The 288358-nt window shown below is 35.6% G+C and overlaps 3 protein-coding genes across 4 annotated transcripts in view; 1 reads left to right on the top strand and 2 right to left on the bottom strand.

Annotated features, from left to right (window-relative positions):
- The window catches only part of BTBD9 (BTB domain containing 9), a 136235-nt gene extending 40320 nt beyond the window's left edge, over positions 1-95915 (bottom strand). Inside the window, exons 1-8 of one of the 2 annotated variants that reach the window (XM_067293191.1) lie at positions 95883-95915; positions 93782-93864; positions 87341-87551; positions 85793-86156; positions 83956-84220; positions 81472-81691; positions 77354-77473; positions 14142-14251 (exon numbers count right to left, since the gene is read on the bottom strand). In XM_067293191.1, the coding sequence (XP_067149292.1) occupies positions 14142-14251; positions 77354-77473; positions 81472-81691; positions 83956-84220; positions 85793-86156; positions 87341-87551; positions 93782-93863 (1372 nt within the window). In that variant the 5' untranslated portion in view covers position 93864; positions 95883-95915. The remainder of the gene's footprint in view (positions 1-14141; positions 14252-77353; positions 77474-81471; positions 81692-83955; positions 84221-85792; positions 86157-87340; positions 87552-93781; positions 93865-95882) is intronic. The other variant, XM_067293193.1, reaches the window with a different exon arrangement.
- A 1061-nt stretch (positions 95916-96976) lies between these two features.
- On the bottom strand, positions 96977-108196 carry GLO1 (glyoxalase I). Its single transcript, XM_067293190.1, has 6 exons — positions 108090-108196; positions 106914-106996; positions 104543-104683; positions 103577-103644; positions 102352-102441; positions 96977-99853 (listed from the first exon to the last, which is right to left on the bottom strand). Exons 1-6 carry the CDS (start codon positions 108168-108170, stop codon positions 99765-99767), a joined length of 552 nt encoding a protein of 183 aa, XP_067149291.1. The 5' UTR covers positions 108171-108196; the 3' UTR covers positions 96977-99764.
- Positions 108197-113962: 5766 nt separating this feature from the next.
- Positions 113963-277575, top strand: DNAH8 (dynein axonemal heavy chain 8). The gene is made up of 92 exons (XM_067294711.1): positions 113963-114253; positions 114931-115065; positions 117638-117722; positions 119543-119691; positions 121097-121286; positions 121638-121801; positions 123688-123864; positions 124199-124312; positions 128364-128471; positions 131405-131506; positions 135105-135251; positions 136095-136292; positions 137202-137278; positions 137720-137819; positions 140010-140129; positions 141424-141559; positions 142521-142708; positions 143815-143895; positions 146087-146203; positions 148752-148871; positions 149693-149834; positions 150893-151005; positions 151867-151973; positions 153467-153563; positions 155358-155538; positions 157688-157881; positions 159504-159630; positions 163313-163548; positions 166374-166478; positions 168264-168377; positions 169999-170061; positions 171199-171299; positions 172192-172329; positions 175355-175595; positions 176675-176874; positions 177251-177404; positions 177502-177665; positions 178564-178666; positions 179242-179346; positions 179619-179780; positions 181353-181577; positions 182717-182889; positions 185755-185933; positions 187931-188118; positions 190750-190836; positions 190979-191086; positions 191851-191985; positions 193701-193862; positions 199237-199483; positions 203557-203798; positions 203879-204019; positions 208215-208452; positions 209474-209616; positions 211479-211613; positions 214406-214528; positions 216320-216533; positions 217076-217185; positions 217746-217909; positions 220595-220787; positions 221228-221350; positions 222557-222687; positions 223003-223156; positions 223656-223820; positions 224267-224493; positions 224886-225004; positions 231075-231178; positions 232835-233011; positions 234319-234486; positions 235696-235908; positions 237242-237379; positions 237725-237852; positions 238957-239128; positions 239878-240033; positions 242204-242359; positions 243720-243902; positions 246471-246576; positions 247431-247683; positions 247781-247971; positions 252425-252546; positions 255233-255351; positions 256253-256455; positions 257400-257473; positions 260556-260708; positions 262054-262209; positions 264374-264490; positions 265212-265313; positions 265691-265851; positions 271924-272080; positions 272630-272782; positions 272874-273063; positions 276440-276561; positions 277146-277575. Exons 1-92 carry the CDS (start codon positions 113963-113965, stop codon positions 277431-277433), a joined length of 14034 nt encoding a protein of 4677 aa, XP_067150812.1. The 3' UTR covers positions 277434-277575.
- The last annotated feature ends 10783 nt before the right edge of the window (positions 277576-288358 follow it).

Raw genomic sequence — 288358 nt, 5'->3', positions numbered from 1 at the left:
TTGGAAGAAATACATAAGACAGAAAACAAACACTATTTGAATTTTCACCTGGGAAAACAAACGATGTATAGTACAGATGAAAATGGATTTGTGCACCATTTTAAGCCCACTTCAAACTGAAAACTTACTTAAAGAGTTGTAATGAGCAGCTCTAAAATACGTATTTAAACTACTAGGTTGTCTGAAAATGGCTGAAATACAGCCATATGAAATTTGAGAGCTAGCCATAAAAGTCTCCAGCCACAAAACAAGATAAAATTTTCCATGAAGAGCTAAGATTCTGTGTTTTAAGTGTGCTATTGTCAGGAGCAGAATCTTCATAAAAAGGAAGATGAGGATGTTTAAGCTTACTGCCAAGTAGTCCCATAATTCACTGTACTGGAAAAGCAACTGTTTCACAGAAATCTACTGCACTATCAAACATACTATCATCTCTGTGTGCCTCATCAAGAACTACTAAAACCACCATATTATTACTCTAGAAACCTCTTGATGCACTACAACTGAAAACAGACGTTCAGGAATTCTCAGATTCTTATGGGGGAAAAAGTGGTAGACATTAGAAGTACCTTTTAGGAAGGATCTGAATAAAGCAGAGAGATCAACAATTCAAACTAAAAGCACATTGGCATCAAAAAATATTTAGCTTGGCTTCCTTTTCTTCACTGGCAGTAAAGAAAACTTCCTTGGGTATCCATTTTATATGGGTGTTAAAGCATCTTCCATATATTGCCACTTTTTGCAGGAAGAGGAAACTACTGATAATTGGGTTAAAAAGGAGTAAAAGGCAAAATGCCATAGTCAGCTTTCGTACTGAGGCTCTACAGCACACTCTGGATACCTTGTGAGCTATAATAAGGCATTAATTTAACACAGTGCAACTTTAGTTTATCCAGCATATTTCTTGCATCATCCTGTTTCCTCTCACACTCAGATATCTGCACCAAAACACAAACTCCCAAGATAATGTCACCCTGAATAGCTGCACTCCTTAATAAATGCCCAGAAACTGTTTTATTGTATATTTAATGCAATTCTGTGGTCTTCTTTACAGTGGTAAATTCGAAAGTGATTCTAACTAATTGAAGCATGCAGAAGGTGCCACACTGTTCCTTCTCTCCAGGGGGAGGTCTGCCATTGCTTATTTTGAATGTTCATAATCATCTTTCATACCTGCCTGATAAATTTATTAAAAACACCATCTGTTAGGAACTCTGCTCTGTGCTGTATTTTCAGGTCTTCTGGTTCTCTTCCTTTTTCCTGTTAGAATTTCTGCTGCAATTTGTGTCATTTTATTTACAAAAACCTACTGCCAAAAATAACAGCATTGCTTTTTTTATTTTTTGGTTTTCTTTCCCCCCCCCCATAATCGTCAGCTACCCAGCTATTATACTAATCAAGGTTGTAAGAGAAGACAACAGAGGAGAGATTACAAGTATGGAAATTCTTTTTTCACTGTTCATATAGCAGTTTTGCTCTGACAAATCTAAATTGCTTTTAAGGAATACAATGGATGCGAGTTAGCAAAGCATACACATTCTGTAAGTAAACAAAAGTAGATGACTGAGCTTAAAGACATCAGCATGAAAACAGTTATTAAAACTTATTTCATTGTTTCCTGGTCTTATGCTGCAGTATGGAGTAATGAATAGCATAGCAGTATATTTAATTCCAGTAAAATTATTTTTATAAAGGACCGTAATTTCCAAGGTATGGCCTAAGGACCATGGTAAGGTATAGGTGGCTATACCAGCTATATTTAAAGATAAGACAGACATGTAATTCAACTGTCCTTAGAGATCTCCCAGGAGAAAATGTGTTGGGAGCGTGCAGTAGACCTTGGTCATATCCATTTATTACTGTGTATCAAGATGCATTCTTTTTCATAAAAAGATTTTTAGTGCACTTGGTTTTCCATAAATTTTTTTTCCTGAAGTACTCAGAAAAAAATAAATGCAGCCTTTATAATTCATTGGCTTCCGTTTCTTTCATCTCCCAGTCTGAACAGGTCAGATTCTGCTTTCTTTGCATCCAGTACAACTTCACTGCCTTCATCTGGGTAACATGGAAAAAATGACTAAAAACTCTCAAAAAAAATCTCTGCGACACAGGAAGGTACAGAATGGAGCTGGTTCAGAAAATACATTAATAAAACTTTAATTCAGTTACTAAAACAGATACAGAGAGACAGTAGATCTGCTCAGTACGATTAGTTTATAGGAAGGCTGTAGTTTAAAACATCATGGGCTGTTGAATATATTTATAATGTAATCTAGACAACAAACAGTCAAAAGTTCTCAGCTAAAGTGTCATCACTGCAACAAAAATGCTCATTTTACTGACTTTTCTTAAAACACATACAAAAGTGTCAAGGTGTACATGCAAGAACAGATGGGGGTGAATGGCATGTACCCAAATGCATTTCAATCCATTGCAGAGCTATGCAGTAAGGGCTGTAAGACTTTGGACAACTCTTTATGAAGAAACAAATAACAAGAAATTATACTGGAGGAAGTACATTTTTGTTTTATTTAATCTGAAGAAGTGATTCTTCTCTCACGCTGTCACCTGTTAGATGCTCAACTTTCAGTCTCTCCATTTCATGGTAAAATTGTGTTTCTTCCTCTACAGAGGTGACAAGTTTCCTCACTAGAAAGTGACAGGTGGAAAAAAGAAAGCTCAGAGCAAAAGAAAAAAGAAGAAAATTAGGTTTGTCACTGTTTCAATTGAATAAAATCAAAACCCAATATAATAATTAAAAAGAAGTTGGACATTTTGCTTTCATTATTTTCCACCTGGCAAATTATTATTATTTTTTTTTAAGTCTAATCGTTATTCAAGACACAAACTAGCACTTGTTTATTTGCTATATGGTAAAAAGTGTTAAGTCTCCAGACTTCTCATTAATTAGAAGTACAGACGCAAACTCCTCTTTCCCCTTTCACATACTCTTTCTTATTTTCTTCGGCTGGATCTACCAATCATCAGGCTGCAGGTGAGCTGAATTGACTAGCTGATCTGTCAAAAAATGACTTATTTTCCAGTGGTTTAGTTTTCTGTCAGATCAGCTAGCTAATCAAGGTTGCTCCACAATACATAACTAGGATATTTGACTCAAGAGAAGCAACAAAAGATCACGAATGGTATTGGGACCACTAGGCTATTTAAAAGAGAAAACAAATCTTAACACACAGTCTTGTATTCTTATGTCACAGGCCTGCACATCTTATGCCTCATCTTATCACTGCATTTTCATCCCCCACACATATACTTCTTATGTTATACTTTTTCTCTATTTATTTCATAAACCCCTTGGAAGACAGGGAACTTAGTTAATGTTTGTATATCACACATCACATTTGGGCCTTGCTGGAAGCCTGTAAGTACACTACCTTCCACAATACAAGGAATTGGTTAGGTTTTTTTTTTGGGGGGGGGGGGGGGAGGGGTGTTTTTTTTGTTTTTTTTTGTTTTTTTTAAGATTTATTCCTGTAGTTTTCTGTGAAAAAGTGGGCTTTTTCTTTAATACAGCAAAAAATTTAGGACTAGAATTTGGTTTTCACAACCGCAGCTAAAACAGGAATGGGAAAAACACCAGAAAAATTATTCTGGTAATAGTTTTTGGACAAGTAGAACACAGTCAGGGTATGGGGAGAAACCACTCAGGAGGAAGAAATGTTACAGCCTTTAAAATAATGCAGCTTCAGCTACAGCTCCTAAAAACACCTATTACCAAGAAAGACAGAAACGGGATGCTGATAACACTGAATTTCAAAAAAAAAAAAAAAAAAAAAAAAAAAAGAAAAGAAAAAGAAACTTTGCAATCAAGAATTCAAGAACCATCAATTCCAAATTGCATATGTTTTGCAATCTGATTCCCTTCTATTTCATTGAAAAGCTTTCTGTGAGTCATATTAAGCTGGAAACGTACAAGTATGTAAAACTTCATAAATAATCAATGAATCTCAGCATTTTTGGCGTTGGACATGTATATCTTCTTTTCTCATGCTAGGCATGCAAGGCATAAGAGATATGCTTAAGACCACCAAGTAAATCACAGAATCACTGAGGTTAGAAGGGACTTCTGGAGATCATCTAGTACAACCCCCCTACTCAAAGCAGGGTCAGACAGAACAGGTTGCCCAGGATCCCTCCAGTCGGGTTTTGAGCATCTCCAAGGATGGAGACTCCACAGCCTTTCTGGGCAACCTGTTCCGGTGCTTGATCACCCTCACCTATAAAAAGTTTTTTCTCATATTTAAATGGAACTTCCTGTACTTCAGCTTGTGCCCATCGCCTCTTGTCCTGTCACTGGGCACTGCTGAGAAGAGTCTGGGCTCTGTCTTCTTTACTCTTCCCCATCAGGTATTTATACATATTGATAAAATCCCCCCTGAGCCTTTTCCAGGCTGAACAGTCCCAGCTCTTTTAGCATCTCCTCATATGTCACATGCTCCAGTCCCTTAATCATCTTCATGGCCCTTTGCTGCACTTGCTCCAGTATGTCCATGTCTCTCTTGTACTGGGGAGGCCAGAATAGGACACAGCACTCCAGATATGGACTCACCAGTGCTGAGTAGAGGGGAAGGATCACCTCCCTTGATCTGCTGGCGATGCTCTTGCTAACACAGCCCAGAATGCTGCTGGCTTTCTTTGTTGCAAGGCCACATTGCTGACTCGCATTCAATTTGGCATCCATCAGGACTTTGTCTGCAAAGCTGGTCTCCAGCCAGTCCTGGTACATGGGGCTATTCCTCCCCAGGGCAGGATTTGGCACTTGCCCATGTTGGACCGCATGAGGTTCCCTCTCTGCCCATTTCTCCATCCCGTTGCAGTCCCTCTGAATGGCAGCACAACCCTCTGTCAACCACTTCTCCCAGGCTCATTATCATCTGCAAACTTCCTGAGGATGCACTCTATCCCATATTCCAGGTCATTAATGAAGTGGTTAAACAGTACTGGACCCAGTATCGACCCTGGGGCACACTGCTGGTGACTGGCCTCCAGCAGGACTTCTCACTGCTGATGACAACCCTTTGAGTTCTGCAGTTCATCCAGTTTTCAAACCACCTCACTGTTCACTTATCTAATCCATACCTCATTAGTTTGTCAATGTGGATGTTACAGAAGACAGTGTCAAAAGCCTTACTAAAGTCAGGAAAAACAACATCCATTACTCTCCCTTCATTCACTAAGCCAGTCAACTCACTGTAGAAGGCTATCAGGGTGATCAGGAATGATTTCACCTTCAAAAATACATACTAACTACTCCCAGTCACCTTTTTGTCCTTCATACGTTTGGAAATGGTTTCCAGAATTATCTTCTCCATCACATTCCCAGGTATCAATGTTAGGCTGACCAGCTTGTAGCTCCCTGGATCCTCCTCCTTGCCCTTCTTGAAGATAGGAGTAACATTTGCTTTCATCCAGTCCTCAGAAACCTCCCCAACTGCCGTGACCTTTCACAAGATAATTGATAGTGGCCTCATGATGACATTGGCCAGATCCCTCAGCACTCATGGGTGGATCCCATCAGGTCTCACAAACTTGTTTATGTCCTCATCCTCCCCCCTCAAGAGTAAGTCTCTCTTGATGTTACTCTCAGATGATCTTACTCTCAAGAGTAACCCCACCCTAGATTTTCTGACTGGTTTCAGGGGCCTAGGATCGCTGAAGGCCAGCCTTACAAGAAAAGACCAAATGGAAGAAGTCACTGTGTACCTCAGCCTTCTCCAAGTCCTTTGTTACCAGGTCCCCTGCCCCATTCAGCAGCAGGCCCATGTTTTCACTCATCTTCCTTTTGCTGCTGATATACCTGTAGAAACCCTACTTGCTGCCCTTCACATCCATCATCAGATTCAGCTCCAGGTGGGCTTTGGCTTTCCTAACCCCAGCATGCTTAGAAAGTGTCTCTATATTCCTAACAGGTTACTTGTTCCTGCTTCCACCTCCTGTATGCTTCCTTTATATGGCTGAGTTTTGTTAGGAGCTCCTTGTTCATCCATGCAGGCTTCCTGTCACCTTTGCTTGTTTTTCTGCTTGTTGGGATAGACCATTGAGCTTGGAGAAGGTGATCCTTGAATATCAACCAGCTCTCCTGGACCCCTCTTCTCTCCAGGATGGTCTCCCATGGGATTCCTCCAAGCAGATCCCTGAAAAAGTCAAATTCTGCTCTCCTGAAGACCAGGGCTGTGATCCTGCTTTTTGCTTTTTTCCTCCTGCTCTCAGGATCCTGAACTCTACCATCTCATGGTTACTGCAGCCAAAGCTGCCCCCAATCTTTACACTATCACTATCATGAATCAGATTTACTGTTGAAGTCACCAAATACCTACTAAATTCTTGCAATAGTTATGCATCCTACCCACTGAAAATTGATGATATTTGAATGCTGTACCTTTACAATTCAAACTCATATTTGTGCCTTTGAAAAGTTCCTGTAATGACATCGAAGAGAAAACTGGATTTTAGAAGCAATGGAAGTCTGTTTTTCCTAATTTACTCAGCAACTCACTGGCAGAATTTGGGTACATATTCCACAACTCCTGGCAAAGCAAAGACCTTCTGTTTTCAAAGTATTGGATATTGTCACCCTTTTTCCTTAACAATAATTTGAAATTTTCATTTTATTAGTTCTGTATCAGATGAAATACACTGCACTCAAGTTAATAAACTCTCCTTCTTAAAAAAGCTCAAATACAGTGTTGCACTAAAATCACTGCACTGTTTTAGTGTTTAAGTTAATTTCTGTGGAGTTAGAACCATGTAAGTATACATATATACACTGTACTTTTTGTTCTAAGATGGATATGTGCAGAATCACCTTCTGCTTTTATCTGTTCTCATGGTATAAGCCTATCAAAAAAATGAGTCTGACAAATCTTCTGATTTAGACAGTACTGTTATCTACTAGTAAAAGATAAAACTATAGCATAGACATTACACTGAAACTGGAAACTTTATTTATACTCTTACATACTGGTAACTGCTACTTGGAAGAGAGGGGAAATGAGAATTTGACTGACCTGAAAAAGAAAATCCCACTAATATTCATCAATGCTCTCTGCAACTGTCAGTCTGGATTAAAATAACTACAAAGGCGGATGACTTTTCAGTTGATATCTGCTAGCGTTTGTGATTTCTGATCCAACAAATCATATCAAAAATTAGTCAAGTCATTAGAACTGGGCATACTTTTCACTGCCACCCAAGTGGCTAGCTACAGGGCTGTTTCTTTAAACATTAGTATGCCTGAAGCAGACTTTCAGAAAAAACAATTGTTTCAAAAAAGCTTAGGAATTAAGCAGCCTTTACTGTAGCACTGGAATTGGCAGGGAGTGGTGGGGCAGAGGAACTAGAACTGCATAAACAGATCTTTGTTGAAAAACTAAACTGACTATGTAGCTGTTCTTTACTGTAGAAATAGGAAAAAAAATCCCTGTGGTACTTGGATAGTCTTAAAATTTTCATAATTTCCTAAGGCTATGCTTGCAGCGAAGCTGATGTATGTTGCTAGGAAAACTTGTACAGTTTGAAAGAAGGCTAACCTTTAAAAGGTGAAGAGAAACAGAATACAACAGCTTTGTGTAGTTTCAGTGCTAAACTGAACGAGAAAATTGCACCTCTCGCTGCTTCCCTTGGAGAGAGATACAGCAGTATTTCACAAAGTGTACCACAGACTAGGAAACTGATACAACTGGTTTCTCTCTTTTCCACATTTAATGACTTTTTTAAAAAATAACTGCCATTGAGTAAAAGACAAGTGAATGATTATTTATTCATTTCATTTTTTTCCCTTTAAAAAGAAGTTCTCCTAAGGCATTGAAAGGTGCACAACGGAGAGTTCAAAATGATTCATAAGTACTGAACAGCATTCCCCAGAAGCTGAGCAAGGACATTGCAATGGCTTATCTCCATCTCCTGCTCTTCAACCATTATTCACTGGTCCCCCTTTGGTGTGTAACATACAAGTATAAAGATAGTCCCATAGACTGAGATAGACCTTCACAGATAAACACAACTCCATATAAGCCTTCCAAACTGCATTCCCAATAACCTTAACCAGACTCCAGTTAAGATGGCAGGCTACTCAAAACCTTTGTCTTGCAGTAAATAGTCTTTGATGATCCCTCAGCCGTGAGGACTGATAACAATATATATATATTTTTTAAACACATGACTAAGTGAGGCTATCATTTTTTCTTCCCCATTGAAGTAAAAGAGAGACACAGGCCCCTACATATTAAGGGGAAAAACAAACAAACAACAAACTCAAATGAGGCTTTGTACAGAAAAAGCCTCTTGCCCACTGTTGTAGCCTCTTCCCACTGGGCAGATTAGAAGCTTTTACAAAGCATCGTATCACACTGGGTCTTGGATCTGTATCTGAAGAAATAAGTCTGTCACTTGTGAAAACTTTTATTTAATTTGTTTTGGACTTCAAAGTAAATATTAAAGACTAAAGACCATTCAAAATTTCAGAAGGTGAAGTTCATTAAAAGTGACTGTTGTTTTCTTTTCAGATTTTAAAAATATTTATGTCCATGTTAAATGAGATATTTATGTACTCCAGTGATTCCGGTATGTAGAACTATTAACTTACATCCACATTTAGAGACAAACAATAATATGCCAAAAGGAAAATTACATCTCAACCCTAACACCTGCATTAGGGAATAACTTCACATGATTGAATTCATTTACGCCACCTCATTTAACAGAATAAACTGTAAACCAACACTAAAACTTCAGACAGTGCTAGAAAGAATATTTTCTGCTCCTTTTAGCTCAGAACTGCTAGTCAATTGCCAATAGGTTATATCAGTACTGCATGCAGTATTGTATCCTGTAACTGTACACATGATCTTCCATATAAACTTTTAAATGCAGTAAGTCGAGTTAATGGTTTGTCATGAAAACTTTGTACAGTATGTAAAAACACAGCAACATAAAATTGCGGCTATCAATCTAGTGTATGCAATGACACTTCATTTTTATTACTTGTTTACCCATCTTCTAATCTTCAGCCTACAGTGATAGTCATTACATAGATACTATATATCAGTAATAATATATCTGATAAATTATCCTCTACATATACAGCTTTCTGATCAAGTGGAATAGATATAATGAAAATTAAATAACTACTCTTAAATATCCCTAAACAAATACCTCAGTGGCCTGATTTTTTTAGAATGAGATTTCAAATGACAAACTCCTTGGATATTATCTTTAATGTTGTTTTGGTAGAAGCTAAGAGTCACAGAGTCTTTCTGAAAGGGTCTTGTGGCCTTCAACGGCTGACCAACATTTCATTTCCTTAATAAAACAGGTTCTAGAAACAACAGTTCTGTGTTTGCTCTTGCCTAGACCAAACTACATAAACAACGAACCCAGTAATTCTACCTCACATTGCTTTTCAAGGGTTGAGAATGAAAGCTTTTATACTCAAAAAGCAATTACAGCACTTTCATATACTGTGTGGAAGTTTTCTAGCTGCTTTCCAGTACCCTCTACACTATCCCGTCACTGGAGAAAGAGACATTCAAAGTCTTCATTAGAGCAGTAAGATAAATCTGTGCCAACTACCCTATTGACAGTCACAGAGCTTTCACAGAAGTGGAACTGGAACAGTTTGCTTGATCAAGGGAGCCAGACAATGTACTACTTTACATTAACTATTGCAGCTATGTAACACCAGCTCTAAATGAATACAAGGTCATTTTGCTGTATCAAAGTTTCTAAGAATACTTTTGAAGGGGTGATGCTGATAGCCTTAAATTCTAGTGGAGCAGCCATAGAGCCCCTGTACCATTTCATACCTGGACTGCCCTAAAGTAGCCCCAAAATCTTTTCATTCATCCCTTTCTCGCCATAAATTCTGCAATATCATGCATCCAACTGTTGCTGCCTCACTTACAATCAGAAGTTGGTCCACATACACTCTCTTCCAATTAGCCACTCACTGAATTCTTACTCTTTTAATCTACTAATTGTATTGACTCCCATCCCTTCAATATCAAGAAGCTCAACAGACCTCTCTTTGCTTGTTGTAGATCACTTCAAGAGACTTACATATACAACAGCTTGATTCATCCATACTGAATAACAGTATGGTTCCACTGATCACTGCAGATCAGTGACTACCATGATTGACATTGAATGCTTACTATTATGTAGTACAAACCCTATTTACCATGACTCCCAATGGGTTTTGGTGGAAGCAGTGGATTTCCTTGGATTCTAGAGGAAAGCACGCATGCAAGGACCATTACAGGGAACTCAAAGAACAGCACTATGTGCTGTGCTCTCTCCACACAAAATCTACTAATGTGTACAATTCAGTACCCCTAGAGACTACCTGGGCTCTAATGTCCATTTCTACACATATCTTCATATCCCTTATCAAAGAGCTTGCCAGGTTTCTCAGAGTCCCATGATATATTCTATAATATGGAAATGCAAGAAGCATGTTATGAGTTGGTACAGAGCTCCTCTCAAGACCAGAGTACTCAGAATGATTTTTTGAGCGAAATAAACAGCTATAGGCTTGTTCTCTCAAGAAAAAGGGACACAAAGTGACTATGGCCATTGGTAATCAGCGGCTCTAGAAAGAAAGCAATGCATGCAGTAATGGTTTACTGCTTTAAAAACATCAAATGTACAATGTCACAGCATATCAAGTGGTGGTCAGTGATTTAATCCAACAGTCTGCCAGAGCATCCCTCATGAATAGGAAGAAATACTGCAGCAAACTGCAGGTGTCATTTAAGCTTTTTACACCTAGCCTTTTGCTATGTCCTTCTGCCTGTTCTTGCCAGCAACCTACAGGGAATGACTGACACATGGATCCCATTAAGGAACACTAGCAAACCTGAATTCTGACAGACATAGCCCTAAATCTTGTTTTCAGGTGGCTAACCATACATTGCATTGCTATTTGACAGCTGCTCAGACAGCAAATGAAGGCATCCTAGTGCTGACTGAGGCTCCTAGTGGATGACTTCAGGTTATATAGGATAGAAAAGGTTGCCAACAATCAAGGGTATCACAGTTATTTTGAAATGCTCAACTTCATGGCTGTACTGACCAAGTGATGGGAATATGCCTGAGCAGAAGTGGAAAACACCAGCATCACTGTCTACATCAGACCAGTAGAGATATTACTGCTTCTGCCCTACAAAACATCCATGATGCTTTGTACCACTGTCTAGGATTGCTGCTCCAAAATATGCAGACACAGGAGCTTGACAAGGCCCAGGCATGAGAAACATGTTCTGTGAACAGGCTCCCATACTGTCGGAGGAGCCCCAGGAGTGAAGAGAGCTACAACCTCAGCATGTGTGTTATGTGAAGCTAATGAGAGCCAAAACGATTCTAAACAGCATATACAGTGTCCTACAACAGTTTGCCGAATGCTGATTTTGCAATCCAGAACCAACTGACCACAGAATGGTGCAAGCCAACAAATGCCCTTTCAAACACTGTATTGATCTCTCCTCAGAGCTCAGTGAGCTTTACCTAGTAAAGCGGTGAACCTAACACATATTTTCACAAACACTGTCATTTTCATCCTTTACTGGGTTGGAATGCTCTTTCCACTGCTAATATTCCCAGATTTGCAACACAATACTCTGCCACTAGTCATTAGTTTTCTCACTAGTCATTAGTTTCTCTGCACCTTTGAATGTCACAAGTAGCTAATAATGCAGTCCATTACAAACACTGCACATCCAGTTCTGCTTGTAACTTAGGAGGGTAATCTGTTCTCAACAGCGAACAGTTTTCTTTGTAATGGGACTTTGCATGCATCTACATTACCATTTGCAAGGCTGGTAGCACATTCTCATCTCTGCTGCTAATATATGAAAGAAAAAATAAAGTTAAGTGAAAATGATATCTGTAATGCTGGGAGGCAAAGATCATTCTTCTGTTAGGGATGGGAGCCTTTCCTGGAAGGGTGCCAGCTGAAAGTGGAAACATATGGGAGGTATGCCTACAAATACCTTTAATAGATAGATGCACAAGCGGCAGGGAGCACTGAAATATGAAACAGCAGGTGATATACCTGTGGCGCATGTTGGCAAAGATACCAAAAAGTACCATACAGTTAAATCAACAGAAATTTGATCATGGAATCCACAGGTATGTGGACAAGAGATCAAGCAATACACTGACCTGGTTCTAATAATCATAGCCTAAATGGTCTAAGTATTTATAATATACCACTGATACTGAAAAATGGTAGTTTATTCCTGTTGTTCCAACAACGTACAGATATAACTCCACAACTAGACCAAAAATAATTTCCACAAACTGATAAATTTTAGTAAAGTCACATGAAGTCTCCACCTCCAAGATTAATTGGAAAGAAATTATTTTAATTTGGAACCCACTGACATGAAATGTTAAAACAGATTGAACAGTTCATCTCGCCAGAAAGCTCACTAAAAAAACAAAATTTCATTGAGTTTCTAAAAGACAAGTCAATTATGATGTACATACACTTTTACTAGTGTACATGGACTCACTACCCTGCCTATTGTTATGACAAAACAAACTTTGAACTATTTAATCCAAACAAATGGAAAACAAATGTCTTATTTGGGCCCTAAATTGAATATTTACTAAACAAAACTGATCATCGTGAATCAAATGCATATATATGCATCACTTATCTGCCTAGAGTAACTGCGATTTTGTATGAAGTTTTTATAAATTTGTAGCTGGACGTGCTAAATATGAAATTTACCTCAAAGGTTTCTTCAAACTTTGAATATTTTGTTTCTCTACTAATTATCTTACTGAAGTTTTCTTTAAACACAGTTCTTCCTTACGGTTTATTGTACTTTCTTGTCAATAACAACTGCAATACTACTTGCAAACTTCTTGGAACAGAGAGAAAACTTTCTATTTGCATTATGAGACATCTTGTACACTTTGGGGCCATATGATACAAAAATCAGTAATGTAAAGTGTGATTTGTTAGTCAATTTATTTATTCCATGATGCTAAAAAGACATCATGAAATTCCACAGCAAAGCCCAGAGATTAAGTATATCAGTGTGATTTCTTTGTATAATGCATGGGGAAAGGGCTGAAGGAATTTGGGCTAGTTTTTCACAGCCAGGTATTGTTGTTTTCATAGAAGAAGCTTAAAAGGAATGTGTCTTGCTAAAAATCTTCCCTCTGACTGTAGCTTGTTTTTAAAATTGTTTTACCTTTCATCTATCTTAGGTGCAGACTTAAAAATTAAAATTTAAGTCTGGACCTAGACAACTACTAAAGATGCACAAAATTATTTTCCCAATGAATTTCAGGACGTCTCTCTTGTGAGCTTAACTGAAGAAAGGACAGAGATCATCCTAACTGGATTATTAAGAAATCCATATTAAATCTTACTTTGACATAGTTTATGATTCAGTACTGTTGGTCTGTTTGGGATTTCTACCTTGAATAATGCAGTATCACGTAGAGGTACATAAACCAGTTCTATACAAGCTAGCTGGGGCACCAGAAATAACAGAGCTCTATGAATGTGGTGTTGTGAGAATAAGGGTAGCCAATGTAATGTTCCTCCACAGCTAAATTTGTCAGTAACTCTTTGGGGGAAAATCAACACACTACAGTTTACTTTCAGCAACTGAAACTAGGCTGTGTAAGAGGCCATAAATGCCCAGATCCATCTTCACCGCAATAAATAGCGCCAGTTACTCTATCCCAGCTGCAAAATTCAGACTAATCCAGCTGGAGGTAAAAGCAACTGTACTATAAAACGCAAAAAATAAAATAAAATAAAATAAAATAAAATAAAATAAAATAAAATAAAAATTTGATTAGCAACACAGAGTGACTAAATTACCAGTGTCTTTGTCATCAGAAGTTAATTTAATTTGAACTTTAGCACTCCTGTATCATCATTTAATTTATCTACAGAACTAGAATTTCAAAGAAGCCACAAGGACAAGCCAGCTAACTAAGCTTACAGTATCATTTAACTCAAGTCAGAGATCCTGTGTAGAAGCAGAAGTACAGCAAGATTTGCTATAATTTGAGATTCTAATGCAGTGGTGGCCAGTCTTAAAAGCAGAACTGTTTGCAGCAATTCAGAGATGTAAAAGGAAAAGGGTTATATCTCTTACCTATCAGACCTTTCTCAAGAGTAAAGGTTTTGTTGGTAAACATGCATTCAAATGCCACAATATGGAAAACTTTGTTCACTGTGTTGTGGGTCCCAACAATTCGGATATATCTATGGAAAAAAGATAAGTAGCACAAGTTAAGTATGACAAAATTCCACACACCAAAGTATAAATGATTCAGTGGGACTGTATTGTACAGAGCTGTAAGAACTGAGTAACTGTATTAAAAAAAAAATACAAATATCACAGCAAAACTTGCATCTGTTCAGGATGCTGGCTCCAGTAGAGTTTGAGAGAAAAACAGTAAGCTTAAGAGCTGTGAAATTTATCATAATCTTTCAAGACTTTAACTTGATGAGAAAACCCAAATGAGGGACCCTCCAGCTCAGAAATGGACTGTTAGTGCACATGCGTGCTCATAATACAAAAACATCTGGAAGTTGCAAATAGCTTCCTGAATCTACTTGTAGCTATGGAGGCCTTAAAGAAAAAAACCCCCACCTCATTACCAGCTACTTCCCACCACTATTAAAGATTTCATACACCCAATACAAAACCCAATAAATCAATGTCTTCCCTGCAGAAGCTGTAAACTGTTTTTCTTTTAATATGACCCTGTTTCTAATTCCACATTAAAATACTAACACTGGATGTACAAGATGTCTGACTTTGTTGCTGTATCTTTTATTAATTACCAAAAAAAAAAAAAAGTATCTTAAAAGTCAAATGTTGCTAAACAAAGCTACCTCTAGGTTTCCTTCCTGGTTGTACAGCTTGAACTTTTAAACTCTAATGCAAAATCAAATAAAGCCACTCTTGAACACTGAGAACTATTCACCCTTTATATTACCTTGGAGGCTTCACCCTCTAATAAACAGTCATTAACCTTGACTCAGTCTGCTCCCCTCATTTTCTGAAGGCATCTGACAGTTCTTACTATATATTTTGGAAAATCCTAAATGGGATATTGTACACTGTCTCAATAAAGCTAAACAATATACAGCTGAACAAAATTACACTACATAAGAGTTGAAAAGAACTTTTATGTTAATATGACAAGACAAGTTTTGCATTCTTTCACACTAAACAAGTCAAATATATGTTTTTAGGGTATCTTATGTCCATTCCAGGTATCACATTCCCCTAACAGAAACAAGAACAGATTCTGCAGAACTTGAGCACTATCTAACTCAGTGGCAAAACTGTCTAATCCCTCTTTTCAACAGGTGCAATCACAACAGAGAAAACTCACTTAAAGCGGTAGTTAAAGCATCCCTCACGGGAACTTGGGTGTTTGTATATTCCTGTGAAAATACCATTTAAAGAAACACTCAGGGTGTTCGCACAGGATATACAACCTCACTGTAAGTTAATCTGCAATGTGACAAAATGCAGAAATTCTGCATTTTGATCAGGTTATTCACATTGGTTGACAGTATCAACCAAAACTAAAGCTGTACTTGATACCATAAATTTTAATGGAAAAACACGACAGTGTGTTTGTTTGTTGTTTAAATCAATAGGAACAATAGCTCATTAGAAAAGATGTAGCTATACTAACATGATACTGCTTTTCAGTTCTGCCTAGCAGTGAATCAATGCGCAAGATCTTTTGAGGTTGTTAACAGGCCTAAGGCATAAACACCTAAGAAGCACGCAGCGTAATACCTAAGAGCCTGCTGGTTCCCCCACTGGGATCTGGGTCGAGTACATAGTGAGGTAACATCGACAGAGATGAGCATGGTGAGCGGGCTCTCCGTGCAAAGGTCTACAGCAAAGCAAACCTGGAAGAAAGCGCGTAGGCCAGACGTATGTTTGAAAAAATCTATCCTTTCCTCCATGCAGGGTAGGGCGACGCTTCCATCAACTTTAGACTTCAAAGCTGGGACCTTTTTCCAAGGGATACTGGTGCTGATAATTCCTCTTTATACAATAATCCTTTTTTTAAAGGAGTTGTCCAGAAATAGATTCAAATTCAACTCCTCTTTTTAATGGGTCTTCAAACCTGCAAGAAAGGTCCCTACCCACAAAGACATAGGCCACAACAGAGCATTCTCTACTGCCGTATTACATGCAGGTTGGAGGCCACTCAGTGAATCACAGAGAAGTATCTAACCATTCCTCCTTCGGGAAGCATATTTCACACCCTATACACTAAAGAAAGTAAAGGCTGAATGCGCTCCCCGTTCTCCCCCCTGCCCTGGCTGTTGCTGTGAAGTGACTGTATCACAAGGCATCATCATGAGTTCAAAGGATACTCGATCAAGACTGCAGGAGTGAACAATGTCAGCAGTCCCTTATCTTTCGGAGTCTGACTTAGCAAGCTTAACTGTCTTTTAACATTTGCTTGTATTTATATATTTATACAAAAAAATAGAGCCTGCAAGAAAATAAATGAAGTTTGGTTAACTTAATATTTTCTTCCTGTCAATGCTGATATTTTGCATGCAACTATGGGAATACAAAAATGACAAGTTGTGGGATTGGATGTGCTGGGATGAGAAACTTCTCCATTTTCTGTATCCACTGTATGCTATGAACAACAAATCAACCCATATAGTAATAAACTAAACCTTTTAACTGCATAATAAAACATTTGATTTAATCTTGATTCTTTGTGATACTTAAGAGTAAAGGTCAAACTTTGCATTGCTTTATAATTACCTTTCACCTGTTCAAGCACCGAGAAAAAAAAATCTTTATTGTTTAAAAAATAATCTTTATCTCTGTTCATCTTTAATATGAGTGGTTATCTCCCACTTCCCATATTACATGCTTGTAGTTCTTGCAGTCCTCTGAATTAGAAAAAACATGAGGAAACAAACTAAGGACAATATTTTTAATAGGTGACATCTAAGACAAGTATCTTTTATGGCAATTAAATAAACACAAATGAGTTCATTAATTATCTTAGACAGCCACACAGAGTCACTATTCTACAAGTTCTCGTATTTGGCAAGCATGTTGTTATCGAAGAGCCCCGAGCAGCCTACCTTGTGCATGCTGAATTCTAAGATTTGATTACCACAACGTGGAGGGGAAAGAGCAACAGAAAGCCCAAACCCTCAACAAGCCAGAAGCTTTAGAGTACTTTGTTCGGGGGGGGATGTAAGCTTGGGCAAACCTGACTTGGTCTGAGACACAGGAAAGATGAAGAGTTAACTGCATAACCAAAACTCTAATGCCAAACCGTGAATTTGAACTGTATTGTTCACTGAGAAAGAGGCGTAACGGACAAAAACGAGGAGGACACGCACTAAAACCACTACAGGCAGTTTTACCAGTGATGTAAGGAACTGTTCACCTTCCTGTCAGGAAGGCAGCAGCTTTATACAGCACAAAATTTTCTATAAATCTTTCTGTCATGTGAGAGTAGAAGAACTACAATTCAAGGGCTAGACTAACTCCTCTGCCAACTGACTTTATAGGCAACTGGTAGATTGGGGGGGGGGGACGACAAAAAGAGCACCATGTCATGCTTTAAAAAAGAAAAAAGAAAGCCTTGATCACTTTGGGGAGAAGGGGGTCCTAAAAGTACTTACTGGCATGCAAACAGGCCTGTAGCATGAGAACTTTGCCCCTTCAGAAGACATTTTATTTTGGTTTCTGGTCCTTTTGGGGAATAATGGGTACAGACAGTATTTAAGCACTGTAGGAGTTTCATCCACATGTCACAGACTTCTTCAGTCACAGCTGGTTATGCTACACTTGGCCCAGAGATTCCCATGACAGGAAGAGCAGATAAATCTGTACTATTCCTTCTCAGTATTTATTTTATTTGCACCAACGAGAAAATTATTTTCTTCAATTAGAGGGGAACAGCGAGTTCTACTGGAACTTGGCAGAATCTTAAACTATTAAAATTTGAATGAACTGTCTGGATTGATTAATTAGGCAGCCACATTGCAATGTCCTCGTTTACTCCCCCATGTTTCCCACAGAGCAATTCTTCACCTATATGTGAAACTATTACTTGGACACTCTGTTGTGGCTACAAATATTCATATTATATTCCTAAACGACTACATTATGTTTTACTTCTGCTGTTTCCGTTTGTACAGCTGACACATTTAATTCAGGTAACAGCTGCTGGTGGGGATACCACTGATTCAACTGTGGATACCCTGGAGAACTCCTAATATCGCAGCTCAGTTGGCTGCATCAGAAAAGTACCTGGGACATACGTGCCAAAGCATAAAAATGTACATACTCTTTGATTATTTTTAATTCTTCTTACAACAGCACCAGTAAAATATAGACAAACTCTGGAATACATTAAGTATAGACTCTAATCCTTTAAGGATATTGAGACAGAAGACTAGAGTAAAGAGAGGTAAAGGAAATTAACGGATATTTGCATCGATATCCCAACTAACTTACTACCAGTGCCACCCAGAACAGCAAAAGGGAACTAAAATAAAGAGCTACATACAATAGGTACAAAACTTGCTCTTAAGAACTTTGCACTTTCTTTTCCATTCATGGAGCATTTTATGAGAGACGTCAGTGCTAGCACTACTTACTTCATGTATTCTATAACCACTTGGAAACCATGACCATTCATATTCTGGTTATCACCACAGTGATGTATGAGTTACAGCTCAGCACACAAGGGCATTAGAAGATATTCTGTTCGTCTTTTAGTGAAAAAGGGAACAGTGCCATTCACAGCCATCTAAACCACATTTACTGACAGCTCAGTCAAATGCACAATCCCTCAGACTTGACCAGCTGAATCAATAGAGTCATGGCAGAAGAATAAAAAAGGCAAGGAGGAAGAAAAAAACTTGCCAGAATTAAATCATGTGCAAAAGCAGTGCATGTATCATACCTTAAAAAACAATAATAAAGAATTAAACTAAAAAAAAGTGAAAAGGCTTTCTGTCTTTTGACAGGAGACAGTTTTTCCTGCATGAAGTCAAGAAAAATCTCTTAAAGTCTATTTTATACAAATGGAAAACCCAATTGCTGTTATTTGAATATGGCTAGAAAATAGATGCAAAATATTGCTGGCTTAATGTATAATTTGCTGGGCAAATAGTTTTGAAATGCTGAAATGTGGGGTAATTCATTATCTTATGCCAAGTTTGCCTTATTTAAACATTTATGATAAAGCATTTAGTATTAATATTCAAGTTGTTTAGATGTGAAGCAAGGATGGCTTTGTTGGTTTCCTTGTTTTAAGATACAACCTTTTGTTATTAAGCAAATCTTGCTTTATTAAAACCATTGTACTACCCAGTGATTTACAGATAAAGGCGTCAACAGCAAATATCTGAGTTTTAGGAAATATCAACTTAAATTCTTTAACAGTGGAGATTTTATGCTTGTAGGAGCAAAACCACTAAAACATCACAACTAATGCCCTATTTTAAACTAGCAGAATATCAGCCAAGCCCTTTTCCCACGTAACGCAGCAATGCTCCCCAGGCCTTTTTTTGCATGGAAGAACTGCGACAAGTTACGAGTAATACTTTTTTATTATTATTATTATTATTATGATAGACTTTTTCAAGAGTCAAAACCCCTCTGTAACCACAAAGGTGTAAGAATTTTATTACTTGGCTTAACTTTTCATTTCCACGCTTTGCCAATCTGTTACAACTACATACATAGTAACTTCAATGACTACTTACCAAAAAAAAAAAAAAAATCTATTTATTAAATTCATAAAGCTCAATTTTTCAAGGTTTAAGTCATGGATGGCAAACCTATGCACAATTCAAGGGCAGCTACCAACAAGGGATTTTATCTGTCAGTCATTGCACAAAAACCTCTGTTAGGAACAGTTGCATGTAAGAGCTGCAGAATTTATATACAGCTGCATATAAAAGCATTACAAAATAAAACCTGACACAGGAGTACAGCCGCTGCCAGATTATATCTGAGAGGGATTTTTTGTGTGTATACCTGCACAAATTTCATGCACACAAAGTGCATACATAGCACTCACAGTTCACAAATAAAGATTTTATGCGCATAGCATTCAGCACATCCCTACCAACACTTGTTATATAAATTTTCACTTACAACAAACAACAGCACGAAATGACCCAGAAGTCAGGCATATAAACCTGTTACGCACTGCAATAATCAAACAACAGAGGAAACTCTTCTTTAGTAAATTCTTCAGAGCTAGACAATTTTTAAATGCCCAACTCGGCAGCGAAAAGTTGAAGTGTCATGAACAAATTTTTGGCCAGAAGCTACTTATGGAAATTGCTACCAAAAAATAATAAAGTGAAACCCACCAAAACCTACCCCCCCCCCCAAATCAAGACAGTGCAATTTTAAGACATGTGACATTTTATGTCAATTATTTCAAAAGCTTTGTGCCTATGTTAAGACAATTATTTTTGTCATTACTACTCTTTTCATAATAGCGTTCTGTTGTGCAAGTGCCTAATTATTTCGCATAGCCTCTGTAACTGCCAAAGAATCTATTTATTTCAAGCAGCAGCATCACATGAAAGTATATTAAACTACCTAAAACTGTAAGGGATCAGCTGTAATAATTAATTACACATACATTTTTACTATGTGTTTGTGACTAAGGAGGAAGAGTCAAAAACTGAATCAAATCTCATTCTACAAAGTGGAAATGGAATTCCTCAACCAGAGCACTAGCATGCAAACTTAGCTGGAGAGAGATGGTATTCATCTTTGTGTTGATCAGCACCAACAACAGCCAAGTCCTGATCCTGAATGACTTTTTAGGAAACACCAAATTTAGGAAAACCAAACAAAGAGCAAAATAATAATAATAATAGGAATAGCACATAAGCCAAAGAATTAGTTAAACTAAAATTATAGTTTGGTAATTCTGTCTAAATGAGAGAGGTCAGAGACACAGATGACAGATACATTTTCAGGATGATCTCTTAAAAACTGTTAAAAGACAGTTAATAGGGAAATTACATTCCAAATGAGCAACTTCATTATACTTGTCAACTTCAGAAATGAAAGCTTAACTTGGGTACTAACTTCATTCAACAGGATGCTCTAGATCAAAACAGAAAGCAACACCTTTCTGAGAATTATGCCTTGAGAGACTATTCAGAAGACAATTTTGTGGATTGTTCATTCAGGGACAAATGTATTATGTAAGCATTCAAGATATTCTTTCAAATCAGTAATTACACTGCTTACTTTATATGAAGAAATATTAAGTCTCACTGCAGTTTCTACTCACTTCTAAATTGCCTGTACGATAAAGTCACTGAATGAATGGAAAACTACCAACAAAAGAAGTGTTCTGATTCTCTCAACTGCCTTTTTTGTCATAGGTTTATATCATAAATATTAAGAATATCTGTCCAATTTATTTTTACTTAAGACATAAAACTTTTTTTTGCCAATGTTACAGGAGATCGTGTCTTATACCGGCTTCTGGATTAAGAGATAAACTGAGGTCTGGATAAGCTAAGCAGTCATTCACAGTAGAAACTCAAAGTTTCTGAAAGCCTACAGAGGCTGGTGGTGGTCAAAAAACTCCTTGGTAGATTATTTTCTGGGTTTGTTGACTTTACTGAAATATCGTTACACACATGCAAATACAGCAAAGCTTTTAAAAAACAGTTAAAAAACAGAATTAATATCCTACAATGCTTGGACATATTGATATAACTTCTCCTCTTAAAGGATCTCCCCTTCTAAGCTCAAATTGTAGTTGTTTTAGTGTTTCTTTTTAACATCATGAAAGTGTGTAGCACCTGTTCTACTCCTGATGCCACACAGCTTAACCAAACTCTTAACTCTGATCATTCTTTACGAGCATTTTAGAAATGATTTAGGAAAGATTCAAATACATACAGAAATACAAATCAGACACCACAAAAAGGAAGAGAAGTCTCATTAGAAATTATAAGATACATGTTTTTCAGATTGTCATAGGAAACTTCTGATATGAACCAGATCAGAGAAAATATCAACTAATTATTTCTAGAATCATGAAGTTATGTGTTTTATGAGAAAAATCTGACATAATATCAATTAGCAAAATCATTTGCTACACATTTATGGTTGCTACCTTAATGAATCAGTGTCTCTAATCAGCATTGCTTACACTCTCCGGTATATTCAAGAACTAACTGTTAATTAATGCAGGTCTGAACTGAGCAGTAAAATAAATGACAAAATGAATATACTATTCATGGGACTGTTCATTAGACATGGGCAGTGCAGCATATTCAACCTTGTAAGCTTCACAGGTCAAGTTATTTTTAATCAAATTGTATTTTACTGGAAATAATAAAGATTACAAGTAGGCCTATATTAACCTGTACCAAACAATCCCACATAGTTCAGCAGCAGTAAGACAGCAGAAGAGAAGTACTACAACTTCCAATATCTGAATATAGATACTAAAATCACCAGAAATCCAGGTTCCTGCAACGAGTAGGATTATGCTTATTTTAAAACATTTTTCAGAATATTTAAGACAGACAACTAGTTCAACATAAGCATTTTTTGCTCTTACCACTTCTCTCTCCTTATGCATTTTTTTCTACCATCTGTTCTAACTGTAGAATGGAACCATATTTACCACATACAACTCATCACATTTCTCTTGCTGTTTTAATAAAGAGTCAGCAGAACTGTTTGAATAATTCAGAATAGTACTTTGCAACATTGCACCAACTCCGCTGATTACAGTGGGTATTAATTCACTGAAAGACTATCATCAGGCTGGGGCACTACACTGGGTGCCATAGACCCAAGAAAATTTTACCATTTTGTTAAAATGCCATTCTTAGCCTCCACAACATGAAAAAAACCCTTGTATTTGAAATGTCTATGAACTATGCTACTAAAACCTGTGAGCAGGCGAGCAGACCTGTAGAGGAGAGAAATATTTACTGAGCTAGGAAGTGAATTCAGGTTTCCTACCTCTTTATCTGGTGTTTTAACCAGAGTCTTATAGTTCATTTTACATTCAGAACATCTAAAATAATAATAATCTGTTTTATATCTACTGCAACAAATCCTAAAATCAATTTGAAGGTAATGGAAGAACAGAATAAATAGCAACCATCAAAATAAGAAACACTTTTAAACTAGGTTTCTTCTATTTTGTATGTAACAAAAAGAGTTCTCTCATCTTTCCAAAATTTACTAAACGTGAAGTGAGTTGCAGATAGGTTTTTCTGGGTAATATTTATCCATCAAAATAAAAAGGCCCCTGTAAATTAGCCATGAAGTTGCATTCTGTTGAAACATACTTTAACAAAATGATAAAAATCTATACATTTCTGGAAATCAGTTTGGTTTTGTGCATCTCTGTAGCTGGAACTTTATCTTTAAACTAATCATATTCTGCCCTGGAATATGAGTTTGTTGTTGATGACAGTTCAGATGAAGCAAGAGTGAACATCTTTACTGACAGATGCAATAAAAGCACGGTGGAATAAATTAAAATTCTGCATGTAATCCTACATTAATGTTACTCCATCAAGCATTTACTGAAAAGCTTCCACTATTTCTGTAAATGTATGCTGCTTAATCCATACAAGACCATCTGGTGCCAGAAGTACCTAGGAAAGAGAGCTGAAGGAAGGAGTTACCTTTCATTTTTTCTCAAGACATTAACAACACACTTCCACCGCAAAACTGAGAAACTAGGACGTATTTATGTTCAAACAATCTTTCACCAAAATTACTGGACTTTTCCAGGAAAACTACAGAGTTATAGATTGTCCCACATTATCACCTCTGTCACTGGGGGAAGAAAGAGATCTCTCTGAGGGAAACATAGCCATCTGTTATTTATACAATGCCTTCAGGGCATCACAATTTAACAGGACACGAACAACAAAACATACTCACACTGTATTGCAGTGAAGGGCACTACCACTGCCAACGCTTCTATGGAGAGAACTTTACAAGAGTCCTGAGCACTGATAAAGACAATCATACCGCATATTTGTACTAGTAACAATCTACCTTGAACTTCCTGAGTAAGACATTTCAAATGCTGAATAATAGATCCCACAGAACATCGAAAGAACATGAAAACATCGGTACTTGCCTGCACACAAATATTTCTAACAGTTGCAGGATGACTGTAGATTCTGTACTGAAATGAACTTTGTGGTCATGGAAAATACCTAGAGCAATTACTTCCTTCGACATAAACAATGAATTTCAGACAAAAAGAAATGATCTGATGTAGGTAAAGACATTCTGGCAAGAGCTCTGTTAAAATATTTTGTTAAAATACATAACAGATTACACAGTATCATCAAATTAAAAATACAATGCAGTATGAAATCTGTCAAGGGAGAAGTTATTAAAATTAATAATGTTTAAATACTGCTCAATAGCAGAAACTGTTTTAAAATCCATTTTCAAAGGAAGATTGTATCATTGTTTGTTGAAGGAAGCTAGAACAGAAGTAGAATAGAAATAGGGTATATCCTTTCAGGGAGATAAATACTTATTGCTAAGAAGATGCTCTTGCTAAATCCCTGAAGTAGATAAGCTTAAATGGGGGGAGGGTTGAAGGGGGAAGGAAGTTTGAAGAAAAGTAGACATTTGCCTCACGTTATTTATTTGGGAATCAAACAGAGCTTAGTCTGGATATCTACCTTGAAGACAGAATTGCAGTCAGACATCACCCTCTTAGTTGTACATTAAGAAGTGTCAGAAGTTTCCTCAACAGTTTCAGAAAAGTAAAATAAAATCACTGTGCATAAAAATTGTTATGAAAATGATGAGAAGTTGCAAATTGAAGGACTTGGAGCCAAATTATGACAAAATGAAATCTGCTTAAATAATTTTAATGAGCTACCTAGGATCCTACTACATAATTAACTTTCCTCTTCTCTATAATGCTCTGCCTTGTTCAGTCAAAAGATCGGTAGTACTCAGAAAGGACAAGCCTTGGTCCCAGCTTAATGCCATCACTGAAAGACTTTCCACTGTTCATGAAGGCCTTGAATTAGGCCCTGATTATGGTAAATCTTCAATATTTTTCTCTTTCATTAAACACTGTATTATGGCCATGACGAAAATTGCCCAAACCTAGCTCTAAATAAAATTTTTTCCTCTACATATAAAGTGTGAAGAGATTTTTTAGTTCTCTGACCCATCTAAACTCTTATCACAATATCTCTGATATCACCTTTTAAACTGGGGTCCCACATCTGTGTTTTCACCTTGATAGCAGCTGGAACAAGAATCTTGCCCATACAACAGATCTCAGATCTCTCATGAGATACCACAGCTGCTAAAAGAAAAGCATGGATTTTCTTTTAATAGGAAGTCTTTCACTTCTGTCGGCTTTTTAATATTGCTGAATTTACTTAGCTGAAAACCATTTAAAATGTGACACTTCCATGAAGGGGGGAAAAAAAAAAATCATTCTTCATGAACCAAAGAGAAACTTAAAAAAAAATATAAAAAATATTAGCAAAAAAAAATGTTCTCTTAGAATAGAAATTGTTGTAAAACCTTTACAATTAGTTTTTTCAATACTCCCTATCTTGCATAGCAAATGGGATAGCAAAAACAAAACTAGCAATTTAAGATATTAGTTCTAACAATTTTACAATTAGGGATGTCCAAGTGAACAGCTGACCAGCCTATCAGAAACCTGCAGTGATACATTTGTGTTTGAAGAGAAGTGACGAGCTGATGTATTCAGATAGCCATTTATACAAAATCCACTCGGGATACCTGACAGCTCTCCCTTGTTATTACCTTGTATTTGGCCTTCCCAAAGTGGTTATGATCATACAGAACTCTCATATTCCAAAAACAATTCAATCATTACAATTAGAATGACTGCCAACCAAAGGCATCAGCTTGTACTGTATCTTTTCAAAAACATTTTTCCTCTAAATAACATGATTTTGTCTCAGAAGTGATACCAGTGCTCAGCAGTAAAGTGCATCTCTAAGAGAAAACCTATAATATAGGTGTATGAATCTGGACTCCCTAGACCTAACCTTCATTAACATATCAATCCAATTTACCTGAATGTGCTGTATTATTTTTAAACCATCCATTTTATTAAGCTGATAATTTCAACTCAGTACTAGATTGTTTTGATATGCAGCTAAAACAGAAGTCTATGTATTGTATTCCTATATATTAATGTAATGAAAACATGTTTCAGGAAGCAGCTCTTCCTCGCTGTTTAATGTTTTATTCCTGGCAGTCATTGATGTCAGTTATAACTAGAAGGCTATTATCAGGGTAACACTGTCTTTTCTTCCATAATAATATTATTCTCAGAGTAATGAAATGAATCTCTGTTTGGAAACAGAAGCAGTCAAAATTATTTATTGCTGCATTTTCATTAACTAAAAATTTACAGGGAATACAGGACTATGGCTTATTTTTGACCTTCCCAAAGTGAACCTTTGAAATTCAGAACTTACTTTCCTCCATGACATGGCTGCCTTCCCTCTTAACCAATGTTGCAATTCGCACTTCATTTGCAGAACTCTTAATATAGCTGCTCCTCTCGGTTCATACCCACTTTCCTTAACCATGTAAGCTTGCTTAAGTTGAGGCATCTCTAACCTCCCTCCTAGGTCTTGCAATTATCCTGGAATAGTCAATACATTCAGAGTGAAACAATATATTTACAATACAATCTCCAAATTTAAGTTGAAATCAGTAACTCACCTGCGTACTTCTCACCATAAAGTGTGCAAGAACCCTTCTGCCTCCATATTTAGCAGTTCCATTTTTATTAAGAAACAAATTAATACCAGGATTACCTTATGTAGTGTATGTTCTTCCATCTATATCCTATCCATCGCTTTCATGTACGACCACAGAGCTTTCTTGACTTCCAGCAATTCCCAATGGCTCAACTATATTAACCTCAAACTTGGACTTATCTTTTTTTCAGATTATTTCACACTGGTGACACTCCCAGCTGTAACGGTGCATGTGTTTTAAAATGTAACACACAGCTTCCAGAGCCATGTAAATCACTTCTCTTATTTACTAGTTAACATCTTGCTCTTCATGTTACTACTAAATCTCCTTGCAAAAGCCTTGTAGTTTTGCATACAAATAAACAGCAATCCACAGTTTCACAACTTCTCTGCTGTATTTAACTTCTGTTATGATGTATAGTAAGATTCCAAATTTTGTATTTTACATATGAGTAGTTTCTTTTTATGAAGATTCAAAAAAAGCTACATTTACAAAAGGCTGCACTTCAATTTAAATTTATTTTAAATTTCCTGAGAAGCTACTGCATTTCACAAATTATTCTACTACATGTCCACCAGAATTAATTCAAAAGTCAAAATCCCAAGCCCTCCAACATCTCAAATCAAGTGTCTTCTTTTATTAAGCAACCTTTTTCCTAGTAATACTGAGAGTTCTTCATAAAAAACAAATGAAGATCTTTCCTTGCTGATAATTTAAAATATGGTTACAGAATTTTCAAAATATGAAATGGCTATGATATAGTCCAATTCAAAGCAGGTCTTTGCTTCTCGGTCTTTCTCAGTTCTTCTGGTAGAAGAGGTCCCAGAACAAAACTGAATTCCTCTTAGTGTCCCCAGAGAAATTAAACTCTTCTATCCTTATTTTCTGTGCCAGTTTTTCCTCAAACTGTAGATCATGGCTACTTGGGGGTTAGGAGAATGTGCAAAGGAGATTGGATGGGGAAATGAGAAGCAACTGCTATTACTGGTCAAAGGTGTTTGTATTAACCAGGAAAACACTAATATCAGTTTAGTTACTCCAGAAAAGAATAGCCAGTGCTTCTGCCTGCCCCCAATATATACAGAGCCAGTTCTCAGTGTCTCACCCTGAGATTATTAACGTCAACTCAGGAAATCTAATGAGGACGGAGAAGCCAAAGAAGTCAACAGTTCCAAAATATTTGTGAAACACCGGTTTACAGAAACATTTTAAACTGGTTTCAGAAAGAGTCCAAGAGTATGCTTACTTAGCAAATGTAACTGAAGCTCAGGGAGGCAAAATCATGTTAATTTTAATGCCACCACACCATTAGTTTTACAACCTGCATCATGGATTAAAGCATATACAAGTCTTATAAGAACCCTCAGAATCTAAGCAGCTGAAATGCACATCCCTGCATCTTATCTGCTGTTATTATCCATGCTAGCCAGATCAAAGCTAAAATGTGTATGCCTAGCTCATGTGACAGTCATGTTTCCATCTTGATCTACAGACGTACCAAAGAAGTAGGATTTCTATATGATCAAATTGCATTTATAATGATCTCTTGTACTCAGGAATTCTGCATTATTTGCTGATTTTCCACAAATAAATAAAACAAGAATTTAGTGGTTATATCTCAACAAATTTCAGCTCCAATAAGTTCATATAGCTGGAATACTGATAATCATTTGTCAAATGTCTGATTCTATTTTCTATATGTAATGGCCAAGTTCATATGCGAAAATATTCCAATTAGATACTAAAGGAGTACGTCCGTACACGACAAGCAATCTGGGAAATGGAAACAGGTAACAAAAAGGATAATGCAAAAAGATCAACTAGCATAAGAAACTTGACATCTACTCAAAGAATGTAGCTTCCTTTAAAACAAGTATGTGCAAGTAACATCAAGATTATTCTTATCAGATTCTCAGACAACCTTTTGAAGAAGCTTGCTTTTAAAGTAATATTTAAAAATATTTTCAAAGTGAAAAATAATAAAAAAAAATACTCTTCCTTAATACAAATAAGATATGATTTTATTGTACAAGTGGCATCTGTTAACATATTTAGCTTCAAACTTTAAAATGTTCAACAAAGGTTTGTGAAAAAAGGCCTTTCAACAAAAGCAGTTACCCCCTTTGGCACAATGACCTAACATTTATCTGGTTGGAACCCATCCGTTCTGCATCAATCTGTTACATAAACAGTAAAGGGGTATTATTATATTTCTTCAGTTCCTTAAATACAAAACTTCTTGTCCTACTTTCAAAATGATGCTGCATTTGTGTATCTGGTGAGACCTGTATTGCCAGTGTTCATTTGCAGGAATTTCAAAGATTATTTTTATTATAAATTGCTGGTGTAGAGTAGCAATTTTTAAATGGTAAACCCTGTGCATATGCTTTTAGTTCCACACCTACAGTTTCAGTTTTCCACCTCTGTTTCAAGGTAACAATATTGTACATACACAAACAGAAAGGACATTTACAATGAATAAGTAAAATAGGAAAGTATATTATTCATAACTGCAAATGGAGAACATTGTAGCTGCATCTGTACTATGACTCCAGCCATTTTTTTTTGTTTTAGTAAAAAAATCTTTTATCTGAAAATGCCTATTCTACACGTAAAACTTCAACCTTGAAATGACTCACATTCTCATAAATACTAATCCCAGAGGCCTGAGACATATTTAAAATAAAACTTGATGTTAAACCTTCATGACCTTTGAAATATTAAAGCATCATCATAAAAAGTAAATTTTTTAGAGGAATTACATACATTTTATTTCATGATACACTGTGATGTCCTTTCTAGAAAGTAAAATTCCAGACCTGCACTTCAATGAAGTATTTGGTCTTTAGTTAACTAAAGTTTTGTCTATAGTCCAAGACAGACAACCTGGTGACCTATTTGGCCTGGAAATACCAGCCTTGCTTCTGTAGAAATGCATAGTTTAAACAACACTATTGAGAGCAAGTTCATACATGGCTAGCTTATCCCTTTCCTTTTAAGTCAGAACAATTCCTTGAAATACTCATTTACCAATTTTCTTTTATATTTATACACAACATTATTGCTAGTGCCATAAGACCACCATTAAACTTTGAGCCAGCAGATCAGGATAAGCAAGCTTTACTCTCTTCATTTTTAATGGATTAGTACTCTTTGGCTTGTCTTCCAAGAGGGAAAAAATCAGTTCAAGAGCTGCGTAATATCACTATTCTCCACGGTATAGAAAATACACTGTATCACTGATACACAATATAGGCTTACACTCAATATTCTTACTCTATAATAAATATAGTCTGAAAAATCAATATTATAACTATCCCTCTCCCCACAATGTATGATTATGTAGCTAGCCAAAAAAACACTTTTTTACAGCAGCGGAGATTAAAATGATGTTATATCCTAAAAGAGGAGACATTCAGGACAGGACATCATCATTAGTGCACTCCCTATGCAGACAACAGAAACACAACAGTTCTAATAGCAGCCTTTGAAATCCCCACATTTGGTAAGCTGAATATTCACACAGCGGTCAACACATCCAAACACAAGGAGAGAAAGGTTCTGGTCAACTATACCTGACAACTAACTCGTGAGGACTCCTGAAGGGGGAACATTTCCATCTGAATATGAGGAAAAACTTCTTTCCTGTGAGGGTGACAGACCACAGGCAGAGGTTGCCCAGAGAGGTTGTGGAGTCTCCTTCTCTGGAGATATTCAAAACCTGCCTGGACGCAATCCTGTGCAACGTGCTCTAGGTGACCCTGCTTAAGCAGGGGGGTTGGACTAAATGATCTCCAGAGGTCCCTTCCAACCTCAACCATTCTGTGATCCTGTGAACAGTTATGCCAAACATACAACATGCCAAAAAATGTCATCATCATAACTCCCATTCTTCTCCCTCACATTATGGAATACATTATTATACTTAATGAGGATTGCCCAGGCAAACTTTAAATATGTTATATATATTTGTTTACTTATTTATTAAACATATATATATATCATATTATAAAAAAACAGTATTTCTGATATATGTGTGTGTGTGTGTGTGTGTGTGTGTGTGTGTACACGTTTAAAATCACTAAATAAAACAGCACAAAGCCACAGGTAACAGCTGCAACGGGCTTCACATTTGAGCTTATGAGTTTCAGATGTCAAAATGTTAATTTTAACCTAGCACTCAGTTACAAAGATCCAATCAAAAATGTTTTAAAAAGGTTGCAAGAATAGCATTGTGCACCTGACCTGCTCAAGAGCAAATGTAAACTAAAGGATGCTCATGTGATGAAGGTTAAAATGACAGTGTGCAATTGCTGATAAGAGGAACTTTGTGTATATTCAGAAAACTGCTCTTAGAGAAAAGTGCTCTTACATAGGGCTTTGATGCTTTTGCGTTGGAAAGAGGGGAAGGCTGACACAGAAAAGTGGATAACTAGCAAAGTAAAACTATTACAGTGACAAGCATAAATGTTACCTTATTGCACAGACATCACACTTGGATATCATTGTTTTTGATATTATGCTTTAGAAGTATTTTTAAAAGATTTCTGGTTTGCCTACATTTTTTTTTTCATTTTCTTTTCTAAATAAAAATGTCTGGACTCAGAATGGATGAATCTTACAAAAGGTATCTTTCAAAAGCCTCTTTCAAGCAGGAAGGAGGCATAGAATGAATATCCTCATATCTAATTTAATATCAATAATACTGCCAGTTAACATCCACATTCAACAAATCCATAAGTTAGTATATAAAGCAATATTTATCTAATACTTGATGTAAGCTAATTTCAACTTGCCAAATACATTTGTTCTGGCAAGGCTGAAATTCCTTGAGGAAAAACATCCTTCCCTTTAAAAAAGGTCCACAGAAGGTGACAGAAGATTTGCCAAAATCTCAGAAACATCATCTATTTAACTCTTAAAACACATGACAAACTTTCTAAACTTATCCCCACTAGACAGGAACTAAACATTATGACTGTTTACTAAGAGTGTGCCCCCTCCTCACTCCAATGAATCATTTTATGAACCTCCACAGCTTATGAGTTTAATAGCACAGAATATTACAGATAACAAGGGGGAAGGGGCTGGAAATGCCAATATGAAATTTCAAGACAGACTGCCTCCCTCCAAATACACACATTATTTTGTACAGAAATCCCCAGGCATAGAAGCAGGACCAGAGACTATCAAATTTAAGGACAAATGACAATGATCATGTCATTCCCAATCTCACAAGAAGGGAACATGATAATGATTTAATTCTTTTAAACTATCCTGTTTTTTTGTCAACCTTAAAACATCAATGTAACTCTTATTCAATTCAAAGTCTCTGGCTTTTTCTTTCTTTCTTTTTAAACCTCAGTCTGCTGAATTTAATTGCCTTGGCAATGCCAGACCAGTGTCTGATCCTAATAGGTCAGCATTGATCGCCCCAAACCAATTGGTTCCTTCATTAAAGAGAAAATGAAGTAAAGAGAAAAGGCAGGTGTGCTCTCACACAGGCTGTTGGACTTCAGCTTCTCTTGCCCTTCTTCTCCCTCATTAACTAGCAGCCAATCGATCAGGAACCTGCTCAGACCCACAAAAACTATTCATCACTTCTGACATGGAATGGTTTTAACAGGTCACTAACTTAAAGAATATTTGGGGTATCTATCTTTACAGCCTGTTCCCTTCCATTTGCTTTTTAAGCTGATATCCCAGAGAAAGGAAAATCGAAGTGTTACACTCCTTAAAAAGTTCTGATCTAAACCTTGCACAGAATTCAAAATATATCTCTATTAGTTATTTGCCCAAAACATAATCTTTACTAATTTTACATGTTCTTTATTCTGATGAACATTTAATATGGCAAGAGAGACCATAATGGGGAGAAAGAACACAGAACAGCCCGCTCCTGGCCTCTATCCCTTCTCTCTCCCCTTTACTTCTGTAGACTTTAGAATGAATGTTCATCCTAAGGCTTTATGCATCATTTCCACCTACACCTCTACCTTTTTTAATATTAGATCGCTGCTTGTATCGCCAATAATTTCCTATCACGTTCCATGCTGTTCCTAATTTGCCTATACCTTTGCAACAAATTACTCTTAAAAATTATTCTTCTTGAAATTTTATCTCTACTGGCATTTTTACTGGCATTAGAGCTCCTGCTCTAATTATTCATGGTTTTTTTCTTCTCTTTCTCCAATTGTAAACTCTGCAGAATATGGCTTATCCTTATCCTCTGGTCACTAAAACAGGTTTGTTATTTTATATTACTATCAGTTCAAAATACTGTTAGTTCAAAATATTGCCACCAAGGCAGTTCAGGAGGAAAAGAAACCAAAGAGATAATATAATAAACACATATGAGCAGGGAAAAAGATATTAGGAAGAAAAAGGAAAAAAAACTCAAGAAGAAAACTCAACAGAGAACAAGGGGGAAAAGAAAAGAATAAAGGGAAGAGACAGCAGACAGCAAGCAGAAATTGGGTGAAGAAACACAGGAAAGTGGAGCTGCTTTGATTAGGAAGAAAGATAATTCCAATGAAAGAAAATGACAGTGACTAGTCTCAGAAATACTGAGCAAGAAGGAGGAAGGAGGAGAGAGTAGATGGAGCAGATGATGGGGTAAATAAAAAGAGAAATGGATTAAAGCAGCTGTAATCAATCTTTTCCATACTAAGACTGTCTCTTTTCACAACATATTCCATCTAATCAAGACCAAAACATCACTGATGCCTACTAAGCAAAGCAGATGAGAGAACTCAGCTCCTCAGAACCTATCTGCAAAGCCCGGGCTTAGTGAGTCTGTGGGACAGAAACAAACATGCACGAGCACAAAAACCAATATAAAGAGGGTGTGTGGGGGAGGGGGGGCAGATGGGACACAAAGCACATCACTTAACAATATAGTCATCTTTGTGATGATATTCTATTGCATTTCTGGAAGTCAGCCTATACCACTGAACTTCAGTGGTCCTATTGCTGGACTAGACGCACTGTTAGAGGGTAACTCTGCCGTCCAAATTCCAAACCCTGGCTAAAATATCCATGACTTATCTACTGTACTTGCAAGCCTCACTTTTCTGCAAGAAAGCAAAACAATAGGAAAAAAAAATCAGGAAAAAAAAAATACTGAAAGCTGAGCACAAACCCAGGCTATTGACAGTTTCAAAGCCTCCTGGGCTTTTGGCGAATTCTGCACCTTGACCACTGACCCTTCAAGGAACAAGCAACTGCAGCTGATGGATGGAAAGAAGCACAGAAATAGTGCTCATAAACAACAGGGTTTGCATATTACTACTTTATATACCTTAGGCTCCCCCCCTCTCCCCGCCCCACTATGACCTTAGAATGCACAAAAACCATTATAAAATGTACTTCAGAGACCACTCCAAGGAATTATCTGCTTTAGCAGGAATGAGAGATATGGAAAATGGTGAGGGGAATGATTATAAGACAGGAAAGCTGGAAAAAGTGAACTTTAAAAATATTAAACAATATGAAATGCATTCCTTTCATTTGTTTAAAAGTGCCTGAATGGTATTCAAGCAATGATAATCTCTCCTCTTCCCACCCCTGCCACAGGTAAACCAAATGGCTTATCCCCGAGTCCAACCTGAGTCCAATGTTTTGGTGAACAAACACCACATTAAATCCTGTGCAAAACCAAAACCCTTTAACAATGCGTGTTTTAATACAATGCTTTCTTAATCTAGATGGTCTTTCATACACTTTTTGAAAACAGATACTTATAAATTGAGTATTTGGGAAAAGTTACAGTGCAAAGCCATTTGCAATGAAATAAAAATTCCAACAATTAAAAAAGAGAGAATGTTTTACAGGAATGTGGTTTTAAAAAAGATAATTTTATTTATTATGTCTAAAAATGCAATTTTTTGTACAAGACAGTTTCTCAAGATTTTTTTTTTTAAATTTAAAAGACACTGTGCAAGGAGTTTCATTTATTTCTAAAAAAGAGAGATAGAAAGGCAGGATAGAGAACCAGTATGTCACTTTATGGTACACTGAATGGGAAGGAAAAATTTAAAAAGGCAGCAAAAGACAGTGGTATAATCCTTTTACGTGCAAATCTGCGCATAAGGAGCGTCATTTCTCTCCAAGTTACATCTATTGTCTCATGAATTAAAAGAAAAGGTTTAGATTATTGATTTAGCATTGACTGAAGTCATGAAACAACATAAAGAAAATCAGGTGTTCCATCTGTGATCTGCGTAACAGAAATATGATGAGAGCGGTGAAGCCTATTTCAGTTGGGAGAAATTTTATCCATTTTATCCTATTCATCCTGGAGTACTATCACAAGTGTTAATTATACAGTAAAATGAAGTTACTGGGACAAAGAAATTAACTTGCTAAATTCTTCCTCCCCTCTATTTTCCATTGTAAATAATATATAATTAATTTCCTCTTGCAAAATAAAGATATGAAATGTTTCTGCCCCCCCACCCCATGCCTTTGTTACTGGGGAGAAGGGAGCTGAGGCACAGGGAGAGAGGGAAGGAAGAGAGGAAAAGGATACAGGCAGAGAACAATAGCACAGACTTCATTTTTCTTATGAAACCAGAATACATACACTATAAAGGAAATGTGCTACACCATACTATTTACCATGTCCTCATGGACATTGCTCAATAAATCATAGTTTAGACACCACAGGGCTAGATTATCCCATGTATCACCTCCGACTCATGATGCACAAGCTGACAACCTGAATGCAGAAAAGAGAGGTACCAGATTTTAAGAAACAATACAGTATTGACCCTATGGTCATTTTCACGATGCTTTTAATCGAACTACCAATTTGAAAGTCACATATATAATCTAGAAATCAGTGTCTAGAAGTCACAGAAAATAGGCTTAGAAGAATTTAAGAGGTCATTTAGCCCATCCCTTTGTCACAAAGAAAGATCCACGTACATTTATAACATTCCAGACAGATAAGTGCCCAACTCGTCGTTAAAATTATTCAATTAGGAAGCTTTCACAACCTTCACAGACAATCTATATTTAGCTATTGTGACAGTTTTTCTAAGTGCCAAATCCAATTTTTCATCACTACAACTTATGCCTATTACTTCTTGTCTTATTCTTCATGAACATGAAGAATTTTTTCATCTTGTTTGGTAAGAGCTTTTTCCCGTCGAGAGGTTTACCATGTCTCCCCTCAGCCTTCTCCTCTCTACACCAGGCAATCCCAAATTTTTCCATCTTTTTGTGCAGATCAAACTCTGATGGTTTTGGTGTTCCCTTCTAGACTCCTCCCACATTTCTTGGGGTACGAAACTTCAATTTCCTCAAGTGTCCAAAAGTACCAATTCAGATACAATTAAATTGAACAAATGATGCTGATTCGTCTTACACACTATACTCCTGTTTATACATTCAAATATGTTTGTTTGTTTGTTTTCCATCAGATGCTATGTTAGTCCCATGTCCAGCATGGCATCCACTAAGAATTCCAGATCCTTCTTCTGCAACTTTCTACTTAGCCATTTGTTCCTCATCCTGATTTTGTACATCGTTTTTTCCTGTACAAATAGAGAATCTTGCACTTGTTCTTAGGAAATTAGATTCTATTTATTTCAGACCAAGTCTCCAATTTGTCAAGATCATTTTGAATTCTGTTTTTTTCCTTCCACATACCTGAACCTCCTTTCAGTTTCATCCTATCCTCAACTTTTTTTTTTTTTTTAAATATGGTCTCTGTTCTACCATCCAAAGCATTAAAGCATATGCTGAGTAGTATGGAACACAAAATACCCCATATAAAATCCCACTTCTTATATCTTTCCATTTTGCATTTCCATATAACCATGTTCACAGGTGGCTCTCCAGTTTTATATCCATTTTATTATATTTTCATCTAGACCACATTTCCCTTGCTTTCACATATAAATACCATGTTAGCGTCAAAAGCATTAAAAAAAGACAAAATATAACATCTACTGATTTATTTCATATCCATGCCCGTTTTTTCTACCTCAGAAGGAAACTAGATTGACTATTTGTTCTTGACAAATCCAGTTTAGGTGACAGTAATTTCCTTATCTTCTAGTGCTTACAAACAATTTGGTTCAATTATGTGCTCCAATATTTTTCCAGAAACTGAAATTGTGCTGTATGGACTATAACTCCTCAGCTCCCTTTTTTTGCCCCCTTTAAGATGGGAAAAGAACAAACTTGGGTCCATACTCACACAGTGAATAATTTTTTTTAAGATACTAGGTAAAACTTTTAAGTACTAGTTCAAAAGTTATCTTCTGGGGATTAGAATACAAGTTATATATTTATATAAATAAAAAAATGGGAATTAGAATATAAACTAAACTAGCACAAAAGACTTATTCCTGGTTTTACAACTATCAAATGTTAACTGCTGTTACTGGCTCCAAGAAGTTGGGAGCTTACACATCGCAAATTTTCAAGAACAATATCTTATAGTTAAAACTTATTAGTCATAGTTCCCAGTCAGCATAAGATGTAATGAATTACAGAACAAGCACTCCCCCTGCACTGCGAACACAATTACTGCTCCTTATAGTTCCATTGGGACATAAATATGGAATTTTAGAATCAACTTTTACATACCATGAAATTACGCTACTGTACACATACACACAGTATAAAAGAAAGCAAATTTCAAAACAGAAGAGAAAAACTATGCCTTACATACTATTCTCTAAAGGGTATAAATCAAGAACAGATACAAAAAAGTAGACTAAGAGACTGCAACATTTTATAGCTTTTTTTAAAAATAGCATTTGGAAGCACATAGTTTTAAAGAAAGCATTTCAGTGAAAATATTCATCTGCAGTGGCAAAAAGTGAGCATATGCCATAGATGCCAATAGCTCTGTTCTTTAATCTAATACAATGCGATCGTGTTCTTTATGACACAATACTAAGCATCTTTCAGAGATGTTCACCAGAAGGCAGAGAAGGGGGAAAGACCTTAAGTGAGGTACTGTCATATTCTAATCTAACCTTCCTAGAGAAATAATTTAGATAATAACTTAGATACCTCTCTATCCTTCAACTTTTCCCCTAACTGAAAGATATAGGGCTCTCTCTGCTATATACACTAAGGAAAAAAAAAACCAAACCACAACCCTGCCACAAAAATAATTCCCCCAACTTTCTGACTTCTGAGAAGATTCCCCTCAAAAGAAAAACCTCTCCAGGTGATAGCTTATCTTATCAAAACAGTTCAGAGACTACTGCTCAACACACACCATGATGGGAAGTTTTACACCTTTCAAATATAAACCTGCATTTTTTTTTTAATACAATGACTGAAATCACTGGAAAACGTGGTATCCGATCTTCTGGTACCTGTAAAGTATCTGCAAAGATTATCCTTCGTTCATATGAAAGTTTTTGCTTTCTACCAGAAACTTTGTTTAAGTGCTATAGAAAAAGGTCTTTCAAAGTCTGTCTCACAGCACCATATATGGAGGTTAAAAAAAGTCAAAAAAAAAGAAGAAAACAGAAAACATTTCTAAACATAAAAAGCCAGTTAGCTAAGTGTTGTTTTTCCACTGTAAGTAAAAAATAATAATGTTGAAGCAAAACAATGTGGAATTTGTTTTTATTACTATTTGAAAGAACCATGTTTTATAAAATGGCTAAACAGGAAGCAAGACAAAGAGGGATAATTTATTGCATTTGTTTGTTTCATGCAAATGCCTGCAAATAATTTGCACTGTTTCAAAATTCAGGGGCCCAGGATCAGTGAATAAACAGAAATTCAGCTGTGTATATAATCACTCCTTCTATGCTTTGCAACAGAAAGCTGAGAGCGGCCTTCCCACTTTAAATAAGTGTAAAAAACATTTTAAAATGGCCAACTTCTTCAGTAACACCACATTATTACATTGGCAACATAGATGGGCATATTTCATGTTAACATTCTGACATTATTTAGAGACAGTAATCTCTAGATTAAAGAACAAAGCCCAGAAACCTATGAGACAAATTCTTATCCTGTCAGTGGATATGTATACTTGTGATTAGACAAATACTTAAAACCGTGCTGGGGCAGCTGAAGTTACTGCCCCCGTTGCCCTGCTAGAAGTTACAGGCTTTTTATATGAAGCCCTTTTCCTGCGCATTACAGGAGACTCAGTACCTATCAGTGCATCTCAGTGGAGACACCAACCTTCTACCTGAGGAGGCAGGAAATAAGAAAGCAATCAGAGGTTTACAACAGGACATCAGAAGCCGGTTAGATAAGAGGATAATGTGTATATGCTTCATCAGTTTTGTACTTAACAAATGTATGTTCCAGTATAAAGTAAGAAGAGCTGTATTTGTACCTTTACACATACCATACATTTAGACATACCATATACTGGAAAGACAAGAACAGTCTCTGCAATAGCAATAGGCAAGCTAAAATAAACAGATCAAAAGACATCCCAGAACAAAGCTGAGTACTTCAGTAAGTTTAATTTTCAAAGTCATGTTAGCCTGCTTTTATGGCTATGATCAGATAACAGAAGAATAAGCAGCATTCCACAAGGCAGATTTATTATCAGCTTTTTTTTTTTAAAGCTCAGTTATTTTACATTCCCTTTTCCTTCATTTGGTATGCGGATCTTAAAGGAATCAACAGAACATACCATAATTTTAAAACAGTATTTTAAAATAGAAATGTGAAAAAATCAAATACAAAAATAAAAAAAAATAGAATTGCATGAAAAAGATTTGTATCTTCTGATCTCATGGCTCTAAAAATACCTTCAGTTTTCCTCTTGTATTGAGTGATGAGCCTACCACAGAGACATCATTTGGATTTTTTTTTTTTTTAAGAGACAGTTTAGTCCTCATAATTAGGAAGGATGCTAGGTGAGACAGTAACTGAATGATAGTGTAGGTTTTCAAAGATGACAGGAGGAAGATGTTTCCTGTTCTACTCAGATGAAGTACATCATCTCAAACAACAACAAAAATTGAATATACGTGATTTACCAAAACCTGTGCATTATACTGAACTAGTACTAAACTAAGACTTTTCAAAAAGTTTAAGAATATTTAAGTTCTTATTTTTTAAATACCAGATCCTTCAACAGCAGTCATATCTAGGATTTCCCATAAATAGTCATATAAGTGTCAAAAAATACCCATATTCTATAAATTAAATATTTTCTCTTTTATCATTAAATTTCATTACAGCAAACCATGATTTATATAAATCAAGACTCTCTGTTCTAAAACTTAATTCTGTGGAATATCAACTCATCTATACCGCATGTTGCTGTTCAACTCATCTCCCAGTAGCTAGGCCAAAGTAGTCAAGGAGAATCAAGAAAATTCCCAGTCAAAACTTCAACAAGCACAGAAACAAGTAGTTCTGCATGGAATAAAACTTGAAAACAGTGTTTGGCAACTATGCTTCTGACCAGGAATATCCTTATTACAGAGAAAAGGCATGCAAGGGAGAAAAATCAGTGATGTGAAGTCAGTTGCAAGTTAACGTAGAGTAACGATGGAAAAGATGCAAAGATAGTTCTGATATGAACTACTTAACTCCAACTCTGGCACCATCCATATCTGAAAGATGGATTTCTTTTCTGAATGGCCAGACTAGAAGGAAAATACCATGCAAAATAACTCTGGGGAAAGCAAAAACAACACTGTCTCTTTCCTCTCCCAAGAGGTCATCCTTCTGTAAGGACATCACATGGAGGTGAACTGCTTAGTATTCCCACTCCACTAAGAGTAAATTGAAAACTTCTGTAGGTTACAAAGCCAAGAAAGAAATACAGAACATAAAGCACGATAGAAAGCACAAACTCAAGTGAGATAAATGTCCCTGAATTTTCAATAACCCAGAATTCTTAAGTTACTATATGCTTATTTCCTATAACATTCCATAGGACTCAAATTATTGAAATTTACAGTATTATTACTTGTGATTATTCTGTAAACTGTCAGACCATTCACTAAAAATGTGAACTGTAAGCAAAGGTCACGTGTGCAGTAATATCCACCACTTTACACTCTTAACAAAATTTAACAAGCAAACAAAAAAGTTTCTGTTCTCTCATATTCATTTTTTAGTAGTATAATTTATACCTTTTTCAGTGTAAAAGAGGTAAGCAAGCAAAGACATCAGCATCTTTTACTACATTAATTCCCAACTCTGGGGTGCAATCATCTATTACTTGAAAACCTTCCTTGTAGCAGCTATTTGCTGTTTCTAATTTAATAGCACCTGCTCTAACTCAAAACAAGATTCCAAATGTGCATACAATAATCAGAAAAAGCAATACATACTGCACACAGAAGAAAACCATACTGGAAAATGATCAGCAAACCTTCTGGGGCCTAGCTCAAAGGCTAGCCATGGCAAACAGTAACAGTTTGCAAAGTCAGTCACAAAGTCCTACTACTGCATCAAGAACCACAAATAATCTTACTGCTAAAGGAATAACACAAATTTGATTTTAAGACAAGAAGCTAAGTAAAAAGACTAAAAATCAGAACAACTATTACTCAGTTCTTAGTAAGTTGTTTCCCCTCTTCTGCCACACAGATTAGCCATGCTACAGAATCAAACACTATTAACCCAGTTCTATGTACAGTATATTGAGTTTAATAGGGTTTGTTCAGCTCAAGTACCCCATCATATACATGCTGCTGTACTGCTTGTAGTGCAATAGTCCCAAGCCAGTTGTGCTCCAGTGTTTCAACACCGCAATTCCAAAATTGAGCCCATGACAGTCTACAGTGTGGGAACAGAAGCAGTGCCACACTGATTCAACATGATCCCACCAGGACTGTTCAGCCCACACCCCCAGGCTGGCCTCTGCAGGGCCACCCAACTGTTTCCCACCCAAGCTTTTCATATCAGAACACTGATACATGTGTTGAGACCACTCCCCACCCCCACTCCCCCAAAAAACCCTACTCTGCAAACAGCTGCATAGTTGGCATTGGCATTGCTCTCAACCTCCTCCATCCAGAGAGGGAAGGAACAGAGGGCAGAGGCTTCCACAGAGGGCTGCAGAAAGCAAGCCAAGCCCCACGGCAGCTGAGATGGGGCTAATGAGCCACTCTAACCCTTAACAGCTCTGAAGTAAACAACTTGGAGGTGTCTGCACTGAACATGGCAGAACAAGGATGAGAAAACAGGCACTGAAAAATGTTATCTGTATTATTGCAGCCCCCTCCATTTTCCCAGTTGATCAACTTCACATAATTTTAAGCAAAGATAGGGTATATTCAAATCCCAAAAGCAAAAAGTGATGTCTCTCCCTTTCTCCGTACTAATAGACTTCACTTCAGTTTAAGAAATAAGGTTTGCACATTATGATTCATAGTGTTAAAGTAAAACCGTTCATCAACAAGCTCTTCAAACTGTTACAGTAACAGTTTTCTAACTTCAAGGTTTCATCTTCTTGAACAGTTTTTCTGAAATGAAGGAAGTTTAGTATTGCAGTTTCAAAAGGAGTGCAAATGGAAATACCCCATTGTGAAGTTTATGGAATCTATTTTCAAGTCATTACCGAGAAGAACATTGAAATGAAACTCAAGACATTAGCTAATTTTCACCATGGGATCATACTTCGCTTTCTAGCCAATCTCTTTACTATGAATATAACAAAAATAGCAACCTGCATCTACTTATTAATAGTTCATTCTCTATTTTAATATATGTTGATATGATCAATACATGATTTTTACCCCAGTATATTATTAAAAATAAAAACCCACAACACCATGCTAAATAGCAATGTTTAGCATAATAAGCATTCAAAATGCTACATTGCTCCAGAAAAGGGAAAAAAATACTCTGCTCACTAATAAGAACCAAGTACTTGTCTCAGGCTAAGATCAAATGGAGGACACCAGGTCACACATGAAACTTAACAAAATTTCTTATTTATTTTTCACGTTACTTGTATTTTTCAAAATATGAGCATGAAAATATATTTTCATGTTCTCCATTTTCAGTTTTTGGCAGCATATCTTTATATGCTAAGACAGTAAAGTAAGAAACACCCTTGAAACACCATCATAAATTAGAAAAATAAAATTATTGAATAAGACAGATCTGATGTTGTCACATCTGTGGTACACGATCAGTCTTCCAGACGTACAAAGCCTTCAAAACACCAGAAAAATATTTAAGTTATGGATTCTAAATTGTAGTATGAATGAAGTACATTATGAGGTACTTCTTATCTTAACGTACACATTTACAGGTTAGAAACGAGTTCCATCTCCCAGACAGCCAAGAGAAAGACTCATTTTCTAATATATTTTTCTGCTAACAGATGACTGTTTATCTGTGAAATAAAGGTAAGATCTTTCCTCTGATCAGTTTACTAGTTGACAATCCAGCTGACAGTTAAAATGAGAGAGACTGTCAAGATTGAAGTCAAACTTCGAGACATTCAATCTTCTTATTGCACTCTAGACAGTATAAAAGGGTCCTGACCATCAAAGCCTCAGTGACCCTAGCTTCTTTTGTAAATTTAGAGAGAGAGCATGCACACACACAGAGCAAAACTAGAGTAAAAACTGCAGTGAAGAGTCACCTGCAATTTGTTCCTTCCTCCACTTCATAAGCATGCTTTGCTTTATGGATGAACATGAGACATTTATTCAACAGAAACCATTCTCTGAACACACAGGCACACACAGACACCTGAAAATTCTCAAAAGAAATCTTACACATTTCAAAGTCAGAGTCAGCTCCTTTTAACATAGTATCTCAATTAGAACATGGAGAATACACCAAATAGAACACATTTGGAAATAAAAAATATTAACACATTCATACCTTAGAGACATATTTTCAAATTATCTGCTTGACAAAAGTTTCAAGAACACCAGATGTGTAGCTTTGACATTTTGTAATTTCAAGAGACACCAACAAATTTCAGTCTTGAAAAAAGCATTTTAAAAGTCCACAAAATAAGACTGAGAATTATTCAATTACATTTAACCACTCCATTTAATAAACTTCTAAGCCAGAACTAAATAGGACTTTCTCTATTGATCCTTCTCCTTTTCCATCACCTTTAAAGGGTGGTGAAAAGACAACAGCAGTAGATTCAGTATTGTTTTGTTAGTTACAATATTGCCTTTTCATCTGAAACACAGACTCTGGTTTTGATATGATAAGAGACTACATAACAATTAATCTGTTCAACCTTTGCCTCTCTCAAAGATTTCCTTATTCTACTCATTACAAGAGCATCTTACTGAAAATATAGATGCAACAACAAATCAGAGCTAACAAAATTTATTCTGCAGCTTCCAATAACAGTATTTGATCCGCACAAATACGATTACCAATTAGGACATTTTTTTCTGAGACAGAGAAGAAAAGGAGTAAGTGGGCAGAGAAATTCTTCCAATAAATTTGTCCTTCAGCATTAAGATACCTGACAGATTTAATGTACTTTCAGACCCAACAAAACGGTTTCCAAACTCATTAAATGTTACACTATCATTCCCTCTCAATATATTTGGTTTATCTTCAGGAGATAAGCCTTTGCCCCAGAACAATCACCTTGAACATGTTACTTCCCTTATTATACAATCCTCAGTCAGGGATCAATTTTGGTGATGACATGAAAGATGCTAGACCAGTCTCAAACACTATTGACTCAGCAGGAATGGCAATGACTCAGCTACACGGCCTCGCACAGAAACAAGGTAAAGGTTAACACCCCCCCCCAAAAAAAAAACATGATGCAAAGTACACATCAGTATCACTACCACACTCAGAGAATCAAGATTTCTGCAAAGTTTGTGTACTAAGTGTAAATGCTTATTTTTTTAAACTTGAAATCAGTTTTGCTTTTAAGCTAACCTGCTTATTTTCTTGCAAGAGACAGATGCCAAAGTCTATTTTCAATTAAATTTCTAGTCACCCCATTCTTTCCAAAACCAGGAATATCACACAGAAAGAATATTTTCAGAATCCAAAGTAGATTCTATGAAAAATATCAACTCTAATTAAAACAAAACCAATTCTTCACCTGTCTTTTAGAAAAATGGCAAGACTTTGTTAAATAGATTTCTCTCTTCTTCCTAAGGATACTCCAGCAAATACAGCAATAGTCCACAATGCACAAAAATGAATTCCCAAATTCACTGGTTCACATATTTTACACATCAGATCTACATTACTCTTAATGTCAACCATAAGATAAAGCAAACTGTTACTACTCACGAAATTGCAGGGTATTAAAAATACACTGTTACTTCACGCTGCTAACAAAAAAATTCAAATGAAAAATATAATTTCTGTGATCCTGTGCAACAAAAGTTTTCCATTTATGAGGACTTGAGGAAAATTAATCTTAATCTTCCAGAAGGGAATAGAGCAGCCTTTGTTTGCTGTCCTATTAGCTTGACCAGCACAATAATACTTAGAAACAAATCTTTTGTATAACAATGTCAGTACATAGAAAAATAAAATTAAAACCAAACTATATCTCTGTTCAACATGACTATATTGGGGGAAAATGCTAGAAGGGATGCAGCTACACCAACAAAATACTCTATTAGGAAATTAATTTAAAATATAGCAGGAAAACAATACTTCCTTTATGAAGGTTTGACAATGTATTTCCACTGGTACAGTTATATTGCAAACTCCTTCGGACACAAACAAGCCATTAATGTTTACCTGAGAAGAATTAAGCAAGAGCAAACTAAGGTTGCTTTATTTCTGAATGACAGAATCATCATGATGATTTAAGATCATTAATTTACATATACTGATCTCTCACAATTTAAGTTGATACACTCTGCAGTTCTCCTGGGCCATTTCCATGTATGTGCAACCTGAGCAAATGTTAGACCCCTCATAAAATCTCCTTTGCAATATCACATCCCACAAAATATATTGTGTAACATATAAAATCTGCACCAGAAGAAGAGGATGCTGCTTACTAGCTACACACTACAACGTACTGGTACTGCTGAATTGCTATCAGAAGAACATTAAGTAGAAATTTTGGCTAGACTGCTGAAAGCAAATTGTTTTTGTCCACCACATTTAATGGAAACAGTTAACTATCACTTAAATTCAGAAAAATTTCCAGTGGACCCACACTCTCTTTTGCTCTTCCCTTGTACAGAAGGGGTGACAATAGCAGAACCTTCTATTTCTAATATTCTGCCTACATTCTCCCATCATTCACATTGAGATTTAAACAATGAACAGGTGATAGTAGTTTAAGTCATTTTATTTGCAGTTTCTTCTGGCTCAACACACACATAAAAAAGTGGGCTCTTCAAATATGCCATGTTTTATGAAAGTTAGTTTAAGCCATGACACATTACAGGTTAATTACTTTTTATGCAAATTGTGCACAGCCCTGCCCTACTACTATCAAAAAGTCGCTTCTGCTATCCTTAGTACCACCTTAGTCTGCAAAAAAAAGCTGAACAGAAGCGTTCATAAACTTTGTTAATTCTGTGTTGAGTACACAAATCCTGGAAGTCCTGTACTTTTACCTGAAACATTCCTGTGCATCACATGCCTAAACACCTCAACTTAAGCATTTGACTAAAATTCTTCTGTATATTCTTTCTTATGCCAAGGTCTACATACATCCTAATTCCCCACTCCTGCCCCCACCAAGTTACTCATTTGCCTTCCTCCATGGAGTCTCAGATGGTTCTTTTCAGTGCCACCATTCTTCTTAAGACAGACGATCGATGTGCTTCATCCATTTGCTTCTATGCTAAGATACAGAATGCAATACAGACATACCTCATTTTACTGCATTTCACTTTATTGCACTTTGCAGATATTGCATTTTTTACAAATTGAAGGTTTGTGGCTACCCTGTGTCGAGCAAGTCTATCGGCGCCATTTTGCCAACAGTTTGTGCTCACTTCGTGTGTCTGTCACATTTTGGTAATTCTCTCAATATTTCAAACCTTTTCATTATTATAACTGTTATGGTGATCTGTGATCAGTGATCTTCGATGTTACTATTGTAATTGTTTTGGGGCGCCAAGAACTGCACCCATATAAGATGGCGAACTTAATCAATAAACGTTGTGTGTGTTCTGCCTGTTCCACCAACTGGCCGTTCCCCCATCTCTCTCCCTCTCCTCAGGCCTCCCTATTCCCTGAGGCACAACAATATTGACATTAGGCCAATTAATAATCCTACTATGACCTCTAAGTGTTCAAGTGAAAGGAAGAGTTGCACGTCTCTTGCTTTAAATCAGAAGCTAGAAATGACGAAGCTTAGTGAGGAAGGCATGCCAAAAGCCAAGATAGGCTGAAAGCTCAGCCTCTTGCGCCAAGCAGGTAAGTTGTGAATGCAAAGGAAAAGGTCTTGAAGGAAATTCAAAGTGCTACTCCAGTGAACACACACATGATAAGAAAGCAAAACAGCCTTACTGCTGATATGGAGAAAGTTTTAGCGGTCTGGATAGAAGATCAAACCAGCCACAACATTCTCTTAAGCCAAAGCCTCATCCAGAACAAGGCCCTAACTCTCTTCAATTCTGTGAAAGCTGAGAGAGGGGAGGAAGCTGTGGAAGAAAAGTGTGAAGCTAGCAGAGGCTGGTTCATGAGGTTTCAGGAAAGAAGCCGTCTCCACAATATAAAAGCACAAGGTGAAGCATCAAGTGCTGATGTAGAAGCTGCAGCAAGTTATCCAGAAGATCTAGCTAAGAGAATTGATGAAGGCGTCTACACTAAACAACAGAATTTCAAGGTAGACAAAACAGCCTCATAGCGGAAGATGATGCCATCTAGGACTTTCATAGCTAGAGAGGAGAAGTCAATGCCTGGCTTCAAAGCTTCAAAGGACAGGCTGACAGCAAGAGAACTAGAATTAGAAGTGGAACCTGAAGATGTAACAGAATTGCTGCACTCTCATGATAAAACTTTAACAGATGAGGAGCTGCTTCTTATGAGTGAACAAAGAAAGTGGTTCCTTGAGATGGAATCTACTCCTGGTGAAAATGCTGTGAACATTGTTGAAATGACAACAAAGGATTTAGAATATTACATACACTTAGTTGATAAAGCAGCAGCAGGGTTGGAGACGACTGACTCCAATTTTGAAAGAAGTTCTATCGTGGGTAAAATGCTATTGAACAGCATTGCATGCTACCGAGAAATCCTTCGTGAAAGGAAGAGTCAATCGATGCGGCAAACTTCATTGCTGTCTTATTTTAAGAAACTGCCACAGCTGCCCCAACCTTCAGCAACCACCACCTTGATCAGTCAGCAGCCATCAACATCGAGGCAAGACCATCCGTCAGCAAAAAGATTACGATTTGCTGAAGGCTCAGATGATGGTTAGCATTTTTTAGCAATAAAGTATTTTTTAATTCAGGTATGTACTTTTTTTTTTTAGACATAATGCTATTGCACGCTTAATAGACTACAATATAGCGTAAACATAACTTTTATATGCACTGGGAAACCAAAAAATTCGTGTGACTTGCTTTATTGTGATGTTCGCTTTATTGCTGTGGTCTGGAACCGAACCTGCAATATCTCCGAGGTATGCCTGTAGTCCAAAGGCCAAAGCTCTAAGTTCATTCCCCTCTTCCCCTCCACATTTATTGTCCTTTTCCCATCTGAATGTCAATTTTTTCCCACCCAAGATGGTTAAAATTAAAATAAGGGGGTATTGCTACAACGCTGTGTGCTAATACAACAGCCAACAATTTCTTTAATCCATAAACTATTTCTGAGATAGCTAAACATGGCAGTTCTGCTAAGCAGATCTGTCACACAGATATGATCTCTCATTTCCCCTCCAATTTTTAACAAAGTAAATAGGTTTTTGCTGTTAACAACTAAATAGTTGCCTGGGATTCTGGAAGAGACCAGATGCAGCGTGTAAAAGTTACTGAATTCGAGTACATCTAACTAAAGAAATGCCATCAAAACAAGTATAAGTGAAGGTAAAGGCAAAAAAAACCTCCCAGTTACTATACTTATTTTCTAAGTTTTAATTCTTTCACAATTTAAACACTTGCCAAATAAGATAAATACACAAATATATATTTTCTAACATTAATTCAAAGCAATCTTTAATTACTTTAGTTATTCCCTAATGGACAAAACTTCAAAAATTCAGAACTGAGATTTGTTATCTTAATGGGACTATTCATATTACTTGTCATAGACAGAGAGGGTGCATAAACTAGGAGCCCAAATTCCATATGAATACTTATACACATGCATGAAGCTGCAAAATGCGCACCTTTAGAGAGCTTTTCAAAGCACTGACATTAGGCAGTAGTTAGGCCCTTCATTTTAGTGAACTGACTCCCAACACAATTTTCTATCCTTCTCAACTGTGTGATTATGTACATATATACATATACATCTAACATACACTTCTCCAGAAACAGTAAAAGATAGTGTGCATCTGCACGTATATACGTGTGTGCAATTGCATGTGTGTATATACACACACAAATATATACATATATATATGAATGAAGCTTAGGCTCCTAAATTAGATGCATAAATTAGATGGTAGGAATGTTCCAGACTATCACGTAGAGAATAGTAGCTTTGGTTTTAGCTTGTGTACTAATTTTCACAGAAAAATCCAAGAACCAGATACAGAAATATGAATGATCCAATATAAGTAGTTCTAGTAACAGAGCCAAAGCTAAGCTAGTATTAACAAACTGTGCCAGTACAATTCTCTCTCATTTATTTCACTTTAAAACATGCATAGCTCTTCTGAAAAGCTTCAGCTCAAAGAGATAAGCTAAAATGTCAGTGGGTAACAATCCAAAATCCACAGCGGAAAGACATTAAAGTCACATTTAGTTATATGATTCATTGCTTCTTCAACATGCGATGAACAAGGCAGTAAATTGGAAAACATTATTACAATTTGTTCTGTTAATTTTTTAGAAAAAGCTTATGATGTGAAAAAAAAAGGTTATATCTTTTTAGTCCTACTGAAACTTACAAAATATTTAAAGCAGGGTTTTTTTTCCTTTTACTAAGTGCCTGATGGGGAGAAGGTCAATGCACATCAGTTGTAGGATTTAGAATCCTGTATGGCATCTATGTAAAATAAAATAACCTGTATTAACAAAATATTACAGTTGAAATTTTAAGTCTAGAGTATATAATTTAGAATCTTGTTAGTAACAATAACTCATTTCCTTTACATATGCTATAAATGTCATTTATGAAGATATTCTATATAGTTTCATACATAAAAGGGGTTGAGTTTACATTGTTTTGAGAGTCATAACATTAAATATACACATGCATACAAAATGAGGAAATATCACATTCCCAACTATGTTTTAACTTTAACATATTCTTCGCACTGAACGGGCTTTAGAATAGCTAAGAATCTAATGTATTTAATGTTACATTAAGCAAAACACATTCAAATTAAAACTGAAATTCAGAATTTTCCCCTGGCTAGAAGGGATAATTTGATGCTCACATTGTGATTTTGGGCCCACTAGGTTAGCCAAAATTATTTCTCTAGAAGGAAGCCATATTCATTTGTCAAAGTGTGACACACGTTCTCTGCTTTGTCACAGTAAAATACAGTAAGAGCCAGTAAAAAGATGTATGCATACAGCTGGAGCTAAGCAGCTCAGACTAAAAGGGGAAATCTCCACAATGGGCTATAGCTTCCAATTCTTAACTTTTACCCATTCCAGTGAACCAAGGTTGTACAGGGTTGAATAAAACATATGTGGCAAGACTGACTGCAAGACACCTGCTTTGTTATTACAGAGGACAGAAGTACAGAGTAAAAGAGGAATAAGAGTAAAGGAAAAAACAGAGCAAAGCGGCATGATTCAGACAACTGAATGCTGCCCTGTTGCCCTGTGCATGGTGCTTGCAAGGGCTGCAGAGTTCTGTGGGACACCCCAAAAGCCATGCAAACATGACTTTTCTTAATTGCCTATTAAAAGTATGGCTGCTTACTATTTGAAGCCCATGGCTTCACTTTATGTTTGGAATTGTAAACTGAACTCACAAGAAGAAACTGGGCAAAGAACATAAAATGGAAACTAAAGTAAACAAAAAAAAACACATTGTAAGACAAACTTACGGAGTCAAAGTAAGGTTATACAGATTACCTTAATGTTGGCATTTCCTAACATCCAATTACTGTATTTGCAAATTTACTGAATTTTCAGTGTGATTTTTTGTGTAGTAATTTTTGAAGTTTAAAGCAGTAAGTCTATCATATGGTATAATACTTTCATCCATTTAAGCTGACAACAACATCCAGATTTATCATGAACACTTGTTAACAAGGAGTGACTAATGACAACAGCAGATTGCCATTCTCCATCCAGAACAGCAGGGGAAGTGAATGGGGCACCTCAGCAAGCTTCAGAGACCTTTGCTGACAACAGAGGAATGCCAACATTCAAGAATTCCGGGTGCTACTCTAAGAATGAACTGGTTGAGAGACAGAGGTTTGGTCAGTCTACCGCCTCCTTGAATTACTCCAACCCAACCTTTTTTAAACCAGTGATTTTCTTCATTATTAAAGTTCAAGATACCTGCAGGTGCTATTTGTTACAAATACAAAGGTTACACAATTAGTGGTGTTGTTTTTGATTTTGTTTTGCTTCATTTTACTTATGCTCAAAGAGGTTTCAGCTTCGCAAAAGTGAGGCTTTTTGGTTTGATTTTTAAATATGCTTTTTGTTGAAAATCCTCTTATATTTTGAATATATATACACCTAGGGTATCAATAAGATATGTACCATGAAAACAATGAAGAATAAGATACACATTATCCACATTACTGATTTTAAACTACAAAATAGATGTAGAGGAATACCAACAATGAAATACAAAAATCTGATTTTAATTTTTTAAATCTAAACTTCAAAATTTACATACAGGTATTTTAACAGAATGAACAAAAATAATGAGTTATTAGGCCCGTAGATTAATACAAATCTAAAGGAAACAATGAATGATAATAAAGGGTAGTACCAATTGCATTAAAGTCCACATTCATTCAAGGCTTTGTCCAAAAGCAAAAGGTGAACCCAGTGCAGTTGGAAAGTAAAACATTTTAAGACTATTAAAAATGAAATACATTAAGTTTGTTCAGAACACCAGTGCAAAATATAATGATTTTTTAGAAACCTTCATGAAACATCCACTTAAATAGTATTAATTAAAACAGGCAAAAACCTAAATGCTAATTTGATGCATAATCTGATCTCTAAGTGATGACAGGAAAAAAAAAAATCTGTGTCAGTTGATTATTGCACAGTTAAATTTTTGTGTTACATATAACTTTTTTGTTACCTCTGATCCACAATTTGCAATCCACTACTCAGAGAGAGAATATTGCCTGGCTAGGCAGATTGTACTGCAAAGGCAAGTATGAAATGCTGTGAAAGTCAAATGACTTATTACTCTTCCAAAAAAAACCTGTGAGTAAAGAGAAGGCAGGTGAAAGCGAATCACTATAATAAAGTGCCTCAAGGTGGTACAAAGACTACAGTTGAACTGGATTTTGATTGGATAGGTTTGTTCCTAAAAAACAAAATCTTTAGGAAAATGCATAGGAAAAGAGCAAAGTTTTTTCTAACAGATTTCTCCACATCAATGTCAATATGGCAATTAGCAATGTGAAAATCACATTGCTGAGTTTTATTGTCTTTTCTGTGTTAATTTTTTTTTTTTTTTTTTTTACTAATTGATTTTGAGAGGGTACTTTGAGGACTGGCAGAAGTCTTTCAAGGATCCTTGGTAATATGAAAACATAGAGGTCAAAACAAATCATTACAACTTCTGAGACCCTCAAACACAGATGTATTGTCAAGGACACCTCCTGGAAATAAAATTATAATCAGCGTGGCAAAATTCTACTGCTGTTTCTATTTCTAAAGTTTTTCCCTGTCCCTTTCTGTCATCCATGAGAAAATGCCAACACATCCTGAGAAAAACAGAAAGAGAGTAGATCCTGTAGTACCCTATTGTTTTGAGATGAACAGCAAGTCACACAACTTTTATCTGCTCACAACAAAAAAAAGCATGAGGAACAGGAGGTGAAGAACAAGAAGTACGTTTAAGGCTGAACAAAATAACATGGAATAAGCAGAATTTCTTTTTCTCACTCCAGTCACACAAAGAAGCCAAAACATTTTTTGCCCTTATTTCAGGGGGGCTCAAAAATACCGTACAGAACCTAAATGCTAGTGCTTCTAGTATACATACAATAAATTCCGTTTTGATTGACTATTGACTATTTCCATTATATAATGCAGTGACTCAATTTTTAATTTGAGCAATGCATATGCAATGTTAACGTTTTTACATGAGTATATGAATGAACCTATAATTATGCCCACTTTGTATTTTTGACAAGAATGAAGTTCTACGGCTGTTAAATTGTTGTCATAAAGCAGATTCATGATACAAACCCAGACTTTACAAGGCAAAAGTCATTTCAGTTCACTTACAAACAGCACAGCAAATGTAAAAGCAGATGAGAAGGGTGGAAGTATCTGTAATTTGCCTGAATGCTTTAGAATCTTGTCCTGGAAAACCATTTTATTGTTAGGAAGTGATATTGTACTGCAAGATGAGAAAGCAGACAAGTAAGGAGGAAAGTATGGTTAATGAAAACCGCTGGAAGTCCTCCATCAGCTTGTCAACCTACAAAATTGCATAGAAGCTAATCAGCAGAATTTCTACTTTCTTTGAAAAGGCTCTAAGATTTTTATTTATCACAAACATTTTTAATGGTAAACTCTCAGAAGGAGTCAAGCCCATAAACTGGTCCAGAGAAGATGTCTTTTAGAAGTGCCATAGAAGTTAATTCCTCCTAAAAACTTGTTTGTATCATGTTAGTGGTTAAACGTTAAAAAAATTTGCTCACCACATAATGACAAAGAGGAGAGAGAAAATTAAGTGAAATAGAGTTGCCAGGTAGTGGGGGCAGGAAGTCCTTAAATTCAGGGGGCTTGGGGTTTTCCAAGACCACAAGAAACAGCTTGACAGAGCTCCCCTAAATATTTAGCATGACCCAGATATTCTTTTTTACTTCAGTTCTAATAGGTGAAGATTTTTTTCTGACTCTCTGTCTAAAAGGATCTTGGGAAGCCCAAGCCTAACTTCCTCCTTTCTCTTCCTTTATTTTCTCCTACATAAAGCTGGCTATTTAAGTTATTGCAATTTTGTTGCTCCTTTTACTACTGAATACTTTCCTTCAAGGTTTGTGAAAAATAGATGCCCTCAAAAACCAGAGGAACAGAGGAGAAATACAGTGCTGAAAACGTAAATACGCTCATCTCTTCTAGCTTATTTCCAGCAATAATTGCAAAGCTGTCAGATGGAAAAGTGAATTTCAAAATACCATCTTTTAGTTAAAAGCAGAGAAAACAAGATACTAGACTTAATGGTCCACACTGGCATACACCTCATGTTTCAATAAAAGAATAATTGACCAAGTGCTTCCACAACTAATGGTAAATTCATTTTTACCTGACCAAAAAAGAAAGTAAAATTAATTCAGCTGCAGTTCCTTGGGAAGATAGGATATTTCTATCATGAATAAATATCCTCATTAAAAACAAAAAGGGCTTGTAATTGGGCAGAGAATGAAGCAGAAAAATCACTCTGAGATGTAAAAAGACCTACGGATTAGTCAAAAGATGACTAGTTTATAAGGTAATCATATCATGAAGGCTCATGTGGTCTTGTTGGGCCAGGGAACAGATAGCAAGGGGAGGGAAAGCAAAATCCTAACACTGAAAATGATCATGGATTAAAGAGCCATGAAAGTGTAAAAAGCTTTTACCCGTTCTTCCACTTAATGTTGTTCATTTTATTATTATTTAAATATTAATTAATTTCAGCTAAGAGAACTGTTCTTTTTAATACATCTTAGAGCATGTCACACTAACCTCTAGTTATAAAATATTAATTTCTTTATACACATGGGAATGATGCTTTAACAGTCTCTGTTAAGGGCTGCTTTAAACTGCTATCACATTTCTAGGGAATATCCATACTAGAATGATAGGAAAAAAATTTCTGCCTCACTCTCCACTTTACAGCAGACTCCCCACATACAGTCATTCGCCTGAGGAAGCTGTTGACTACTCGTTATATCCAAGGATCTTTCTTCTGCAGGAAGTTTAGTCCCTTGATAATGAAACCTTCCCCTCAGGAAAGCCTTGAAAGCACTGCTGGTTTCTTTCTATATAGGTTGGCTGCAGCTACTCATTATCACTTTCATGGGATACCGGATTTTCAGCAGCCTAGGAAAGGACAGTGCTAAAGCCCACTCTGAATCTAGATGTTTAGCATAGTCCTACCTATAAACAATGCAAACCTTGTTAAAGATTCCTGAGCTAACAGCAAGTGAGACAGTATTTCTATATGGATAGACTGATATTGTTTGTAATATCAACTAAGATTCTGGAAGCAGCATATATACAGCTACATTCATTGGGACCGAGCTAGCTAGACCCCTCAGGAAAACCAGTGAGTCCAGGGTAGACAGTATGGTGATACAGACTCTTCTGAAGTTTGTTCAGGATTTTTGCACAGTATTTCATGGTACAGGATCAAGTACCTCTAACATTACTCTATATGCCATTACTCTAGATCAATCAAGATCATTGCCATTTTTTTCCAGTTATCACTTCGGTTAATATTAGTACTATTTATTTTTCTAATTCTAGTTTTGATCTATTTTGAAATTCAAGAAATCGTGCCAGTCACAAACAATGAACTTTTCAGTATACAAAAATTCAGTGATACTTTGTAGGCATAATGCCCATTAGAAGAAACTGACTGTCCAGTAATCCAGTAAACTGTCCAGTAATTTTAATCTATTTCTGTAACACAAATTATGCAGAAACAAAGCAAAAGCAGTCTTTTTCTCTAAGTCTCTTAGTATTCAACAGGGTTACTGTTAAATAAGAACAGACAGCTCTAACTTTCAACTTGGGGAAAGAAATCCAATTCAAAGATGGTATTAAGACAGCAGTTCAATCATCTGACAATTAAGAGTTAGAATACAGTAGTTTAATACAAAGTACAGTAATAAAGACCAATAGTTGCAGTATGGATTCAGTTCTACTAATCACCAGTATTTTGTTTTGATCTAGTCAAATAAAGTATTATACGCACTTAAATAACTTGCAACGAAGCCACTACTGCCATTCAGACAAGTTTCTACAGCTGAAGTCTGCATGTTAAGTATAAATTGAATTGGCATTTCAGGAATATAAAATGTTTATCTGTTCAATAAGTGAAGAGGAATTTGGAGAATTTTTGTTCTGAAGAGAGAAAATTTTAGTGATTGCACAGCACTCTCTAGTGGCCAAATGTCTTCAAAGCACCTAGGTCTTCAGAACAATTCTAACTGATTAAAGAATTTACCACTTCAATTATAATGTAACTTTATATATTTAGGTTCTTTCTAGCAAAAATAAATACATAAATAAAATAATTAATTCCCTACTTTGGAGGAAGAAATATGGTTATCCGGGAAAAGGGTTGGTTTGGGGGTTTGGGGGGGTTTTTTGTGTTTTTTTTTTTCCAAACTATTTTACAGTCTCACTGCAGTGTTTCAAATATCATCTTCATGAAAACTACTGATGCTAAGTTCAGTAACTTTAAGCTTTCTTTAAATAAATGTCATTTAATTTATATCTTTGTAGAGCATTCCACAAATAACGAAACAGAAAGCATTTGTGTAACTCTCTTTTTACACTCTTTGTCTTTAAGCTCAGACTGTAGAGTACCAAACCCTCTGAATTGCTTGAAAACAGTTTCTACAATCAGCGTGTATACTTCTTTTTGACATATATTTCCATGAGGTTAAAGACAGTTATAGGTTACAAATGAAAATTTGGATGCCCACATAGGTAACCAACATGATCCTTGAGGCAAAAAATGTAATTGTGTGTTTTATATAAAATAAATTGTATCTAATGTAAATAAAAACAAGGGTGGTCTATTTCCATCAACTTGCACAAAAAAGACTTGAGCTATAAAGTAAGATCTTACACTGAATTTTTAGAAGTAATTTTTACTTCAGGATTAATATTAGTTTTGCACATACCAACACAAATTGATTTATCTGTCACCTAGGAACAAAGACATGAAGTTAGAAGAAAAGTGTATTGTTTGTTTCCGCAACAAATGCACAGGAATTTACTGGTCTTCAAATCAGCTCACTCCCTACCTTTTCTTCTAATAGCAGACTTGAAAAAAGGTCCTTATTCTCAACAGTGTAGATTTTCTACTATATTTGTGATATAAACAGAAAAGCTCTGTATGTTGCTTTTGAATACAAGATCAACTCATTCTCATATTCATGAAATAAATTACTTGTATTTACCTCAGTTTATAACTCAACTGCTTTTAAAAGGGAACAAACCACCATTTATTATTTAATGAGTCAGCCAAGCACATGCTGGTTCCTAAACTCTCATTTTAAGCTATAACTTCAGCTCAAACCTATTTGAGTTTTATTTTCTGGGAACAAGTACCTTTTCTGGCAGATAAGTAAAATACTAGCTTTATTCTAGCAATAAAACAAGTATAGATGAGAAGATGGGCTAATCCCTTTCCAAGACAATATTGCAGATTTTCTGCTAATAACTCTCTATACTAATTCTGAGCCATTAAAAGTGAATTTATATGATGAAAAAAATCATTAAAAATGTAAGTTACATTATGAGCATCTGACTTCCAACACAGTTTGTTATAAAAGAAACCACAAAGCAAGATTAAAAACCTGAAGACAGCTACAGAAAACCTTTTAACAAGACATAAGGATTAGATTAGAAAAGATTAGAATTACGGTCAGATTTCTAGCCATAACAACTTACTGCATTTTTTAGTTTCAAGTTGTTTAAAGGGCCCAGTCACGTCCATTAGTTATCAAATGCAAAATAATGCTACCTAAATAACTTTTTTCACACAATAAAACAAGGTTAAAAACATGTCAATCATTAAGTGTATTTGGGCCCACTTTCAATCTCACACCCAATCATCCAAACTTACAAAACTAGCTTTACTTACCAGAACTCTGTTGGTTTGGCCTGGCATGACACTAGATAGGCTCACTGGGCTTTTAATCAACTAGGAGCAAAGAATGAACTCGCAACTGCTGAGAGCAAGGGCAGAGTAGGCTCTGAGCAAAGCAGATGTAAGTGAAAGCCATAGATAAAAAAGGCTCTGGCACTTCAAGCAGGACTTACATACCTAAAATCTACCTTGGTTCAAGAAAGCAGTCCTAAACACTTACATTCAGGGGATCATCTAGTGCTGGAGGAACCTGAAACTCATTAGAAGCCTCTTAGTTGCTTACTTTCTCTACATGCCTAAAACTTCCAAGGACAAGCTCTGAAGCACTGTTAATTTCTGATACCTCTCTCTAACCTACGTTATGATCCAGAAATTAGCTAGAAGAGACTTAATAAGCCAGAACTGCTTTTCAGCTTTTTACATTAACTAGGAGTAAGCAACTCCTGTTGGGAATACAAGCTTTCTCATGGCTTTTATTAGAAGTTTAAATTAAAGGAACCAAGTTGGGTATTCGGGATCTTACCTGTTACCCTTTCCAGAACCTGTTTACTGAAAGCAAGTGTGCATATTTAGTGCTTTGAAAAGCTACCCTGGCAGTAAACAGATATATATGGCATATTAATATGGTAGTTTCACAATTCTGGAAAAGAACACACATGCAAGACAGACCCTGAAGGACATCAGTTTCTAATGGGTATCTAGGAAGCAGGCAACTATCTTGAGCACAGAATCACGATTTCTTTATGAACTCATTGCTCACAACAGCTTTGGAAGTATGTTTTATTTAACAAGAGTTGTATTATAAACATTTTGTAGCTTGAAAATTTACAGAATTTCTCAAATTTAGTAAGAAAAAAAAAATCTTAATCCCCCCAAAAGATAAAACACTGTAATCACTGCAAACTTGCACGTTTAAAACATGAACTGCTTCCCCACAAAGAACATTTTAGCATCAAGAAAATTACTATCCAGACTGTCTCTGCTAGAACTGATTTCAGCATTTCGGAGTTCTCATTTTCAACAAAGTAACATCTATACACTGGAGGATCCTATCTGAAAAGCAGTGGGCTTTTTATGGGGCAGGGAGGGAATCTTTGTTAGCACTTTTAAGTACTTTGCTGAAGAAATTCTTATTTTAGGCTGTAGCGCATTTATTCTAAACTAAGATTTTCTGAATCATTTTTGATCTTTATATCGATTTAATTAATGGAGTACTTAACAAGAAATGTGCAGCTTGTTTTAAGAAAAGAGAATTTAGGAAAGGAACTTCATCAGTAGTTTATTCTGAAATTTTTATTACATTTTTTTTAGTGCACAAATTATAGTTCTAAAATATAGAGAGTTTTAGATAGAACAATTTAAAAAAAATCTTATAATATAAAAAGTTATCTTAAAATATTACTACATGTGGTACCTAGCTAACTAGATAGTCCATATTCCTTGTCTGATCTTCTTAATTATGACTTCTTAATTATAAGAAGGGTTACATTTATGAAAAAGCTAAGTATTACATACAAGGGGAAGATAATACAAATTATTGATTTGTAGAAGACTTTTGTTTAATATTCCTGACAGTAGTCTTAAAAACCTTCTATATATGGTTGTGTGTGTGCACATATGTGTGTTTTCAGGTATACATATATGTTTGTTGGGAGGGGCTTTATGCTGCTACCGAAAATTTGGTTTAAAGGCACAATCAGGTCTGCATTTGTTACACATTGGGGTTTTTTTGTTTTTTGTTTTTTACATGATACAAGCAGTTGATTTCCTTACTTTTTTTCCTCAGATGTTGTCTTGTAATAAAATAATTAGTTTTATTTTACTCCTAGTTACTTTGGTGAAAGGGCTTTAAATTTGAATTTAATCCCCTATGTGGGTGTTAAATAGGTAAGATATGCAGTTTGGTTTGCTGCTAAGGCGTGACTGTCTACAGTTCATGTTAAATCCTATGTTACAGTAATTTTACAAATGGAATACATAGCCTGTCGCAGGCATATTAGCTTTTGCCGTGAAAATACACTGTAGACGTATGATAAAACTATCATATGTATATGCTTTCTGCTCCAATAAAATAAACATTGAACTACTGTGCAGACTAAAAAGCCCAATTTCTTGCTTGCAAGAGGTGCTCTTGCACTATTTTAATTGAAATAGGAATTTGAAAATGGTAGCATGCAATGTCTCAGAAGTGTGAGTAAACATGTTTTGCTGATATCTTTCTTTACTATGAAAGGTATATACTGGATATAAGCCATCAGAACAAAAATTACATGAGATTTCCTGTTTGCATTCTCATCTTAAAGCTGATCTGCCTCTGCATTGCAAATTTGAGTATAATACTACAGCCTAAAGAGCAACAGTTTTTTAATTTGGTATCATTTTGATCAATAGGCAAGCAATATACACATAACAGTTTTCATCCTCCAGCCCTTATATTCCTTTCCATGTGAGAATGCAAATGGCCCCAGTTCAGCAAAAAACAGAAAGATGTCAAACAGTAGAGACAGAAACCTTTTTCTGGACCCTTAATGAGGTCTCAAGAGCCCAAGGCAAACCAATAACAAATTGTACTTTCCACATATTGGGAAGGCAGGGGAAGGGGGGGGAAGAGCAAGAAAACCCTGCAGTTTGTCATCTGAAATTAACTGAACTTAGCTATACCAAGAAAACACTAGTAATAAACCCTCCCCATCTAAATTAAGGTTTTACACCATGAAAAAAATAAAAAATTTATGGCAGTAATTTCATCTTAGGTTTTTCAAGAAGAGCTTGCTGATTTTCTAGCACTCAGTAGAAAAATCCCAGAGGAGCAATGCAGGCAGAAATAAGGCAGACTTCTAAAAAGATACTACTTAATTTCTCACTCCTCCTCTAACACTATTGCTACTCTTCCACTTCTATTTAACTGAATAATAACTCTATCACTGCAATATACTACCACCGGGTTTCTGATTCTATAAAGGCAGTAAATTCCAATGCTTCACCATCTCTCCCACTAAGAGGGGTTCATCAGTAACTTCATCATCCTAAAAGCAATCAGGAGATGCTAGACAACTTGGAATTAACAAAAAGGCATCAAAGATCAAAACAGAAAAAATTTAAAGTATTAAATCTCAGCTTTGGCCAGAAGATGATCTTTCTGTACAAAAGAAACAGACACTGCATTTATTTCCTACATACTACAATGACAAAATGATCCTGCCTTTGCAAACTGTGGAATACCACACCTCCAGTTGGTGTTTCATGTTTTACTTCATGCCCACTTACGTATCTTATATCCTATTAAAAAAATCCAGCAACTTGTATTCATTGCATCTATTCAATACACAGCATCTTAACCCTTCATTAGGATACTAAAACTAAGACTTCCCGATTTTGGTTTGCTCTGTAACCTAAGGCAAATTAGCCAGTAACTTTTAGCTCCATTTTCTTCATCTGCAAAATGAGGATAACTACAAATTAAAAGAATTTTAAAGAAAATTTTCTTAATTAAGTTTCATAGAGTACATGAATAATATATATATATATTTTTAAATCAGTGACATCTTTGATTGCTTCACTCTGCGTCTTCATATCAGAAAACAAAAATACCTATACAGCTCACACAATAGTCTGTTGTGTCATTGAACAGTTTATTTTGAGATGCTTTTGGCATGTCGGAAAGACTATCAAAAATCTCAAAGTCAGTCAGTTAACAAGTTGAATTTCACACACAGAATCTTCATGCTCTTAAGCATACTTTGTTCAAGCAAACTGCAGCCATTCATTTCACGGAAAAAGGAATTACTGGCCCCCATCTTAAGTCCACTATCTCAAAGCTGTTCCTCCACTTTACACAATAGTGACTATGCACAAAAGCCTGAGAAAAACTCTCTTCTAGAATTCAATCTTCAGATTATTCTAGCTTCACTATTCATTTTTAAGGTCATGGGTCACCTTGATTCCTGGAAGGCAATGGAGCAACTAATCCTGGAGACCATTTCCAAGCATATAAAGGACAAGAAGGTGATCAGGAGTGGTCAGCATGGAATCACAAAGGGGAAAATCATACTTAACCAACCTGAGAGTCTTCCATGATGGAATGACTGGCTGGGTAAATGAGGGGAGAGCAGTGGATGTTGAAAGATATAAAAATGGTCTATAAATAATCTCGACTATGTAAGAGACGTGTCATTTCATTTGCCAAAACATAGTTCCAAAGCTAGAAGAAATACCACATAGTTTTCATGTCAACAAATGATCCTTCCTAATTCTGTTGGCCATGTTTGACCCATTTTTACCTTAAGTTAACACAATACCTACAAGTTATTGTATCAGGGTTGACCACAGAATTCACCTAGCTGTCCAAAATTTTTATAAATATCTTTTAACTTGGGACATCAATATGCTGCCAGACTAACAATGATCAGTTCCAGAAAGGGACCAAGGCCTGTCCTGGGCCAAGTATAAAACTCCTCCTCTTTCATTTTCCCTCCCTCTTCCCTGCAGTGTGACCCAGGGCCCAGGTTTACTGACAGAAAATAATGATGTGCTGTGGTTATCTCCACCACCTTTGTCTGCATGTGAGAGCACACAGAAGCTAGTAAGCCACTCAAGATAAACTACGAACAAAGGAAAAGCAAAAACATGAGATTGCTTTAAACTGTTATGGTCTAGCGCTAGCTCAGCAAAGAATTAAGAACATCAAAGACTCAGAAGAAAAGAGATTGATGTGACAGGATACAGAAACCTTAAGAGAGGCAGCAGAGAGGAAGAGGACAGCTGTTAGCAAAATCAAGGCTCAGCCCATTCCAGGCTATGGCAGGATCAACGTTTTCCCACTTGACTGATGACTGGTCAGCAGAGTCACCAGCTGGCTGCACTGAGGCTGGTGGGCATGTTCATGTTTAGTCAGATAGCATGCTTATCTCAATTAATAACTGTGTGTATGAACAAGAACTATCGTTTACCCATAAACTATGTATGATCCTGCTTTCAAGAATCCATGGCTGGTAAAAGATACCTAACTGCAATACAAAGATTTGATGACTGCACCATGTATCTCTACCACTGTGGGGAAAGCACGGGGAAAAGAGAGAGGTAAGTCTCAAGCTTGGTCCTTGGAATTTCTGCCTACATTGAAATCAGCAAATCGTTCTTCCTTTCAGTAAGAGACTGGCAGAATTTCCTGCAAGCTCAACATGGGAGCAGGAACTTCCAGGTCAAGCATAAGAGGGTAAGAGAGGAAGGTGGGAGTCACAAGCTCAGCCTCAAAAGTCCCCATGGCAGTGCTAACCTTGGGCACAGGGCAAAGGAGAACCAACAGGAACCACCCATCAAGTCCAATGAGGCCTTCTGAAAGAAGATGAAGTAGTGGCACATAGCATGGCACACTGGAGTCTTGTTTTATAACTAGTCCAAGAAACCAGTTGTGTTTTAACACCTGGTTTTCTGAACCAGAGTGAATCACCTCCAATGCAGCCCTGGCCTGGAAAGGGGATGAAAACATTAATAAAGGAATTAATACTTTTTGTAGCTATGAAGAGGTTTCCAAAAAGGCAGAAGAGGAATGTGAACGCCAAGATATTGTTAATGCACAATTGAACTGTTCCTACATTTAACTTGCTAAGCAGAAATTTCAAAGAGGAAAGTGGGCACTTGTTTCATTTTGTATTTTTATAAGTTGTCAGAAATTGTACTCTAGAAAACAGGCCACAAATACAAGGGTGACTCTAGTGGCTCTGGATTAAATTATTACTCATTAAAGTTTTAATCTTACAATAACAATCAATGACTGACAAATTCTTCTAATGCTGGAGTGCAACCACAACTCTGAAGACAGTAAAAATTTTTAACTTTATTTTTAAGACCACCCTCCCCTACAATACCAAGTATGGCACAGTATATTCTGATCAGATGATGGCAAGTAAGTTCACAGAATTTCTTGTATTTTTCCCTCCTATGTCTTAAAGAAGAAAACAACTGCTACTCAAAGTGAAAAGCACAAGTGTATTTCAGAATATTAGGACAGGAATTCCCTGATTCAGTTCTTGATATTGGTACTTATTGCTTTATTTTTGCTACTCACTATAACTCTCATATTTATCAATGGTAACATAGAACTATGAAAATCATTTGATCTGTAACTGTACAATGCTTGAAAATTCAAAACATCTGAATGTTGAGCAAGCTTAATGAAAAAAATCAACTGCTTTAACAGCTCACATGTACATACCTAAATTGAAATATCATGCATGAGACACTATAAGCCATAAGAAACTTTCATTCTTCCCCTACTTTGATGCCAATTTGTACATTTCAATTCCTCTTTTATGCCAAAGCTTGCATTGTTAAGGAGATGAGACATATTAAATCTATTCCATCTTCATATAACTTTTGCTTGGTGCATGTAAGAGTATTTTAGACAGCTTCTGTGAACCACTCAGGGCACCAGAGCTTACTGATAACTGAAGAGCTAATGTTTGTACATTACCTGCTTGACCATAAATCACAATAACCATACAGCCAACATAAAAGTTCTTCTCCTCAAAAAAGTAGGACAGGATAGCTTCATATTACTGCTAAGTCATTTCTTTCACAGTGTATGGAGTAGCACTGTCTGATTCTGAAAACCAGGAGCTGCAAGGAAAAGGAGTAAAGTGTGGAAGAAAGTAAAACACAGGGTGTACAGAGGACCCCAGAAAAATCCTCAGCCCTTTAAAAAGGCCACTAGAAATAATAATAAAAAAAATACTGTGGATACAACTAGAAAACCAAGTCCCTATCTATCAGCCTGACATAATGCTTCTTATATAAAAGCACTCTCCATCGTTTGCAATTCCTGTGGTGACCTCTGCTTTTTCTTTAGTTCTGCAACTACTTCAATTAATTTGCGCGGTAAGTGCATACACAGTTCCTAATTTTAATGCCCCAAACAGAATCTTATTGGAAGGACTGAAATAAAATACATAATTTAGCTGTTTACGCAGATATAATCTAATTCATGAAGCTAAAATGAACAAAAATATTCTGAAAATACATTCAAGCGCAGTTACGCCTGAAAAAAAAAAAAGATTGTAACTTCAGTTTTACAGATGCTTCTAGAATTCTGTCTGATGGATTAATCTGCAGTTACTCAGCTGCAAAATATTACTTCTGTTCCAAAGATTTTGAATATGAACTATTAAATCTATTAGATGGATAGCAATTCCTCCCACCTGCACTTAAGAAATTGATTTAATGAGTGTATCATTTTCATAGTGAAACATTTCCTTTTTAGGCAATACAGAATAAATATATTTAACTCTCCCAATTGCATCATGGCAGTTGTATACAGTGTAAGCCAGAGCTACTTCATAAAGAAAAAAGGTTATGAGTTTCATCAAAATGGCAATTTTAAACATTGTATCACTGGGCTTGCTTTAGAATAAAATGTGATAACAGATGTTCTTCATTCCCTAGATGCCTCCCCGTCTCAGCATTTTTTTTTTTTTTTTTTTTAAGGTAACCACCAATAAATTTGATTTTAGATTCTGAACAGCTCAAACACTAGTTAACTAAAGTATAAAATGAGGAAAAGTATCAAATGAAATAAATATTCAGAGAAGATTTATTTTAAAATCAATTATTTCAAAAATATTTATAAATGATACAGAACTGAAGTCCTCTAAATGCTCAATAGGCTCATCAAAACCAGTGTTTCCTCTCCCTCCACCCACCTGCAATATACCAAACAATGCATCACTCAATGACATTTTAACTCAGAGGTCCCACAGTTGCCAAAGCTAATAAAGGAAACAGGCAAACTTGGGAAGACAGTCTGCATTTTATGCACTGCTTTAAGCCATTTTCCATAATAGATGACTTAAGGAGTCTTCAATAATTTTTGGAAGAAGTGTGCACTAAATATGCTTGTAATACAGTGTTCAGTCAACTCCTTAGTCACTAAATGCCTTTTTAGATGATTTTAAACACAAACTAACTTTGTTTACCCAGACTAAAAATGCATCTTTTGAGAACTTCCAACTTAGATATTTTTCTTTAAATTTAACAATCCTAAACATTTTATATGAAAACTGTGTGATAATTTAGCAGAGCTGTCATAAACATCAGAGTTTCTCTAAAATTCAAATAACTTATTTCAGATGATGACAAATACAAAAACCACAATACAGAAATATACTCAGATTTGGTGATGCCAACACACATCCAATGTGCCAACACACTGGCACAATCATAAGTTGGAGGACCATAAAGAGCCTTCAGTATCTTCCCAAAACTCAGATGATACATAGCAACTAAAAGGTGACCTGAAACTTCCCACAATGCAAAGGATAAAGAGGGTAAAGATGTCTGAAAAAGTAAGTTCTCTAACAGTGAACAGCAGCTACTGTTAAAATGATGGATTTATGCTCTTCTGTGTAAAGTATGTGAAAGTACTGTGAACCTCTTTTTCTTGACTGTAATTCAGTACTCATGAATATGTCTTTGACTACTGTTGATGATACAAGGAACGTTGTCTTATTACTAATCTTCAGTATGTCAATTCGCAGCAAGAGGATAAAATACATTTACAGTTTCCAGTTTCACCCAAGAGTGAATTATTTTGATTTCACTCATTTTCACTCTAAAGAAATAATACAGATTTGCCATGATGAAACAATTTGTTTCCCTTTCATTTACACACTCAGCTACAAAGGCAACATGAAGTATGACATAAAAAGCCATCTCTCTTTACAGCCTGTTATGTATGCTTTATAATTTACTACAAAGTGGAATCATCAGCAATAATTTCCTCCAGCCCTTCACTCTGTTTTGATCTACTGAAGTTTTTTAAATCAGTTTTGATCTAAACATACATTAAATCCTTCCTTTAGAAAAGATGATAGAAAACAACCTGAATGGGCAAGGTGTCTCTATGTACATATATACATAGTGCTCCACCTATTTTTACTTTCCTACTTGTATCAAACCAGAATTAAGAATATTGAGGTGCCTTTCTTAAGGGGAAAAGAAACCTGAAGAACTCCAGAAAGAAAACTGAGTGGACACAAAGATAGCAGATGAGCATCAACGTGGATAAATCCAAGGAAAAAAAGAATCTGAACAATGTTAAACTCAGAAATGGAAGTTGTACCTCAGAGAAGAGAGCCTGAAGTCATCATTGACAGTTCTCCAAAATCAGTAGCTCTTTGTGCAGTAACAGCTCCCCCCCCCGTGCAAAACCCACCCATCAAATAGCACACCTCATTAGGAAGGGCACGGAGAACAAAACAGTGTCATTCTACTGCTATGTAACAGCTTTGTGTGCCCACATCTTGAGCACTGTGTGCATTTATGGTCTCCACATCACAAGAAAAATATAACAGTCACAAAAGGCACAGAAAAGATGAACTAAAATCATAAAAGTGACAGCAGCTGCAGACCAAGAGGGTTGTGACTCTTCAAAGAGAAGAGGGTAGAGGGCACTATGCTTGAGGTTTACAAAAACCACGATGACAATGGAAGAGTTAAATGCAGCATTGCTATGCACCAAATCCTAAGATGCTGGAACTAGGAGACACTTACTGAAACTAGTACAAGAATTGGTTAAACCAGATAGAAGTACATACTTTGTGCAGTGGCTAATGAGCTTCTGGAATTTATTGCCACTGGAAGCTGTGAAAGCAGATGCTAACAGCAGAATCAAAAAGCGACTCTAAATGAATGGACAGCAAATCTATACAGATATATTAAAGGGAGCAGGAGGAATATAAGGAGAATGGACTACCAAAAACAGCCAGGCTCACATGTTCTCCCTAACCAGCATCTCCTGTTGTCATGGTCAGAAACAGGCCACTAGACTAGACATACATTGATCTGCCTCAACAGGACCTTTAAGTTCTTAATCAGAATGAAGCTTGACAAGCAAACTGAAATTTTCTATTAACAGAGACAGGGTAATTGAACTGAATGGAATATAGATTTAGAAATCAATATTTAAAACTCCTTCCATCTGTACTGTTATTCCCCAGGACAAACAATGGAGAACACTGTATGAAGCAAAGTAAAGAAGTCACTACTTTACTGATCACAAATGACATTACGGTATCTAAATATTCAAAGATACTTCTTAGACCTCCAGTGAAGGATGGGAATATTTGTCCTAGTCTTAATATTTTTATGCTTGTTTTTCAGTTGTAAGTTGCAAAAAGTGCTCCATGGTGAAATCAAAAGTCAAATGCAGAAATTGGTGCATTACAACAATCCTTCTCTCTCTTTTTTTAGATGACATAAGAAAAAAGAGACTAGCAGCTTCCAGTAGCAGCCTAAAAATGATAAATCACACATGCTCTTTTTTCTATAACTATTATCCGTATTGTAAATACACCATCTTTTTAAATATTCTTCCCCTTAGCATTGAGATTTGTATTTTTTTAAACATGTTACATTTCCTTTTTGTAATCTTCCTTCTCTTTCATTGCCTTCTTTCCTTCACTCACTCATTCCTGTCAGCTGAAGATGCTTATGCATCTTTTCATAGTTTGTCTTTTTTCCTGTAAGCTTGGTTCTCTGTAGCATGTGATTTGTTCATTTTTATTTACTGGTCTTTTCAGCTTGATCTTTTGCTTTCAACTGTTTCTGTTCCCTCCATCTTTCCCCTCCAAATTTCTCCTGTCATCTTGTTCAGCAATATTGTAAGTCACCTTTTTCCATATGTTGATGCATTCATGATTGCTGTTGCTACAGAATACATCAGCATGCACACACACAGAACCCATCATCCCCTTTCCCCCTCTTCCCAAACCCCCCCCTTTTTTTTTTTTTTTTTACATTAGGTGGTGAATTTGCCTTTCGCGGACCACAAAGATATTTAGCTGTGTCAAATGGAACCATCAGCTTAATCTTCCCAACTAAAACTGAGATGAGAAAGAACAAGTACAGTCCAAGCTCGAATTCATGTTCAACATGGGTTCTACAAGAATTTTTAAAGAGAAAAATTACACTGAATAAAGCAATTTACAGCTTTCCCATTCAGACACAGTTTTCTATCTTATAGCAAAAAAACAACCAGCCAACCAAAAAGATCTACTACACAGAAGGTAACCTGAGGTTTGTCAACAAAGAATCAAGTTTAACAACAAACAGTCAAATTTACTATAACATTCTTAACATCATCCAAATTATTCCATAAGTGAGCTTGGCCTAGTGATGGTTGACAGATGGCTTTATAAACTTGGAAACTGAAAAGCAAATCCCTTTTTTTTTTTTTTAACATATACTATTTGAATATTCATAATAATCCAGAAATGGCATCATTATCAGCTTTGTACTTCATATGTGACTAAGTGTGGTACAGTCTGTTTCAAATATACATCAACATCAAATATATATCCCATTATCTGTTGAGAAATAGGGAAAAACAGGGATGCTTTATACAGTGGCATTAAAAAAATCTGACAGATGGCCTTCACTGATCAACAAACTAAAATAAACCAAAACTCTTATGAATTTGGCAAAATGAAATTTACTTTTCTAAAAGCTTTTCTTGTTAAATATACGATGGCAAGTTTTCACAGCTAATTCTAGCTTCTGGAGTGTAACAAATCACAGAAGAGGATTTAAAGAAAAAAATGTTGAAGATGCCTTTTAAACAAAGATTTGTCTTATGCAACATTAGCTTTAAAACACATAAGATACTGTATAATTATCAACAATTTGTTAATTTAGTGTTTATACATAGCTCTACATATAACTGTCAATCTGAAGAACAACTGATAATTTTGACCTATGTTGGATTTCTTTTCTAATAAGGTGAAATAACTTGAAAACAGACCTAAAAACAGTTTATAGTTTAAGAAACTCACAACAAGCACATAGAAATTATCTATATTACAGATAAAACTCTCTGCTTCTTATGTCAAAGATGAGAAATATGTGATCTAGATCACTTTAAAAGCTTGTTTCTTCTAAATTATAGAGACAAAAAACATAAGAAAAGAATATACGTTACTTTTTTTGTAATTCATATCCAATAAACTGGATTGGCAGGCTCTTTCTCATATTTCTATTTATCAGCATTATACATGAACTAACAGAACTCAAGAATTTCTGTACAAGCCATACCGACTGCCCCTATATACACTTTTTCAGGCAAAGATTAATTTTCAGAAGATGAGCTGTCTAGCAGGTTGTTGCTGTCAGCTTAAACACACACTAGATTTTTTGCTTCTCTCAAATCTGAGGCAGGCTCTTTAGGTTAGGATAACTGTAATTGTTATGACAGAGAAAGAATTTGAGAAGAAGCTGCCATGTCTTGATAAAGTTCTTGATGAAAAACATTACTGATTATGCCAATGGAGAAACCAGTTTCTGTATCACTGCAAATAAAAGGGACACACCAGGAGCTGAAATTGAAAGTGCAAGCTTAAAATCAAGAGTATGCATAAACTGAAATAAAAAAATGGATCTTTTAATCAATAAAAATTCTTTCACAGACAGAGCAATAGCTTTCTTGAGCTTGTGTAGAATATGCAGAGTTTGAAAAAATCTGAGACTTTGAAAAATCCGAGACTATGTTGTTCTTTTGGGAAGAGAAAAAAAAAAGTGCCCTACTAAAGACATACTGGAAAGATATATTTAAACACTGAAAGATAGAAAGACAAGCAAGCAGCAGCTAGCCACAAAAATGGAGACTTCAGGAAATCACTTCCTTGTATTTGACAAATTTAAAAAGCAAAGTATTGGAAATGTGCCAAGAAAGACTCCTCAGGATGAACACTTCCTACTAGAAACAGTGATTATTTCTTCTTCCCATCTCCAAAAACAAGAAAAAAAACTGTGTGTTTATAATGAAAAACTGATTTCTCAGAATAACTTCAGTCAGACCCCTCAAAGGTCTGGGATGACATTTCAAAGTTACTTGCTTTTAATATGTTTCTGTATTACAAACTAAGATACTCTATCTTTGGATATTACATCTTTCCTGTATTTATTACATTATCACTATATTACATATGGTATTAGACTTATGAAAAATTTTGAATTTTAAATTGAGAAGGTCTTGCTTGACTCATAGCACTTTGATTACTTGAGGTAAACAGCAACAAAGGTGATCACTTACCAGATTTCAGTTATGCAGCAATGAATAAGAGGAGCTAATTTGTCCTGTCTAGTAAGTATTTTGTGGCTCATACATACTTTGCAGTTTTCAAAGGTCAGGGGAGAAAAAAGTCTGCATAACTGCACAGTTAGAAACAAATTATGTGCACATCATTCAATGCTTCCCAAAGCATGGTTTAAAATATAAATATATATATATATATATATATATATAAAAAACATGTTGCCTATGCAGCTATTACAATTTCTCAATGTGACAAATGAAGTAAAAATTGCCCAAGGTCAATCGGTGAAGCATTTGCAAGAAGTTATTTCATGAGGATTAATGACTAACTTGGTTATAAGACTCTCTTCAAATGCTTTCTGAAGGCCTTACCAGAGCTTCTGCTAACAAGTTAGGCTATGTTTTTCAGTTATGTCAGAGGTATATTAGAGTTGCATTTTAAGCAAGAACAATGTTCAAAAGCCTCTTTTGGATGTCTATGTACTCTTTCTAAACAATGCTGTTCCCTACAGGGGATTGGGGAGGAAGTAGAATTACTTGCTTAAAAAAGCTAGTACAAGATTAGATTTGCAGACAGTGCCGCCTTCTCAGATAATTTTAAATACCTGAGAAAGTGTTTCAATTTTTTGGGGTCATGAGTTAACAACTCGCTTGCTTCAACACGAATACCTTTTTGCAAATTATTATCACCAAGTGTCCACTAAGCATAGGAACACTAAGCAAAATGGGTATCTACTACAGATAAGGATGTCAGAGCTCTATTGGTAAGGCTGAAAGTAAAAAATTACTGCTTAATCAGTAATTAATTTCAATGGCTCCCGCAAGTGGAAAGAAAAATCGAATGACTGCACCATCACTAGCATCACAGACCAAGAACAGAATTAAAAAAAATCCTGTCTAGCCAATACTTAAAAATAACACCTTTTGTGTGTCACTACCCGCAAAATAAATTAGGCGCAATTTCTTAGTTTAGACCTGTGTTACTACTGAAACATTTACTCCTTTTATATTTTGTTTTTCTTAAAACAGCTCAGGAGATACAGGGTCTACAATTTAAGATGTCTGCACTAAGACAGAGGATGACAAATGGTGTAATTATTAGTAGCATAAACAGCTGAAGCACTACACAATCCCCCCAGTAATGTTAATGCCTAATAAAAGGAAAGGCAAAGAATTCTCTCCGCGCTGATAGATAGATTTTAATACACAAGTGCATCTTCTAAAGTAAAAATAATTCTACACTACACTTTCTATAGCAGTTGAATACTTTAGAGGGGATACATTTGAGCATTTAGTCATATCATACCACTACTAATTCAAACTGTTAGTATTAGACTCAACGTTTTTCATTTTTCAAGGAAAAAGAATAAATTTGTATCATTTCCCACATTTACAGTTTTTTCCACATGTCTCTTTTAGTAAAAGCTGTTATAGAAGCAAAAATGTAGAGTAATAATGCATTAATGTTTACTTTTGATTAGTCACTTCAGAATATCTTTAAGAAGAATAAAAAAATAAAATGTACTTTCTACAATAAGAATTTGGCAAAGACAATAAAACAGTAACAAATTAAAATTAAAATTTGACCTTCCTCCCATTCATAACCTTTTTCAAATTCTAGTATTATTGGCAAGAACAGCATTACTTTTCAGATTATAAATTGGTCTAGCTGGACAATTACACCTCCAATGAAAATTCAGTGTCACCTGATATGAGATGAAAACATGAAAACTGATTTGAAAAGTCCCTACTAGTTTAGCATGACATCTCTGAACTTGCTCCCTCTATAGCAAAAACAACAAATCAGAATGATTCCATAAACCTGGGAAGTTTAGGATACAAGCACAATATACACCAGCACTAATAGCTTCACTAAAAGGAGTTCAAACACAGAAAAAAATAAAGTCTTTTAAAGTTGCATCATAGTGACACCTTGTGGCTACATTTGATTTGTTTTATTTTGAGACCTCTCAAAAATTTTATTTTCTTATAATAGTTTTATTAACTTCTTCAAAACTGTAAATAAATTCTTCAAAATTTGTGGATTAGGACAAATTAAAAAGATGCATTTGAAAAAGAAATAAAAGGAAAGGATAAAACAGAAAACAAAAAGGGTGAAACAGAAAACAGCACTGCTTGTTCAAAGATCTTCAGAGGTACTAACATTCACTTGGTAAGGTCCCCAAGTATTTGCTGCTTTTACATTTCAAGAAAGAACTGTGGATCAGAATCACAACCCTAACCACTGTCACTATTTGAAGAGCTGCCCCCCCCCTTTCTTCTTTTTTTAAAAAAAAGGAAGCATTACTGCTCATTCATATTTGAACTTAGGTCCTCATGGTTCATGAAAAATACCCTAGATGAAGTCCTTCTATGAAGTTTATCACTGATTTGAGACACAACATAATTCAGCATTGTCTTCTGTGTACTAAGTAAAGTGCTATATATGAAATAGGGTTTTTTTTTGTTTCGTTTTAATATTATCAAGAAGTTGGAGTTCATTTTTTCAGATGAACAAAAGAACTAGTTATACTGTTGGATTAATAAGTAGGTACATATCAAAAAATACTTCAAGATACAGAAGAAAAATATTCATTTCAAAATCAGTAATAAACCACACACAAGCATTCTTATCTATATTGGCTAAAACTATTAAAACAGGCAGTCGGATTAACTAAAAAACTGAAACCTCTTCTTAACTCTACCAGGGACCTGCATACAAGACTACCTTCTGTATTCCATCTTTTTATAAAGATGCATACAGCTTTACAAGAAAATTGCTATAAGTGCAAACAGTGAAATGGGGACAAAAGAAATTGCTCATTTTAAAAATACAGAGCCAAATTAAAAGCTACCTTGCACTTCCTCTCTCTTATTTGCTACATAGCATGGCTGCTCAATTCTTAAAGGTGGTAGAGTGACATGTCTTCTAAAATATTTAAAGCAAAAATTAAAAGTCTTTCTCAAATACTATTATGTCTTTAAAAAAGCCCAGGTCTTGTACCTAGCAGTGCCTCTTACTAAAAAACCCACAAAATACAGCAACATCCTCTCATCTTTTATGATAAACTTCAATGCCTATGAAATAATCTTCCTTGTACAAAATAGCTTAAATATCTAAATCGGGGATCACATCCTATAAATAACAAACAGATCATCTTCTGTGTTTGAGAAAGCATCAACAATCTTCTCATTGTGAATAAAGACATTCAGAGTCTTTGGTCTCTATTCTTCCATTTTTTCCATGTGCTAATCTAGGTGAAGGTTACAGCTGCCAAAAGTTATTCTGAACATATTAAAACACAGATCTGAGTAACAAGAAGAAATAATGAGTGTAAATAGTTGCATCATTTTACTGAGATCCATGAGCCTATCTAACCAGTTTGGATGCCTTGGTACATGCCTTGCCAACTACAAAATATATTTTATAAAAAGCACAACAATGCCCATAATTGCAAGACTAATGTGAATATTATGCAATGTTCCAAATAACCAAAATCAAAGTTACAACAGAGGGTATGATATGTGTAATACAACAAAGGACTGATTAAGCAGACTGAATTGGTCTTAGTTCATTGTGATATAGATTGTTATTTATTTTATTTAACAACTAACTGCCACAAAGTTGCATCTTTCTCATCCAGCTTGTGTGAAAAAGTGCACTGATTACAGAGAAATACAGATCTGTAAATGGATGAAGATTCACCCAAGAGAAAAGTAAACGGTTTTCAAAAAAAGAGGGAGGGAGAGAAAACTGCATACATGCAAATAGGAAATAAACTCAATCAGTATTTATTTACATGGAAATGCTAGGGCAATTTCTTAAAACTTAGATGAGCATGATAGTTCAGCCCTTGACAGCTCTCAATTTCTCCAGTGCATTAGACACAACGGGCTGTCCTTCAAAATCAAATACAGAATCTGTCTTGTTCCACTCTTCTATTTTGAAAAAGGCATGTAAATAAGAACTGCAGCCAATGCAGATATAACCCCAGTCTACACTCATGGTTCAATTCTCCCTTATTCCTCAAAAAGTCTTTTTATGCAGTGATACTATAAAGCATCTTCAGCTAAAATCATCCTCTTTTAAAAATCGTTCTCAAACCTATACTGCAAAAAAGAAGGCACTGTGAAAGATAGTTTAGCATGTTCTGTTGACAACATATACAAACTTAAAAAAAAATTCTGCAAGGTTCCCTAAGTGGTTGCTTGCAAGGAGCATATAACCATATTACTAAAACCACAGGGGAATGAACGTTAAAAATAATGCCCAGAAGGCAGAGGAAAGTATGATGTTTGCAATGCATTCCACAACCGTTGTCATGAAAAGGAAAATTTTGGCACTGGGGCCTACTGAGTCAAGAATATACAGCAGAAGCAGTGTCAAGCAATGCAAACACATAACTAATTTTGGTTATAAGGCTTGAAAAGAATGCAGTGCTTAACCAAGTGCTAATAAATGCAAAGGATTTGCTGAGTTACATACAGTCTTCCTTTAAAAATGGAGAGAGGAGGTGTTTTATGCCTTCAAATTGAGTGATTTTTGTTCATTATCTATTGATAATTTGATGACAGTTTCTTTCTGGACAGAGCACATAATCTACTTAAAGTCTATCTGCCCTTTGATGTGCATGCATAATTCTTATTTGTCAAAACAGAATGACAAATGTTAAAGGAACACATTTTGAGATAAACTCCTTTGGCTCATATTTTAAACCCGTATTCACAATGTTGGAGACAAAAACACTACAGTATCCAGTCTAGGAATTTACATCAGAGAATAGCAAGTGATAAGAGAATGAATTCAACTCTCTTTCGGTGATCTGCTCCTTGGAGAGGAGCATGTCATCCAAGGAGGATTCAGAGGTCCTTTTCAACCAAAAATAATTAAGTTCTGGCACCACCCGAACCTCTGGAATAACATTCCTCCCTCCATTCTTCCCTCTCTCTGCTTTCAGACAAGGCCGCAAAGAGCCTACATCAAAACAAAACAAGGACGTTCTCAAAATCTAACATACGTAACAATCTTATTTCCCACAGAGATGAAGAAAGGTGGGGGGGAAGGGGGTGGCAAATAGGTGAAAAGATGTTTATCGCCTTCAGACAAGACTTTGGATGGCTGTCTTTTTGAAAGAAGATTTAGACAAGTTCCATCATAAAATCTTAGATCACTTCAAATCTTCTTGCTAATGTGATGGTTGGCAAAAAGGCTGTCCTTTTTAACAGCCTTCCCACTTTACACCAAGTTAAGGTCACAAGAAAAATATTCCCATATGCATGTAAAATACCTATAAATCATCCAGCAGTGGTGAAATTCCTCAGGGAGTTCATCAGAGACTCATTCAGGTGAAGACTTATCAGACACACACAAACTAGGGGACAGCTCCAACCATTTTAAACAAAGTAGAAACTATAATCAGAATCACAAAACATATAGGGAAAAGGTGAGAATGCATTTTCCATACCAGAAAAGCCAAGTTTTAAGTTAGTTACATTCAGTATAAACTTACTAAAACAGGGTAGGCAGGCTGAGAAAGAGTTATCTGAGGAGGGACACACAGGTGACCCACTTTCTGCACAGATGCAACTGTCACACAGCAGCCAAGGTCAGGGTAAAAGGTCACTCTGTGGAAAAGAAAGCACTTCCCTTCCTTCAGGATCCCAAGAACTGGTGTGGTTAATAAGTAGTTTCTGTCTACAGAATAATTATTGCAATAAATAGAGCATTTTCTCTTTGGGTCTATGACACAGATTCTAACGATCCCAGCGTGCCTTTGGAACCCAGACTGGCGCACTCTGCCAGGGAGCTCCACTCAGTTTTTGAGTAAGATGGTTTCAGTGGTGGCCACAAAGCTTCTCCCAGAATTCCCAGTTCCTACAGTAAAAAACATCATCACCCCAATGATGATTAAACTCATCTAGCTGCTTTGTCTTACACAAAGCATTGCTCAGGCTTCCTTTATCCTAATTCTCTCCATTCTGTCTTTCATAACTGGGCATTAAAAATACTATTTCAATGCAACAGCAGAAAATATATAAAAAAAGAGATATCCAAGTTGTATCTTCAGTAGTTAAAACCATTTTAAACTTTTCAGAGTTACAGAAAGGTGCTTACCACAGAGTGAAAAATATCATTATTATGTTTTCAGAATGCAGCTGCAAGGGGAAAGGTGAGTACGACTGAGAGTGAAAGATGCACATTAGAGATGGAAGCACCAGAGTTTTGATACTTGATGCCTGCAATTTATCAGCTATATTTGTATTAGAAAGCACTCACTGAGATAGACTATTTTTTTAAGATGACTGATGAAAGTTGTGTATATTATATATTATCAGAAATGCATAATATAGTTGAAAAATCCAGCAACTTATTCTAGTGTCTACAGTATTTAATGATAGCCATGCAACATTACATTGATGAACTAACCTGCAGACACGGGCAGGGAAATACAGCTTCTGCCAGGACCGACAGAGGTACTTTGAGTGATCGATAACTCGAATCCAGTCCAACTCATCCATGGACACCTCAATGTAGTAGGAATAAGACCTTTGGATTGTCAAAAAAAAAAAACACAACAAAACACACAGAGCAAAAGTGATTAGAATACAAACAGCCACATTTTCAATATTGACTTTTACACTTTCTTTTGGATTTTCAGTTGTGCTGAAAAAAAGGCTATTTGTTCCTACCTACAGACCTGTGTCTAAGACCTCCAAAAGAGGTCCCTATTTCAAACTAGCTTTGAAAATAAATTCACTTGTTATGTTAGCAGGTGTTTTCAGAATAACTTAAAATATCTAAACACTCACAATTGGCAGTAATAAGATGAGACAGTCTTCTCTCAAAAAAATGGAGTGAAAACTTTAAACTTAGTCATCTTATATACTTGAGTCACAGAGTAGTAATTTGTATTCCTTCTGCATGGATAAAACCAGTGATGCAGTTGTTATTTCTTTTGCCATATTAACAAGGAAAAATCAAAGAACATTTAGCAGATCATAAATGCAAACTGGAACCCTTCACTGGAAAAAAGCAAATTTACTTTATCCTTCATCACTTCTGACCCTCTCAGTTATTCATGATATATATTGTTAAGCCTGTCACTAGTTACTTAAACATCCCAAAACTTCCTCATCAAAAACAACAAAGTCAGCAACATAATCTGTGTCTTCTCCTTGCTTTATCAATGATGTTTAGTTCACAGTTTTGGCGTTTGGAGAAAGCAAACCCAAACTAACACTTAAAAGCCACAGGTATTTCCATATTATATCTAAAACAGTGATACCTGTCTTACAATGCAATAGAAACTGCAGTTGTACTTCCTGTGAATTGTGTGTACTTCATTGTGAATTATGCTTCAGAATATTTACTTTCTTTTAATATACTAGTCTGCAATCTTCACAAACGTTTCAACTAGACCATGTTAGCACTTATTCTCCTTTCACACTGATTTCTAAAAGAATGGTTGCTCTTCCAGGTATCTACGGATTTTTTTTTTTTTTTTAAATAAACAATAATGCCTTTGTTAACATTTTCCATTTTTTGCTGAGGATGTGAATGGACGGATATCTAAAGTGCTATTTTTCAAAAACACTTAAAGTGTTAGATAACTCCATAAATACCAATTTATGCACCTAGAAAGGTAATAAAAAGGGTCTTTAAGATGTCAGTTCATAATCAGCTTTCGCATACACAACAACTAAACGTGTAATATTCACAACCCATATAAATGCACTACGTTTCAGCATTTTCTTATTACTAGCATATGCGTATTTGACCAAATGAGGCTCCAGCATTCTGGAGCCTATACACACATGCACGTTGGATCCAAAAGTTACTGACTATCTGTCCTCTATGTGGTGAGGATTCAGGGATCCTCATAACACTATACCAAGAACAATGCAAATTTGTAATCAATTTACAACATCTGATTGGTTTGTAAAGATATCAAGCAAAAAAAAAACCCCTCAAAAATACAGTTCAGTTATTATACACATGACAATGGCTTGTATTTTCTTAAGGATGGTGCCTTTTTGGCAGATGCAGTTTGGACAGCTAGCCTCCTTAGCACTTTTATACATAAGATTCATCTGGTAATAGCACCTATATTACTACAGATGCAAAACATACCTATATTAATAGGTAATGCATTTGGTTACATTATATAGGTAATACACATTTTACGTTTTTAAAGATATCCAATAGGCCTGAGCTTCACAGACACTGTTAAGGAGAATGAGTAGTTTAAAGGGCCATTTAACAAGAAGCCACAATGTGCTTGTACAGTTGCCAAAATCCCTCCTTTGAAAACTACATTACTCATGTACCACATGAGGAAGATGCAAATGCGTGGCTGGCAATTCTTAAAATAGACGAATAAAATAGGTTGGAATAGGTCTCTGGAAATTGTCTGGTCCAATCCCACACTCAAAGTAAGGACAACTTAGAGCAGGTTTTTTTTTATGGCCTTGGCTAGTACTTCCAAGGATTGAGATACATTGCCTCTCTGGGCAAACTCTTCATGTTTGACTACCACCATTATGAATATTTTTCCTAATATTTGATTGGAATTTCCCTTGTTGCTACTTATGTCCCCTGCCCCTTGTCATTTCAGCACACAGCTCTAAGGAGTCTGGTCCTACCTTCTCTATATTCTTCCATTAAATAGCTGAAGACAGCAATGTGATCCTTCCTTTTAGTCTTCTCTTAAAATTTAGCAAACCCAGTTCTCTCAGCCTCTCCTTGTACACTGTTTGATCCAGTCCTCATCATCTTGGTGCCCTTCTGCTGAACTCACTTCAGCATGTCAATGTCTTGTACTGAGGAGTCCATAACTGGACAAAGTACCCCAAATGCACCCTTTTGCATTTGTCTCAGACAGTTTAGCTACCATGAAAAAAATGACAGTTCAGGTAATATGCCTGACAGGAAGCAAAGACTGAGAATCCAATATCAAACTTTCCACAGAAAAGAAAAAGATCAGGATGACACTGAAACTAGATCCTAAAATCACTGTAGCCTAAGTATTTTCTGATGAGAAAAAGCCATTCTAGAGGTCCGCCTTGGCTGATATTCTGCCACCAGCAGTGGTTTATTTACGAACCTCAGAGGAAAGACACAGGACAACTTATTCAAAAATTATCTCCCACTTGATGTCCTAAGGAACGGGTGGTTTTTTTGCCCTAGTTTCAGCAGTTGTTGGCTGATTTATGCCTTGCAGATGAGGAACATTTTACCATTTACGACCTCTCTAAAACTGCTAGAGAGTCCCTCATTATTAATATGCCTCTAATATGTTTTCAAATTTGATTAAATACTTGGTTTAGTTGGTTGACCTGTGACAATTAGTTTAATATTATACAAAGCAATTTCTTTTACCTTTAAATGCTTAGCTTTTCAATTTTTCCAAAAAAAAAAAAAAAAAAAGCATAAATTTCGGTTGTTCTGAATTAGTTGAACTTACATCAGACAATTAAATGGCTTAAAAATTCATGCAGGTTACTATGAATGACTAATAATTGCAGTTCATATTTTAAATAAGTTTTCATGTTATTTACAAATAAAATTTAGTAAAAAAGATAGTACTTCCTGTTCTAAAATAATAGAACTTAGTTAAAAAGAGAGAAAGGACAACTGTTTTGCAATTCTAAACTGTTAGTCTGGAAGCAATATAAAATAAATCTATTATATTTTTAACACGTTATTACATTTGTGATAAGTATCTTGTTTTACTATTTTTAATTAAAAAAGTACTTGCAACTACCTGCATGAGTTGTCTACTAAATTGCAAAAATCTTTGTGATGGCAAGTTATAAAATGAATATATTCAATCTGTCAGATAAAAAGAACCTTGCAATTTTCCTGCTTACACAGTGGCTCAGTTATTCAAAGACACATAATTTGATCTTTCATGCATTCCATAAAAATGTTAAGTAGCTGAGCATAAATGTAAGTGCAGGTATTGGCTAAGGTATCCATGATAGCTCATACTTCACCAGTCTCACCATAGAGAGACTCGTATTAACTCCTGCAGTTAGCTGGTAATGTACATTCTAAACAATTTCACTATCTGAATTATTGTCAAAAATATGTTATTGCTAAATGATTTTGATAAGATGAAAAGCTTTGAACAAACATTCCTTCAATGTTTGGAAAAGAAATATGTAAATAACATGGTTTCTAAAAAACAAAAAACAACCCCCCCCAAACCTAAATGTTATTATTCAAACAAATAAAAACAGTTGAAAACTAAGTGGCAAATAAAAAAATTGAATTGTTAAAACTGTTATTAGTAATATAAGCTATTTTACAAAGACACAGAGAATACGAGATATTATGATATAGTCTGATATCACAAAATACGGTCTGCTGTGTAAGTAACCAAAACTGTTTTTAAAAAGACTTTTTCAAATAAAAATTGTCAGTGCCATCTCCAACACTGTATCATGACATTTCTATAAAATATTTATGAACATTTAGCATTTATATGTTAGCACAGGTACAAAAAGCATTACTTTCCCTTTTTATGCCAACTTGGCACTTACCGACTGTCTCTGTCCCATAGGAGTATCCTTATGTGGTTGATTATTGATGGCTGACCTAGTTTAATTTCAATACCAGAACGGCAATCATCATCGATTGGATGTCGAGAAAATCCATGATCCAAGTCATAGTTCTGAGTGTCCCCATCTAATAAAGCGGACTTCAGCTCCCCTTTTACAACCTGGGCTCCATACTTCATTGTTGCAATATTTTCCCCTGGTACTATGAAGAAAAGAAAATAATTGCTTAATATTTATGTTCCCACAATGCAAATTACACGTTCTGAACATCAACGGCTTAGGTCAGAACAAAGATTTATTGCAAGTATCCTTCCTCCAGTGGTGGTCACAAACACACGCTTAAGGAAAAGGTACAAAAAGAGAGCCAGTGCAAAGTAATACTCTTCCTGTAAATTCATTTAGTTTCCAGCGATCCACGGCTCAGTTTCCTGGGCCACAAGTTGTATCTCTGTATTTAACAGCCAAGAATGGATTATTTTATGATTTTTTTTCCCCCCACAACTTCACAAAGTCTGTTTATACTTTGATTCCGAAGCACAATGTAGAACTATGATCACAAGGCAATTATGCACTTTAACAAAATGTATTTTAAAAACTTCACTTCCTCCACTTCCTTTGATGCTCTTGAGTTCATGTATGGTAGTAGTAAGTAGTGATCATTTACTAATATGTAGTATCTATATTCTCAGTGCCTTTCATAATTTTATATAATTCTAAAGTACCTTCCTCATTCAGTCATTACTTTCTTCCTAGTTAGATACTTTTGGCCTTAGTCTCTCCTTGCAATCAACCCCTCACCATACCTCCGATCACCCTTGTGCCCTTTCTTTTTTTGTTTAATTTTGACTTTTTTTGAGATGGAAGGACTCTCAAACCATGCAAAATGCTCAAGAAGTGCATGCACCATCAATTTGCAGATGGTATAACCATGGTTTTTAATAGCTATACAACTTTCCAGTATGCTGCAAAGCTAAATGAATCTTAGTGAAAGCCTACTGAAGCTAACGGGAAACTTCCTACTGGCTTCTTGGGCTTTGAATCAGTATGGTTAAGGGAGTCTTAATGCCACCATTTCACAGTAATAAATCTGTTCTAGGAACAAATCTTCCATCAAGATAATGGGGGATAACATTCCCTAGCTCCAAAAGCAAAACAATATAGAGTTGAAAAGCCTTTTTTTTTTTTTTTTTTTTTAGATAGGACATTTAACTGTCTTGTTTGAGAAGACAACCCTGAAAACATGATCTGAACACTAAATGATGGAAAAGTGTTTCTTGCTAAATGATGGAAAGGTGTCTCTTGAACTCTTTAGACAGGTTGGCAGGAGAAGTATGAATTTTAAAGATATGAGAAGTCTAATACCTAAAGAGCAGAATTGGAAGGGGGAAAATTTTTAACTACACTGTGTTGTAGTACTACTACAGAAAGCATCAAATGCACTGATGCACAATTACAAAATCACAAGTAGTCACCAGTGTTTCTGCAAAAGTCTCAAGAGTCTGAACTAGTACTAAAACAACATAGAAATTCAATTCTCTTAGATGCTGTGATTTTGACAGGGTTAGAAATCTTGTGATTAGGAGCATATTATTATTAATTGAGACATGACTTTGAAGAAAAGGAAGTCAGAAGGCACTGTTTAACTTTTTCAGACTTATCTATTGCACTATCAACAGAACGTCTTGTATGATAGGATTTTTAAAATATTAACTCAGATGTTTAAATGTTAATACCTGTAACTTCTAAGAGAGAACAAAGGGAGATGCAGTTCTAAGAAAGCAGTTTTCCATTTCAGGTCTCATCCTGCAGGACTGAGACACTACAGTGCAGGTTCTAAAAGATCATTTAACTTTATTCTCCACTCTAGGGCAAATACTCTTTATAACTCACACGTTAAATAGCAAAGAAACAATTTCTTTATAAAATGTTCTGCTAAGGATTAGATATTCTTGCTAAATTAACGTAGAGCACAGACAACAAAAATCAAATAAAATGCTTCTCATGCATTTTAGACTTCTATTATACAGTTTTGGGAAACATATTGTATGGGCAAATGTAAAGTGCAAGACAAAAATCAAAAATAAAGCAAAAAAGGGGTTTAAAGTTTTTCACAATAAAAAAGCATCAATATAAAACCATTAAGATATATTGAATATCCTACAACATTTTTATGTTCAATATTTTTGCAAAAGATTTTTTTATTAAAATAGTATTTCTTCAAGAAAAAAAGCTCATTACAAAGTACATGTCTGAACAGTATCCAAAATACCAATAAGGAAATATGCTGAATAATATTACTTACTATTTGAGCAATTCTAGCATCAAGAATGGTACTTAGAGATATTTCATTATGTAGGCCTTTTACAAGGATTAATAATATATAAAAACTCAAAAAACATACTAGCACATCCTCCAGATAATTATAGTCCATCCCTCACCAAATCAGAAAAAAAAAAAGATGCTCACTTAACATGCCCCTATAGTTGAGGTCCATGTCCCGACTCTCAGAACGAATTTTAATGGCATCTAGGATGGCATCAGGTGACAACAATCCAGAAGGTCTTACAACATTTAGCAGTTCTGTTAGACTCATTAGTGGCAAACGTACTGCTTGCATGATTTCAGCATGGTTTTCCTTGGGGTTATGTTTACACCAATTCATCAAAGCTTGGAAAATGTCCTTCTCAGGAGCTGCAAATGAATCCCTTAGTACAATATTCAGAAGAGCAGCCTGGAAAAGAAAATGAAAAAACAGCAAGAAAAAATAAAATAAAAAACAAAGAAAATTAAAATATGGCAAAAATTAGCAGATGTTTTAATTGGTACTTATTAAAAATAATTCCCCAAGGAGTGCCTGAAGCTGTTAGCTTGGAGAGCAGCCAAAGCTCCCTTAAGATTCCTGAATTCTAATCTAGTTTCTCAGATTTAAAAAAGAAAAAGAAAAAAGAAAAGCTTTCAGTTTCAGTAGGGTATTTACTTTAGCTTCTTATGCAAGAATTAAACAGTCTTTGAAGTAAATAACAGGCAATATTAAAAACCACCAGGAGAAATATGACAGAATGGAACTGTGGAAAATTACTCAAATCAATTTTATTACAAGTTACTGGTTTAGATTTCCTTGGGAATTTAAGAAGTTATTTTTGGATTTGGCAGTATGGGTCAAAGCATTCCTTCAAACATAGGCTGATAAAACTGATGATAAAATCAACTGTGGTTTGCAATCACCTTTTTAAATCATTTCTAACTATTTGGGTTTGTTTTCCTCATTCTTCTCTCTTTTGGGACCAACTCAGGATCAACAGGTAAGACCTCAGTAGCTCTTTTTCATGTGAAAACAAACACTGATTGTAAACTGAGAACAAAAGAACTGTATAGCTTTTTGATTTTCATTTAGTAAGGAGAATAATCAGGAATTTGCCTCAGAAAAGGACACTCCTCTTTCACATGCCAGGACTGACTGCCAAAGACATCAGAAAGTATATGCTTCCCGATGAACGAAGTTTGCTAATTTTTGGTCAACTTGACAACATGCTCTAAATACACTATTCTTATAAAATTAAACAATTATTCTTTCAAGGTGTGAGGCTGCTTCACATGCATACCATGTGAGAACACTGTATCACTATTACATCCAGCTCAACAAGGTTCATTCCAGAGCAACTGAAAAATTTCAGCGGCATAGAACTCTCTCAGATTCCTGCACAAATATTTACACATCTAACAAAAAAAAAAAAAAAAAAAAAAACACAAATCCTATAATGCCCCCATATTCCATGATTTTGGAACATGGCAATAATCAGCAATGAGCATAAATTATAGCAACCTCCAGGACGCTTTAGCTTACACTGGAGAAAGTAACCCTTCACAGAAAGCCTATATCAAGAAATTAACAGAATGGGTATCTGCTGCTGTCTTCTCAAGTCTTTTGCTTTATATCCACTGGCCAGTTTTCAGAAACCAAATAATATTATATCCAGGACAGATCAAAAAAAAAAAAAAAAAAGTAAGATTAGGTTGCCCATTCCTACCTATTAGAGTACACTATTATATTTAATATATTTAACTACACTGACAGGTTGGAATTGAATACATAAAAAATTCAGAATGGATCACCAAGATTTTCATTTCTTCTTCGTTTGAATATTTCTAACTGCCACAGTTTCATTAGTATACAGTGATATCTGTTAACGAATCTGTAAACTTTCATTTTATGCACCATTAGTATTTTATCATGGAGTTAAAACAGACTAAAATTAACATTCCTGACCAAAAAAAAAAAAAAAAAAATGCAGCAAATATATACCTTAGAAAGCGATAGGAAGCCTTCACTAGAGAGAACCTCTTGGGCATTTCTATCCATGAACATACAGCACATACAAGTTAATTTGGGAAGTGAATAAAGACTGGCAACATCGAAGGTCATACAAACATTCTGAATATTAAGTATGGTGCAAAGATACTCAGATGTGGAATCCTCCAGCTCTGGAAACCCATATTTATGTGCTAGGCTTAGGAAGTCTAGGAGGACCTCCTCTTTCTCATCTCGTAGTGTGGCACGACCAGTGTAAATATATTTCAGCAGCATTGTAAATGCTTCTGCAGTAGTGTCCTGAAGAGGAATTTCTGCTTCAGGCTGAGATTCTCTCATTCCGCCATATAATAATGCTCTATAAAAAAAGATAAAATTTGAAAAACTTACATCCTAACAACATTTGCACTACTGGAAAAAAAAAAAGACAAAAAAAGTAGAAACAGGTAAAAGAATATATGACTTTACAGCAGTCCCTGAAACTACATAAAACAAAGGAGATACGGTTTAGGAAATTAGAAAAGAAAAACTCTTATGCTTAGTATTTAAAGTGCAGGTCTGCTCTGAAAGCAGCTGCACAGGAATGAAATTCTAATATATCATGTTTTTAATCCCACAGAACAATTGCTCCATCTCTACTTGGAATAATAGCTTGTAAAGCAGAAGTTCATATAATCACCCTGGTACTTTTTTTCTTCCACACTAAAACAAAAACACCCCCACCAAAGCACAAAAACACCCAATCCTAAAAACCTTTCAGAACACAAGTGAAACAACTAGCCCGTCACCATAACAACAGTGGCAGATTAGCAAATCTCAGGATTGTTGATCCTCTGTTTCTTACTCTAAAACCAGCATATAGCAACCCTGCTGAAGTGCTGAATCTTTAGAAAAATCAACACACCAGTGACTTTTTTTTTTTTAATATGATGAGCAGTTTGAACACAATTTACATTCACATCTTAGCTTAGTTATTAGCTTATCCCTCTGACAAAATTAACTGGCAGAGGACTACCAGGAAGTTTTATTAAGTATATTTAGAGTGAAAATGCCCAACTTTTTATTAAAAAAAAAAAAAAAAAAGCAAAGCTGGATTAGTATTATCCCTAGTTTCATCCCTCCTTTTTAAATACAATTTTTACCAATTTAACCTGTATCAGCCAGACCTTTTTAAATGCTCAATTTCAACGTGCCAAAATTAAAGTTTTCAATTAATATGTTCCACAGAAGCATACCACCCACACTCAGAGAAATCACAACAATTTTATAGCAGAAGTTCTTTTGTTCTGAAGTTAGTTTCACAAATTCAAGAGAAAGATAACTTCAAAGTCCAATTTAATGAAGGTCAAAAGAATAACACCATGACATGGTATTTATCTTTTTATATCCAGACACAATGATTTGATGTGCTGGGAAACATTCACACAGAAAAGGTCACACTCAATGGACAGATGATTACACATTGAAAAGTTCATAGAGAAACAATGTTTATCTTATCCGCATGAAAATTTCCTGCGAGCCTGACAAAAAGCTATACTTCACCTGAAATAATGGCACCTAGCAGCCAGGATCACTCTGTGTGCCGGAAAACGTTTCTTTTCTACAATAAAGGTAACATCACTATATTCTTCCCCATTCATTAGAGCACCAATATGCTCTGACAGAATGTGAACATGGTCAATCTCACCCACAGCTGTGTAAGGGCGAAGTGGATGGCTGTTACTCATCTTGGAGGGATGGTGATATTGGTAGCCTTAAGGGAAAAGGAAAATAACCAGCATTAGAGAGGCACATGTATTTAAAAATGGCAAAGATCAAATCGCAACTATGAACATAAGTGAATAATGTAAACTCCAATATATTCTAAGGAAAACGAAACAGTTTTTCCATTAAAATTCAGTTACAACAGGACCCAATTCAGTTTGCATCTGTTTTAGTTCACAGCAAATATTTCAGGGAATTCCATCACCTCACTACTCTGTCAATCCATTTACTCAAAATAAAAAAAGCTTCCAACAAAAAGAATTAAAAATTAAACAATTTTATTTAAACATAAAATTACCATTCAAAAACAATTTGTCTGAATTAAAATGATCACAAATTACAGACAAATAATCTGATCAATTAAGCTTAGTTTTAACTCTGAAATCTCTACTAAAATATTTTTATCAGTAATGAGTAAAAATATCAGTCTTTATAATCATTCTTGTAGAATTCCAACTAATTTTCCAGAATTTATAATGACTTCTAGTAATTAATAGACATAATTTGTCAAAGAGCAAAGCTTTACGGTGTACATTTTAACTCTTTTTACTCAGTTTTCTTGGTATCTTCTTGTTCCCTCATATATTGAGAAAAATAAAACCACAAATACCTCTGTATCATAAATGTAGCACACTTTACTGATTTACAATACAGATGAATGTGCTATTCATATCTTCTATGGAATCATTTTGTTATTTCTTAAAACACAAGGGTTTTTGTTTTCTTGGTTTGTTTTGTTTATTTTTGCACCTAAGACTGTATGTAGTTTCACTGGCAAGAGCATCCACAGCAGAATTCAGGTCTTAAATCAGTTACTTATACTTCTTATACTACAGCTTACTTTTAAATAAAATGAGGTTAGTTGTTTCAGACAATAACTCAACTACACTTTCAAACACTTTCTGTGCTCCAGGAGCTGGCCACTTTTCAAAAATGGGTGTGTACTTAGTACTCAGGAAAGACAGCATGCCAAAAGTAAAAGCAAAATGATAAAATTATACCCAGTGCATACCTAACATTCATCTAGAAAAGGAAATATTCATGGGATGAATGTATTTATTTAGCTATATATAAAGTGTAATCAGAAAATACACATCTGTTTCCAGTTATTTCCACTCCCACAGAAAATCCTAACATGTATATGGGGTTAAGTATGATTTGCACTTCCACAACACCTAGAAATGCTTAACCTGAAATTAAAAGACTGCAGAAATGCAGCCACAGAACTTGAAACTAAACTAATCAGAGAAAGGATAGAAATAGAAAATAAAATAAGAGAAAGATAGATACAACATACTAAATTGATAATACAGGTCACAGCACGAATGGGAACAGAACCCGGCTTTCCTCAGGCTGTCTCCACGATTTGAATTAGAAGCCATATGTCCATGTGGACATTACAGATACTGGATGCAGTCTAACTACGATAACACAGGATACTGTATAAAGTCATTCTTTTATCCTGACAAGAGAGTAAATTAGTTTTCATGGTTTTTCATAATAACAGATTGCTGCTTCTGCTTGCACCGGCTAACTTACAATTAGCTAAGGTATCTCTGCACTGAACAGATTCATGCAACAGATACGTTTCCACTAACATTTATTTTTCAACAAGCGGGAATAACTTAACTCACAGCAATCAAGTTACATCCATTTATACCAGCAGTAATATTTATCACAACATAACAATGATTTGAGAGTTTATAGGCAATAATAAAACCGAAATTTCTTCAAAGCATAAAACCCTTTATTACACCAAAGGAGCAAACAAAAGAATGTATTAGTTGCAAATCTAAAGCCTGCATACTCTTCAATACTTCTATACCTTACAATTCTAATTGCTGTTACCTTCATTGTTACATGCAATAGTCAGGCAACCCAATCACATGTGTTACACCCACATTATCAAGGAATTTTGTACTATCACTCTTCTGATAGTTCCAGTTTTGATTAATTAGAAAAGTTCTCTTATGATACTTCATATATATATACTACTACTTGCATATTTGGTTTTAAAATCTATTTTTACTTTCATTTTTTTCTACATTCTACTTTTTTCTTCATCCATTTCTCTCTGAAAGAATGAGCAGACACCGTTCAAATAAAATTGAGATACTATACAAGTAAAAAAGGAAAGTCATTGGTTGCATACTAGCTTTACTCGCAGTAGCAGCTTGTCATGCGCCAAGGTAAAAAGTTTAACGGAAAATTGTTTCAATTTCACATAAAAGATCAAAAGAACACTTTCATCCCAAGGGTATATAAACCTACCTCTCAACAAGAATCAGCAGACAGAATGAGGGACACTCACTAATAAGTCAACGATGATGCAGTCTTTATATACACCAAGACCCTGGCTTACAACAAATGGTCAAAGCAGAAATTTAGAGAACCCTATATGTCAGCTGCAAGTTTGTTTCATAGACATTCAAGGTTCTCAGAATTGCTGGTACAATATATTATCCCAAATTGCCAGTTTCAGCCAAGAACATATTGATCACTGGGAACATGGGACTCAAAGGATGGCTATGAGCCTCTGGTTGAGAAGCCTTTCAAATGCTGTAATGATGCAAAGGGCTGGAAATTGGTGACTTAATCTAAATTAGGTACATGCCTTCTATGCTTTCTGTGGATAACATCAGTATATTGAAGTAGTACTCAGAATCATTTATTCAACCCACTATGCAATTCCAATGCAACTTTCATCTCTATTGTAGATTTTCTACACAAAGCAGCTTCGTGAGAGTGATCCCTCCTTCAAAACTCAGAACCTAACAACAAATGGCTTTAGAACATCCAGGCTGGGTTTTTCAGTGCTATTAACTCAGATAACCCTTGAAGCAATCTGCACATTTCCTGTTTAAGGAAGTAAAATGTAATGTAAAATGTAGCTGTGGCAAGTTGCTATGAGCCGATTCCCTGTATAGCTAAATATGTATTTCTAGTTCTAATTTAAAGTATTAGTTATGATAAAAAAGACTGAAGCTGCCTGAAGCTTTGCAAGAGCTTGTTCTAAAGATCTCTCTGGCATCTTCTGCTGTCATGAAACAATGACACTGCACTCAAAGGAAACAGGCCTTTGCTCTTCTTGGTGGTCAAGAAAGACTATTTGACAAACTTCAGAATAAAAGGCAAAACTACCCATTCAAAGCTATTTACAAACATCTTGCCAGCACCATAATCTATTTCCAGGAGTTATCCAAAGCTAATTCTAATTGCATCAGGAGTCAGCTGCTACAGCTTTGCTCATGCCACAAAAATAAAGTAAAACATTCTCAGTAAGTTTGAGGAGCTACTAAAACTGTAATCTTAAACAGCATTTGGTAAGACAGAAAGGGTTATAAATCATTTTTATCCAAGACCAAAATGGAACATAAACTCCTTGGTGGCCCTCTTCAATCAACATGTGAGAAATGTGGTCTACCATTTATTGCATAACACGTCAGTAGAGTTTGTGTCAATGCCAGAGAGAGGAGGAAAAAAAAAAACCCACCACACACACACAGTTTTCGGCTAGCTATACATCTTTTCTAGTAAATAATCTAAAAGATGTCACAACATACAAAAATACAATCTAGAAAATGCTGCAACAACAGCAAAAGCACAATGAGATGTTTAGTAAACAACTCAAACCGGAAGTGCAATAAAAACCAGTACTAAGTCACTTCCCCCCCCCCCCCCCAATTTGGGCTATCACTGAAGAGAGTTCTCTGAAAAACAGTGCTGTTTCAATGAAACATCAAACAGTTGCTTTTGTACCAGACACGGAATAAGGAATTTAAGAAATTGTTCACGAGTATTCTGGAAGTTTGTAAATAAAAGATGAGTGAAAAATGTTTACATAACTGATGACCCTATTGAAACTTTCAAAATAAGTGTATGAAAAACAAATTAGCAAGTAAACAGACTAATGCCAGAATTCAAAACTTTATGAAGTAAGTCTGGATTATAAAAATAGAGCAATTAACCTAATGTCCTTGAAACACTTCAATCCTTTATCATCCAGTTTGTACCCATCCAGATAACACAGATTTTGTCTCAATTACACAAAAGGAATTTTCTTAAATATAGTTTTCTTAAATTTCTGATTTTTCTAGAAATAGGAATCATGATGGTTCTGAGCTGACTGGAAAGTACTTGAATAGCGTTTTAATATTTTGAAATGGATTACTTCAGAAAACATTTTACTGTGTTTTAAAAAACAAGTGGTTTTTTTTAAATAGAAATCACAGCAAAATACTATTTTAAAGACAATTTCTATTACTGTAGACTCACAGGACACAAAGTGTGACAATAAGGCTGTGGCACAAACATAACATCGTTTCAAGTCATATGGCTTGCTCTGTAATGGATATACTCATGTTCTTCTTATACAAAGAAATAATTTGTTCTTATATAAGTTTTGGTACACTAAACCGACATCTCAGAAAATAGAGGGTTTTTTGTATTTATTTCAACATACACACAGAGAAAAAAAGCGAGCAAATACTTTGATTCTGTCAGAACCTTAGCACAGGAGCTCCTTTAATCTCTTCTGAGTAACAGAACAATAATGTTGACTAAGACTGAAAATTGTACCAGAAAGGGGGGGGGGGGGAATACATGTTCTAATATACAACTGTTCAGGTTGAAGTTTTTAATTAAGTTAGTGAAGAATTTTAAGTTTACTCATGTCAACTCAAGTACTAAGAGTAAAATGACCAGTATTATGATTTGACATAAGCCCATAAAACTATTGCTTTGTATAAAAGCCTGGTCACTATTTCTTCAGTTTCACAACAGACAAAAGAACTGATTTGCAATAATATTTAATTAGAAATTTTTTTTATTGTTTTTAATTTTAATCAAGGCTTTAAGAAACAAAAGAAGCATTAATATTTCTAATTTAATTACAAATCTTAGTAGTTTATTCTGGTCTAACAATACCAGCAAAAGTGTAATTCAGCCCTGAAACACAAGTCAAATAATACTTCTGAAAAATTAAAGAATACTTGTGTTCTAAGATGAATTTTCTATACTTCCCGTTCTTTTACTTCCATATAAACATTTCTAATATGAAAGCCTTTGTTCTATAAAGTCCTAAGATTTTTCCATAACCCTACCCAAGAGAGCCAGCTATCATATATGACAGGACGATAGCACCAGAGAGATAAAAAGTCTTGAAAAGGCCTTGGAATGCTCATAAGAAAGAAAGATACTGAATTTATATGAGTGCCTCCCTAACTTAAAAAAAAGCATTAAGAAGAAAACAACCAACATTTTACTCAAGATAATCCTTATGCAGAAAGCCTTCCTGTATTTTTTGAAGACTATTAATTCAGCAATTCTCAAGTGTCTTTAACTTTCTGGATTAGGCACTTCATTAACACTGCTTCATGATATTTCAAAAAAGTTCTCTCTTGTATGAAATGGCCACAATATCACAGAAAAAAAGAAAAAGTTTCCCATGACGCTACACAAAACCTAAAATCTAAAATACATCAAGGCTTTAAATCACATCGAGTTATATATGAATGACTCCCACTGATACCTGCCTTCATGGGGATGTTCATAACATTGAGGAAAATAAAGAAGCCAGCTAAACCAAAATGTTACACTAATGGTATTATTGGCATCAGTCTGTATGAGAACTCCATAATGCACACTAAGTTAAAAAACATAAATTCTAACTTTAATAAAAAAAATCTTGACATCATATTAATAACTATGTCTGCATGCCTGAGGAAACAATTGGTCCTACTTAGTATCCAATAATAATGTAATCCATGTAGTATGAATTTATTTATGTAGAAGTTGAAGGATAATTTCAAGTAAACAGGATTCCCAGAAGCTTTAACTCACACCTCCAACCCTTCTGTTGTGAAAGGAATAAAACAAAAACTTATCACTATTTACCACACTATTTCATGACAGCATTATGAACTAAAGTGTTTTGACTTAAAGCACACGGAATATATGCAGGGCTCATCTGCAAATACATTCCAATTACTTCAGCACTACAGTGTTAACATTTTACATTTTGCTCCAAGATGTATTCCTCTGATAGGATGGCAAGACTAAGTTTAGCTGAGTACAAAGAACAATATATTAGAGTTCAGATGATGTGCCCACACATATACAAAATCAATATTAATGCACTTGATCCAACATGGATAAAAACGGCATTTAACTAAAGCCTTAAACTGAATCTCAAAAAAAAAATACATTTTGCCCACTTACCAGTAAAGCTGTCTGAAGATCTATAGTGGACGTAGCCTGTGGGCAGATGAGCAACTTCCTGAAAATTAGGGTTCTTTGCCATTCTGAATAACAAAAAGATTGAACAGCAAGCTCATGGAAATGCTATTCAGCAACATCCAGCTGCACAGCAACAAATGTACCATATTCCTGAAACAATGCATGAGACATATCATCAAAAATAGGGGGTATGTGGCCCATGGCAAAACTGATTCTTTCAGATGCACATTTCTCAGATAATTTTTTTAATATAATTTTTATATCCCTTCATTCTATGGGAAAACATTAAATAACATTAGACTATAACCCTAGAATTCCTTTTTTTTGAGCAGTCACTATTTAATTTTGACCATTTATTTTTTTAACTGTGACAAAAGACAACAATATCTTGATATTGAATTGTTCATGATAAGACACAAAAAATTCATTCTGGCTGTCACTCTAGCTAAAACATCAGTCTCCCTGACCACACCATATTCCAACATGAATCTCTTAAGAAAACAAGATCTATGCAAACTGTATCACATGTTTTATTCCCCAAGTATGCAAAGTTTGTAAGTGTTCTTGTCTATTTAAGACTTCCCTTCTCTGTACCTCTTTTACACTACTTAAGGTAGCTGCAGATCTTTCTCCTGTGCAATCTTTTAAACTTAAAAGCAGGAAAACAAAACAAAACTGTAGAGTGAGGAAATACAGAAATATGGAGACATTAAATATTTAAATATATATCAATGATTCTCTCTCAATATAAATAAGCTACTGTTATTCTCATACCTGCTAGTAGGAAAAGTAAACTGCATTTAAATTGCTAAACAGACAATACCTTGATCTACAAATTCTCTAGTAAAAGATAGTCTAATCTTCTTTAAAGTATATGTTTAAGAAAGGAAGGAAGGGGAAGGAAGAAAAAAATATTTTTAGGTAGTCTTATCAACAGTAAAGTAACCACACCTCAATGCAGCAAACCGAAAACAGATGTCCCACAAAGAAGATCTCCTAATCAGTATTCTGGGGGGAATAACAGGGCTATTTAAATATTTGTTCCCATATGCAATGTGTGTTATTAAATGGGCTTGTGTTATTTAAATGTATTCAAAAGTTACTTATGAAAATTCTTGCATATTTGTTTTAGATAAATATCAGTGAACAGATCCCAACAGAACAGTATGCTTCACACACCAGATTTACAGATTTATAACTGGAAGACACATCAAATACATCTGCAGAGAGAGTAGGCTCAACTTAAATCTTAAAAGAAAAAAAATTTAAGCGATCCCACCACAATGGTTTTGGGACAGAGAGACATGCTGTGTTTTAAAAATAACGCAAGCTAACAGCATCGCAGGGAAAGCAAAGAACATAGGCAGATTGTTCACAAGTTAACATCAAGCATTTTTATTTTATCTGATAACGTGACACTTTCTTCTATGTCAAAAATAATTTTCATGAATCAGAGCAGTGCGAGCAGAGCAGTAATATGACCCCCAAAGAACCTGCTAAAGCATTTTGTTTTACTACCACGATGCCTGAAGACTGAACTAATAAAAAACACAACCACGGCAGTGTTGTATTGAAAAACGTGGATGGGCCAGGGAAAGCGCAGGTGAAAAGGGAGTGTCAGGAACGGACAGCAGTAGGGAAGGATGAAACGAACGGAACTGCGCAAGGTCACAGGCGGAGAGGTGAGAGCTAAAGTCTCCGAAAAGTTGCGTTTCGCTCCTGCAGCTGCAGGTGCTGCAGAGATGACACCACACACCGGGGCCTCCCAGTTCCCCCGCCCGGGCAGAAAGGCGTTTGAGGCGGGACCAGCTCCTCTCCGGGAAAACCCGACGAGCTGCCTGCTGCAGCTCCGCGCTCCCCAGCGGCGGCGCCCCCTCGCTCCGCACCGCGCCGCCCCTCACCGGCCCCCCGCCGCCGGGGCCGCGGCCGCCGTGCCCGGCGCCAGCCGGCCCCGCGGCCCGCCGCGGCCGCCCGCCACCGGGGAGGCCTCGAGAGCCGCCCGCCGCCCCGGCCCGGCCCCGCCGCCTTCCTGCGCAGGGCGGCGGCAGCGGCCCCCCGGCAGCGACCCTCCCCCGGGACTCACCGGCCCCAGCGACGGCAAAGCCTCCACCCCCTGCGCCCGCCGCCGTCGCTACGTCAACCGGCGCGCTGACGCCACTTAGCAACGGCAGCCGTCCTCCTGCGCGCTGACGTCAGCGAGCGGCCTGTGGCGGCCCCGGGGCAGCCGCGGCGCCCGCTGGGAGGGGCCTCCGGGGAGGGGAGGGGCCTCCGGGGAGGGGAAGGGGAAGGGGCCGGGCGGCCCCTACCCGTGTTTTTCGAGTGTGCGCTCGTTCCCCCGGCAGGGGAGCTCAGGCGCTGCCCCCGTGAAATGGTAGTTGGTGACCTAAGCTTCCCCGCCCTTCGCACCTGCTGGTGCTTCTCCTGCAGTCAAAATGTGGCTTCCCTTGCTCAGCCTCAAGGCTTGGGTGTGAAATTGTACGCCCTAGAATTGTAGGTGTAACGTTAGGTTTGCCGATCTCTTTCACATCGGTAAGTACTCCGCTTTCTTGAAGCGAATGGGAAACTATTGCCGTCCACAGGGAGAATGTGGGCTTACCTCTGTATGAAAATAAGGTAACTTTTCCATTTCTAGTGCTTTAACTGAACTTTAACTTAAGCTAAACTGAGACCCTCCAATTGGAAAAGCACTACATGCTATTTAATTCAGTGAGTCATTTAGCAGAAGAGAAATGTTATCTTGGAAGAAGCAAAAATAGCATTATGTCTATAATCAACAAGAACATTAAGCATAAATCTTACATTTAAAATCTTTAATATCTGATGCAGGCTAAAAGAATCGACATAGGTATTTCTTTTATTAATTCTTGCATTTCACAAGTGAGAATAGTGGCTTCAATTAGTTCTCTGTATGCCAGGTAGGGGTGTGGGGGTTTTTTTGTTTTTGTTTTTTTGGTAAAAAGCATACCTCATTATATCCTGTAACTGATTTTTACTATTACTTTCTTCTGACGCTGTATATAAGTAAAACCTATTTTGCTGTTGTCCCTAAAAGTTATATAGACTAAGTCAAGTTATTTCCTAGAGTTAAATATAGTTGCCTTTGCCACCTGTTACCTCATCTACTATCAGAGTGTTGTGCTTTGCCATGTACATAAAAATCAAAGGTCGTTCCAAGAATTAGTGAACATGTTCAGAGTAAGTTTTATTTCAAAAATGGAGAACCTTAGAAGTAGCCTACTGCCTTTCATCCACCTAACCACCTTTGTGTGCCCTTTGACTCTCACCCAAATCATGAGCTACCCCTCCTTTAATTACTGGATTCCATACAATTGTGTCAATAATGTTTCCAGTCACACCTGTACTTCGAAGCTTAGTGAAACAAGTCTTGATGAAACATTATAAAAGAACAATGTAGATGAAACATGATCTGTCCTCCTAAACTTAGATGCTTGTGAAAATTTTCTTGCCAAGACTTTGTTTATAAAACTCTTTAGATGAAACATTTGTATCAGTAAGTGTTGAAATAAACTAATTTTAGGCAACCTCACTTAGACCAGTATTACTCTAAGGAACTTCTCTATGCACGCAATCTAATGCAAGAGGCTGAACGGTAAGGAACTGCAATTCGCACTTCTGTTTCAGTTCAGTTGTACTTCATTTTAAATTTCTATTTCAGAACATGAGCAAGAAAAGAGATGTATGTAAAAACACAGTTTAGCCATCAAAATGCACATAAGCTGCAAACAACTGGGTGCTCTGTCTCACTGCTGTAGCTCTCATCCTTCTTGGCACTATTCCTACTGGCTACAAAGCTTCAAAAGACAAATCATACTAAAGCTATGCTATAATATTCTTCAAACATTAGACCTCTCTAATTGGTGCTGTAAGGTTCTCTGCAATATTGCTTACCTTTTTTAAAGAAGTAAGGTGAGGTTTCATGAGTCAGCTGAACCAACCCAAATTGCTGCTAAAAGGAGCCAGCCCTAATTCATTGCTCTGGAAACTGAGGAGCTTTGAACTGGCTCCTCAGTTCTGCTTAATAAATTGGCATGAAACTAACACAGCGTTCAAGAAAATCTTTTCCAGCTCAGGGAAATGAATCAGCCTGCTGGGAGGGCAGGTGGGAGAGCAGGGGAGTGTCAAAAGCGCCACAGTTAGGAGGAAAGTGATAGTGAGACCATGGGATGGCAGCTATTAAGACAGCTCAGTTTCTCAGGAGATCTCATTTTAAACAGTGAAGACAACTATACTGTCCCTACCAAAATATCCTAATTTACAGGAGAGCAATCAACTTGACAGGAACAAGACAGGGAACAGGCTAGGTATTAGTACTGGAAGTGCAGGAGGGGAAAATAGAGAATGCAAATAAGGAACATTGTTTACTGTTGCAGAAAAAGCAAACTTGGCATATATCCAAGTAGGAGAAACAGTCTGTTGTATGTCACACCAGTAAAGCATCACCTAAAGCACAGTATCCACTTAAGTAGAGACCATCTAGAAAACATCCTAGAAAGAACATTTTAAAATATCAGGGTTGTTTCATATGACCAAAAAAAAAAAACCAGAAGATTATCTTTTGAGTTGCTATGTCTACCTTCTCATGAGTTTATGGTTGCTTCAGCAGCTGTGGGCAGTGTCAAGCACACCAATAGTTTTACTCATTTCCAAGTGTAAAAAAATTGTCTTGGAAGCAGTTTTATGATTGATTCTTAAAGTGGACAACTGTGGAATTGCTGGATTTGTATGCACTAACTTGTCAAGCTGAGGCACACAGAACCAGGAAGAATTCTTCAGATAAGGATATACGGCAAATCCTGAATTTAAGTCATTAACACTTTTTTTTGGTATTTTTAAAAGAACATAGTAGAAAGCAAATGCAATAGTTTATACGTTTCCATTTTCACTTGTATGAGCCCAGGATTTATTCTGACAGTTATTATTACTGTGCATTACTATTAAGTTAATGCAACATTCCTCTAAGCAAGTCTCACAGTTATGGGCCTCATCTTCACTACCGTACTCTCAGTTCATATTCTGCATCTTTTATTGCTAGGTTTCCTCTCAAAAAAGGATTCATGAACCAAAATAAATAGCCTTTCTGTTATCTAAGATTCAACAACTAGCAAAGCAATATGTTATATTGCTTTAATGAGAATTTTGTTGTTTTCATCAATGTGTTATTTGGAAATGAGCTGCAATGCCATTATACTATTCAATTCAATAGTTATATCACTGAAAACTTTACTCAACAGGAATAAGTGCTACCTGAACCACAGTAAGTCAAGGCATAGGGGTTTTTTTGTTATTGTTTTAACAGTATATTAAAACTGGACATGTTTTACACTGTTTGTAACAGGTGCAACAGTATAAAATGAACTGACTCATATAATGGATATAAATGTTGCATGTTTTCCTGTTATTTACAGGTATATTTTCAGTAACTGTTACTCATCTTAAGAGGGCAGATCAAAATGCCTAATAGTAGGAAGCTGATGTTTCAGGTACTGTTTTTCATTAAATTCCTAACACAGAACTCTACAGAGCACAGAAGTTTAACACAGCCCCAGATTTTCATCAAATCAAAAATTATGAGCAAGTTCTTTCTGGTCTTAGAGGAGTTTTTTGTTAGTTTAAGTCTAAACAGTGTGAAATGCAGTGAACTTCCGGTCACATATCTTGTGAGAGTGTTCAGTGAAGTATCAACTTAACTTTGAAGAGGAGAATCTCCATAAGGGCACTTCCAAAAGACAGTTGGTTGAATTTTCCTAATTGGAAGCAAACTGTAGTGGCATCACAGGACAACAAAGGGGAATTCAAGTACATTAATGTTCCAGGGGATAGTTTGGAGGAGACTCTGAACACAATTGATTCTTCTCAAGTAAGCGAGAATTTCATAAATGCTGTTACAGATTTTTCTCCAGGGGACTGACAGTGTGCATCTCTTATACAATATACTTTTTCAGAACTAAGTGAGAGTCACCATGTGGTTAGGATTCAAAATTTCAATCCAGTAGCCATCAGGATCCTGAACAAATGCAAGTCCTTTCATTTTACCTGTAAGAAAAAAAATTAAGGTAAAAAGTAAGACTACATGAATAGTTCTTAAGCCAAATATGACTATTTGGGAAAATGTTTCTTTTTTCCTTTTGCATGACACAAGAAATAGTGCAAATCTAGACAAATTAGTTGGAAAACTATCTAAATTAATTTTTAATCAGCATTAGATCTTTGTATTGTCAATGCTTACTCTCAATAAAGCTGTACTTTAAAGTCACTTTAAGATACTACCTTTTTTTGATTGAAATAAGTTTTCTGCATACGCCCTGTGAGGCTGGAGAGATGGGCAGAGAGAAACCTCATGGAGTTCAATAAAGGAAAGTGCAGAGTCCTGAACCTAGGGAGGAATAACCCCAGGCACCAGGACAGGCTGGGGGCTGACCTGCTGGAAAGCAGCCCTGTAGAGAAGGAACTGGGAGCTCTGGTGGACAAGTTGACCATGAACCACCAATGTGGCCTTCTGGCAAAAAAGGACAATGGTTTCCAGGGCTGCATAAGGAAGAGCACTGCCAGCAGGTCAAGGGAGGCAATCCTTCCCCTCTACTCAGCCCTGGTGAGGCCACACCTGCAGTGCTGGGTCCAGGTCTGGGCTCCCCAGTATGAGAGAGATAAGGAGCTACTGGAGCAAGTCCAGCAAAGGGCTACTAAGATGATTAAGGGACTGGAGCACCTCTCATATGAGGAAAGGCTGAGAGAGCTGGGACTGTTCAGCCTGGAGAAGAGAAGATTGAGGGGGAATCTTACTAATGTGTATATGTATCTGTAGGGAGGGTGTAGAGAGGATGGGGCCAGACTCTTTCCAGTGGTGCCCACTGACAGCACAAGAGGCAAAGGGCACAAACTGAAACACAGGGCATTCCATCTGAACATACGGAAAATCTTTTTGAGTATAAGGGTGACTGAGCACAGGAACAGGCTGCCCAGAGACGTTGTGGAGTCTCCTTTGCTGGAGATATTCAAAAGCCATCTGGATTGGTTCCAGGGCAATGTGCTCTAGGTGACCCTGCTTGAGCAGGGGGGTTGGACTAGATGATCTCCAGAGGTCCCTTCTAACCTCAACCATTCTGTGATTCTGTACTTTCATTCTTTCCTACATTGCTGAATCAAGTCTCTCAGCCTGCTCCACAAACAATGAATGCAAAGTCTAAAACCTCTTCCTCCTCCTCCTCCTCCTCCTCAGCATTTACTGTATTTTTATTTCTTAATGTTAAAAAAAGCTTTTGCTTGTTTCTCCTCCTCTTGCTTGGCTGTGTCAAGGGTTCTTTCTTGAGAATTATTCATTCAGTCTAAGCTGCTCCTCTTACATGCTTAGAGCTGTGCAGTGACACAGAATCAAAGTCAACAGCTCTCATTTCAACCATCTCTTAGGTTCATCAGGTGCTGAACACATTTAAAAGGGCTCAGAAAGTCTAAAATGCTAGCAATATTGAGTTCAATTCTTAAATCAAGAAACTTGTGTTCAGGTTAAGTTTAGCAATACACTTCTTACACTTGCTTCAGCTGAGAAGACAGTGAATAAGATGAAAATCATTTTAAGTGTCCTTTCAATTACTTGCTCTTATTCCTCTAGCAAGGGATCTAGAAGATCAATTCCAATACCTGTAAGCTGAAGCTACCCATTCTGTTTCTATCAAACTGAAAAAAACCCCACTAGTTTGTATAGCCAGAAGGAAGAAGGAGTATCACAGATTTGTGCATGCTGTTGGGTGTTATATAGGTGCCTATTTTGGAACGCTTCAGTAATAAAACTGTCAAGAGGTCTCTTCATGAAGGATAATCCAGTTGAACAACACAAGACTTTTCACCACTGACTTCTGCATTTTAGGTTAACTAAACAAGGACACTCTTTATTTATGCACTCTCTAGGAACAATTTTAGTTGTGCATCAAGCATTTTTGATTAAAAGTTATACAAGTCAAATAGAAATATCCTCATTCATCTATATCATACCAAAGCTGACAAAACAGTTAAGAAGATAATGACTAAAAGGTGGGGTTTAGTAAGTTTAAAGATATTAAAGAAGAACAAAAATTGCCGGAAGAGTTGAAAGCTATTCAGTTTTAACGGGTTTGGGTAGTTATGTCTTCCAAGTGATTTTATTTCAATATGAAAATAACCAAACAAATGGTAAATGTGTGAATTTGGCCCATGACAGAGGAAATTCTGTAATAACTCTAGGCAATATTATATATAGTAAAATAAGACATCAACAGAGCACATGAATTTTAGTGAAGATCAGACTAAATACAGAACATATGTAGCTAGGCTGATTAACTATAGTTACTGAGATGGCTCTACTATCAGTTTTCTCCGTTGTGCAAGAGGGAGAAGGGCAAATTGGTTTTAGTACATTTTAAATAGTGAGATTAACTATTAGAAACGTATTATCCATCTTCCTCTTAAAAAAACAAAACAAAAACACACAAACCTACTACACAGAGTATATTAAAATAAGGAATTAAAAAAATTAGCTTGCATTTCTGATTAAGACTTACCATCATCTGGTTTCTTCACAAATTTCACCCCCAGTTCTTCAAATCTCTTACAAGCTTTGTGGACATCAGGGACAGCAATTCCAATGTGTCCTGTGCAACAGGGTAAAAAGAATGAAGTACACTGTAAGCACTGCTGGGTGTTCTAGGAAAAAAGTATGCTTAGCATTTCATATTGTGCAAAAAGTTAACATGCCGTAGGATACGATGTATCCAAGAAAAACATTATTTCCAGAATGAAGAGCATTTCAGGTATTAACATTATTCTCCTTTAGAATGTTTGCTTTTTGATGATGCCTTTTTAAAAAAGAACTTAAGAGTTAAAATAGCTCATGCTATTTATTTGAGAATATTATATAGAATAGGAAAAAATAAGTTTTTCAATCAAATTGTTTTGTCTGTATTGCCTTTCTGGAAGCATATCCATGTAACAGGATTTCTTTGCATTTGCTCAATTCAACAGTACAAGGATTTTATCATTAATACTGTCTTTGTAGAGACTTAACATTAGCACTGCTCAAGGCCTCAGTTTACAGATCAATTCAGAAGCTTTAAATGTCAAGTGGCTAGATCTGTTCTGAAATTTATTTCTTAAGTGACCTCTCAAGGACTCAAAATATCAAATCACAGAATTACTCTCTATCTTGCCACACAAATACTACTCTCAGTCCTGTATGTGAACAGAATGCTCCTTCTATCTCAAAATGGGTAGCTAGTATATTATAAAATAGAAATCCAAACTTAAATCAATCTAAATATTATGATAATCCAATATGCAAGAGCAATTATTGGTTTTCATTGAGTGGTCAGTGATAGCATGTGTTTGCTTGCCACAAGATTAAATTCTTTATATAAAACTATAACTGAGACTCATTATTCTGAAATATATTTGTTTACATATTTTCATGATCTTTCAAAGTATATATGCTGGAAGAAGAGCAACAAAGGACAGAATAGAAGCTCCCTTCCTTGCTAGTGCTAGTACTGTTTCTTCAAATCAATCTATTAAGAATGTCTTCTCAGCCATGCAAGTTTAGAATTTTTATTCTATTAGTTCTCAAAAAACAAAGCCTACAGCACACATTTACCCAAAAACCTTTGCACTGAATTTATACAAGTGCTTTTTAAAAAAATGTCTGAACCTCTGTTTTTCCCCAATCAATGAAGGAAGAATGTAGTCACAATAAAATGAAGCTTAAAAACCACACACACAAAACAAAAGACCTACCAAATCCTCGGGGTTCTGAATTGCCATTGTGATAGGACTGATTTTCTTCATTTTCAGTGCCCCAATTACTGTAAGAAGTAATAATTACATATTGAAAAGCAGCACGGATGTGACCAAGTCCTAAATGTTCAGTTCTCCTCAGGAGGATAAGTAACTTCCTTTAAGAAGGACCATCTGGTATTCTGAATCAGCAGAGAATTTCAAGTGTTGGCTGCATTCACTCAACTATCAGATTTTCCCTAATCACAGGTCCTACGGACAGCCTTTAAAATAGGGTATTAGGGCTAATCCGGTCTTGTTCACAGTCATTCTGCTAGCTTTTAGGTTCTACATTTGAATGAGTCAGAGAGACGCTCCTACCTCATTAAAGTTAGAGAAGGTTGGGCCGCATACGAGTCAGTGACTTACCAGTCACTAGGGAACATAAGGTGAAGTAAGCGGGTCCTGGAGTTAAACAATATAGTGGGGTACTGGGAGATTCTCTCTGTCTCTGCGCTTCTCTCAATTACCACGATTTGAACATTAATAAAATTGTCTTGTTGATATAAAGTGTATGTTTTGACTTAATACTTGCTTTGATTAGATTTTGCAAGCAATAGTTAATCCTTTATTGGGATGCTTCAGGGGATCCACAGGAAGTTCTAATCAAATCAGTTCTTCCTCGATTCTTTTGAAATGTAGGTTTCCCTCCCCAGATGCCCATAAAATTGATGCTCAAAGAACATGCATATTAAAAAAGACAGTAAGTCTTATTTCACACTTATGTTGCCATTGTTCACCTACCAGTTTGAAAGAGCTCTGGAAAGAGAAAGATTACGTTTGCCAAGTATCTATGATCTCAGCCACATTTTAAGGCTATATGACAGATATGAGGATGTTTTCACAGTAGTTATTACATTTTGTTTTGAATCCAACAGGACTAATCACTGTTACATACATGTAATCTCTTACTATATTAATACTTACTGTGTCAGTTCAAGTGTAGCTTTTCTAGAGAAGGTCCAAGCTGTTCTCTCAGTTTTATCTTTTGGGATGTCATTTTTATCTTCATATGCCAGGAAATAGAGCGAGAACTTCATAGTAGGAAAGTCAAATTTTTGAAGCAATCTAAATGGCAACATTTGTTTTGAAATAGTTACTTAAAAAAGAAAAAAAATCAGATAGCCAGCAAGTGCACCAAGATGCACTCCCATTTAAGAATTATTGCTGCATCCTTTTTGCCTTTCTCACTGTAACCCATATTTCAAAATAGCTACATTTTAAACCATCAAACTTAAGTATTCCAGAACACATTATAGGTCTATAAAAATTAGAAGATTTAGACGCTTAAAAGCCAAATTACAAGTAACTGAATAGCAAGCTATAAATCTTAGGCTTGAGTCTGAGGTAGCCACTCACTCTTACTTGTACATATTTCCTCAGGCAGACCCTTAAGTCTATCCACCTCAAAACATCACCAAGGAATAAGATGATTTACTTTCAAACTTATTCATTGGCACCAGACAAAGTTTAAGAAGACAGGATGAAAAAGTGATAATCATCATACATTTAAATGAAGTATATTTATACTTTCAGTAGTTAGGTATAATGATGAAATCCATATTACATGTGAAGATTTAATCAACTAAAATACTTGAGGTCAGAAAAAGCTGCTCATAAAATTTCTCCCTTTGCCAAATGCAAGAAGACACCCACCCTCTTATGAAGCATCTGATACAGGTCATTGTCTTATAGAAAACTGCACAAGATAACAGACTGCTGGAGTGATCTCATGATGAGTACGAACTGTTGCAAGTTTCAGAGAACTTTAGAGAAGACTCCTATCTCTATTTTCACCTCACTTTTAAAGGTGATGTGGCACAATTCAAACCACATTTATATAGGAACTTTGACCAGAATAAGCAAGCATGCAACACCAATCTAATTTCTTTTCCAGATTACCTCAAGTAGCTGCTCCCACTGACACAGTTTTAGTCAAATTCCCCACTATATAATAAATACCACTTAAGCAAAGTCAAAGTGAGGAATTTACAATTGATTTTCTTACATCCACATCTTAAGTTGAAGTATGTTATTTTACATTAGACTGGACTCATTTCAAGATGTTTAAAAATACAACAGAATTTTTTTTCTTGAAATAATTTGTTACAGATGTCAAGAATGTCCAAAGAGCCTTAGTACTGCTAGGTTGCGTGACAAATAGCTTGTCTTCACAAGCACACAGAGACAATGGCCGGTAGGGGTATCCAAACAATACCCTGCCTCAGCTATTCCCAGGCCCATCACAGGGGGGCCATCAGCCCATCAAGGGCTCATCTCCACAAGCACAGAAGAACACAGAGGCACAGGGGCAGGTGGGGGAACCCAAAACATCCACTCAGAGGAACGGACACCCTGTCCGGGTTCCTCCTAGGGCTGTCCTAGGACATCATCGCCCCCATGGTCCAGGTAAGCAAGATGAGTCAAAGGGAGCAGCTCTCTGTAGCACCTTTCAGACTGAGGTGGGTGACTGCCTAGTGGTATGGGACACACTGAGGGATGCAGGGAAAAAGCATTTTGGGACTGTGAAAGACTTATTATAAGATGTTTAGGGGAGGAACCAAAGCTGGAGAAAGGGAGAGATGTAGGTCATTTGGGAAGGAACTAACATGAGAAAATAGATGGATATGGAGATAAACAGGGCTGGTCAGCATGCTTGTCTGGCCATGCCCTGTGCCTGACAGCACACTCTGTCCTATCTTCTTATTAAATTTCTCTCTAACTATTCTCCTGGGTGAGGGACTCTCTATTCTACGTGTGTGCGTGTGTGCTGAGGTCTGAGTGCCAGGAACCAGAATCAGCTATAGGGGCCTGTGCATCTGTGGTGCCAGCAACTAGAGCAAGTGCGGGTATGCCAGCGAGTGCGCGATCGCTAGCGAATATCAAGCTGGACTAGCCAGCGAGTAGGTGAAGTGACCTGGGAGCCAGTTATGTCTGTGAGTCTCTAAAGGCGAGACCACAGGGGCAGCTGGCTACCAGAGGGATCACGGGAGTCCCAGCCAACTGCCATCAGCGAGAAGGAAGTAAGCAAATTGTATGCTGATAATTAATGACCTACTTAAGAAAAAAAAATTCTAGTCAAGGCCAATTTTAGCTCATTTACAGCTTAAGCATTAACAGTGCTGTGAAGTTCTCAAAGACTGCCAGACTATCCAATTTGGCATTAGCTGATGGGCCAGCATTGTTCAAGTTGTTAGACCAATTACTATAATTACACCCCCAAAAAATCTTTTCTTTTTAGATGAATATGCTATACTAGTACAAACAAAACTTATTATAGCATGTAACTTTCACTCACGTCATTCCAAGAACTCTTGTATAAAAGTCCAGTGACTTCTTAGGATCCTTTACTCTTAACATTGTCTGCTGCAGCAGAAAATCCTGTGGAAAAAAATTTCATCATTATGGTTATACATCAATCAGAATTTAATTATGCATATTAACAAAGATGCCAGTTAATAATGAATGTAGATAGCAGGCCCAGAAGTAGCAAACAGAGTACTGCATCCAGTATAAACAAAGCCTTTTGTCATGGTCCTAAAAATGCAGATTTGTATTAAACAAAAATGCCTTTATAACATAAATATTATATTGAAGAAAAGCACAAGAGAATTGGTATGATTCTTATCTTTATTATTTTTATGAGTTGTACTACATGTGAACTACTTCTGTATGCATATTAGATATGTGAACATTTGTTAGTGGGCCTCATGGCATACATCGAATTTACCTAAAGCTCAACTTTTAAATTCATTACTTTCATTATTTCATTGGGCAGGGGGTTAATTTTCTTCAAGCTCAATGATGTCTTGGCACCAAAACCAGCCTGCAATATTGTACAGGTATTTTTCTTAAATCACTGGAGGGTTTTATATAGCAAGGGCTACTGAATAGCTATGTTTGAAAAGCAGATAGTAGGATGGTCTTGATACATATATATATATTTATTTATTAAATCAGATTCAGAACACCTGAAACACTATTGCAAGGTTCTCCTAACAGGACAGCCTCTGTTCTGCAGGAGTGGGGTGGAGAGGCTCTGCAGTTGGGTTTTGTGAGGATTTTTGCAGCCCTTAATTTTGCGGTCTAAAGAATCATTTAAGTGTCTCGTTAAACCACAGGGGAGCACAGAAAGGCAGCTCACTGCCCTGAGCTCCAGCTTGACCGAAAGCCAGCATACGAGCAGGAGTGCTGATCCGGTGAAGTAGGCCACTGCATGCCTGACTGGGGGGCTGGAGGAGGCTCCCAGCTACCCGCTGTAGCCCAGCGCAGCCGCTCTTTGCGCTGGAAACGTGAGCTCGGCCCGGTTTCAAGGGAGGGGGGAACGAGGGGCGAGCCGGGGCCGCGCACCCCGAGCTGCGGCTGGGCTCCGCCGGGAGCCGCCCGCGGGGCGCCCCGCTCGCGGCACGTCCGCCGGCCGCTGCCGCAGCCCCAGCGCAGAGCGGGGGGCCCGCGGCGCCCTCCGCCACCTCACCTTGGTGCCGGGATCCGGCTCCGAGCAGGCGCCGTAGGCTGCCTCGTCGCTGAGGCCGCGGAGCTCCGCCGGGGCGGCCATGTCGCGAGCGGAGCGGAGCGGCGGCGCCTGCGCTGCGCCCCTGGCGGCGGCGGGGCCGTGACCGGGGCGGGGGGGGGCGCCCGGCGGCCGCACACGTGGCAGCAGGGCCCCGCTTATTTTTTAATGCGTCGGTTTGAGGGCTTGCGGCGGGTGTGAAGCACGCCCAAAGAAAGGAGCGTTTACCTTGCTTAAACCAGTAGTGTCATTCAGTTCCCTCTTAAAATAAGTTTGCTACACTAGCTAATAATGCTGTGAAATAGGTGAAATAAGGCCTCTCAAATCATTCACGACCCTTTCCGGGGTATGTTTCCCACATTTATCTACTTCTGTTGGGGAGGTTCAGATTTGTTCTGTTTTCATACTTCCTTCATATTTCTAAACTCCAATGTATAAATGATGATACCGTTTGTATTGTTCATACAGCTGGTGTCGCTAAGTATCATCCTACTATAACCGTCACAGCTTATATAACCAGTAAACTGAGGAGGAAGTATCAAAAAGTGTCACGCTTTTAAATGTCAGCCAAAAGTCTCAAATTAATGCACCCAGTCCCCGTGAAAATATATCAAATTAAACAAACATCTGAAAACAAATGAAACACTGTCGATCAGATGACTTATTATTCTGCCCTAATAATGAATGTGTGCTTTTAAATTTTACCCTGCTTCTGCCTTGTATAGGATATTCAGCAATGACTGTTCCCATAGGCATTTCCAGGAGAAGCCTCCTGACTGCAGGATTTGGTAGGTTAATCAATTTAAAAGTGGAATGAAATTATGGATGCTCTGCATTAGTGTGAAGATGCATTTCCTCTACCTGTGGCTCACAGATAGAGGGTACCATAAAAATACCTCAACAGGGTTAGATAGCTACCACCCAATGAATGGTGCTTTTGTAAACCCTTCCAGCTGACTGTTTTCATCTTTCAGTGGTTTGAAAATCTGTCCTTATGCCTTCAGCACTATTTATAGACATGCCTGCTGTCCAGTTATTTCAGTATTTAAGATGTAGATTGCTGTCTTTACCTATAGAAGCTGGGAAACCAGTTCCAAGTAAAACTTCTTTGGCTGACACCCTTTGGAATTATGCAGTGACTGTTTAGTATAGTAAATAATAGTGAACTATTATTTCAGGTCTGAAAGATAAAAACAATCTTTCTTTCAAAAACTTGACATGAAAAAGGGATTTTTTTTCCTGGATTGAATACTTGGAAAAAGTTTACAGTCCCCAGTAATTGAGAAAAAAGCACTTTCACAGTACAGAATTATTCTATTTTACTATCTATATAGTTTCATAAATACATATGGTGCTTTGCAAACATTTAAAACAAATCCCAAACAAGGGAGTTTGCAGTATCAAGTGCTGATTCTACAGCCTGAACTATCTAAGTAACTACATTGAGCTCTTCTGTATTCAAGACTGCCTTTTTGACAGAATTAAGTTTCTGCTTCTGCAGCTTAAATTTTGTAACTTTAAAATATGTAGTAAATAGGCAAAAGTTTGAAGGGGCAAAACTGAGACAAAATTTTGCCATGGAGATACTATACACAGTTGTGGATTCAGACTAAGAGAAAATTCACATTAATTAACTTGCACTGAATATAGTTCCTTCTCATGTGCATACATCCACCTGATAATGCAAGAGGCGATGCCTCCCCCTCGCGGGGCCTCACACTTTACACAGGAGCCTGCCTCAGGGCAGAGCTGCACAGGCCACGATTAACGCCCAGCCAGGATGGGGAGGAGCAGGGGGGCACCTCTGCCCGGCGGCTGGAGGGCACAGCATGCCCGGGGCAGGGGAAGCACAGCCGAGCCCGAGGTGCCAACGCCGCCCGCCACGCCTCGCGGAGCAACACCTCGCCACAGCCGTTACGGCCGCTCCTTAACGGCCCTTTACCGCACCCCGTGCTCTACTTCCCCTTCTCCTTCCGCAGCGCTGAATAGTCCCGGCGAGGAGGTAGAACTCCTGCCCGCCTGCTGGGGCGGAGGGATCTGCCGCCGGCAGCCGTTGGGTCTATTTGCCCCGCCTTCCGAGAGAGAAACGGCTGGCGTTGCGGCCGTTGCGCTGGTGGGGGGTTGGTGCTTTCCTCTCGCGGTGCGAGGTGCAGCTCCGGTCAGGTCGGTGAGACTCTCTGCCTGCCTCTCTCTGCCAAAGCAGGAGAAATGCCGGTTAAGGCACCTCAGCTTTTCAGAGGAGAGTCAGAAGTCAGTAACCCTTGCACTCTACCCTTGGGAATCCTTCTCTCTTTCTTCCCTCCCTCACCTCACCCTTCCTACATCTTCTTGGATCTGTGTCCCCGGAGCAGCGCTTGGTATTCCGGTTATTCCAGGACTGGGTATCCCAGTTCCTATACTCTTGGGCCGGCTCTGCTAGTTTGCTTGACTGCTGAAACGAGAAGGCTTAGGACGCCTTTCTCAGGTTAGTCTTTGCGGTGAGGCTGCTCCATTGAGTTTGGAAACCTTGGCAGCTCCTGTACAGAATAGAGTGATGGGCTTGGTCCCTGTCCCGAGTTTCACTGCTGCCCACTGCTGTTTCATTGCTGCTGCTCAAAAGGGGTCAGGAGTGAAAATGACAAGAATCTAATACCTTTCAATGGTCTGGTGTTATTGGTGACTCAGGTAACACCATTTTTATGCATGTGTTTTAGAAAGGAAACAGCATGTTTGTAACATTTTTCTACAGATTTTTCTGTTGTATGGGGAATGCAGGAGAATCTATTTCATGCTGATTTGTTGAAAACTCCTAAAAATGGCAAAATTCCCATGATTTGAGTATTTGGCTTGGATTCTCAGCTTAAAGTTTGAAAATCTAAGCATAAGAACATTAGAACTGCCATCGTAGGTCAGACTGAAGTTCTATCTCCCTTATATTTTTTTTCTCTAACAGTGGTCAGTAGTCACTGGCCAACATATGTTCAGGTAAAAATTACAAGGACCAGAGGAATATAAACTTCCATGATATGCCTCTTCAGAGTCTGTTAAACGGTTTGCAGTCTGACAAAAAGCTGCTTGGGAACTGTGGATTTGTCTTGATTTTTTTGGAGGTAGAGCAGTGACTTTCAGTTTGATCCAGATATAGAGGACACTTATAAAAATCTGTTGAAAGGGATACAATTGCCATGCTTCTATTAAAAGAAAACCAACATTCATCTTCTGCCTAGGATAAGACTGATTCTAACCTAGCTTGCTTAGTAAAATAAAGAAAAGGATTGATCATAATCTCTGAATCTCTTTAGAAATTCAGAGGAGTGACATCAACACTTTACCTGTGTAAAGAAGAGAATTCAGATAATATTCCTCCAGCTGTTACCGAAACTAGAGAGTGACAATCACCCCTCTGTCAAGACTTGTGAGAAAGAGGGAGAGAAATACTGCCAGCTTTTGGTATGGTGTGGAATAGAGGATACTAAACTTTGGATGTGAGCTCTGAGGGGGCAGTAGAATGATTTTGTTAGTTTATGCCATGTTTAAAGTGTATGCCCTAGGCTGTACTGGAAGCTGGACTCTGTTTCCATTTGTCTTTCATGAATGGATCCTGTAGATAAGGCGTAGCCTACTGGAGTTCTTGCTGTTCTTTGAAGAATGTGAAGATCTCAGCTGAGCCACCAGATAAGTAAAGTATTGATGCTTGGAGAGTCAGGGAGGATGCCAGTGTACAGTGTAGTCCTTGTTTGTAAAGGAAGCAGTGAGAGCCCCCTTTCTCTCAGTCACTTGAGCTTTAGGGAAAGATATTGTCACTGGACAACTTCAAGAGGAAGAGTTAGAGTCGAGGAAATTAACATCCAACGTACTCCACCTGAATTTCAAGGAGGAAAATACCATTGCCAGACTTATAGAGGACCAGCCCAGTCAGAATGGAATTAATTGATTTAGATCTTACATTTTCAGCTTATGACTTTCCTAAGTTGATTTTTTTTAAATATTTTTCCTTTAGGAAAGAGAAGAACAACACTACAAGAGGTGATTTGCGTGCTGAAGTCCACAGAACTGTGGCCACTTTGCTAGTCATGGACAAAAATAAGGAACTATTAATGTAACATTATATATTACTCTTTGTGTCAGCATCAATTCTAATTTTCTATGTCCTGTGGATGGCAATAGTGTCAAAGAGTGTATATAACACGTGGTCATACCTGTGGACAGCTGCCCTAAGGCACCACAAGAACTACTAGGTAATTCTTGATATTTCTTTTAATCTTTATGGTAATATTACTCTGAGTAGAATGGCAATTTCCATGCTTTTGTTTGTCTGGTACCCCAGGTATTTGTAAAGGTTCCTGAATGTCATATCTTAACATTGCATGTTTTTTAAAATGTTCAGCATAATATAAATAATAACATCCCTGTGAGACTGAATAAGCTATTTTTAAAAGGGACAAAATTAGACACAAGGTAAGGACTTTAGGTGTAGCCATCCTGATTATTATAGTCCCTAAATGCTAGCTCTGCCATCCATGTGTAGAATTGACAGCACTGAATAAAACATTAATCTTGTTTATATTTAGGAGTGGGGTTCATAGCAGCCAGCAAATGCAGGTAGATGAGCAAGCCTCCTAATGGGAAAAGGTGGAGAGAAGATTTAGATGCTTCCTTGCCACTCCAAATTGCAGGCTTGGGATTCAAAAAACAAACTTTTCCTAGGTTTATGTGATAGTGGAATAGAAAGGGGGAAAAAATGGTAGCAGCCGCCTTCTGCGTAACATGCTACTGCTTAGAGCAGTCAACTGTGAATATACTTTGTTGTAGGCCATTTTAGAAATCATAGTCTGAAGGGGTTTAATCTGCTCCCAAGGACAGTACCCTAGCCACCAGGACATGAACTGAGAAATTCCTTTCTCCTGTTGGAGAAGGTCATCATTTCCCTATGAATTGCAGTGTTCCAGGGGTTAGGCACAGAGTTAAGAGAAAGTCTGACTTTCTTGCATTATGTTTTATATGCTGGTGCTCTAGGAACTTCTTACGTATTTTGTAAGACTTAGTAAGATGCTTTGTGCAAAGAGATTGTCAGTCAGGATGGTTTTCAGGATATTGCTGTTAGCATTAAGAAGCCACACAATCCTGGCCATTGTTATTCTTTAATCTTGGTGTGCTTTTAATGTCAAAATTCTGATTTTTATATTAATCTAAATGAAAATAAATCCTATTAAATGGGTACATAGTAATATTATAAAAATTCAATGTTTCCACTAAAAAAAAATATTACCCCACACCCTCCATCTTACAACATTAGTCTTGCAAACACTTATACATATTGAGAGTGCTATGCATGGTAGGGGATTCTGTATAAAAATCTTGTGTAAATACTTAGGGGAGCAATGCTTTAAGACCTGATCTGGAAGTCCATGCAAGTTTTTCTGTATGTTCAGTTGTTGAGTAGGTGTGTATATTTTACAAATTACAATATAAAGCATTTGTTTAAATTTTACTCAGTAATTTTTTTACTATTTCTCAATAATCAGATATTCACTGAAAGTATTAATAATATATTAAAGATATTCACCCCCCCAAAATATAAATATATGGTAAATTATTTTAAATCTTTCAGTAATCAGCTTCAGCATGACATCTGTAGCAGACATGTATATACATTTTCTGATAGATTATCTTAACAACTTGAAGAGAATCTGAAGAGAATATTAGGTTTGTATACCTGACAAGTCAATTTTGAGATGCACTCATTTCTCTTGTTTTTATTCTCTGTCTTGACATTCTTCCCATTCTTCTTGAAAAGATAGATTTGGAAAATATGGATTATTGTAATACTAATTGGTTGGAAATTTTCATATTTCAGAATGGAGGGGGTACCAAGAGATAATATAGAAAGTTCAAACACTGGGGAAGATGCTGGGCCCAGTCTCGCTGCAGCAGATAGCTCTGGGCCTAGCCTCACTGAACCAGAGGATTCTGCACCTGGCCCCACTGCACCACAAGATGCTGGACCCACATCTGCTGGCCATTCTCAACAAACAGCAAACTTGTCTTCCTTTCAAGAGTCTTCTCATCCTGTAAATCACAGGATGTCTAAGTTTCGCCGGAGCACCAGTGGAGTTCAGTCCTTGCAAGAAATTTTGAGAGAAAAACAGGTTTAGTATCCAGCATTAGACCTTGAAATAGGTTTCTGCATCTTTTCTCAGTTTATTAAATTAAGTTTATGTTGTTTCATATTTTTAACATTTTTTTGGTTTACATTCAGTTTTTAAATTAAATTCTGCCCGTTAGAAAGTGATTGAGTCTTTGTTTTTAATGTTTTGCAGTATTTTCAGGTTTTATTTTAAAGCAATACAGGAAGGGAACAGGAGATGCTACTGAATAATTTACATTGAAGCAAAGCTGTACCCGGCTTAGCTCCTGCAAATATTTATCCGCTATAAGTACTTCAGTTTTAAATTGATGTTAGTGACATTTCTGTATCAATACAATAAATTGAAATAATGATTATGAAAAAGAAAACCAGTTAATATTGCACACACACATCTTAAAAGCTGAGCTGTAGTATAGCTAATGCTTGCTTTTCCTTGACATATACCCAGAGTTGACTTTATGTTTCCGTAATAATTCTTACTGAGCTGTTTTGTTAACCTCTGAAAATTTGTATATTTTTAATGAGTAGGGTAGTCTTATATTGTCTTTTATTATAAGACAGTAGAGTTTAGCGGTAGTTGCAATTTAAGTAGCAGGTTATTCTTGCAGCCACTTTGTGTGTGGGGGGGTTGTTTGGGTTTTTTTTTTTTACGTTTTAAAGACATGTTTAATGTTTTAGGCTCGATATAAAGGAGCAAGAGAATTTCGAAAAATGAAAGTTGATGCTTCATATAAATACATATTTGAGGTTCTCAGTGTCAGGCTAGGTTTAGACTTAACAACTGTGGAAGAAATGATTTTGGATGCCCCTTCGGTAAGTCTGTTCTATATATTTGTTGAATTTGAATCATTAATCAAAATGTGTAACAGATTGCCCCTTTTGATATGAAATGTTACCCATCATTTAGATTGTTTCTGTCAAATAATGGGATTAGTAAGGCACACAGCTCAATTAAACCAATACCTAACTAAACTTCTCATCTTAGTTTCCTAGCAGATTTGCAAATATTTTCTGTGTTTTTGATTGTGACTCTTTCATCTTCCTTGCCTCAGGAAAACAGTAGTTATTGATGTTATTTTGACCCAAGGGATACTTGTCATATCTACCAGTTTCAACAAGTTTCATCCATCTCAGCCTGACATAATTATATTCTAAAAGTAATATTTTTTTATTTGTAAAGCAAATCCTCACTGAAATGCTGAGGATTCTGCAAAAATACTTATAACTTCACAGAAATATTTTGAAAGTTAATAATGTTATTTAATAATAGGAGGAAAGATGAATTATGCACCACTGCATTAATGTAATTACATTTGGAAAGACCCATGAAATACTTTTCAATTTTGAACACTTTTTGGTTATTTTTAAATGTGTGAAAGATGGGAATAAGAGTGGGTTTTAGAGTGAGCAGGTCCCATAATGTGTGGAACTTGTGAAAGCTCAGTCATTCCTTGTGTGTCTGTTGAAGTGTTGCATCTTGCATAGTGTTTCAAAGTGCTTGCACAAACAGGAGCAACCAGCTAAACTGTTCTTTTGGTACAGCATCAAAACTCAATATAGCTGTACTTACAAAGATAGGGCCCTTCTTTTTCTGATTGCATGACATTATTCTTTTCTGTTAAAGAGATTTTTACTTATTCAAAATTCAACCAGGTATTGTCTCCTTTGATCAAACAAATCAATTGTTAAAACTCTAAGCTGTTCAGTTACAAGCTGAATTTGGTCACTATCCCAATTTATTGTTTATTGTTTGCTTATTAATACTCACATATCATAGAATGTATTTAGACAGTCCTGTTTTTTCTTATGCTTAAACAACATAGAGGTGCTTCAAGTATATAGTTTTAAATAACCCTGACTTAAAGGAAAATGGCTGTTCTACACTGAGTTTGATCAATTCAAATACTTAAGAACCTTGGGATTTTTTTTCCTCTTTTTGCCATTTTTGCCATTTGAAAACTAGTATGGAAAATCATGTTTTATAGTTGGAAATTTTCCAGTTTCCAGTCCCTGTTTATTCATACAGGTTAGGCCACAGGGGCTATTTCAACATTGTCCTTTAACAAATTGTTATAAAATTCCCATATATATGAGATACACACACACACACACACACACACACACACCCATCTGTCTTTGACATCCACAATTTAAGATTTATCCATTAAGTGTTAGCCTGTATGTGTATTCAAACAGTGAGTGTTTGTATCATGTGCACTTGAACTAGAAGCCATATTTGCTGAAGCGGTAGCTACAGGGGTAGCTCACATCTTATCCTCCTTTGTAAAATCATATAAGCCCAAAAATTACTGTTTGACTTTCTCTTCATCTCAAGTTTGAGTGCTTTTTGTGGTAGTGAATCTTTTTCTGATTTTGTCATTGACCTTTTAGTACTTTATCCAATTTTCTTTTTTCTCAGTGACCCTGTTATCCTTTACTGTCTGTTACCTAAAGCAAAAGTTGCAGTGTCTGTTTCTAAATCTGGTTTGCTTTTACTTTTTCTTTTATTTTTGCACAGTTGTCTTCATGAAAGACCAGTTTTAAATAATGTCCACCTGGGTGTCACACTGGTGGCCTAGTACAGTTTAGAAATTCAGATTTTGGAAACCCCAGCTATAACTTCAGGCTTGTTTTCCAAAATTGTAATCCATACATAAACAGTTTTTAGTACACAAGTGCACATTCAGACTATCAAAAGCACCATGTTCCACATGGCAAAATCAAAATGGCTACCCAGAGACCTGTAGTGTTTTAGGGTGGACAGTTTGCAGACAGGTACAGCAAGCTAATTACATGTCAGCATGGTTTATTTCTGATGGTCCTCTAGAGGTCAGTGAAAAATCTTTGCTGTCATGAAAAGGTTTTGGAACCAATGTGGCCACTTCTTATCGCCAAAATAAAATTCTAACGTCATATTACTCCCGTTTTAGAAATGAATCTTTTACATTTAGGGAGAGGGTTGCAATAGCAGGCTATGTCATGACATGGAAATCTGCTGTGTATACTTCTAAGGTTCTTATGACTGAATACTTCCAGTTTGATACTTTATCCTTACAGATCTCTGTGAATGACAAAATGTCCTCCAGTGTTTCTGCGTCACTGGTTGAGAGCATAAACATTTGATATACAGTCATCAGGAACTAGGTTACCTGTCTGTCTACGCAGGTTCAGTAATTGACAGTAGTGTTTGAAGGATCTATTATATTGTTTTTGTTTTTTATTATTTTACATTGTTTTGTAATTCCTCACAACAGCGTAGGATAAAACATTTATTACATGTCATCAAAACTTTAAACAGCTGTCTAATCAAATGATTTTGCGTATCCTAAAGGCATGTTAAACTGTAGTATTTTGAGTAACAAGTATTCACTTTTTGATTTAACAGCTGGAAGCATTTGATATGTTTTTTGCCAAAGGAGGAAGTAAAACACTGAAATTTTTCTATCAAGAAGGAGATGCACCTGGAATAGGTAATTTTTTAACAACATTAATACCGGCAGACTTAATACTATCTGTTGTTAATTTTGTTTAACATTTTCCCCAAAAACCCTGTTATTCACTTGTTCATAATTTTGCAGTTTTTCACTATAAGAATTGAAAACTAATGTTTCAAATAATTACTTCAAGATTAATTGTTTAGAAAATGTTCAGTCAAAGCATTTCAGCCTTTCCTGGAAAGATGGCTATAAAAGAGTAAGTTACTCTGCAGTGTTAAATCAGTCACAACCTTTTCTTTTAGGAATTATGCCCCATATACATTCAAGCAGAAACTACTCTCATAAAACCTGTCTGAATTTGCCCTTGTGAAAACTGAAACTTTTCAAATGTTTGTAACGTGCTCAGAAGAAAATTAGAGTTTTATATCTAAAATCTCTAATGATTTTGTGAGCACTGAACCTATACTTCCCTTACCTAAGTATACATAACAATCCAATTGCATAGGATTATATCCTCAGAGGAACTGGGGGTGTCCGATCCTCTTACTACCCTTTTGTATAGATGCACTCTGCACACTCCATCTCTTCAGAATTCCCTGAGCGTGCTGCAGCTAAGGGTTAGTGATTCTTTCCTCTTAATTACTGCTCCAGAAAGAGTAGAACCAGTGCTGGAACTGAAATCTTCAGTTCAATGATGCTCTGGTACCAAGCAGCCTATAGGAATATGCTCTTTTGTTTCAAATCTGGTACATATCAAACTAGGAGAGATGTGAAGGGGAAAAGTGGTTAGACTGATGGGAGTAGTGTGCGAAGCCTCAGAAATGAGGTCTTAAACTCCCAGAAGGAGCTGGAAAGTGGAATAAATGAAACTTGAGCTAGGAAAAATTAGGGATAATCTGTCAGTCTCATTTAGAGAAAATGAGCAGAAGGATCTGCAGTGACTAAGTAAATTTCCTGCACAAGCTTGACACCAAACTTCAGATTCTTGATTTCTACCATTCTTCAGCTGTCAAGGAATATCTCTGAAACATATGGCAAATTATGTCTCATAGGCCTTCTCTAGTGTTGATTCTGATGGAAAACATAGAAGATTGTTGTTGCCGATTACTTCCTCACCTACTAAGTGAAATTTGTGTGGTCAACCTGAAGGTTGCAGATCTGATGATGAATATGATGAATCTTATGTGCATCAATATGCTGCCACATGATAAGAATTTGTCAATTTTTTTTTTAAGGAACATTGCAAACAGCTTATTCAGTTATTCTATTAACACAGAAATTGAAAGGTGGGCACTCAAAAATGAAAAATCAAAATTAAGGTTGCCATAATAATCTTAATTCATCTTCTTAGAGTATATTGGTTGTATTATATTTTTGAACGGGGCATTAAAGATCTAAAGTACTGCACCACTTCCTTCTATCATCACATCTGCTCTTCTTTTTCTACCTCTCCTAATCCCTCTCACACTCCTATCTACCTGTATGTCTTACTGCCTTCCTACTGCAGCTAATCTCAGTTAAGCATGACATCTTAGGGTGAGTGAGAGTCAACATACAAGCTACCTCAGCCACCAGCAAATTACCCCAGGATGATGGGCTGAGCAAATTCCTTTTCCATGCAGTACAATGGTCCAAAAATTGCTTTGAGGCATATGTTTCATGTTTGGTGTAGATTTTTAATTGTATGATTATTTATAGCTATGGATTCTGCCTTGAGGGAAATTTGCTTCTCACACACAAAAAAGAAGAAAATAAATTAATTTTGTGTTGTATTTTATTTCACTATATTAATTTTAAGCATTTTATAATACCTCCACTTTTAAAAATAGTGACACCTGTGAAATTCTTTGCAGAATGTGGTCGAACAATTCCAGGAGTTGTAAAAGGAACCAAAATGATGAAATTGTATGTGGATACTACACCAGACAAATTTGTAGGACTATGCTTGTTTTTTGTTCGTTGTAGAAATGACAGCCCTATAGATGCAAGAACTATACATGAGGTATTCTCTCTTCTATTTTAAAAACTAAAAAGATAGAAAGTAGCTCTTTGTTTGTTTGTTTGTTTGTTTGTTTCACAGTTGTAACATTATAACTTCAGTTACTGGGAAATGGCATTTTTGAATGTTAAACTGTATCATATGCCCCCTAACCCTATCTGCTTTGCTGAAACAATGAACAGCTGTATTAATTCAGCACTTTGTGGCACTTTGAATTCAGTGTCTTACAGACCTCTGCTGAACAAGAAGTCAGCATTTAGGTCAGTTTCTTGTTCTCCTCCCTAGTGTTTTTGAAGAGGTTAAAGCCAGTAAGTACATTTGAGGTGTCACTGAAATCTCTGTGCTAAAAGGTGTCATGTTTGCTTAGAAGACATTACAGCAGATTCTGGGAGAGGAAAAGTTTACTTGTACGTTTCTCTTTCATGAATCTTCGGATGTATGAAATACACAATTATCCGAAGTAAATTATGTAGCATGTGTTTTTTCTACTTTACATCTATATAAGCCACTTTATTGGATATATGTGGGCCTGATTTTCATTTATAGCTACCCATCTTTATGCTCTGGCAGTGTTTAAAGGACAGCAAGTTGATAAGAATCAGTCCTGTATATGTATCTTTTATAATTAATATGATTTCAAACTCTTAGGACAGAAAATTCATTATTCATTTATAATGTTTTATATTATATGTTAAGAGTGTTTTATTCCTTTTGAGTGATGAGCTGGTAGAAGGCAAAAAGCATTATTAGAAGTATTGAGGTATGCCTCAGTATTGGACATAAATATTACTTTTGGGTCAAACTCCTTCAGCAATGAGGGGAAAAAAGGAAATTTATAGGTATTTGTCATATGAAGTATGTTAATAATTGCTGATTTGAAGGACATTTAAAATGTTGGATTATTAAAGATAGTCAGAACTTGTAAAGGTTGGTTTCAGAGTATAGTGAAAAATTTGATCTGATCAAAAGCAATAAAACTTCAGTCAGATGATTGCTTATATAGTTTAAGATACAGACATTCAGAACACTTTCATTATTTGCACTTCATTGCTTAGCGCATAGTTTTAGATGTGGACATTTAGAATATTTTTAATTACTATATACTATTTAAAACATTTCCAAATTTTCTGTGTGATTGGGAAATAACGGAAATTACAAAGATATAATCTGTCAGCCTTTTAAAATTATATTAAACCATTTTTATTTTCACTCTTTTCTTTCAAACAATATGTTTAACAACCTCTTATGGTCACATTTGTAATCATCAGTATTTTGTACAGATTGTGCCTTCTCAAATTAAAGGGTTTTTTAGGCAAAATTGGAATGCCTTTATAAAAACATGCTGATTTTATAAAACTGTTTTCAGCCTAAGGTTCTGCATTACTAACAATCATTCTGTTTAATACAGGATGTATTCTTTTGTGTTTTGGATGCCACTGAAGGACTCCTATGTGGTATTAGGAACATGATAGAAAAGATTTTTCTCCCGGCTATCCTTGCAACAAATAATTGGGGTGTTTTAACTCAGACCAAACAAGAAACAAAAGACAAACAGAATTTTGTGGAAACAATTAACAGATACCTTTCATTTTTAGAAGGTAAGCATTGCATTTGGGAAACAAACATTCCACTTAAGAATTTCCCTTCATAGGCAGTAAGACATATGTAAGGAACTTCTCCTGTTCTGCAAGGAAAAATAAAATGATAAATTTCTGAAGTAATAAATACATGGGTGCATTACTTTATAAGAATCATGTCACTAGAGAATTTTCTCAGGAGGAACACATTGGATTTAAAAGATTTTTCTATTTTGTGTGAGTGCAGTAAAGTGGCTCTTGTATTGAAACAAGATTGATTACAGGTGTGTATTTCCAAAGTTAAATTGCTTGCACTTGTAGAAACAAATTTTAGAGTCTTTAATTCATTCTGTGTTTAATCGCTTTTTCCAGGAGCTAGAATAAGCATTGAAGGAACTGTTGAGTTGAAAAAAATAGATTACATTGATTTTTCTAGACTCCAGTCCTTTGAGGAAGTAACCGCAGCAGCTGGTAATTCTGATACAGTTCACCAGCTAGAGGAAGCACTTATGATATGGTATAGACAAATTGAACGAGTAAGTTGTTGTCTTAACATTTCAGTCCAACTTGAATGTGGATAGATATTTATAAATGACATATGAGACTTGCCTGAAGTCGGTTAAGACTGCAACTGTATCTGGGCCTGGGTATGCCAAGTGTTATACAAGTGAAGAAAGAAGGCAGTCCTTATTGCTAGGAATTTACAATCTAGTAAGAGTTGCTGAGCAGTTAACATACAAGGAGTAAGAAGGATGCGGGAATAATAATGCTGGTATAGACGACAAATATATACTGTTAGGTATATTCTGTATGTTGCTTAAGTTTCTGCTACCAGTCATGGTAACAGGTATGATTGTTGGCTAGAATGATCTCTGACCAGACCCAGTATGGCATTTTTTTTGTCCTGTGTTCCTATATATGGTCTCTTCTTAGTTATTGAAGATATTGGTGCCTGAAATTTCCAGGATAAAGCACAGAATTCTTTCTGTTAGTACAGAATCTGTGTAAACTGGGACATACTGTATTTATAAGGGCATACTATATTTAGTGTATTTAGCTCAGAAGAACAAAAATGTAAATGAAATAAATGTAAGAACTGACTGCGTGTTTATCTACATACAGATGAGCACACTTAGACTTTACACCTGATATTAAATATATTTATTAAAATAGTTCTATAGCTTTTTGAAAGTGAAATTATATTTCGTGCATTTGGACCCATAGATTTTGATTCAAGAAAAAATACAGGTGTATGCCTAAATCATCTCAGTTGATGACAGCAGTGGAATATATGCATTACTTGCCTTGACTTCAGTTTAACAATATGATTAAGTGTAGTTCTGAATTATGATGCTTTTCCAAATCAGAACCGTTCATGTGTGATAATAATTACAAGTTTGTTTCTCTTTAGTAAATATCTTCAAAATGTTTCTTTTGTTCTTTATAATGACTTGTCTATTCTCTATAGTAGACATGTCAGAATCATTGTATACTGCAAGTCTGAATCAGTATCTGGCATCTGACATTTAACAAAAGTTACTGAAATAGGTATAGCTGTCAGAAGATAAACCATACTTTTACTTACATTTAGATTGTTTTTACTTCTGCTATTATTCTCTGATATTCCAGCACATGTTATTTTGGGAGCATGATAGCCAGTATATGTGAAGAAACAATCACCACAGGAAAAGTAACAGCTTTTTATTGTTTCTTTTGTTTGAGCTGATACGCCTGCACTACATTGCACTTTGCCAGGTAGAATCCCACACCTGGACAAATGCTGTTTCAAGGGTCTCTGAACCAAGTTCTAGTGCAATGAATAGACATGTTTGAATATTTATTAGAAGTCTGTTGGGCTTAAATCAGACTGTATGCCAGATCCTTCCCGTGTGCCATTCTTTTGAAAGTATAAATCTAAATAAATGACTAATTCTGATGCCACTTCCAGATCAAGGACATTTGTGGTTCATGTGGGATGGCAAAAATGCCATGATCAGGAATCAATACATATGAAAAGAGGCTTTAGATTCTCTTTCAAGTGTTTCTGCATATAAACAGTCAGACTGTGGGTGTGCATATACCTGAGTGCTCAAGAATTAGTCTTTTGGGATTGGGCTGTTGCAAGGAATGGGAAGGTTGGCGCACATTCCACCCTGTTTATATATATCATGTTCAGGGATCACTGAGCCCACTGAGTATTAAAAATGATCTATCTTGAGTTCTTGTGTATATGTACAGGCAGTGTTTCCATGAGTACAGACAACACAGCTAAAAGAACAGCTAATTAAGATGAGAAAACTTTTAGTTCAGTTTTAACTTGAAAATTAGAGCACCTATATAACTATTAATTGTACAGAGTGGCAAGTATTAACCAGGGATACAAATTCTATTTTACATTTGATTATTTTCAAATTGATTACAGGTTCTGATTGAGAGTGAGCAGATGAGAAAAGAAGCTGATAATTCAGGTCCACTGACTGAACTAGAGCACTGGAAATGTATGTCTGCTAAATTTGATTTTATTATTGAGCAGATCAAAGGACCAAACTGCAAAGCTGTCATTAATGTTCTGAATGTTGGACATTCTAAACTACTACAGGTAATTCTTCTTATGTTGATTTTGACCATAATAGGCAAAGCTTGCAATATTTAGTTTGTTTCATTGCATTTAAGAGAGATTTTAGGAGGATTAAGAGAGGAAAATCTAGGTATTGTGCTAGTGCGCTTATTATATTGAGAGAAAGAATGAGAAATTATTAGTTATAGACAAAAATTATCATCAAGGAAAATAAGTTACATTGCATTTTTTGACAGTGCCTTTTAAAATTTAATGAAGTTACCAAGGTGTATTTTTGGCAAATCTGTATATGGTAACAGAAGTAGTTTGCAATGTATGCATTTTTTTTACTTTTTTTTTTTTTTTCCTCCTGTAGATGTGGCAAGAGTTAGATGCCAGAATCACAGATGCAGCAAATGAATCAAAAGATAATGTGAAGTATTTATGCACACTTGAAAAAGTTTGTCAACCACTTTATAACTATGATCTTGTAAGAATGCCTTTCATTATTCTTAGAGCATAGTTTAAGCATTTACATAGAATGTCCATAAGAAAAACTTCAGGGTGAAAGGAATCTTCTTTCTATTCACTTCACAGTATTGATTTTTCTAAATATTTTTCAAGCTAAATGTTAAAATAAAGAATTATATTGTTATGCTTTACATTAAAAATATAATATTTTTAAAGCATATATTTTATTAATAAATATAAATACATATGATCACCTATTAACTCAGTCCTGAAATACTGTTTTTAAAATGAGCTAAGACCAGATATGTGTTTACATTAAAAAAAAATCTCAAAATATGCATTAATTGAAAATTCCATATGTGTCAATGAATAATGACACAGCCATTACCAAAATACCAGAATTACACTTATATAGGAGGAAAAAAAAAAAAAGGAACCTAGTGAGATTCTAAATGTTGCTTCTTTTAGGGTAAAATAATTTTTTGATATGGAAAATAATGGCACTAGGTGCTTCTATTTGCAGAAGTATCAGCTAGTCAGAATTTAAATAATTGGCTGTCCATGCAAACCAGTTAGTCCTAATTCAAGGTAACAGTTATTAGGTTTAATATCTAATAATTATTATAATAGATATATGTTTCTAAAGGTTGTTGCAGTATAGGTAGAAGGAGGAAATACCCTAGGAAGAAATGCTTGTCTTGCTTTCTTGTTTAATTCTCTCTGTTTTGGTCCAACCCGCCTCCTTACTTCTGTCAAGGAGTGTTGCATTTCCTTTGAATTTCTGGCAGTTTTCCTACTTCAAAGTTTTAACTGAGGGAAAGTGAAAAGACTGTGATAATGTACAATCTAGAGCTGATATGGCATGCAGTAGTAGAAGAGAGGACTATGATAAACAGTATTACTAAGCAGTTTATCTTCAACTTTTTACTGTATCACTAGAGGGTGCCAGGTACAAGGCCATAAAAGTCACAGTGAAGTGTGTATCAGATTTGAGCTGCTTCATAGGGATTATTAAGGTAAAGTTCTTCTTATCTTAACAAACAAACAAACTCATGGGTAGAAACCCATTAAAACAGTTCATTATTTTACTAATACGGAATAATTACATATAGTTCCTAGTTTAATCTGGGGAAATTTGGATACATTTGAATTTCTGTCTTATCTCTTGGAACTTTGTTCCAAAGATCAAGATAACTTAGGCTGGGTTTTCTGTGTTATTCAACTTAAAAATAATAACATCCAAGTTAGATATATTCTACTTTAAAGAGACCTATGTTCTAGTTTGAGATGAATTTAGTATCTGATATTTTAAAGTATTTTAAATATTAATGGCTTAAGCATGAAGTAGATGCAGATTTAATAGAGTAATTACTGTGTGCTTAATATCACATGCCTATTAACACTTCAAGGTGATTATTACTATATGAAAATTTAGACTGAGTGTTTAAATCTGGGCTTTGAATCAGAGAAGTCTCTATATCTATAGAGCCCAGTATTTGATTTTTCCCATTCTTTTAAAATTGTCTTACCAGGAGTGTTTTTATACTAGAAAACCTTTCCTTCACACCTTTTTCCCAAATGCAAATGCTTGCTATGTCTGTCCACAGCATTAGTATATTTACTTTGAGTTTTCAGCCCAAAGTTCCTTCCAGGAGCTTGACTTCTCTGTTGTGGAGTGACAGTCACAATTGAAATTCAAAGTACAGTGCTTGTACTGTGTTAGAAAGGACCATATTGCTGTGATGTGCCACCAGTCCTACTCCTTCAAGCCTTGGAGATGTTACAAGCAAGAGCTCAGCCTGTAAGGTATCTTGCTTAGGTGAGCAATGAAGACTTCCTCCAACCTTGGAACCATCAGTCATCCCTTGGCCAGTTTGGCCAGCGTGAATCGCTCTCACTCCTTTGGAGAGATTGGGCACAAGTTTATCCTGGAAGGCTAGATACTCATGTTCCTTCACACCTCATGTGGGTTATAGAACTGAGCCTTTCTAGGCCTGCAACATTGTGTTAGCTTCTCACCTGTTTGCTTAGGCTGGTCACTTGCTGACAAGGACATTCTCATCAACTTTACTGAAATAAAGCACTACAAAATCATGCCTTTTGCCTTTCCTTATTTAGTAACTTGCTGTTCAGCAACTTTGTATTTCAGTGCCTTTTCTTCCCCAGTGTAGATTTACCCCTGTTGACAGGATCTTTCGGTCTTGGACATTGATTTGCTCTGTCATGTCTTCTAGTGCTACAGAAATTGTTAAATTTGGCATAAACTGCCTTTAGTCTTGAGGGCTGACACCTGGAAAGCTACCTCTGTAGCTTTGCACTCCGTCTTTGTATCTGACTGTCAGCATCATCCAGGCCCTGGGAAATGCAGTCATTGAAGGCTGCACTATGAAGCAGCATGAAGTGGAGATGAGTCTTCTTCCTTATACTTTATCAGATGATGGTGCCTTTACCAGGCTGAGTTTGCAGTGGCGCAGTTATCAGTGTGTAGCTCTTCTCAGTAGCACTTTAAGTGCTAAAGATGTGAATTTCAGGCCTGTCTTCTGCTTTTTCTCCAAAGCAGTGGAAGTGGTTTTGTAGGTAAAAGGTAGGTACCCTTTGTTGCTTCTTGGCATTGAGCCAAACAATCCCTTTGGTTTCACCATAAGGAATTAATTTATTGGTCTTTGTGGGATTAATTACTGTGTCTGTCCTCTTCCTGGATCTTTTTAGGGGATGTTTGCTTCTCTGTGCCTTCTTTTTTGTGAGGAAGCTGACACCTACCATGAAATAGTGAATTTCTCTGTTTTCCAAGTTCATCTAAGATTTTCTTGTCTGTTCTGAAATAGATCTATGGGAGTGTTTCTTTTCTGTCACTCAAGACTGAAGGAGTTGAGGGACTTATGATATTTGCATGCCTCTTATGATATTTGCATATTTAAGTACTTAAGAGTTTTAAGTAAGTATCCTCAATATTCCCATAATACCGTTGAGATTCTTCTTTAAACTGTATTTTTGGAAAATTTTTCAGTGTCACTATGTTATCAAATTTTATATCTGCATTAAGGAAATATGAATAATTTGCTGGTAGCCTTGATTCATGACTAAAGAATACTGTGGACATAAAGAAATGTTTTTCGGTACTTTCTAAGCAATTAGTGTTCCTCCAGTGGTACCATATACTTTGGATGCTGCTCATGCTTTTAATAAAATTCCTTTTTTGAGCTGAGCCCTCTGTACTAGTGATCAGTTAACAAAAGAGAAGATCTTATCCAGTAACCTCCTTCAGAAGACATTGTGTTGCATGTAATGTGATACATATTGTAGTCAGTTGTAATTGCACTTACAAGAATGCTCAGGCTTATTTGATATCTACTTGGTAATTAAAAATAGCAAATTCTCTACAATTTCTGGATATTGTTAATGGATTATCATTGTTAACCATTTTTTGGAAATACTTTGGAAGTGGTTGAATTACAAAATACCTGTAATGTCATAGTTTCATTTTAATGATATGAACAGTCATATCATGAAATGCATGAAAGATTTAGGTATTTTATGTGATGATTGAATGAATTAGGCGCTCTTAAATGTTTAATGAAGTGAACATTCTGACAGTTATTTCGTGAGTTCTGTGAAATGTCTGAATGAAACATTTAGCATAATGATTGCTATCACAGTGTAACTGCACAGCATATATTTAACAGCTGTACTTGAAGGAAAACCAAAGTATTAATCAAGGAAAGCCATTGTTAGCTGTCAGAAAAATACCTCCTTTTGTGCTGAAAAATGAAAACTTTACTGTTTAAATCAATGTTCAGTTTTGATCATCAAAATAACATATTAAAACTGTTTTTATGAATCTCTGATCTGATTTCTGACAAAATCATGTGAGTTTTATTGTTTTTATTAGTTAAGATTACCTTAAAAATTATTGAGCGTAATTAGCTTTTTTTACAAGAAACATTTTGGTAAGATGCAATGACATTTTGAGGATCAGTTAATGTGATTTAAGGAAAAATGTCATTTAGTATTTCTGAATAGGAAATGCTAAGATTAGAAAAGTAAAATTTTTCTCAAAACTCTGCTTTAAGGTATCGATGACACATGGAATACAAAATTTGATAAATGCTATACGAATGATTCACAGTGTTTCAAGATATTACAATACTTCTGAGAGAATGACATCATTGTTTATAAAGGTAAACATATTAAGTATAGTGATTATAAAAATTGTGATTTTTTGCTGGGAAAAAAATTTTTGTTTAAATCAGTAGGACATCTGTTAAAAAGAAGTAATAGTGAATGCCTGCGAGGGAAAGGAAGAGAAGTCTGTTGATCAGGAGAGGACAGTAGAGACTTGTATTCCAGAAAGAAATTTGTTAATATTCTTGATTCAGCAAATTCAAATTTTTGTCTTCTTGATAAACCTCTTGATCTGAGTTTCATGACACCTACTCAGTTTTTCACTAAATCACTGACTCCCTAAAATTCTTCTAGTACCAGCCTTGAAGACATAACTAAGCGGAAGACTGTCAGTCTGACTCCACTATTCCTTAAAAAATGTGAAAGATGAAAATATTCTTGTTTCAGAAACAGGTCATCCTTGAAAAGTTAATCAAATCCCAGGCGATAAACTATGCTATCTTAAACCCAAAATTAAGACTGGCTAGATATCTATAGCAATGTCAATGTCAGGATCCAGATAGTCACTGTGGCAAAAGATGCTTTGTAAAATGGTTTTAGAATAAAGAAGAAATTCTTTGTAACTAAATTATGCTGTATCTGCAACCTAAAAATGTAACAAATCAGTTTGCTTGAAAGCTGCAAGAGGAAAAGTTCTCTAAGATTGTTGTTCTTGACTCCCCTTTTTGCAAAAGGAAATTGCTCAGGTTAATTGTTTTGATACTCAGTTATAGTCTCTCCCCTTTTATGAAAGCATGTTTGTTTTCATAAGAACTTTTTTTGGATACATTATACTACCAACTTCTGTCATTCTTTCATTCAGGTCAGGATTCAATCAGTGGTTCATTTCCCATTCTGAAGAACAGCAAACTTAAATTATAATATTGAACTTTTTACTTTAAATAAAAGACAGAATCCTCTTAAATATGGAGTTATCATATCCCTTACATACAGATTTCATCCTAGATTTCAGCCTTAATGAAAGGGGATTTCCTCATAAATAAGTGTTTTCAGACCCCCTTACTCTTTGGGCTGTGATATTGTACAGCAGTGTGGATACTGACACAAATAGTAAGCTTGACTTTGGGCTCCTTTTCTTTTCATGTTGCTTTCAGAACAGACCTGAGGAGTGATTTCCCCCCCCCCCCCCCCACACACACCTTATCTTGAAAGGATAGATTTCTTAGATTTCTTCTTTGGGACAGCTGTTTTCTTAGCATATAACTTGTTACTCTTTTTTTTTTTAATCCGTTGTTAAATTGGATGGTGTTGGTAAAGATACGTAACTGTGACAGCTTGAGTTACAAATTAGGAAGAAGATGAAAGTTCAGTTCTGTGGGAACAAACTGTAGGGTGAGCAGAGAATCATGTCTCTTGTAAGACACATTCATTTCCTCCCTTAAGGAGGGGGCATAGCTGTGTGTCTCGGCATATAAGATGTCATCTCAGTTCCCTGTTCACTATGGCTTTCCTATCACAGGGTTGGTTCTAAGAGCTGTTAAGGTGGTTGAGACAGTTTAGGCAACTGTCTTGTAAATCGGCTAAGCATTTGTCTAGCTTTTTGTGCAGTTTTTTCATCAGGAACTTGGAGTCCTGGTGAGACTCGAACCTTGTCCTTCTATCCATAATTGGCAAGCCCTTTGAGTCTCTGACCACCTGTTTCTTTCTTTGTCTGCCAATGAATGTGGCATTTCTGTTAGCTATCTCCTCAAGTAAGGATATAGGGGAAATTCATAGTCCCCATTACACCACTTTCTTTTAAAAAAAAGTATAGCCCTTACAGCACCGCATGTTTTAATGTAAAGTGACGCTTTACATTGTCAGAATTGAATTCGAACTAGGACATTAAGAAAAGCATGCTTTTTCTAAGACTTTTTCTGAGACTGTCCATGGCTGAGGCTGTTCTCCGTATATCAGGTATTAGGTATGGATTCTACAGTATTGCTTTTTATATTGACTATTATATAATTGTCTTTGTACATTGACACTTGCTATTAGTATCTTTTACTCCACGGTGAAAGGAACTGAGCATTTCACTACAGAGGCTAATTTACAGATTAACTAGTTGCATGAAGTTGCGCTATGAAATAGCATGGAAAAAAGCCTATTTCAATCCAAGCTTTTTCACCCAACCTCAAGTAGCTTAAGTGCCCATCCTCCAGCCCCCCCTCACTAGGGGTTTCTGTTTAAAGATCACCAGAGATGACGCTAGAGTCCTATTTACAGCTTCACCAGTTATTGTAATACAGCCTGAGGCTGCTTTTAAAGTGGGGCGATTTTTTGGTCTTTACTCAGTTACAGACTCTTAAGACCTGCCTATAGAGTAGATGTGTGGAGAGAATTGTTTTGAATTTTCCACAGTATTTAATGGATAAAAAAGGTTATCTACCTGTAGCTGTTCTGAGATGTTATTTATATCTGCATTCACATCCTGTACTCCAGTCTCTCTGTCCTCACAAAATTTTGGATTCCCATAGTTGGGAAGTAGAAAAATGTTCTCTCCTTTGCATAGCCATAGGAGACCAAGGCAAAGGGATATTGCTAGGATAGGAAGTTGTTTAAATGGCAGTGTTTAAATAAGGGTACATTACAGAGTGTAACAGTGACAACATAAGTGAAGATTAGTTAGAGTTAAATAACTTTTCTCTTTGCTCTTGAGTTATGGTTGGTGACATGTTGTGTTTATGTGTGTATATGGCTGTGCTTATAAATTATATGCATTCACAAATACTTTTCAGACACTTAAGCATACTTCTGGGGATGTTTTAAGACTTTCTATAGGATGTTCAGCTTACATACATAATATTTAGCCTGTATTATTCCCATAGATAAAATTTATATGAACTTTGATTGTACTAAGACAGGCATGTGGGAGTTTTGTCTGATTTTGAGAAACAAGTAAATTTCCTTATAAGCTTGAGACCTACTTGTTTACATTTGTCTGCACTAGGTTACAAATCAAATGGTCACAACATGTAAAGCATATATTACAGATGGTGGCTTGTCTCGTGTATGGGAGCAGGAGACGCCAATAGTCATTAGCAAAATTAAGGTTTGTATTTTGTTTTTTGATATTTTAACTGATTGCCTATTGATATTTACTGATAATTGTATACTTAATGAAGGGCAGCTCTCTAATCAAGTATTATTTAGAATTCTATAATTCAGTGATTAAAAATTTCCTCCTAAGTCAGTGCTTCAACGTTAAATATTACTCTTAAAAACAAATATATATTTTATAAAATTTAGAAGAGAAACAATTATTAAATATATAGTTTACAACTCAAAGTAACTATAGAACTTGAAGGTAACAGATAAAAAGGGAGGATATCTAAAACAAATAACAATACATCATTAAAGAATAGTAAGCAATTCAAAAAAAACTGAAACAAAGCTGAGTGAATAGGAAGAGCAAATAAAGCAAGTTGAGGGGAAAAAAATTGGGAGATGCAGGGTAAGGACGTATGATGCACAAGAAGAGAGGCTTATTTCAGCCTCACTAGTAATATGAAATAAAACATAAAGAGGATGGGAACAGGTTACTGACAAAGAAAGAAAAACAAGATCTGGTAGAGTGCCATGTAGGAAGGAAAAACAGTATTTTCAAAGTGAGAATGAAGTTTGGAAATTGAAAGAAAACATATGGGAAGCCACTGAAAGGATTTTAGAGCATAAGCAATACTGTAAAAGTAGCAAGATAGGAAAATGACCTCTTGAACGCTAGATAAATTGGAAAGAAAAAGAGCAAGATAATAGAGGCTGTAGGGAGGGGGATATTAAAGCTGTTGGAAAACAGCACAGGAGGAAAAACAAGAGTATTGTCACTGAGAAAATGGTTAGTGAGAGAAATAAAATGTGTGGTGAGAAGAAAAGGTAAGGAATCAAAGAGCTTTCAAGCTGGTAAAAGTCTGATGGTGCATCTGAGGTGATCTAATTGTATTGTTCTGTATACTAGAATTAGTTTAATCACGCTAATATGGCTTGGAAAGATTGTTTTTGGAAGGGATTCTGAGCTTCCTCAAATCCTGAGGTGCACAACAAACTCCTGGTCAACACTGATTAGATCCATCTTTATCAGTGACCCTCTCTTTGGCATCATTATAGTAGCCTTGTGTACTTTTGGTTATTAATAATCAAGATATATCAGCTAATTTGTATAAAAAATAAAGGGAAGCAGGAATGTATCTTCTCAAGGCTGGAACTGATAGGGAAACAACTTCTAAGAGATGCCAAAGAAAGGGCTTCAAAGGCTCCAGAAGCTTATATTTTGATGATGGTACAGGTAAATGAGATGGGTCTTACCCGCCAGGGAAGTGTTTCAAATACTTCTTCTTCCCTGTTTTCTTTCATGATGCCTTGAGTGTTTTCCCATTTCTTAACCCACTGACATTTGTTAAATTAAAATGACCTCACCTTTATCATGCTGATCCTTCACTGCCTTTGGAATTGGCATCTTCACCATGTTTGGGACCGAGGAATTTTGTGATCCTGCGTAATCCACATTCTTCCCTCTTGAGGATCTCTGAGGTGGTATCATCTTCCACTGCCACTGGGATACTGTCACTTGAATAGAACCCCCTTTGTTTGTTATAGTAGCTCCCTCCAATACCAGATTTCCTTGGCACTTCATGAAAGTTAAATGCCAAGGCAGTCTTCCTCTTCTTCAGGTGATGGGAACATACAAAAAACAAATTAAACACATACAATGTGCTTAAACCCAACTGTTGGGTTACTGCTTTCCAACACTGACTTAATTTCCACCTTCTCTACCAGACCTCAACTGTTGGCTTCCTGTCTTATCCTGAAAGGCATGGGATTTCATAGTTCCTTAAAAATGAGGTCCAGAGATGCAGAATAAAGATGTATCCAATATCTGTCCCCTAACATAATGGAGTGATATGACTCTAATTGTTTATCTTATTGAGGTCATTCAGTGACTTCTACAGCTGGGAAGCCCTCATTTATCATGTATGAGAGAAATATAAGCCCAATTTGTTACTGTGGTGATCAGTCTTCCTTCCAGTATATGTATGTTCTTGAAGATCTTAACACTTCTTTCAGTGAGAAAGCAGAACCTTTTCTTGTTTCCTGTCATTCATGGCCAGTGGTTACATATGTCTATATATTTAGACATTCTGTTGACTGCCTGTACATTGCGATAAAATCTGTTTTCTGTCTTCCAAGGACTGATCGAAGATTTCATGCTCATGTGATTGTAGACTTTTTTGCATTTCTCACCAATCATAACTTTTACATCTGATAATGTTGTAATATTTGCCTAAATATTTAAACAACTGAGAAAGAGGGGTTATTCTTCAGTCTCACTTTAACTCAGAGTTGTCAACTACAAGGCATGATTTCAAACTAGCTGTGATTTCAAGCTCTTGGACAAGTGACCTCTTTTTCCAAATCTGCTTTCCATTGCCACTGGGGAGAATTTTCTAAATAGTCTTTCCAGGCGGTATTTTCAACATTGCTGAAGTGGGATATGGGTACAGTCTCAAGGACTCTTGCCTTTGCTCTTGTAGTGCCTAAGACCATCCTAAATGCAGAGAGTGGGTCTGTTAAAGGAAATGCCTACTTAGTGGATTTCCCTTTTGATCCTCCTTGACTGGTGAGATCCTGTGCTGCTTTAAATCTTCTGGGACAACTATTTCATCTTTGGGCATTTTCCTCCTTGGGAGGTAAAAAAACATTTTTATTTCATCTGCCCTGTGATAGCCAGAAGCTTCAACCTTTTTCATGTTTAAAAACTCTGCTCATAGACCGCCCAAAACTGGGGAGAGGCAGCAGCTGCAGTGCCAGAGAATCCAACATAGCAGTTTTGAAGGTTTGCCCAAGAACTATCTTGTTCTTTGCCTTATCTAGTGCCCCCTTCTTCCTTTCTTTTCCCTTTTTAGAAGTAGACTGGCACGTTGTCATCAGATCTGGTGAAAAATGATAGCAAATGATTGGGTATTAGATTACTAAAAGCTACATATTCCAATTTGCCTGGCTGTTGCTCCATGTCTCTCTGTAGCTCTGTGCTCTTCAGGTAATTCTTTCAAAGAAGTTTCCTTGAATAAGGCTGCCTCTTGTAGCTAAACTTGTTAGATTCAAATTTCAGGTCACTTCCAGACCATTTTGGTGGAATTCTTTAGCTCTTATAAACAATTTCCTTTAAGTCCTCTGAGGTCCAAATGGACTACTTTTATGCTAAATTTCATTCTGTTTCTTCATTATCCAAGGGAAAATCTGGCCGTTCTTAAGTAAAATAATGTTTTTTCTTAAATATTGAAATCTCTCTCTCTGTCTCTCTCTTTCTTTTTTTCTTTTCTGTTTTTTTAACAGGACTCATCACCTGCTCTTAACTGGCCTCTAAACAATTCTTTGCTTTAACAAGAACTAACACTTTCCTGCACTTTTGGTGCTTCATTTCCCTGCGTTATGTCTTTCACTGGACTGTATAGCTCTGTGTCAATATGTTACAAATATTGCTACAAACAAGAAAGAAAAACAGTGTACATAAGTCATTACTAGCTGTTTAGTGTAACTAGACTCACTGATAATTAACTGCTTAGCAATGACAGTGGGCTTGGGGTGACTGTTCCCCAGTCTCTCACCCATAAGCATAGCATAATGAGTATGATATTTGTTTCTTAACTTCTTAGGACTGCATTTTTCTGTTGAAAGAATATCAGAAATGCTTTCATAAAACAAGGCAACAGATTTTGGAAACTCTAGGAGAAAAGACATTTGAAGTATCGGAGATGTACATTTTTGGAAAATTTGAAGCATTTTGTAGAAGATTAGAAAAAGTAAGTATGCTGCAAGCTGTTACTATTAGTAGAGAAAAACGGGTATTTTAAACAACTGTGCAAAAGATGGACTCAGCTTTAGATGCTCCTAATCATCCTATGAGGGAGTTTGTAACTCTTTATTGAGAGAAATTAGGCACTTCCAGAGAGTAGTTCATGCCAATGTTTTAGCCAATTAGTTTGCAGTGTCCTTCTGAATTTTCTTCCTGTTAGTATGTTAGTTACCTAATTAATCTAGATTTAGACCCCTATTCTTGCAGGTTTAAAGTTAAGTGACTAATATCCCACCTCATATCCTGCTTTTGTCTTTTTCGAACAGTGTCCTAAGTCATTAAAACTCCTGTTACCACCAAACACTGATCTTCTGATGTTTCTGTTTGGTGTAGTCTTAACATTTGGCTTGCTAACCTGATGAAAGGATTTTAAATTAGCATTGGTAGAGCCTACATGGAAAAGATCATAGCTGCTCTTAGGTGCAGAATAAGATCAGAAGAGGGATAAAAAGAGGATAATGGGGCAGTTATTACAAGGTAAAGATTCTGAGGTTCTTTGACATTTTTCCTTATCATGCAATATATACACACAAATCTTTGTGGTGGCTTTTTTATATTGTGAAAACTCTTCACATCATCGATGTGTGTGTCACGTTTTAACTTTTTTTCAATATTATGCCGTTTAATCAAACAGTCAAAACTGAAGGGGGAGAAAAAAAAACCACCTTTACCATTTCTGAGTGCAGTAGTCTGTTTGAGAGGACTGTTTATTGTTTAGTCTACTTTACTCAGGTTTTAGTTTGTAAATAAATAATTTATTAGGAGCATGAGTATGATTTTTATATTTCAGATTACAGAGATGATAACTATTGTGCAAACTTTTTCTGCACTGAGTATGTCTACCATTGAAGGGTTAGATATTATGGCAGTAAAATTCAAAAATATCTACCAAAGTGTTCAAAAGAAACAATATGACATCCTTGATCCACGAAAAACAGAATTTGATGTGGATTTTATGGACTTTATGGCAAAAATTGAAGGTTTAGAGGTAAGTAATATTGCTATCTATGATGTACTTGGGGAGAAATGTCATCGCTATTAACTCAGTATCTCCCTGGATGCCAGTGAGACTTTGGACTGTGAATAGAGTACATTGTTTTTCTTTTTGTGCTTTCTGATAGAATTTGTTAAGATATGCTTCCACATTTCAAAAGTTATTATAATGGCTTTTTACTTAACTCTTAAATTGCTTGCCTTTGAAGATATTTAGAGATCCTTAGCTTCAGATGCCTACATCTTTGAAAAGAAATCAAATAATTGCCTGCTTTCTCAGAAGTAAAGTGTCAAGTTCCACTGCAGTGCAGTGTTACATACAGAGTTTTGACATGTGGCTAGGAGCCACATGTGCACTCAGAGTGCAAAAAGGAAACTGATTAGGGGAAATTGATTCAAATGTTGCCTACATATTTGGGTTCTCTAAGATTGAGGGTAGCAAGTGCCCAGGCTAAGGTCCAAATTCCCAATGAGACTCACAGACAGATCACAGGAGGCTTTTTCAATTTCTCCTCCTTCCAAAGGAAGCTGTAAGACATAGTGCTCAGTCCTCTTGTTGCAGGTCAGTTGCTGTGCAGCTAAAATGATAAAAGTCATGGGCCCTGAGAGAATTATCTAGATGAAGCTGGTTTATAACTTGGTTAGATCTTGGGCAAAACAAAGTTCCAACTGTTTTGAATAAGTTATCCTTTGATTCTTTGCTAAAATTGTGTGGCATTTTAAGAGATTACTTAGCTGACACTAACTGTTAATATATTTATTTATTATATTCAGCATAGATCAACTAAGGCTGCCAGTTTGTGCTTTATAAGAAATGACGATTTTAAATGGCATTAAGAAATTTTCATACTTCAAAATGCTATTATATGACTAGAAAATCTGTAGTAAATTATATGTCTTTTAGATGCTAATACAAACATTTATGCGTACCTGTTTTGGGAGAATTTTGTCTTCACAGAATGCACTTCAGTTACTTCAAAGGTATTGGCAGTTATATTTTAAAATATTTTAAAGTAACTTGAAATGACTGATTAGCACAATTTATGTAACACAGCTAATTTCAGAACTAATGGCCTAATTAAGAACTCTTCATTACTGGTGTTCTTAACCATGTAATCTTTATAAGAAGCTTGGATTTTTAGCTTTCTAATATGCATCAAAATATTATTCTGTTTTTTCATTTCATTACAGTTTATTTTGTAAATACATAAAGATATTAAAAGAAGAACCTAAAAAAAAAAAAAAAGCCAAGGTAGAACTTAAAGCAAACAATTCCAGATCCAGAAGCATTTTCTAGATTTGTGCTTCTTTCATGTCATGTGACATTCCTGTAGGCCCCCCCCCCGCAAGAGCATTTGTTTCAGAAATACCATTTTTATGTATTCATTTTAATTAATTGTAATTGATTCTAATCCAATGCAGGTTTCAAAATCTGAGAATGCCATCTCTTCAAGAAGAAATAGCACATACAGTTGGTTGTATTCTTCAACATTATGTAGCAGAACTTGAAGCTACTAAAAAGGTATTTTATTCCTCTGCAGTAAACTAAAACAGCATGTTAAAATAAGAATTTTAATATGAAAACATTGTATTTATTCTTCTGCCTATTTCATTAACTGACTGTCAAAGCTTAATTTATCATACTTGTTTACACAGCCTGTGTAAAAGTGTATAGGCAAATATGATATATAGGCCATTTTGGCAAATATTTGTTCATAAAGATTTTGCTTTGTAAACAACAACTTTTTTTTTTTTTTTTTTTTTTTTTTTTACTGATTATATACATCACTTGTATACATGTTTTGGTATTTTATTATATGAGGACTATACATTTTATTTGCATTTATCTATGGCTATTATCTAATGCTGTGACAGCATAAAATAGATACAAAATGGGGTTAAATGGTGTTTTATATCCATTTTAAGGTAATTTTCCATGATTTGTGTAGTATAGAGTGGCTGTAGCATAAAAGAGCATTTGACTTCCCGAGGACTGTTCACATCACCTGACTTTAAATACACAGACTGGGATTCATTTAACTTGATTTTAGATGTCTGTGAAGTATATGTCTGCATCTGAGCTAGACAAGCTTTCTCCTCAAGAAAGGAATAGGTACTTCTAGAGTCAATTCATCTAATCTATTTTAAATGTTAACCTGAGGATTAAAATAATTCCCCTGAAATAGCAATTTTCTTCAATGAGTATAAAGGGAATCTGGAAAACCAGCTGGATGCAAATATTTTCTGACAGATGTGTAACTTCCATCAGATGAGTGACACATGAGAAGGCAAGCCTCCATAAATTCTGCACTCACTAGAGAATGATAGATTCCTCCAAATAGTAATTTAAAACAATAGCTACTCTGAACTGCTCTTTAAAGACTCCTCTGCCTATATGCTTACTATGTATAAGACCTCCTGAACCTCTGAGTTATGACTTAATTTGATGAACATATTTGCAGCAGTACTGCCTGCTTACAAAATCACTGCCCCCTCCCTGGCTGCTTTTTCCCAACCAAAAAAAAAATATTTTCTGAGGGGTTTTCATCCACATGAGTTCCTCTATCCAGTTCACCCTGAGGCCACTAGCATGTTTTTGTTGGCACTGTGCAGGAGGTAGTATAGGGACAAGAATAAGTGACAGTAAATGAAGAGAGTGATGGCTGCTTAAGTGGTACTGCTGTTGATGATGCAATCACAACATGACTTTGAGTGCCTGAAGTTAGGTGAATACAAATATTTCTCTTTTTGTCTGTTGAAGAAGCTGTCACTTACATATAGTTACAACTATACACACACACACACACACACACACACACACATAAAATACTATATATGTGTGTATATATAACTATATATATGCTATACGTATATAGTTATAACTACCCAATAGGTATTATTGGATTTGTTTTTACCTTTGTAAGGTAAGTTGCTTTTAATAAAAACTTGTTGCCATTGCAGCTTTGGTTCTGAAGTGCATAAGTGATTTGTCAATGCAAAAGTGGAATATGATAATTTCAGGCCAAATTTTTCTCTACTGGAGTGCAGCCATTCAGTGAACAGGGCCTCTTTTTTTTTTTCTTAGCTTGGAAACAAATAAAAGCATGGGCTGTATGCAGAGAAACCTTTACAGGCAGAAGGATGGGAAGTTAGTAGAAAAGAACAAACGTTAGTTGTTGGTCAGATGCATAGGTGTGAAGAACAATTTTGATGTTTCTGTTCAGGTAAAACCTGGTTAACAGCATAGCTCAGGCCCTTGCTGAGGACAGTTTCCAAGCAAAGGAGGAAAGCCCACAGCAAGGCTTCTCACAACACTTTCTTACACAGCTTTTTCACAGCGGGCTGATCCAAAGTTACACAGCTGCACCATATTGGGCCTGGCCTTGAATATTGGCAGCTCAGCTCCTAGGAGGGATGGAAGGGGTTGCAGAACCTGTTGGTGTACTTGAGGCCCTGTTATATGTAAGCACAGCCAAGAAACAGCATAAGGTAATGAAGACAGGAGACAATCATGATAGTGGTATCAACGTGTATATCTCAGAAAAGTAATGTGAGGAAACAATTTTTTCTTTCAGTGAACTGTCTTGTAAGTCCATATAAATTTTCAGCTTGGGAGGAGGAAAAAATTATGAAACTAGAGAGAGTCTAACACTTCAACAGTTTTTTTTTTTTTTTTAAATCTGTATGTTTAATTATATTGTCCTTACTGTAGCTTTACCAAGTTCAGAAAGATGACCCTCCTCTTGCTCGAAACATGCCACCTGTAGCAGGAAAGATTCTGTGGGTAAGGCAGCTTTTCAGGAGGATAAGTGAACCAATTGACTATTTCCATGTAAGTTGACATGAGGAAAAATTATTATTTTGTTAACTAGCGAACTGTCCATATTTAACTTATTTCTGTAGAGTGACCATACTGTTTGCGTCTTTGATGCAGTCACTTCTCATATACTGGGCAACCTGTGTATTTGTATGTGAATTGCTAGTTAATAAAGATAGGTTCCATGGTAACCGCTGTTGTGGGTCGAAGATGTAGTGTTTCTTTGACGTCACTGAACTAGCACCCTAAGCTTGGAAATATGCACTGAATTGTTGACACTGATGTCTTCAGATAAAATATCATCCAAAGAAATATTTCACAATTCCAGACAATGGTGTGGGTTTTTTTTTTTTTCTGGTTCTGTCTATAATGGGTAAGACTGAGGCTTGTAAATAAGACTTACGTCCTGTGTTTTAAACAAATATCTACCTCTTTTATTCCTCTAGCCCCACAGGATTCTCTAAGGAGAATCATGTCTCCTTACTAAGCCATTGCTAAGAGTAGCTCAAGGCAAAACATGGACTATCTGACAACCTAAAATTGACTGGTGTGCATATTCTGGTACCACTGAAAAAGCAAGCTTATTATAAATACCCACACAACAGCTACAGTATTGCAACTGAGAATCCAGTCACCAGCTTCACTGCAGATGGCCTTTCCTATACCCACTTTACATACAACTGAAGATTGGTACCACCCACATGAAGTTTGACATTTATGGCCCCTGGAGATTTGTTGGTGTTCCAATGCAGTGTCCTTTATTGGAATAGTCAGATTCTTGCTCTACTAGGACCTGCTAAAGCAATAATATTTCTTGAAATGTTTGAGTGGTTCTCATACAAAGTATTCAGGGCCTCCTGTTAACTTAACTTCTCCTATGCAATGGAGGCTTTTATTTTCCTGTTTCCCTTAGATGGGAATAATGATCACCTAAATCTACTCCAAAGAAGACTGACACCAGTAGCATTACTTATTAAAAAGATTTTTAAAAATATTTTTTTAGTTACTGTTCAGTCTTGAATAGAACTGAGCATCTATTTCACTAGGAATTACAGATGTGTAACAGCATAATAAAGTTGTTGATCTCATATGCATTATATATTTATTATTTATTACTTACATGTTCTTTTATTTCATTATGCTGTAAGTTTGAATCATAAATACTTGATACAGTTTTTAACTCTGTAAATATAATTTGTGATATTGTAAGCTTAAATAATCTATAGTAAATAGTTAAACTGAGAAGAACCCTATTAGTGTGCTTTTCTTTTGGTATAAGTTTTAATTTGAATGTACTGTGTTTTAATAGAAAAATTCAGGTATCTTGACAAGTCCAGAATGTAAAGCAGTTGTTCGATTATACAACAAAATTTCATACGTATTGGTGGAATTTGAGGTACTTTATCATAATGCGTGGGTGAAAGAAATTTCACAGTTACAGTATGGTAAGTAATTAAGTGCATTATTGGCTGTTATTGAATGCTAAGTTTACATAAATCAAATTGGACAAGTCTTTAAGCCTCATTTACCCTTAAAATGTTCAAATTAATCATAATCGAATAAGCAGGTCCAATAATACAAATCTCTGTCCCTGCATGGCTTTGAAACTTGGTTTTGATGCAGAGAGTTGCAGATTCAGTACACTGGCAGGTAACTGGAAGAAACGCAGTGAAAGAAGTTCAAGGCCCCAAGTAATTCATTTTTGTATTCAAATTTTCATGTATACTATTTAATAATTTTTCCTGTTTTCTTTCCATGATAATAGCTTATACAGTTGGGATATCCCAGTCCTTCTTGGAAAAGGTATTATTTTATGCCTAAAAAAAATTGTAACCAAGCTTTAATATTTTAAGATTATATGAGAATCTATGTTTAAAAAAATTCTGAAGTGTATTCTTCATGTAAATTATAGAAGTTTTGTGGCTTTAAATCTGCAAGTAAATCTATAAGAATAAAATCTTGTCATCACATAGTCAACAGAGGTTCATTTAAAAATCCTGCTCTTTGAGCTTTTATTTAGTTCTGAATTTCTGGAATATCCCTACCTAAGTATTCATCTTCTGAATGAATGTATTCCTGTAAGATATTGAGCATCTCTTAAAAGTTTGGGGTCTCCAGGTCCCTAGAAAATGTAGTTCATATTTTTTTCCTAGCTTGAGTCAGAAAATTATGCCAAAAATAATGCTGGATCTGATTCTTGTTTAGATCGTGAAAAGCAGGTTTATATGGCAGAAAGCTGATACTGTGGCAGTCAGTTCTTTAACTGAAAGCAGCATGAAGCTATTTTGAAAGACACAACACATTTTTAATCAGTATACAGAAATGTTAGAAATCTGTGCTCCATAATAATTTATATAACAGAAACGTTTTTTTATATTAGTAATTAATGTAAAAGTATCTTTACAGCATTACAAGCTACGCTACTTGTGCGTCATCCTAAAACTGGGAAGTTCCTGGTTAATTTTGATCCCAAAATTCCAGAGATTGTCCGAGAGACTAAATGTATGATAAAGTTGGGTCTGGTAGTACCAGAGCAGGCAAAAAGGATAGTAAAAATAGAAAATAACCTGAAGTCAAACAAGTTGTATTTAGAGGTAAGCTTAAAAACTGTCACTATTACTTTTTTAAAGAAATAATTTCTGTGGTTTTGTTTTTGTTTTTTTTATGATTAATCTATGATAGTTGTCCGTTAGCAATGCATTTATTCTAGGAGTAAGAGTTATTAGGTATTTGTAAAAGGAAGAAGAAGAAAGGAGGGGGAAAAAAAAAAGGCTTGTCAGGCTGGGTGCATGATAAAGCTGGGGATCAGGTAGTTAAGGGGAAATTAAATCTGTGAAATGTGCAAATAGACTTAGAGGACCACATTTGAAAAGCCTGTTGGGCCTAACTGTTGTGTGCATAAGTGTTTAAATACTTAAATATATAAATAAATATTAAATACAGAAATAAATACATAAAAACACAAATACATAAATATTTTTATATACTTTTTATATCCTATGACATGATGATTGTAGTCTGGTGATGATACAATTGGAGCTATCCAAACTGTAAAAAAGCTTTGAAAATCAGTAAAAAGCAGTTTTATGGAGTTGTTGAGAAGCATAGCTTGGAATTCTTATATAATCTTCTTTAGAAGATATGGTGACCCACAAAAGCATCAAGAACTCTGCAATGTCTGCCAGAGAAGTCAGATTTCTGATACCTGTTGTAGTATTTGCTCTAAAATTTTAAAGAAGCTTATATCTTGGGGATGAGGGAGACAAGATTTTGAGCTTGGCACGCTCTGGCACGCTTGCTCGCTCTCTTGTGTGCACGCGCTCACTCTTAGAAAGAAAAAGACAAGCCAGAAGGATGCTCTAAGTTTATAAATGGGACTTTAATTGTCTGAAGCATATGACTCTCAGCCTCAATGGCCGTTGTGCATAGAGACTAGAAATGTACGGTATGAAGGCTGCTTTCATTCCTCCTTGTTATATTAATGTAACATGATACAGTTTTACTACCTTCCAGAAATGATTTACATAGGTATGTACTGCCTGTGTAAATTTCTACACTTAATACATGTTTTCAACAGTATTCCTATACAACCTTCCTTATCTTTTCTGATTTTTTTTTTTTTTTGTATATCAGGCTGTTTGCTTCAGTAAAAAAAGTACTTAAAATATTCTTGAAATTAACCTTCTCTAATAATTAACAGGGTCTTCTCCAATGTTATGAAGATTTGTGTCAAGAAACACCAACAGTTTTTGTAAACTTAATGGCACCAAAAATGAAGAAGGTTAGTATTGCTAAATGAACTTCAGTACACTTCAGAAGAAGTTAGAATAACTTTGTAATACTTTATAATTTTAAAACATTTAGGGATATGTATGTTGTGAATTCCATGAATTTTAGTAAAATCTTGAAGAGTCAGTATAAAATTACATAAAATTTGCTCTTTGAATCCCTTATACAATGCTCAAATAACATGTAGTACAGTAGAATAATTTGAATGTCTATGAGATGTAAACCCAGTAGAACAAAGAATATGGATTTGGAGGATGTATTCATCTACATAGATCTCTGCCTTTCGCATGTTAGTAAATCAGCATTATTTCAGTTTAGACGTTTTCATCGGAAAGTAAGCTTTCCTTTTTGCTGAAATACTAAATGCCTTTGTCTTTGCTTGGGGAGAATTATTAGCCATGGGAATTGTGTTTGTAACTTCAGTGATGCAGAAAAGTTATGTACTATACTAAAGGTACCCTTTTACTGGAGCTGCAGAATGTCTATCCTGTAAACCATTTTTGTTTTGTTAGGCCCTTGCAAATGTATGTATGTAGAAATAAGTTGCTCTGATTAACTCTTCTTTTTTTTTTTTTTAATTGTAAATACTAACATCAGAAGTTTTCAGACTTTGCATAAGTTTGTGACCGCATAATCAGTGCATACCAAAATGTGAGAAACAAAAATTTGTCCTCACTTTTAAGAGTTAAATTTTAAAAGACAGAGGGATAAAGTAGTCACCACTTCAGTGATAACACTGTAAATATGATTATACTGTAGAGGGAATTGTACGCTTCTGTATTTTAGAAGAAACAATTGGTACAAGAAAAGGGTGAGTAAAGTATGAACAACAGGAGTAGAAGAAGATGATAGAAGTAATGTGACAATGGCTTTTGAAGAAGGACAAGAAGTCTTCAGTTTATAGGAAGGAGGGTATCATTCCAGTCATAAACAGAACATAGGGAGAAAAGCACAAATGTGAAGATGGAATGAGCATATCTAACCTATGTCTACATTGTTATCATAATTTGACAACAACTCATTCGGTACCTTAAACTCTTTCTAGGCTAGCTAAATTAGTTGTTAGTAAAGGTATCAACCCAGCATTGTAGAGTTCCGTATATTCCACAAAAATACCTGAAGTATATATTAGGATGATAGCAATATCTGTATTTGCTGGTCTTTGTATGTCTATATGAGCCAAATTCATTGTTTTAGCTGCTGTATAGATATAGCAAAAAGAAACAATAGGATGAAAGAAGTAGATGAAGTCCAGGCAGCAATTTAGTAAATATCAAGATGAAAGAGCAGATGTGAAAGGTGGCTATTCAGAGTTAAGTATGAGTGGAACTAGCTCAAACTTTTTCAACATTTAAAATTGTGGTGGTAGTAGACTGGGAAATCAGTGAGAAGTTCTTGAGTGCATGGTAAGAATTTCAGGGGATCTCTACAAGAGAGGCTGGAAAGTTTAATTTTCAAGGCCTGGCAGTAGTACAGGACCTCCTTTTCCTCAGAGTCCCATCTCCCGTGGGGGTACAGGATCTGCAGTGATTGAAGGACCTTGATGTAGGTGATGCAGTGACAGGAAAAGGAGCTGATATCGGCTGCATGCTGAACATCTTGGAGATGACAGAAATCCAGAAGAGACAGACTATGGGGTAACCAAGAATTTAGTAAGGAAAGTAGTAGGGAAGGGAGGGTTTTTAAAATATTACAGAAGCAATAACAATAAAACTTGGAGAGAATCTGGATGTGATTCAAAAAGGGAGGAATGAAAAATATCATTAGGAATTTGAAAGACAAATAATTAAACTACTGACTGTGGTTGAGATGTAGGTCAAAGTACAAATTATAAAATGTGGTAGTGAACTTTAATTTTAATTCTAAGAAGTAGTGGTAATGACTAATAGATACTATCCTGGACAGGAAGGGGAAGATCTTTGTTGCGTGGCATGTACACTTGACAGTTGTGGAGAGAGAATATAGCGTGCATTAACACCCCACACGTATACCCTGACCATAAATATTGCATAATTTTCTTTGAAGTTTTCCTTGAAAACTTGAAACTTTCCTTACAAAATGTAGACACAACTCTTGCTTTTTATCAGTGACATCAGTGATTCTAATAATAACAGTTTTTGTTTTAAATTACACTTCTACTAAGCTTATTTTAATCTATGAAATAATCATATTTTTATGCTTAGATGGAAGCTGTGTTGAGGCAAGGACTTACCATGTTGACTTGGTCATCTTTGACACTGGACAGTTTCTTTCAAGAAGTTGACGAAGTTCTGTATATGTATAAACAGCTCTTGAAAAAGGTATACATGTTTGATCACTATCTAAATGAAATGACAGTTTAGAGAAATTATTTCAAGTACACTGCTCTTCATATTACAAATTAATCTGTGCTTAGTTTGTTTTGTACCACTTGAAATACATAGACCTTTTATTTTTTTAAAGCATATTCTTTTTTGAAGAATGAAGTTCTCAATGATTCTCTCCTATTATTGCCCTCAAATGTTTGGACTTAGCTTCTGTTCTTTCAGTACAATATATTTGCACCTGTTGTCCTCAAATTCTGTCTGTGATTGCTTTTCAGAGTCAACCTCTACTTCTCTTTTGTGTGATTGTCCATATGCACAGTTGCAGAGAAGATATCTCTATGTAAACTGTCCAGTGGAGAATTTTTTTAGCATTAACAGTATTAATAGCAGGCATGCTGTGAAACCGTATTCTCTGTGCAATCCATGCAATAATGGAGGAGAGTGTCCTTTTCCTTCACAGTTATTTCTGTGCTGTCTGAGTCTTGTGCTTCTTTCCTCTCTTAATGTTTGCTTGATAGTTTCTGAATTCTTTTTCTGATTCCCTTAAGATGCTTGAAGACTTGTATTGGTTCTTTTTCTTTTCACTATATAGGGCTTCAGCTTGCACTTGATATTCAGATTGTCTTTCTGGCTTTACTGTTGAACTGTATGGCTATGATCTCTCCTACCAGCATGATAAATTGTCTCCCCTGTGGTAGAGGATTGCTAGTAGCTGATGGGTGTATCCACTTCTTTTTCTGTATGGAAGAAGAACATAATTATGGTTAAGTGCTCTGTTTGCCACTGAAACCCCAAGCTAAAAAAAAAAATTGGGCCTTGTAAGAAAACAGCAATTCTCTGAGCCTGAATATACTGAAATAATCATATCTTTTGGTGATACACTCTATTTTCCTTAAATGTGTAGGTTGTGTACTTTCTCTGACTTTCTTTCCCTTCCCATATCAATACAAAGAGATGTAAACTCAGTCAGACCCTTGATTACTGTGCATAGGATACTCTAAACAAGTGAGAAATGATGTAAAACAAAGGCATGAATGATACTGTGACAAACTAGAGACAGGATATCACAGAATTTCTTAGCTAAGAAGTTAAAAATTGGACAGAAGTCGTTTTACTTGGATTCTGCCATGACCAGTCCATTTAAATATCATTGCCTGGATGCTAATAATGCTGTAATTTGGAAACAAAAACCCAGTGAAAAGATAGTCTGATCGCAAACAGGATAGGAATTGAAGACTAAACCATGAAGCAAGTCACAGCAAATCCCCTTTGTCTTGCAACTGGAAGCATGGCCAGCAAGATCATGAACAAGAAGCCAATCATCCTATATTAACATATCTTGATTTGTTACTCTGTTTTATTTAATCTATCAGTGTATCCTATATAGCTGGAATGGTCTGGAGGCTGACTTGCTCTTATTTCCAGTCTACTTAAAATTGCTGTTATGACAGCAAACTTTCTCCAGGAATCTTTCATCACTGCCGTGAGCCCCTCTATAGATCTAGCATGGATAAAATCATGCAGCATGAGCCCTCTTCTACTCTAGCCAATTCCCAGACTTTCAGGCCAGAAGAAAAACAAATTTAAACATCTACTCTTAGTTTCAGGGCCACATTTGATGTGGTTCTCAGGGCATAGGAGGGAATTCTTTCCATTTTCGACTCTGTCATCTAATCTCCAAGGCTGATAGTCTCAAAGAGCTGTCAAGAGAAGCTCAGTCAGATATTAGACAGTTGTTGTTATGATGCAGAAGTAGTCTTGGCTTGTGCCATCTCAGAATGAATATCAAAATATAATGCTGATAGCTAGAAATCTGTGAAGGAAGAAATAGATGGAAACCCTAAGACCTCTGAAGATATTGCTTTCTCAAGGATTCCTATGTCTCAGTTGCCCAGCAGGGAACTGGCAGCTGCTTAAGAATTACAGGATTTTGTTTTTAAAGGACTGGCTGAAATGAAATTGTGCACAATACTACTGTTTTTAGAATTGTTTTATCACACTATGCAGGATATGAATACGTGTGCTCTCAGCAATCTAATTTTTGTTTTCTGTAACAATAATAAACAGACTATTTCCAGATTTATGTCTGTTCTGCTATTCATATTGCAGATTGTCTGCAATGGAAGATATTGACAAAGGCTAAATTTTGTGTAGGGTACTTGTCTTCCTGGATTCCCTCTGTAGTTAATGGAGAGAGAGGATGATTCACAGTAAGAGCAGACTGTATTTAGCCCTTGTAAATATCCCCTGAATTACCATAACTCATGAGGCATTTGCTTTGCTTTTTTTTTTTCTCAGCTTCTCTGATCTTAAGGTCTTTTGTGTTAGTATTTTTACCTTTTTTTTTTTTCTGTCCTGCTGCTTCAAATACCCTTTCTAAGAGGATTGTCTACCATTTAAGGCTTTTGTGTTTTCACTGCATAGAGAGATATGATTTTATTTCTCTACAAAACATAGTGTATATATCTTACAATTCTGTAAATGATGATACATCATGTTTTAAAGATGATGGTACGGTATTAATATGATTTTCCATTTTTAGATTAACGATTTAAGTGAAGTGCAGATTGATTTAATATTAAAAGAAATATCAAATACTCTTTTAATTGTTTTACCAAGAGATGGTCCTACTAAAGTAGAGGATATGTTGACCTGCAATGAGGTATGTGCCACTTTACATCCTTGAGCCTGAATTCTTGAGCACATTTAGAAAACAAGCCATAATTAATGTACATCTAGAAAAGAATTATTCTCACTAGAGAAATACAGTATATATTTTTTTGATTAAAATATTCTACATCATTATAAAATTTATATTTTAAATATATAAAATTGTATAAATGGGTTCTTAGGTATTTGAGGTACTGAAACTGTAATAGTTCATATGTAATTTTTATTTATTTAGCTGCTTTACCATTAGATACTTTTTTGTATGAAGATACTTGGACATATGCAACCAATTTTTCCCTGACTACTTATGCAAATTTTTGTTTTTAAGAAGAAAGTGAAAAATACTTTCCAACAAGTTTATTTGAGAATTTAACAGTTTTCTTGATTCCAGATGAAACTAGAAATTTTTTGTGGTTTTGTTTGTTTTTTTGCAAACTGAGTACAAGCAAATAAAATTGATAAGGACAGCTGAAAGGATTTATTTGGATAATTTCAGACTGTGTCTTCCTTTCAATTTTCAGTGCTTTACGTTAGCCTTTAAAAATACCATTACATTTTGAAAATGATTTTTTTTTCCAATTAAGGTTATACTGATAGTGTAGCAGAACATTTTATTTTTATAATTTTGAATAAAGATTTGGGGGTTTGTTTTACTTTTTGAAATGTTATTTCATTGAAATGGTCTTTTTCCTTCAGACAGTCTCAGTCTGAACAACTGAGTTTTCAAGGAAATATTTTGGTCCTTCATGAAAAGGAACAGAGAGAAGGTTATCAGTGATGTTAAGATAATACATTGATATTTTTATTTAACAGCTTTACACTAAAGAATGTGCTGAATTATTGAATCACAAAAGTATGCACATTGAAGATGCTGTTCAAGAACTAATATCTGTATTTGAAACAATTTATGAAATTAAATATTCTAAGAAAACTTCAAAAAAGCACACATTGCCAGGTAGATATTTATGTTTATTTATGTAAAATTTTCTGTTCCTAGTTCTGCAGATTTAGCTAGTATGCATCAAAATTTAATTTAGTTAATTTTCTTCAGACTTCTTTCTCCAATCACAGTTTCATCTGTGTCCCAGTTCTCTCTTCATTTACAACTGTTATGTTAAACCAATAGCCTATGAAATTAGGAGGTAATTTGGTATTGGTGGAAGTTCTAGAATTAAATTGTGTCCTTCTGTTTATATGTCCAAGTTTTTTGCTCTAAAGGAAGGAAGTTCCATTTCTCTCAGCCACTTTTTATAACTTGTTTTATTTTTATTTTTTTATGTGCAAAATAGAATGTTCCTTCCTTCTCGGCTAATCAGGTATTTGATACTGTCTCTCTCCATGTGACTTTTCTGCCACGGTGGAATTGTCTCACAAATACCAGTGCTCCATATTCAAAGACAGCCTTTACTTTTTGGTCAGCTTAAACTGATACAGTCGACCATCAGCTGCCATGGTACAATACTCGCAGCTGATCAGTGTGTTTGGTCCCCCATTGCTCTGGGATGTGTTATGAAGATTTTACCATTCTGTTTGTGGTTGGAGAAAGACATTCTACTTGTATCTTTAAGCTCAGTCAGCAAGGGAGCTCCTTTTCTCACATGGAGTTTTCTCCTTCTGGGTTCAGTTTTCTCCAGGTGCAGAGGCACGGTCAGGGTCAGCTGTCCAGGTAGTACAATGTGATGCAACCAGAAAAATCTGAAAAGATATGTTTCTGTATTTTGTTATGTTGCTTAAATTGCATTCTGGCCTTTTCCAGCTGATATGTCCATGTCTGCCTACCTAGCTTTACAGGTATTTGTAGTACATGTTGTTTGTTAGCCTGAGGCTTATCAGCTGGGCTCTTAATCAGATTCCTTCACAATTGTGTGAAATAAAACCAATTAGGTGATCCAGTTGCTGCTACTAAAATAAATAGCAATAATGTTCTGACTGTAATGGTGGGGGAGAGCATCATTCAAAGCAGACACAATTTTCAGTTAACAAAAAATACTTTTTTTTTTTTTTAATTTAAAGTAAAAGAAAAACATGTGGCATTTGGAAATAATGAAGAGGAGGAAGAAAATAGTTCTGTAGCTCCTCCTGGTGATGACAGCAAGGACGATGATAAAGAAGATGACTTAAAAAAGGTATTTTATGATAAAGGAAACTTAAAAAGTGTGATCAAATTAGTAAAAATGAGTATCTTGAGTTTTGGTAACTGAATATCTATGTTACAAGAGGACATCACATGGAAGACATCAAACATCACGTAAAAATCATCAAACAGCTTCCCCACATAGTGAGTTTTAAGGCGGATTTTAGTTTTAAAAGGTATATTCTATGTTATGTTGTTGCCTTTATTAAACAAATTCTTACTATGTGAGGGAGTTGGTATGTAAAGAAAATTGGAGAGAATATTCTGCCTAAGCCATAGCACAGGCCTTCACTGAGAAAGATCACCTTTGTACTTTTAAAAGCTTCTCTTCATATTCATCAGAGAAGGGAAGTGGAAGCAGAGAACAAAGACACAGAGGCATGTAGGCACAGATGTGATAATGCAATAAAGTTGCATTGTTGTTTTGGTCATTACATGTTGCTGTTCTTTCTTAATCCAGTACAGTCAGAGGTTACTGGTTTTGACTCTCATTTGAGAAAGACATACATGCACCAATATTCTTGGATAATTATTGTGTCTTTTTTATATGGAGAGTTCAACACCTACTTTTCTGGCTGAAGTCTCTTACATGCATGCAGAACTCAGTCTTTTGTCTCTGAATAAGGCAAATAGAGTTTCTTTAGACTTTGCCTTTCACCCTCTTTTCTATGCAACTTTTACTCATTTACTTATAGCTATTTTTCATCTTAACTTCTCCCCTAGTGTTTCTAATGTAGCTTACAGCATAAATCCTTTCAGACAAGAACTAACCTGTTTGACTGATACCTTTTGGAATAAACTTCTGTTCCTGTCTGAACACAATAACAAGTAATGTACATTTTATTTATTACAGAAATATAAAGAGATGGTTGCATATTTCAGCCACCAGCTGCTGGACAGTCTCCTGAAAGCCACCCAACTGTCTTTGGATACTCTTAAAAAAAGAATATTTGTTTCAAAGTAAGCTGCAAATGGAAGATTCCTTTAACAATATTACCAAAACACAGTTATTTCTACATTAATGTAATAATACAAATATATGTTCACTCTGGGTGCACATGTATTGTTAGTCAAATAGTTACAGACACTCCTCAACTCAAGCAAAACCTGGAAGCACTCAATTCTTGTTGCAGTGATGCTTTGGGTTCACACTTTTCTTTTATGGATCACATCTTTATTTTATTAGCTCCATGCACTTCCTTTTGCACATACAATGAAGTTTCTTTTCACTTTTTTTTTCTTCCCTCTGCCTGCACCGTTTTTTGTTTATTCCCATTTGTTTCCTCTGAGATTGCTTTTAAGATGTTGTTAGTATGGTTAATATAGTATAATTGTCCCACACTTAGGACTAGAACTTGAATGACTGTTCTAGGTCATATATGGTAGCTTGCCCATATGTACATCTTATTTTAGATGATCTCTGCAAGTATGGCTATGTGCTCAGAGTTATTTCTCATGTGTTTAAGATCATCCATACGCTCATTATGAATTCTATAGGATAATGACAAGATCCATATAGTTGTACAATTTTATCATTCTTCTGTATTCAGAATGATTTCTATGGAGTATTCACTACTGGACTAGGAGTTTACCTCCAAGATGGATTTGCTTTGGTATAATATATTGTATACTGAAGAGCTAGCCTACTTATAATTCTAGTAAGATAATTTATTATAAGCAGGTAAAGTTGACTGTCATTATGATTGTTGAAGCTTGAGTTACTTTTTTTTTTCCTTTTTCTAAAGATATCTTTCAGAGAAAAGATATTGAAATCGTGATCTTATTGACATCAATAGGAATTTTTATGACTCTTTCCCTCTGTAACGATGAGAGAATTATTTCAACTTTGCTTTTGGCTAGGGCATCATATTGTTGAAGTCGCCCTTATTTGGTCACCATGTCATAGCATTTAAAAATTGTCCTTTGCACTTTGTTTTTTTTAGTTTTAAATGATTGCAGATCATGTATTTATCATTTTGTACTAGCTCGTTACCTTTGAAACTTTTTCTATTTTGTGGAATATTTATCTGAAAATGTACTGCAATAACTTTTATCCTTGAATAGGTTTTTGCGTGAAATGGTCAGTAGAACCTTCTCCTTCTTATGCCCTTCTCGAAATACTGACAGACTTCCATTGTTCTTAAACTGAGAGATTAAAATCCAGAATCAGAATATGTTCTAGATTAAAAAATAAAAATAAAAATAAAAATCTGAAAGTAGTAGCTAGATCCAAAGGAACCTTTGTCTGAATGATGGCAATCTGTCTGTTACCACTTTAAACCCTTTAAATATCAAGCTTCTGGAAGTTTTGTCAGGTGGCTCATACCTTGATGTGGAAATTCTCCATGAGGATTTCTCCAGTAAAGGAACCTGAAAATGGTATTTGTAAGATAATTTTAAGGGGTTTCATGGTGAAGTATTCATGACATATTTCGAATTATTTTCAGCAGAAGTACATATGGGCGAACAAGTTTTTTTGTTCGTGCAAGCAAATCTGAAGAGATTGTTTCTTTCCTAAAAGCTGAAGTACACTTGGCTATTCCTAATGTGGTAAGTAATATGTTGTTATAAAGATAAGGTTAAATATACTGTATGACAATTATCTCTGCATTTCCATAAGCACACTTCTCTTGAACCATCCTCCATTCAGACGGAGGACAATTGCTCAGGCCTTTCAGTGTGCTGACAATACTGATGAAATGTGCTCACAGTCCCAATGTCTTACTGGAACTTGCAGAACCTGGTGGGGTTTTTTGTTCTTGTGTGTTTCAGCAATTATATTGTAATCTGGTCATCTGTGGTCTTTGCAGAATGATTGTAGTTTTCCTTCATTTTTAGTGTTTGAATTGTTAGGAATAGATTTTTTTCTTTTTTTCCTTTTCTTTTCTTTTTTTTTTAGCTATCTTGTTCCTTGTCTGATTTAAATTCTTTGTGTAATAAAAATCATAAACAGTATTTTTGCACAGCTTGGCTGTAGTCATATCAATAGGAAGTAAGAGGACCAGAAGGAGGAAAACTGAACGAAAGGTGAGAAGATTCCAAAGGAAGAGATGAGCTATGGATTTCTGTGTGCAAAGAACAAAAAGGCAGCCTGACTGCAAAGACCTGATAGATGCATTTGTTTTCTTTTTGTAGAGTAAGATAATTTTGTGTGAGCAATTTGTATTTTTTTTTTTTTTTTTTTTAGTTTATATGTGAGAAGGTAACTGAATAATAATCAGTTGCCTTATGATTAAAAAATTTATATTCATGAAAAGATAAAGAAAGGTTTTATGTCAGTCTCTCTTTAAATGTTTGAGTCTTAAGGTGAATGAATATACAGAAATAGTATTTTGTTCTCATACAATGCTGTTTGTTATTGGATAGAACTATACACAGTGTGGGCAATGGCGGACCAGAGCCATTGTCTTGACTCTGTTCTATTTGGTAGTTGTTCTCAATTCAGATCAGGAATCCTTGTTTTTCTTCCGGCTGTTTTTACCATGGGCTTTGATAGCTGAATCTGAATTTTCTTCATCTTCTGGGTTGGATATTGGATAGCTCTGAGAATTAGGATGTCAAATCCTTGCCAAATATAAAAGTTGAGATCTTCAGGACTACTGCACGGAGTTCCTTTTGTTTACTACATGCTGTGCTCTTGCAGAAGTTCTTGAAATAATACTACATCATTTGGGAGAAAAAAGCTTTTGGTATTTATTCAACTAGGACCTCTGGTACCTTGATCCAGGTGGTTGTTGTAGATTGCCTGAAGTCACCCATGATGTAAATGTATGTATAGATAAGCACAAAAGAAGGAGAGGTTTTATACCTGTAAATATTCTTCTTTAAAATAAGTTGTCCATATCAACTTTCATGACCAACCCTCTTATAATTCTCTCTCACAAATTTAAGGATCCTGTGGTTAGGAGGAACAGAGAGGAGGATCATGACCTGCCATTTTTTAATTCTTTATGATTCTAGTGTGCAGGAAACAGGGCTTGTAATATATTCCCACAGACTGTAAAACAAACAAACAAATGAAACCCCCCCAGAAAACTGTTTAAAATATTGTAGAAATTGTAAAAACGGTTGTCAAAAAATACCCACCTACCTATACTTACATATCAGTTTGCCCATGGTATGACTGTACAAACAGATAGTAGGTCAGTATAGCATGTTTCATTTCTTCAGAGGCAATTCTGATCCAGACAGGCTCTTAAAGTTACATTTTCAGGCTTCTCTCCTGGGGCAACCACCGCAATTCACCATGAGTGGAGTAGAACCAAAGACTTAGATGCAACTGAATGTGATTTTCTTTTCTTTTTTTTTTTTAATCTCAATAATATTTTTAACTATTTTGAATAGGTAATGGTTCCCAGTTTAGATGATATACAGCAAGCCATCAATCGTATGATTCAATTAATATTGGAAGTAAGTCGTGGCGTTGCTCATTGGGGACAGCGACATTTACAAAAATCTGCTTTAGCAGCAGAATTGAGCACACAACAAATTGCTTCAACAGGCAAATCAGCCAAAAAAGAAGAAAGTAAGTTGGTTTTGCTGATTTGAACTTTTTATTTTAATAAAAATGCCATTATATTTAAATATTTATGAATATACTCACTTTGTTTCAAAGGGACCAACTGGTGATTATTTTGAGTTAATTTTTTGTGTTTTTTTTATTATTATTAGCTGTATTTTTTCAGAAATAGCTTTTCATGCTCATGTTAACATTAGAACTCTGAGAAACAGTAAGCAAAAAGTTCTTTAAAAAAAAAAAATTGCCGGATTCTGAATCTGCTATTTAATTCCAGGTGAAGTAAACTTGTTAGTGTATCTTTATGTGTATTTACTATGAAATTTGGCCCACAATGATATAGTTGGAGCCATAACCAGCTATGTAGACCAGCACTCATCAGAATATTAAAATAGAACAAGAGATAGTGTAATTATTAGGTTTCAGCAAAGACTTTAATTGCTGGCTATATTCCTAGAATGGATTAGAAAACACTATGCATTTAATATTATTGTCTCAGAGGATTCATTCTACAATTATTAGTCTGCTGGTTTGGATCTTTAGAGACAAGGAACTTATAATCAAGTTTCATCACATAGTTCTCTGTGATCTTGAGCAATTCATTTACTTCCCCTTCAAGTGTTTGTCCATGCAAATATTCACACTATAGATAGACCTGCAGGCATTGTAGCTGGATTTTTTTTTTTTTCTTAGCATTATTTCTAAGCATCTGTCCATATGCTTTGCAAGCATCCATAAAAGCCCAAATATACTTTCCCCATCAGATCTTCTTAACTGGTTGGCTGAGCCAAAGTGATGTGCCCTATAATTGTATCTTTGTTGTGATTCCTTTGGAATATCCTTAACATCTTGTAGGGTTTGTTTGTTTGTTTGTTTGTTTGTTTCTGATAGTGCAGAACTGGGACTTTATTTTTCTTTCTTTGGTTTTAATCTCTTTAATGGACTTAAAGCAGGGTGGCAGAAGATTGTCCTCGTCAGATAGCCATAGTTATTTCCTCTTTGTCAAAATGTAACATCAGCAAGTACCCATTTTTGATCACCTTTAAGTTACTCACTAGATAAGACCATCACCAACACCTAGAGGGGTATGTTATTGTTTGGGCAATGAGTTCTGTGGAGTCCACTGGCATGGATGGATCAGTCTGAGACTTTGTTTCTAGTGACCAGATCCCTGAAAAGATCTTAAGACTAAAAGAGAACTTGGAGTTGCATTAAATCCCCAGTGAGATCAGGAAGAGTGTGTTTTCCTTCTCATGTCTCCTAAATCTGTTTCAAAACCACTGGGGCCCTTGTTATGACAGAAGGGGCTCATTCAGTCTCAGGGATATCTGCCTTTACATTGGCCCTGATAGTCTCAACAGTTCCTCAAAGATGAAGGAGAGACATGATAAATTGCATTTTATTTAATTTGTGCTTACTTGGAGTTCCTAAAGGAGACAGGGCCCCTGTTTTAACAACAACAGTATCACTGGAGCAGCAGCTACAAGTGTCTAAACTACCTTTGAAAGAGTATTTGGATGTGAGAGATTTATAAGAATCTCTAGATTTTCCTTTCTCATTTCTTCTCTTCATTCAGCTCTAACCTCTACCAGACAAGACTCAAAAGACTCAGCAGCTTGTAACATAAATGCAGCCCCAAAGCATGACAAGCTTTATGTTTGCGTTCTTGAATGGCGTGATTTGGCAAGCTTTTTCTTCTTTGAAGATGTCACTAAATGGAATAACAAAGTTATTCATTCAAAGCATGTCAGAGTTCAAGAAATCTGTACTGTTTGAAAGGGTTTATACAATTAAAAAGCTTTTTTAAATTTATGAATTAAAAAAAAAAAAGTAATGTCATAGAATGTTTATGAGGTCTTGTCATGTTGTAGTTACGTCACAGATACCCACAGTGGAAGGAAGGAAATTATATTTGGAGAATCGAGAAGGTTATTTTCTTTCCATATGGAAACATTAACTCTAGGTTAAATTTGCTCTTGGTGTATAAAGCCTGGTTTGAAATAGCACTTGGTACCTTCATATGAAGTAGACAGACAAACATGCAAAGTAGGATATTCAGCCTCACTGAATGGCATCATTGCTTAACTTGGCATGCATAGGTTAGAGGAGAAGCATACTTTTAATGGTTCATTCATTTATATACAATTTTGTTTTACAGAAGGAGTTGAAGATGTGCTCATCAGAAAGCTAAGAAATTTTTATCCAGGTGTTGCAGAACACAAAGATATTTCTAAATTAGTTGTGCTCCTCTCCTCCTCTGTGAATTCTATCAGAGAAGTAGCTAGTGAAGCTCTGCAGGATTTTCAGAAATACAAGGTGCTGTGGACAGAAGATAGAGATGCCAAAGTTCAGGTGAGTTTAATACAGGACTGTTCTTCACTAATCTCATCATATGTTGAATTTAGAAAACATTGCAAAAAATCAAGGAAAAGGATGTAGAAAATATATTAACAGCTGAAATTGTCTTTTTTGTCTGTCGGTAGTAGTAACGTATTTCCTGAGCAGATGTAATGGCATGCTGTCTACTTTTGGGGTTGGGGTTTGGCTTTTTTTGGTTCTGTGCCCTGATAAATACTGGTAATCTGGTCCTAATTTGTTAATCATTATCATTCTTGTTTGTGGAAATACAGATTTTAGGACACAAGACACTAGTCCAGTCTGACACAATGTATACCACAAGTTACAGAACTTCACACAGCATCAAACCCTGACAATTGTGCTCTTTTCTCAATGGAAAGTATTTGAGCTGTTATTCTGAGTTTAGTATGTATTTTTATTTACCATCCTTCTTTCAGTAAGCTGTTTTGTTTGAATGTTTCTGCATTCTCTATCCAAAAAATAATAGTCTACTCACCTATTTGGTTGTTTGAACTGTAAGTCAAATCCTCAGAAGTGGCAGAAATATGTAGCACCTAGTACAATAGGAAAAAGAGTTTGTTTCTAGTCAGTAGAGGTCTCTAGGACTTCTGCTTTGGAATATTCACACTGTCCTCCTACAACAGTTTTTTATTTAGAGTTTGAATTTAGAGGTTTGGTAGGAGAAAGTGAGATGACTGACTGTTAAATCTCTTTTATTTAATCTCAGGTTAGTTCAGTTTTCTGTTATCTGTTCTATTTAATAGAATATATTGTAATATATATAGATAGATCTGTGAATATCCTATCACTTTGTTTACTACAGGAGCACTGGTATCTCTTGGGTGTTACACTGCAACTTGTGCAGTTCATGTGGGCTAAAAAGGTACATCTTGTATGCAGAGCCAGGAATTTATTGTTAGTCTAATTAAAATTATAACAGTCAAATCAAATAAATATTATTAGTTAGATCTAGTTATTGCAGAAAAAGAGTACTGTTACAGAAAAAGCCTCAATAGTAACACAGTTAAAATTGTTATACACGTATGCCCTAGTTTCTACCTCTTTTCTCTAGCACTGTGCTAACCTTCCCACTGCCCTCACGGTAGTCTTGGACAAAAGAATGGAAGTGGGAGAACAGCTTTCAGCATTTATTGTTTTCCCATGCAATATAGTTATACTGGATGCAGCTCTGCTGTTGTGTAGCATTTCCAAAATGCAGCTTTTCAGTCACAAAACCTTCCTACACTTGAGGAGTTCTGCTCATGGGAGTACTTACGAAACCTGTTCTGTTGTGATTGTTTCATGTGTAATTAAATTTATGGTGTATTGATCTCTGTTCAGTCACCTGTTTTCACAAAGCCAGTAGCCACTTAACATTTCTCAGCTCCGTATTTTTCCGTTAAATATAATTGAAATTTGCCAACAAGCTTGAAAATTTTTGACAGAGGAAGTGATAAACATGATTGCCTGTTCACATGCAATTTACTACTTTAGCAGGGCTAAAGGAAGCTAAAAACAGGTATATATTGGTATACTTATTCAGTAGTTGTTGCCTCTTGTTTTACCAAAAAGATGAAAAAGGATATTTGTTGACTGACATTTTAACTTATACACAGCAATTTCTGGCTAGCTGTCCATCTCTGACTGAAATTAGAGCAGAGATACTTCACTATGCTACATTTGAGCAAGAGATGGAAGATTTAAAACCTGTTATTCTTGTTGGGCCAATTGAATTGCATACAGGTATGACATTCTCCTCTTTGCACATAGTAAGATAATTAATAATAAGTACTAAAGAGACTGTGTTTTTGTTTTGTTTATATGTTGCTTCTCTCTATAGTACTTTTTGGATTCTAGGATACTTTTTATTTTGGTGCAAAATAGAAGGCAGACTTTCTGATAATAAAACCCAGCTTTTTCCCCTAGTTACTGGAATTTCCTTTTGTTGATCCTCTGATAGTGTTCTCTACTTCTTCTCTCTGCGCTCTCTGCTTAAGGTGTTTTGCAGGCAAATGCTTCAGTCACTTGTGTGTAAAGGAAACAACAGAGAGTTCATGAAACAATTAGAGCAAGTATTCATGTCAGGACTTAATCTTGAGGATCATTCTCATCAAGCCGTCTAATCTTAGTAGCCTCCAGGGACTTGCTGAGTTAAAGAACTAAATCATCAGCAAGATCCACGGGTTCCATGACAATAGGAGATTCAGCCGATAATGCAGTTTCTGAGAGAATCATGCCAACATTGATTCAGTAGGACATACCTTAATATGAGGTCATTAGTGCACGTTATACACATTGCTGCACAAAACTCGACATTTCCCTGTACATCTGGATAATTATAATTCAAAGTCTTTTGAGTACGTATCAAAAAAGATTTTGATGAATAGTTTGCTAAAGATAGGAAAACAAAACACTTAAAGAGATATGTCAGAAGCAGGAAATGTGCCATAGTTTATAGGGATAATTGATGATAAAACCATAGCAGAAAATCAAGTGAGCTTTTTGTTTGATATTTATCGGGGGAAACTTTTGGAAGCTACCCATACTAGAGTATTTCATCAAAAAGGATGAACTGAGAGATAAAAGTTGTAAGAAATAGAAGTAGTCAATGTATGGATAAATAATTATATGATAGAGAAAACTCAACACAGCTTTGGCAGGGTGGGAGGCATGTTTCATAAATCTGTTGAAAGTCTTTGGAGGTATCAAGAAGCATCTCTACTCTGAATGAGTATTTACTACTTCCCACAGTTCAAGAAATAAAAGGTTGCATATGAAATTACTAATAAACAGGCTTAAAACAAACATCAGGAAGGGTGTATTCGTACAGTGCGTAATTAAGCTGAGTAGCTAATTGCCATTGAATGTTCTCACCCAGTATAATCATTCCATCTTTCTATCCCAACAGTTTCTGGAGAATTTCAGAACCCCTAGAAACTGCAATACAAATAATTAACACCCCCCCCCCACACCTGTTGTGGACATCTTGAATGCCAGGGGGGTTTTCTGTGCCCATAAATTAGGAGTAAAGGCAATTGCTTTAGCAGATTTTAGCTATGTTAACATTTGGATATGAATGTTTCTCTGACAGATCAGAAGTGTGCAAGCATACAGGACGGAGCCAGAGAACTTTTAAGTTCCTCTTAGCTTTAGAATTGAAACAGAATACTTCACCAGTGCAGAATGTTCATCTTCATCTTGGATGATTTCTGCTAAAGCTGCTTTTTGCTCCTGTATAGCTTGTGAAAAGTCAAATTATATCCTCTATCTACTTGTGAGATTTCTTCGTGCCTCAATGAGTGATGAATTTGTAGCAGATGTTCTATCTGCCATAGACCTAAAATGAATGGGTTTGGGATTTTAAACCTTTTTGATCTGGGCACCCTTATCCATCATGAGCCAGAGCCTGTCAAGTCTTTCTGTTTAACACAGTCCTCAGCACCTAAAGACCTCCAAGACTGATCATCCCCAGGGCTCTTCTAAGAAAACTGACTTGAGAAAATCCTCCTTTGGAGTGATGAAGTTAAGTTTTGTCATGGCTGTGATGTTATCTTGGAAGCTTGATACATGGATAATGAATGTAGATTACCACTGGTTTAGTCAGCTCAGCCAGTGATGACAAAGAACGTTGCAGAGAACAACTCATTGTCTTTGGTATTGTCACAAGACCAGCCTGTAGCTTCTCCTTCACCATCAGTGTTTATCTCAGTAGGAGAGAGATTGAGCCATCCCCATGTTTAGCATCCATAGCTCTCAGAATATCATGTGTTTTCCTGTCCGCCTCTGGTGTCTGACAGTAGAGAAGCTGGCACCAAGATCTGGTGCTGGAACATGTTCCCACAGTGCTATAAAGTAACATGCCTCGGTACTTGCCTTCTGTCGCCCTGACAATTTGGCACTCTGCTGATGTTATTCTGCAAAACAATTAAGTGTGGAAAAGTATGTTCTCTTCAGACAACTCTGTTGAAGAATGAAGCCCTTTGTGCTATGACAGGTAAATGATGGTGTTCCTCATTCCTCTCACCTCACAGATTATTAGGTAGCTGACATGACCTCTTGGGATCAATCTTTAATGTCTGTTTTTTTTACTTTCTATGGCAGGTGTTACCACAGTAGCTATGCAAGGGCAGGTAGTGAATGAATCCCTTTCCAAATATTAGTGTGACTTTACATTTCTGATGAGCAATCCATATTTTCTGGGACATTAGTCTTTGACAGATCATCTCTGTATAAACTGTCATCCTCTTGCATCAGAGAAGACGTAGAATCTGTACACTGACTAGAGTTCATTTCAGGATCTTGGTGGCAGGTTATTCCTAGATTTTTCTCAGTGAATAAGCAAAATTGTCACATTGCTCATTGGACATCCTCATCCAGTTCCTGGATGCAGCTTCTTATTAGCAAAGCCATTATGGAGCCAATTAATTCACTCTGAAAAGCTCTTGCTGCCTTTTATTCCGTAACCAAGAGGAGTGGTGGGAAGTAATGGATCCAAAAGAGTATGGATGTTATTAATGCTTGCAATACCCCCTCATGTGTGACCACTGCATCAGAGGGAGACAAGTCTTCTAAATTCAGGAACACGATATCAAATCTTTTATGATCTGCTGAAGCATGTATTTACATATATGCAGAAATATATATGCACACACAGTAGGGAAATCATAGGAGCATCCAACATTCTTATTTATGAATGTAAACCTCTTTTCAGATGAATAGCCATGGTCAATTATTGGCCTTTCAGAATCCGATTTTTAATTCTGATAGAATTATTAAAGAAGGAAATACATTTTCTTTGTAAATTTTTTTGTGTGTGTGAACAGAATGGTTATATTCAGTTATTATTTTTCACTTTCACTGGAGTACAAAAATGTTGTTTAGTGAAATTCTAATTTATTCTAATAATAATAGTGTCAATGATTGGCTTTTCTTTTTCTTTACTGTGGGTTTGTGTATATTTTTTAACCATTCATTATATGATTTGGCAGCTTACAGTTTTAGTTACAAAGTATGCCAGATCCCAGTGCTGAAATCCCAAAGTACTATTTCCTCAACTAATATAAACCATTTTAGCATCAATGACCTTAATGCAGCTGGTTAATTTATATCAATTAAAGATCTCATCTGAGAATTTAAAATAAGCATGCTTTTTTTATTTTTTATTCATCTTCTCTGTGTTCTATTAGATAAGCTTATCTAATGTGTTTTACAGATAATATAATATACAATGCAAGAGATGTATTTAAATAGAGTTGAAATTTTGAAACTTTTAAAATTGAAGTAGTTTGATTCGATGTGTGCAGATTTTTTCCTAATTGCCGTTAAAGAACGATATGTAGTGTTGTGTGTGTGTGTATATATATATATATGTTTTTCACAAAAATTTTTAAGATGTAGATAGAATAATGATTTTCTTTTTAATCAGGACCACTGAAATTAGCTTTGTCAATTGAAGCCAAAGCATGGAAGATGCTCCTCTGTCGTTATTTAAATGAGGAATATAAAAAGAAAATGACAGACATGATGTCATTCATAACTGAGTATTTAAAGAAACTCTCTCGACCTCTCCGTGACTTAGATGATGTCCGATTTGCAATGGAAGCTTTATCTGACATACGTGATAATAAAATACAAATGGATATGACTCTGGGACCTATTGAAGTAAGATGACTTTTTTTTTTTTAATTTAGTTTAAAATAGTTAAGAGTTGGGATTCATAAGATAAACTGAGAACCCAAACAATGAGTTTACTTTCCTGAAGAATCTAGGCTGAGAAGAGGAAATAAAGTATTATTGTTTTTATTAAACCTGATAGGAACCCTAATCATGAATCAGAGCTGGATGTTTTCTTAGATACTGTATAAACACAGACTAGAAAAATAGATTGTCATATAAATTATAATTAAAATACAATCTAGGAGAGAGCAAGCAGAAAGAAGCAGATGAGAGAGTATGAGAAAAGGGAACAATACTTTCCCGTTTGCTGCGTTCCCATTAACCTTGATCTTCTTCCTAACTCTCTTATATCTATAGAACAAACTTCTAACCTCTTTGAATATAACCAAAATATATTCATGGAACCATACATCACTTTAGGAAGTATTGTATGCTGTCAGAAACTTGCAGCATTCTTCCCAGTTTTCCCAATATCACTTGGTAAAAGAAGCTTACTAAGTTTTACATAAGTTTGGTATATATTATCACACTTGGAAATACTCAGCTTAATATAACACATTTGTTTTATGTTTTCATCCACCTCTTACAGAAGAAATTGTATTACTGAATACTAACTTTTTTTTTTTCTTGAAGATTGTTATATTAGCATGATACCAGAAAGGACTTTCACTTGATTGTCATTACTTTTGTTAGATTTACATTAAGAAAATAGATTATGTCTTTGGAATTTATGTGGTGGCTTGTAAGCAAGGAAAGGTACAGAAACTATTTGAAAGAAAATATGACCAGCTGTATGATCCAAAAGAGGTAGAGGTTAAACAAGTAAAGGAACTACCTGAACAATAACTTCAACATTTACAGTAGTATGCAGACCTACTAGATGTTCTTTCTTAGTTTGATTGTCTTCAGGGTGCTCGTCAGGCTGAAGATACTGACATGATAATCATAACCATAAAAGTTAAATAAAATAAGCAGCAGAAACTGAGTTCAACAAACAATCTAACCATGTCTATTTGGTAGGTCTTAGTGTTGCAAAATATGTAAATAAATAAATAGATTTATAACATTATTTGAAAGAATAGCTTTATTTTTTACTTCTTCCTGGTGCTTTGAGATGGATATTAGAATAAAGATTCTTTCCCAAACCATTTATATTTTATACATATTGCAAACATTTATTGTCTTTCTATATCAACCTGAGTTACACTAACATCTATAGGATTGGTCTTGTTAGTAAGTCACTCTTAGACATGTATGTTTTCATGAGCTTTCCTTAAACAAAATAGGAATATAGAGTTGAAAAAATCAAGAACTGAATATAGAACAATGGCAACTGATCAGTAATTTGATAGTTCAGTGTTTTGTTTTGTTTTCTTATGTCCTGGTGAATTTAATAAAACTTTCTTGATGGGATAATTAGGAATTATATTTTTTTACTAGAACAGGTTGAAGGGAGGGCTTGATATAAGAAAAATTAGTACAGAAAGGTGACTAGGAGTGTTCAACTGGATTTACAAAGGGATGATCATGCCTGACCAAACTGATGGCTTTCTGTGATGAGATAACTAGTTCAGTGGACAAGAGGAGAGCAGTGGATGTTCTTTATCTTGACTTTAGTAAGACTTTTGACGCTGTCTTCCATAACAATCTCATTGACAAACTGATGAAGCACAAACTAGGTAAGTGGACAGTGAGGTGGATTGAAAAGTGGCTGAACTGCTGGACTCACAGGGTTGTGATCAGTGGCACAAGGTTTAGTTGGAGGCCGGTCACTCGTGGTGTACCCCAGGGGTCAAGAGGCAATGGGCACAAACTGAAAAACAGGAAGTTTCATTTAAACAGAAAAGCTTTTTTACGGTGAGAGTGATAAAGCACTGGAACAGGTTGCCCAGAGAGGTTTTGGAAACTCCATCCTTAACTATATTCATGACCCTACTTGTGTCCCTCAGGACACAGCCCTGAGCAACCTTCTCTAGACCGTCCTGCCCTGAGCAAGTGTTTTTGGACTGGTTATCTCCAGGGGTTCCTTCCAAACTCAGTGATTCTGTGATAGAGATGTAGACTGAAACAGGAGGGAGTTCTAAATATAGATACGTTCATGGAACAAACAACCGTGTTTATCAGTCATCCCGAACTGCACAGAATACAATTCATAGATCCAGGGATCAGCTTATATAATTCACACTGCTGTATGTTAGCAAATTTTTTGCCTATGGAATGGGAAAATATAAAATGATCTTATTCTTAAACAATGTGTGTGCTATGTGTACAAAGAGGTTGATAAAACAGGAAATATGTAAAGTATATTGTTAACTGCTGCACACAAGTTGCAAATGAGGACAAGGAATAAGGAAGGTTCACCATAAAACAGCTACATATGGAGGCATTTGCTAGTTTGGCAAATGTAGTAATGAAGATTTTATAGATGAGATGATAAAATATTTGAAAAATATGTAGTTTACTGTGGATCATTATTCAGAGTTGAAAAAATTCATCAAAATCTACCTTCAGGTAATGGAAAAAAGATACCATTGAGATGATAAAACTTTATATATTTTTAATGTTCAGTTTCTTGTGTTTGTACATTTTTTTTCCCCTAGTATTTCGTCCAAGACATGTTCCCTAAAGAAATATTTTTTGCAGTTCTTGTGCTTTAGTTCTACATTCAGCATTCTTTTTTTAAAAGAAATTAATATTTCTGTGCCTCAATTACACTAACAGATGTGCTTTAAAATGTTTCTTACAAATTAATCTGTTTCTACAAATGAATTTAAAACACATCATTTCTAAGGATTTCTTTTTTCATCTAGGAAGCCTATGCTATTTTAAACAGATTTGAAATTGAGGTTACAAAAGAGGAATCAGAAGGAGTTGATACACTCAGATATTCTTTTAATAAATTACAGACCAAAGCTGTAAGTATATGAAACTGTCATTTTCCATTTGTCTTCATGTACCTCTTTCAGAGTAAAAATGAAAGTGTGGGAACAGTTATCACTGCAGTCTGTCTTCTTGCTCCTGGCATCAGTTGACCACCAATATTTATACTTTTGATTAGTACATTCATTTTCTAATTCTATTTTTATAGAACTGTACTTTAAATATTTTTTGTAGTTTTTAGATATATTTTTAAAATCTGTAAGAAAATGAGAAATTAATTACTTCATTCTTTCTGCTGTCCTCCATCTCCAGTTTTTGTTTCATTCCTGTATAATCAGGAAAATCACTATCCTTAAGTTACGTGGTTTTAAGAAATGCATGTTCTGTTGGTGCCCTTACCCTTAAGTGATGTTTGCAGGCTTACATTAATCGCTGAGGAGAGACTTAATGCCCTCAAAAGCTTAGTGTCTTTTGGACATTCTCCTGAAGTGTAGAAGAGGGAAGTATATAGATGTTTTGATGGAACAATCCAGCTGGATCCTGCCCCACAGATTACCCAATATGTAAAGGATGCAAGAAGGTGTTTTCCAATCTCATTTTATGCAGCTTGAGCCTTTCTCTCAAACTTTCGAAGCAAAAATAAGTTGTTTAAAAAAGAAAAAGAGCTAAACTGTCTGGGAGGAAAAGGAGAACAAACTTCCTTAAATCTAAGAGGTGTTAACTTCCCTATGCTATTTGAAATTTGTCAAGACACAACTCTTTGTAGAGATACATGTGGAGTTTCTCTAGAGAACAGTAAGAGTGCTCTGATGCTTAAATCTAGACCATTTCATATGTTTTTCTATACTGGAACAATAGGTACTAGATTTCCTCAGTTTCCTCAGGAAAACAGGATTTGCTTTTTTGCATAGGTATTCTAAAAAGATAGTGCTTTCCTTAAACTCCATAATGAAGTAAGAGGGTATTGGCCTTAGTCCTTGATATGTTACATGTAGTAAGAAGACTGCCTTGCTTTGGTGTAGAATTGCTTTTCAATACCATTTGCTAGACATGGTAATTCTTTTATTTTCCTATTCTCGCATCTGTGCACCTTTGAACTGAGACGTCATTTTATTTTTCTGCTTAATCAGGGTTAATAATAATGAACAGGGAGAGTTTGCATTTAATTGCTCCTATACATATTCCATTATTTGTGTTCATTCTCCTTTGTTGTTTAGTTACAGTAAAGAAGCTCTGTGGCAGAAAAGTAATTGTAATGATGGTTGGTCCGTTACCTATATTCCTGGTTTTGTAGATAAGGTTAGGGTACCCTGGATGTATGCAAGAGAAAACAGACACTGTTGGCTAAGGTCTTATTTAAGGTGAAAGGAACTTATGCATCTACAACAAATGCATGACTCAGATCCATTACCTGTAAAATAACAGCTTTTCATGTTTTCACACATTATAGAATTGAATTTACTTTCCTAACTCTTTTTTTGGGAGGTTTTTCTGAAGGCACAGAAAAAGGAAAAAATATCTTTTCTCTCCCTTACTCCCCTCTTTTTCTCCCCCTTTCCTTGTAATGAAACATGTTCACTTAAAGGGGGGAAGGAAGAGTTGTTTCTTTTATTTTGATTTTTTTACACTTCACTTTACAACTCAAAAGTTGAAGATGTAGCACCATATAAGAAAATAATACCTTGCCTGTTTAGCTCTGAGACTATTCATTTTTGTTCAACATTTTAATACTTTCTTTGTAACAATTTTGGTTTATTTATAATTCAAATATCTGTTCCTAATTTTTAAATAACTTTGATCATTAATCTTTTGCATGTCAGTCCAGTGTTCAAGATGAGCTGGTTCAAGTTCAGCCCAAATTTAAGAGTAATCTACTAGAGTCAGTTTCAGTTTTTTGTGAGGACATGTCAAACTTTGAAACGTCATATGAAATGGTAACTGAATTTAGTAGTTGTCTGTAAGATTTGTGCTTAGTTTTGCAATGTTTTTGGTTTGCATCAATTGGGTACCAGAATTTTAACCTGCTGAGCTACTCATATGAATGTTTGATGTCATGGTTGCTAAGCAGTCATGGTTATAGGTCAAATTCTCCTTTTTAAACCCCTTGACTTCATTTTTTCAAGAAGGTTCTCTACCTTTAGTGTTCTTTGATTGAATGCTGCATTCAAAACAAACCTGAAATGGATAAACTAGGATGTGTGATGATCTGTATTTTAATAATGATCCTCCTTCAAATGAAGACAAATGTAACAGTTGGATAGATTTACCATCCGTCTTTTATCTTGTGAGTTTCAATATAGCAGTTACCAGGCGATTAGAACTCAATATAAGTTTCAGGATCAAGAACCATATGTTTTCCATTACAGTGTCTCCTACAGGAGCATGAGAAAATTACTTGTTATCTAAAAAGGATAGAATGTGTCACAGAATTCTCTCCAAGCTTTTATTATGTTTTTGATATTTTGTAAGGTTAGTGAAGCATAATTATATTTCATCTGTGACTTTACCTTGATTTTAGCAGAGAGAGATCTGCCCTTGTGTATCTTGTAAGAGAATTTTCTTGAAAAATCAGCTATTTTAAATGCCACATAAATTTCAGAAATTTCAAAAATCCTCTAAATGAATTAGTAAATGAGTCCTCTTATGAGCGTTTGAAATTATTACCATGGTCATTACAGACATGCTTCAAAGGGAAATTGTAATTGATTGTAATTCTTTGAGACACTTCTTTTGAAGAGCCTGGCTTCCTAACTTCCTTTTCTACTTCTTCAGCATATTCACTATTTTCTTTTATTTTATTTTTTTAAGGAGTGAAAGAAATTGAGGGAAATTGTGTTACACCTTTTTTTAGAGGCCTTTCTAAATTTTTGAAATTTACGTTCAGTGACATTGAAAATAGCTGATTATTTGTGTTGACACTGAGACTAGGGAGCACTATCACAAACTAATGGGCATTGTTTTTTTTAAGTGATTCTAATTTCTGTAGTGTAATGGGTATATAACCTGCAGTGTAAAATTGCAGAGTCAATGTATTTGAAGAAACGCAATTACTGGTATGTAATCTTTTTGCCCTTTTGTTCTCAATCTCACAAATTGTACTCACAAAGAAATTTTGTGCAATCTGAAGAAACAGCAGTGAAAACAGGTCATGGATGAAGACAAAAAAAATCCCTGGTGATACATGACATGATCAATTTTTAATGAGACAGAAAATCTTACCTGAAAAATTCTAGTACATGTTGTGGCATCTTTGATCACACCTCAGCATTTACAAGGATTGTCTCACTGGATACTTTGTTTTCATCAAAAACAGAATATGAAAGATAAAAGTCTTCTGTCTACTGATAGTAAATTTAATTAAGCTAAAGAATTTTGAGTATTATAAAAGTTGTCTTCTCTTAGATTCACCATTGTAACTGTTGCATTACCCAGATACATAACTTTGATTTTGACTACCAAAAAATTGTGCATTTTCTGATGATCTGTGAATATACAGTGTGCCTTCAGTTATCTTGAAAATTAATATTCAATTTTTGTTAACTATTTCTTTAAAAGGAAGGACCTATGGTTCCAAATATTCCACCTCAAGAAGCCAGTAATAGGCTACAGATATTTCAGGTAAGAAAATAAGCTTCTAAATTTCCAGTAATTTGATAAACAGCAGTGGATCTAATTGGTAAGACTTACTTACCAAAGTAGTTCTTGATGGATATTTTGTGTGGTATTCTATTAACTACATTTTAATTTGTATCAGACAATGCTTTCCTTAATGTGGAGGGACTGACTAATGAAGGATGAGTAACCTTGCTTCATTCTTCACTTTTCATGAGCAGGAATTAACTATATGAAGTAATAAGATCAGGAAGACAGGAAGAGTCAACTACAACTTGACAATGACTGAAAGAAAGCCAGGTTACTTCTCAGTTGCTTGAGCCTATCTTTTCCTCTTGTAGAGATCACATTTTCCATCAGATACTTGCCTTTCAACTTTGTTATGAACCTGAGTTTATGGTTCCACAGCCACTTTTTAATCTATTTTTAATCCTTCTTCCCCTCTCTGTGAGTTATAGTAACTTGGAGATTTTTTTTTCAACAGGATTTTGTCAGTCTTGCATATTGTATAGCATTGACTCTGTAAAAAGTGAATTAAAAGTTAATGAAAAGCACTATCAAACTAACAGAAGTTGCTCAAACCTCACATTGAATCTAACATAATGAAAATTGAGTGATTTTGATTGAATTTGATGTTCAGACATATTTCATTTATTTTGCCAAGAAAATACTTTATACTTATGGATAGTAATTGCCAAAATCATCATTCTTCCCTTTCTCTATATTGATCCTACATCTGCTTTTCTCCTTTCAACAGCCATTATACTTTGTCTGAAAGTAATTTTATTTTTGGCACTCTTCGGTGTTTTTTTTTCAGGCTGCATATGTTACCAGCTGATACAAATATCTTCTTTCTTCTGTCTGGATGATGTGGAATTAATTGCACATCCTGTTTTTATAAAATGTTTCTTCAAAATATTGCTTGTTATATACATGTTCACTAGTTGAACTCAAGATATGAGTATTATATTACATGAGAAATCTTCAAAAATATTAGATTAAAAGTAATTTTCAGATATATAAGTATGCCCCTAATAGGATTGTTTTAAGACGACTTTAGAACTGGTTAATGATTTATTATTAGAAAATTTTAATTTAAAAAATCTGTGTTCAGTTTGTCTGTATGAATCCTAATTTTATCAGGCTAATTTTGATGAACTCTGGAGAAAGTTTGTCACGTACTCATCTGGTGAACAGTTATTTGGATTGCCTGTCACAGACTATGAAGTTTTACATAAAGTCAGGTAACTGAAAATACAGCTGTCTTAGGTGTGTATTAAGTATGTTAGAAAGGCTTGGGATAAACTGAAGAGAGAAATGTTACAATATGAGAGGTTTCCAGTGCCCTAATTTAAATTCCCAAAAAAGCAATAACATATTAGAGGTCTAAAGAATTTGCTGATAGAGAATAATTTTACTTACTTATTTTATTAACAGAACCATACCAGGTTATTTTACTGTAAGTATAGTACTATACATATAAAAGCAGAATAGCATGTCCTAGAAATAGACACATATAAGTGTATGAATAAATTAGTATTATGTAATAAGATGTGGTACAAACAAGGAAAAGGAGAGGAGAGGTCTGCGTATCATCATGTATGGAATATGTAACTAGAGGTCTATGAAAATTCAATTTTCTGAGCTAATGTACTAATGGGAATCAGATTCTAAAGCTTCTGCACTAACCATTTTGATGGCTTGATGAAGATTCACACTGGGCGAGGATCTGACCCTTTATGGCTGTATTTACATCAGCATTTTAGCTCGTATCCAGAGTGTGTTTCTGAAGTAAATTGACCAGTTGTCTCCGCTTGCCATGCTTTACTTCGCACTTCTGAGCCAGGTCTAGGTGTGTAAACAAGATATCTTTTGGAAGAAACTAAACTTCTATAGAATTAGACCAAAGCAAAACTCCTCTAAAGTATGTTTCGTATGGCTATTGGGTCCTCAGCACCAGCTGTCTGCTCTTTTTTATGGATTTTATTAAAAATTTGTTCTTTTCCAGATTAAGAAACATAGTCTAATTGATCTACCTCAACATATTGTGATAATGTTACAGATACCACACATTTAAGTGTTTGGGACTATCCACACAGATAACTGTAGTTACTGATACAATTTTTTTTCTTGTAGGAAGGAGTTAGGCTTGCTCCAGAAATTGTATGGTTTATATGATACTGTAATGAACAACATCAGTGGTTATTATGAGATACTTTGGACAGATGTAGATATTGAAAAAATTAATGCTGAACTTCTGGATTTTCAAAACAGGTGTGTTCATGATATGAACTCTAACTGATGTTAAATGCATTAAGAATTAGGTGACTTCAGTAAAGCTATTTGGTATATTTAAATACAAAGCTTCCATAAATAAGGTTTATCATGAAGTAATTGGGCCCTTTAACAAGGAGTGGGATCTTACTATAATTTTAGTAAAACAGCCTTTTACCTGTAGTTGTATAATAGAAAAGCATATGATGAACTGAAGAGTATATCTCCTTAACTAAACCAACAAGAAGATAGCCAGAAGTTTATTTGGCAAGGGCAAGTTCCTTGACTAGGAGTTTTAGCTCATTGACTTTAAGTGCTGAATATAAGAATAATATTTCTGAGTCTTCTGAAATATTTTGTCCCATTCTTAAAACATTTGTGCCATTTGAAATACTTCAACAAATAGTGTCTTATATAGTATGGTTTTGTTAAGAAGTTCTCTTACAGACCATTACAGTAAAGTTGAAAGCTTAAAATGTTTTTGATGTTGTTGAAAGGATTAAGATGTATTTAGTTTGATTCAGAAGTATTTTCTAACCTTTTAATTTAACTCCATTTTTAATATTTAAAAAAAAATCTTTACTATTTTGGGGAAAAATATAGTACAGAAAATTAGGACAAGGATTATTTCACAAAAGAATAACTGCATCATTAAGTCTAGTCCCCTGCTATCCTGCTACATTATATAATCCTGTTCATAAGCTTGGCAAGCTCCATCTTAAAACAACTTCAGCTTTCTTTGCACGTCTTTCCTCTCAGTGCTCCTATTGCAACAATATTCCAGAATCTCTCTTTACAAATTTCCAAAATAAATGGCCAGTTGATACACATTTGCTGTTGTGCCAACATTTGGTATTTCAGAATATATCTATATTGCAGTCAGAGTAATCATAGAGTAATTCAAGCCTATTAAAGAGGTTTAAATCAATTTTACATAATGATAAAGTCTAATTGCTGGAATATAGAGCTCAGCAAGTGCTGAGTTATATCACCCTGTGAAACTGACAATTTAAAGGTAGTTCATGTAGCAGTATGTAGAAGGGCAGTTACTTTCATGACTATAGTGAAGAGAAAATCTTTAGTAAAAATAGTTCCTCCTCAAGCTGTTGTTAAGTGTGCCACATCCCATCCATTTAAGAATAGTAATCATATCCTTTCATTATCCATTTTGCCAATATATCTCACCTCTTGGGGGAGAGGATCTGTGCTACAGAATGTGAAGTTTCTTGTTTGATTTTTCTCTCTGTTACTGACTTCTAGTTCAGGGCATCCTGGTAGTTTAGTAAGTAATTGGAATATAATTTGTATTTGAAAATGTAAAGTTTTCTCCAAGTAGAAAATGTAATATATGTTTTCCTGAAGATTACCTCATATATTATATCAAATATATTGTCCTAATGCATATAATCAGTAAGTAAAGAATTTCTGTAGTTTGGAATTGCACTTTTGACAGCCAGAGTTGAAAGTTGGGTCTTAGATTTGCATTGTTTTTGAATTTCATAAACGGGAAACATTAACCATGGACCAGTAACCTTTCAAGGAAATATTTGCCAAAGAGGATTTTTCTTTCCCAAACTGGAGGTTACATACGCTGTTAGAATGTCACAGACTAAGATTGTCGCAGGGAAGCAAGATGTTGACAAGCACCTGATTGGTGGTATCTCGTCCTTGTGTAAAACAGTCTTCTGGCTCACACTGCTCAGTAAGGGTAACAGGGTTCTGAGCTCTGGACCTTTAGCATGCTGTTCAAAATCTGCCTGTTTGCCATCTCTGACTCCTGTGCCGCAAATACTGAACCCCACATTAACCCTTTAGTAGTGAATGAAAAGAAAGGCTTCATTTTCTCATATCAAAAAAAAAAAAAAAGATAAAATATTCAGTTATTTTTAGCCTGCCTTGTTTTCTAAGGACAAGGGTGATCTGTGATATCACTGTTTGACGCTGCCTGTGCTCCTGCTTTTCTGCCTTTCTGAATATATATATATATATATATATATATATATATAAAATCTATTGGCTACTTGCAACTTAATTTGGCAGATTTCTTACAAAATAACCATTTGTGCCTAAAAGTTTTATAAAAGCCAAAACTTTACAATAGGGAGAAAACAGATGCAAAATACTTTTTCTCCCCTCAGGCAAAGGCAGGCGAGTATTAAACATTAGAAAGCAACCAGGCAGCTAATTAACGTGAATGTACTGGCAGGCTGGGCAGCACCAGCGTAGCTCTAAACCAGACACAGACTGCTGTATCTTGCTTGGTTATAGAGGACGTTAAATTGCTTCAGTAGGAGGCAGAGAGTTAAGTGATGAAGAATGCATAACCAGGGGAAATATGAACCAGGCTTTATTACTTTTCCTGCTGATGGAATACCTTATTATCTGCAGTAGGAGGTTCCTTTGGTGAGTTAGTGGGTTGGATCTATAGAAGTGGAGTCAAAGAAATAATTATTCATTTAACTGTCTCCCCCCCACACCCATTAGAAGTGTATCATTTCTCATTTTCTTAGCTAATAGTTTCAGGACCACTACCAAAGTAGAGGAGAAAGTGGTCATGTCTTTCTAACATCCCTGTCTATATCAGAAGTGGCATGATAATATACAAGTGCTATGTGCATTACTGTTATTGTAAGTTGAAGCAAATACTACATTTGTGCAAGGATAACGTGAGTGAAATAAGCCTGTTTGGCAGGGTACTGTTTGCCAATACAGAGTTTGTAATGATAAACAGCTAAGTGGCATATGTGTTCATGCAAACTGCAGTATTTCTGTTTATTTACAAAGAGTGTATCAGTGGTTAAAACTGCTAAATATTATGCATTTTTCAGGAGGGAATTTGTATTAGTTTTTCCTAAAAAGATAAATTGACACAAGTTGGAGTTTTACAGTCATTCTTTCATAGAAAATGTTGACCTTAAATGAGGAGAGGTGATTTTTTAATTTTTTTTATTTTTTTAACATTTTTAAAATTCCCTATTTTAGCAAACATGACATTTACTGCTATATTAATTTAACTCAACTAAAGGTGTCATAAGCTACCTAAAGGACTCAAAAACTGGCAAGCGTTTTTAGATCTCAAGAAAAGAATTGATGATTTTAGTGAGTCTTGTCCTTTATTGGAAATGATGACCAACAAAGCAATGAAGCAGAGACACTGGAATCGTATAGCTGAAACAACAGGACATCAATTTGATATAGAATCTGATACCTTTTGCCTTCGAAACATCATGGAAGCACCACTTCTTAAACATAAAGATGATATTGAGGTTTGTACATGCATTTTCTTCTGCTTTTTCTTTTTTTGTTATCAGAAAAAAAATGATATAAATGATTACTTATGAAATGATCACCTAAAAATTGTATTTTAATGTAATTAAAGATTATAGCTGTCAGACCACACTATTTTAAAACTATATTATATTTAGAAGTTTTTACCCATATGGACAAAGACAGAGGTGGCAGCTGTGAAATCTTTGGAAAGACCTTTATAGATAATTTCTCCACATTCCTCCTAGCCCTAATTTCTATAACTTTCCTAGTTCATGTTAAACAGAAAAAGCAAACAAAATTTCAGATGATCATGGTCACTTAACTTTTCACTCAGTGATTGTTTTAAAGGTTTGTAAACAAATTACAAATTTTACACAGAAAACTCCATGCTTCTTAGTATGTAATGTGCATGCTTTCCTAGATGTTTACATCATCTTCTAAACCATACATCTTCAAAACATCTCCCACATAACCTGAACAAAATTCTGAATAGAGTTTGGGAAGTTCTGTAGGGTAAATATACATGTTAATGACATTATATTCATACTTTATTTGATTTTTATGGAAGCATTCCAAATGCATCTGCCTAAACTACAAGCATAAGACCTTGAGCAAGGTGATCTAATTTTGAATTTAGCTCTGCTTTGAATAGAATGTAGGACTAGATGACCTCTAGAGGTCTTTCCAAACTAAATTGCTCTGTGATTCTGTAAATTCAGATGTAATGAGATAGAGTGTTCATGTGAAAGTGAGTCCATATCACTATCCAAAAAAGATGTAGAAATGATGATTCAGAAATCTGCTGATACATGAACAGCAAAATGTGAAGCTACAGAAATGGAATCTGCATGCATTTATTTTGAAGTGTGTATTTTTCAGTTATTCATATATTTAATTTCAGTGATATTTCAATTAAAAATAGTAGAGTCGTCTCTGCATTTGTGTGATACATATCTGTACTGATTAATAAAATTTTGTATATTGTTTTTAATTATTCTATTATTAGACATGTAATATTAGGAAAGGTTTTATTTCTGAAAAATGTAGATTCTAAAAAGTAGTTCTTTCTTTGCAGGATATATGTATATCTGCTACAAAGGAAAAGGATATTGAAGCCAAACTTTCTCAAATAGTTGATAGTTGGGGAGGCCAAATTCTGAGCTTTTCAGCATTCAAAGGGAGAGGAGAGCTACTGTTGAAGGGAACTGAATCAGCAGAAATTATAACCTTGATGGAGGACAGTTTAATGATTCTTGGCTCTTTACTCAGCAATAGGTAATTTTAAAATGCTTTTTTATGGTATTTTCAGAATTTTTGAATGTTGATCATAAACACAATGAGATAGCAATTGTATTATTAGACTTAATCAGCAGTAAATGTGGATGGAATGTTATCCTTCCAGTTAAAAAAGGCCAGAAGTTACAACGGGTGATAAAAAAACTTCCCTCAAGTGGCAAACTTTCATGCAGTAACAACAATCTATTCTCTCAATATATTTGAATATAAGCAAGTTGATACAAAGTTTTTAGGAGATTCTTCTTTCTCTCTTAAGTGAAGCAAGTGTTTTTGCCATTGTAAACATTTTAGTTTGTTACTTTATAATAGCTTCCTTTAGAATTAAATAATTTTTATTTCTTGTCTTTGATTTTAGATACAATACACCATTTAAAAAGGAAATTCAGAGTTGGATTTATAAGTTAAGCAGCTCTACTGACATAATTGAAGAATGGCTGGTTGTGCAGAACCTCTGGGTTTATCTTGAAGCAGTTTTTGTAGGGGGAGATATTGCGAAGCAGTTACCCCAGGTAAACTTACAAAACTTGTTTATTATTATGGGTTAAAAACTGTAATTATTTCCAACAGGCTGTTCTGGGAAAGTACTAATATTTTAATCATATATAGGAAGCAAAACGTTTTCAGAATATTGACAAATCGTGGATAAAAATAATGCAACGAGCACATGAAAACCCGAATGTAATCAACTGCTGTGTTGGAGATGAGACTATGGGGCAACTTCTCCCTCATTTACATGAACAGCTGGAAGTATGTCAGAAATCACTTTCAGGGTATGAATTGTTTGTCTTTTAATGTCTTGTGATTTCATGAATAGTTTGTATAAAACTAGTCTCACTTTTGTTACAGGCTAAACATTTAAAATGTTTCTAAGTGCAGATCTGGAGAGGGAATCTGCTTTTTCTGGATTATACCTATAGTTTCCACTTACTTCAGAATAACATACTTCAGTGTCTAGCAATAGGAGAACAGTTGTCTAAACTTCCTGTAATTAGTTTTCTTCAAAACTCCTTAGATAACTACTAAAGATAATCTCCCAAGAATGGGAATTTGTGTTTATAATGCTTGAAAGGGAAGATTTTATTACAGATGGTGTAATTTTTTTCAGGAAAAATTAGATAGTAACCAAACTTGAAAGAACTGAGGGCAAAGCAGGCAATAACTGTTTACTGTCCATGTTCATTAAAAAAAATTAAGCATGTATTTAAAATTGCACATAAAAACATAGATTTTTATGTAACTCTGTTCTGAGAATTATTTGTGGTTGGAAAGGTCATTCCAACATTCAGCATATTTCTTTCCTCAACTGTGAGAGTGCATCTGTACCCAGGGGTGATGATCTGTAGGGTCCTATCAAGGAAGTACAGTACAGTTAGTGAGCAAACACTAACTTGCTTTGTGTATGTATGAGACAATAATTTTGTGACAGTGCAAAGCATGTTTAAAATTTTTTACTCTTTTAAAAAAGTATTCATTATTCAAAACTTCACTTGTGTGTTCTTAAAATGCTGTCCTTAGAAATTGACTTTAGCATGTGCCCAATTCTTTTTTAACTTAAAACTATACCTGTAGAAAATAAAATATTCTTAATATTTCAGTCTTATTTTCCATCTTAAGTAGAACCAATAAAGAGATGAAATATTCTAATAAAAATCTTGTTCAATTTTAAAGATACTTAGAGAAGAAAAGGCTACTGTTTCCTAGATTCTTTTTTGTTTCTGATCCTGCCCTCCTTGAAATTCTTGGACAAGCAAGTGATTCTCATACAATTCAGGTATATCTTTAGTGATTTTTTTTTTTCTACTTATAACTAACAGAATTTTAAATATGGAAAAGCACTTAATGAATTAAAATGTAGCCATTTTCTTCTTGTAACTTTTGCTTGGAAGAGATTTTCATTTGTCTCTTTTTGATATTTAATAAAATATGAAGTGGATATCTGTAGTCTAAAAAAATCTTTAGAATTCAAGACTCTAGAGTATTGTCCTGTCACATGATTTGCTGGAGCTTAGTGCTTCCACAGTCAAACTAAGAGAGTGTACCCTTTCAGGCTTTCCTGCTTTGCATACTGCAAATTTAGTCTGGCTAGTTTGGATTGTTGCTGAGAGTTGACTGAGATATAATAGTTGATCTCATACAATCTGTTCTGCTAGCTCAGCTCTGAAAACTGTAGCAAACAGCTGATGGAGATACAATGCTATACAAACATTTCTGCAGTTATTACCTACAGATAACCTGAAGCTCAATTACCTTTGCAGGATAACCTTACTTCAGATTTTTTTTCTATTTTTGTTAATATTGCATATTTACATTGAATGACTTCTTAATTATCCTTAATCATCCTTACAGCCACATCTGCCTTCCATATCTGACAATATAAATGAAGTACAGTTTCACCCAAAGGATTACGATCGCATAATGGCAGTCGTATCAAGAGAAGGAGAAAAAATTCTGGTAATTCTCTGAATTTCTTGTATTTTTTTCAGAAATTTTGTTAATAGATAAATCGTGCTATTATTAAATAAGTATATATTAAACTGAATTATTGTTAATTGATCGATGTAATAAAATGATTATCTTCAATAAATAAATTTCCATGTTTATTGAAATTAAATCTGTAATTCTCTTGAAAAGAAATTTAGTAACTCTTTGGTAACTAATGCTCTTGAAGAAAAATTTGGTAACTATGTTCTATTTTGTACCTTTTACTTGTATTAATTTTTCAGTTGGACACTCCAGTGAATGCAAAAGGACCAGTAGAGCTTTGGTTGCTAGATTTATTGCGTGTGCAACAGAATTCATTGCATGGTATAATTAGGGCAGCGTATTATCAAGTTAGTGACCCTGGATATCAGTTGCTGAATTTTCTTAATCACTTCCCAGCCCAGGTGAGAATATGGGATGTGGATTTGTGTGTGTAGTCTGGGATGGGGGAGGTGGGATGTAAAGAGCATGTAAACTGAGGTTTGTATGAGGAAGCTACCATAAAGGAAACAAGGATACGGATTTGCTTCTTAGCAAGCAACCCTTAATGACTTCAATTTTGGTAATCTATATAAAGTATAATATTTTTCTTATAATATTTATAATATTTATTTCTTATATTTTCTTATAATTAAACTTTAAAATGATTTTGTCTTCTCTTGGAGAATATAAAGTCTATCATATATTTTCTGTGATGGGTATTGAACCTCTTTAATATATATGTATTAAATAATATTTTACATGTATATAAAAACCTATATAGAAAATATTGTTATATATAAAATATTTAATATTTATATGTATAAAATATGTATTTATAACATAATTGTGTATTACCTTAAGGTATTTATTTTAAAAGTCTGTTACTTTTCCTTAAACAGATAAGGACTATCTCATTTGAATTTCAGACATTTAAAAGGGGCTTAATTACCATCTATAGAGATCTTCTTCCCCATGTCTCGCCAATGCAAATATTTTCAGATTATGATTGTATAAAAAAACATGTTCAAAGAATTATCTGTGTTAAAAGTAGTGAACAGATATGGGACAGAAAAAGAAGAAGAAGAAAATGAGCTTGGGCCAAGAAATTTCAAGTATAGAGAATGAAAAGCTGTGTTAGAACACAGAAGAAACTGGTCAGAATACTACAAATACTACAAAGAGGTTTTTTGGGTTTTTTTCTCATTAATTTATCTGTTATTCTATCACAAATTTGCCTTAAACTCTACTAGTGATAGCCTAATTGCTCTCTAATGGTAAAGTATTTGCTGCTAGACAGTCTCTGTGTAACCATGAACTCATTGCAGGTATAAGGAGATAGAAAAATAGAAAGACTGGATGAGTCAAATTCTTAGGTCTTGGTGCTTTGTAAATGGATGAAAAATGTGGGGAAAAAGGTACTGGCATACCTCTTGTCTATCCCAAGTTTTAGCATGCACATGCCTGATGCTGCAAATCAAAATCAATCTGAGACTGCCGTTTACACTCAGCTTCCTATTACTCTCTAGGTTTATTCAGAAGCAAAGTAGTTCAGTGGGCTGTTCTCCCAACACGACAGCATGTTAGCATGATAGCAACCCATCCCATGTTCAGCAGAATACGTATAGAATTTTTTGAAGTTCTTATATTAGCTATGAACTGGCAATGGGAAGTTTTCAGAGGGACTTTTTCACACAATTTAAGACCGTTTGTATCACTGGAGTACTCTAACGGCTTGTAAATGAAACTGAGAATTGTACTTAACTTGCCTGTGTGACATAAATTTTCATAAAAGATTTTAAATGTTTTCTTATGAGTTTCCAGTCCCACTGCAGAACCAATTAACTCAGGCACAATATTGTACTGAGACAGCTGTTTCTGGATCCAATGATAATTTGGGACTCTCTGCACCTGTTCCTATTATATCCAAGGCATTAATAGTAGTCTGGTGTTCAACAAATGATTCTTTTTTATTTGCTCACATATTAAATTTGTAGGTTGGATTATTGGGAATTCAAATGTTGTGGACACATGATGCAGAAGAAGCTCTACACAATGCTAAAGATGACAGAAAAATCATGCAAGTAACAAATGCAAGATTTCTGGATATTTTGAATACGTTGATTAGCCAGACCACACATGATCTTTCCAAGTTTGACAGAGTGAAATTTGAAACCCTGGTCACCATTCATGTACATCAGCGTGATATTTTTGATGATTTGGTAAAGTACAGATTTTGATTTCTGCAAATTAAATGTATCTTCTGTCATAACAATAATCTTTCATATATGTGGTAGCTACAATTACATGTGTGTATATATCTCTTTATAAGACAAAGATGTGCATAGTCTCACTGTAGTAAGAATAGTACATTTTTGCTTAAACTAGAATGAAATCTGTTATTTGTTATCTACATTTTGTATCCAAATTTTTACACTTTTCCTAGAATATTTCAATTCTCCGTTTCTTAAAGAATTACGTGTTTTGACAGTCCAAACCTTTCAATATGTCCCCTCCTTAAAAAGCTGTTGTATTAATCTTAATTGTATAGCTAAAAAAGCTGAGCCTGAGTGAGTCTTGTGGCTTTATCATCACAGATGATTTCCTTGTGGCTTGTTGGAGAACCTCAGTAGTTGGCTATAATAGGGCTGGGTATCCACGAGGTTGCGCTTTAGGTCCACCCGTTCTAGGGTGACAGCAATGATAGCAACATCCTCCATCTCTCCTAGTTTCTTCTTCATGTCTGTCCTACTTTAGACAGCAACTTACTAGGATTTTCTTATTGGCTCCATAGGAGAATACACAGCAGACAAACAGAAGCAGCTGCTAAAATCATCAAATGATGCCTGTCCCAAGCTTGAACTTTTTAGACTGTGCTAAATACCTTGCATTCTTTTATTCTTTGAGGAATGCCAGCCCTTAATACTACATTCTTGACTTTTTTTTTGCTGTTGACAGCACAAGCTTACTAGAACAAATTCTGCGTAATTTGACTTTCATGCCTCCCTCCTCAGATTCTTTATTTCATTTATCAAGCCCTTTGTTCCAATGTTAGGTGGATTAATGGAGTGTTTTTTGCTAATTTCACTTGGAGGGTTAGACGCACTATCAAAGCAATTTGAGATTTATTTGATTAACAGACAGATTATATTCATTTAAATGATCAGGATATTTGTTAATTATTCATTTAACATACATCTATACTTATTATACAATGCTTAAATGTGTTTCAGTTTAGTTACACCAAAACTTTAACTTCAGTAGCTATGATATAATCTGTATTAAGAGAATAAACAGTAACTATCAAGGACAATAAAAATGTGCTCAGATATAACATGTACATTCGTTTACTTTCTTTAAGGTAAAAATGCACATCAAATCACCAACTGATTTTGAATGGTTAAAGCAGTCTAGATTCTATTTTAAGGAGGATTTCGATCAAGTCTTGGTATCCATTACAGATGTTGATTTTGTTTACCAGAATGAATTTTTGGGCTGCACTGATCGTCTGGTTATAACGCCTCTTACAGACAGGTTAGAAACAAAAATTACACATAATAAATAATTTTTACATGTATCTTATTTATTTAACATCGTATCTTCAGAGAGGTACATTCAGTTTTAAGTACTGTGTGAGCCAGGTAATTAATGAAAATCATCTCATACATTTGCTTAATCATGCTCTTTTAAAAAATGTAAAATAGAATGTCACTAATTTGTTTGCTTGGTAATTCCTAGAAAAATATTATCAGTTCCCACTCTTAAAATATGATTTAGTAACAGAACTAAATCATTAGTAACAGAACTTGATCATTGTATACTCTACTGTATATTAATATGGTCTTTCTATTTTGAAGAAGAGATTAGGTCAAATGTTTAAAATTCTGTAATAAAATAGTCTATGAGGATTTTATTGCTACCAATGTCTCCAAAAGCCTAAGACAACCAGGCAGTATCTCTTTTCTTATCAGTACTGGGAAACGGTTTAGATTTGCCTGTAAGAATCTAGATTTTGATAAAGTCTCTTCTGCGTGCAGTCTTCTGCCATTCTTTCTCTGAAGCCAGGCAATAAGAACTACTTTTCTTTTGGGAGTTTCATGGCTTACTTTTTGTCAAATATCTTCTTCCATGTATTCCTTTTTTGAGATGTCACTTTTGGCCAAATGAGAAAATAGAAGGCCAAAAGATACTTCACTTGCAAAAAGAGGCCCTTAACAAAAAATAACTTCCAACCTTCAATCACTTAGTTTGTTAACCATATGAAGTTTGGGTCTGTACAATTTTTGGAGCACCTTTTTTTCTCCAGAAGAGATAGGACTTCTATTGTGACAATATACATGGATTGTTCAGTCCATTTCTGCAGCAGACTGTACTGTCCTTAACAGTCAGGTATTTTTGACGCAAAAATGTTAAATTCTACTCAAAAATTTATCTTGATCCCAGTAGACCTGTAGAAGTAAAAGCTTCATGTCACTTTAAAGTTTCTTACTGGTTAACTGAATTGGGCAGAAAACATCAAGCTCCCTCCAGTCCAAGTTTGGCATGAAATATTTCAGTGACTGTAGGGACTAGTAGAGCCAGACTGTAGAGACTAGTTATTAAAGTGTATTTTAATTATTGATTAAAAACAGAAATACCTTTATTAGGGATACATTCAAAGTTGGATATGTTCAGTTGATTTGCCAGTGAAGACACCCAATCATTTGTGTGGAAACTTTGTCATTTAATTCCTTGAACATTACTTTGTAATAACTTGCTATGGCTGAAAATCATAACTAAGAATCACTTACAACTAAAATGGTAGGGGTTTTTTTAATTCTTAAAAAGTCAAAAAGTTTAGCATTTTTTCTTGGAATTTTTTAATTTGAATTCAGTATTTACAAAATATTGAGGCCATCTATTATTAAATTCAAAGAACATGAAATGGCAACACTGGCATAAAACTTTCTATTCTACTGCCTAGCCAAACAATAGTAATTTTCTGCAGTAATTTTCTTACACTAGTAAGAAGAGAACTGTGCTTAGAGTAATGGGGCATAACATATCAAATGAAGTGAACTTAAATGTTGACGATGTCAAGTACATTCACAGTGTCAGCTCTACGTTAGAAATTGTCACTCAGTAGGTATGAAATGTTCTCTGAAAACATTAGCTCAAAGCTAAATGGTGACCCGTAAGTCAAATACAATGTTAGACAGGAATAGAAAACAGAACAATGTATATCTGACTACATTAAAACAGTCTGCCTGCACCCTAGTGATCTCATTTCAAAAATAATGTAACAAAATTAGAAAAGGCATAGAGGAAAGCATCAAGATTGTTCAGAAGTATGGAACAGCTTCTATACAAGAAGAAGGTCTATGAAGACTAGGTCTCTTAGAAGTAGCAGAAGTTGACAAAATCATGAATGGTGTGGAAAAGGTGAATTGGGGAAAAAAAATTTTTTTTTTTTAATCCCCTTCTTTCCTCCCCTCCCCCCCCCAAAAAAAAAGAATTAGGGGTCACCAAATAAAATTACAAGGATTAAGTCAAAAGGAAATAGAGTTTTCCTCACAATTCATAATTAAATTGTGAAACTGTGTGCCCTCATATGTTGTGGAGGTTGAAAGGTTTAAGTGCATGGAGAAAGGTATTATATTCATGGAGAACAGGTCTATTAGTGACTGCTAAAAATTAACACCTGGCCCACAGCATCCTCAAGCAACTCACTACTGGAAGCTGGAAATATATACCAGGAAAAGGGTCTCTCTACTCACATCTTATTTTTAGGTTCTTCCCCAAAGCATCGACTATCAGACACTATTGGAGATAGTATACTGGGCCTGATCTAGATGGATATGCCAGATCCAGTATGTCTAAACTGATGTAAAACACATACCTTCTGATCTTGACCAGGTCTTGCTAGATTCACACACTAGTATGCCAAAAAGTTTTTCATTTTTTACCCATATGTTGTGGAGGATGCCATATAGCCTCATTCTTCCATGCTGGAGGATTTAAACAAAGGTAACCTAACCTAATGAAATGTGTACAGAATCAGTTCCTAAAGAATACGATCAGGTGGCACAATTCAGCAGCAGGATCTGCTCTTTTTACCTGAAAAAGGCAGATAAAAAAAGTTAGTTCTAATTAAATTCCCTTATGGTGTGCGCTAATATGTTAGTTTGTCTAATAGTCACAGTTTGTACCTGGCTAGATAAAATAAAAAATATCTATCTTGCATTTGTAATTAAATGGTGTATTCTGTGGCTTTTACCACCCTGAACTTCCTTAAGTCTCAATGATATCAATGGAACTGATTTCTGAGGAAGTAATGGTTCAATGTAGCAGCTTATTGTTATATTTATATATATAAATATATATTTCATATTATTTAATAATATGAATTAACATTTATAGGTGCTATATAACTTTAGCTCAGGCTTTGGGAATGAACATGGGAGGCGCCCCAGCAGGACCAGCCGGAACTGGTAAAACAGAAACGACGAAAGACATGGGAAAGGCTCTGGGAAAATATGTAGTAGTCTTTAACTGCTCTGATCAAATGGACTTCAGAGGTTTGGGCAGAGTTTTCAAAGGTAAGATTTCATAGAATCAGAATTCACGTAGGATAGAAGGGGCCTCCACAGGTCATCTAGTCCCACCTCCTGCTCAGAGCAGATCATTAGAGCAGGTTGCTCAGGACCTGTCAAGTTTTGAGTATCTCCAGGGATGGAAATTTCGCACCACCTCTAGACCCCTGTTTCAGTGGTAAAAATTCTTTTATTTATATTGAGTTGGAATTTCCCACACTGCCACTTGTGTCCATTGTCTCTTGTCCGTCCACCGTGCATCTCTGAGAAGAGTTTCACTCCATCTTCTCAACACCCTCCCTACAGGTAGTCATCAACAGCAAAAGGCTGAACTTAGCTTTCTCTTCAGGCTGGACAAACCCTGTTCTCTCAGCCTCTCCCGCTAGGTCATGTTCTCCAGGCCCCAAACATCATGGCAGCTGTCTGCTGGACTCACTGCAGTATGTTAATATCTTTCTTGTACTGGGGAGCCCCAGACTAACACAACACTCCAGCTGTGATCTCACAAGTGCTCAGTAGAGGAGGAAAATGATTTCCCTCAACCTGTTGGCTACAGTCTTGCTAATACAGCCCAATATGCAGTTAGCCTCTCGGGCTACAAGGGCACACTGCTGGTTTGTGTTTGGTTAGTGGTCAACAAAGACCCCAGGTTCTTTTCTGCAAAGCTGCTTTCTAGCCAGTCAGCACCCAGCCTATACTGCTGCATGGAGTTATTCTGTCCCTGCTACAGGACTTGTTGAGCTTCATGAGGTTTCTGTCTGCTCATTTTTCAAATGTATACTATTGCATGTATTGAAAAATAAGGAGTGAAACTATTCAGATTTCTGTTTTTTCTAAGCAAGTAATTCTGGCAGAAAAGTGCCCAAAGCCATGGATATGTAAATACATTGCCTCTTTGCAAGTCAAGGCATTCTAAGTTTAAAAATCTTTGAAGTGATGACAGAATCACTTTGAAGTGATTTAGCCTTAAATAAGTAACAATAATACACCCTGAATGACTTAATTAAATCTTTCACTTCTGAATAGCTGTCTTTCAATATATGTGAAAGTAAACTACCACATACTAGTACTTCAATGTCATCTGAAAAAAAAATGCTGCTACAAGTTTTCTCATGAAAATGTTGCTGAAGGAACAGTAATTCTCTTAGTTGCTACTAAATACATTAGTTACTTTCACAAACTGAAATCAAGCAACTGTGAAATTAATCCTCTATGAAAATGTTATTAATACTAATGTAGTGTTTCTATATTTCTTTCCATTTCCTTTCTCTGTCTTCCTCTCTTTCTTTCATACACGAATTCACACAGAGCATTGTTTGCACTTCATTGTTAATATTCCGTAGCATTACATTAAAAACTTTTAGTTTAGTGTGGATTTAAGAGGCTGATGCTTGTGAATAGGGATATAAGTGCTAAGTTTAATATTTTCTGGCTTGTGATGATCAGTGTTTTATTTAAAACTCCAGTTAGTGCAAAAATAATTTCAGTTTTTAATTCTAACCTTTATGATCTGAGAGACAAATAAAAAGTAACGTAAGAGCATTATCAAGGATGGAACACCCAAATGCAAATAAAAAACCATAGGACTTTTTTGTTGTAATGTTTTAGGACCCTCTCTTGTAGTTCCAATTCTATTATTATTATTATTATTATTATTTAGATTAACAGTACTGCTTTTTGCAACAGAATCTAATTATTGCTTTACAATTAAAAAACTCCATTCACAGAAAGATGTGTGTCAGAGTTCTGCCAAATACTCCAAGAGATCAAGTCTTTTTTCTGGTTATTGTTCGCTCTTAAACATTTTGTATAAATCAACTAATATCAACTCAATTTGAATATAGGTATCAAAATACTTAGATGGATTAAAGGGAAATACAGCTTGACCATAGGGCTAGAAATAAATCTAATCTTACTTCATTACTTGCAGGAAAAGACAGGTAATTCATAGTCTCAAATATGCACGAAGAACAATAGATAACAATTTTTTGTCTCTGTTTTAGGTCTTGCGCAGTCTGGATCTTGGGGATGTTTTGATGAATTCAACCGAATTGAGTTGCCTGTCTTGTCAGTAGCAGCACAACAAATTTATATTATTTTAACAGCAAGAAAAGAAAGAAAAAAACAGTTCATTTTTTCTGATGGAGACACTGTAGATTTAAATCCAGAGTTTGGAATTTTCCTTACAATGGTAAATATAGTAATAATCCCAGAGAAGTGACAAATTATGCTATCTGAAAGTTAATTACATGGTAAGGTGAAAAGAACCTGTTTTATTAATTAGATGGTGGTGCTGTCACTATAGAATTAAAGTACCATAACAAATTACAAATAATCTGTTTGTTCATGAATTGCATGCCTCAGTTTTTGCATTAAGATTATTCATAAGGTTCAGTGAATTATGTCCCCTCATTACTGTATTGCAGCTCATTATGTAGGCCAAGAGTTTGTCCAAATTTCCAGAATTCTCTGTGCTATTAGAGGACTGAAACACTAATAGACTTTACTACTTAGCATGAAATACTTTAACAGCATTAGTGAGAAAGCTACTGGTAGGAACAAAGAGAACCTTCACTGAAGTCTGGAGATGTAGGAAGGACATTTTTCAAGGAGATAAGTCTTTATATGGATAGAAGAGTTTTTCAAGCTGATTTACAGAGGCTAAGTATGATTATTCCAGGAATAAAACACGGGATTCCTGAGGCTTCATAGCAACAGTTCCTGTTTTCTCATGAGCAGGGAATTTTATAGTGGATGTTTCCTAATGCCAAAGTGGATGGCAATGCAAGATAGCTTTTTGGAAAATTAAAGTCTTCATCTGCATGTTCAAGTGCAGGATAATAACTGAGGTGGTCAAAAATTTCTTTTAGCTACTTCTTATTTCTTAAACATCACCAATTTGGGCTTTATTTCCTCCTTGCTCTGGGGAAGATTTCTTCCTCACACTGCATTCTTTGTATTCATAGGTATTCTAGACATAGTGCATTAATACTAATTATGAAATAACCTCCTACTGTTGCCAGTGCCATCTCCAAGGCATACTGCTTATGAAGCTCTGACACTTTGTCAGTATTGATTTTACTGGTACCAAATCAGTACATTCTATGCCTGCAGCTCAAGCTTGACTTCAGAGTTATTTCTCACATTTGCAGCATGTTTTAGGAAATCTACAAGTCAAACTTTCTTGGTCATTAAAATTTTCTTTCAGTGATTTTGTTCCAATGTTTTCATGTGGTAATTTTGTTGTCAGTGTGTCAGCTTTACTGTATCATTAAAATCTCTGTGCATGCTGTTGAACCATTATTAAAGTCAGGTGTTTAGTAAAAGAGAATTACAACTTCTCATCTGATTCTTACTTCAGCAGATAGGATTCATTCACAAACTATAAAACATTCAGTGAGATTCAATACTTCAAGGCTAACCTTTTAGGCACAAGAGATACAAGAAGGAACATCCTGGTATTTCCTTACTACAGGCTGCTTGTTATCCTTTTTTTGTCTTTTACTATCCATTGCATTTTTTATATACCAGGAAGCCTACCTCTTCTGTACAGTTTGTGCCAGCAGTGAGTGCCTAAGGTTTGACCAGTGTCAGTTATGTCAGCATTGAATACTCTGTTCTCCAGTTATCAGAAATTTCTTATTAGAATAACTATCAGTTTCCTGATGATCTTCAGTCATTTTATTATAATTATCTCAAGCTACTAAGATCTCAGTGTAGAACTCTGTTGAAGGTGATGGCTCTTCAGAACCTCTCTTGACTATGGTGTGTCATTTGAAGTAGTGGTTAAAGAAAAAGTGGAAAATGTTAACTGTTACATATATTCTGCATGTTTCAAATGCCAGAAAGGCTGACTATAACAGTCTCATTGTCAGTGTTCTGAGAAGTAAGTTCAGGAGACTGGCAGTCTACCAATATATGAATGATTTGTGTGCGTGTGTGCGTGCATGAGTGTGTTTTCCCAATCTCAATCCCCTGATGTATCGAAAACAAAGAAGAGAGGACTTCTCTTTAAGAAACAAATAAGCGTAAAGTTCATTATTCCTGTGTGAACTAGGTTGTGGAATTTTGGCCAGATCCTAGAACAAATCTATTACTTTTTTTTTTTTATTATTATTATTATTTTATTTTTTTCTTTAAGTCTTGAAAGAAGTTCTATGAGAGCATATCTTTTTATGGTATTTGGTCAATGAAGAAATTTGGCAATGAAAGCTTTTGAATCAAGTATCTGTGTTCCTTCACATTATTTTTAGGCCCTGAGAAAGCAAATGAGCTTTCATTATTGAATAAGGAATTCTATCTCCTTGCCATATTTAAATGAGGTTAAAAGGTTAATAGTATTCCCAGATTTCTTTAGTTTTCACCTTCTTTTTTGAAAATGATGTTTCTCAAAAAAGATGAAGGTCCTCATATATTTGCCAACTTCAGTTTCCTAGAATTGTCCCAGCAGAGAAAGTAAGTGTTTTTCTTTTGCAGTCAGAAAAAAAAGAGCAGTTTTACATGATTGCAGGAATCAAATGTTAGATTAACCTTTATAAAAGCTTTTTTTTCAATAGGAAAACGCTAGAAGAAATTTGACCAAAGAGATGTTTTATTCCATAAAATTATAAATTTACAATAGCTAGCTTGCTATGATAAAGTTATACAGAAATTATTGCATTCATAGTTATGGTTGAAATTTCTTTTTCATATTAATCATTAGTGGACAAAGAATCTAATTCTGAACTAATCTAGGTTATGCATAAATCTACATTTTGCGAACAATAAAAGGGAAATTATTTTGACTAATGTAAATAAGAATACAGTGTGTTTTCTTTTATAGAATCCTGGATATGTTGGACGTCAAGAACTACCAGAAAATCTCAAAATTCAATTTAGAACTGTTTCAATGATGGTTCCAGATAGACAGGTACAATTAATGACTGAACTGAAAGAAAAAATGTATTTTAAATTATTCACGTATTTTAATTTGCTTACCTAGCTTCAGAAAAACTAATGGGATTCCTAAAAAAAAAAAAAAAAAAAATGTATATCTATATACTGTATTTCAGATAATTATGAGAGTTAAGCTTGCAAGCTGTGGGTTTATTGATAATGTGATCTTGGCTCAGAAATTCTTTGTTCTTTATAAACTTTGCGAGGAGCAGCTCACTAAGCAGGTAATGTTATGTATTCCCTTCCCCTTTGTCTTAGTATTTACACAATACAACCCTTTAGGTTTTGGTTTGGTTGCTTTCTGCAAAATACTGAAGTAGTTGAAATATAATTCAAACAAATATCTATATAAAATTTTTGAACAAATAGCTATGTTAATTCATGTTTGTATAGTGATATACATGCATTTGTCTAAAGTGTTAAACAATGATATTTTGTAGTTGCACATGTCTGAGATTCTCTGCCTGAAGGCTGCAGCCAGGAAAAATTAGTTTGGTAATGACAGTTTTCTGTAAGAATTAGCTAAGGCAGGAAAAAGCTGTTGGAATTTGGAAACTCCAGAAAGAACATCTCAAACTTGATTTAAATTTGGCTTCTCTCCACAGCACTGCTTTCATCTGAGGCTTTAAGCTGCCTCTGTTGAAAACACCTGAGAACCCTGCTATGGAGGGCTACAAAATAATCTCTATGTGGCATGAATAATGGTGAAGTCAATGGAATTTTAAGCAGAAAAGAAAAATAAAAGTAGAAAAGAAAAAAATACCACTCTTCCCCCACCCCCCAATAAACCTTATTATCCTTCTTCTTTTTTTTTTTTTTTGATAGAATAATTCCTAAACAACAACAGCAATTCCTATTTTAACTACCTTTTCCAGGCAGGGTAACTGAACTATACAGTACACAAGTAAGGTTTGATATACTGATGAAATAAGTCTGGGAAACTTGTTATTGATGCATAAACCTTTTTTTCCTCCCCTGCCTGTTTTAGGTTCATTATGACTTTGGTCTGAGGAATATCCTTTCCGTTCTGAGAACTCTTGGATCTCAAAAGAGGGCCAGACCAAATGAAAGCGAATTAAGTATTGTTATGAGAGGGCTAAGAGACATGAATCTTTCTAAGCTGGTAAAAAACAAACAAACAAACAAAAAAACTAATTAAAGATTTTAGCACCATGTATAAGCAAGTCTTCTAGATACTTCATGGGTTTTTGTAGAAGATGAGGAAAAAGTCTCAAACCTAACTTTTCTTTAAAACTTGGAACATGATAATCATCATGTGATCATTAACAGCAGTGTGAGTTTATTAAACTTGAAAACAGTGCTTAGGGTGCAGAGGTTCTGAACAGGTTAATAGTGACTTATCAGTAGATATTACATTTTCCTGAAGTACCTGTGTACACACTGATTACCATACCATAACCTGAATAATTGACATATCCACTAAATCAGATTTTTTAAAGTCAGTCTGCTCAACAATGCATATTTATACACCTGCCAACAACGCAGTTCCTCAATTGATGAAGTGAGTTTGTAATGTTGAATCTAGTTTGCACATGCATAACAGCCATTTGTCAAAGATTTCTAGATGTTCATCCATCTGTTCCAATAAGGTTTTGCTTCATCAGTTACTATAAAAGCAGTAGAATGTAAGAGCAGTTTCACTGTACAGACAAAAAGAACTAGTATATATGCATATAGCTCAGTGAGGACACCTTGGGAATACAATGGGTACGTGTCCATAAATGTTATCGTGTCTAAAATTATGAACTTTGCTTTTGTGGAAGTGCTGTAGCCATAACATTCTAACATAAAGAAGTCTTTATATACACCAGCTATTTTTCAAATTTAGCATAGAAGCAGCAGACATCAAAGCTTAATAAAAATTGGGAACTGTTGGTCATAGATTAGGTAGATACGTGTCAGCTAGATCCTCTCCAAAAAAAAAATGGTTGCTGCCTGTGAAATAAAAGCAATGTTAGCTGGCAGGATGAAGAGTGCCTGTGAAGATGGAAGAGACTAGTCTGGGGAGGAGAGATTATCATGTGCCATAAAATCAATGTATGTATTGAATCCATGTTTTTTGATATCCAGCAAGAATATAAACTCTACCTTTCACAATTTTTTTTTAAGTTTTTTGTAGGTGTCCTGTAAGTATTAGGATTGAAAGATCAGAAATGTGGCAATTGTTTTAAGAATATTTTTGGTTTTTTTTCTTTTTTACTGTTTGTGTGAGTTTATTGGTTTCACAGTGGCTTGTTTAGTCCAAGCTATGTAGTTGCCATAAGGGCATTTGCATTGGATGAAATGTGGTGCCTTCCAGGAAGTGAAAGTGTAGAACAGAATTCTGATGGTTCTGTTACAGGGTTATTGATTGTAGTAGTAATAGAGATGCCTTGACAAATTTTGCATCTTTTGCTCAGGTATGGTCTAGATCGATTTGATGCTTTTGGGACTGTAGGCAGTTTGCTCCTGGTGAAGTTTGGCAAGGCTGGAGAAAAAGCTATTTAAGGACTGGAAGGAGAAGTTACGGGAAGATTTCTTTCAAGATAGGTTGTTTTTTCCAGTGTATGCTGCAAGTGTTGAGGGATTTTACAAATGGATTTCAGTGTATGGTCAGTGGGAGTTTTCTTTCAGTATTGAATTTGTTTCTCACATGGCATATGGGTGATACTTTCAAAATGCTGTTTCCTTAGTGAAACGTCCAGTTGGCTAGCTGCGTTTATAAGCATAAGCATCTTTTTCCTTACTATGTATTATTTTAGCATAGAGATTCATTTTGGTTTGAGAACTTTCTTTGGATAGCCATGCTTTAAACACTTCATAACTTTTTTGTTTCAGGTAGATGAAGATGAGCCTTTGTTTCTGAGTCTTATCAATGACCTCTTTCCGGGGTTACAGTTGGATAGTAATACATATGCAGAGCTTCAGGCTGCAGTAGCTAATCAGGTTGAAGAGGCAGGATTGATTAATCATCCACCATGGAATCTTAAGCTTGTTCAGGTAGATCTTTTTTTCCAAAAATCTATTTTATAAACAGGAGTCAGAACACCGTGTCAGTAGCTAACCATTGTCTCACTCAAGGAGCTATGCTGCTAACATGGAGAAAAAACAAAGGTTGTATGTAGATTGTATAAAGGAAAACCAGTCCTCTTTAGATTATCAAGAAGAAGAAAAAATGCCTTAAAACACACTGTTATTCCACCCTTTCCCAGATATGGTAGTGCATCTTAGTTACCTGAATGAAGAAGTAAGGGTCCTACATGGCTCTCTGAACATGAGTTTGTTAGACTACATTAGGGATGGTTGGACATAAGAAAGATTCAGAGACATCTTAGAGGCCAAAGCAGTAAATAAAGAGTGACAAGAAATGCAGCCAGGGTACAAATGCTGCTGTGTAAGGGGTGAGAACTAAGAGACCTTTAAAAGGACAAAGAAAAATGTAAAAGGTATGTATTTCTGACTTAAATGCTTCTCTAATGAAGGAGAGTCCTCACACTGAGTGTGAGCAGACATTGTAGTAAATAAAGGTTTTTCTCATCTAAGTTTTGAGAACTCGTACACTGGTTGGGTAGTCGTTCAGCTCGGCTATATTGGGTTGAAAGAGTTAAAGTATAAGCATATGTAGAAGCCTTAGAAAACAGCCTTAGCATATGCTATGACAACCTTATGGAAACCTCTGACAAGGCAAAGCATGCAAGTGAACATGCAGGTAGGTACTATAAAATGAAAGAGTCAAAAACAGCATCAATAACAAGAGTGAGTGTGTCATCCAAAGGGAATTTTTTTCCCCTCAAGGACTTTCTTGATTGAAAGGTGAAAGCTATCAAGAGATTTAGAGGCTTTCTGGACTACAAAGTCTGTGAACAAATGCAGCTACTATTAATTTGTCTGTAGTTAAGGTTCTGTAGTTTGTGTGTAGTTCAAAGTTAGCATCTTCTGAGATGCATTAGCCACACTTCCCTATACATTTCTTTTTTTAGAAGGCAAACTTAACAAAACCAACAGATGATAATTAGAAAACCAACAGGCATAATTAGAAGGTCACTAACAATTACAAAGGTAATCAGAGCATTGTTTCTCTTTTGTCTTTTTGTTGTACTCTCTTTTGAAAGTACACTTTAATGAATGATGATGATATACAATATGGTAGTTGTTCTTTTCCTATGTTCTTTGATATATATATATTTTTTTTTCTGCATGCAGGCAGTAAGGTGTGAACACAGTTTTTTCTTAGACCATGCTTTAAACAGTGATCAACTTTATTTACTTTATTGGCTATATTACTCATTGAAATTGAGCTTGTAGCATTAATTAGTGAAATTGAATTCATTTTTTATTCCATTAACTGATGAAATTGAATTTTGCTTTGTAAAACTTGTCAGACAGAGAAAAATTTTGCTGTCTTCTAATTTTCCCCATTTTACTTATCCCTACTTTCTAGATAATTGTTAAACATTGCTAATGGTTAAGACTGATACCCTCTGCCATTAGTAATAGCTGAAAACTATTTTGCTCTAGAGGCGTTTATTCGTAACTTTGTTGATTGCCATACTGAGGGCATGGCTACAGCAGCTGTCACTTTAAAACATTTTCACCCTGGGAAATATGTTAACATCTTTTTGAAATACAGCCACAGAATATAGACTTTCTGAAAGTACAGGCCTTGAGGTGCTAGGCTTGTTCATGGGCTGTATAGCCTTAAATGGCAAAATGCATCATTGGCTCCTATGAAATCAGTATCTCAAAAGAAGCTGGCTGCAGACCAAGAAAAGCACTCTGAGCTTTGTGTTCACCTCCAGATTTCTGATAATTTGCAAACTTCTCTAGCTTAAAAAAAAAAAAATCTACAATGTGATTTGCTGGATAAGAGAAAGCTGCTCAATCTTAAGTAACAACCATACCTCTCTACTACTTCCTCAAATCATCCCTCTTGTTTTTATTCCTAAGAGGATACATTGCCTTCCCTAGTATACTCTGCTACCTACCAGCTTTTCATTGTTCACAGAATTGGTGGAAAAGTTGTTATCCACTACTGTCTCTGCAGACTCTGAATACTCATATGCATACTCATATTGTAAAGAAAGCTACTGTTAGTGTGAACAGGAACCACAGCTTTTCAGATTTTCATGCATAGTGGTTGTTGGTTATTTTTAGAGCTCCAGAAATGAGTAGTTTCCTCATTAAACATCCCACTAAAGGAATCTTTGGAGTTGAAGTATTCTGTTATTGATATTTTGTATTCTTCATCAACTCCTGAAGTGTCTCTGCTCTACATTCTACTCAGTTCATGGCAAAACCCAGTGTTTTGTGGGAGTACATCTAAGAAAGAGGACAGAAATGTTTGATCCAGAAAGAGATACTGTCTTCTTACAGAACCTAACCATATGGCTACCACTGCCATATTTAGAAGCTCACATTTTAAATTATATTCTTTGGCAAAGAGCTATAAGCACGTAGAATTTTTGCAAAAAAATTTTATTTGTCCACCACACAGCCATTTCATGCTAGTATTTGGCAGTTCTCTGCAGATGTACCAGTTATTTTCAGTCTGATACAACTTGTTTTCTAATTCTGTGTCATAAGATTCTTGAAGGGACTTTGATTTTGCAACAGAGAGCCAAGTGACTTCCAGATTGTGCTACTGGCCTTTGCTAGCGTCTCTAACAACAGGGCAGTGGTGATGACCTCAAGAAGAAACTCCTGGCTGAAAGCTTATACATTTTCCAAGGAAGAGCAGTTTGTGGACAAAGATTTCTGTTGTGATGGTGAACAATTAGAAGAATAATTGTTTGGCTTCAGCATTGACAAAAGGCCCGGTTTGCTAAAACCTTATTGGTGACAACTCCCTGGGAGCGTTGCAGCCACCTCTAAGGAAAATATGTATTTACCAACTGTTTCTTGCAAGGAGTATTATTCTGTGTGAAATCAGACCTCTTTTACATGTAGACACTCATCTAATTGTTGATGGCATCACCACTGTGTATCTTGCATCCCTGCTTTTGCTACCAAGACAGTCCTTTTGAATATGAACCAGAGATGTACAAATTGTTATTCCTTTCTATAATGAAGCCATTATCTGCTGTGGTTTGACACATTTTGAGGACAGGCAGTCCAGAATTTTTCAGATATGGCAGCATATAACTTTCAGTAAGCAAATTGTAACTAGCAGTGAAGCTATCCAAGTTCTGATGTTATTCCTTTCTATAATGAAGCCATTATCTGCTGTGGTTTGACACATTTTGAGGACAGGCAGTCCAGAATTTTTCAGATATGGCAGCATATAACTTTCAGTAAGCAAATTGTAACTAGCAGTGAAGCTATCCAAGTTCTGATGTTACCACCACAGACTGTACAGTGTATGTCCATTCTCCACCTGCTGAATATTCAGGTCTGTGTAAAAAGGCAAAGCATATCTGGTATGATATTACTTTCTCTCAACTTCCTTTTTTAGATACAGCACATTATTGCTGCAGTAAGCATCTGTGTAAACATCTAGTTTCCCTTCTTTATTGTCATCTTTGGGGAATTTACTGCTTTATTCCATCCTTGTTTTCCTTTCCTGTGGCTCCTGTTGGAGCTCTTTTTGGAGCCATACATATACTAATCCATATGCTAGATGTTTCTGTTGTCTCACTGAGCTGCCACTTCCAAATAGGAACAAAGGTTACTTAACAGTAAGCAGAGTCTTTGAGACACAGAGTTCTTTGTCTAATATACATTCGCTTTCCTTCCTCCTCTTCTGTGTCATGGGCCTTCTGAAATCTTTTTTGTTAGAGTTTCTCAATTGAGAAGGCAAGGAAAAGGTTCTGGCCATTCTTTCCCTTTCATGATTATATGTCAAATGGTATGAAGGGTGAAGGCAAATTTGCTCCCTACAGGTACTGCAGAAGGAAAAAAGCTCTCCAGAGTTAAGTGACCGTCCACAGTCTAAACATATATATGGACTACATATCTGAAAGAACTCCAGTTCTTGGGAAGAAATCTTTCTGTTCAGCAAGATCAATGGTTTAATCCTTTCACATCCATACCCATACTTCTCAGCTGTCATTGCACGCAGAACGTAGAAAATGCTGTGTGCCGTTATTAAAATTATTTTACCAAATATTTTTTTACTGTCATTTTCATGATACCATGATTCAATCAACATTAAATTAGAACAGTAATTCCGACCCCCCAAAATAACCAGTTACTAAAGTCCTAATAATAATTTGTTTGACTGTCAGCAGGGAGTATTTTTACAGCTCTAGGAGAAAATGTCTCTGGAATTTTTAGATTAAGTTTTTCAGAAATAGAAGAAAGATCTCTGTGTCATTTTATGGTGTTTCAGAATCTGTATTTTCAATGTGACTCTGGTTAAAGCAGCCGCAATAAAATGCTTTTATGGGTTTTTTAGTTGGACTTTTTCTCATAAATTTCTGGTGGGGATTATGAGTATATCTTTTGAAGATCTTTATTTTAGTTCTATCATATGGGAAAGCTGTAGAGGAATTAAGGTTAAGATAGACTAAAGTACAAAAGTTACTAAGGATACCGTATCCAGACATAAACTAATACTGAGTAGAGATGGTTGAAAGTGCTTGTGTTAAAACCAGGTGTCCATAACAGTCTGAGGTGTCTCATGCATATCATGCAATAGTGTTAGTATTATGTAAGTATAGAAAGTGTCTTATGTTTAACTGTTTTTATGGGTTTCTTGTCCTTTGATTGAATAGCTGTGTGAAACTGTGATAACTTTGATGTAAGCCTGACCATAAAACATAACTGCCTGTCACAAAGAAACAGAATGGGTATCTCATCACCTAATTTTGATGCCATAATGTCATGGTACATACAAATTTGGGGGAGAAGTCCACTGATTAACTGCTGTTTTTTCACCCAGAGGTATCCCTGTGACAGAAGATAATGTCTAATTAAACATAGTCAATATGCTCACTTGTCCGTAGGAAGTGCTGTGTCTATGTTTATTTCATATACTTGGATATTTGAGCACTTTAGTAATTAATCCGTCTTCTGTTGTGTTAAATGTTTTGCTACTATTCATTTTTCTTTTGAATAATATAAAGAATTCTTCTTAAAATCTGGTAAAATTATTTTTGATTTGCTTTGAAAGGTTCAGTTAAGATTTAGTTCAAGAAACTGTGTTACAGTAAACTAATTTGGTGCTTGAGTTAGGATGTGAAGGTATTTACCATTTCACAAAACAGTAAAAATCAGGAAGTTATTTGGAATGCATACAAATTATGAAGTTTTTTTTTTTATTATTTTTCAATTCTCAGCAGAAAGTCTTGCATGTCTAATATATTTTTAATCACTGGCTATCAAACATATTAAATGCAAGCAAAAATCTTCCAAAATATTTTGCTGTTTTTAATAGTTTTATGAGACTTCTCTAGTACGCCATGGGTTGATGACGCTTGGGCCTAGTGGATCTGGAAAAACAACGGTCATAACTATGTTAATGAGAGCACTGACAGAATGCGGGCAGCCTCACAGAGAAATGCGTATGAACCCCAAAGCTATTACTGCTCCTCAGATGTTTGGAAGACTAGATACTGCAACTAATGATTGGACAGATGGAATCTTTTCTACACTATGGAGGAAAACACTGAAAGCTAAAAAGGGTATGTAAATGCTTTGTGTGTGGTATCATCAAAATACTTCTTGAATGATAAATTAAGAAAGAATCTTGTTTTGCAGTTTGCAAATGTAAAAACGTTCCCTCTTGGATAAAAACATGAGAACATAGATGATGATGCAATCCACTCCTTAATAAATGGCAATAGTTTCAGAATTTATTATTTCAGTATGATGATGATATATCTAGATAAAAGTTGTCTGTTTCCTTGCCACTTCAGTTTTCCAGCTTGCTGCAGAGGTGTTACTTGGACACTGTTAAATTTTAATTAAGATTTACTTGTCCTAATTGCATTAGCTTTCAAATAATGTTTTCCTGTAGTTTTTAATGCTTTGAGTATCCATATTTCAGTACTTTAGGATTAAAATATCAAAATTTCATTTCACAGTGACATGTATTCATTTGTATTTTAAAAAATAAAATTCTTTATATTAAAGAAAGGGAACTGTGGTTCTTAGAAGAAGGTTCTTTTAACAGAAATAGTAGTTTTCTATATTCAAAGGTTCTTATATTCAAAACAAAGCTAGAATTTTAAAAATAGCCAAAAATTAGGCATTTTCATCTATATTTATATTCCAAAATAAAATAGAAGTGATTAGATTTTCAGAATTGATGAGCAATGATAGTTTTCATTGACTTAAATGTGATCTGTGAATACTCAACACCTTTTGTTTAGTTGCTCAAACAAAGACTCCTTATTCCCTATTGATTTCTAAGGAATGTGCTTTCAAAGCAGAGTTTCAGGGACAGTAGAATTCATTAGGGTAGTACGTGTTTTGTTGCACAGGAACATTCAGAGTTCAAGACATAAAATTTTGGAACACTATATTTACTTCTGTCTTCTTTATCAGTACCTATGAATATAGATCAGGAATTCTGTCTTACAGTGGCTATAAATTTTAATAATCTGAAGGTGCATACTGCCAGTCACTCAAGATTGGGAAACTTCTAGGCCACAACATCTGCATCTGTAGGGTATGATAATATTCCTTTCCCTTGCATAATAAAAGATGAATGTACAAAGAACTAAGCTATTTCATTTCAACTGCCTGGGGAAATGGGGTGTTCAATGGTTGGAGTTTTTTCGACATCATAAATTCTTCTTTACACAGATTTCTCCAAAAAGTCCTGGTCATTACCATTTGAAAAATTTATGTTCAGCAGTTTTCCCATCCTTGGTCAGTTGTTATCCGTAAAATTTTTCTTAAGTGGCTTTACTACCAAAAAAAAAAAAAAAAAAAAAAAAGGAGAAAACCTCTGGGGGATAAATCAGCAGACCTATTTCTCCTCTTACGTTTTGTTTGCCACAAATGTCTGCCATTGGTTTGGGATTTCTCTCTTCTCCTCTAAGGAAAATATGTATCACCCCACAGACAAGATTCATAAATATAAACACTCCCCACAATGGGTTGGTGGATATATCCCAAACCAGTAGTGCTAGATGTATAACCACTATCACAGAAGTAATAGCAAGTTCCTATTTCCATCTTTCCGAACTGTTCTGTTTGGAAATCCGTCCTTCAGTCTTCAGGCTCTTCTGGTGAGTCTGTTCCTCTTGCTACTTCAGGGGTGAGACAACCTCTGTCTGTATCACAATCTTTTTCTGTCATCTGGAAGAAGGAGGAGACTCAACTTTTCTTGGACTGCTGGATATTCAGCATTATTTAGTAGTTGCCATGATTGTTTTCTCTTCATTAGACATTTATATTCTCAGTCTTCACTTTGTTGTATCTGTGTTGATACTGGCTATTGGAAGGGCTGGTTGCAAGACAAATGACTTGCAAGTTTAAAGCCTCTCCTGTCCCTCCACTCCTTACGTTTAATCTTATGCCAGGATTGACTCAGAAAGCCCTAAATCCTAAAGTGTAGCAGCTTTAACCTGAAGTGCAGGAGAAAGAGGGTCCTTCCAGGAAGAGAAAGTGAATTTCCATAATAACAATTCCTTGCTAAACCAAGGGCTCGTTACGCTGTGTTGCAGGGCAGATAAATATGTTGTTGGTCTATGAATAGTTGCTCTGTAGACTAATACCCTGAAAATAGAGCTTTACAGAAAAGTTTCATGGTTAGATCACTTGCATAGAAAGTGGCGGATGTTACAGTGGAGGCTTTACATTCTTCTCAGCTTGACTAGATTTGTAACTATAGCTCTGACTTTTCAAGAAACTTCCCTGACTGCCAGGGAGGATGCGGGCATAAGAGAAAGCAAAAGGAAACCAGATACTGTAGTTTAGCAGTATAGGCTCTAAGCTGGCAGGGCAGTGACTTCAGATTCTGTTCCTAGAACTGTTTGCATATTTTACATTAGAGAAGCATTTGATAAAAATGTTGCTTCAAGGAGCTGAACAAGAATCTTAATTACTGGAATGCAAAATCAAGTTCCTTTTGGAATCTCTACTTCTGATCCCATTACTTTTGCATTTCTAGTTGCTAGTAGCTGTTTTAAAGGAGGAATGGAAGATATGGGCAACAACAGGCCTTTTAGCCTGGCCTCAATACCATGTAAAGTTTTAGAATAGATTTTGAAGGAAAGAATTGTAATAGAAAATGAGATAAAATACAACATAGTGGAGAAAAGGATTTAATTCAAATTGAAACAGTTGCCACAAGGAATTGGTAGTACAAGTCTGAAATACATGTGTTGTTTCAATCACAAGCTGAGTAAGAATTCAGGTGCTCTCTGTAACATATAAAGTTGGTATGCTCTGGAAGAAACAGATGCACACAAACAGATCTTTATAAATTGTTTGCGACTTGGCTGCAGCTGTCTATTGTAAGAAAGATTCTAACACTCAGAGATAGTTATGTTCCAAGAAGAGCAATTAGCAGCAGAAATAACTAATTTTAAATTACTTACGATGCATTTGTAGTAGATTATGAATTGGGAATGTCTGAAATAATGATGGACTAGACTTTAAGATTCAGGAGTCCTGGATATTCTTGTGCTTCTGCCTTACTGTCCACGTAAAGGACTTTTTCTTTTTTCTTATGATCAGTAAAGATATGTATTGTTGTATGTTCACTGTCACTCATTTCAAAACATGTGGAATTTTACCATAGGACAATATGTGGGGGGAAAAAATACTGCTACAGGTAGTCCTTTATGTGGCAGGTAAAGCAACAGTAACAATGACATCTATAATTTCGTGGCTTTGTACACTTTCTTAAAATTTGTATTTATACAAACAATTGCTCAAATACAAAACATTTGAATATACATTGAATAAGATTCTCTGAGATGTGTTTTCTCCATCTTTCATGCATGAGCATGTGTGCGCATATATGTGTGCGTGTGTGATACATGTCACAGTCTTTATGAGCTACATCACAGATAAATATTGAAAGTCTAGTAAGAACTAATGCTCTGCAAAATGAAGAAACTAGAGTGTTGCTGGGACAAATTTGCTGCTTCATGCCTTTGGTCATTGACATGATGACAGATAGATGCATGCATTGATTTAGGGGAATTGTTAACTAAAAAAAATGTGAACACATCAACATCAACAGGAGAATGCGTGTGGAGAGAAAGACGTATATAGAAAAAAAATAAATTTAAAAGAACAGCTATTCTACAGACACGTAACAGTCTTTACAGCAGTATTGTATCATGAGCAGGCTTGGGGAAATGGTGTTCAGCTGAGACAAGAACATTAGTGCGATTTGTTAGGTCAGCTCTGGAAGTCCAGTGACATCCCTGAAGAGAAAATCTGGAATGCTGATGCTAAGAAGGACAGAAAAGTGTGTTAGTGTCTGCAGTAACAAAGGTTCAGCTCTATGTTTTTTAGGGAGCACAAGGCAATTGTTGAACTGTTAGTTTTTTGGTTTCTCAGATATAACATTGTAAAGATGTACCTGCCCTCATTTGCTACTTACTGTTTCAAAAATGGTTCCTTAACTAAGTATGCAACTCCTACAGTAATGAGGGCCTGTGGAGACAGCAGGAATTACTATAAAAATATGTTTTTATGCGTTATTTAAGTTCTAAAGCATCTCTCATAGACTTATTTTCTTGCTGTTTCATCATGGAGGCATGAATTATATCTCTTTTCATTGTTTTTCCAGGTGAAAATGTCTTTCTTATTTTAGATGGTCCTGTAGATGCAATCTGGATTGAGAATCTAAATTCAGTTTTAGATGATAATAAGACTCTTACTCTAGCAAATGGAGATCGAATTCCTATGTCTCCTACATGTAAGCTGTTATTTGAGGTCCACAACATTGAGAATGCCTCTCCAGCAACGGTTTCTCGAATGGGTATGGTGTACATCAGTAGTTCTGCTCTCAGCTGGAGACCAATATTGCAAGTAAGATTATCATTGCTGGCTACTCCTAACTTTGCTTTGTTATACATTCTATACAGAAGAATATTGTGGATGTTTTTCAGGCGTGGTTGAAAAAACGTTCGTCTCAAGAAGCTGAAGTTTTACAAAGTTTATATGATAGAATCTTTGAACCAGCTTATACATATATGAAATTAAACCTTAATCCAAAAATGGAGCTTTTGGAATGTAACTACATTATGCAGGTAAACAGATACTGCATAAGTTTGTATAAATTGACTGATTAGAGTAAGTGTGCAGAAATAGCAAACAGGATATTTGATAACAAAATTTCGTTTGAAAAGATTGTTTCCTGACAAAGAAAACCACAACTCAACATTTGTTTGTCGGGTACTGCGAGAAGAACTGTTAAGAGATGTGCAGAAGAAACTTCTACTTCTCTGTATCTCTTCGTATGCAGGCTAGTATTCTCTTGACTGGAATTTGCAGGGTCCAGTAGATTTTCAGAAGGAAGTTTTAATAAATTAGTGGTCTCATTCCAATTCTTTTAATGCAAAATAAGTTGCAGTAAGGGCCAATCTAACCCTACTGGTACTGTCAGTGGAGAGAATGAAGAATAATTCTAATTATCTTTTTATCTTCAGATGTAATAGATATGATTCTGAGAGTCAGTTCTTCCAAGGTCATCTTAGGAAGTTTTGACTCTGCCTTCCTATCAGTTGGAATTCTACTCTGAGTGGAGCCTAACCTTTATCAGTGATTTATTAATAATGATTATTTGCTTGGCAAATCTTGCAAGGCCATCAGTCCTTTACTGTACGTCTCTAGCTAAATTGTTTATGGGTCAGTTGCCATCTGCAGAGTCTGTCTCCAGGCTTTCCATTTGTCCATGTAGTCCCTGTTTTATAACAAGTGTCTCGTAACAAATTCAGTAGTGCCTTTAATAAGAAGGTAGACATAATATTTTGGCTAAGACCATAATTAACAATAAACTAAACAATTAGCATTTGGTACATCTTTATTGCCCATTATGGATTTAACTTCAGATTTTCAAGAGTTTCAAGTATTTTGCTGCAAATTAATAGCCTCAGTAAATGCCACAAAAGATTGCTATGTGTAATATCAAACAGATTTTGGATCTTAAGAATTCAAGGCCACAGGTAGCAGCTATGTAATTCACTAATTTCTGATGATAAACAAGATGGAGGTGTTCTGCACTTTTTTTTTTGATATAAAATATTTTTTTTCTTTTACATTTGTTGTCTGCGAACCCTCTGACTGAATTGATTTTTGTCTTCATGGAAGACTTTTCCTGGGACTAAAAGTTTCCTTTTTTTTTTTTTTGATGAGGGTTTGTTCAGAAAGTGTGAGCATGTCAGTGTTTTACTCATGCTGTTTTATGGTAATGTTTCCTGATTTTTCCTATATTTAATATTTCTTCCTGTGGCAAAAATCTCTAGGAAGTTTCTGTCACAGACGAGACAGAGTAAACAACCCTCCTTAGTGGATCTGGATACTGGGGTTTATTTAAGAACCAGGAAGGTCAGAGCTTTTACCCGACTTGATTATATCACACATTAACTCATTCACTCACTTGCACCTCCCCAGTGTTATGTTTACTAGATCTTGATTTCCCTTTTCAGCAGGGTTTTCGCTACTGATCTGGGAAGATCGAACAGAAAGTTGTGTTTTTTTCTATGCTGTTCAGCTGATCACAGCTACCAGTCATGGGTATTACTCAACAAGGTCCCTGGGCATCCCCCGGCATTTGTCTCCATGCATTTCTCTGATCTTCAGGATTTTCCCCACTTCCAGGATCTTTCTTCCAGCCAGATTCTTCACCTCTTCCTTTCTGAGCTACCTTTTTTCTGAGACCACATCTTCTTTTCAGGAAACTTTCTTTTTGTCACCGCCCCTTCTTTCTGGAACCCTAAGGTCTTGGTTTTCCCAGTCTAAATGGTCTATGTGCAGAAGCACTATGCATGATCGGCCTCCTAAGTGGTGGTTCTGTCTCATGTCTCTTTATTAATTGCAGCATTCAGGATGTGCCACTTCTGTGTTTAGTCCAGGGGTTATCAAAATTTACAACCAGCCCATACCAGTTGTGGCAAGCAAGTAGCAGACTTCTGTTTGAGTGATCAAAAGTTCAATTTTAAATGTTCACCCCCCCACACACACATACACCCAATCATCTGCTGTCTGTTAGCATTCACAATCTAAGCTTTTTTTTTTTTTTTTTTTTTTGGCCTACATCAGTTTCATAATGGTTTTAAAAAAGCAATCTCACCTTTGCTTTCCTTCTTGCAATTTCCACTGCCATTGACTTTCTAACTATATATATTCTTCACTTCTTCCTGGATGATTTTTTTTCACTGTTTTTATATTTACATTTGTCTTTTTGGTGTTTACCTTCCTCTTGCCCACCTCATTGGGTGGACAAATATAATTTACCTAAGAGATTCAACACATTTTTTATTTAGGGATGTCCTACCTTATAAACCTATTGGAAAAGTGAATAAACTTGTAGGTCAGAGCGACCTGATTGATATGGTCCACATGAAGGAACAAAGGTGTTCAACAAATTTTTTCACCAGAGGTTTATATGGAAGCTAAGCAGTCATAGGAGAAGAGAGAAGGTTCATTTATAGGTAAATAAGTGATTAGAAGATAGGAAATGAGTGATAGGAATAAAGACCAGCCTTCAGAAAGGAGGGAGGCTACCACTGATCTAAAGTACCTGTGCTGGGACCAGTGCTGTTTGAAATGTTTGTAAACGGCCTGCAAAATTTTAGGTGGAAAAGTTTGCTGATGATACTAAATTATTCAGGGTATTAAGGACAAAACAGCTAACCAAACAATACAAAATAATAAATAACAATATTATTGTTAACAAAATAATAACAATAACAATAACAAAATAGCTAAGAATTGTAGACAGACTTTATGAGACTGAACAACTAGATAATGAAATGGCAAATGAAATTCAGTGACGGTAAACATGAAGGGATTCATGTGGGGAAAAAACAAATTGTTCAATGCCATGGATAGCAGACCTATGGAACCTCTTGCCAAAGAGTATTATGGATAATAAAAGTTTATAAGGGTTCAGGACTTGTCTTGATATTTTCATGGGAGAAAAATCCATAGAGGGTTACTAAATACAGAGAAAGTGTATTTGGCTCAGAAAGCCCCAAGCTGCAGAGGACTGAAGCCAAGAGAGTACCAGCAGGAAGTATTGTGTTTTTGCTTAGTTTCTACTCTTTGCTAAGTGTCCACTATTACAGATGAGATGCTGGGCAAACTGGAGTTTCAGCTGATTTGTTACGACCATTTTTATATTTTTATCAGTCAGTTTAATTATGTCTGTTTTCTTTCTTCAGTAACTTGTTACAGAATATTGCTATGACTCAAACAAAGCATCTGGGAAATTTTGAACTAGAGCATGTTTTTGTAGGAAAAAAAAAAGATTTTGTTCAGATAAACTGTAATACAACCTGTCCCTGAAGTGATTAGATAACAAATCAACTATCTTCCAAAGAAAAGAAGTGTCATTAGTTCCAGCTTATTAAGTGTCATTAATATTGATTGTTCATTTAAATTTTTTTTTTCTAATACCTGAGTTTTAAAATAATCAAAATGTATTCTAACAATTTGTCTTTGGCCTGTATTTTAAAAAAGGTATTATTGCATTACTTTGAGCTTCAAGTGTAAGATCATAGTCTGCATAAAGATTAGTAATTCCAAGATCTAACTGAAAATCTGCTTCCTTGTTTAGAAAGACGTATTTTGAGACAATGTACTTGACATTATCTTGTAGAAAAGGAATTTAAGTAATTTCATCTAAATAACATGTTTTTATCTAAATATGATTTTATCTAAAGTGTTTTTATCTAAATAATATGATTTTATCAAAATAAGCATCTGGTTTCATAAACAACATCATAGCTAGCAAATTACTAGATTTCTAGAAAATACATTAGATACTGAAAACTTCTTCCATGTTTAAAGATGGAAAGAGATGCTTAGAGGAATTTTTAGAAGTGAATAGGCACATAAATTATACTATTTCATTAAGAGCTACCCATTTATGGAGTTCTGAAAATCTCATTAGGCATTATAAATACCATTAAAAAGCTGTTCTGTTACTCTAGCTCTTAGGTGACATTATCATATAGGTATGATTTGAAAGGATTCTTGACTGTTAAATTACTTAAGCAATTTTGAAAATTTTACCCAGGCTTATATAGGTGTCTTTAATCTATTTTCCTGAGTTCGTAATTTTGAATTTAATATTATTCTTTGGTATCCTGTATTGGTTTTCAAATTATATTTTAAAGTTTGAATACATATATACATATATATTAGTTATATGTAACTATGTATAAAAAATCAGATTATGTAATGCTTTCTTAATACATGATATTTTAAAAATATTTTCAGTCTATTAATCTTTTGGAGGGTTTGATTCCCTCGAAGGAAGAAGGTGGTTTATCAACTATATTCCATCTGCATAAATTGTTCAGCTTTGGATTAATGTGGAGTTTAGGTGCCCTTCTGGAGTTGGACAGCAGAGAGAAACTTGAAGCCTTCATTAGAGCTCATGATAACAAATTAGACTTACCAGAAATCTCCCCTGGCACCACTCAAACGATGTATGAGTTTTATGTTACTGATTATGGTAAGAAAAAGTACTAACATTCTTTTTTTTTAGTACTGGCATTTTAAAACTGAATATAGATGCTTTGAAATTGAAAAAAATAATCTTTTAGTCATTATTATTTAGTCATATAAGTACAGATTTTCTTTTGTTGTTGACAATATTGTATTAATACAAATTCTGTATGCAGTACCTCTGTGGAGGTGAGAATTAACAAACAAGGGATAGTGCCCATTGGTAATATTTTCTTTTTTTGTTGTTTTTAATTTCATTCTTACACATTCTTTCTATTGACTATTTTTAACCAGCCTACAATGTGCAGATAATTTTGCTCTTTCTGGTTTAGCCTAAATTAATTTTACTTTTATTCTTAATTTCTTTCCAAATAGCACTTTCTGTTAAACAATATAAACTAATTTTTATTTCCAGTTAATAATAAATTGCTATTTATCCATATGTTTGATAAACATTAATAAATCTTACGATTTGTAAGACTGATTACTATAATAATTTCCACAAAGAATTAATAGTTTAAATAACATAGACATAACCAATTTCACAAATAGTTTACCATTCTTTTTTCAGAGCATATTCACATATAAATACCAGTATAAATGCATCTATTTCCTGTGTATCCAAATTTAGAACTTTTGCCAGCAGTGTTCAGTTTAACGTACGCATGCACACTCCATATTCTCGTATCTTACAACTTTTTGCCGGCACAGTCTGAGAAAGAGCTTCCATGTAAACATTCTTCTGCCTTATCTAGACAGCTATATATAAATTAAAGAACTACATTTATGTTTAGTAGTTGCACAGACTAATCAGAGGTCACCACTAGTACCTCCTTTGTTAGATGCTAGGTTTGAGAAAGTTTATCCCTTTTTATACTTTGTGGACTTTTCCCTTTAGGAATTATATTATATATACACTCATAGTGCTTCACCCATATATATCATCCAGGATTGATTTTCCTGGACTAACAGAATGCTGAATATAATAAAAATATTGTGAGATATTTTCCATTTTTTTGCCATTTCAGGTGACTGGGAGCACTGGAGTAAAAAAGTTCAGGAATATGTTTATCCAACAGATAGTGTCCCAGACTATGCATCTATTCTGGTTCCAAATGTTGACAATGTCAGAACTCAGTTTTTGATAGACACAATTGCAAAGCAACACAAAGTACGTGCAGGATTACTTATTTACTTATGTGCCTACTATATGAGATAAATAGAAACCTACTTAGAAAGTAACTGGGAGATTGCAGTCATTCTTCATATCCTCTGTCTCTAGTCAGTTTGCTAGCTGCAGCATTATTTAAATATGTTGCTTTTTGCTTATGTTACTTTATTTTCATTTTTAAAATATGAATCTTCTCTAATTATTTCCGAGTCCATGACAAAAGTTTAAAATATTCTAAGAGCTAAAAAGTGCTGTATTATATATAACATGATGCAGAATAATTATGCTGTCATCAAAAGGGGGTTTCTTTCCAAAAATAAGACAGTTACAAAGGGGAAATAATCTTTAGGAAAGATTATAAGATTTCTTGACCTTGGCCCAAATCTGCTTTGCAAAGCTTAACATCCTGACTAAGTGTCCTTGAGGCCTTATGCAACAGGCCTCATCTTGTTCTTAAAAAGTATACCCTCAAATGCATTGGTTTCATATTCCTCCATGGATACTTAGAGACAGGATCAAGCATGACTCTGACAGGCAGATTCATGAAATTCAGGGCAATAAGCACGTGACGAATTTGGTTACAATAAAAAAAATATTACTGAGAGAGGATGCATGGGCTCTTTAAGGATCCAGAAGGCCTTTTTTACTAAGATAAATCCGTTTATGTCATGATAATTAGATTGGGACCATATGGAATTTAAGTTACAGACTTAAATATTCCAACAAGAGGAGGATTTAGTTAGGAACCACATAACCACAGTGTTCCTTAAGGAAGGATGCTGATCTTTTGAGAAAAGTTGAAGACTGACTGGTTTGAAAACAGGTGATTTTCTTTTGTTACTGTTAAGTAGGAATAGTTCTCAGTTCCCTTCTATAAGTGGAAGGTAAAGCACATTTCAGAGTTTCATTGATGAATTGCTTCCTCCTACCAGTTTTACTGGCCTGTCCAATAGGAGGCATGAACATTACATTACTCGCTCTAAATCAATTCTGCATGTCTCCTAACTTACATATTTTATTTAGTTTAGAGAAAAAGAGTGGATCGGGTAGTTTAGACAATACACAGAAATACAAGAGGAATTTCAAGAAAGAATTACATGTCCAGAGATGGAAAGCAACATTCTTTCATCCATCTAATTGTTTCTCATTTCTAATAACATTTCCTAGAAAGCTGTAGATGTTAAGTCTTCCGTACATAGTTCAGTAGCTGTTACTCGTATTTGCAATTACTGTCACTTCATGTCTCTACAGAACTCTAGAGTATCTCTTTTAGTAATTTACTTGAGGGGAAATATAGCTAAATCTAATCCATACTGTATTGTTTAATTGCTTTCAGGAAAGTAGGAGAGGAGAGAACTAGCCTTATTTCACAAAAAGCTTGTGTCACCAAAAATACCTCTAGCAAAAAGCAAATAATAGAAATATTATAATCAAATTAGATGTCAGACTACTTCTCATTATTAAAAAAGCTTTCTTAGAGTCATCACCTACAAGTGACTGCTGCAGTAAATGTGGTAGAAAAATGGAAAAATTTAGGCAACAGGAAAATGATCCTCCAGTACATTCTCACTTGATCCTTTCTCTTTGGACTTAACTATAAGGCAACAGGAGAGAGAACCTCTTGTACATTCTCACTTCTTCCTTCCTCTTTTGCCTGCATAACTTAACTGATTTGTGTTAGAGAATCTGGATGGGATGAAAAACACATACTGTGTCACTGCATATGGAGACATAGAAAAACTACCAGAATAATGTATCATTCAAAATTAGACACTAAAAGTGTCCCTTCTTCTAAACCAGCTCTTTTATGCATTTAATCAACAGTTTTGATAATGCTTATCTGATTTAAGTGTCTATTACAGGCAGTTTTGCTCACAGGAGAACAGGGAACTGCAAAGACAGTCACGATAAAGGCATATGTGAAGAAATATGATGCAGAAGAACATTTGTCAAAATGTTTAAACTTTTCATCTGCCACAGAACCATTTATGTTTCAGGTAAAAAACAGGTTTTAAGCCGTTCTTGCATATTTTTCTTGCATAAGTATTTAAAATATACTCAATTCTGATGATAAAAGCAGTGGTTTTTAAACCTCTGAAGTGATTTAGCAATAAAAAGTAATTTAGAATTAAAATCTAAAGCATCTTTTTCCTCTAAGTCACTTAAACATTTCAGAAAATTTCATACAAAATCATTTTTACAGATGAGAATATTCACTCCTTTACAGATGCATATATATATAACTGCTGTATGCCTTTTCTATATGGAATTCTAAGAGTCCATTTTTATGTTGAAGACCTTTCATTGCCACTTCAGATTAATGAAAATTTCTGCTTAGAGAAAATCCAACTTGATCAGTTTTTCTTGACTCTCTAATTTTTATAAATTTATAATTGTAATTTATAATTATAGTTTATAATTTTTATTTATTTTTGTAAAATAAAAAGCAGATTTCAACTTTTAGGCACTTTGCTTCTGCCTCAGCTCAGGAGTCACTGGAACATCAAAGGCAAAATCTTTTAAGTACTCTGGCAGAGCAACTTTCTACAGATTTACCATTATATAGCTGCTAAATTCCATTTAAATGCAAACAAATACTACAGATAGCTTTTCAAGTGATTGAAAGCATAATTTATGCCACTGTGCTATGATTCACTACTGCTTTGTCAGGTGTCAGGATGTGATGCTGTAAGTTGAATTGTTAGCAGAGGCTTCATTACCTCTTCAAAGAAATGAATTCATGGTGGGAATCATCCAATAGGAGAAAATAATCGTCTGGGAAGCATTCTAACAGAAAATCTGCTCATGGGCAGATTTTACAACTCCATCCCAAAATCAAAATGAAGTATCTGTTTTTAAGAAGCTAATTCAAAGTGTTATTAAGAAAATGGTGAAAAGTCATAACTTAAACCTTTCTTTTTTTTAATTTCAAACTCAGAGAATATCTTCTGAGCTTTTCTGTTAAGCATAAGATCTCTGGCTGTGGTATGTATTGAACTGTGGGCTAGAAGAAGGCAGGCATCCTTTCAGGCACACAAGATGAATTTAACTGTCAGCATCTCCGTCTCAGTGTTCTTTACTTAATGTATTCTGGCTCACTAGGGCATTATTGCCTTGAAAACAAAACCCAGAATTCCTTGCCTGGGACAGATAGATTGTGAAGAACTCATTCTGTCTTGTCTCTGCTACAGTCCTGCAGTACCTTAAAAGGTATGCTCTTTTTTTTTCCAGCTAGCTAGCTGTTATATAGCCGCAATACATAGATCACTGCTGGATTTCCAAGATTGCCATGTAGAAAATCAATTAAAATGCTTTTGAACACTTCAAAGTGTTCACACTCGAAACAGTTTTTGAAGTTTGAGTGGTCATTCTGAGGATTTTTGAAAAATTGGGTGATTTTAGATGCTTTAGCTGTGCAGCAAAGTTGTTAATTTCTTGTGTGATCATTTTCTTTCTCTTAGCAGTTTTTCTTTGTCCGAATTGTTTGGGACACCATAATCAAAAATCTCCAAGACCACATACTAGTGCTGGCAGCATTCTATATACAGTTATTTTAGACCACTCAGCTGAATGTTTTCTGTTGTGAAAAGCCATTGGTTAAAACTTCTCCTGGTTCCCTAGTTGTCAGTCCTTCCAAAAAATGCTATTAATACTTCTATTTGTATCACAATATATTCCACTTTCCTCATTAGAATACCAGCTACCCTTGTAAAAACAAAAAAAAATTATTGGTCTAAGAAAACATTGTCTACTATCTTGTAATATTCTTTTGATATTGTTTAAATTCCACATATCTTTAGAAAGACCGAGGTATAAATGGATAGTTGTAGAGCTCTGAAGATACGCTTCAATTACATGTCAATGTTTTACTTGTTTATTGCATCCTGCTTCAAAACAGTCTTAAAGGTTATTGCCACCAAAATGTTAAAATACTGCATTTCTTAGCTTACAAGACATCTTTTCCATTGTAAAAGGAATCTAAGTTGCCTCTATATGGTCTGAAGTGGTACTGCAAATATAAAATAAGTGAGCCTAGGTAGGGCAGATCTGCGGCAATCATAATCTTCAGACGCTGCATAACAAACTCCATGAAATCAGTTCCCATTCCTCTCCAGAACTAACCTCTGGAAGGAAGATTCTAAATGCATTTCTAAATAAGACCAATATTTATTAAAAAAATAAAAAAAGAGTGTGCTATAGATAGTGCAAATTCTATTTCTGCCTATTAGTATTCTAGCTTAATCATAACTATTACAATTTTAATTAATCCTTCATTTCTCAAATTCTGTGCTGTCTTCCCACTCTCTCTTACTCATTTGTGAAGCATGAGAAAAGAAGACATGCAACAGAATTCACAATTTCTGATCTGTTCATTTCCTTTTTTCTTAGCAGTTTCTCTTCTTGTATTAATCTTGGTATGATAAAAGGCTTGGAATGTTGCATACATGGATAATGCAACATTCTAAAATTAATGTCATTTTACTTTGTTGACTTCATTATGATAATTGGCTATTAGAGTGGTTTGAAAACTTTGAAAAGAACTTTTCTGGTAGCCAGAGTTGGGCTGCATGACATAGTCCTACATCCTGGGAATCTCATAAGAAAGAGTGCCATAAATAGGAAAACAGAGTTCATTTATGAAGAATCAGAGATGACACAGCTAACAAAAAAAAAAGGAAATAATTGGATAAGGAAACTGCTGTAGCAGAAAGCAGTAACACTTTTTTTTAATAGTACATATAAAATATTGTTGCTTTAGATAAAAGAATGAACTTTCTTTTATTTTTAGAGGACAATAGAGAGTTATGTGGACAAACGCGTTGGAAGTACTTATGGACCACCTGGAGGCAGAAAAATGACTGTATTTATTGACGATATCAATATGCCAGTTGTTAATGAATGGGGAGATCAGGTAAAGTGGTGTTTAACAAATACAATTTATTCTCAAACTATTATTAAGTTTTTTTTCATAAATATGGGAATCATTGGATTTCCTCAATATTTTTATTAACTATTAATTATTGGAAATGCATTATAATTACAGTGTATTTGTGAAGCAAAGACCAAGGAGTAGGTTAGATTTACTGAACAGACATGCAGAATAAAGATGTCATATCTTATATATTGTCTCCACTTTCTCACATTTTTGTAAGACCAAGTTAAAACATCATTATACTAAAGTACCATATTATTAATTTGAAGTTTGACATTATTTTGACAGCACCAGTAAACACACATTTTGCTAAAAAAAAAAAAAAAAAAAAAAAAAAAAAAGTGTAATACCTAGGAAGAAGTGGTAAAAGTTGTGTCTAAATTCAAAGGTAATGGATTGGCTTGAGAATTGGGTTAGATATTTTTGTTCTTTACTGAGCCATAACATGGCTATAGTTTGGATGTGTAGCATTCATATACCCACAGAGACTGAATATCAGGCAAAGGAAGTATGGCACAATTTCTTCCTGTAGTAGGTCTGAAGTTTTTCTAGCTCGGGTGTGAGGTCTTCTGGGTTGTCTATTCTAAGACAAAGCCTAAATATACTTACCATTACTTTTTTTTCAGTTTGCCTAGAATAAATTAGCAAGTGAGAGACTTGGCATCCTGGGCCCAGGTTTGAATGCCCAGAATATCTGGCTTCTGTGAGGCTGAGAGTTTGGGCTAAGACTGCTCATAGTATTGGGCTTAGCAGTGTGAGTGGTGGGTTTTGTCTTGAGAGTGGGCTTGAACACATGCATAAGTGGCAGTGTGAATATAAGTGCATCTGTGCAGACTGAATAGTTCTTCCTATTCACTTCAGAAAACCACTTCTGTGCAAGTGGAAGCCAAGCAAGTGGCTTTGACATCTCTGAAGTGGAACCTGGCTTTCTACCTATATGCTAGCTTACATCAGATCTTTGGTTTCCATCATTTGCTCTAACATAAAAGGCCTTTAGCTTTTTAAAAACTGAAACCAGCATTGAATAACCCCCAACACTGAACTGCTTGACTGTATTCTCGAACATGGCTGGGTGGCTCTGTTTGAGGCAAAGTCCTCACAGAGCCAGGCAGTGCCCAATAATGAGAACTAGGTCCACCATTATGGCACCAAGACACTGCTGGAATATTGCTTATGAGACTGGTGGTTTGTGATCTGTGTCCTGCTGCATGTCATGTAGCATTGTGGGGGTATGTGAGTACGTAAGGCTTCCTGAATATTGTTGGAGCAGTTGCTGTGGGGGCAAACTCTCGTGCCTCCCCATCCATATGAGCATGTGGAGTGAAGTACCTTTTCAGAAGGACCAGATTCCTGTCTCAAAAAGAACTAGTTGTTTGGGTTCAGTGGAGGCCCAAGAGAGAACTAAAAATCATAGTTTTGAACATCTAGAGCTGAGTGTCCAGCAGCAAACATGGAACAAAACAATTTTTTTCAGTTCAGTGCCTTAATAGAAGGCAAACTTTGTTTAGTTAAAAGGAATACAATCACTTTTTTTTGATATTATATAGTAGTTTACAACTCTGAAAGAATTTTTATGCTGTTTAATAAAAGCATGTGGGCCAAACTCTCCCATATGACTAAGGAAGATAGTATAAGCTGAATCTAGATCAAAATAAAAACCTCTCTCTAAGGATTAGTGGTAAGGTTAAAAGAAGAAATTAATTTGACAGTGTATGTTTTTTTTTTCTTTTCTTTGAATTTCTGATTCCTATTTGTTACATAAACTCACAGGTAACAAATGAAATCGTTCGTCAGATGATGGAAATGGAAGGAATGTATAGCTTGGATAAACCTGGAGATTTCACAACAATTGTAGACGTACAGTTAGTAGCAGCAATGATACATCCCGGAGGAGGCCGTAATGACATTCCCCAGCGTCTGAAAAGACAGTTTTCTATATTCAATTGTACATTGCCAACCAATGCGTCCATAGACAAGATTTTTGGTACTTTTTTCTCTTATTTTAGTGGGTTTTTTTAATTAATTGTTTCAAAATGCATAAAACTGTGTTGTCTCTCTTTTCTCACACAAATTCAGAGTACTTCCAGTGAAACAACTGGAGCTGTATTTCAGCAAAAATAGTGCTGTGGAAGACAAATAAGCCCCTTTATATGCTTGTCTTCCTGATTTTGGACATGCAAAATACTTAATAAGAAAGCAGGGGTTATTTTCTGGAAGAATATGAACACTTCTATTGATATACAGGTTACCATTCCACCTTGGCACTGTCTGAAGTACCCTGTGTTGTTCAAGTTCCAAATTCTAGTAACTTTGTCAAACAGCATTTTATTAAAATCTAGGAGTTGCTGCCAGTTATTTCTATACCTGTCTTAGTTCAGAAAAGCCAGTGACAAGAGTGACAAACTTACTTCATTTGTAGCTTAAAAGTGAATTAACATTTTAAATAAATACTTAGTTTTACTCACAACTTACCTTATTATATCTGACACCTTTAGATTAATTGTATGTTACATTTTATCTTTTTAGGTATTATTGGCTGTGGATACTTTCATCCATGTAGAAAATTCAATTCTGAAATATGTGATATGGTGAAAAAATTGGTCCCAGCAGGCAGAATGTTATGGCAGTGGACAAAGGTACTAATTACAAGGAAAGATCATCATAATCAGTCTGAACAGAGTGTCTGTTAGTGTTATTTAGGCACATATTCCTTAAGATCATATCTATAATCTTGAAGAAAACAAGAGAAAGATGGCCTAAAAAATTGTTGGAGAGATTATCTGGAAAATATCAGATTTCAATTTATAAAACAGATGAATGGGTATATCAGTCCAGCCGTTCCTATAGTTTTATTCATATTACCTAAAGCTGTAATCAATATAGCCTAGCAACTGGGAGTGAAATTCTTCATAATTTAACATTTTTAATTAATAAAACAGAGCAGTATATAAACTAATTAAATGTTCTAAGAGTTGACATTTCACATACAGTGCTAAATCATGCTTCCAACCAAATCAGATATTTTTGATGTTGACTTCTTAGAAGGCAGTTGTCCAGAGTGGGATGTGTGAAAATTAGTATTTTTGTTATTTTTGTGTTTTATATCTATATTATTGTTCATAAATTTATATCTTATATTATTCTTTTTTCCTTCTGATTGTTACTGACTTTGAATAATAACAATATTTTTCTTTAGACAAAGATGCTGCCTACACCATCTAAATTTCACTATATCTTCAACCTTCGAGACCTTTCTAGAATTTGGCAAGGAATGATCACTATAAAGGCAGAAGAATGCAACAACAGCACTGTCCTTATGACACTTTTTAAACATGAATGTACTAGAGTAATTGCTGACAGGTATAATAACTGTATCATTTTGTAATACTTAGTAGGTTTAGCCATTCACTTCATTTATGCTCACACATCCGTAAGATTTCTTAATAAGATAAATATTATTAGGCCACGATGAAAGATGTTTTCGTATTTTACATGCAGGCTGCCTTGTGATACTATCCCAACAAATGCAACAAATGTCATGCGATGTACTGATGGATTAGATCAGTAATTGGATGAAGAACTCCAAAATATATGCATATTCTGTGTTCTAACCTATGTTTTTATGCAGACTTGGTTTTGGCTACAGAGAGACAGTCCCTCTGTAAAAAGTGTCCTGCATACAGTGTCCCGAGAAAAGAGTATCCTGAGTACAGTGTCCTGAATTTATGCAGTGGCACACAAACCATAATTAAAAATTGCTTTCTCTCCTCACAGAAAAAGCTTAACATTCCTATGATAAAAAATGACTCATTTCCTCCAAATCTCTTTTATGTGATTCATAAAGCAGAAGCACTTATCAGCTATGTGTATTAAAGATCCAGGAATATTTTTGTGCCTACAGTGTTTCAATTTCATGTGAAATTCCAGCTGTAGTACTGTAGCTGCCAGTAAAAAGTCAATATATATCCACCACTACTGTGGATCTTAACTAGTATAATTATTTCTTATTGTGATGTCCTGGGGAAGCATCTTCTTTTTTTTTAAATAGAATTAATGTATTGACTCTTAAAAAATGTGTGTATATTTTATAAAACTGTATTTACTTTATGAAGACATCACAAAGTGAAAGCAGCATAAAATGTTTTGCTGTAGACACAAAAGAGCAACAGTGCACTTTATATTGCTTTTGTTTTTAATTAAACCTAAAGGCCTTGGAGTGGCTAGTACTTAGGAGTTACCTGCCATGACCTGAATTTGTAATGTGTTCAGCATAGTGGCAGATGTCTAAAATGGGACTTGTCTTAAGATGCTGAGTACATATATGGCGTCTAATCCAAATGATTTGGCACAGAAGCAAGCGAAATGCATAGTGATTGCCTTGTATTCAAGCATAGACAGGTTTAATCACATTATTCCAGCAACCTGTCAGCATAACGGAAACAAGAAAGATGAAACCTTCCTAAATATACTTTTGCATGTGGACTTTAGCATACATTTAGTTAAAACAGAAACAAAACAAGTAAGATATGTAAAGCTAGGAGTTGAATTAAACGTTGCTGGAACTGGTGGGTGAAGCAGCTGCCATCCATTTCAGACAAATGGTAGAAACACTTCCAAACAATCATAGGGCATTGTCAACCAGTTTTGTTTACCGTCCCTATCTGTATCTTCGAGGATCCCTCATCTCTTTCCATGAGGGCTCTGAATCAGCTGGCAGCCACCTTATTCTTTTCCCCAGAGAGGTGTATTTTAATTTGCATTAACAAACTTGAGTCAAGAGCCACGGAAGAAAGACTGCTATTATAACACCCTGAAGAACTTCAGTTTGAAAATCCTGCTTGCTTTCTCCTCTCTCCTTAGATACATATGCTGAGTTCAGAAAATAAATGCAGGATATCTAAAATAAAATCTTACCCAGCAATTTTCAAAAATATAAAAAAATCAAGTTTTCTGCTGACTTTAATAGTTATTGCTCTGTAATTTGAGAATGCCTATTCAGTGTAAATCTACTACAATGTCTAATAACAGCACTGACATTTCTAAATGTTTAAATTACCATATTCTATAAATGTTACAAATTAACTGAAATTGATATATATGGATAGCAATAGAGTGCTGGTGATATGAAGAGAGAGATAATGTTTAAATTGAATTTCAAGTTAAGATCATAGCCATTGATACAAAAGTATCACAAAGCTTTCAGTGTATTTTTAGAGAGGGCCTGCTTTAAGGTTAGGAATAGTGTCACTGATATTTACTTAAATACTATTACATTTTCTATCTGTTGGGGAATTTAGAAATACATAAAAGATCGTGTGTATTAGCCATGCAGTCTCTTCTTCCACACTGCTTTTAGAATTAGTAGTGGTTAGTGTTATAATAGCATCTACTAACAATACCAAGAAGCTACACTGCTAATACTAATAGTGTTTAATATATATTACATTACACGCACAGGCTGTCTCTGCACTTCAGTGTATTATAGTTAGTATGCTTTGTCTTATTTGGAAACCCAGAGCATTGGGTACAACATTTTCATACTTCTGTCCTAGTTTCCTCATTCTGTATCACTGAAAAGGAAGAGAAGTAAGATAAAAAGAATTTTTTTCTGTAGTTCAAGATTCATATTTCATTTCACATTTCATTTTCTGGGGTTGAGATGGTTCTTGTCTCTCGTGCTTACCAATTACTACCAAGTATCATTCTTGATTGATTCTCAGATGATCACATTTCTGCTAGTCAAAGATCTTACTGACATGTATTAAAATCAGCTGGAATCTATCGACAGGATAAAAGCAGATACCGTTGTCTAACCAATGAAATATAGTCACTAGTAGTTGTTTTTTGCTGATTTCTTCCTTCTTTCCACTATGCTAAGTTGACTATTACACTTATGGAACATGGTAGCATTTAATTTCTTTAACTATTGCCTAATATTTATTTTTCATTAAAACATTATTTTTTTTCAGCATTTAATTATGTGGTTTTCTACCTATTTAACTAGAAATCCGCTTTTTAAAAATTATACTATTCTATGATTTTTAGGTTTATTACTGCTGAAGATAGAGCCTGGTTTGATAAAACAATTAGTAAAGCAATTGAAGAATATGTGGATACAAGCTTAGCAGAAGTTCTGCACACTGAACCGTATTTTGTAGATTTTTTACGGGAGTTGCCTGAACCAACTGGTGATGAACCAGAAGATTTTGTATTTGAAGCACCAAAAGTTTATGAGGAGGTATTTCATTTTACCTCTAAAATACTAGGCACTGGAATTTTCCTTTAATTATTAAGTATGTTATATTGCTGAGGTCATATCATACAGGAAGTTTTTTTAAATACCTACCCTTTTTTTTGTGAACATACATCTAGATTTATCTGGTTAGTATGCAATAAATCATTTTAATGACATTAAAAGATATTAAAGTGGATAATGCCATATAAATAGAGTTTATTCATTCCTTTTCACTTCACTCCTGAATTTTCTAGCCTTAGCAACAAATTTCTGGTTATATATAGGTACAATCACTAAAGTGAATTAACAATATAATCTCTTTGTGTGACCAATAAATGAACTCAAATTAGCATGGAAAAATATCAGTGCAGTTTTAAATTCTGAAAGGTTATAATACTATTCTGTTACTGATCTTTTTTTATTAATATTTATTTCTTTTTCAGGTCCCAAGCTTTGAATTTCTTTGTGAAAAATTGCAAATATATCAGAGACAATACAATGAATGTGTTAGAGGATCATTTCTTGATTTGGTGTTTTTTAAAGATGCAATGACACATCTTGTTAAGGTTTGGGGTTTGTTGCCTTTGTTTTTAGTATAGTTACTGAAGGAGTGTTTCCTGATTCTGGCAAGTTATGTTTAGGGGAGACCTTCTGCAAAGCCACTCTTGTCCCCATATTCATTTGCCATCTTTGCCCAGTCATTAATAAGAACTAGGAAGAGCTACATTCATTTTATCTATTTTTGTATTTTATAATAAATAGCTTATTTTATTTATTAATTTAAGCTCATGTGTATTCAGAGGTATGCAGATTTTCCTTACTAGGAAAGATGAGGTCAGGAAGAGGTGCGTTTGTATTTAGTGTATAGAATTGTTTTTGATCACTAAGTATTCATCTAGCTGAGTAACCCAACAGAAGAGAGCACTTCAAAGGCATCCTTACCTGACAAGTGACCACAACAATATTAGGTAGAATCTGATAATATGAGAGTCATGAAGAGAGATATAAATCAGTGCTGCAATACAATCAGTATATAGGATAGTGGTAAGCCTCAGATTTCATTCAGTTGAAACCCTATTTAGAAATGAAAATATAAGGGAAGAATTCATCCCAAGACAGAATCAGTTACCCTAGTAATAATATTAAAGCAGCAGTCTAAATGTAAAATAGACTAGGTAAATTCAGAGGGAACTGTACAGAAAGCTAAACTTTCTTGGAAGATAAAAATGAATGTTTGTAACTCCACTTTTGTATCTGGAAGAATGGTTAAGAAAACTTTTATAACTCTGTGTCAAAGGAAACATTAAAGGCAGATATATTAGAAGATGACAAGAAATGATAGTTTCACTGTATGATCAGCAAAAACTTCAAAGTCTTTCAAACTCATAAAATTAGGAATGTAGTACATTTCATTCATCTTCTATTTAAAGTTCTTTTATTGATAGTTTTAAGCACATTCAGGATGATACCTTTAACCTACAGTGGAGCTCAAAATCTCTCCCTTTATATATTTAGATTCCACATGTGCCTCATCGATTGTAATTATCTTGTATTCTTACAAGCAGCTCTTTCTTTTCAGTCACATGGAATTCCTGAAGGATGTACTAGTGTTCTTTTCAGAGGAAAATTTTTCTGCAAAACTAAATATCCTTTTAATCATCCTTCCATTGTACTCTACTAAATAAAGTGTAGAATATAACAGATTTTTAAATTTGCTAATTAATATTTTTAATTTTTGATGTACTTTTCTTCTATTTTTTTCTTCTGTATAGATTTCCCGGATAATTCGGACAGCATGTGGAAATGCTTTACTGGTTGGAGTTGGTGGATCTGGAAAACAAAGTCTTTCAAGGTTGGCCACCTTTATTGCTGGGTATAAAATATTTCAGATCACTTTAACCAGGTAAGAAATACAAGAAGTATATAAATGCCATCGATGCTGTTGCTTTCTCTTTACACAGTCAGAATCTGATAGTTTTAAAGTCGTTTTATTTGGTATCTTATCACCATTTTAAAATGTAAAAAAGAAAAAATCATTCATATTTGGTTCATATACAACATTGAATGAAGTTTCAGCTCAAAAAGTTGGACTATGTGGTAGCTATTCCTTAGCCAAAATGTGTCTTTACAAATGATACTTGCAATGTCATTTATAAAATGGTATAATCTGAAAATAGCAGTAATTCTGCACTACTTTGATCTTTCTTATTCCTCCTAGATCCTATAATGTAAGCAATCTGACAGATGATTTAAAATTGCTGTATAGAACAGCTGGAGCAGAAGGAAAAGGCATCACTTTTATTTTCACTGATAATGAAATAAAAGAGGAATCATTTTTGGAATACCTTAACAATCTTCTATCTTCAGGCGAGGTAAGAGTCTCAAAATGAGAGACAATGTATTTTAGAAGAAGGAAACTACAGCATTTGTTCTTACTACTTTATTTCTATTTATTTTGGTAATAAGATACAGAATTAATAATGATTAACTCCAAAATATCTCTCTAAAATATCTTAAAATATTTTTTAAGATAAGGAATGCAAGACTGATCTCTGTATGGAGTTTCTGTATCTGTTTCAAAATGAGACAGGAGAGGATAAGAAAATAGATGTGGTGGATATTTCAGTAGCCTTTATTAAATGAGGATTCACTGGCCAGTCAAGAGCTGTACTCTGTCCTAACACCCTGAGCAGGTAGTTTGTCTTTAACAGAGTTACAGGAAGTGTAAATGAGGGACAAATTTGCCTTTTAATCTGTCTAAACTGCATATATGCAGAGAGAGGTATACAAATGTAAAAAGAAAAATAATTATAAAAACTATAATTAAATCAAAGTAGTTTACTTTCTTATCAATTCTAATTTTATATAAAGATTTCTAATTTGTTTGCTCGGGATGAGTTGGATGAAATCACCCAAGGATTAATACCTCTAATGAAAAAAGAGATGCCTCGGTGTCCTCCTGTCTTTGATAATCTTTATGAGTATTTTATAACTCGGGCAAAGAAGAACTTGCATGTTGTCCTCTGCTTTTCTCCAGTAAGTTTTTTCTTTATATCTGTCTTGCTTACTTTCATTAGCAAATTAACCTAAAAAATAATTGAAAATTAAATAATTATTTACATGTTAAATTTATTTTCATTTTTTTCTCCTGGAATGGAGTTGAGTATTCTCTCCTAGTACAAATCAGTGAATGCAGCTTTATGAAATCCTTGTTTGTTGTTTGGAAACAAGAATTTCGTAGAAATTAGCATAAGTTAATTGAAGCTTTAAAATATCAAGAAGCATCCATCTTTGTCATGAGCTTCTTTCTTCAAATTTTGTAAACTATTGAATGTTCAAAATAAAACTCTTTCATGCAAAAAAAAACTATGCAGAATGTTCTAAGCAAGAAAAAATAGGGGTTTTTTATATATATGCATTAAACATTTTGATCAGCCTAATTTAGGGACCATATTATGAATTAACAGTGTTACTCTCTTTAGGTTGGTGAGAAGTTTCGTGCACGTTCTTTGAAATTTCCTGGCCTCATATCAGGTTGCACCATGGACTGGTTCAGTCGATGGCCTAAGGAAGCTCTTGTTGCTGTGGCCAGTTACTTCCTTTCAGAATTCAATATGGTCTGTTCTGCATCAGTTAAAACACAGATAGTAGAAACCATGGGTCTGTTTCATGATATAGTTTCAGAAAGCTGTGAGAATTACTTCCAAAGGTAATACCTTATGCAAATGTAATGATTAATCCTGAAAGTATTGCTACTGATGGTGTTTTTGAACTCGTTGTGTTATATGAATTAATAAATGTCTTTTCAGGCAAATACAAAAATGAATCTGCTATATCAATGTATGCAAAGGCCATGAAAAATAATTTCTATTATGTTGCAAATTCGTTACCTTCATTCCAACTATTCAGAAAACTTTAACATTGCTTATGAAGATAAAAAACAGCATAACGAAGTAGGACTTTCATTATGAAGAACTTTGATTTTTGCCTGAATTAAATGCTTGTTTTATATAATCTTCTGATTCGTTGCAATTAATCCAATTGCTGTAAATACCAAAGATACATATTAAGTTAGAATGTTGTCAAAATTCCATGTTTCAGGTATCGAAGAAGAGCTCATGTGACACCTAAATCTTACCTCTCTTTCATCAATGGCTACAAAGATGTTTATACCAAAAAGTTAGCAAGTATTAATGAACAAGCTGAACGTATGCAAATTGGTAGGTAAAACAGGGATAAGGTATATTTCCATGTATGGTCTTAAACGAGTTGTGTTTTTGATATTGGCATCTTATTCATTCATCACCTAGAATCTGTTCTGCTGGATCACAGTCCAAAACCTATGGCATATGATGAGTGCTTCAGAGCACTCCAACTATCACCAGCTTACAATGACCCTCTTACAAGAATGTCTCAAAGTACCTTTAAAGCCGGTTTACTCATTCATCTCAGCATTCCTTCTGTTAAAGTTTAATATTTCCAATTTACCATTTGTAATAGAAAGCAAGACCTAGAAATGGCTAGAGAGAGCATCTGATCTCATAGTGTAGAGAGAGACAGATCTAAACACAGTTATTAATTTACTCTTGGACTTATCTATGGAAATCATGACTCCGCGATCTGAGTGCTTCACAGCTGATTTATTTCAGATTTCTGCTGTGCAATGAGCAGCTGTTATTTGTGGTCATTTATAGATAAGGATCTGAAACAGAAAAGTATGGTTGAAATGTTCTTCTAATTTTGGATCTTGGTTTGAAATGACCTAATTTTTAGTCACATTAGTGCTTAATGGGTTCAGAATACAATTCCAGTTTTTTCCAGTCTGCATGTGCTTTCGTAAATCATCTCTTGGTATCTAAAACTGGTGACCTAGAAAATAAGGAATGCATTATTAGTGGTCACTTGTGGAAGAAGTTTGGCTTAAGCAGTATGATTTGACACTTGCAAACTCTGGGGCAGAGGCAAGGTGGATCTAACTATCCAGAGAAACATGCAGCTACTTTATTCTGTGGGCCATGCTCTTTCTTCCTTAACTCTTTTGTCCCACTCGTTCTGAATGTTCTGACATCTGCGGCTAATGAGGCACAAAGGGAATGGAACAGCTTAGGAAACTTGGTCTTTATGGAAAAAGGTACTCTACATAAATCTAATGCATTAGAGAGACATCTATATGGTGCAAGAAGTTTTTCTTACAAAGATAAAAGGATTTATGCTATGGTTAACAATGCAACTGGTATATTCCATGTGAACAAATGAATAGAGTAAGCATGTGTAGATATATGTTTTAATAACAAACTATTTGCTGAATCAAAGTAGTCCATAGAAGATTAATCGATCTACAACATTTTCACATTATACAGATTTCCCTGTGTGTATCATTGCCAGTTCTAGAAATCAGGATTTGTCATCAGTCCTGTTTGAGATGGGGATAAACTCCTGAAAGTTCTCAGTATTTGAGTTGTTGGTGTTTTTTTTTTCTTTTTAATAGTGTCTTCCATGTATTCTTCATCCAGTTCTTCTACTTTCAAAAGTAATTTAAAAGAACTAACCTTAACAGCTTCAGCATTATCAAGAAAACCACATTTGTAGATTTTCCTAGCCTCTCACATGACATTAGCTCTAATTCCTATTCTAGTATTCAAAGCACAGTCATTCTCCATGTGCATCTTCTATTGCAGCCTCTTATTTCATTGATGCTCAGAAAATCATGTTCTTCAGTTTGTGGGCAATACTCATATCAGTTAGAAAATACTGTAAACAGTTTCACTTGCATGGAAGAAGGTTTATTACAAAATTACAACAACAACACTGGTCATCCCTGATTCCAAAAATGCTCAACTGTTTACTGCATCCTAAGGAATGATCTTCTCAAAAAGTTTGTTATGAATGCATCCATCTTGCACATCCATCCTTTAATCTTTAGTCTTTTGTCACTTAATATCAAAAAGATTTAGAAGGTTAAGAAGATTAAGCTTGAAAGTTGTTTTAGTCTGTTAGGAGCTTGTCCTGATATGTGAATTAAATTGTGAGCAAAAGCAAAATTGTGAGAACTATCTTGATCAGTACTGCATTCTAGAAAAGTCCCTTACTTGAGCACACTGAATACAAGTTCATCAGCACTGCAACAGATTTTGAAAGATGCTATGTAAGTAATCTTTTTTTTTCTGCTTTGTCAGTTTGGGTGGACTAAGCTTGTAACATAGATGAGGAAAAAACATAGAAATCTGATGACAATTTCAGTTATTTCTGAATACTTAACATTTTGTGTATTCTCTCAGAATACATCTAGAATTTTTGGTAGAGCACCACAGGTGTAGATAACACATATTTTCATACAGGAATCTGGTTCTACACCTAGACCTCAGTTTACCATTGACAAAGTATGTCATTCAACTGAGTGACTTGTTCCAAGGAAATTTGTTACTCCTATGTGCTTTTAGTACAGCTGTATGTCAGTCAGGCAAATGAGATATCCTTGTAGCAGCCCAACCACTCTTCTTCATCCAAGTAAGTTGTACAGCCTAACCTAGCAATCCTAAACAAGTTTTCCTTCTCTGAGTAGAATCACTTAATCATTTTCTGTCTCTAGATCATCTGCTAATAGAAAGAGACAGAAATGACATCCTTTAGCTGCTAGGAAAACTGTGGCTTATTGTCTTAATAAAGATTTTTATAATTTTTCTAAATTCTGTATTTCTTAATTGGAAAATCATAAGCATCATCCTGTTTGTCAGCCGTTGTTCAAACAAGTTACAAAGTATATGGAAAAAGATAAAATTTGCTTTGATTCCCTCTACAGGATCAAAATAAATGGTGTCAGATCAGTTGCCTTTTTAGCTTGTTTTAGGTAAATTGCAGCTGATATCAGTAAGGTTCTTATGTGGAGATCTACGTACCCCTCTGTAAAATACTATTCCTATTTCTAATGCCTGGATCAGACTTTCATTTATGACTACAAGCAACCAAAAACCTAACATTATTTGCTGGTGTGGTGCTGTTGACTAATGTTTCTTGGGACTGGTAGAAGCTAGAGAGGTTTCTTGTTTGTAGCAGAAATTCTTCAAGATGGACTCTGCATATTCACATTCTTTGTCCATTTTTCTTTCTCCTCACTGTAAAATTGCAGTAGGGAAAACTAATGCAGCAGAGGACATCACTTTCCCCTTCATAGCTTCTCCCTCAGAACTTTTTAGGTCGCAGTGAAGTAACATCCACTTTTAAGTTGTTATTAGAACAGTGGGAGGTGGAGGTGGAATGTTAGTGTATATGTACATCTATATATCGTAGTATTTTAGGAGGCAGTGTACATATGAGAAAAGAGAGTCTTCTAAAACATCTTTCTTGTCTCCCAGTGAATAAACCTTTGGATTTTATTGTTGAGAGTGGCAAAATAACCTCTCTTCTAGGGAGGGACAGTGAAGAGCCTGTGGAATGACAGCAGCTTGATCATGAGACAGCTGTGGCAGGAAAACAGGAACTGTTCTGTGAGAGAATGTTTGTCTGTGTAAAGTGTGGTAACAGGGAAGTGAAGAGACATCACACAGAAATAGCCAGCACGCATTGAGACACATCAAGAGTGTATAACTGCAAGTGTGCCCTGATTCTAGCTCTTAGGGAGAGAAGCAGCTAAGGGGAATACTTCCAGATAAGTTGTGAGATTTTAAGATTCAGTGATGGAGACGAGAGGGGAGACTGGAGAGGCTTCAACATGCAATGTGGAGCTCGTAAATAGCCGGAAGTCAGTGCTCATTTCCGTGAACAAGAAAAGAGAGAAAAAGATGCATGAAAAAGACTGAATGTATAATAGTGTACAGGGAAAGAATTTGGATCTTTTTCTGGGTAACTATTAGTGTAAGGCTGTCTCTATGGATTGTTTTTTCAGCACATATGACAGCTATGATTGGACTGGCCATGAACCAGGTGGGTGCAGATGCTTTTACATGCCCCTCTGCATTCTCTGTCACCAGAGGCTGCTGAGGCTGGATAGATATGAAGGAGCTGGAAGTCCTAATCTTGCTGTGACTGCCTTTATTGAAGTGGGTAACCAATGTCTTCACACAAGTTGTATGAGATGCAGCAGGTGGAGATGATGCATACAGCATTTCTGAAACTAGCATCCAGTCTGTCCTTGTGGTCAGCTGGCCTTATGCACCCACATGCACTCTTCAGGATGACAGTACCTGATTGAAGTGAACATCTAGCCCATGACTCTTGTCAAGCAGTTGCATGAGCTGGGATGGAATGGGATAGTGGCATCTGCCACAGTGCATTTGGATCCTACTCAGACTGGTGTCTGTGGACAGGAAAAGGATGCTTCTTTGGCCTTGCTTGTGAAGAAGTTTTTAAAGACTGAAAGTATACCTGAAGATAGTATAGCTACAGAGTCCATGAGACTTCCTTAGTAAACTTGCAAGCCCTTGCAGATCAGATATCCTAGTCCTTGCATTTAATGTACTTATAAAAGTGCATGGATTACATCAAATGGGAATGTCAATCCCATTCAGTGCCCCTGCACAGCTTGGAAGGCCATCCTAGGCAAAGGTTAGCATGGCCTTGTTAATGTTGCTGGCATGTACCTGTCATGGACAGCTGTTCTGACTAATGGACTCAGCAAACTGCAACGTAACTGTCTACTGTGGACTTACCAACCTCAGCCTTGATGTCCACTGGAATCAGGAGTTAAAAAGCTCCAGAAAGTAATGGCAACTTTCTTCTCTATTGTGATGATCTCATGGAAGGTAGTGTTCAAATGCTAGGTGGTTGGGGAAAGGTTTTTGCAGGAAGCTCTGAAGGAGTTCCATACAAGTTGTTGATCATCTTGAATGCATCTCACAGTGTGATCCCTCTAGTTTCATGGATTCTGAACCTTTGCAACAGGAAGTCCATGGAGAGCAAGGACAAAATTTTTGCTCTGCTCACTGTTGCTAGCCAAAGCTAAGGGGTCCGGGCCTTGGTGGAAGTTGCCCTTTCTTTTTGGACAACTTATAGAATCAGGTGCCCAGCCCATGTAACGCAAAGCCCCTGTGAGAGGTGCTTTGAGGTGTGAAAGGTGCTCTTTCCAACCCAATGGGTGAGGCCTAAGATGTCAAAAGCTGTCTGCCTTGAATATCAACACCAAAAGTGGAAAAAGCAGGAGCCTCAATATCCTGAGGCACATTTGCAGCAGTTGTGGGCTTATTTAAGGGCACTACATGCTTAACAGAGAATGCTGATCTGATAGTTTAGAATACAAGGTCCCTTCTTAAATGCCTGAGGGCTTAACAGTCGCATATGGGAGGATTTTTCTTTTTTTCCAGTCTAATCATGACTACCTTTTAAGAATCTGTTGAGGGCTTTTCCAGTAATAATTATGATGATGATTGCATACCATTGGTCAGGTCACTCTTATTCTAATACATTTCAAGAACAAACTCCTTTAGGTTCTGTGTGAAAGACACTCCTGTAACTGAATTTTTTTTAAACTGTTAGACATCTACAAATACATAGACATACATTAAACAACATACTGTTTTTTTTATATAGAAGTCTTTTTTAAATATACACACCTATATAGATGTGTATTTCTATGTGCTGTTCAAAATCAACCTTAATAAAAATTGTCATGAACATTTAGAAACAATGCCCTGGGAGAAGAAATGTAAAGCTCTGCTATTATTCCATCCGATTCTTTCCCACTTCTTTCTGGAACTCCCAGCTGGAAGGCAGTTATGGATGCTAATGTTTATCTCATGTCTTAATGCAATGATACAAATGCTCTTGTCCTTCCATACAGATATTCTGTTGTGTCTTGTGACTTTGACACAAGATATCCTTGACAGATACCACTTATGACACTTGGTACCTTAAAATTTAGGAAATACTAAAAAATGGCGGGCAGAATATCATTCTCTCTTTTTCCTCTAATGATTTCTTCTTTTTTTTTTCTTTTCTTTTTTTTTTCTCCCAGGAGTCTATGAGTGTAAGGGTGTATTTTTTTGCAGGTAAAGCCCCAGCTATGCACTTTCAGATACTGATTACAATACTAAAAGGGAATACTAAGAAGTTTGGATTTAGCTTTGGAAGGATCAAACTTGTTTATAACTGTTTTGCACCTTGTGAAATTATTTATATCCATGAAAAGTGAATGTAAAGCACAATCATGTTAGCATGACTGCTTATGTTCACTTTTTCTCCTTTACACAAATTTAAATGAGAACAAAAGGTACAAGGCCTTTGTGATCTAGAGCTTGATTATATTAAATAATTAGCAAAAAAAGTTCATTTTTCTGAATTTTATCTTTTACTTAATAGGTCTATCTAAATTGATGGAGGCCAGTGAATCTGTTGCTAAACTCTCTCAGGAGTTGGCCGTTAAGGAGAAAGAACTGGCTTTGGCTTCTATAAAAGCAGATAAAGTAAGTACTAAAGTGTTAAATATGCTAAACAGCAAATGGCAACAGATAGCATCAAGATATATAGTGGGGTAAAGTAGTGGGGGTATAGTGGGGTAAACTGCAGAACCTGCACATAATTTGTGCAAGCCAAAAAAGGTGCCTTGTAGTCTAAAAAGGGGTTGGCCCGGCTGTCTACACTGTGTTGATTCAACATATTACTTCTGCAAATGAGGCACTTGAAGATCACAGCAGAGGCTGGGATTGTACTGACTGGGTGGGAAGTCGTGAAAATATTCGAAGATGGAGTGTCTTCTGTGTTTTTCCCCAATTCCTTTCCTACTCCTGTAAGGATCAGATTTTTTTTTGGGGGGGGGGGGGTATGAAATCTCATTCCCTCTTTTTCCTCTCATGATTTTTTTTTTTTTTAAGTAATTTTGAAATAGTAAAGTTCCTCACAGCTTTAGTTCAGTTTAGTATTTTGTGTTTTATAGTAACAAGACAGTCGTGTGTTCATGAGACTATTGGTCTGGTATAAATCTAGTTTCTAAAATAACGATCTGGAAAGGTATACTAATGGAAGTATTGCTATAGGCGTTCTGTTTTCTGAAAGATACCATCATACTATGATGGTGTGTGTTTACTATGCACTGAAGAGTACGTTTTGGTCAGGAATGGCTAAGGGACTGCCTGTATTCTTCAAGGCCTTTAATCTCAGAGACACGATGGCAAAAAAAGGATCAAATGATACTTCTCACATTTCAGGACTATGACAGATATGCTGGAAGTGTTCACTTTCTTTAAATATTTAATTTGATACACATTCTGAAATCACTGTCTGGCAATCATTATTTACATAGCCTCATAGTCAACCTTTCTAATAAGGCTCTGCTTATGAGTCATCTGAAGTAGATGATGTATGGACAAATGATAAAAGAACAGACATTTATTGACTCTAAATTAAATGCTGTATTGTTTATATTCTGTAAATGCCTTTCTTTCCCCCTTCTAACTGAGCCTTGTAGAAATTAGAATTGGATTCGGCAAAAAAAGTGAGATATTTTGGTCTTTCTCCATCATATATTCTCACAGGTATTTGAGAGTGTTATTTATGCTCATGTAATGTACATATATGTATATATATATACTTTAGAGTCAAAGACACAAACCAGTAACTTATTTCTGTGGATTCACAGAGGGCTGCTTTTTGGATAGACTAATTAAAAGTGAGTCTTCATGGAGAGGCTGACCATTAGTGCAGATGGCTCCCTTATTCCACTAGATCAATTAGCTATACTATTTTTATCTGCAGAATTATAGTGAAAAAAGCAAATACATATAATATAGAATAGATTGTACAGACTCAAATAGGAGAAAAATCTATTACAGGATAAAAAAAACTTTTATTAAAAAGCCTTTGTCAAGTCTTTTTACCATTATAAAAATAATTCATTTGTTTCCATCAGTCTTCTGCTGAGAGACAAATCCAATATTTCTTTGTGGAGATTCTGCAAATTTTGTTAATTTTGATTCTGTAATTGTATAATGCCACATATAGCTAGGACAAGCTTTATATATTTCCATATAATAGCCTTCATATATCTGTATTCTGTTGTATTTGGTAGCTTGATCACTTGTTCCACTGCTTTATACTTTTTATGTGTTTATTGTCAATTCCAGGTACTAGCAGAAGTCAAAGTAAGTGCTGAAGCTGCAACTAAAGTAAAAAATGAAGTCCAAGGTGTGAAAGATAAAGCGCAAAAAATTGTAGATGAAATTGATTCAGAAAAAGTGATAGCAGAGAGTAAACTGGAGGCAGCTAGGCCAGCATTAGAAGAAGCAGAAGCTGCATTGAATGTGAATAAAGTTTTTACATTTTGATTAGTTTAGTATTATTTGAGTCACTGGTGAAACAAAGGCTAGTGCCACCAACATTCAGTTGTCACTTGGTTTTAACTGCTGTCACTAGCTGTTCACAGTTGATGGTCACATCTCTGATGAATATTTTCATCACATTTTGCTTCCTCAAACACAGGGGTTATTTTATAGTATTTGTCCAGAAACTGCTTCCACCTTTCTACTCGATGATTATAAAGACATAAGTGTAAATCTTTCCAAAAGTTACAAATGGATTTAGAATATTTTGTTATTCTGAATTCAAAAGAATATTTCTTTGTGCAAAAAGAAGTGGTTTTCATCATATTTAACTGGTTGTATCTTTCTTTTATGAAAGAGGAATAAAAGGCTGTCTCATCCTTACCCCCCCCCCCCCAAAATCCTTAAATCTGCAGAGAAAGGGGAACAAGGTAGGGATTTCAGAGGGATCAGAATCATGATTAAGAAATTTTGAGGCATTGCTGCACTCCATAATTTAATTTCATTGTTCTGCCCTGAACAATCATAGAGTAGAGAACTCTGGAACAACAAATGAATGGTGCATTGTACTGTCAAGGCCTCCTGTTCCAGTTACCAGAAGTTATGTGACAAGAAAAGTACTCAGTGTAAAAAGCCAGAACGTGTTGTCTGCTCATACACTGATATTCAGATAATAGGATAAATGAAACTTCCAAAATGGTCGCAAAGTGCACTTACAAAATGTGTGTGCTCCTGCATTGTTTTGTGGACTCTGTATTGTGTTTGCAATCACTCCTTCTAGGCAGATAGTAGTGTGCATATACATTGCAGACACAAATTACTTTGTTTGTTTTGAAGTTTACAAACACTTCTTGTTTTTATATGAGTTATTATTGAACTACGCAAAGTGTCAATAATGCTACTAGAAGTAAAAAAGGAGCATCTCACGCCTATAATAGCTTAGAAAGCAACACAAATCAAATCCATTTCAGAATAAATGATGACACTTTCTTCAGGCACTTATACTGACCAATTAAGTTAATGCCACTGTATATAATTTGTGATTTTTGAGTGCTGTCTTTAACTCTGGGAAAACAGTCTTGTCTAATATGCGCTCATTAAAAGTATTACAGTTTCATGAAATTATGACATTTAATAAAGTAAGCCCAGTTACTCATTTGTTGTACATTCTTAATAGAAACATATTTAAGAGAAAAATATGATAAAAGAACATTAATATCAAGATATTGAATGGGAAAATATAATAAACAGTATTGAGGCAAGGTTCTGTTATATTTTTCTTCAAATAGACCATCAGACCAGTGGATATCGCTACTGTTAGAAAACTTGCAAAACCTCCTCATCTAATTATGAGGATCATGGACTGCTGTCTGTTACTATTCCAAAAGCAAGTAGATCCAGTTACCATGGATCCAGAAAAGCCTTGCTGCAAGCCATCATGGGGAGAATCATTAAAAGTAAGTTGAATTTTCAGTGTTTCTTAAACATTAGAAATAGCAACTTGCAAATCAGAGTATTATGATGCTGTTTTTATCTAAAGAGGACAAAATTTGCAGTTAGTAAGTGAATTGCTTAGGGACTTTTGCAGTAGGAGCTTTAGATTCTTCTGGTCCAGTTTCATATGACCCGACAACAAATAAATAAATCATACCAAAGATCTGAAAAGAATTCTTGATGGCTGTAGTATTTTCTTCCTATGGACTCCTAAAATATGATTGTCTCTCACTCTATGTATGTCTACCATACTCCGAATTCAGGGGGTTCTGTAACATCCTTCTTCCTGTTTGGGGAATTGCAGGTTCACATTTAAATAGTCTTTTCTGTTCCTTCCGGGCTTCTTGATTGCTTGAAAGATTACTTGACTGCCTAGGAGACAGTAGTTTTGCCATTCTACATTTCAGCATTCCTGGTGCAAATTCCTTGGGGAAACAGCCATCTCTCCCCTCTAGAGTTTGGTCTTCTCCCAGGTTTCTTCCCATGACATCTCCCGACATTCTTTAAATTCTGTACTACCTCAATTCGTATATTAATTTGCTGATATTTTTGCCTCAATTTTTTTGTCATGCAAATGAAGAAAAAAAAATATATCTTGGATATGAATAGAGCTCTTATTTTTATTTAAGATTGTCCAGGAATTAAGAAAGCACCAAAACTTTTTATTTTCAATGGACATAATGAAAAAGGATAAGCAATTATTCCATGACTTGCCTAAATATGTAAACATTTACTAGAAAAACATTAAAACCAACAATTTCCCTTTCCAGAATAATTTAGATCACATTTCACAAATGCGCAAGCAATTTTCTTTGCATTCTCTAGATATAATACAAATGTATCACTGAAGCTGTATCTTGCTTCAAATTTTTATGAAACACTACTTCTTAGATGCCAAGATTAGCAAAGCAGGAATACAGAAGATGGGAAGTACATCAGTAACTTTGGAGCCTAGTTACTGCAAAGTAATTTCTTAAAACTTTCAAATCATTGAAGGCATGTTCAAAACAGAGGAGTAGTTAGTGAACAGCCAGCCCTTGTAAGATTAACTGTATCACTTATCTCCTTTTAAGGAAGAATTTTGGGAACTTTTTTTAAACATACTCAACTGTGAATGAACTTTTGAATGTTAAATGAGTACCTTCTAAACATCTTGATGTTGTTTTTTGCAGATTATGAGTGGCCCATTTTTGCAGAGTCTCCAACAGTTTCCTAAGGATACAATCAATGAAGAGACAGTAGAATTACTCCAGCCTTATTTTAACATGGAAGACTACACACTGGAGTGTGGTAAAAAAGTGTGTGGGAATGTGGCAGGACTCCTCTCTTGGACACAGGCAATGGCAATATTTTATGGTGTTAACAGAGAAGTCTTACCCCTTAAGGTAAAGCATCATCTTTCACTTTGTGTTTGTTTTAAATGTGATTTACTTTAATTTAGTTTAATATTAGTGAGATTTAAAAATATGTATTTAAATAACTTTATTCAGGCATAATTGTCTGTAGACTGTAATGGCTAAGGATAAGATCAGAAAAAAACAGTGTCCTCTTCTTGACTGTAGACAGAACCCAGAGCAAACAAGTTAGAATAAAAATTAGGAGTGATTAGCTATACTGTGAAGAGTGATGTTCTTATTTTCCCAAAAAGTTTTTCCAAAGGGTCCAAAATAATTTTTATCTCTCTCATAAAATCAGCATTTTCTCCATGAAAGAGTAGCCTCTGAATTGCACTTACATAGCTATGTACTCTAGCTTACTGTATACAGTGAAACTATCTTTTCCCCAGTTTTTGTTGTTATTGTTGTTTTCAAAAATTTGTACCAGGACAGGTTCTTCATTCCTTCTTTTAAGAGTCCTGCAAGCAGAGGCTTCAAATTGAAAAGAAACTAAGAGAGGGTCACAAACTATTTTGCCTTCTGTGCTTTCACATGATGGCTTTAAGGTTGCAGAGGACTGATACCTTGTCCAAATGATAGCAATCTGAAGAGAATCTGGACTCACGTCAGTGAAGTAGTTCTGTGTCAACAGTGGGAACCAAACTCAGTAAAACATTTTGTAAAGTCATTTTTGCTTCAGTGTGGATGTTCTTTTTAATGTTCATTAATATTTGAACAAAAATTTTTTATCTGAGGCAAAGACCATATGGAAACCCAAATGTAGTGTTTGTTGTTTTTTTGGATTAAAAAACAAATATTTAATCCCTACAAGTACCATAGCATATTAAAAAAAAAAAAAAAGTGAAAGGGTAAAGAGTCTGAATGGTGACTCCAGATCTTTTACAAATTTTAGCCTATAAGGATATAATCAAGCACGACGATAAAGAGTGGCTGTTCTTCCAGACTCATCAATATTTAAGGATCAAAAACCAGTACATCCATTGTAAAGGTCTTTTGGTTATGCCTTTGTCCTACTCATTGAGGTTTTTCGCAGCTTTCTTAAATGTAGTTTTTAAAAAAAGAAATAAAATTGACAATATATAGCAGAAAGCTGGAGTACTACATTGTTATTTAAGTTGACACAAAAATCATAACTGCAGTATATATGTGACATAGTTTTAAAGAGGAAATAATTCATAGTATTTACATAAATGTTAATATATAAATTATTTTGGTGTATAACTGACTACCTGTTGATTACCAGCTAAACAGGCTTAAAATAATAAATCAAAGTATATTCAAAATCCCATACAATTACTGTTTCAATATTCCTTCTTCTCAGGCTAGCTTGGCAAAACAGGAAGGCCACCTGAAAGTAGCTAATGCAGAATTAGCAAAGGCTCAGGAAGCATTGGATGAAAAGCAAGCTGAACTGGATAAAGTGCAGGCCAAATTTGATGCAGCAATGAAGGAGAAAATGGTGAGATAGAAGTATTCTAGTATTATGAAAAATGCTTGCATGCAAAACTGTTATGTATTATGGAATTGATACAATCATGCATTTAGAGCCTGCTGACTTGAATGGCATGCCTGAGGTTCAAGTGTAAAAATAAAGAGATGTAAATCCCTGTTCTCTCAGATTTCCTTTTTTCTGTGAATAGGTACATATATGATAATAACTGCACTTGCAGCTCTCAAGGTGATATTTTAAATAAATAAAATAACCATAATAAATATAATAAGATGATGAACACAGATATAGAGTAACTCTTTAGACTTTTGCATTCTATTTTTAAATGAAATAGGACACTTTTTTCAATTTTAGGACTTACTGAATGATGCAGAAACATGCAGAAGAAAGATGCAAGCAGCCTCTGCACTTATAGATGGACTGAGTGGAGAGAAAGTTAGATGGACTCAGCAAAGTAAAGAATTTAAATCTCAGATTAACAGGTATCAAATTCATCAGAGAAAAGGCCAAAATATCTATAAAAAAATGAAGAGCTAGTAAGCAGTTTAGTAGCTTTAATAGCTCCTAGAAATCTTAATATATCTACACAAATTAATTGAACTATCCCGAAAATTGAATTTCCCTCCCTTAGGTAATTGTGAGTAACTGAGTGCTTGTATTTCAGTTCAAAACAATACCTCAGAATAATCCCTATCGAAAGAGATTCAAAATCTATGTCAGTTATGCGCTTGTGTTGCAGCTGTCTCTCCTGTCCCCCTAATGCTGCTCATTGTTCCGATGTTACTCGGGAAGTGAAACTCACAGCTAGGTGGGAGATAGGAATGATCTAAGGCTGACACTGAGAAGGAATAAGGAAGGATTCCTAGACTGATAGAAAAGGAAACCTCCCTTTTGATATTAGTTATGGCATATCTGAATGGAAGATGGAGACCTAGAGACAGCGTAATAACCCTTGTCCTACAGTCCATGTGCTAAAACACATGTGCAGGGCAGTAGGCCATATTCTGAGAAACTTGTAAACTTGGGAGTCTCCACTGCATAGCAGTCCAAATGTCAAAATGTTGAGCAGCCTGGGAGGCAGAGGTCCCAACTGCCTAGAAAACAAGAAACCTGTCAAATGGGCTGCTAAGGATAGAGTCTGAAAGTTTGGACTCCGTTTCTGTGGAATATTTCTGTTTCCATGAATTTCCTATGTGAAAATTGGGCACTTCTGGTTAGGCCTGCTAGCTAATTCATCCCAAGAGAATTAAGTTTCAATCTTTTGATAAATATTGTATTGCAGAGATATTTTAAGAAATAGACCAATTTCTTGCTTCAGTTATGAAAGTAGGAATAGTAGTCATCAGGCTATAATACTTTGTTGGGGTGATTATAACATTTTCATACAGTACTGCTCTGGTGTTTTGTCACAAAAATATCTTAGGAGCAAAAAGAAACTTCTTGTTCTCAAAAAACAATGGTTCCTTCCTTAAGTAGCCTTCAGAACAGAAATATTCTTATAAATGTATTTCAGAAGTTGATTGTCTAAATCGATAGAAATTGAAATTGTACATCACCTTTTAATTATGGTTATGTTCCTTTTTTAGACTTGTGGGAGATGTACTGCTCTGCACAGGTTTTCTTTCATACTGTGGACCTTTTAATCAAAACTTCAGGAATCTTTTGCTTAAAGATTTATGGGAAGCAGAGATGAGAGCCCATAAAATCCCCTTCTCTGAGGACTTGAATCTGATTTCTATGTTGGTAGATCCACCAACGGTAAGTTCTTGGTGGTTGTGGGTTTCTTTTTAAATTCAATGAACATGTTCTGTTACTGTTGGGCAGCATTATGCTTTCTTAGAACAGAACCGTAACTTGTGATATTACTCTCCAATATAGTTCTGTGGTTTCCCAAAGCTTCTGGCAATTCTCACTAAACATCATAGTAATGAGTAATGTTTAGGTAGAGAAACAAGTCATATATTATATAAGAACTCATCGCCACATCTATAGAATACATATCTATTAATATGGTGTTTTTTATTGTTAGCTTTTGGTTGCATCAGCATTATGTGGGTCTGATTTCAAAAAGAATTTAATATCAGAGGGAACACATAACAAAGACCGTATGAGGTCTTTTCATTGAAATCACATCTGGAATCAAACAGGGGACAATGCCTTTGCCAGCATCTTCAAGCCCCCTTCAGCAAATATTAAGCCTCAAAAGCTGTCCTAGCCTGGCTTTCCCTTAAGGCCATGATCCCAATTCTTAATTAAGCTCTCTCTGAAGCTTTCTTGTCACTTTTTTACACTTTTAAAATATATTTCTCTCATTCTATAGAGTCAAAAACATTCATAAATATAAAAGCCTCCAAAGTCTTCCTTCAGTATTAACTGATTTTTTTTCAGCAGCTTCAGATATGCACCCCTTTTTGCTTCATGTCTCTATTGTTTCTTAGAAGAATCTTAATTGAAGAATAGTGATTTCAGTGAGATTTTATTCCAAATCACTTTTTTTAATTCTTCAGATTAGTGATTGGAATCTTCAAGGATTGCCTGGAGATGATTTCTCAATTCAGAATGGTATCATTGTCACTAAGGCAACTAGATACCCACTTTTGGTAGACCCACAAACTCAAGGAAAAACATGGATAAAAAAGAAAGAAGAGGATAATGAATTACAGGTGAACAATGTTTTAAAGGCATAATATGCTCTATTCAATTCTTACTGCTTCGGGGTGTGTCTGCATTTCATTCAGTGAAATTCATATATATACATCTCTGAGCTAACTTTAACTTGTCTGGATGCTGACAGTAGTATAGATGCATCGGCAGAGAATTTAATAAGAGATGCAAATCCCATTCAAGGATTTGTAAAAGATTATATACTAAATAAATACTAGTATAAAAAATAGAAATATGAAAAAGAAGGAGGTGGCCTTGTGTTTGAGATTGGTAAGTCCATTTCATGTACAGGGGGCAATGTGGTGAAAAGTATATCAAAAAAGTATGAGCAAGGCAAAATTATCAAGCAGCAGTCTGAATGGGAATATATTGGGCAACCATTAGTAAGATCACAGACAAACACAGAATAATTTAGAACTTTGAAAATGTAAGCAAAATGTTTAAACTGATGCAGTCTTGGATTTAGAGCCCGAGATGGAATTCATACATGAAGTTGTTGCTACGAAAGTAAATTAAGGATAACGTGTTGAAACCAAACCCAAGACAAAGCTGTCTCTTCCAATGCTATCACAGTTTTAATAAGTTTTTTATAGCTTAAGCCAATAAGCTAAAATGTCAGCTCATAAAAAATAATACAAAATATTCACATATCACCTACATGTTGCATCACAAAGGAAGTTAAGTAGCACAGGAGAAGGAACCTGCATTGTAAAGCCCATAACCAGAATGTTGCCAAATCATACAAATCCTCCTAAATCTCATAAATTTTCTAGGTTTTAGGATCTATAGATTTTTAAGATTTTAAGCAGGAAAGTGAATGGGAAAATCTTACTCATCATCTAAGTAGTAAAGTAAACTGTAGATTTCATAGAATATTTGAGGTTGGAAGAGACCTCTGGAGATCACTTAGTCCAACCTCTGTGCTCAGAGCAGGCTCAACTATGGAAGGTTGCCCAGAACCATTTCCAGTTGGGTTTTGAATATCTCCAGAGAAGAAGACTTCACAACCTCTCTGGGTAACCTGTTCCAGTGCTTGGTCACCCTCCCATAAAAAAGTTTTTTCTTATGTTTAAATGGAACTTCCTGTATTTCAGTTTGTGCCCATTGCTTCTTGTCCTGTCACTGGATACCACTGAGAAGAATTTGACTCTGTCCTCTTTAATCCCTCCCATCAGGGATTTATACACATTGATGAGATCCCTCCTGAGCCTTGCCTTCTCTTCTCCTGGCTAAATAGTCCCAGCTCTCTCAGCCTCTCCTCATATGTCACATGCTCTAGCCCCTTAATCATCTTCCTGACTTTTCACTGGGCTTGCTCCAGTATTTCCATGTCTCTCTTGTACTGAGGAGCCCACCACTGGACACAGCATTCCAGATGTGGACTCACCAGGGCTGAGCAGAGGGAAAGGATCACCTCCCTTGACCTGTTGGCAACGCTCTGACCAGTGCAGCCCAGGATGCTGCTGGCCTTTACAACAAGGGCTCACTGCTGGTTCATGTTCAACTTTGTGTCCCCCAGGACCCCCAGGTGCTTCTCTGCCAAGCTGCTTTCCAGAAGGTTGGCCCTGCTTCTTACCCATAGACAAAATCTTGAAAATACTATGAGAGCTTTTTGTAAGTCAGAATCTTGAAAGCAATACAAAAATAGTGTTTATTTATTCATGATTTGTAACTATTTCTTATGTTTTTAATCCATTTTCATGATATTTTAAATGTCTAAGTTCATAATATTGTAACACTGATTCAGCTGTTAGACTGAATTCAGTTTTCCAGAAAGAATTTCTCAAGACTTAAAAACTAAAATTAGAAAAGCTAATCCTGAGGACATAGAATAAAAAAGCAAAAGTTAAGCATCTGTGATTTGAAAGTTATCTCTGTGTAACTTCAATTCACAATAAACTGTGTCAGTTTTACTTGTGCTCTGATAATGAAGTTTCACAGATTCTGTTACAATCAATCTTTTAATTCACTATTTTATGGTACTTTTCATTGTATACATAAGAAGAAGTATTTCTTTCTGCATAAATTGATATGTGGTCAACATATGTTACTTTATTTAAAATGCAAATAAAAATAATGAAAAAGATTTTCCTAGTAAGAACTGGTTTTCACGTAAGACCTGGCACAAATGGTTTTGTCTTTATACCACTTCGTAATTTACCTTTTCAGGTGACAACTTTGAATCACAAGTATTTCCGTACACACCTAGAAGATAGTCTTTCACTGGGACGATCACTTGTGATTGAAGATATAGGTGAAGAGTTGGATCCAGTCCTTGATAATATATTAGAAAAGAATTTCATGAAATCTGGAACTTCTTTCAAGGTTAGTAATCCAACAAAAGCAATGGAATAAGTAGTTAATTTTGTGATGAACAATATTTTGTCTTTTATTCTAAACCTCTACTGAATCAGGTAAACTTTGTATTCAATAGGACAATGTGAAGAATCAAACTAAGCGAATAAAATATGATATAGGAGAAAGATCCTCAGTATAACAGCTGAGTAATAAGTTGACAGATCTAATATTTGAGTTCAAATACAGAGGTTACTTCTGAGGTTTTTAAACCAGAGCCAGTTATGTTTATCCTCTTGAATGCTTGCGATACGTTCTATTGATTTTCAAACAATTCCATTTTACACACTTTAAGAATAGAATTAATAGGTTAGAAAAGAGACCTCTCTCCCTACGGTGGAGTGCTGATTATAGCAACCACAGAATCTTTAATCTGGAATAGAACTGTTTTCTGAAGGAGCAATTTGAAAAGCATGAAGTTTTGTTAATAAGTATATTCCCAACCTTGAAAAGTCATGCATCATTCTGACTTTCATGACATCACTCTCAAATTATAAAAGCAACCCCCCAAAAAAATCCTGAAATAAAATGATTGTGTCCTCAATGTATTTCCATATGCATTTTTTCAAATAATCTTTATTAAGTGGCTGGAATATGAGAGAGATTGTAGACCAGATTGTTGATGATAATGAAAATAAAATGATTATTGTGTAGTTGTTTTGCTCTGAATGTCAGAGCAAAGCAATATGCTTAAGTGCAGTCCTACTGCTTCTAAAACAATTACTTGAAATGGCCTGGGAGGGTCGTACACAATGATGAGATGAGATTTCCTTGCATTAGTGCGTACATGCAGCTTTCGAGGAAGATTATAAATTACTTTGCTACTTTGAAACATCTCAATTTCTGTAACAATTCTGTGGAAAACACTGAATGAATTTATAGTTGCTTTAGAAAGATTATTTAAGTTTCCCTTTCTCTAAAAATACAGAATTAATTTCCAATAATTTATGTTTCATTGTTGGATCAACTTATTTCTTTTCATCCCTGAACAGTGATTACTCCAAAGCTCAGCTATTTCTACCATCCTCATTTTTGAAGTTTGTTTAGCAATGTAGAGATGCAAAAGCTAAGCTGAATGGTTCTGAAGTTTTTAATTAGAATTCACAGTGGAAAAAAATCCCTGTATTTGTCTGGAAAGTAACACTATTTTCATAATGTACTGCAGCTGCTGCTTTTGTTCATTGAATGTTGTTTTCAAGACAAATTAGACTTGTGAAATAAATTTTCTCTGTTTGGCATTTCAAAGACAGAAATGTTTTGCTGATCAATATTATTGACTGGAATCAAGTTCATTTTTCTCCACTTCATACTATTCTATCTTATTCCACAGGTGAAAGTTGGTGATAAAGAAGTAGAAGTAATGAGTACCTTTAGACTCTACATTACTACAAAACTACCCAATCCTGCTTTCACACCTGAAATTAATGCAAAAACATCAGTTATTGATTTTACTGTTACAATGAAAGGACTTGAGAATCAGTTATTGAGAAGAGTAATACTTACTGAAAAACAGGTAATCTAACAGTGCACACAAACCATAGTGATACTTAATTATAGTTTATTCAACTATTTTTAGCATATGGGAGAAAGAAAAGCTCAAGTAGAGAAAGACATGTCTGCCATTTTCTAAAATTTTGTTCAGATTCAGTATAGAATCACAGAATCACAGAATCACAGAATCACAGAATCACAGAATCACTGAGGTTGGAAGGGACCTCTGGAGATCATCTAGTCCAACCCCCCTGCTCAAGCAGGGTCACCTAGAGCATATTGCACAGGATTGCATCCAGGCGCATTTTGAATATCTCCAGAGAAGGAGACTCCACCACCTCTCGGGGCAACCTGTTCCAGTGCTCTGTCACCCTCACAGTGAAAAAGTTTTTCCTCATGTTAAGATGGAAGTGTCTGTGTTTCAGTTTGTGCCCATTGCCTCGCGTCCTGTCGCTCGGCACCACTGAAAAGAGTCTGGCCCCATCCTCTCGACACCCTCCCTTCAGATACTTGTACACATTGATAAGATCTCCTCTCAGCCTTCTCTTCTCCAAGCTAAACAGGCCAAGCTCCCTCAGCCTTTCCTCATAAGAGAGATGCTCCAGTCCCCTAATCATCTTTGTGGCCCTTCGCTGGACTTGCTCCAGTAGTGCCACATCCCTCTTGTACTGGGGAGCCCAGAACTGGACGCAGTACTCCAGATGGGGCCTCACCAGGGCTGAGTAGAGGGGGAGAATCACCTCCCTCGACCTGCTGGCAACACTCTTTCTGATGCAGCCCAGGATACCATTGGCCTTCTTGGCCACAAGGGCACATTGCTGCCTCATACTTAACTTGGTGTCCACCAGCACTCCCAGGTCCTTCTCAGCAGAGCTGCTTTCCAGCAGGTCAACCCCCAACCTGTACTGGTGCCGGGGGTTATTCCTCCCCAGGTGCAGGACCCTGCACTTCCCTTTATTGAACTTCATGAGGTTCCTCTCTGCCCACCTCTCCAGCCTGTCCAAGTCTCTTTGAATGGCAGCACAGCCCTCTGGCGTATCAGCCACTCCTCCCAGTTTTGTATCGTCAGCAAACTTGCTGAGGGTGCACTCTGTGCCTTCATCCAGGTCATTGATGAAGAAGTTGAACAAGACTGGACCCAAGACTGACCCCTGGGGGACACCGCTAGCTACAGGCCTCCAACTAGACTCTGTGCCACTGAGCACAACTCTCTGAGCTCTGCCATTCAGCCAGTTCTCAATCCACCTCACTGTCCACTCATCTAACCCACACTTCCTGAGCTTGTCTATGAGGATGCTATGGGAGACAGTGTCAAAAGCCTTGCTGAAGTCTAGGTAGACAACATCCACTGCTCTCCCCTCATCTACCCAGCCAGTCATTCCATCATAGAAGGCTATCAGATTGGTTAGGCATGATTTCCCCTTGGTGAAGCCATGCTGACTACTCCTGATCACCTTCTTTTCCTCCACATGCGTGGAGATGGCTTCCAGGATGAGCTGCTCCATCACCTTTCCAGGGATGGAGGTGAGGCTGACTGGCCTGTAGTTCCCTGGGTCCTCCTTCTTGCCCTTTTTAAAGACTGGGGTGACATTGGCTTTCTTCCAGTCCTCGGGCACCTCTCCTGTTCTCCATGACCTTTCAAAGATGATGGAGAGTGGCTTAGCAATAATGTCCGCCAGCTCCCTCAGCACTCGTGGGTGCATCCCATCAGGGCCCATGGATTTGTGGGTGTCAAGTTTGCTTAAATGATCTCTAACCCACTCCTCCTCCACCAAGGGAAAGTCTTCCTCTCTCCAGACTTTCTCTCTTGCCTCCAGGGTCTGGGGTTCCTGAGGGCTGGCCTGAGCAGTAAAGACTGAAGCAAAGAAGGCATTCAGTAACTCTGCCTTCTCTGCATCCTTCGTCACCAGGGCACCCACCCCATTCAGCAAAGGGCCCACATTTTCCCTAGTCTTCCTCTTGCTGCTGATGTATTTGAAGAAGCCCTTCTTGTTGTCCTTGACATCTCTAGCCAGATTTAATTCCAAACGGGCCTTAGCCTTCCTCGTCGCATCCCTGCATACTCTGACAACATTCCTATATTCATCCCAAGTGGCCTGTCCCCCTTTCCACTTTCTGTAGACTTCCTTCTTCTGGTTGAGTTTTGCCAGGAGCTCCTTGCTCATCCATGCAGGTCTCCTGCCTCCTTTGCTTGACTTCCTACTCATAGGGATGCACCGCTCTTGAGCCTGGAGGAAGTGATGTTTGAATATTAACCAACTCTCTTGAACACTCCTTCCTTCCAGGGCCCTCACCCATGGGATTCTAATTAACAAAGATACACCTGGGGGATTTTCTACAGATAGCTGTCAATATGACACACAAAAAATTGAGTGCAAGAATTTGGCATTCGTAAGATACTTCAGACTGAATAACCACGCTTAAAAAGAAAAGGATGTTATACTAACGCATTTTAAAAGGAGTAGATTATGATAGCTGAAAAATAAAATGCAAATTCCATGAATTTGAAAAATTGACGAGTGAGCATTAAGTATGACTCATAGGTACAGTCCTTAAAGTGTCATGCCATTTTCTTGTTTTTTGATAATAGGAACTGGAGGCAGAGCGAATTAAACTCATGGAAGATGTAACCTTTAATAAGAGAAAGATGAAAGAACTGGAAGACAATCTTCTGTACAAACTAAGTGCAACCAAAGGTTCTGTATCAAAATGTTAAAGAACAAGGATTTTTATAAGGCAAATTCAACTCATTCACATTAGAACTTTTCCATACAGAAATTGATTTATCCATAGAAGATACAATGAGAGAACATACAATGGTAGAGATTCTGAAATATGGTGGTTTACCAGAGTGAGAGATATTTGGTATTATAGCATGCCATTATATATCCATCCTAGACACTGAAGACATGAAGAGTATTTTTAAGCACCTAAACATGTTTTGTGAAACAGTTCAAATGCTTAAGAGCTTTCTGCCCCTCAAATGAGATATGGTATCTGATCGTGGGCACATCCTTAACCCATTGAAAATGCAAGGTGAAATTGGCTGCTTGAACTGTGTTGAATGTCTTTTACAGTATGTTGGGAGCCTGTACATGATTAATTGTTGTCTCTTTGGTGAAATAATAAGGTGATAGCTTCCAGCAAATAGGTTACTAAATACTTGAAATACACAAATACTATTAGGTAACCAATGCCTTTAGGATCCTAAGTCTTTGACAATCTTTAACCATCAACAGCCTTTACAGTAATTGAAGTACTGTGTGTACATACAGTATATTATGTGCATAGGAAAGTGGACACCTGTAGTTCATACTGCCAAGCTGTTGATACAGATGTAGTCATAAGTTGAATACATTTGTTTAGCATATTGAATATAAAAAATAATTTTTAGTACTACATTTCTTGTTTAAAAGGCTCTCTCCAGTTCAGTAAATCATTTTCATTTGGTGTAAATAATTCCTGTAATTTGGCTTTTGATTTTTACATATAAAAAATAAAGCAATTCTTATTAAAACATCCTAAACAAATTCCATATTTGACTTTTTAGGTTCTTTAGTAGATGATGAATCTTTGATTGGTGTTCTGCGAACAACTAAGCAAACAGCTGCTGAAGTAGCTGAAAAGTTGTCTGTGGCAGCAGAAACTCAAGTGAAGATTAACACTGCTCAGGAGGATTATCGACCTGCTGCTACACGTGGAAGCATTCTTTATTTTCTTATTACAGAAATGAGCATGGTCAATAATATGTACCAAACTTCACTGGCTCAGTTCTTGAAGTTATTTGATCAATCCATGGCCAAGTAGGAAGACAGATTTTTCTACTATTCAAATGTTTGTTTTTCCAGTATATTTGCTATTAGTAACGTGCTTTCTTTTTGCTTTGTTTTAATGATTCAGATCTGAGAAGTCTCCTTTACCTCAGAAAAGAATCTCAAATATTATTGAGTATCTTACTTTTGAAACTTTCTCATACTCTGTTAGAGGCTTATATGAAAATCACAAATTCCTCTTTACCCTCCTCCTGACGTTAAAAATTGATCTTGAGAGAGGACATGTGAAAAACAAAGAGTTCCATGCACTTATTAGAGGTATGTTTAAAACATTGTGTTGTATGTAGAGGTAATTTCAACCTTTAAAACTTTTATACCATTTCAAAGTATGATTTTTGGCTACATGGTTTCTACCAATAGTTCTGTAAGAGATAGCTCTGTTCTCATCCCTGTTGTGGTCCAGTGCAGTTAGAAACAGTCCTACATCTCAGTTCTACCTCCACCGTTTAGTCAGTCTATGTTCTATCCTGAGAACAGCATGATAGGTCTGGTTGTCTCAATCAATAGATTTAATAGTTTATTTTGTATTACATTTGTATGCTTGTTTTTATAAATTAGATAACTTCTGGCTCTTTTGCTTCTCCCCTTTCATGGAGATGGGCAAAGCTATCTTCTGAATTGCCAGAACAGTCCTACATGAAGTCCAGGAGACACTGTAAACAATCTGTTATGAATTTGAGGCTGAGCTTTTTTCTGACTTTTGCCAACCAGCTAACACTGACTTTTTCAGAACATAATGTGCTTGTGTGGGCTAACTGGCCTGGTCTGTGTCCTCCGAACTCTGAATTCATGACTTTGCTGAAAAATGTCACCAGGATTGCTTATGAGGAGGTCCATATAAAAACTGCTGGAATCTTGCAAGGTTTAATCTTGCAAAGATCAAATGTCTAAATAGTGAACCCACTTTTTGAGGATCAATATCTCCCTTTAATTTAAAAAAAAAAAAGGATAGGAAATAAGATTAAATTTCCTTTCTTTTATGCCTGCCAGTTTGTGATAATTGGTTTATCCTTTGAGAATGGTATCCAGCTACCACATTATTACCCATGTGAGGCAGGGCATGCTTGGAAACTCTTTCAAACTCAACTTGTCTGCTTTTATAAAGCATTAGACAAGGAACTGTGTCTCATGCCTTCTCAGCCGTAGATTCTTGTTTTGCCAGAGGAAAATATACATTTGAGGCAGAAAGTCATGTCTTACCCCTTTCTATTGATGAGAATCTGTAATAAAAATTGCTGAAAGTACTCTTATATTTTATCTAGAACATAAGATTAGTTTCCCACGGTTGATTTGATGGTGAGAAATTCTTCTGGTGTATAAAATGACACCAAAGTGATAATAGATTTTCTGTAATTATTCACATGATATTAAATGGTAAAGGGGCAGATGCCTTGCCAAGGTGTCCTGCACTCTTAGGTATCTTCTGTAATGAATAAATTATTCCAGTTTTCCTCCTTGGATGAACAGTTCTTAGTGCAAAATGAATGCCAGTGATACCAAACATCTTCAAGCAGCTGAAGTAACAATTTATTTGAAAAATAAATCTCTCTTCCTCTTCTTTTCCTTTTTCTTTCCAGGAGGAGAGCTTTCATGGCATTTCATCAGCCATATTATCAAAGGATGTCTCAATGAAATACACATTACTATTTGAAATGAAAAAGTCCCTAGAACTCATTATTCAGCTAGTCTCAGGAGGTTATCAACTCTAAATCTTTCATCCTGCTGAAGTGCATAAATTGATTTTCATTCTGTTTACAGTTTTTCATTAAAGTGAAACACTAGGCCCTTCCTGAATATTTTAATGTTATAGCTTGAAGGTAACCTATTTTGCAAAACAGAGAAAGTAGGTCCCAGAATTTTAGGAAAATATCCTTCATCCAAAAAATTTGCATATGGATTTTTTTTCTAGTTTTCTCCCATGAGACTGCCACAGAATTTTTATTTAGAGAGAAACAAATATAGAAAGAAACAAAATCAAAAAGATAAAAGAAAACCTAAGGAGCTGATTGAAAATTTCGTAGCTATCTGAAACTTGAGTATGTCCTTTGTCAGTAGGAAGTGAGAGATTAATGCAAGAGAAAAATATAATCTTCTCTAGTAGAATGTAGCTTTGAGTGAGAAACTCCATAAATATAAGAGAGCATGTTACAGAGGAATTGCAAAAGGTCTTCAGCTTTGTAGACTTAAATCAAAGCCAGAAATATTGCTGTGTTACTTTATGCACAATTAATGATTACGTGTTATTATTAAAAATATCTCTTTGGCCAAAGTGCTTCTCTCAGAGAATGCAGTAATTTGCAAAACTATTCCAGTTGGATTATTGTATTGAATTTACAAAAGGTGTGATTATGGAAAATAGTATAATATGGCCTATAATAATAATAATCCATTGGATTACAGATTTGTGTAAACATTTTTTGGTTATCCTCTCTGATTTCCATTATTTCAGTTTGCAGAGACTGAAAGGAAGTTCTGATCCACATATGTGGATCCCAGACAGTAATTTCAAAGTATATACCCTACTGCCAAAGACATCAGTAAAACGGTACTTGAAGGAAAGTTAAACTAGTTCCTGGAAATGCAGGAAAATCATTATTTTCACCTCCAGGTTTCATGAAACAGCTCCTTCTTTGTCTGAGGTTACTGAAGCTTGTCATCTCTGGGGAATAGCGAAGGAGAGAAAGGGCAACAAGAGAAAAACTTTGGAATAAAAGCACATGAAGTAGCTTTACATTTTTGCATGACAGAAATAATTTAGATTTGTATGTAGAAACTTCACATTCTTGAACACAACTTTGCCCTTTAATAGGTCCTTCAATAGCTCAATAAAACATTTAAATGATATATTAAGCATATGTAATTCTGTTTCTTGATTATATCTAAATGGATCCATATGTGGAGGAAAGCCTCACAATTTTTTTCTAGATGCTGGAACCTTTCACATATGCCTTTCTATGGCAAAATGAAAACTAATGAAAGTAAATACTTTTTCACACATTACATAATTAACTTGAAGTCATTAACATAACAAGCCACTAACTATAAGAACTTAGCAGGATTAAACAAGAGATTAAAAATGTGTATTAACAGCAAGAATGTCAAGCATTACAATGAGAAACTGATTTATACTTTTGGAATTCTCATTCTTCATTGAATAAGCCTTCCTCTAAAAATTAAGATTTAAAAGAAAAATTTCCCTAAAAGCAAAAACTTTCTTAAATTCTGTTTACTACCTACTCTGTGCATTTTCTTTTGAAGTTAATTGTTCCCATTGACAGAATATTGTCCTGATCCAGCAAGGTAATTCTTGTGTTTCTAATTGAGAATATTCGGATAACTAGGAAAATATTTAGTTTTTCTGAATCATGTGCTTATTTATCTCATTCCTTTAAAAAAGCAAGGCTGCTGGCTCCTAAAAATCATCATTGATAACATAAATAAAATCCTTGCATCCTGGAAGCCTGCAGGAAAGCATCTCAAAGAATCAAACCTTTCTTTGCAAGATCTGTAGCAGAATAGACTTCAGCCAAATCAGAAAGAATGTGTAGCATAGCATTATAAATGCTTTCCTCTAATTTGTCAAAACTTTAAAGTAAGATTCAATTCTTCTGCTGTATCAAAAATACTATATATAATGTCCTCCCAATAATTTCATAAATAACAAAATTTGTGCTTTATGTAAGAAATTGTGCTACCTCTTCAATTACGTGTCAGAGGATGTGAAAGACATGTATCTACTGTCTGTACGGGCTTATAACTGCTGTTTAACACTGCTTGTGTCCTTTAGGATTGATCTTTCTTCCATCATTCTAGAGTTTTTCTTTTCTGTTTTTTTTTTTTTTTCCCAATGGTCCCAGTGGATTACTTTGTTAATATTTGTACCATTCTTCAGATGTTACAATAGTACTTTTCATTAGAGAAGAGGTAGAAGTTTGCAGTTGAGTACCCAAAATTTTCTTCTGATTTTCTTTTCTTTTTATGAATAGTGGGGGAAAAAAATAGTGTGTCATGGAGACATTCTTCACAGGAATATTTTGTCTTCAGATAAATACAAAATAATATTTAATATATTATCAACACACTTGAAAAGGAGAGGAGGTTATTCAAAGAATTTTCCATGCTCCAAAAATAATTGGTATCGTTGTATAAACTTAAAAAACAAACTATGTGGAGCAGATGCCCTAGGGTGAGAGGCTGAGGGAACTGGGCTTGTTCAGTCTAGAGAACAGAAAGCCCCAATAGCAGCCTTCCAACACCTATGTGAAGGCCATCAAGAAAATGGAGCCAGACCCTTCACAGTGGTGCATGGTGGGAAGATGAGAGACAGTGGACATAAGCAGGAAGAAGAGAGGTTCAGACTATATGTAAGGGGAAACTTTTTTACCATGAGGACAGTCAAGCATTGGAGCAGATTGCCTAGAAAGGTTGTGCAGTCTTGATCTTTGGAGGTTTTGAAGACCAGACTGGATAGAGCCCTGATCTAATCTTATAGCTGGTCCTGCTTTGAGCAGGTTGGACTAGAGCCCTCTGGAGATCCCTTCCAAACTAAATTATCCGATGATCCTTTGAAATAAATACTAAGGACACAAGCGTGAAATCAGTACCAAGGGAAAATGACATGAGCCAGAAAACATAATTTGAAAAGAAGTATCAAAGTTATCTCAACCTCTGGAATGTTTTATGTATTTCATCAGAGTGTTTTTACCTGCAGGAGGTGCAGCACTGGATCTAAAAGCTTGCCCACCCAAACCATTCCGGTGGATTCTTGACATGACATGGCTAAACCTAGTGGAATTGAGCAAGCTTCCACAGTTTGCAGAAATTATGAATCAGGTGATACTTAATGTAATTATGTATTTGTATCATGTTAATGGCTAGTTTCCCAATGATAATTCTGCTTCCATATTTTACATTTGGAATGCAAATGAATGATGTAGTTAAGGACAAAACCAGAAAGAGGATAGACAAAAAACATAGAAATAAGCAAAGTTAGGTAGTGAGAATGGGAATATACTTATTTGCTCTATGTTCTTTTCTGTATCTGCTTTTTTGTATTATGGTCATTGACGTAGATTGAAAAGAGAACAGGAGCAAAGAAATAGTGAAAAAGGAAGTCAGTGAAAGGGGGACAGAGGGAAATAAGGAGGAGAAAGGATAAAAAGTGGAGGCACCAAAAAGGCACAGAAAGTGAATCTATGAGTGTCAGGTTATAAATTATGCTGTTTTATGTCTTGAGTCTGATAGACTTTTAGAATAGATTGTTTGCTGTTTGTTTTTAAATACTCATTTCCATTCAAAGCTTAACATTTTACTCAGTTATGATGAGTTAGCTATAAAAATACAATTTATTTTACCGCAACATACATGAACTTATGTGCACTTAAGCTTGTGACATGTTAATCACAATTATTTTCTTTAGTTTGCTATAATTATCATGATGTTGTAAGTTGAAATACTCCCTAAACATTTCTTTTTCTGTATTTGCTGAGCCCTACTTGTTAATCATGCAACCTGGATGCAGAAGGTGTTTGGTGCCCTGCAGGGTAACAGAGGAGACTATTTCTAAACTGGGGTAGCTGGGCGTGCTCCTGTCTGCTTCCCAACTGTGTATCAAAATGAGATCCATACTTGGATACGTACCTTCCCGTTCCTTGTCTCTTTGATTTCTGGAGGTTTCAAAACAGGACACATGAATTAGAAGAAATGTGGGGAAATTTTAGTGAGGTCTCCACTCTGGGCTGTCAGAGGACCAGGACCCAAAAAAGCATGACACTTAGCACACTTGCCACATTATTTCAGTGTAACCATAGGGTTATCAATTTTGTATTTTTCTTTTTAATGTGTAGATTGTAATTGTTCAGCTATAAGATCTTCTAGAACTAGCGCAGACACAATTCTAGACTCTGAAACACTTAGACAACAACGGTACTCAGAAAGGCCTTTTGTTAAATAGTCTTTAAGTGCTATCTTAAAATTTCCATATATTTACAAGTTGTAAAATAGAATGTGACAGGTGAGTTTACTATTAGATGGAGATGGAATCTGGGAGAGTGCCAACTAAATTCTAGGTAAAAAATACAAATATGGTAATTATATCTTTTTTATATATATTCATACACTATATATGCTGTTCTGTTTATTTGGCTCATCATATGAAATACATCAGTATCATTATTCACTTACATGCAAAGAGAATACAATCTAAAATAAGAAAAATGTTTGAAAATGGTATGCCCAGTTCTCAAGGATGCCCATGTCTTTCTATTTTTCTTAGCAGTTACAGATTTTTCTCTTCTCTAAAAGTGAGGTCCTTCAGTACCAAATTCCTAGCTTTGTTTAATTTATACTTAGCATAAAAGAAATTTTCTTCTTTAAACATGTAGATGACCCAGTTTCTTTTCACCCTATTACTAATTCCAGCTGTGGGTGAAGGAAAGATGATAGTAAATAAATATGTAATAAAAACTTAAGAATGATCTTACTGAGTCAGCTAAAAGTCCCTTGAGCCCAACACCCTATCCCCGGCTATGGCCTATAGAGAATGCTTTGAGAAGGTACTTCCTCTGAGTATTCTCCTAGCATCTGCTCAGGTTAGTGTCAGATTATGTAGAATTGAGTTGTTTGCTTATAAAGTTATTTTTTCTCAGATTTGCGTTGTAGTTTACAAAGGGCCATTAGGTGTTGTTTCTGAACCTGAAATGATGGGAAGTTTGAGATTGGAAGAGGTCCCTGTTTGTTTGTTTCCAACTTCTCTCCCAGTCCATACTATATGTAGATTGTTCTGATAGTCTCTCTGTTTGAAACCATGTCAGTCAAGCAGATAGAGCTCCTTAGTTTATAATATGCATATGGAACTGTATTTTGGAACAGATGGTATCAATATGTTCCTTGCTTTCTTTCCAGTGATCTGTAAATACTGTTGTAGCTGACTCTTCTCAGTTACTCCGTTAAAGACTCAACTGCACAGCAATTTTCGCTATGCACTCTCTGGCATTATCCCTTATTGATTTATTATTAGGTCATAGGTTCTAAAAGAAGCCTAAAGAATGATCATAGTTGTGGTCAGATTTATTCTTTCTTAAGTCAAAGTCTTACTAGAGCCTGTCATTTTCAATTTGCAATTCTTTGGCCGTCTGAACTGCACTGGGACAGGAAGATTTTTCTGTTGTCTCTTAGTGCTTTGTGATTAGAAGGAATAAATCATTCACAATGTATTTTTCTTGTAATATAGAATATTCCTTCTAATTAATGATTTTTCTAAACTAGCTGCATGCAGTTGGGAGCAGAATCCTCCCTGGGTAACTGATTAGCTTAAAAGCCTGCATCTTAATACCAAAATTTCTAATTTTAATATGTTAATGACAACTCACATGGCATATGTCTTAAGATGCTCTAGTCTCGTAATGTTACTTGTAATATATTCTATTATAATGGCAGAATTTCATTAAAATATACATTTCCGAAAGGATTTTATTGTAGCTGAAGTGTATTTATGCATATATTAATATCATAAATTTAGGTTGCTCGTAATGAAAAGGGATGGAAAAGCTGGTTTGATAAAGATGCTCCGGAGGAAGAAGTTATACCTGATGGATATAATGATTCACTTGATACCTGTCACAAACTTTTACTTATCAGGTGAGCATCTTCAGAAATGTTGGGGAACAACATACATTGTTGCACCAAATATATCCATCTATCAATATGCTATTATCATAACATAATTGTAATTGGTTTCTGTATGGCATGAGATATTATTTAACTTTCATTCACTTCAGAGCTATTCTCTGAAGAGTCTAAAAATGTTGTTTCTAGAAAATATTTTCTAGCTTTGCTTTTATGTCATTACAAATGGAAACTGTGAACTATGACACATTGCAGCCTCATGTAAAAAGCCACTGAAAATGTAAAACCATTCAGATAGTTTTCAAAAATTTTTTTTTGCTTGTTTCTTTTTAAATGACCAATTTTAGAAATGTCTAAGTACAGTGCCTTGGGCAACATACTAAGTCTCTAGTAAGCCTGTTATTTGAAGTTTTTTATAGTCATATCTTTTGGCCAGGTGTGGGTTTTTTCAATGGGGACAATGAAGACACATCCCTGGCACAAATGCAGTACAGTGCAAAAGGGTTGAGTCTCTGCCCTAAAACACTGAGATACTAGAAACTCAATGAAACATCTGTAGAATTTTATTGAAGTGCCAAAACAATCTTATGTTTCCCTACTTCCATTCTCAGATGCAAAAGCTCTGTTTAAAATTAAAAAAGCCTCAATTTAGGTATCCTAAATAGAAAATTTTGGTGCAAATGCTTTATGTATGGCAAAGTTGTAAGCAGCTGAAAAGTATTCAATAATCATAAGCAGAGGGAAGAGTATGAGTTCTGTGTTTTACTGCATGTGTAAAGACAAACATACAAATGTTTTTATCTTATGAAGCAAAAATTTCTACTTAATTAAATAAAAGCTTTTTATTTAAACCTGGTTTTGCAACAGGAAAAGGCGCTGAATTTGTATCTTGATTATATATTTCTATTCCTAGGTCTTGGTGTCCAGACCGCACTGTTTACCAAGCCAGGAAATACATTGCAGATTCCTTGGATGAGAAATACACAGAACCAGTCATTTTGAATTTAGAAAAAACTTGGGAGGAAAGTGACAAACGAACACCTCTCATCTGTTTCTTGTCTATGGGATCTGACCCAACTATTCAGATTGATTCATTGGCTAGGAAGCTTAAACTGGGTATGAAAATAATTATTTACTGTCATGAGCTGTTCAAGATACAGAAGGATAATGTAACTTAAGAGATTTTTTTCTGAAAAGTATTTTTTATGTCCTGTTGTACTATTATTTGTTTCTGAAGCATGGTCTTAGAGGTTACAAAAGTAATATTTAACAAATGACATCATACTGAGGATCATTCTGTATGCAGTTGGGCAGTAACGTGTTTTCAGTATTTTTATAACTTATTATCATCTTTCCAAGTCATGAATTGAAAGAGAGACAGTATTTACTTTTCTGACATGTTGAGAATACTATTCTCTTGTTTAAAATCTTCTTAATTGCAGAAAACAAAATAATCAGCAATCTACTTAAAATCCAGAATATATAAATGTAAATCTTGTAAGTAATTTTTGTTAGAAAGTAATCTTTTATGTCTACATTTTATGGAAATTTTGAATATTGTGCATACAAACTGATTTGGATATCTAAACAAAGTAGATCCATATATTTATGATATTATTCACATTAATATGTTCACAATTGTAATTTTACAACTACAGATTGTGCTAATTTAAGTGGCTTGTTGTATTCCTACACTTAAAGAAAAATCTGAGTTTATATTTTAAATACAGTGACTTCATTATAATTTGGCACAAATTCCTATAGACAATAATAACATTAGTGAAAGTCATTCACTTCTGAAAACATTGTAAACATTAAGGATGTATATTTTAATGCTATTTACAAAGTTTCAATGTTTAGAAAATTTATATATAGTAGTATATAGTAATAGTAATATGATACTGAAGGGATTCTAATTTAATAATTATATATCTTTGTATAAAAATTGCACTTAATTTTGATGTATTTTACCCCTATTTTGGGGGGCTGAATTGGAATTTTACTTTCTCTTTTCTCAAAAATGTAAGTTTATTATTAATATACTTTCCTTTCTATTGTAGAATGTAGGACCATCTCTATGGGTCAAGGACAAGAAGTTCATGCACGCAAATTCACTCAAATGTCAATACATCAGGTAGGGAAAAACATGTAAATACAAGCTGATGTTTTAGTATTCTTTTGCTTCTGTTTTTGCATCCAATCTTGAATATTTTGCATTTTCACCTGCCATCAGGCATATCTAAGAGTAAAAAAATGTCCTTGTGCCTGAAACTAAAAGCATTCCACTGCAGGATATGCATGTGCCAACAGAGTCCAAGTCAATAATTCTGCCAGCAGTATTGTTGAGCAGCATTTCAGAGGTAGCATATTCTTTCTTATCTCTATGCTGTTATGCAAGAGTGAAAGGACATAGTGTCCTTATTCTGTCCTGCAGAAATTGCACCTCCCACTTCTGTACTGAACGTTTTTTTTTCCTCTTCTGTGAGCTACCTAGAAGTTGCATAGTTTCTATTAAATAATATGGTGAATACAAACACAGCTTAAAGCTCTAGACACATAAGGATGTGCCAGAGGAAGAACTTCCTTACATCTCTTAATACCACCTCACATTTTCCTCGCATCTGTGCTGATGACAGGGCCTCTTTGAGTCTCAAGGTTATCTAAGAATTTCCAAAAAATATTTGAGAACTTTTTTAAAGGTTGCAGTGTTTTATGTTATGTCAGATGACATTCTGAAACAGTAAAAACATGAGAAGTCTAAGCAGCAGTTCCAAAAAGAGGATAATTGAAACCTCGACTACAGCATAAAAGTTACAGTGTAAAGATAGTACTGTCTAATCAGCAAGACACTTGAAAGAGTTGTGGACGGTTTTCCAAATGAAGGCATACAGACACAGTTGAAGGTAAACTCAAAACATCAGGTGTTATTTCAGCAGACTGAAGGACTAGAATGTCTTTATTAATAGAAAACAAAAGAACTACATTGACAAATGAAAAATATTTTTCATATGGTCTTAACCAACTGTTAGTCCTTACCACTTGTAATATTTTTCAGCATCTAAAGAATTCTGAACTGACTTGTGCTCACTGAAAGGTTTGCTTAGTAGGCATATTACTTATACCTTACGCAGTATGTGGTTTTATACCTCCAGTGGGAGTATTTATCAGAAGTTGGATAAAAATTTAAAGACACAGATCCATTATGGGTTTTTAAGCTTGTCTCCTCGCAACTTCCATTTTACTCCTTTGGCTGTTATCAACCATTAGAGTTTCAGAAGCACGAACTGTGAAAGTGAGATCAGAGTACAGAACATCCCATAGGAACACTGTTATTTTGAGACTGTTGCAGATTCATGATCAAGATTATTTCAGACTTCCATCTGAACTAAATAGGTCTTCTGTCACTGTACTCTATAATGTTCAATCACAATGAGAAGAGGAAATGCTTCATTCTTCAGAATTTCCTGAAGAGTCCTGTCCTCTTAAACTGATAGACTGAAGTGTTTCAGAGGCTTTTTAGGTTTTCCTATCTGTCATGCAGAAAAAAGAAAAGGTCAGGCAGTGTCAATTCCAATTGTATTGCATCCTATCTGTGAGGTATCTTCATTTGAGACAAAAAAAATCCCTTGAAGATACTATTTGTTCATCTGACCATAGTACAGTCTGCTTCATTTGTGTTTCCTATTATGGACATACGTAATACTTGTATATGGCCTTTATTGTGTACCTTTTCTAGACATTACAGTATAATCCAAGGTTCTCTAGCTAATGCAACCTTTGCCATGGAAGTTCTCTTTATTGTGTCCCAGTAACCTCTCAAGTCCTACCAAATGTTGTGACAGCTGATTTGGAAAGCACCAGTACTGGAATATATACATGCATAATTTTGGGAAAACAGAGAAAAGAATTTTTATAGCAGGTGTCATTCTTTAAAATGTATAAAGATACATATACTTCTTTCATATTTCTCTGTGTCAATATCTCTAGAATGGTCATCATCAGCTCCAAGTTATTGGAATGGTGAGAACTGGGGCATCTCTACCTTCCTCTGCTCTTAGTTGAAAACACAAGGATACTCAGAACAGCACTCCAGTAGAGCTACTAGCAACAGTTTCTAAACCACATGCCTTGGTGGTACACACATTTTACAGAGGGAGAAATAAGTGAACATCAGATTTGAAAGAACAAAATAAAATCAGTGAATATGAAGATAAACATCTGCGGGTTTTTCTGCCTCTGGATAAGAGTATATAATATGATTAAAACTGCTGTACTGTGATACGCGTAGATAATTTTCAAAAATTGAGCCTGATTCATTTTGGAAATGTGACAAATCAATTGAAGAAATAGATCCCCATAGAAGAAAGAAAAAAAAAATCTTCATTTTTTATTTATTTTTAATGCCCCTCAGTTCACCAGAAATATTTCAATTAGATTTTTTTATAAAATGTTATTTATTTCTTTATAAATGAGCTTAACCAGAATTGCCAATATGAAATTACAAGCAGTAATGAAATCCACGCATCACTGTTTAGAAATGATTAAATAATGTCCAATTTTAGTATCAGGCTTCTGATTCACCAGGCTTCTAAAGTGATGCTACAACAACTGATTGAATTTAAATTCATAAGCAGAAGTGCAGAGAGATAATAATCAAAATAGAGCTTCATGCAACTTGAGAGCTGAATAAGATTGAAATTAATATGCAGGAGGTTGAATTTCATACAAATGCATTTATTTTGGATAAACTACTAATTACAATTAAAAAGTTTTAGAGTCTTGTTACAACCTCTCTACACTACCCTAAGATTATATTATTTACACATAAGTTAAAAAAGAAAAAGTATTTCTTAGGTTTCAGCTATTACTTTTCCACTCTTACATTCTTCTGCAACTGATGATAGGATTGCTAATCACTGTTGTTTTGTTGGAAAGAAGAGGACAGGAATAACTTCTTTTTGCCACTAGGTAGCACTGATACTTTACTTAGAACATTGGCTGTGATTGTTTTATTTGCATTGTGAACTGCAGGATGTCGAAATAACTTTCACATTTACTTTTGCTATTTGCTTTAACTGTGACAAAACCAAATACCAAATCAAATGATATTAAGTACTCAGGAACAGAACAGACCAAGAGCTCAAAAACAGTTGTTTTTGACGTTATGAACAACTTGTACTGATTTCTGAACAGTAATAGTTGGTATTTTTATTCAGGGAGGTTGGGTGTTACTTCAGAATTGTCATCTTGGACTAGATTTCATGGATGAACTACTGGAAATGCTTCTTACTGCTGAGATACCAGATGAGACATTTCGAGTTTGGATAACTACTGAACCACATCCTAAATTCCCAATTACACTGCTACAGGTTTGTTCAACTGTTTAGTTCAGGTACCTAACATCATTACAGTTATTCAGATTAAGTGTGTACATGGAAGTGAAATAATTGGGGGGGGAAAAAACTCTCAGGAAAAAACTGTGCTTGCCCTAGAATGCAAATGACACTGCAGACACGAAGGTTACTTACCAGTGCTGGAAGTCCTCTAAGATGCATTACGCATCTGTGCATTCACACTAGTTCTGTTCACACAAACACTTGAATCAAAACTATCGGTCTTTGCCTATATTCTTTTTTGCCCAGCCAAGTGCTCTATGTACAAGGTAATGCCTACAACTCATCTTAGACTCTCCTAGGTTTTCCTATCTGAAGTAAGAGATAAGGGGTACAGCATATGGACAGTATATCTCAAAGAACGTCAACTACTGTGAAGTAACCTGTTTTTCATTGGGTAAAGTATAAATGGTTGTTCGGTAGATCTTCAGAAGACGTTTTTCATCAGTACCAAGAAAGCTGCCTCAACTCTTATGAAGTGTATTTAAGTCAGGATGGTTCCTGGCACTCTCAACAGCCAGTCAAGTTGGTACCTAGAAATAAAGCAAGTTAGTATCTAGAATAATAGTTGTGGGTTGAAACTGCTGTGTTCAAAGAGCTCTTTCCTGTAGAAATAGTGTGAGTCTTCCTAGTGTTTCCCATTCTCTTTTAATAAAAATAAATACTATTCCTCATATCTAGGATATGAAGAGAAATACTAGCCTAGATGCGTGTGACTTAAGGCAGGGAGGGAGAACAAATCAATTCTTTTCAGATAAATCTAGGATTTACTAGAGTGTCCAGGAACATTCTCAATTTACTAATGGAGTCATAGCCACAGAGTCCAGAGTAGCAACTGTGAACATCTGATCTGAGGAGAGGCAAGATTTCTATGTATTTCCTGTGAAGTCTTGGGAACAGAAATACAACAGAGTGGTTTGGAGAGTTCTTACAATCTACTCTGTGTAGTTGTCTTCCACCATCCAGTCATTGAATTAGGGATAAAGAACTATATGGTGCCTTCTGAAATGCATGGCTAAATACAGATTATTGATGAAAATCCTCAGATCCTTGGACATCTCAGATGGCAGAACCTTGCTGTGTCAGTAGGGTGAACAAGTTCCATGTTCAGCATCTTAATGTATATCATAGGGCTTTCTGGACTGATCTAATATGTGCTCCTTTTATGCAGTTAATAGTTAATTGCATTTCAACTTTATGTCTACGTTTCAACTACTTACATTGTATCTTGTGTTTATAACTAATAATTGTGACATTTTAGTATGTTGCTGTTTTTGCTTCAGTAAATAAATCCAAATCCTTTATCTTTTTTACATGACAGATTGCTATAAAGTTCACAAATGAACCTCCCCAAGGTGTGCGTGCTGGTTTGAAAAGAACATTTTCAGGAATTAATCAGGATCTTCTAGATGTTAGCAGTATGCCTGTGTGGAAGCCTTTGCTTTACACTGTAGCTTTCCTTCATTCTACTGTTCAGGTATTTCTTATAAGGTTTACAATTGATGTTATAATACATGAAGTCACTTTAACAGGGGTTCCTGATAGAAAATACCCATTCTGCTATTTATTGTAGCACCATGTTGCAGGGCTGGAGCCTCTAATTTCTATAATCTCTATTTCAAGCTACATTATTCTGTTAATTGCCTTTTAAATTTTACACAAATTTAATTCTATGAACATTTAGACTAAGAATTTTTCTCATCTAATTTTAGTTTTCTAAAGGTTAGTCATCCAGTGTAAGCAAGTCAGCTCTCTCTGTAGTTAGTAGAAATAGATAAGCATCCCCAAATAGAAAATCAGTTTATCTGTCTTAGGTTCCTCTCTATAACAGAGTGAATCATTCTCTGGAGATATATCTCTCTTTCTGTCCATTGATTTTAAAGGAAATCTAGATGCCTAGCTTAGAGTATCTGTCTACTTTCTAGGTGGCTAAAATTAAGTAAAATTCCATCACTAAAGCCTTGTTTTTATCTTACTTTTATCTGTGTCAATATGAGTTTTCCACATTAACTTCAATATGAGCAAGGCTGTGTCCGTATTTAGTACTTCAAAGATACTGACGTCTTGAGAGTACAATAAATGCCAAGATTTTTGAGCTCTCTGAATATGCCTTCTTTTAATCAAGGGTCTCAAAATAGTTTAGAAAAATGTTAAAAACTTTGGGTCTTCTGAGATGCTGGTGTTTGCAATGTAGCAAAAGTGGTGAAAGAGGCAATTTATCAGAGGTCACTATTAAGATACAATCTTCTGCATCTTTTACTCCTTCTACTTTTTATAAATAGTGAGAATGTTGTGCTGTGTACTGCCTTATGTGAATATACTGTACTTGGGGAACTGGAAGACCTGAGCTTATTCAACCATCAGTACTTTTAAAAAATATTATAGCTATTCATCTATTCAGAAAATTTATTTATGGAATGTCAATCACCAAACAATATATACATTGCCCTGCCTGTGAACTGACCAATTTCTAATATCCTTTGGTGACAAGATTGCCATGATAAATAGAGCTTATACAGTAATTCAAAGAATTTGGCAGCAAATTGTTATACCTTTCTGCAATGTATTATTGGTTAATGCTGGCTAATCTACTTATACACAATATCAGATTTTGGAAAAATAGAAGGATTTTTTTACAATTCTAATTATTTTTAAATATTGTAGCTAGGTACCTGACTATTTCTGAACATTAGCTAGGTACCTAAATGTTAAGTTTTTTTCTCTGTAGATTCTCTGGTAGGATTTCTGCCAATCATTGTTGACCTGGTTATTTAAAATTCTAATAAATATGTTGTCACTTAGTCAATTTTAAAATGTCAGTATTGCCCTGCTTATTTGTTTAATAAATGTCAGCACTATTTAATTCTTGATTTGTTCTTCACTCTGAAAAATTTTCATTGAGCAAGGAGTTAACTGAGATGGTTAAAATATAGTTGTGAGGCATGTAAAACTGTTGGGTGTTTGAAATGTCTTTTGGGCTAGAGATTATATCCTCATATTTTTATGGTCAACTATTTTTCTGTTGCTACTAGTGTTATAATTTTATTTACATATATGTATGAAACAATAAATTTGAATCATTAATCGCTCAGGATCTGTGGAAGTATAGTGGAGGTAGACAGGCAACCATGCATATTAAAACATTACACTGAAACAATGAAGACAAAAGGGGCAATGTAGAAGCCCCTTATTAGAAGTACTAATGTAGAAGATAAGTGAGCATTAGTACATGCATTTGAAAAATCAAAACTGTCATTAGTAAAAGTAGAGCCTAGTTAGAGTTGGTGAGTGTGCTGAAACTGCAGAGGTTCAGTAATTCTTTAAAATAATTGCTTAATATAAAAATCTGAACATCCTGATCATCTACATGGACACGAGACATTTCAGACCTGAGTCTAATACATTGATTAGTAAAGGTAGCAATAAATGATACTGCAATAAATTATGCTTTTGCTTTTTCTCTCTGTGTTTTCCCCTCATGGTGTTCTTTAGGAACATTTTGATTGTTACTGATGTATATGAGGCACATAGCTGTTTTCTAGGCTGTTTTTCTTCAGTTCAATTTTTTCTTCCAATTAAACTTTAACAATGAAACAAAATAATATGGTGTTTCATAGATATATTTGTTTTCAATTCCTAAGGAGCGACGCAAATTTGGCCCTTTGGGTTGGAATATTCCCTATGAATTTAACTCAGCAGACTTTACAGCCAGTGTTCAGTTTATACAGAATCACCTAGATGAATGTGACATCAAGAAGGTGAATACTAAAGCTTGTATACAATATATTTAATTGCTTTATATAGAATCTGTAATTGTTTTTTCTTCATGTCTTTATATTGTAATAGTCCATTCATCACTATTTTTTCAGTGCATCTTGCAATGATCAAAGTTTCAAATTCTCTGTAAGACAATCAAGCTGAAATATTTTGTGTGCATTATCATTCATACTAAAAAAAAGTGTAAGAGTTAAGAACTTCAGAATTTGATCTTGTTTTTTTCAGCGCCATATCTAAAATATTAACAACTCCATACAATACCTGTTTTGGAAAGGGAGCTAAAGTATGAGGTTTTAACAAAGCCAATCAAACTGCACTTAGGCTGCCAGTTGGGCTTCTACTACTAGCAGGGAATAATGTAATAGAGTGGCCATTCCTTGCAAAGTAAAGCATTGCCAGTATAGAAAGATGAGAAACTGGAAAAAAAAAAAGAAAAGAGGCAGTAGCAGCTGAGAGTGATTTCAGGTCACCTAAGAAATACCAAGGGATATTTCTAATAGCAGAATCAAGCCCAACTCTAGTTTAAAATTGTAGAGCTGAGCTCAGAAAATCCATTTGAAATCAAGTATTTTTTAGTTCCAACAATGATCTTTTCAGCTTGCATTTCAGAGTTTCCTGAGGTGTAGATAATATTCAAATTACAGGCTGGATACCTTCTTGTAATGTATTATAACTACAACCTTTCATTTTCTTTGCATCCAGGGTGTATCATGGAGCACAGTATGCTACATGATTGGAGAAGTACAATATGGAGGCCGAGTCACAGATGACTTCGATAAGCGTCTTCTTAATTGCTTTGCAAGGGTGAGAGACCTTGAAAATAAATTGTCATTTTTATTGGCAGCTGTAGCACAAAAATCAGAAGACGTTCTTTCTGCTGAATGTGCACTTCTTCACTGACTTATGAGACATTCAGAGTAAAATTAATTTTTTCAAAATATCATTCTTTGCCAGTGAGGTCCTTCCCCTTGATTTCTCTTCAGTGCGGAGCAGAAACCATTAAAAAGACATAACTGGAACTCAAATTTAGAAGACATAACTTTTAATGATTTACTCATGTATTCAAGTAAAAGTAGAGGTAGTAGCTAAAATGAGAATCCTGTTTCTGCAAGAGTGAAAACAAGATTAAAAACTCCAAGTAGCAAAGTGATTTTGTGTTTTTCTCTCTGGATTTTGCACAGCTGTGGTTTAATGAAAGGATGTTAGACAGCACTTTCTGTTTTTACGCTGGATATAAAATTCCATTGTGCAAGACACTGGAACAGTATTTTGAATACATTCAGTCACTCCCTGCCATGGACAGCCCAGAGGTCTTTGGTCTTCATCCCAATGCCGATATTACGTAAGTAGGTCTCAATATATTGATGCCAACGACCCTTACTTTTACTATTTGGAAACAATTAAACCTCTATAAAATATTTGGGTAAAAGTATATTTTTCCAAGGAAATCTAGGTTTCATGTGAATTCTACTATTGAAATGGAAACACTTGAAGTGCATGTACATGCTTATGAATGGAATATCTTCAGTTATATTTTACATGTTCTTTTAAAGCAGTCAAAATTCTTTTTACTTACTCGTCATGGTTTTAGAATCCTTTTTTAACTTGAAAGCATCTTAAAACTTTTATATTAACATATTATACAAAGTTCTATACAGTCCGGCTAGAGAAAGTTTCTAATGTTTGCTTTCTGCTGTTCCAAATAGTGTATTTTTTGGTCTGTGCACTTTTTCGTTAAACGATTCTGTGGATTTTCAGTTGATTTACAGCATGCCTTTGGATGTAACTGCAATATTTTGTTGCCATCAGTTCTGCCATTTCCATTATTCAAGAAATGCTTTTCAGCTTCCCCGAGTACTAACTCCATTTAAAATTTTTTCTTTGACTTAATTCACTTTTTCATTCCAAATAATGTGTGTTACAGATTGGTTTTATTTCCTTCTAATATTATATATTCTCTGAAAGATATTAACCATCATATTTTTTTCACTGAAGTTCTTAATAATTCTGCCATGAATTATTGCATTTTTAGTGTGTCCATATTTGTCATTTCTTACCACAGTTATTTGCATTTTTAAACAAAACAAATGTTATTCACAGAATCGCAGAATGGTTGAGGTTGGAAGGGACCTCTGGAGGTCATCCAATCCAAGCCCCTGCTCAAGCAGGGTCACGTGGAGCACATTGCCCTAAAACCTATCCAGAGACCTTTTGAATATCTCCAGGGAAGGAGACTCCACAACCTCTTTGGGCAACCTGTTCCAGTGCTCAGTCACCCTTACACTAAAAAAGCTTTTCCTTATGTTCAGACGGAACTTCCTGTGTTTCAGTTTGTGCCCACTGCCTCTTGTCCTATCACTGAACACCACTGAAAAGAGTCTGGCCCCATCCTCTCTACACCCTCCCTTCAGATACTTATACGCATTGCTAAGATCCTCCCTCACTCAGTTGTCTCTTCTCTAGGCTGAAAGTCCCACCTCTCTCAGCTTTTCCTCATATGAGAGATGCTCCAGTCCCTTAATCATCTTAGTAGCCCTTTGATGGACTTGCTCCAGTAGCTCCACCTCTCTCTCATACTGGGAGCCTAGAACTGGACCTCACCTGTGCTGAGTAAAGGGGAAGGATTGCCTCCCTTGACCTGCTGGCAACGCTCTTCCTAATGCAACCCAGGATACCATTCTTGTGGCCTTCTTTGCCGTAAGAGCATGTTGCTGACTCATGGTCAGCCTGTTGTCCACCAGGACTCTCAGGTCCTTCTCTACAGAGCTGCTTTTCAGCAGGTCAGCCCCCAGCCTGTCCTGGTGCCTGGGGTTATTCCTCCCTAGGTTCAGGACTCTGCACTTTCCTTTATTGAACTCCATGAGGTTCCTCTCTGCCCATCTCTCCAGCCTGTCAAGGTCCGTCTGAATGGCAGCACAGCCCTCTGGTGTGTCAGCCACTGCTTGCAGTTTTGTATCATCAGCAAAGTTGCTGAGGGTGCACTCTGTCCCTTTACCCAGGTCATTGATGAATAAATTGAATAGGATTGGACCCAGTGTTGACCCCAGGGTACACTGCTAGCTACAGGCCTCCACTAGACTTTGCACCACTGATCACAACTCTCTGACTTCTGCCATTCAGCCAGTTCTTAGTCCACCTCACTGGCTGCTCAACTAGCCCATACTTCATCAGCTTGCTAATGAGGATGGGAGACAGTGTCAAAAGCCTTGCTGAAATCAAGGTAGACAACATCTAGTGCTCTCCCCTCATCTATCTAGCCAGTCATTCCATCATGGAAGGCTCTCAGGTTGGTTAAGCATGATTTTCTCCTTTGTGATTCCATGCTGACTACTCCTGATCACCTTCTTATCTTTCATATGCTTGGAAATGGTATCCAGGATTAGCTGCTTTATCACCTTTCCAGGGATGGAGGTGAGATTGACTGGCCTGTAGTTCCCTGAGTCCTCCTCCTTGCCCTTTCTGAAGACTGGAGTGACATTGGCTTTCTTCCAGGTCTCAGGCACCTCTTCTGTTCTCCACATCCTTTCAAAGATGATTGAGAGTGGCCTTGCAATGACATCTGCAATCCACCTTCAAATGCCTGACTGTTTTGGAAACCTAATATCTCCTAGCATTTTTGGACAAAACAGTAATTTTTCAGTCTCAAATTTGAGAGGCTGATACCATATCAAAATCCCAGTATCATAAAGATCCTGTGAGAATGGAACACAAGTTATTGTCAACTCTGCCTAGCACATACCATTGTAAATATATACTTTAGAAGATGAGAATCCAAGAGTAGATTTGCCATCTTTTTTTCTGTTTTCTTTTAAATTGTTCTCTGATACTTGCAAGATCTTCCTTCCAGATCTGGTTGAAGAATGAGCTATGATTTACTTCAGAACTAAACAACATCCTAAAGAGAGACCACTCTGGTGGTCTAAAAGCAATTAGGCTTTTAGGAAGACTCATTTATAGGAGACTTGCGACTGACAGTGTTGGAGGAGTGTTAGTGAGTACAAACAGCTCTTTCGTTTCTCTCTGGCACTGATTTTTCTTCCACTTTTGTACATCAGCATACTCCTGATACTTTAGTCTTTCTCTTGAAGATTCTACTTTGTAACTGTTTCTTTATGTATGGGAAAAACTGTTAAGCAGCTCCATGTGCCATCACGGGCTGTTATAGGCAACCATGCACAGGTACTGTCTGCCTGAATTTCATCTTTGACCTCCAGGCTGAATGGATTATCATCCTATACAATACAAAAAGTTGCATTCAAATTCTCCATCAAGTCATCTCAGAGTATGCAGAAGGCTAACATCTAGAAATGGAACCCTGAGACAGCCAGGACCTCTCCATGTTACTACTACTGAGGCCAAGAAAGACCTTATCCCCCATTGCCACACACACACACTGGTCAAGATTAGTAGGACTGTTTCCAGTTCAGCCAAAAACTCAAACCGTTGATTCCAACCATAAGACTTCATTGAATGTCAGTACTTTCATCCACTTGGGATTAACATCTGAAGTTACTGCAATTGATTTTAACTTACCATATGAACCACAGGCTCTGCAACAGTTAACAGGTACCAGAGTAGGCAAGGAATATTCTGACAATTTTCTGTCAAAACCCCAACTCCAATTGGTTCCATACAGAGGCCTTAAATCTAGCTGAATTTATGTAAAATTAGCAGATATTGCAAGCTGTTATTAGCTGACTGAACCCAGCAGAATCTCCAGTGGTCCCTTGGTTGATGTTAAGGTTTAACTGTTTTGAATACCATGCTGCAATGGGATATTGCTTTTTCCTACACAAAGCTGAGGTATGTTTCTTTCGAACAGTATTTATTCTTAATTTTAAATTCTAATATAGAAAACTCCTGATAGGAGAGACTCCAGCTATCAAACTATGATAGTTTGGTGAGACCAAACTCTATAAGAAAATATCCTTAATATACATTTTGGAGCAGATTAAAATCCATAGAAAATTCCTTCCTTTTTTCTTCTTATGACACAATTTGCTATACAATACTGTTTCAGGGAAGAACATACCTAAACTGGTACAACTGTTTCATCTTATATTCACTTGTAGGCAAAACTGACATGGGATTCATTTAATGTGACTTTAGCTTCCTTTGCAGCTACCCAAAACTTTCTTTGTTTTGATAGAGAGAAATAGATCTTTATAAAGTGAAATTTCTCTCATTGCAAAGCAGACATCTAAAATAGATGAACTGAATCATGCCTTTTTGCATTGCCTATAAAGACAATCCAGACAACCAGCTGTTATATAGACATCTACATTTAGATGTCTAAATGTAATCAGAGTAATCCCATTATGTATATGTGATCTCTTTTGTGGTGACATGGTACTTCCTCTGCAAACTTGTGCAATCTTTTTTTATTATTGTTTGCACCTGTACTTCAACATTTCATTTCCAATGTAAAGCAAAGTTAGCTTTTTCCAAAGCCCAGAAAAAATTTGTTTCAGAGTGTCTTATATTCACTGTGGCCCACTGTTGCATGAATGAAACTTCTTGTTTCTGTTTTATTCTCACTTCTTCCAAGATGATTATTTTTTAATTATGTGCATATTAAGATGCATCTTTTTGCTCTTTCTATTTTTATTTATAAGAAAAGTCTTCTTGTTCAGACTGCTGTTATTATTCATGTTTGCTGCTTTTTACATTATTCAGCTGATCATTCCTTCTTTCCAGAAGATTCCTGGCTTATATCATTAAAGAAAAGAAAGTTGCTTACTTTGATTCTGCTCCTTTGAGATTATCTTTCAGAAAGTGTTCTCAGTCACCTGCTTCTCCCCAAAGTCTGCATATTGCCTTCTTTTCAAATTGTTTCTATTTTCGTTTTGATTTGGAGAAAGTGCATTTTTATAATTCTGTAATATTTTGTATATTAATTGATGTAATCAGAGGACCTACTCCTTCCATATAGAATAAACTGACTGCACTTTTGGAAGAACAGTACTTATGGTATGGAGGGGAAGGTTCACATCTATATTACCAATAGTTGCTAGATCAGCCTGACCCAAAGTAAGGGTTACAACCAGCAGAAGGTCATCCAAGTTAGGAATGAAGCCATGACTTCAAGAGAAAATTAATTTCATCCAAAATTTCTGCTAGTATGTTGTCTTGCATAAATCTGTCATTCTTCAAATAGGGCCATAAATGAGAAAAAAGGTTGAGAGTTTTGAGTTTAAAGTTGAGTGTTATTAAAAACTATGAGCCCCACCATTCTTGTGTTCAGAAGCTGGAATGATATCCTCTAAGAAGCAAACCACCAGAAAATGATTTCTTACATTTTCTGATTTATAGTCTTTATAATTGCATTCAAAAACAGTTTATGTTGAAATGCTGCAGTATCTAGTTTCTGTAGTGTTATGATTTTAGCTCTAAAGTTTAACTGCTTTAGGAGTTCACATGCTTCTACCCTGTGGCACAATCTTTGGTTTCATTTCTTACATAATTATGTATGACAAAGTAATAGGCAAAGATAGGTGTCATATGAAGGTCAATAAGTAAAACTGACATGTAAAATTACACTTTGAGTCAGTATAAATTTATGTTCTGAGTCAGACTAAGACAATATGTTCCTCATGTAGCCGATTCCATAAGGTGAAAGTAGGCCATGCCAGCCCTAACACTAACACATACAATGTATGTTTTCTTTCTTACTGCTTCTCATAGATCTATGCCACTAGAAAGCATTGTAACAAGAGTACTCCTATAATTCTGCTTGTGTTGAGGGACTGACATTGTCTACTATCTTAAATGCCATATTAATTTATTCATTTCTTTATACTGACTCAGAGCATAAATTTACATTAGCAGTGCCCGTGCTATAGTACGGAATAGAGGATTTTAATCTCCAGTGTTGTAAATCTGGCAGCTTTTACCATTAATCCTGAACTATCTCAAGGCAGAATGAATTTTCTAATTAATAAAGGGGCAGCTTGCAGAGAAATATTCTTTCTGGTTACAGCACCTTCATTGCTTCTTCCAGCAAATAGTTGGTTAGAAGTCTTTATCAGGCATATGTCATTTTTCCCCTTTCCTCAAAATTCCTAAAATTCATATGATAGGTTTTTCCGCTGCTTCACTTTCTCAAAGATTGAGAAACAGTGTGAGGAACTACCTCCTCTTAGCTGTGAACTAGAAAAGCAGCAAGTGTGTAACAGGTTGGGTAGAGGGCAGTTCACGTTCTTCTCTTTACCATCACAAAAGCCAGACATTGTTCGCGATCAGTGGGTTCAGTTTGGTGCTGGAAGCAAAAAAAAAAGGCTACTTATTCTGAGTTTCAAATGTATTGGGGGACACAGTATGTTTTTTTCTCAATATTCAATTTGTGTTCTACAAAGCAACAGTTTATCTGTTAAAAAATCCTATATAATTTCTAGCATACTTCTTATCCTTTCAGATATCAAAGTAACACAGCAGCTGATGTTCTAGATACTATTACTAATATTCAGCCTAAAGAAAGTGGTGGAGGAGTTGGAGAAACTCGTGAAGCCATTGTTTATCGTTTGGCTGAAGACATGTTGGACAAACTTCCGCCTGATTACATACCTCATGAGGCAAGCTAATCTTAGCTTTTTCTTACTATTCTCTCTCTGTGGAGTTTTCATATAACAAGTTCCAAAAAATCACAGAACTGTTTTATAATTCTTTATAATAAAGGTTCTATACTTAGTGGCAGATTCAAGCAAGCAGCCGACACCTTTTCTCAATTAATGTGAATAGAAATGAGGTCTTTTTATTTCAAAACAAAACATCTAACAATTGATCATGGAGATGTGTCATGGAGACTGACTGGACTTCCAAAGGTGCATGCAAAGTTACAAAAAATGTCTTGACTTTATTTGGCAGCAGTCTTCCAGGCCTTTTGGGTGAAGTCCCATTTGAGCACACCCACGAGTAATTGGGTAGTGTCATCAGATCATGCAGACAAAAAAAAAATTAAAACTGCAATAGTTTTAAAGCTGTAAATGTTAGCTGGATAATTCAAAGTACAGGCATACTATTTGCTTCTCTCAATACAAAAAAATTAAGCTGTCATATATGACAACAGTATTTCAATATTTCAGATTTTACTAAATTGCTTCTTCTGGACTCCTGTATTTTAGGTAAAAGCTCGTTTAATTAAAATGGGACAACTTAACTCTATGAATATTTTTCTTCGGCAAGAAATCGACCGAATGCAAAAGGTCATCACAATACTCCGAAACAGTCTGAATGATCTTAAGCTAGCCATAGAAGGAACTATTATTATGAGTGAGGCAAGTACAAGCATATTTACTATATACAAAATACTCTCTTTTAAACTATCATCTTGGTTGTTTCAGTTCATATATTGTAATTTCATTCCAGAATTTGAGAGATGCTCTTGATAATATGTATAATGCTCGAATTCCTCAAATATGGAAGAGAGTATCTTGGGATTCTTCAACACTTGGCTTCTGGTTTACTGAACTTTTGGAAAGAAATAGTCAGTTGTCTACATGGATATTTGAAGGAAGACCAAATGTGTTTTGGATGACTGGATTCTTCAATCCACAAGGTAGGGTACTGAAAGGACTTAGGTAATAATGTATTGTATTTAATCATAATTTAAGGGTTTTCACTACATATCTAATTTAATATTATACTTACAAAAATGTTTTCATCACTGTCAGAATATGTTAGAGAAGCCAAAATGATAAATGGGTTCCAAAAAGAGATTAGATAAAGTCATGGGAAACAGGTCCAATGGTAGCTATAAACATGACTGTCCAAACTTAACCTTCAGGTTGAGGGGTCCCTAAGCTCCTGATTGCCAGAATTTGGAAGGACATAAATGGCAAAGGATTTATATATAATTTTGCTTGTAATATTACTTCCTTAAGCATCCTCTTTTGTCTAGTGTGAGAGACAGGATGCCTGTCTTTTGGTTTGACCCAGGAATACAGTTTTTATATTCCAAAAATGAGAAAAAATTAGTTAACAGATAAAAGGTTCTAGCTTGTTGACATATTGTTGCAAATGATAATGATACAGCATCTAAAGAAAAAACACTTTTCCTGCTTTTCCTGTGGTTTCAGCCTGCTTTTTTAGTTCCAATAGAATTAGATATCTAGTCCCTGCAAGTTGCAAGTATGTAAGAGCTTTAATCCAAAGATTTAATCTATAATCTATTATATTGTCTATATACTGTACAGTAGCAGCATACAACTATGCCAGAATTTATGGCAATTATCTATCTTTCACAGAGAATCATCAACATATAGTTTTCACAATGTTTCCATTTTCCAGAATATTTAATGAGTAGTTTGTTCAAATTCATCAAGAATATACTGAGAAGTACAAGTAAACATAATCTATCACTATCTGTTATAGCTTCGTGTATTTATCATTTTATAGGGAGGAAGGAAAATGAATGATAACCATCTCCAGGAGTAACAAAAATCATTAACTTATTAGATGCATGTTCCTAGAGAAATTGCATCTAGCCTAAATAACTGCCCATACATAATTCTCGTGGCAAAATTATCTCATGTAACAGCTATGAAATTTTTCATTAGGATTAATCTTTAAAATCCTTGAATATTTATAAGTTATCTTCAGTTTGTGATGTTGCTATTCTTACTAACCTCTCTATGACCAGGACTGTAAAAACTACTACTATCCAAGTCATTTTTAGAGTCACTCTCAGAAACAGTTAAGGTGACTGGAGTACATCAAATAAACATGGGAGAATTCCAAATTATTGTTAAAATCTGGTGCTGAGAAGCCAGTCAAAGCATCATTCCATTTGTATCATAAATGACGCAGCTGCTAAGTGTAGTGTCAGACTTTGGCAGCATATTCATCTCTCATGACTCAAGAGCAGCACTAACAGTGGTCTAAAAGAAGATAATGGACCGGATTCTTTTGACCAAACAAATTATTTAGCCTAAAAGCAGACAAAGCTGAGATACAGAAGGTCTTGAGCTTGATGATTGCTTCCACTTCTGTGTTCCATAAAACTGTTCCGGTACCTGGAGAAAGTAGTCAGCTAAGCACAGAGTGCACTATGGGCTGGTGTTGGGTAAGTATTAGTTACTGTGTTAATAGTACTGCTCACCAGAAAATAGTGAGTAAAGCAAACCATGCAGTAAAGTTTAAAAATTGACAGGACTGAGGCAAATAAGAAATTGGACTACCTTGTGCTGCCACTGCAGGAAAATCCAGACTGATTGCACTGGTGAATAAAGCTCTGAATCTATCATAGTACTGACAAATGCATTATAATGTTGAAACACAGGGAATACATTTTATCAGTTTAGTGGAAAAATCTATTTATAGTACTATAGAGTATCATCAATAATTGCATTTAAAACCCATTGTCCTTTTTTGGCAGTTATCAATGTTTGTCTTCTATAAATTATCATTATTAGGGGAGAATGAACATGTTTGTCATGATCCAAAATTCCATGTAGTAGAGAAGGTATTTGAAATGAACATGCTTATGAAAGAGCAAATTTAATTTAATGTTGTAGAGATGTAATTAATTTTTAATTATATTTAGAAGCCTAGATCAGATTGCTTTATTTGTATCAGAATATATAGTATTTAAGGAAGTTAATACATTTTGTTTTGTTTAGTCCTATGTTCATTTCAAATACTACATTAATTATATTTACATTGCATATAAATATTTTAACTGTGACAAGTATCTTAACTTCTAGTTGGCTCTCAGCACATTAAACCACTTTTTATATCTTGAAATGCTGTCCTTCACTGCATGACCGCATACTTTCATGATTACCCTCCGTGTCAGTATCTCATTTGGTGGTTTCTCCAGAGTGAATATGCATAAGTGGACAGCCAGCAAAGCCCTGTTCTTCTTTTCCTTTATGTCCTATCAAGGAGTAACTGATGCCATTTCATCTTTAGGTCTTTATGGTCATAACTCTCAAGTATGCACTTCACTACTGTTAACTTTTCTCCTTTCCCTTCAATCTATTTTTGACAGTTCCAAGTAGCACTTTTCATCCAGCAGCATAAAACAGCAGCTGTTATTTTCTTGGTGGCTACATTGTCATCCTCTGAGACACTGATGGCAAATACCTGATTGTTTCTGTAGCAGTGTTTCTTTCTTTCTTTTCTTTTTTTTTTTTTTTTAATGGCTTGTTCCTTTATAACACATCCTTTGCTGCCCAGTTATTTTTCATCTTGTGCTTATACTATTCAGCCCTTTACCTCTCAAACCTTTGTTATTACAAACCTGCGTCTGTAATGTCTATTCAAAACAACACTCCAAAAATCACCTAGCTCACTGCTTTGATCATGTCATCCTCTACCTCCATTTCTGTCTAGGAATCACTTTTCTCTACTAACAAAATACAGGTTTTTCATCCTTCAAAGGCACTTCATTGTTTAGATTCCCTTTCCCTACACGTAGTTATTTTCTATCACATGCAGACACATATTCTGTTTCTTATCAATGTAATTTCTTTTATTTTTTCTATTGCTTTCATTTAAAAAAATTGCCTTTTCCTAAGCTTTCTGTATGTAAATATCAACTCACATAACTGGTATCTTGTCTGCCTTCAAATTCCTTTCTCGAGCACAAATCTACCATACATCCTGTGGTTTGCTGCCTAATGATAAAAGGTAAGCCAGGATCCTGAACTTTTTTTTAGCTACTGAACTGTTCAGTTAACAAAAGTATGTTACTTTATGTTCCATTTAAAAATATTTTTCTTAGTATAATGCATCGTATGCCAGTTTTGTCTTTTGTTCCTATTTTTGGCCCCAAAGCAAATTTGACTGTCATTAGCCAACATGCTCAATTTCAGAAGAACTGTGAATATGTTTGTAATGCAGTCTGTAGTGCAGACCCATGCAGATAATTGAGCTAGATCTTCTTCCTTGTATGAGATGAGATGTGATAATCTGTGACTTAATTTCTCAAGGATTCCTGACAGCCATGAGACAAGAAGCAACGCGAGCACATAAAGGCTGGGCTTTAGATACAGTTACAATACATAATGAAGTGCTAAAGCAAATCAAAGAGGAAATCACAGTACCTGCTTCTGTATGTATGATGCACAAAGATGCTTCAGTATTAATTTCAGTATTTAATTTATATTTTGCATTATTCAGTCATTTTGTATTGCTAGAGGAAAAGTTAATATTGTTTTCAACTCACTGTTTTTATTCAGTTTAGAAGTTAAATAACAAAAAGGATGAAGATTTTCCCTTTTTCTTTTGCATTTATAAAAATATTCTATTAAAAACACTTTATACCATCTCTTGATTTTTGGAACTTATGCATCTGTCCTGCTTTCTAAAAAAAAAATGGGACAAAGCTACCTCTCTAAATGTTCTTCATCTATGGAATAATATATGTGTACTTACTGAATATATTGTAAACTTCAGAGGAAATTGCATACAGTAGTCTGTTTAAGGGGCTTATTGAACAACTTTGCCACCCATTTCAGTAGCATTGTATTCTGAAACAGGAGGATATTATAATTTAAAAATAAATAGATTGGAAAGACTCAGTGTCAGATACTTCTAATATAAAATATGTATTCATTTTAATGGCTTAAGCCAATTATTCATTTTATAAAGCAGATGTTGTCTTTTGCATAATGTATCTGCTTACTCTCCGCACAGGAAGGATTGTATATTTATGGGCTCTACTTGGAAGGAGCTGGCTGGGACAGACGAAATGGTAAACTCATTGAATCTACACCAAAGATTCTTTTTGTCCAGCTCCCTGTGGTGCATATATTTGCTGTTAATACAACCATTCCTAAGGATTACAAATTCTATGTTTGTCCTATTTACAAGAAACCCAGGAGGACAGATCTGACCTATATTACTGTGATCTATTTAAGGACGATAATATCTGCAGACCATTGGATATTGAGAGGAGTGGCTCTCCTGTGTGACATCAAGTAAGCCTTGTTTTTCAACCATAATAGAAATGCAGAATATATGGCACATGTAACTAAATACATGTGTAATTCTATTGCTTTTCTTTTCTGGCTATTGGTCATTATATTAGATCTTTCAGTGTTGGCTTACAGAATTTTTTCTCTGTCTCCAGTAAACTCAGTTGCTTTGGCTATTTGGTCATAGTTTTAAAATAAAGTTTTCAAAAATAAATTCACTAATTGTACTCTTTGATGTTTCCATTACATTGCATAAAAAAATAAATATTGGTTTAAATAATGCCATTAATGTGAAGTGAAACATTGTTAAACTTTAAATGAGCAAAACTTAGCTTTTTCCAAGTCTTTTCTCATATACAGCTTTTAATGTGTATTACAGTGAAATATGATGACAACAGAAGACTATATAAATACATTAGAAAATTTACCTTCTCTCAGATAAATGTTTTGAAAGTATTCCTGGATTCTGCATGATACATATGTGATTTTCTTTGCAGGAAACTTTACATTTAAAACAGAAGAGCATTTTGATCCATAATTTTTGCTTGAGGTTTTTTTCAGGGTTCACTCCTTGGTTTTAAACTGTATAGATGAAGCAAACCTGTACCAGGCATGTTTTCTTTGGATTATCTGACAGAGATGAGTCTATTCTCTGTCCAGTTTAGCTGTGTAGGAACATAGCTGCAGAAGTAGAACAGTGCCAGCTGGTTAATTTGGATGCTTTCATAATTAGAATAGAGAGCCAAATTATCTACAACTACAGTTATTTCCCTTCCTGCATCCCATCTTCTCTAAAACAGAGGCGAGAATCCTTGGAGTGCCTATCACAACATTATTTCCTGATAAGCATCCATGAATTATCCATAGATAATTAGTATTAAACTAATTCTATGCACTTAATACTAAAGAAGATATGCAGTCTACACCTGCTCTTTAATAATCTGCATAAAATTTGTTCTTTCATCAAATACCTTTATATGACTACAAAGTTTTTAACTTGCTCCCTGTGACTGGGCTGTGTTCTTCCTTCTGCAGTTTAAGAGTGATCAAATGCACCTGCTGTGGAAAAGTGCAGCTACTAATTGGTGAAGTCCTTGGGCATCTAATGGGATTTCTCAGAATGCTACTGCTTTCTGTTGGAGGTTCCCATGGCAGGGGAAGGCAATGGCATATAGGAAATTACAATACACAGATACAAAGTGGTTACCAAAGTAATGAAAAGGAAGAGTTCCAAACACGATTAAATAAAGTTTCGTCCCTATCATCTCCTCTGTAGACTTAGTTAGATCCAAATACAACCAAGCAGTTAAGGTGTGAGATAAGCATAAATTGGAAAGTTAAAAGTCGTAACACAGAACTACATCTGCACAGAGCATAAAAAAACTGACTGTGAAACTGTAAGACATTTTGGTCCAAGTAATCCAAACAAATGATGAAAGCAGTTTACTCAGAAATTTAAAAATCTTGACAACAACCTCTTTACCCCAATGCATTTATTAGTATTTGTAAATATCTCCTAAAAGACATTTGAGTGGCCTTTGGAAGAAAAGATGAAATTCTTGTTTAGAGTACAAAGAATTCTAGTTTCATATCCAAAACATAGCACAGTAATTTAGCTCATTCATGCCTGAAGTTTCTTTTCTGATCTTGCCTTTATTCTTAATTATTGTGTGGAAGCTATGTGTAACCCTGTGAATGTCTCCACAAAAGGAAGATGTGCATGTCCACATTTATAAATGAAAGTCTATATGGGAAAATACAAAGGAAGACACAAGTTAATAATGTATGATGTAACTTACACCAAAGGGGATTTTATCTTCTATACTGTCTAATATCAAAAAGAGAGATGAGTAGTGTATATCGTTGATCTCAACTAGTTCATATACTGCACCAGATTCCTGACAGCATTTCTTACTTCTGTTCAGTTCCCAATACCATTGTTCATTGCTTCTAGTTTACATTGGCTATTTATTTCCATATATCTTTCCAGCTAATTTATGGAAATAATCTATGTTTTGTGACATCAACAATCTAGTATCTATTCAGAAGGCCCTTTTTTGTCTCTGCATGCTTTAAGAATATTCACAAAGTATTTCTCTGTCCTAATGCTGTCCGTGGGATAGCAAATCCTTACACTTAATTTGGTGACAGTCAGCTCTTCAGACAGCTAAGGATATGCAATTAATTGTTTGGGTCTTTTTCTACTAAGCCTCACTACAAATCATTTCTCCCAGTTGGCCTAATGTATAGGAATAGTTCTCAATTCAAGATCTGTCAGTCCCATGAATGCTCTATACATCCAGTATGTTGTAACAGACATCCAAAATTCCTAAATGAACTTTGATACAGTTTTTCCATGTTACTGAACAAATTACTTCATGAGCCTTTTTATGTCCATCTGCAATTCAGAACCCTGCTATTCAGGCTGTAAGACAATATAATCGTGCCTGAATAGACAAACAGGAGAATGCCATGTCTGGAGAACACAAATATGTAACAGATCCTCTTAAAAGAAGAAATACTTGAAATATGGCGTACAGCTAGTCTTTCTGAAAGCAAGAGCCTAGCTCATGAATATCTGTGTGTGAGAATATGTAGAAGTGCATCCAGAATTAGCTTAGAAAGAGGGCACATCCATAGTGCCCTCCATATCCATATTAGACTCTTTTCTTGCTCAGTGGAACTGTCACCTGCATGCATTTTCCCACCCCTTTCCTCTAATTTTCAGAGGTCGGGTCAAGCAGGAGAAACAAGGTAAAGCACAATCTTTTCCATTGCTTTAGAGCAGACAAATTAATTTGGGTTCTTTGATCTGCCAGATATGTCAAGAGACCCACTTTTCATGGAAGTGTGTGTTCTTAGATGATGATTCATGATAACTTCGGAGCAGGGCTGTATGATGACCTTTTTATATAACAATGGGTAGCATTAACAGAAAAGAGTATGTAAGTGAGGAAGAGGGATTTGTTTCTGGTTGGGTTGCTAAATCTCGCAAAACCACTGACTGGAATGAAATTCTTCCGAGAGAATTTTATATTTCAGCTAAACTTTTAAAAGATCTATTAATGTCATAGAATCATCTTCTTCGTTCAGACCCTCTGTTTCTGCATCTTGATTATAGTTAGTTGGTTTTAAATGAAATTTCTTCAGCGGAGATTCAGAATATTCACATTTAACAGGAAATATTTTAGTAGCAAGATCTACAGTTTTCTTGGACTGTTCAGTTATCCCCCCATTCACTGAATATATCCATTCTTAATATTTTAGACTAATTTGTTATTTTTAGATAGTTTGGAAGAACATTTAGCAGCTTTAGGTATCCTTCTGTTGACACAAGTAGTAAAAATCAAATTTATAGAATGTGCAAGCTGCAATTTTAAGTATACTGAAGTTTCTGCAGCTTTTTTAGTACCGGAGTGTAATTACAGAGTTATGACAAGTCTTGACCAAATTTATTCAGAAACCTCTGATTTTACACTCCTCATGCAGACACTGCGCATACTAAACCAAACTCTGTTATATGTTACATGTGTTCACACCATACGAGCAAGGTATTCCTGAGACACATATGGTTGTATAAAAGGTGAAAGAGATGCCTTTTGCGGTGAGTAATCCTGCCTTCAGAGCACAAAAGAAACAGGCCTAGATTAGTGCTCAGAAATTCAGGAACACTTTTTTTTTTTTCCCCCCTTCACCTAGCAGCAGTCCCCTATAAAAGTCCAATCCAGAAACAGACTTTGGAAATAGAAACACCACATAATTCTTTATATACAAACAGAGAGTAGGACAGGGAAATGAACAACTGATCATATGTATGATTTACTTTTATGTCTCTTCTGTTAAAATTGCTGAATTATTATAAATATGCTATTAAAGTCTTTGGGGTGTATCTGAACAGTCTCTGACTTACTGAACCAACTATTTAATATAGGTAGGACTCAACCAGGGTATCCATTAGTTAGATGATGAGTAATTAATTGATATCCAGGAATGCAATAACTGACTTATCTAACTTGCACTATCTTCACATTCCCAAATGTTTAAAAGGATTAGTGGTTGTGGTTGGCCAGTTAGAAAGCCTGTTTTGGGGGGGCCTTTAACTTAATCCTTATCTTGCTAATAGACCCACCAAATGGCCTTATACTGTTGTGTTATTATTAATCAAGATGTCATTCTTGGTAGCACTCAGTTCAGATAGGTGAGGTTCAACCTTTAGCAAAATTATTTAATAATTTTTCATAAATAGGGTTTGTGACTGAGATCTCACCCAAAATTTAGCCTTAAAGTTGATTCCACTATTTACCTTGATTAATACATTATTTATCAGCATTTTCCAATAAGCCTCATTCAGCTCCAGGGAAATATGACTTCACAATCTGGATATTAGGAAAACATCACCCTTTTAGCATTCTAGGACAAAACAACACTGCAAAGCAAAAGCAGTTTCTCTCTGCCCTTTCCCACCCTCAGCCCATGTCCTAGACTTTCTTTGGGGAAGGAATCTTGGCAGTATGTCTTAACAGAAAACTCTCTGTAGTTTCCTGCATACATTCACTAATCAGTAATCCTTCCTATCAGTGTTTGTTTAATATTTTGATTAGTCAAGTGGTCCTTCAAGAGGTTAGCTAAGTAAAACTCCTAATTTTCATTTCCTGAAGTAGCTGTCTGCTGGCTAATCGCCAAAGTGGGATTTCTGTGAACAGATACTCAAAGGTAGAAGGACTATTTGCCTTACAGAAAGTGCAGTTCAGAAAAGTGTTCTGTACAGAAGGATCCTGCAAATTGCCCTTCTTCCCTGCAGCTTCAGATGACTTATGAGCAGGCTCCAGTATAATGATGGAACTGAATGATGGTTAGGGTCATCTTCTCTTTTTTCAGGATGTTTATGAAGGAAAGAGCTTTGGACTCAAAGACACTGATTAAAAGATTGTGATCTCCTTCTTTCTGGGCACATGAGCACACAAAGGGGAATTCATGTGAAAAGAATAGCTGTAGCGTTCAGTGTAATATAAATGGCCATTCTTTCTGCAGAAAGGATTTAGCATGTGTATATACAATCTAGACAATATTATCAAAATGGTACCCTTTTTCTCTAGTCATAGCCATGAGAGCACATGGGAAACCCAGGGAATCAGCTCCCCATCTCACTCATTCACCCAAGGAATATTTTTTTAATCCTTGGTTCTGAATGATAGACTAAATTACCATCTCCTTCTGAACAGACATATACTGTACCTCTTTCAGAGGATATTTGTCCCTAGAACCTGTCAGATGTTGCAGACAGGCTACTAAATGCTTGTCTCAGCATTTGGGAAGCCTTTTCCTGAGGGAGTCCAGGTCCAGGTCCTTTCTACCAGACATCTTGCAGCAGAATAGACAGAAGTGACATGTGCCTCTTTGGACAGACCAGCATTATGATCATCACACAAATATATTTCAAACTGTACAAGGCAGTTTTTCTTTTCCATATCAAATTTTCCCTTGGTGAGAAGATACTGAATGGACTGTTTTCCAAATAATTCCCTCAAAGAAGAGGGAGAGAGGCAAGTAATAATTCTGTCTTTTTAATTAATAAATAATAATTTGACTTTATCCTTTCCCTCCCTTGTTCTGTGATTCATAGCTGGATACTTCCTTCTTGTGAAAAATAAGAAGAGAAGTCAAATGCAAAACAAAATATTTCTTACCATTATTTCCTATGTGCTACCATCTTTCCTCTTCATTTTGTCCATCTTAGCAGCCTGCCCAAAATACTGTTCTTAACAAAGCCTACTTGAAAAGGTGAGTTTTAATTAGAAAATTTTGTATTAGGGAATAACGGTAAGAAATTCTCCAGAATTTAATAAAATAATAAAAAAAAGTTGCTTATTTCTTATATGATTGCCAACAACCTTTAGACTTTCTATACTTCTAAGATGTCTAAATATAGGAATGTCTGGATCAGGTACAGAGATTAATCAATATAGGACCATATGCCTCTTTCAAAGACATTTTATGGAAAAGATTTAAAGCAATTTCTTCTTTACAAGAGAATGTAAGCTTTGTATTGAAATTAATTATCTATCTAAATCATTCCCTCCTTGCAATCATTATATAGAATAAATTCCACAAGGCAGCGAGACACAAAAGTAGACACAGCTAGTCCATTTCATTATGCAATTTACCAAACATTAGTTAAAAAAAAAAACAAAAAAAACTTTGTATTCATTTTTTTCTGTCATCAAAAAATATGTTGCCCAAAGAGTACAACCCATACTATCTGACAGCTGAAGAACTGAGCTGTCTGTTTTGCTCAAGCACTACTTGTTCTTTTTGTACTTTTACATAGAACCAGGCCTTTAAGTCTGGAACTGCAGACTACCAACAACTTATGCTCATTCATTCTGAATCTGCATCTACAGTGTTGTACTTCACATTATAGAAAACTGGTTGGTTTTGATTCCAACATTATATAGCTACTATGAGACATTTCATGTACTGATCACATTCTCCATGTAGGTAGGTAACTAGTAACAGAACCATTAGTACTTATAAGCATAAAATAAAAATAATGAGATTTAATGCATAAATGTGTACTATGATCAGTAACTGCAAGAAACTCCTCTACTTCCTAGCGCACTACACATTTAGAAGTTTTGTACATTAATCTGTCATACATCTCTTTGCTGGAGCAATATTGTGATACAGAATGCTGTAAGATATAGAATATTACTAAAATGCTTAAATAACCTACTTTCCAAAATCTATGTTTCAAAATATGATTCAGATAAGTTAGTTTCTCCAAAGATACCAATGTATATGTAGCGCCAAGACAAGAGGACCTCCCTTCTAAACATCAATGTGTCTATAATCACTATAGTGGCTTATTTGCTTATAGCACTCATTTGCGTAATGTTACTAGGAGCCACTTTTTGCCAGGAAATGCACAGAAGGATTCAGCTTAGCTGAACTTTTATGTCAGTTAGGTAGGTATCTGTATGAGTTAAAAATTCTCCAGACACCATCCACATTCAGTGATTCAGTGCTACAACTCTTCTGCTTCATTTCCTAAACTTCCAAATGATTTCTCTGAATAACTTCATGGGTGCTGGTCCTCACCTGAGCTATGATAGCGTTTGTTCAGCTTGGAAAGATCTTTACAGACAGTCTCTTGGCTTTGTAAAGAAAAAGAATGAGCCAAAACTCCTTCACATACTGTTACTATAAACTACAGTTACAAGGCATGAGAGTGAACAGTTAACAATCTTTCAGGTACATGGGCACCTCCTGGAGAGTCACTGTACAGGACAACAGCTCCCTCAATTCTTAACATAAATCCTGAGTTTATGAAACACTTTTAAACTCTCCAAGTCACAGCAACTATGGACCTTGTAGCTTCAAAAATACTTATGCAAGAAGGGAATTAAATTTCACTCGGAGTTTAATTATCTATTTGTACTGCTGTTGTTCTAGAGCATTGAATAGCTCTATTCTGTATACAAATTTTATAAATACAGACAGTGTTTATAAAAACAAAGGCCAGTAGTTACTGGTCATGGAGAAGCACAGTGTGCTCAACTTGCACTGAAAAACTGAAAAAGTTCTTCAGGCTACCGCCTTTAAAGAAGGCTTAGGAAACTGTCTGTTATCCAGCAGATACCATGATAAAAAACATGCAGCTTCTCCATTAAACATTTTTCTCTTTAGAAAGCTTGACAGACACAAGGCATCAGTCTCATGTGGGACAGAGATGTTTCTTTCTGCAGGCACCAAGGCCAGAGGTCACATCTTTCGGCCGAGCAGCAGAGGCCGAGGCTTTGTGAAGGCATGGCCTCTCATCTGCAGGAATTTCCCTTGGCAAATCACCAGTTATGCTGTTTTCATGGAAAAGGATTATCCAGGCAGGTTATGAAAAGAGACACTGAGGTTTTTCAAGGTGCACGTTTTTGCTCTCAGAAGATGGTAAGGTGTATTAATAATGCATCAAGGTCAGAACAGCACAATAAGGACCTCTGCACTGCAAGGTAACTTCTTGTTAATACTGCTGAGAGGTTTGGTCCAACCTAGACATAAAGGTACAAAAGAAAAGTTACATAAGCCCTGCATTTTAAATACCATTTGCAGTCCTTCAGCTACAAAAGGAGTCTGCATTAGCAAACAAAGCTCTTAAGTTGTACAAAGCTTTCTCAAGTCATCATATCGTATTTTTCAAACTGAAAGGACCTCAGCTCCTTTCAGATTTGGATAGTGCAGTCAAATTTTCCTATCGCCTTCCCCAGCACAATGCAATGTGTCATTTTAATGCTTCACTCGGCTCCCTGCTTTGAAAACTGTTCTGTTAACACTGATACAAAAGATTAATTTAAATTTTAGTATTAACAATCTGCTAATAAATATAATGACAAAAAACAACTAATGTTTTAGGGACAACTTTCATCAATATTTCCCCAAAAGATTTGGATTTATTGGACAAATATTCTCTAGGAAATCTCTAGGAAAATGCCCTCTGTTTTTACAGTGATTTAAGATAACAGGATTTGTTCAGTCTTCTGAAATTAGATAATAGTTTCTTAATGGGCATAATGAAAATATGCCTTTATAGAGTTTACTGTTTATAGGTAATCCTCTTGAGTAAATTAAACTTACTCATCTTTTCTCTTGTCTTCATTCCTCTCACATTCTTTCCCTTCCATATTCCTCTTAAAGAGTAACTGTGATTTAAAAAAAAAAAAAAGTCACTTTCCCTTTTGTCTTATTATTTACTTAGATTATATGTGAAGATCAGGAAAACAGTTCAGTGTGTCCTCAGTATGACAGATTTATCTAAAAGTATCTAAAAATAAATTAAATGTTGAGATCCACCTGTTTTCCAACTGATAATTTTTTTCCCTCCATAAACATCCAAGTACATAATACCAGTGTATCATATCTAACAAGTAATTTCGGATTATATCTGCAAAGCAGGATTATTCCAGTGATACATGTCAGACACATAGCCCTGCTAAGGCTCTTGCATAAGAGCCTATTAAACTCTTGTGAAAACAGCTGGCCCGCTTCTGTGCACAGGTGCTGGGAGTCATCTTGGGAGCAGAAGTCCTGGCTGGCAGATTTAAATAATAAGCCTGGTCCAGAAATAATAGAAAGCATTAAAGATATGTATGTGAAATAGGTGTACCTAGGGCAAGTTGGTGATTCTACCTAGGTGGAAGAGGTTCTTTCCTTTTATTAAAGGTTTCTCTTCCCTGGCCTGAGGGAGGCTAGATGATATTTTGCTCAGTTGCCCCATGTTTTTGTTGTTTTATTGAGAGCAGCTGTAACATTCATTGTGTTCAGGTGGCAAGAGGTAAAGCCAACCTCTTGGCACTTCCTCATGGGATCAAATGTTGGGTTCCAAGTAAAATCTTCCTGTGAGGTATAACCATGCCTGGGCACAGTTCTCTCATACCCTTTCATGAGAATAAAGCTTCATAGCCAATTGTTGATTTTCCTGGCTTCCTAGCTGTGTTTCTTGTCAGTATGGCAGATGCTGTCTGCTGTCTTCATGGACATGTGATAGCTGCGGGTTACAGAAATGTAGGTTTTACAGAAGTTACTTATCTACGTGTAGTTTATCTTTACTTAGCACAAAAAATACACAGACTGAGACAAAGTAAGTATACTTTTCCCTGTCTCATTATCTTTATCCCTTTGAGACAATCTTTAGACATGGTTTTGAATCCTTTAAATCTAGGGGCTAACTGATTTCCTTTGAGTCATGGAGTCTCTTCTTTGCTCTAAGCCATGTGACTGTGTCTGAACAGGCTTCTACAATTAGAATTTCCCTCTGTTTTTCACTCCTTCCAGCCATTCCCTAAGTCCTTGGAAACGTCTGTTGCAGAAATGCTTTGTTACTGTAGAAAAAAATGTGGATTTGGGGGTTTGTTTGTTTTGTTTTTAAATGGGATAATAAAAGTTAACCTCTACAAGCAACATAAAGTGTATCATCTGAAGCAGACATTAGGGTTTCAGCCAGCTTGAAAGGCTTGCGAATCATCTCTTTTCGCAGCCTGAAATATATGTTCTTTCTCTCCTCCCTGGGAGTAGTTTTTCAATCTGTGTTTTCTCTCAGCTTAGAAAACTTGAAGGAAATATTTTCTCAGGCTTCAGCCAACCAAATCCCCATCCCAAGTTCTTTCTGCCTGGAGTTAGCTGTGGAGATGTAAGTGCTATCCTGGCAATTCACACACTGAGGGATTTCACGATTCCAGGACTTCACAGCATTGATGAACGCTGTGAATAGTTACCTTCCCAAAGCATCAGTCTGATGCTGTGACTTATTTGAAATAAACATACATCATTAATATTTAATTTATTAACTTATTCGTATTCCAGTAGCATCTAACAGACCAATCTGAAATCTTTTCCCCAGTTCTCAGTTCAATGTTGGGACTTCTATATCTGTTAAGTTTTGAATTCTTTCTTCTTCCAGGTTCAGGCGCAGAATCACACCAGATATACCTGATTTAGCAAAGATTTCTTCTTACTAGTTGGTGCAAACTAAATAGGTAAGGACAGCAATAGGAACCTGTAAGAGTAGCAAATTCAGAGCATCCCTTTGCTAGGCAACTAAGTTCTCGAAAACTTATGCATTAAATTACTGACAGGATTGATCTATGCTGCTGATTTTTTTTAAGAAAGTGAGCTCTGATTTAACGTGCAACTCTGCAAATTCACGTTATAAATGGGTAATTGCATTTACTATTATTAAAAACTAATAAAACCTAGACGTCACGAGCAGTATGAAGGCTACCAACATACCCAAGCCTGGATAAAGTCAGATTAAAATAAAAAAGGTTGAAGAGGGGGTGGTGGAGGGCAGGACTAGCAACACCGTTTTTTCCTGCCTTTTTTCATGGAACAGCCCTTCGCGTTGACGACGCGCTCAGCCCGTCCGCGCCAGGCGCAGCGGAGCCC

The sequence above is a fragment of the Apteryx mantelli genome, chromosome 3, assembly GCF_036417845.1.
Source record: "Apteryx mantelli isolate bAptMan1 chromosome 3, bAptMan1.hap1, whole genome shotgun sequence".
Classification (NCBI taxonomy): domain Eukaryota; kingdom Metazoa; phylum Chordata; class Aves; order Apterygiformes; family Apterygidae; genus Apteryx; species Apteryx mantelli.
This window is presented reverse-complemented; position numbering and strand designations above follow the sequence as displayed.

Excerpts from the sequence above, each read along its gene's own strand:
- GLO1 (XM_067293190.1), bottom strand. The coding sequence starts at position 108,170 with ATGGCCGCCCCGGCGGAGCTCCGCGGCCTCAGCGACGAGGCAGCCTAC. Across the intron at positions 106,997-108,089 it reads AGCCGGATCCCGGCACCAAG|GATTTTCTGCTGCAGCAGAC; the intron begins GTGAGGTGGCGG and ends TTTTTTCCACAG. Across the intron at positions 104,684-106,913 it reads ACAAGAGTTCTTGGAATGAC|ATTGCTTCAAAAATTTGACT; the intron begins GTGAGTGAAAGT and ends GTTGCCATTTAG.
- DNAH8 (XM_067294711.1), top strand. The coding sequence starts at position 113,963 with ATGGAGGGGGTACCAAGAGATAATATAGAAAGTTCAAACACTGGGGAA. Across the intron at positions 179,781-181,352 it reads TTAATCACTTCCCAGCCCAG|GTTGGATTATTGGGAATTCA; the intron begins GTGAGAATATGG and ends TTAAATTTGTAG. Across the intron at positions 237,853-238,956 it reads TTTAAATCTCAGATTAACAG|ACTTGTGGGAGATGTACTGC; the intron begins GTATCAAATTCA and ends TTCCTTTTTTAG.